The sequence below is a fragment of the Lonchura striata genome, chromosome 10 (assembly GCF_046129695.1).
Source record: "Lonchura striata isolate bLonStr1 chromosome 10, bLonStr1.mat, whole genome shotgun sequence".
NCBI classification, from domain to species: Eukaryota; Metazoa; Chordata; class Aves; order Passeriformes; family Estrildidae; genus Lonchura; species Lonchura striata.
This window is the reverse complement of record NC_134612.1, coordinates 10671511-10959868: the sequence shown is the minus strand read 5'-3', so window position 1 is coordinate 10959868 and position 288358 is coordinate 10671511. Positions and strand designations below refer to the sequence as shown.

The 288358-nt window shown below is 40.8% G+C and overlaps 7 protein-coding genes across 24 annotated transcripts; 3 read left to right on the top strand and 4 right to left on the bottom strand.

Moving 5' to 3' along the window:
- Window positions 1–94374: 94374 nt before the first annotated feature.
- On the top strand, window positions 94375–159932 carry SPHKAP (SPHK1 interactor, AKAP domain containing). 7 transcript variants are annotated; one of them, XM_077785647.1, is made up of 13 exons: window positions 94375–94648; window positions 113411–113513; window positions 119738–119848; window positions 139434–139493; window positions 142407–142541; window positions 144920–145175; window positions 145446–146040; window positions 146128–149172; window positions 152281–152460; window positions 154334–154420; window positions 155414–155466; window positions 155551–155735; window positions 157752–159932. In XM_077785647.1, the coding sequence occupies exons 1-13, from the start codon at window positions 94608–94610 to the stop codon at window positions 157893–157895; spliced, it is 4995 nt and encodes a 1664-aa protein (XP_077641773.1). In that variant the 5' UTR covers window positions 94375–94607; the 3' UTR covers window positions 157896–159932. The 7 variants fall into 7 exon arrangements, with proteins under 7 accessions (XP_077641773.1, XP_021409351.1, XP_021409357.1 ...); XM_077785648.1 differs by lacking the exon at window positions 94375–94648 and adding an exon at window positions 94981–95049; XM_077785649.1 differs by lacking the exon at window positions 94375–94648 and adding an exon at window positions 95121–95413.
- Window positions 159933–163873: 3941 nt separating this feature from the next.
- Window positions 163874–182701, bottom strand: DAW1 (dynein assembly factor with WD repeats 1). The gene is made up of 13 exons (XM_021553643.2): window positions 182615–182701; window positions 180933–181005; window positions 179552–179696; window positions 176224–176282; window positions 175437–175559; window positions 174031–174130; window positions 172150–172257; window positions 171345–171451; window positions 168114–168216; window positions 167631–167745; window positions 166526–166602; window positions 165094–165256; window positions 163874–164551 (listed from the first exon to the last, which is right to left on the bottom strand). Exons 1-13 carry the CDS (start codon window positions 182652–182654, stop codon window positions 164517–164519), a joined length of 1248 nt encoding a protein of 415 aa, XP_021409318.1. The 5' UTR covers window positions 182655–182701; the 3' UTR covers window positions 163874–164516.
- A 9538-nt stretch (window positions 182702–192239) lies between these two features.
- CCL20 (C-C motif chemokine ligand 20) lies at window positions 192240–193984 on the bottom strand. Its single transcript, XM_021553673.3, has 4 exons — window positions 193752–193984; window positions 193417–193531; window positions 192615–192692; window positions 192240–192445 (listed from the first exon to the last, which is right to left on the bottom strand). The coding sequence occupies exons 1-4, from the start codon at window positions 193828–193830 to the stop codon at window positions 192418–192420; spliced, it is 300 nt and encodes a 99-aa protein (XP_021409348.1). The 5' UTR covers window positions 193831–193984; the 3' UTR covers window positions 192240–192417.
- A 12482-nt stretch (window positions 193985–206466) lies between these two features.
- On the top strand, window positions 206467–215822 carry LOC110483655 (thiamine transporter 2-like). 2 transcript variants are annotated; one of them, XM_021553696.3, is made up of 6 exons: window positions 206467–206566; window positions 208741–208906; window positions 209234–210050; window positions 211510–211702; window positions 213237–213378; window positions 214518–215822. In XM_021553696.3, exons 2-6 carry the CDS (start codon window positions 208757–208759, stop codon window positions 214707–214709), a joined length of 1494 nt encoding a protein of 497 aa, XP_021409371.2. In that variant the 5' UTR covers window positions 206467–206566; window positions 208741–208756; the 3' UTR covers window positions 214710–215822. The 2 variants fall into 2 exon arrangements, with proteins under 2 accessions (XP_021409371.2, XP_077641771.1); XM_077785645.1 differs by lacking the exon at window positions 206467–206566 and having other exon boundaries at window positions 208703–208906.
- Window positions 215823–218113: 2291 nt separating this feature from the next.
- SLC19A3 (solute carrier family 19 member 3) lies at window positions 218114–226664 on the top strand. The gene is made up of 6 exons (XM_021553697.3): window positions 218114–218144; window positions 219923–220079; window positions 222014–222830; window positions 224760–224952; window positions 225454–225595; window positions 226355–226664. Exons 2-6 carry the CDS (start codon window positions 219930–219932, stop codon window positions 226475–226477), a joined length of 1425 nt encoding a protein of 474 aa, XP_021409372.2. The 5' UTR covers window positions 218114–218144; window positions 219923–219929; the 3' UTR covers window positions 226478–226664.
- A 4922-nt stretch (window positions 226665–231586) lies between these two features.
- AGFG1 (ArfGAP with FG repeats 1) lies at window positions 231587–269579 on the bottom strand. Of its 11 annotated transcripts, none has more exons than XM_077785640.1 (15): window positions 269340–269579; window positions 260846–260939; window positions 250205–250320; window positions 249515–249677; window positions 248369–248525; window positions 242852–242971; window positions 242152–242310; window positions 240958–241167; window positions 239932–240112; window positions 239181–239260; window positions 238814–238906; window positions 237418–237465; window positions 235875–236033; window positions 235180–235271; window positions 231587–234812 (listed from the first exon to the last, which is right to left on the bottom strand). In XM_077785640.1, exons 1-15 carry the CDS (start codon window positions 269504–269506, stop codon window positions 234753–234755), a joined length of 1899 nt encoding a protein of 632 aa, XP_077641766.1. In that variant the 5' UTR covers window positions 269507–269579; the 3' UTR covers window positions 231587–234752. The 11 variants fall into 11 exon arrangements, with proteins under 11 accessions (XP_077641766.1, XP_077641767.1, XP_021409358.1 ...); XM_077785641.1 differs by having other exon boundaries at window positions 235180–235265; XM_021553683.2 differs by having other exon boundaries at window positions 242152–242223.
- A 14144-nt stretch (window positions 269580–283723) lies between these two features.
- MRPL44 (mitochondrial ribosomal protein L44) lies at window positions 283724–287197 on the bottom strand. Its single transcript, XM_021553642.3, has 4 exons — window positions 287022–287197; window positions 286246–286714; window positions 285230–285408; window positions 283724–284055 (listed from the first exon to the last, which is right to left on the bottom strand). Exons 1-4 carry the CDS (start codon window positions 287195–287197, stop codon window positions 283884–283886), a joined length of 996 nt encoding a protein of 331 aa, XP_021409317.2. The 3' UTR covers window positions 283724–283883.
- Between the last annotated feature and the right edge of the window lie 1161 nt (window positions 287198–288358).

Here is a 288358-nt window from a genome sequence, read left to right as displayed (position 1 = left end):
CAAACTTGTGCTGCCGTGATAGACCCAAGGGAGCCCTACAAACTGACATCAGGAACCTGGACTGCTGAGTTTTCTTTCCCAGGGAAAATGGAAAAAGGATGTGCCCAGGGGCCCCTGTCCCTGACTGCAAAAAATCCTTATATCAAAGGATGGACCCCACACCGAAGTTTTCCCCAACTCAAACTTGTGCTGCCTTGATAGACCCAAGGGAACGCTACAAACTGACATCAGGAACCTGGACTGCTGAGTTTTCTTTCCCAGGGAAAATGGAAAAAGGATGTGCCCAGGGGCCCCTGGCCCTGACTGCAAAAAATCCTTATATCGAAGGATGGACCCCACACCGAATTTGTCCCCACCTCAAACTTGTGCTGCCCTGATACACCCAAGGGAGCCCTACAAACTGACATCAGGAACCTGGACTGCTGAGTTTTCTTTCCCTGGGGAAAAGGGAAAAGGATGTGCCCAGGGGCCCCTGGCCCGGACTGCAAAAATCCTTATATCGATGGATGGACCCCAGACCGAAGTTGTCCCCACCTCAAACTTGTGCTGCCCTGATACACCCAAGGGAGCCCTACAAACTGACATCAGGAACCTGGACTGCTGAGTTTTCTTTCCCAGGGAAAATGGAAAAAGGATGTGCCCAGGGGCCTCTGGCCCTGGGCTGGGGCCTCACTGCAAAGAATCCTTATATCGAAGGATGGACCCCACACCGAAGTTGTCCCCACCTCAAACTTGTGCTGCCCTGATAGACCTAAGGGAGCCCTACAATCTGACATCAGGAACCTGGACTGCTGAGTTTCCTTTCCCAGGGAAAATGGAAAAAGGATGTGCCCAGGGGCCCCTGGCACTCGGCCCCTGGCCCTGACAGCATAAATCCTTATATCGAAGGATGGACCCCACACCGAAGTTGTCCCCACCTCAAACTTGTGCTGCCCTGATACACCCAAGGGAGCCCTACAAACTGACATCAGGAACCTGGACTGCTGAGTTTTCTTTCCCAGGGAAAATGGAAAAAGGATGTGCCCAGAGGCCCCTGGCCCTGGGCTGGGGCCTCACTGCAAAGAATCCTTATATCGAAGGATGGACCCAACACCGAAGTTGTCCCCACCTCAAACTTGTGCTGCCCTGATAGACCCAAGGGAGCCCTACAAACTGACATCAGGAACCTGGACTGCTGAGTTTTCTTTCCCAGGGAAAATGGAAAAAGGATGTGCCCAGGGGCCCCTGGCCCTGACTGCAAAAAATCCTTATATTGAAGGATGGACCCCACACCGAAGTTGTCCCCACCTCAAACTTGTGCTGCCCTGATAGACCCAAGGGAGCCCTACAAACTGACATCAGGAACCTGGACTACTGAGTTTTCTTTCCCAGGGAAAATGGAAAAAGGATGTGCCCAGGGGCCTCTGGCCCTGGGCTGGGGCCCCACTACAAAAAATCCTTATATCGAAGGATGGACCCCACACCGAAGTTGTCCCCACCTCAAACTTGTGCTGCCCTGATACACCCAAGGGAGCCCTACAAACTGACATCAGGAACCTGGACTGCTGAGTTTTCTTTCCCAGGGAAAATGATAACAGGGTGTGCCCAGGGGACCCTGGTCCTGATTGCAAAAAATCCTTATATCGAAGGATGGACCCCACACCGAAGTTGTCCCCACCTCAAACTTGTGCTGCCCTGATAGACCCAAGGGAGCCCTACAAACTGACATCTGGAACCTGGACTACTGAGTTTTCTTTCCCAGGGAAAATGGAAAAAGGATGTGCCCAGGGGCCTCTGGCCCTGGGCTGGGGCCCCACTAAAAAAAATCCTTATATCGAAGGATGGACCCCACACCGAAGTTGTCCCCACCTCAAACTTGTGCTGCCCTGATACACCCCAGGGAGCCCTAAAAACTGACATCAGGAACTTGGACTGCTGAGTTTTCTTTCCCAGGGAAAATGGAAAAAGGATGTGCCCAGGGGCCCCTGGCCCTGACTACAAAAAATCCTTATATCGAAGGATGGACCCCACACCGAAGTTGTCCCCACCTCAAACTTGTGCTGCCCTGATACACCCAAGGGAGCCCTACAAACTGACATCAGGAACCTGGACTGCTGAGTTTCCTTTCCCAGGGAAAATGGAAAAAGGATGTGCCCAGGGGCCCCTGGCCCTGGGCTGGGGCCTCACTGCAAAGAATCCTTATATCGAAGGATGGACCCCACACCGAAGTTGTCCCCACCTCAAACTTGTGCTGCCCTGATAGACCCAAGGGAACCCTACAAACTGACATCAGGAACCTGGACTGCTGAGTTTTCTTTCCCAGGGAAAATGGAAAAAGGATGTGCCCAGAGGCCCCTGGCCCTGGGCTGGGACCTCACTGCAAAGAATCCTTATATCGAAGGATGGACCCTACACCGAATTTGTCCCCACCTCAAACTTGTGCTGCCCTGATACACCCAAGGGAGCCCTACAAACTGACATCAGGAACCTGGACTGCTGAGTTTTCTTTCCCAGGGAAAATGGAAAAAGGATGTGCCCAGGGGCCCCTGGCCCTGACTGCAAAAAATCCTTATATTGAAGGACGGACCCCACACCGAAGTTGTCCCCACCTCAAACTTGTGCTGCCCTGATACACCCAAGGGAGCCCTACAAACTGACATCAGGAACCTGGACTACTGAGTTTTCTTTCCCAGGGAAAATGGAAAAAGGATGTGCCCAGGGGCCTCTGGCCCTGGGCTGGGGCCCCACTACAAAAAATCCTTATATCGAAGGATGGACCCCACACCGAAGTTGTCCCCACCTCTAACTTGTGCTGCCCTGATACACCCAAGGGAGCCCTACAAACTGACATCAGGAACCTGGACTGCTGAGTTTTCTTTCCCAGGGAAAATGATAACAGGGTGTGCCCAGGGGACCCTGGTCCTGATTGCAAAAAATCCTTATATCGAAGGATGGACCCCACACCGAAGTTGTCCCCACCTCAAACTTGTGCTGCCCTGATAGACCCAAGGGAGCCCTACAAACTGACATCAGGAACCTGGACTACTGAGTTTTCTTTCCCAGGGAAAATGGAAAAAGGATGTGCCCAGGGGCCTCTGGCCCTGGGCTGGGGCCCCACTACAAAAAATCCTTATATCGAAGGATGGACCCCACACCGAAGTTGTCCCCACCTCAAACTTGTGCTGCCCTGATACACCCCAGGGAGCCCTAAAAACTGACATCAGGAACTTGGACTGCTGAGTTTTCTTTCCCAGGGAAAATGGAAAAAGGATGTGCCCAGGGGCCTCTGGCCCTTACTACAAAAAATCCTTATATCGAAGGATGGACCCCACACCGAAGTTGTCCCCACCTCACACTTGTGCTGCCCTGATACACCCAAGGGAGCCCTACAAACTGACATCAGGAACCTGGACTGCTGAGTTTCCTTTCCCAGGGAAAATGGAAAAAGGATGTGCCCAGGGGCCCCTGGCACTCGGCCCCTGGCCCTGACAGCAAAAAATCCTTATATCGAAGGATGGACCCTACACCGAAGTTGTCCCCACCTCAAACTTGTGCTGCCCTGATACACCCAAGGGAGCCCTACAAACTGACATCAGGAACCTGGACTGCTGAGTTTTCTTTCCCAGGGAAAATGGAAAAAGGATGTGCCCAGGGGCCCCTGGCCCTGACTGCAAAAAATCCTTATATTGAAGGATGGACCCCACACCGAAGTTGTCCCCACCTCAAACTTGTGCTGCCCTGATACACCCAAGGGAGCCCTACAAACTGACATCAGGAACCTGGACTGCTGAGTTTTCTTTCCCAGGGAAAATGGAAAAAGGATGTGCCCAGAGGCCCCTGGCCCTGACTGCAAAAAATCCTTATATCGAAGGATGGACCCCACACCGAATTTGTCCCCACCTCAAACTTGTGCTATCCTGATACACCCAAGGGAGCCCTACAAACTGACATCAGGAACCTGGACTGCTGAGTTTTCTTTCCCAGGGAAAATGGAAAAAGGATGTGCCCAGGGGCCCCAGGCCCTGACTGCAAAAAATCCTTATATCGAAGGATGGACCCCACACCGAAGTTGTCCCCACCTCAAACTTGTGCTGCCCTGATACACCCAAGGGAGCCCTACAAACTGACATCAGGAACCTGGACTGCTGAGTTTTCTTTCCCAGGGAAAATGGAAAAAGGGTGTGCCCAGGGGCCTCTGGCCTTGGGCTGGGGCCTCACTACTAAAAATCCTTATATCGAAGGATGGACCCCACACCGAAGTTGTCCCCACCTCACACTTGTGCTGCCCTGATAGACCCAAGGGAACCCTACAAACTGACATCAGGAACCTGGACTGCTGAGTTTTCTTTCCCAGGGAAAATGGAAAAAGGATGTGCCCAGGGGCCTCTGGCTCTGACTGCAAAAAATCCTTATATCGAAGGATGGACCCCACACCGAAGTTGTCCCCACCTCAAACTTGTGCTGCCCTGATAGACCCAAGGGAGCCCTACAAACTGACATCAGGAACCTGGACTGCTGAGTTTTCTTTCCCAGGGAAAATGGAAAAAGGATGTGCCCAGGGGCCCCTGGCCGTGACTGCAAAAAATCCTTATATCGAAGGATGGACCCCGCACCGAAGTTGTCCCCACCTCAAACTTGTGCTGCCCTGATAGACCCAAGGGAGCCCTACAAACTGACATCAGGAACCTGGACTGCTGAGTTTTCTTTCCCAGGGAAAATGGAAAAAGGATGTGCCCAGGGGCCCCTGGCCTGGACTGCAAAAAATCCTTATATCGAACGATGGACCCCACACCGAAGTTGTCCCCACCTCAAACTTGTGCTGCCCTGATAGACCCAAGGGAGCCCTACAAACTGACATCAGGAACCTGGACTGCTGAGTTTTCTTTCCCAGGGAAAATGGAAAAAGGATGTGCCCAGGGGCCCCCTGGCCCTGGGCCCCTGGCCCTGACTGCAAAATATCCTTATATCAAAGGATGGACCCCACACCGAAGTTGTCCCCACCTCAAACTTGTGCTGCCCTGATACACCCAAGGGAGCCCTACCAACTGACATCAGGAACCTGGACTGCTGAGTTTTCTTTCCCAGGGAAAATGGAAAAAGGATGTGCCCAGGGGCCCCTGGCCCTGACTGCAAAAAATCCTTATATCGAAGGATGGACCCCACACCGAATTTGTCCCCACCTCAAACTTGGGCTGCCCTGATACACCAAAGGGAGCCCTACAAACTGACATCAGGAACCTGGACTGCTGAGTTTTCTTTCCCAGGGAAAATGGAAAAAGGATGTGCCCAGAGGCCCCTGGTCCTGGGCTGGGGCCTCACTGCAAAGAATCCTTATATCGAAGGATGGACCCAACACCGAAGTTGTCCCCACCTCAAACTTGTGCTGCCCTGATAGACCCAAGGGAGCCCTACAAACTGACATCAGGAACCTGGACTACTGAGTTTTCTTTCCCAGGGAAAATGGAAAAAGGATGTGCCCAGGGGCCCCTGGCCCTGACTGCAAAAAATCCTTATATTGAAGGACGGACCCCACACCGAAGTTGTCCCCACCTCAAACTTGTGCTGCCCTGATACACCCAAGGGAGCCCTACAAACTGACATCAGGAACCTGGACTACTGAGTTTTCTTTCCCAGGGAAAATGGAAAAAGGATGTGCCCAGGGGCCTCTGGCCCTGGGCTGGGGCCCCACTACAAAAAATCCTTATATCGAAGGATGGACCCCACACCGAAGTTGTCCCCACCTCAAACTTGTGCTGCCCTGATACACCCCAGGGAGCCCTAAAAACTGACATCAGGAACTTGGACTGCTGAGTTTCTTTCCCAGGGAAAATGGAAAAAGGATGTGCCCAGGGGCCCCTGGCCCTGGGCTGGGGCCTCACTGCAAAGAATCCTTATATCGAAGGATGGACCCCACACCGAAGTTCTCCACACCTCAAACTTGTGCTGCCCTGATAGACCCAAGGGAGCCCTACAAACTGACATCAGGAACCTGGACTGCTGAGTTTTCTTTCCCAGGGAAAATGGAAAAAGGATGTGCCCAGGGGCCCCTGGCCCTGACTGCAAAAAATCCTTATATCGAAGGATGGACCCCACACCGAAGTTGTCCCCACCTCAAACTTGTGCTGCCCTGATAGACCCAAGGGAGCCCTACAAACTGACATCAGGAACCTGGACTGCTGAGTTTTCTTTCCCAGGGAAAATGGAAAAAGGATGTGCCCAGGGGCCTCTGGCCGTGGGCTGGGGCCTCACTACTGAAAATCCTTATATCGAAGGATGGACCCCACACCGAAGTTGTCCCCACCTCACACTTGTGCTGCCCTGATAGACCCAAGGGAACCCTACAAACTGACATCAGGAACCTGGACTGCTGAGTTTTCTTTCCCAGGGAAAATGGAAAAAGGATGTGCCCAGGGGCCTCTGGCCCTGACTGCAAAAAATCCTTATATCGAAGGATGGACCCCACACTGAAGTTGTCCCCACCTCAAACTTGTGCTGCCCTGATAGACCCAAGGGAGCCCTACAAACTGACATCAGGAACCTGGACTGCTGAGTTTTCTTTCCCAGGGAAAATGGAAAAAGGTTGTGCCCAGGGGCCCCTGGACCTGGGCTGGGGCCTCATTGCAAAGAATCCTTATATCGAAGGATGGACCCCACACCGAATTTGTCCCCACCTCAAACTTGTGCTGCCCTGATAGACCCAAGGGAGCCCTACAAACTGACATCAGGAACCTGGACTGCTGAGTTTTCTTTCCCAGGGAAAATGGAAAAAGGATGTGCCCAGGGGCCCCTGGCCCTGACTGCAAAAAATCCTTATATCGAAGGATGGACCCCACACCGAAGTTGTCCCCACCTCAAACTTGTGCTGCCGTGATAGACCCAAGGGAGCCCTACAAACTGACATCAGGAACCTGGACTGCTGAGTTTTCTTTCCCAGGGAAAATGGAAAAAGGATGTGCCCAGGGGCCCCTGTCCCTGACTGCAAAAAATCCTTATATCAAAGGATGGACCCCACACCGAAGTTTTCCCCAACTCAAACTTGTGCTGCCTTGATAGACCCAAGGGAACGCTACAAACTGACATCAGGAACCTGGACTGCTGAGTTTTCTTTCCCAGGGAAAATGGAAAAAGGATGTGCCCAGGGGCCCCTGGCCCTGACTGCAAAAAATCCTTATATCGAAGGATGGACCCCACACCGAATTTGTCCCCACCTCAAACTTGTGCTGCCCTGATACACCCAAGGGAGCCCTACAAACTGACATCAGGAACCTGGACTGCTGAGTTTTCTTTCCCTGGGGAAAAGGGAAAAGGATGTGCCCAGGGGCCCCTGGCCCGGACTGCAAAAATCCTTATATCGATGGATGGACCCCAGACCGAAGTTGTCCCCACCTCAAACTTGTGCTGCCCTGATACACCCAAGGGAGCCCTACAAACTGACATCAGGAACCTGGACTGCTGAGTTTTCTTTCCCAGGGAAAATGGAAAAAGGATGTGCCCAGGGGCCTCTGGCCCTGGGCTGGGGCCTCACTGCAAAGAATCCTTATATCGAAGGATGGACCCCACACCGAAGTTGTCCCCACCTCAAACTTGTGCTGCCCTGATAGACCTAAGGGAGCCCTACAATCTGACATCAGGAACCTGGACTGCTGAGTTTCCTTTCCCAGGGAAAATGGAAAAAGGATGTGCCCAGGGGCCCCTGGCACTCGGCCCCTGGCCCTGACAGCATAAATCCTTATATCGAAGGATGGACCCCACACCGAAGTTGTCCCCACCTCAAACTTGTGCTGCCCTGATACACCCAAGGGAGCCCTACAAACTGACATCAGGAACCTGGACTGCTGAGTTTTCTTTCCCAGGGAAAATGGAAAAAGGATGTGCCCAGAGGCCCCTGGCCCTGGGCTGGGGCCTCACTGCAAAGAATCCTTATATCGAAGGATGGACCCAACACCGAAGTTGTCCCCACCTCAAACTTGTGCTGCCCTGATAGACCCAAGGGAGCCCTACAAACTGACATCAGGAACCTGGACTGCTGAGTTTTCTTTCCCAGGGAAAATGGAAAAAGGATGTGCCCAGGGGCCCCTGGCCCTGACTGCAAAAAATCCTTATATTGAAGGATGGACCCCACACCGAAGTTGTCCCCACCTCAAACTTGTGCTGCCCTGATAGACCCAAGGGAGCCCTACAAACTGACATCAGGAACCTGGACTACTGAGTTTTCTTTCCCAGGGAAAATGGAAAAAGGATGTGCCCAGGGGCCTCTGGCCCTGGGCTGGGGCCCCACTACAAAAAATCCTTATATCGAAGGATGGACCCCACACCGAAGTTGTCCCCACCTCAAACTTGTGCTGCCCTGATACACCCAAGGGAGCCCTACAAACTGACATCAGGAACCTGGACTGCTGAGTTTTCTTTCCCAGGGAAAATGATAACAGGGTGTGCCCAGGGGACCCTGGTCCTGATTGCAAAAAATCCTTATATCGAAGGATGGACCCCACACCGAAGTTGTCCCCACCTCAAACTTGTGCTGCCCTGATAGACCCAAGGGAGCCCTACAAACTGACATCTGGAACCTGGACTACTGAGTTTTCTTTCCCAGGGAAAATGGAAAAAGGATGTGCCCAGGGGCCTCTGGCCCTGGGCTGGGGCCCCACTAAAAAAAATCCTTATATCGAAGGATGGACCCCACACCGAAGTTGTCCCCACCTCAAACTTGTGCTGCCCTGATACACCCCAGGGAGCCCTAAAAACTGACATCAGGAACTTGGACTGCTGAGTTTTCTTTCCCAGGGAAAATGGAAAAAGGATGTGCCCAGGGGCCCCTGGCCCTGACTACAAAAAATCCTTATATCGAAGGATGGACCCCACACCGAAGTTGTCCCCACCTCAAACTTGTGCTGCCCTGATACACCCAAGGGAGCCCTACAAACTGACATCAGGAACCTGGACTGCTGAGTTTCCTTTCCCAGGGAAAATGGAAAAAGGATGTGCCCAGGGGCCCCTGGCCCTGGGCTGGGGCCTCACTGCAAAGAATCCTTATATCGAAGGATGGACCCCACACCGAAGTTGTCCCCACCTCAAACTTGTGCTGCCCTGATAGACCCAAGGGAACCCTACAAACTGACATCAGGAACCTGGACTGCTGAGTTTTCTTTCCCAGGGAAAATGGAAAAAGGATGTGCCCAGAGGCCCCTGGCCCTGGGCTGGGACCTCACTGCAAAGAATCCTTATATCGAAGGATGGACCCTACACCGAATTTGTCCCCACCTCAAACTTGTGCTGCCCTGATACACCCAAGGGAGCCCTACAAACTGACATCAGGAACCTGGACTGCTGAGTTTTCTTTCCCAGGGAAAATGGAAAAAGGATGTGCCCAGGGGCCCCTGGCCCTGACTGCAAAAAATCCTTATATTGAAGGACGGACCCCACACCGAAGTTGTCCCCACCTCAAACTTGTGCTGCCCTGATACACCCAAGGGAGCCCTACAAACTGACATCAGGAACCTGGACTACTGAGTTTTCTTTCCCAGGGAAAATGGAAAAAGGATGTGCCCAGGGGCCTCTGGCCCTGGGCTGGGGCCCCACTACAAAAAATCCTTATATCGAAGGATGGACCCCACACCGAAGTTGTCCCCACCTCTAACTTGTGCTGCCCTGATACACCCAAGGGAGCCCTACAAACTGACATCAGGAACCTGGACTGCTGAGTTTTCTTTCCCAGGGAAAATGATAACAGGGTGTGCCCAGGGGACCCTGGTCCTGATTGCAAAAAATCCTTATATCGAAGGATGGACCCCACACCGAAGTTGTCCCCACCTCAAACTTGTGCTGCCCTGATAGACCCAAGGGAGCCCTACAAACTGACATCAGGAACCTGGACTACTGAGTTTTCTTTCCCAGGGAAAATGGAAAAAGGATGTGCCCAGGGGCCTCTGGCCCTGGGCTGGGGCCCCACTACAAAAAATCCTTATATCGAAGGATGGACCCCACACCGAAGTTGTCCCCACCTCAAACTTGTGCTGCCCTGATACACCCCAGGGAGCCCTAAAAACTGACATCAGGAACTTGGACTGCTGAGTTTTCTTTCCCAGGGAAAATGGAAAAAGGATGTGCCCAGGGGCCTCTGGCCCTTACTACAAAAAATCCTTATATCGAAGGATGGACCCCACACCGAAGTTGTCCCCACCTCACACTTGTGCTGCCCTGATACACCCAAGGGAGCCCTACAAACTGACATCAGGAACCTGGACTGCTGAGTTTCCTTTCCCAGGGAAAATGGAAAAAGGATGTGCCCAGGGGCCCCTGGCACTCGGCCCCTGGCCCTGACAGCAAAAAATCCTTATATCGAAGGATGGACCCTACACCGAAGTTGTCCCCACCTCAAACTTGTGCTGCCCTGATACACCCAAGGGAGCCCTACAAACTGACATCAGGAACCTGGACTGCTGAGTTTTCTTTCCCAGGGAAAATGGAAAAAGGATGTGCCCAGGGGCCCCTGGCCCTGACTGCAAAAAATCCTTATATTGAAGGATGGACCCCACACCGAAGTTGTCCCCACCTCAAACTTGTGCTGCCCTGATACACCCAAGGGAGCCCTACAAACTGACATCAGGAACCTGGACTGCTGAGTTTTCTTTCCCAGGGAAAATGGAAAAAGGATGTGCCCAGAGGCCCCTGGCCCTGACTGCAAAAAATCCTTATATCGAAGGATGGACCCCACACCGAATTTGTCCCCACCTCAAACTTGTGCTATCCTGATACACCCAAGGGAGCCCTACAAACTGACATCAGGAACCTGGACTGCTGAGTTTTCTTTCCCAGGGAAAATGGAAAAAGGATGTGCCCAGGGGCCCCAGGCCCTGACTGCAAAAAATCCTTATATCGAAGGATGGACCCCACACCGAAGTTGTCCCCACCTCAAACTTGTGCTGCCCTGATACACCCAAGGGAGCCCTACAAACTGACATCAGGAACCTGGACTGCTGAGTTTTCTTTCCCAGGGAAAATGGAAAAAGGGTGTGCCCAGGGGCCTCTGGCCTTGGGCTGGGGCCTCACTACTAAAAATCCTTATATCGAAGGATGGACCCCACACCGAAGTTGTCCCCACCTCACACTTGTGCTGCCCTGATAGACCCAAGGGAACCCTACAAACTGACATCAGGAACCTGGACTGCTGAGTTTTCTTTCCCAGGGAAAATGGAAAAAGGATGTGCCCAGGGGCCTCTGGCTCTGACTGCAAAAAATCCTTATATCGAAGGATGGACCCCACACCGAAGTTGTCCCCACCTCAAACTTGTGCTGCCCTGATAGACCCAAGGGAGCCCTACAAACTGACATCAGGAACCTGGACTGCTGAGTTTTCTTTCCCAGGGAAAATGGAAAAAGGATGTGCCCAGGGGCCCCTGGCCGTGACTGCAAAAAATCCTTATATCGAAGGATGGACCCCGCACCGAAGTTGTCCCCACCTCAAACTTGTGCTGCCCTGATAGACCCAAGGGAGCCCTACAAACTGACATCAGGAACCTGGACTGCTGAGTTTTCTTTCCCAGGGAAAATGGAAAAAGGATGTGCCCAGGGGCCCCTGGCCTGGACTGCAAAAAATCCTTATATCGAACGATGGACCCCACACCGAAGTTGTCCCCACCTCAAACTTGTGCTGCCCTGATAGACCCAAGGGAGCCCTACAAACTGACATCAGGAACCTGGACTGCTGAGTTTTCTTTCCCAGGGAAAATGGAAAAAGGATGTGCCCAGGGGCCCCCTGGCCCTGGGCCCCTGGCCCTGACTGCAAAATATCCTTATATCAAAGGATGGACCCCACACCGAAGTTGTCCCCACCTCAAACTTGTGCTGCCCTGATACACCCAAGGGAGCCCTACCAACTGACATCAGGAACCTGGACTGCTGAGTTTTCTTTCCCAGGGAAAATGGAAAAAGGATGTGCCCAGGGGCCCCTGGCCCTGACTGCAAAAAATCCTTATATCGAAGGATGGACCCCACACCGAATTTGTCCCCACCTCAAACTTGGGCTGCCCTGATACACCAAAGGGAGCCCTACAAACTGACATCAGGAACCTGGACTGCTGAGTTTTCTTTCCCAGGGAAAATGGAAAAAGGATGTGCCCAGAGGCCCCTGGTCCTGGGCTGGGGCCTCACTGCAAAGAATCCTTATATCGAAGGATGGACCCAACACCGAAGTTGTCCCCACCTCAAACTTGTGCTGCCCTGATAGACCCAAGGGAGCCCTACAAACTGACATCAGGAACCTGGACTACTGAGTTTTCTTTCCCAGGGAAAATGGAAAAAGGATGTGCCCAGGGGCCCCTGGCCCTGACTGCAAAAAATCCTTATATTGAAGGACGGACCCCACACCGAAGTTGTCCCCACCTCAAACTTGTGCTGCCCTGATACACCCAAGGGAGCCCTACAAACTGACATCAGGAACCTGGACTACTGAGTTTTCTTTCCCAGGGAAAATGGAAAAAGGATGTGCCCAGGGGCCTCTGGCCCTGGGCTGGGGCCCCACTACAAAAAATCCTTATATCGAAGGATGGACCCCACACCGAAGTTGTCCCCACCTCAAACTTGTGCTGCCCTGATACACCCCAGGGAGCCCTAAAAACTGACATCAGGAACTTGGACTGCTGAGTTTTCTTTCCCAGGGAAAATGGAAAAAGGATGTGCCCAGGGGCTCCTGGCCCTGACTGCAAAAAATCCTTATATCGAAGGATGGACCCCACACCGAAGTTGTCCCCACCTCAAACTTGTGCTGCCCTGATACACCCAAGGGAGCCCTACAAACTGACATCAGGAACCTGGACTGCTGAGTTTCCTTTCCCAGGGAAAATGGAAAAAGGATGTGCCCAGGGGCCCCTGGCACTCGGCCCCTGGCCCTGACAGCAAAAAATCCTTATATCGAAGGATGGACCCCACACCGAATTTGTCCCCACCTCAAACTTGTGCTGCCCTGATACACCCAAGGGAGCCCTACAAACTGACATCAGGAACCTGGACTGCTGAGTTTTCTTTCCCAGGGAAAATGGAAAAAGGATGTGCCCAGGGGCCCCTGGCCCTGACTGCAAAAAATCCTTATATTGAAGGATGGACCCCACACCGAAGATGTCCCCACCTCAAACTTGTGCTGCCCTGATAGACCCAAGGGAGCCCTACAAACTGACATCAGGAACCTGGACTGCTGAGTTTTCTTTCCCAGGGAAAATGATAACAGGGTGTGCCCAGGGGCCCCTGGCCCTAAATGCAAAAAATCCTTATATCGAAGGATGGACCCCACACCGAAGTTGTCCCCACCTCAAACTTGTGCTGCCCTGATAGACCCAAGGGAGCCCTACAAACTGACATCAGGAACCTGGACTGCTGAATTTTCTTTCCCAGGGAAAATAGAAAAAGGATGTGCCCAGGGGACCCTGGCCCTGACAGCAAAAAATCCTTATATCGAAGGATGGACCCCACACCGAAGTTGTCCCCACCTCAAACTTGTGCTGCCCTGATAGACCCAAGGGAGCCCTACAAACTGACATCAGGAACCTGGACTGCTGAGTTTTCTTTCCCAGGGAAAATGGAAAAAGGATGTGCCCAGGGGCCCCTGGCCCTGACTGCAAAAAATCCTTATATTGAAGGACGGACCCCACACCGAAGTTGTCCCCACCTCAAACTTCTGCTGCCCTGATAGACCCAAGGGAACCCTACAAACTGACATCAGGAACCTGGACTGCTGAGTTTTCTTTCCCAGGGAAAATGGAAAAAGGATGTGCCCAGAGGCCCCTGGCCCTGACTGCAAAAAATCCTTATATCGAAGGATGGACCCCACACCGAATTTGTCCCCACCTCAAACTTGTGCTATCCTGATACACCCAAGGGAGCCCTACAAACTGACATCAGGAACCTGGACTGCTGAGTTTTCTTTCCCAGGGAAAATGGAAAAAGGATGTGCCCAGGGGCCCCAGGCCCTGACTGCAAAAAATCCTTATATCGAAGGATGGACCCCACACCGAAGTTGTCCCCACCTCAAACTTGTGCTGCCCTGATAGACCCAAGGGAGCCCTACAAACTGACATCAGGAACCTGGACTACTGAGTTTTCTTTCCCAGGGAAAATGGAAAAAGGATGTGCCCTGGGGCCTCTGGCCCTGGGCTGGGGCCCCACTACAAAAAATCCTTATATCGAAGGATGGACCCCACACCGAAGTTGTCCCCACCTCAAACTTGTGCTGCCCTGATACACCCCAGGGAGCCCTAAAAACTGACATCAGGAACTTGGACTGCTGAGTTTTCTTTCCCAGGGAAAATGGAAAAAGGATGTGCCCAGGGGCCCCTGGCCCTGACTGCAAAAAATCCTTATATCGAAGGATGGACCCCAGACCGAAGTTGTCCCCACCTCAAACTTGTGCTGCCCTGATAGACCCAAGGGAGCCCTACAAACTGACATCAGGAACCTGGACTGCTGAGTTTCCTTTCCCAGGGAAAATGGAAAAAGGATGTGCCCAGGGGCCCCTGGCACTCGGCCCCTGGCCCTGACAGCAAAAAATCCTTATATCGAAGTATGGACCCCACACCGAAGTTGTCCCCACCTCAAACTTGTGCTGCCCTGATACACCCAAGGGAGCCCTACAAACTGACATCAGGAACCTGGACTGCTGATTTTTCTTTCCCAGGGAAAATGGAAAAAGGATGTGCCCAGGGGCCTCTGGCTCTGACTGCAAAAAATCCTTATATCGAAGGATGGACCCCACACCGAAGTTGTCCCCACCTCAAACTTGTGCTGCCCTGATACACCCAAGGGAGCCCTACAAACTGACATCAGGAACCTGGACTGCTGAGTTTTCTTTCCCAGGGAAAATGATAACAGGGTGTGCCCAGGGGCCCCTGGCCCTGACTGAAAAAAATCCTTATATCGAAGGATGGACCCCACACCGAAGTTGTCCCCACCTCAAACTTGTGCTGCCCTGATAGACCCAAGGGAGCCCTACAAACTGACATCAGGAACCTGGACTGCTGAGTTTTCTTTCCCAGGGAAAATGGAAAAAAGATGTGCCCAGGGGCCCCAGGCCCTGACTGCAAAAAATCCTTATATTGAAGGATGGACCCCACACCGAAGTTGTCCCCACCTCAAACTTCTGCTGCCCTGATAGACCCAAGGGAACCCTACAAACTGACATCAGGAACCTGGACTGCTGAGTTTTCTTTCCCAGGGAAAATGGAAAAAGGATGTGCCCAGAGGCCCCTGGCCCTGACTGCAAAAAATCCTTATATCGAAGGATGGACCCCACACCGAATTTGTCCCCACCTCAAACTTGTGCTATCCTGATACACCCAAGGGAGCCCTACAAACTGACATCAGGAACCTGGACTGCTGAGTTTTCTTTCCCAGGGAAAATGGAAAAAGGATGTGCCCAGGGGCCCCAGGCCCTGACTGCAAAAAATCCTTATATCGAAGGATGGACCCCACACCGAAGTTGTCCCCACCTCAAACTTGTGCTGCCCTGATAGACCCAAGGGAGCCCTACAAACTGACATCAGGAACCTGGACTGCTGAGTTTTCTTTCCCAGGGAAAATGGAAAAAGGATGTGCCCAGGGGCCTCTGGCCGTGGGCTGGGGCCTCACTACTAAAAATCCTTATATCGAAGGATGGACCCCACACCGAAGTTGTCCCCACCTCACACTTGTGCTGCCCTGATAGACCCAAGGGAACCCTACAAACTGACATCAGGAACCTGGACTGCTGAGTTTTCTTTCCCAGGGAAAATGGAAAAAGGATGTGCCCAGGGGCCTCTGGCTCTGACTGCAAAAAATCCTTATATCGAAGGATGGACCCCACACTGAAGTTGTCCCCACCTCAAACTTGTGCTGCCCTGATAGACCCAAGGGAGCCCTACAAACTGACATCAGGAACCTGGACTGCTGAGTTTTCTTTCCCAGGGAAAATGGAAAAAGGATGTGCCCAGGGGCCCCTGGCCGTGACTGCAAAAAATCCTTATATCGAAGGATGGACCCCACACCGAAGTTGTCCCCACCTCAAACTTGTGCTGCCCTGATACACCCAAGGGAGCCCTACAAACTGACATCAGGAACCTGGACTGCTGAGTTTTCTTTCCCAGGGAAAATGGAAAAAGGATGTGCCCAGGGGCCCCTGGCCCTGACTGCAAAAAATCCTTATATCGAAGGATGGAACCCACACCGAAGTTGTCCCCATCTCAAACTTGTGCTGCCCTGATAGACCCAAGGGAGCCCTACAAATTGACATCAGGAACTTGGACTGCTGAGTTTTCTTTCCCAGGGAAAATGGAAAAAGGTTGTGCCCAGGGGCCCCTGGACCTGGGCTGGGGCCTCATTGCAAAGAATCCTTATATCGAAGGATGGACCCCACACCGAAGTTGTCCCCACCTCAAACTTGTGCTGCCCTGATACACCCAAGGGAGCCCTACAAACTGACATGAGGAACCTGGACTGCTGAGTTTTCTTTCCCAGGGAAAATGATAACAGGGTGTGCCCAGGGGCCCCTTGCCCTGATTGCAAAGAATCCTTATATCGAAGGATGGACCCCACACCGAAGTTGTCCCCACCTCAAACTTGTGCTGCCCTGATAGACCCAAGGGAGCCCTACAAACTGACATCAGGAACCTGGACTGCTGAGTTTTCTTTCCCAGGGAAAATGGAAAAAGGATGTGCCCAGGGGCCCCTGGCCCTGACTGCAAAAAATCCTTATATTGAAGGACGGACCCCACACCGAAGTTGTCCCCACCTCAAACTTGTGCTGCCCTGATAGACCCAAGGGAGCCCTACAAACTGACATCAGGAACCTGGACTACTGAGTTTTCTTTCCCAGGGAAAATGGAAAAAGGATGTGCCCAGGGGCCTCTGGCCCTGGGCTGGAGCCCCACTACAAAAAATCCTTATATCGAAGGATGGACCCCACACCGAAGTTGTCCCCACCTCAAACTTGTGCTGCCCTGATACACCCCAGGGAGCCCTAAAAACTGACATCAGGAACTTGGACTGCTGAGTTTTCTTTCCCAGGGAAAATGGAAAAAGGATGTGCCCAGGGGCCCCTGGCCCTGACTGCAAAAAATCCTTATATCGAAGGATGGACCCCAGACCGAAGTTGTCCCCACCTCAAACTTGTGCTGCCCTGAAACACCCAAGGGAGCCCTACAAACTGACATCAGGAACCTGGACTGCTGAGTTTCCTTTCCCAGGGAAAATGGAAAAAGGATGTGCCCAGGGGCCCCTGGCACTCGGCCCCTGGCCCTGACAGCAAAAAATCCTTATATCGAAGGATGGACCCCACACCGAATTTGTCCCCACCTCAAACTTGTGCTGCCCTGATACGCCCAAGGGAGCCCTACAAACTGACATCAGGAACCTGGACTGCTGAGTTTTCTTTCCCAGGGAAAATGGAAAAAGGATGTGCCCAGGGGCCCCTGGCCCTGACTGCAAAAAATCCTTATATTGAAGGATGGACCCGACACCGAAGATGTCCCCACCTCTAACTTGTGCTGCCCTGATAGACCCAAGGGAGCCCTACAAACTGACATCAGGAACCTGGACTGCTGAGTTTTCTTTCCCAGGGAAAATGATAACAGGGTGTGCCCAGGGGCCCCTTGCCCTGATTGCAAAGAATCCTTATATCGAAGGATGGACCCCACACCGAAGTTGTCCCCACCTCAAACTTGTGCTGCCCTGATAGACCCAAGGGAGCCCTACAAACTGACATCAGGAACCTGGACTGCTGAGTTTTCTTTCCCAGGGAAAATGGAAAAAGGATGTGCCCAGGGGACCCTGGCCCTGACTGAAAAAAATCCTTATATCGAAGGATGGACCCCACACCGAAGTTGTCCCCACCTCAAACTTGTGCTGCCCTGATAGACCCAAGCGAGCCCTACAAACTGACATGAGGAACCTGGACTGCTGAGTTTTCTTTCCCAGGGAAAATGGAAAAAGGATGTGCCCAGGGGCCCCTGGCCCTGACTGCAAAAAATCCTTATATTGAAGGATGGACCCCACACCGAAGTTGTCCCCACCTCAAACTTCTGCTGCCCTGATAGACCCAAGGGAACCCTACAAACTGACATCAGGAACCTGGACTGCTGAGTTTTCTTTCCCAGGGAAAATGGAAAAAGGATGTGCCCAGAGGCCCCTGGCCCTGACTGCAAAAAATCCTTATATCGAAGGATGGACCCCACACCGAATTTGTCGCCACCTCAAACTTGTGCTATCCTGATACACCCAAGGGAGCCCTACAAACTGACATCAGGAACCTGGACTGCTGAGTTTTCTTTCCCAGGGAAAATGGAAAAAGGATGTGCCCAGGGGCCCCCTGGCCCTGGGCCCCTGGCCCTGACTGCAAAATATCCTTATATCAAAGGATGGACCCAACACCGAAGTTGTCCCCACCTCAAACTTGTGCTGCCCTGATACACCCAAGGGAGCCCTACCAACTGACATCAGGAACCTGGACTGCTGAGTTTTCTTTCCCAGGGAAAATGGAAAAAGGATGTGCCCAGGGGCCCCTGGCCCTGACTGCAAAAAATCCTTATATCGAAGGATGGACCCCACACCGAATTTGTCCCCACCTCAAACTTGGGCTGCCCTGATACACCCAAGGGAGCCCTACCAACTGACATCAGGAACCTGGACTGCTGAGTTTCTTTCCCAGGGAAAATGGAAAAAGGATGTGCCCAGGGGCCCCTGGCCCTGGGCTGGGGCCTCACTGCAAAGAATCCTTATATCGAAGGATGGACCCCACACCGAAGTTCTCCACACCTCAAACTTGTGCTGCCCTGATAGACCCAAGGGAGCCCTACAAACTGACATCAGGAACCTGGACTGCTGAGTTTTCTTTCCCAGGGAAAATGGAAAAAGGATGTGCCCAGGGGCCCCTGGCCCTGACTGCAAAAAATCCTTATATCGAAGGATGGACCCCACACCGAAGTTGTCCCCACCTCAAACTTGTGCTGCCCTGATAGACCCAAGGGAGCCCTACAAACTGACATCAGGAACCTGGACTGCTGAGTTTTCTTTCCCAGGGAAAATGGAAAAAGGATGTGCCCAGGGGCCTCTGGCCCTGACTGCAAAAAATCCTTATATCGAAGGATGGACCCCACACTGAAGTTGTCCCCACCTCAAACTTGTATTGCCCTGATAGACCCAAGGGAGCCCTACAAACTGACATCAGGAACCTGGACTGCTGAGTTTTCTTTCCCAGGGAAAATGGAAAAAGGATGTGCCCAGGGGCCCCTGGCCCTGACTGCAAAAAATCCTTATATCGAAGGATGGAACCCACACCGAAGTTGTCCCCACCTCAAACTTGTGCTGCCCTGATACACCCAAGGGAGCCCTACAAACTGACATCAGGAACCTGGACTGCTGAGTTTTCTTTCCCAGGGAAAATGGAAAAAGGATGTGCCCAGGGGCCCCTGTCCCTGACTGCAAAAAATCCTTATATCAAAGGATGGACCCCACACCGAAGTTGTCCCCACCTCAAACTTGTGCTGCCCTGATAGACCCAAGGGAACGCTACAAACTGACATCAGGAACCTGGACTGCTGAGTTTTCTTTCCCAGGGAAAATGGAAAAAGGATGTGCCCAGGGGCCCCTGGCCCTGACTGCAAAAAATCCTTATATCGAAGGATGGACCCCACACCGAAGTTGTCCCCACCTCAAACTTGTGCTGCCCTGATACACCCAAGGGAGCCCTACAAACTGACATCAGGAACCTGGACTGCTGAGTTTTCTTTCCCTGGGGAAATGGAAAAAGGATGTGCCCAGCGGCCCCTGGCCCTGACTGCAAAAATCCTTATATCGAAGGATGGACCCCAGACCGAAGTTGTCCCCACCTCAAACTTGTGCTGCCCTGATAGACCCAAGGGAGCCCTACAAACTGACATCAGAAACCTGGACTGCTGAGTTTTCTTTCCCAGGGAAAATGGAAAAAGGATGTGCCCAGGGGCCCCTGGCCCTGGGCTGGGGCCTCACTGCAAAGAATCCTTATATCGAAGGATGGACCCCACACCGAAGTTGTCCCCACCTCAAACTTGTGCTGCCCTGATAGATCCAAGGGAACCCTACAAACTGACATCAGGAACCTGGACTGCTGAGTTTTCTTTCCCAGGGAAAATGGGAAAAGGATGTGCCCAGAGGCCCCTGGCCCTGGGCTGGGGCCTCACTGCAAAGAATCCTTATATCGAAGGATGGACCCCACACCGAAGTTGTCCCCACCTCAAACTTGTGCTGCCCTGATAGACCCAAGGGAGCCCTACAAACTGACATCAGGAACCTGGACTGCTGAGTTTTCTTTCCCAGGGAAAATGGAAAAAGGATGTGCCCAGGGGCCTCTGGCCCTGGGCTGGGGCCCCACTACAAAAAATCCTTATATCGAAGGATGGACCCCACACCGAAGTTGTCCCCACCTCAAACTTGTGCTGCCCTGATACACCCCAGGGAGCCCTAAAAACTGACATCAGGAACTTGGACTGCTGAGTTTTCTTTCCCAGGGAAAATGGAAAAAGGATGTGCCCAGGGGCCCCTGGCCCTGACTGCAAAAAATCCTTATATCGAAGGATGGACCCCACACCGAATTTGTCCCCACCTCACACTTGTGCTGCCCTGATACACCCAAGGGAGCCCTACAAACTGACATCAGGAACCTGGACTGCTGAGTTTCCTTTCCCAGGGAAAATGGAAAAAGGATGTGCCCAGGGGCCCCTGGCACTCGGCCCCTGGCCCTGACAGCAAAAAATCCTTATATCGAAGGATGGACCCCACACCGAATTTGTCCCCACCTCAAACTTGTGCTGCCCTGATACACCCAAGGGAGCCCTACAAACTGACATCAGGAACCTGGACTGCTGAGTTTTCTTTCCCAGGGAAAATGGAAAAAGGATGTGCCCAGGGGCCCCTGGCCCTGACTGCAAAAAATCCTTATATCGAAGGATGGGCCCCACACCGAATTTGTCCCTACCTCAAACTTGTGCTGCCCTGATACACCCAAGGGAGCCCTACAAACTGACATCAGGAACCTGGACTGCTGAGTTTCTTTCCCAGGGAAAATGGAAAAAGGATGTGCCCAGGGTCCCCTGGCCCTTGGCTGGAGCCTCTCTGCAAAGAATCCTTATATCGAAGGATGGACACCACACCGAAGATGTCCCCACCTCTAACTTGTGCTGCCCTGATACACCCAAGGGAGCCCTACAAACTGACATCAGGAACCTGGACTGCTGAGTTTTCTTTCCCAGGGAAAATGATAACAGGGTGTGCCCAGGGGCCCCTGGCCCTGATTGCAAAAAATCCTTATATCGAAGGATGGACCCCACACCGAAGTTGTCCCCACCTCTAACTTGTGCTGCCCTGATAGACCCAAGGGAGCCCTACAAACTGACATCAGGAACCTGGACTGCTGAGTTTTCTTTCCCAGGGAAAATGGAAAAAGGATGTGCCCAGGGGACCCTGGCCCTGACTGAAAAAAATCCTTATATTGACGGATGGACCCCACACCGAAGTTGTCCCCACCTCAAACTTGTGCTGCCCTGATAGACCCAAGGGAGCCCTACAAACTGACATCAGGAACCTGGACTGCTGAGTTTTCTTTCCCAGGGAAAATGGAAAAAGGATGTGCCCAGGGGCCCCAGGCCCTGACTGCAAAAAATCCTTATATTGAAGGATGGACCCCACACCGAAGTTGTCCCCACCTCAAACTTGTGCTGCCCTGATAGACCCAAGGGAACCCTACAAACTGACATCAGGAACCTGGACTGCTGAGTTTTCTTTCCCAGGGAAAATGGAAAAAGGATGTGCCCAGGGGCCCCAGGCCCTGACTGCAAAAAATCCTTATATTGAAGGATGGACCCCACACCGAATTTGTCCCCACCTCAAACTTGTGCTGCCCTGATACACCCAAGGTAGCCCTACAAACTGACATCAGGAACCTGGACTGCTGAGTTTTCTTTCCCAGGGAAAATGAAAAAAGGATGTGCCCAGGGGCCCCTGGCCCTGGGCCCCTGGCCCTGACAGCAAAAAATCCTTATATCGAAGGATGGACCCCACACCGAAGTTGTCCCCACCTCAAACTTGTGCTGCCCTGAAACACCCAAGGGAGCCCTACAAACTGACATCAGGAACCTGGACTGCTGAGTTTCCTTTCCCAGGGAAAATGGAAAAAGGATGTGCCCAGGGGCCCCTGGCACTCGGCCCCTGGCCCTGACAGCAAAAAATCCTTATATCGAAGGATGGACCCCACACCGAATTTGTCCCCACCTCAAACTTGTGCTGCCCTGATACGCCCAAGGGAGCCCTACAAACTGACATCAGGAACCTGGACTGCTGAGTTTTCTTTCCCAGGGAAAATGGAAAAAGGATGTGCCCAGGGGCCCCTGGCCCTGACTGCAAAAAATCCTTATATTGAAGGATGGACCCGACACCGAAGATGTCCCCACCTCTAACTTGTGCTGCCCTGATAGACCCAAGGGAGCCCTACAAACTGACATCAGGAACCTGGACTGCTGAGTTTTCTTTCCCAGGGAAAATGATAACAGGGTGTGCCCAGGGGCCCCTTGCCCTGATTGCAAAGAATCCTTATATCGAAGGATGGACCCCACACCGAAGTTGTCCCCACCTCAAACTTGTGCTGCCCTGATAGACCCAAGGGAGCCCTACAAACTGACATCAGGAACCTGGACTGCTGAGTTTTCTTTCCCAGGGAAAATGGAAAAAGGATGTGCCCAGGGGACCCTGGCCCTGACTGAAAAAAATCCTTATATCGAAGGATGGACCCCACACCGAAGTTGTCCCCACCTCAAACTTGTGCTGCCCTGATAGACCCAAGGGAGCCCTACAAACTGACATGAGGAACCTGGACTGCTGAGTTTTCTTTCCCAGGGAAAATGGAAAAAGGATGTGCCCAGGGGCCCCTGGCCCTGACAGCAAAAAATCCTTATATTGAAGGATGGACCCCACACCGAAGTTGTCCCCACCTCAAACTTCTGCTGCCCTGATAGACCCAAGGGAACCCTACAAACTGACATCAGGAACCTGGACTGCTGAGTTTTCTTTCCCAGGGAAAATGGAAAAAGGATGTGCCCAGAGGCCCCTGGCCCTGACTGCAAAAAATCCTTATATCGAAGGATGGACCCCACACCGAATTTGTCGCCACCTCAAACTTGTGCTATCCTGATACACCCAAGGGAGCCCTACAAACTGACATCAGGAACCTGGACTGCTGAGTTTTCTTTCCCAGGGAAAATGGAAAAAGGATGTGCCCAGGGGCCCCCTGGCCCTGGGCCCCTGGCCCTGACTGCAAAATATCCTTATATCAAAGGATGGACCCAACACCGAAGTTGTCCCCACCTCAAACTTGTGCTGCCCTGATACACCCAAGGGAGCCCTACCAACTGACATCAGGAACCTGGACTGCTGAGTTTTCTTTCCCAGGGAAAATGGAAAAAGGATGTGCCCAGGGGCCCCTGGCCCTGACTGCAAAAAATCCTTATATCGAAGGATGGACCCCACACCGAATTTGTCCCCACCTCAAACTTGGGCTGCCCTGATACACCCAAGGGAGCCCTACCAACTGACATCAGGAACCTGGACTGCTGAGTTTCTTTCCCAGGGAAAATGGAAAAAGGATGTGCCCAGGGGCCCCTGGCCCTGGGCTGGGGCCTCACTGCAAAGAATCCTTATATCGAAGGATGGACCCCACACCGAAGTTCTCCACACCTCAAACTTGTGCTGCCCTGATAGACCCAAGGGAGCCCTACAAACTGACATCAGGAACCTGGACTGCTGAGTTTTCTTTCCCAGGGAAAATGGAAAAAGGATGTGCCCAGGGGCCCCTGGCCCTGACTGCAAAAAATCCTTATATCGAAGGATGGACCCCACACCGAAGTTGTCTCCACCTCAAACTTGTGCTGCCCTGATAGACCCAAGGGAGCCCTACAAACTGACATCAGGAACCTGGACTGCTGAGTTTTCTTTCCCAGGGAAAATGGAAAAAGGATGTGCCCAGGGGCCTCTGGCCCTGACTGCAAAAAATCCTTATATCGAAGGATGGACCCCACACTGAAGTTGTCCCCACCTCAAACTTGTATTGCCCTGATAGACCCAAGGGAGCCCTACAAACTGACATCAGGAACCTGGACTGCTGAGTTTTCTTTCCCAGGGAAAATGGAAAAAGGATGTGCCCAGGGGCCCCTGGCCCTGACTGCAAAAAATCCTTATATCGAAGGATGGAACCCACACCGAAGTTGTCCCCACCTCAAACTTGTGCTGCCCTGATACACCCAAGGGAGCCCTACAAACTGACATCAGGAACCTGGACTGCTGAGTTTTCTTTCCCAGGGAAAATGGAAAAAGGATGTGCCCAGGGGCCCCTGTCCCTGACTGCAAAAAATCCTTATATCAAAGGATGGACCCCACACCGAAGTTGTCCCCACCTCAAACTTGTGCTGCCCTGATAGACCCAAGGGAACGCTACAAACTGACATCAGGAACCTGGACTGCTGAGTTTTCTTTCCCAGGGAAAATGGAAAAAGGATGTGCCCAGGGGCCCCTGGCCCTGACTGCAAAAAATCCTTATATCGAAGGATGGACCCCACACCGAATTTGTCCCCACCTCAAACTTGTGCTGCCCTGATACACCCAAGGGAGCCCTACAAACTGACATCAGGAACCTGGACTGCTGAGTTTTCTTTCCCTGGGGAAATGGAAAAAGGATGTGCCCAGGGGCCCCTGGCCCTGACTGCAAAAATCCTTATATCGAAGGATGGACCCCAGACCGAAGTTGTCCCCACCTCAAACTTGTGCTGCCCTGATAGACCCAAGGGAGCCCTACAAACTGACATCAGAAACCTGGACTGCTGAGTTTTCTTTCCCAGGGAAAATGGAAAAAGGATGTGCCCAGGGGCCCCTGGCCCTGGGCTGGGGCCTCACTGCAAAGAATCCTTATATCGAAGGATGGACCCCACACCGAAGTTGTCCCCACCTCAAACTTGTGCTGCCCTGATAGATCCAAGGGAACCCTACAAACTGACATCAGGAACCTGGACTGCTGAGTTTTCTTTCCCAGGGAAAATGGGAAAAGGATGTGCCCAGAGGCCCCTGGCCCTGGGCTGGGGCCTCACTGCAAAGAATCCTTATATCGAAGGATGGACCCCACACCGAAGTTGTCCCCACCTCAAACTTGTGCTGCCCTGATACACCCAAGGGAGCCCTACAAACTGACATCAGGAACCTGGACTGCTGAGTTTTCTTTCCCTGGGGAAATGGAAAAAGGATGTGCCCAGGGGCCCCTGGCCCTGACTGCAAAAATCCTTATATCGAAGGATGGACCCCAGACCGAAGTTGTCCCCACCTCAAACTTGTGCTGCCCTGATAGACCCAAGGGAGCCCTACAAACTGACATCAGAAACCTGGACTGCTGAGTTTTCTTTCCCAGGGAAAATGGAAAAAGGATGTGCCCAGGGGCCCCTGGCCCTGGGCTGGGGCCTCACTGCAAAGAATCCTTATATCGAAGGATGGACCCCACACCGAAGTTGTCCCCACCTCAAACTTGTGCTGCCCTGATAGACCCAAGGGAGCCCTAAAAACTGACATCAGGAACTTGGACTGCTGAGTTTTCTTTCCCAGGGAAAATGGAAAAAGGATGTGCCCAGGGGCCCCTGGCCCTGACTGCAAAAAATCCTTATATCGAAGGATGGACCCCACACCAAAGTTGTCCCCACCTCACACTTGTGCTGCCCTGATAGACCCAAGGGAGCCCTACAAACTGACATCAGGAACCTGGACTGCTGAGTTTTCTTTCCCAGGGAAAATGGAAAAAGGATGTGCCCAGGGTCCCCTGGCCCTTGGCTGGAGCCTCTCTGCAAAGAATCCTTATATCGAAGGATGGACACCACACCGAAGATGTCCCCACCTCTAACTTGTGCTGCCCTGATACACCCAAGGGAGCCCTACAAACTGACATCAGGAACCTGGACTGCTGAGTTTTCTTTCCCAGGGAAAATGATAACAGGGTGTGCCCAGGGGCCCCTGGCCCTGATTGCAAAAAATCCTTATATCGAAGGATGGACCCCACACCGAAGTTGTCCCCACCTCAAACTTGTGCTGCCCTGATAGACCCAAGGGAGCCCTACAAACTGACATCAGGAACCTGGACTGCTGAGTTTTCTTTCCCAGGGAAAATGGAAAAAGGATGTGCCCAGGGGACCCTGGCCCTGACTGAAAAAAATCCTTATATTGACGGATGGACCCCACACCGAAGTTGTCCCCACCTCAAACTTGTGCTGCCCTGATAGACCCAAGGGAGCCCTACAAACTGACATCAGGAACCTGGACTGCTGAGTTTTCTTTCCCAGGGAAAATGGAAAAAGGATGTGCCCAGGGGCCCCAGGCCCTGACTGCAAAAAATCCTTATATTGAAGGATGGACCCCACACCGAAGTTGTCCCCACCTCAAACTTGTGCTGCCCTGATAGACCCAAGGGAACCCTACAAACTGACATCAGGAACCTGGACTGCTGAGTTTTCTTTCCCAGGGAAAATGGAAAAAGGATGTGCCCAGGGGCCCCAGGCCCTGACTGCAAAAAATCCTTATATTGAAGGATGGACCCCACACCGAATTTGTCCCCACCTCAAACTTGTGCTGCCCTGATACACCCAAGGTAGCCCTACAAACTGACATCAGGAACCTGGACTGCTGAGTTTTCTTTCCCAGGGAAAATGAAAAAAGGATGTGCCCAGGGGCCCCTGGCCCTGGGCCCCTGGCCCTGACAGCAAAAAATCCTTATATCGAAGGATGGACCCCACACCGAAGTTGTCCCCACTTCAAACTTGTGCTGCCCTGATAGACCCAAGGGAGCCCTACAAACTGACATCAGGAACCTGGACTGCTGAGTTTTCTTTCCCAGGGAAAATGGAAAAAGGATGTGCCCGGGGCGCCCTTGCCCTGACAGCAAAAAATCCTTATATCGAAGGATGGACCCCACACCGAAGTTGTCCCCACCTCAAACTTGTGCTGCCCTGATAGACCCAAGGGAGCCCTACAAACTGACATCAGGAACCTGGACTGCTGAGTTTTCTTTCCCAGGGAAAATGGAAAAAGGATGTGCCCAGGGGCCCCTGGCCTGGACTGCAAAAAATCATTATATCGAAGGATGGAGCCCACACGAAAGTTGTGCCCACCTCAAACTTGTGCTGCCCTGATAGACCCAAGGGAGTCTTTTTTTATTAAAAAGTGCATTCTACCATGAAAAACTGAAAACAAGAATGCCTTCAAAGCACAGTATATCCTTTGTCAGCACAACAATAATTATGAACAGCAACAACTTTATGCTAGATCTGGCAATGGGGTGGGATGGTGTGCTGTTTGTGTCGAAAAAGTTGTAGCAGTCTCTGTTCAAGGCATATTATTAGGAACTCTTAGCTTTCAATAGGGCCAACCAAAAGCACCACAGTACAACTAATAATTGTTAGGCTCCAAAAAATACTCATAGAGTGAAATGCTTGTGAAGTTACTGAAGAATAACAGCACAATATTTTGATGTATTTTTTTCTTACAGATTCTCTGTAGGAACAAAAAGGCTATTATATCTAAGAAACGAGAAATGGAATGGGCAATGAGGTGGGTGACTAAGGGCCTGACGTAAAAATGGAGAGGTATCTAAAGGCTGCTAAATCATCTAAGTAGTTCAAATACCTTTTAACCATTTAAATTATAGGAGTAGGGCAGTATTTAGAAGATATGTATTTAAGTGTCCATTGTTTCTTTTTTTTTTTTTTTTTTAATGCAAATGGTTCTGCATTTTTCTTTTATATGACTGTAAGGAAAGTTTTAAAACTCTCTGTTGCTGAGCTTTGTCTGCCTGGATGATCCATAGTATCCATTCATTACTGAGGAAATAATATTCTGTGATAGTCCTGAACTCTTCTAACATCTTCCAGGTTGCAGGCAGAGTGTGATTCTGCTGGTAAAGTAGATGGGATAAGCAGAGGTGTGACTGACATTTTCCAGGAACAAAGGAGCTTGCACACATGGGTGCACCTGGGGTGTAGCATACAGGAGAAAGAGCAGGTGAGGAGTAAGGCACACAAAACTGCTCCCTCTCCTAGAAATGTTCAGACGCAGCAAAGCACACAGAGCTGTTACTGCCAAAATGAGTGCAAAAGATGAGCTCCACTGCATTTAGAACAGGTTTCCTGACCCTCAGCTCTGAAATCCTTCTCCATATCAAGCTAAGATATTTAGGGCTGGCAGCAGAAATGGCATTTATCTCTCTGTGCTCCCTTTGCTTTCTGTAAGGACTCTGAACCAAGTTCCTCACCACCATGGCTCAGAGGAGAGGAGCACCAGCACAGATTGCAAATCAGATCATAGAATCACAGAATATGAGGAGTTGTAAGGGACATACCAGGGTCATCAAGTCCAACTCCTGGTCCTAAGCAGGGCACCCTCAGAGTCACACCATGGGCCTGAGACCATTGTCCAAACACTTCCTGAACTCTGTCAGCCTTGGTGCTGTGAGCACCCTGGGGAGCCTGTTTTGTATTCAAACACACTCTGGGTGAAAAACTGCTATGGGATTGTATGTCCTCAACAGTAAACGAACTCCATGGTTTATCTTGGAGAATACAGCACACACTAAAGGCAGGTAGGAAATTTGGGTAAGATCTGTGAAGGAATACTGGCACCAGCTTGCTGAAAGTAGCTGCCTGGCCATTCATGGGACACACTAGGAGAGGTGGCAGCTCCCAAGGGAGATACAGGAAGACAGTAAAGAGAGCACATCAGACAGAAGCAGCTGAATCACAGTATTCAGGACATGGATTCCGCTGTGTTTAAGATATCAGCATGTCTACTGTCTCTCTAGATCTGAGTCCTAGATTTTGCAATGAGTGCAGAACCATGGACTGCAAAGAGCTGTTCCATGAATGTACAGCAACCCATCCTATGTCTGCATGTAACTGATGGAACAAACCTTCTCTGGTTATCAATGTTAACAAAATAAACTTCCTAAATTTCAAAAAGAAAGATCTTTGTAAAGGAAAAGAAAAAAGGAAAAGGCCTGCTTGACCAAGAACCATATCACTGTTCTTCTGGCTAAATCTGCACTACTCAGATAAGGGAGTTGCACTTCAGTAGCCCCATCTTTAAACAGAGTTGAGGATTTCCACAGTGTAATGCATGTCAGCACTAATAACTTGGCACAAGTCAACCTCTGTTATCAGAATAAACAGCCCATTTACTTATCCATAAATTTCTGGTTTCAATATGCCTCATCCAAATTACATGCAAGACAAATTTGCACCAAAATTATACAAAAATGCCAGTCTATATTGAGGGGTATTAATAGCATTGATAAGCACAGTACCACAGAAATGAAGATAAAACCTATCCATTCCACTTCAGGATCCAAACCATTTCTAGACACATTCAACATTTCAAAGTTACCTTTTTTCCCCATATGCATTGAAAAAATTCAGCATTAAAAGAACTGTCTATAAGCCCCTCCAACTATCCTCCCTAGTGGATTTTACTCAGGGGATAAAAAAGATTTCTCAATTTCAAACAGTTACCCCCAAGGTACTAGTCAGACTAATACCCCAAACCAATGAAAAACAGTGCTCTGCTCTTTCCAGTGCTCACTGAGAGACAGGATTCTGAACTTTGACACTGTCACCATCTTAATCCTTGGTTATTATTAAGCAATTACAATTCAGCACTCTATGGTATGTATGTGTGTGTGTGTATATATATATTTGTGTGTGCATATATATATTCACTAATCTCAAACTCTGAAAACACCTTCCAAAAACACAATGCTTGATTTTGACCTGCTACACACATTTTTCTCTTTACTCTAATTTCAGCCTATGATTATAAAACAGGAGCATTAATACCCTCTTACTTGTTTCAGGGTTATGGAGGTTAATTTATTAATGCCCATGAGATTGTCTGAGGTAGCCAAATTGAATGCCTGGATAAATGCAAACACACTAGATCAGCAGGAATGCTTTAATTAACTACAGCCTCAATACTCAATCACTCAGTAAAGCTAATCAAAACACTATTGCAGGAAACCAAATAATATTTATAGAAATTCTACAGAAAAAAATTGCATCAGAATTTACCTGTGTATATACAATAATAATTATTTTCTTAATAATTTTGCATTTATTTTGCTGAATTTCTTTGTTCCATTTTAAAGTTGCTCCCTCCAAGCTAGGCCAACTTGAAATAACTGAGAACACCAAATTTACTTCTTAGTATTCAGCACAAAGTTTATTGCAACTTAGAATGCAATTAAGGACTTTTTTTTAAGAGCCAACTTTGATTTTGAGAGTATGGTCAAAGTGTTCACAATAACAGAAAGATTACCGTAATACTTCTCTGCATCCAAGTATAGGAAAATAGAGAAAATTTATACTTAAATTAATGATTGCCATGTAGCTAGATATATCACAATATCTCAAACACATGGCAGAGCAAAAGCAAAAAAATATTAATAGGAATGTTCTCTAATCTAATGCTATTTGATTAAGCAAATATACCACAAAAATACTATAGGAAGAAGGCTGCAGGTATAGAAATGATGTACTGAAATCCTCTAATTTCTTTTAAAAGATTTTTCTTAAAGAGTTTATGTGGATAAGTCTTATTGAAAGTATGAATTTGGTGTTAGGTCATTGTCACATCTGTGTTGTGGACAGAATCAATTCCTGCCCTTCACCCAATATGGTTTAAATCTGATGTCTGACTTAGTTAAATACCAGCAGTACCTGAGCCTGAGCCCTGTCCTTACACACACGATGAGTTTTGAGCACAGTACCTGATGCATAGAGATGTGTTGTACCTGGTCTGGGAGCTCCAGGAGCCACAGGGGCTGCTGAAGGCCCCAGCAGAGGTGCAAGGACTGGGGAGCTCTGGCTGAGCACTGTGGGGCTGGAGCAGTGCCCAGAGGCAGAGCCTGGCAGCTCCAGCCCAGCTGTGGGCACAGGGTAGCAGTGGGCACAGCCAGCCCTGCCTTGCTTCCAGTTCTCTGCAAGGTCTGCAGGGAGCTTTACTCTATGCTGCAGCCACTTCTTATTCCTATTTGTGTGTGGAAAAATATCCCTGTGGGACTCTCTCTAAAAAAAAATGTTTACAGAACTAATTAAGTGGAAACTGCTACTGACCTTTTAATACTAATTATTTCTGACAGTGTTCTAGAATAATTAAAACAGGAAGAATAGAGCTCTTAAAGGAAACAGCTGTAGTGTGCTGAAATGCTATACCTGTCACAGCTGCCTCTCCAGCCCCACAAGGACTTTTTCAGCCACAAATGCCTGTGCAAAGCAAAGTCACCACACTGGTGACTTCGTGCCTCCTCCGCAGTGCTCAGCCTTGGAAACAAACACAAAATGCCCCTTTGTTCTGCTGACAGCTTTACTGACTGCAAGGAGAACTAAGGTTGGGTTGATTTGCACCAAGGACTAGCTGATCTCACAACACAGACATTAGAGAATTAGATTTACTGTTCATTTCAGAAAACAAGCTATCCCAGCAGCATCCCAGCCGCACCAGCCAAGCATCCAGTCCACAGTACAGGCACATCAAGGAAACTAGCTCTAAAGCAGAGAAACGGAACAAAGCAGTAAACCCTCATAGTTTTAATTATGCACAGCAATTACACAGGAACCAAAATTTCTTTATGCCAGAAGATTGAGCAAAAGCCAAAAGGATCACTTATTCATTACTACTTTGCAGTCATTTCATACTTTGTTGAACAACTTAAAAGCCTTGAGAGAACAAACAAGCGGCAATTTTGCTTTGAAAGGTTAAGCCCAAAAGGGAATTAGAGGCTGAGGCAATAACTTTACTTAGTTATTTACACAGCTCTAACTACAGTCCACAGAATGTGTATTTTTTACTGTCTTGTCCACCCATTGGCCAAAAGAAAAAAAGGGGGAAATAATTCATTCTAGGTTGCACAGAGAGGCAACATTGCCTCTCTGTACAACCACCACAGAGCAGAAATGTCCCCAGTCAGGGATAACAGCTCTGTTCACATGGGGGGTGACTCCTAGACATAGGTTGGATTTTTCATCTAATCCATCATTTTCTTTCTGCTCAGAAAACACCCAGGTTCCTGGGAAGGCCACAACTAAAACATTTTAATACATGCGTATAATTGTTTTCCACTTCATTATTCATTTGCTCTTTTCTGACTTCCCCATCTTTCCCCTTACAACAGCAGCTGCTCCCCAGTCTACTGTTTGGGTTTCTTTCTTCTCACTTTTTAAATCAGTACATATTGCAGTTCGAAAAATGGGCTGAGATGCACACTGCTCATTGGGCTGAACATTTGTAAGGACTAATAACTCCCACAGCATGGGAAAATAGAATATGACCATCACAACCAAATTAGTTTGACTTTAGGTTTCTTCTTTTGCTCCTCCTCCTTACTGTTAATGCAAGAATTTATTTGACTTTGTAATTTTTTATTAGAAACAAAGATCCATCTCAAATTTTCTCTGGTCTTCAATATTTGTGTTATTAAATAGCTCACTTATTTTTATCTTATTACTCAGTTCAACTGCCAAAATGCCAGTATAATCCAAAGCCTGTCACTAGATGGAAAAAATGTTTAGGAAAAGATACAAGAACTATGGCCTTTTATGAGCATTATCAACAACTGTGAACACTTGTTGTGACTCTACCTTTATCCATATAGCTGTTCCTGGAAATGTCCTTGAAACCCTGCTTGTAAATACTACATTAAAGCTTCTAAAATATGTGAAAGAGCTTTGGTTTGCCATATTCTAAAATATGTGAAAGAGCTTTGGTTTGCCCTTAATTTTCATTCCTCTACTTGGGCATGATGAAGATGGAACTCCGTATTTATACTTGCTTTTTGAATGAGAGAGGATGTTCTTCCAAAAAGACTTAATCTGATGAGTATTTGCACAGGATGAAAGAAGTGACGAGTTGTATAAACCTTAGAGAGAACTCTGGTCCCCAAACAGAGACCAAATTTGTTCAGAATAAAAATGGTAGAAGTGTGATCTGTTGCACCACATGTGAAACAATTTCATATAAAGATTTTAATTTTGAAACTCATAAAATGTTTGTTCCTTCTCAAATTTCAACCTATTCTGTTGCTGCTGGTTTTTTTTACTCCGCAGCCTGTAAAGTGTCAATTCTATACAGACATCACTAGTGTTTCAGCCTCCACCACTCCTAAGGTTATATGGTTTCCTCTGCAAAAAAACTACAGCTCCTGTAAAATAAACAGCTACTTTTCAGTAAAGAATGTGTTACCTAGAAGAATCATTGTTTACCAAGGAGACAACTGCTCAGCAAAGCTGGAGTTGTTTGACCCCATTACAGAGGCAATCACCAAAGAACAGAAGTTTCAAATACACTTCATAATGTGGTAAGTAATCTATAGACACTTCATCCAGCTTTTATAGAAAACATTGCACAGGATATGCTTTTACTCTCATATAGAATACTGAACAGCATTCAATCAATTTTTCACACTGCTAACCTACAGGGTAATGCATGTGAAACACACACATTTTGTTCCAAATCCCTGATCTATGTTATCCTCAAATGCAAAAGAGAAAAACAAGAGTACCAAGAAATATTTTCCTCATTGTCAAGTATTCCCTTTATACACTAATAAAAAGGTGAGAAAACATCACTGATCTCCAAACGGCATTACATTTGTTCATAGGTTAGAAATGAAATAATAAATATGGTTTAACTATCATTTGGTTTACATAAACATAAGTACTTATGAATTAAAAGCTCTTGAACCTTTACTGTAATTATAGCACACTCTTGAGTGTACAATTAAAAGAAGATACAGCAATCAAACATTCTGTTGTCCCTTGGATTGTAGGATTCCACTTTCTTTGCAAGTGACATATTTCTATGACATACTTTATTAAAATCTGTATGCGTGTTTATTTGCATTTAAGTTTCTGTTCCAAAGTAGCTCAAATAAGCTGGATACCCATGGCAGCAAGCTCCTTTAGCTTTGAAAAAAACAGTAGAATAAAGAGTTTAGGATTCATTGGTACCAGCATTTGAGTACAGAGACTTTGTACATCCAAGTTAAGCCCTTAATCCCAGTAGGCATTTTGAGAACACACACTCTTGTAACACCTCATTTGAGCTGATCAATTTTATTCTCTTCAGAAAAAAATTGCCACAAACCTGTACCACATGACAGCTGGAATGTGCTGCAGGATTACCTCATAATAATTAGCAGCAATGAAACCCTGTGGATATCCTAGAAACTTCTAAATTTACCTAAACAGCAAAGATTGACAAAACACAAAAGCGACCATGCTGGAATGGCACAGCATAAGGTGTGAGTTGGAATGGAGAAGAGCAAAACATCAACACAGCCACAAGGGCATCATGGCAGCCTAGTAAAGCAGCATGTATAGCTCCTTGCTGTGATTCAGTAAGGACTGCATAAATTCCTAAAAAAGGATTAATTTAAAAATAATTAAACAAGGACAAGTTTCTTCAAAAATGAGAATTATACTTTGCTGAGAAAAGTAATGTGATATTACATGGTCACCTAGCTGAACTTACTGTACCTTTTTTCCTTACCTTAAAAACCTTAAATAAGAAAGATTTTCCTAAATTAATAAAAATTACTCCAGGCACATTCAAAAGAAATTTCCTCCATTAAATTCAGCTTTTTCACCTTTATGACAAAGCTGAAAGCCACTATAACTTTATCTACTCCTTTGTGTAGCAGAAGTAGAACTAAATTTTGAGCAAGACCAAGATTTTTGAAATACAGATCTGTGATTCAAACCTATCTCCTATTATATGCTCACAAGTAACTACCATCACAGGAAGTGGAAAAGAGCAGTGGAATTTCCTTCATTAATCTTGAGAGCACTGAAGCAGGAACAATTCCATCCTGCAGTTCCTCAGACTATAACAATCCCCCAGATAAATTGTCTAAACTTTTGAGATTACTGCTGGTTGCAATGTCTTCCTGTTGATACTTTTCTGGATTTCTATGTATTTCTATCTATATTCCTACTTACAGTGAAATGAATTAAAAGAGTTATAAATTTATTAAAAGGTGATATAACCAAATTAAAGACTAATAATTAATAAACTTTACTAATTCATCATTAGCCTGAACTAGTTACATTTAAAATATTATTTTAGTATGCATTATTTTAGTAGATTCACTTCACTTTTGACAAAATCCATAATATTGTCAAGAAATTCCACAAAAATTACTGAACAGAAACACTCTAATGTGACAGCAGTCATATTAAATGACTCTAGAAACAAAGAGTTTTAACTCTCTTTAACAGGACAATAATCACAGCTGAAGCATTTGTATATATAAAATATCTTAGTAGCAAGACCTTAGCTTTGTATTTTTACCTCAGTTTCTGCCTGGTAAATTATGAAAGATGATTTTTACATGTTGTTTACTATTGGAATAGTTAACCATTTTTCTTCTACTTTTATTTGCTGACATCCCATTTTAAGCACATAAAAAATTGTCAGTTTTCCTAAAATACTAATCTGAAAACATATGCATGATTACTTGAGTCCTTGGGTATTTGAGAAGTGGTTTGTAAGCATATGGTTTAACATTAAAGCAGAGCTACAATGTTGCATAAAACCTAAAGAGTGATGACTTACCTGATTTAGGCCTGAGTTTCACTTCTGCTTGGTCTTGATTGAAATGCAGCACATGGATCTTCAAGGGCATCTGCATCACCCATTTAATAGATTCTGTAAGCAGAGAATTAAGATGGTCCTTGAATTTTGAATTATTTGCTGAATTATGATTTGATTATTACATTTTGCAGGAGTTCAAAGTTACATACATAATATATATGGCACAAAATTCTGATTTTACCACAAGAGTCATATTGAACAACCATTCTTATTCTCAGACATGAGGACATACGGTATTTTGCTAGAAGCGGCAAGACTGGGACATGAGCTGGGATGAAAGGGACAACAGGGTTTCTTTGAGCACACTTGGCAGCAGAACTGCTTTCTCCTGCCTCAAGAATGCTCTGCAGAACAAGATCTCATGGGGAACAGAGGGAAGCTTGGGAAGATGAGCAGGGATCCAGGTAGCAAATAATGCTTCTAGGATATAGAAGAGAACAGCAGGGATAAAAAGCATCTCTTACTTTCTTCCTTTCCCTTCCCAAGGCTGCCATAACTCTCTACTGCCATAACTTTTGTTCCTTTTTTTAATGAATAAAACATCTACTGCTACATCAGTCTAGTTCCCACAAAGAATTTGTCCCATTTCTTTCCCTCCCATCTTCTGTGCTTCATTACATATGCCATTTCTCCTAAGCCTCTGTCTCCCTAATTGTATGAATTAGAGAACAGATTAGAAGCAGCGAGGTTTGTACCAGATACCAGATCTGCTCTTCTTGCACCACTCTGTTAGATTTAAGGCAAAGGCTCTTTGACACTGTCACCCTTTCCTGTTCATAGATCAGCAGATAAGCAGCATGCCAGCAATGGTGCTTAAATTGCATAAGTACCAGTCTCCAACTACTATACTCAAAAATAGTTCTGATTCTACCTGGAGCTTGTCTTTAACATATTTTTTAACAGCAGAGCTCTTCCAACAGACAAGTACTACACACTCTGGGGGCATATGCCAAGAGATGGCACAGTCAAATGGAATAATGGTTTCCTACCTACAGATGTATTTATAATTTTTGCTTCCATTGCAGATAAAAAAATTATAACGGCCTCTCCCTCAAAGCACCTCAAGACAGAAAGATTTCCAAAAGTTGTGCAAGCTTTTCTTTCACACAGAATGGCTTGGGCTTCAAAAAGAAGATCAGACCAAATACCTTTGCTGTAGCTATGTTTGTAAGAAGGTAAAACAGCCATAATGATTCCCTGCAACAGTGGAGGGCTTTTGTCTGCCTTTCTCCTATTTTACAGTAATTGGTTACTATTTGGACATTTGGTTTTTTTCAAGAAATGAAAAGGTAGATGCAAGTTGCAAACCATATCCTCCCCTTCACCTCAGGGGCTACTCTGAATGTTGGTTAAGGGAGGGTTTACTGCGCATGCTCATTATTTCTATACAATGATTACCTTCTGCAACTACAGGTGTTGTCATTTAGCTAATTAAACCCAGGTTGTCCCAAATCCTGCAAATCTCCTGCAAATGAGAGATTCAGGCAGCTGAATTACCTGATTTGGCTCTGCAGTGATCATGTGAGAAAGTGGAGGTCTAATTAACAGTAGAATAATCATTTAGTTCTATCCATATTCATTAACAGTCTCAGTCTGTTTGTTAGAGACATTAGGTGGCATGCTGTAAGACCCACAACATTCTTGTTCTCCATCAGGAAAAAAACAAGTTAAAGCAGAATCCAAGAAAATCCCCCCATGTAGGTTATTTTTTGTATTTTCCCAAAACAGTGAACACTGTGTTAGCTAAAAGGAAGAATGTATCTAACTCTGCTAACATTGCAGAGAAGCGAAGTGAGTCTGAAAAAGTGGTACCAATTAACACCACCTTGTAGTCTTTTACAGCAGGTGTGGTACTAAATGCCAGCACAGCCTGAATATCACACCTGCTCAGGTTTAATTAATACCATTAAGGGATTAATGTCTAGCTCACACAAACCATCCCCCCCACCCCCATGGATCCCCATGACCTGCATTAACTTTAGGACTTCAGTGAAAGTTTCCAATATCATTGTTATGCAAAATAAAGGCTACAAAGAATGTAGATGTGCTGGTTTCTGTACCTGAAACTGCTTTTCCTAGAAGAGATCACTTGACTTCCTGCCAGTTGCAGTGCTGCCATCAGTATGCTAAATGTACCGTGTGTCTTCTTAAAATAGCAGCAGCCTCTGCAGCCCTGGCCCAGCAGGCAGCATCTCGGTTGTTCTGAACTGATTTAACTGATCAGGTGTCAGAAGCTGAACATCAGACCTAAGCTTCTTCCCCAGCTAACTGGGATGACAGCACTGCTCATTCCCTTAGCCATAACAATGAGCATCAGAGCAGGAACATGATTCAGGCCACCAGAACATACCAGGTCCAAAGCACAGAAATTATGTCTTTATACCCGGAGATGACCAAATCCTGCTATAGAACATATATATATTTTTTTCAACATCAGAAAGCGAGATTCACAGTGCACTATGTAAGGAAAACTTACAACCTGTTTCTTTCTCCTTTGCCCCATGACTGATTTATGAGTCAGAATATGACAAAGCTAATGGCTAAAAAAAAAAGCTAAAAAGCCATGCACAAGGATTCTGCCACAATAATGTGGGAGCACAAGTCTTCTGTTTGAAATAAGGGATAGCCTCTCCACTGGAAAGAAGAGGAGTATTCAGGAAAACTGCATTTCAGATCCTGTAATTGACCTAGTGGCAGCAGAAAGGCTGCCACTTTTTGCAAAGAAAAAAATATGGGAGAAAGCAAAAAAAAAAAGCAAGGGAATCAATGGCATGTAATTTTTCACTACCTAAAATGCCTAGTCTTCTGTGATTTAGAAAAATAATTAGAAATATGCTGATGCTCTAACATGCAATTGTTCTGAAGCTCTATCACTCTCCTGGGCTTTCAGCAATTGGCTGATTTACAGAGATATGGAGACTGTTTCAACACTACAAGTGCAAAAAACTGTAAGTTAATTGTAATTCCTCATCATTTATTTCTGTTGCTTTGAATGCTCTTTAATGTTACAATCAAGAGAAACCAGCCATAAACACCTACATTGTTTGTTTTGTTGGGTTGGGGTTTTTTAAAATATATTTCTCTCTAAAGCTGAAGGAATCCATCAGTGATAGTGAAAGAGAATTGTAAACATCTTTCTGATAACTTTCAATAATCTGAGATAAAGAAACAGGCAACAAAAAGGTCTTGGAAATGAAAGCAGAGAAACAGCCAAGCCCTTCCCCAGCACAACTCATTTGGGTATTGCTTCTCTTAGACTGGTAGCCAATACTAATGAGACATTAAATAGCAAGGGAAAACAGCAAGAAGAAATCAAGCCTCAGAAAAAGCCTCAAGAAAGAAGGGCATTGATAAAACGAGTATAATGACACATTAACTCTACCATCCAAGGTCAGACTGAATGTGCCCCTTCATTGCAACAGGTAAACCGACACATTCCAACACTAAGTTCACAGTCAACTTTCCCCATGGCAAATACAATAGCCAGCACAAAAATAACAGTTTTTACACAGCCTGCTAGCTTTGCTCTTATTCTGAAACTCTCCATTTCTCACTGTCCACATCAGCAGATACAGGGTGCTTCAGCTGCATTATCTGCTGGCTTTGATGGTGTGTACAATTACAGGGTTTTGCCCATTTACTAAGATATACTCTGCCACCCTTTAGAAGTGATCTCTCTCTCCCACTATTGAAATAGCAGATCACAGACTCTGAAAAGACTATCAAAGGAAGGATTTTGACTTCTTTCTCTGCTTATGCACATTTCCCTTTCCCAGCTAGGGCTGGCAGCAGACAGGCTTAATTCAACTCCCCTTAATTGCATTGGCAGCTCACTTAGATTCACTGACTTCAGCTGAAGCACAATTAAGAGAATAGTGGATAATTCAAAGCTTAGAATTCTTTTTCTCCTAAAACCTGTGCAATTAATCTCTTCAACCTGACTTATAGACATACCTTGGAATGTATTGCTTTTTCTACCATGCATGCAAGAAAACTGTTAATGTTGATGTTTGACACCTTTTAGGATTTTCTTTTTAAAATATTTATCAGTATAACTCCATGGAGAGCTGCACATTATTGTGTAGGTTTAGGATCAATTTCTGTGAAATTATTTTGGGAAAACTATAACTAATTAATATAAATAGTGAATTTGCTCTCATGTTCAGTCAGCTGCAAAATTCTAATCTTCATATAACATGAACACAACTCTGATGATTTTTCTGCCAGGGAGCAAATACAGGGCATTTCCCAAAGAGATTTAATGGATGAGATGAAGGATGAGTGTTTGAAATAGATAAAGGAAAAAAAACAGGGATGGGGGAGGGGGAAGGAAACCAAAGGCTTGCTTTTTTCCCCAAATGCTGATGTTTGCAGCAAGATATTAAATTATTCTAAGACACAAATTATGAGTAATTGAGACAATTCTCACATCTTCCTTGTGCCTATATAGCACTTATGAAAGAAAGATATATTTCTGTGACAGAACACAGACTTCCTCTGCTTCACCAGAATGAGTAAGGGAGAAAACAAAACACACCAGTGCTCTTTGGAGAGTGTGTCTCTCTTGCATGAACTCCACTTCCCTAATCAGTTCATTTTAAGGTAAATGACTGCACGTAGCAATCTCACATGTGGAAAATTATTCCCAAGCATGGGAAAAGGACAATAGAAATTCAAAACTAGTAACTGGACATTCACTTCAATATTGCATTAATAAAAGCTTTCCAGGATTAATAAGATTATCAATGATAACAATATTAATAACATTGTTTTGGTCAAACTCTAACTTTCCTATTCACTTTTTTTCCAGATAAATCCACATTGACTTTCATAAAAGGTTATTATGTGGAGAAAACCTCTGGCCTTCCTTTCTTCAGTTATTATATGTAGCTTTCAAATTAACACACATGCCTTTTTTTATTCATTTTATCACTTGTATATAAAGAAAACAAATATTTTGAGACACGATCTACTGCTTCTCCCATGGAACAAATGCATTTCACAGCTCTGACTTTAGCTTTTGAAGTACAATGCACCACACAATTATTTTGGAAAACAAAGCACACAGAGGAACAGAGGTACAACTAACACAGAATATGCTTCTTCTAACTCAGGCAAACCCATACAGGGATGTTGCAGCCTAAATTGCAAAACAAGCACTGCCAGTCTCATCTAACACCCCAAAACCTCAAGCTATCCACTGCCACTCATTGGTGAGGAAATCCAAAGTACCTGGCTTTGGGATAGCTCAGCAAGGCCTTGAGCACAGGTTCTCTTTCTACCTCCCATTTCAGAACAGCAGGGTCCCCGTGCTGGGGATCTCCTGGAGCACAACCTGAGCAGATCCACACTGGAGCTGGCTGCAGCTTGTGGCTCCACGGGGCTAAAATGTGTTGTTTTACTTAATCTTCACTGCACAGATGCATTCCAGCACCAACAGTGCTGTTGCAGATATTAAGAGTTTTGATAATCTAACTAGAAAATGTCAGCTGTGGTGCCAGAACACTGGGGGAGTGAAGCTGAGGGAGAATAATTTAATTTAAAATGCTGACTCTTTAAATTCAGTTCTGGTTTGCCCCTCTCCTTTTCTTCATTTGCATTACCAAACCAAAACAAGATTTCTCTGTGTGTTTTAGTTTCTGTGTTTTTGAGAGAAAAGAAAAAAAACTGTTCTTCACCTACAAAATCCACTGACTGAGGAGAAGGATGCTAACGGTATCCTATGGTCTGGTGAGAAGATGAACAGCAAGATTCACTTCATACACACACACGTAAAGATTCTTCTCCCATTTTTTCTTTATTTATTACCAACCAATGTCAAGCCCACATTTCTCTTTCTAGGTCAACTGGGATAGCTTAGGACCTTTGACTCATCAAAGAGTAGTTGAAAATCACATTTGGCTTTTCTCAAGCTTTCAGAAATTATATTAAAGCATCTTTCTGCCTTTGCTCCTCTATAAATTTGTAGAGTCAATGCTACATCATTTCCCCCACTTCCATCAAAGAGATAGGAATGCAGCTTTCTTCCTCTTTTTGTGGACTTGACCCTTTGGAGTAGAGTCATTTACATCATTCTAAAATTTTAAAATTGTGAAAGTTTTCCTATTTCATGTCTGTCTATCATAGAGAATGCAAAGTATTCTTATCTAATACAAATTCTGCAATTTGGGATTTCGATATCTTAACATGCTGGAAACAGGAAATTGTGAAATTCATCTTGCAACTGACAAATTGCACTACTATTGTAGCAAGTAAATATTTTTTTTTTGAGTTTTTAAGCTATGTAATGTTGTTTTGAATTGAAATGAATACATGAACAGAAGAAATACTTTTTATGTATTTCAGTTTTTTGTAGCTATGCAAATAGAAATTTATAAATGTCATTATTTGCAAAAAGCAGCTTAACACTAGTTTAGAGAAGTATATAGGATCCTAAGCTAGTGTTATCCTGGATTTTAATTATAACAAAAGAGAAATATAAATATATATTTAAAACCCTTTAATGTTTGTCTCTCAAACACATACATGCACGAATCCTGAAACCAGAAACAAAAAACTTCTCTGCTGGTTCCAACATTGCCATATTCTAAGAAATCTTGCTTTATTTGTTATTGTTGTATAGTATCTCTGCATTTCCATAGCACTTTTCTGTGGATATTCTAGTTCTGTGGTCTTTAGGACAACATCACAGATACTTCCCTCAAAAGAACTGGTTTTCAAAATTTTTTTTTTCAGACAGGGAATCTGGTAAAAAGAAAATTTTCCCCTCTTGCTTCATGGCATATTTCATTCTGAAACCCTAATCTATTTTCCATTATGGCAACGTCACTGAACCTGAGTTTTATTCATGTCCATATGACTGGCTGGGGGCTAATGAAAACATTACCTCAAAACAAACCACCACCACCGGAAAAACCCCCAAAAACCCCCAAACAAAAAAACCACCAAAACTCCACAAAACCCCTAGACTAGTAGGGCTTCCAGGAAATCCAGAGTTTTGCTTTTCACCTTTACATAGGCTTTTAGTTCTAAAAAGGATCAAAGTTTTTTTAGTTAAAGCATCAAAGTAAGGAGACAAATTCTGAGATTAAATAGAACAATCTTTCCATGGGACACTTTTTAAAATGCAGCGTAGTGTCTACAACCTAAAAATATACTTTAACAGAACCAATACCCTTTCTTTAGTAAAAAACTGGGAAAATTTATTTTCCACAAAAGAATTCATAAAGCACAGCCTCCCAATTTAGAGTCATTAGCATATGCTAAACCACTAATTGAGGAACTTTTCTCTTTGCTTCTACTGTTAATGGAACAAATACCCAGTAATGAGAGCGGGTTTCCAAAAGTTTTCCTACCAATTTCTCAGCAGTCTGAAGGCCCTCCACGTGCAAACTGTGGAAGCCTCAACACAGAGCAGATCTTCTGTGTTGCTATGGAAGAGCAGATTCTCTACATGGATACTGTAAGAGGAAAAAACCCAAACCTATTCCTATTTAATTCAAAAAACACTTTACTGAATCTTTTTCCAAATAGCTTATTCAATAATCTGATTCACACACTTAGGGTTTTCCAATATTTCATGTAAAAATAAACCCTAAAAATATTAAGGCTTCTTTCTGGCTCACTTTGATGTTGTTTTTGAAGTACATTTCTGAGGGCTGTAGTAGAGTCTTTTCTTAAGATGTATTGCTGGCTGGTCAGCCAGAGGTAGGACTTTGCATTTTCTGTCTGAATCTATCTACTAAGATCTACACACTGAGAATGATTCTTACATAAGCTAGTTTTTCCACAACAAAAGATGTATATGAAATAGTTTCTCCACTCTGAAAAGCAAGGATTAGAACTTCACATTCTTGCATGAAATTGTCTAACAACTTGGAAACCAACCCATCTTGCCATGGAAAAGATCACAGGGCAGATATTATCTGTGCCATTTAAGTAAGAAATATGAGATCAAGCTTTACCAGTAAAGTAAAAAAGTAAAACCAACTTAAATTAAAAAAAAAAAAAAAAAAAAAAACCAAAAAAACCCAACAACAACAAAACAATGACAATAAAAAAACCCCACCAATTAATCACTAGAGGTTCATATCAGAGACAATGTGCTAAATGTGTGCACAGTTCCTACTGCAGTAGTAAATAGACATCATGTACATACTCACTCCAATACACAACAGGATCACAGAATCATTTCCATGACACATACATTTTCAGACAAATCTATTTGATTTAATCCAGGGAACTGAAGAATCTGCTTTAAAAATACTTTAAGTGATAAAGACTGTCAAAACCAGTAGTCTTTTTCAGTAGTCTATTTGGAGTTATTAAAAAAAAAAAACAAAGTAAAAAAACCAACCACATGCAAAAAAACTAAATAAATACATTAAGACTTTATTCTCCCTTTCACCTACATAATATGCACTGTCACTTTGCCATGAATAGATAAAAAGGATTAAAACTGCATCTGTTTCCCCCACAGATTAAGAAGATTGCTGAAAGGCAAAGTAGAAGCTGGCTTCTCTACATGTCAGCTCTCATATAAAACATCCTGTAGCAACAGGACAACTGTGATGAAAGCTGAATGCCAACCTTCCAGCTGAAAACAAATCTTGCTGGGAAATTAGCTGAAAGGGACACCACAGTTACCATGATTGTCTTTGTTTATCACATGCCACACTATTAATTTGTTACATAATCAAAACACTACCAAAGCATAATTTAAAAGTATGTGTTTGTTTACATGCAAAGACAAGAAATACACATATTAAAATCTTTTTGTTTTTGTAGATGTTTGATAGCTTGGAAAAAAGCATCCAACAGAACTTGGTATTTAAAGAAGAGCCTTTCAAATTATGATAACATCTTGCATGTATTATTTATCTTAGTATGTACAGGGCAAGGTCAGCACGGACAGCAACACTTCATGTTTCCAAATACAAGTCCATGTACAGGTATAACAAAATTACCTTAAATATCTACCAGAAACACACATCTCCTTAACCCCTCCAGCAGAATCAGACTGATGTCTGCTGAGCTGCAGTCCTTCAGCATAAAATGTCATAGTTTACATCTTTTTTGGCACCGAGGCTGGGAGCCTTGTGGAGGAGCTGAGGGTTTGCACCATCTCAGCATCAGCCCATGAGCTCCGTGAACATCATGAGTGCTTAGTGATGGGGAGAGCTCCAGAGGAGCTACTGGCTTTTGCTTTGATGGCAACAAAAAATTTACCAGGGTGATATTGCAAATACAGTAAGATCCTTGTTCTGCAAACAGTTTCTCTGATCCTTAACAGAATTTGCTAAGAAACTTCTACAGCTAACATGGAAATACTTTTAGGTCTGTAAACCAGGCAAGAGTGACCGTGAGCTGTGTGCCCTGATGATAACAGCACTTGATGCCAGGCATTTTGTCTAGTCCACTACTATGCCGTTTCATGCTTTTTGAGCTTGATGCACGTTTCTTTTTGTAAAATTGATTGCATTATTCCTCTGGAAACATTAAACATATGTCAAAAGCTGCAGCACAACTTACTGAGGAAAAAAAATATAGTAAAATGGTCTAGTATTTTATACATAAATGACAGGTAACTTTGGATTTAACCATGCACTTGTTAAACAAATACAAAAAACCTGTAATTTATGATATATTCTAATTTATGATATATTCTTCAGCTTTTAATTTTGCTCTCAATTTTGTTATTGTTAGCTATAAGAACATACAGCAAATCTGGCTTTTTCCATTGTCAGCTTAGGCAACAGAAGAAATTTAGGGGTTTTAAATTAAGAGGGAAATCTTCCAGATTCAGCTCTGACCATACACCATTTCATGTTAAATAAAGCCAAGAAAAGCCTAAAAACTTAAATTACCACCAGGTTTCACCAATTTTTCTTCTCTGAAAAATATTTACAGCTTGGTTTCAAATAAATTTGTGGGGACTGGGAGAGTGGTTGGGTTGGGTTTTTTTGGGCATCTTTTGCAGAAGCCAAAGGACCAGGCTGAGGAAGGTGGGTGGAGGCTGTAAAATAGTCCTTCCATAGATGCCTCTGTATGACAGCCAAAAGCCACAGGGCTGTTTTCTGGTTTCATTACAGTCTCTACTCCTGCCTTTCACTTGTAAAGCTGACAGTACAAATGGGGCCACTCCATGCTGAACTTCACATAAGTATTGGGATAAGAAGCATTCCTCTGAGTGTGCTGTGCCATCACAGAGACCAAGGCCCTCTCTGAGCCCCATCTGACATACTGCCCTTTGGGAAGCCAGGAGCTTTCAAAGCCACATAAGCCCTCTTCCAGTGTAACCCACCACACATATAAAGGTTTTAGACAAAAAAGCAAACAGCCCTGACTCTTTCAGCTAACACATCAATTTAGGGGATGTAGCTTCCATTACTGCTGTCAGGAAGCATCAAAAGGCATGAAGGCACCAGAATAGATCAAACATCCAGCTATGTCTTGCTGAGAGTTATATATATATATACTTCAGAGAGGGGTATGGCTGGTCAGAAGAGCAACAGAAGGCAACACAGGGTGGGTCAGGACACAACCAAGGCTTTTTAGCAGGTGGTCTAGAGACTTCAACGAGCACCTGAGCACATCTCTGGCAGCCCTCAGAAAGAATCAGTTCCTCTTAACCCTGTCAAAATAGAAAAAAATAATAAACCTGAGTAAATTAATTGAAACTATTAGTAGTGTTTTAATTTTTTTTTTTATTTTGAGCCTGTATGAGGTATAAGCCAGGAGCTACAGCTTCTCTCACACTGTTCTTGCTTCCCTCCCCACACTACTTTTGAAAGCACAGCACAGATGCTTTCCCAGCAGTGTGTTGTTCTGCTGCCAATTCCTTTGTCTTGCTTGCACTGTCACCAACTGTACTCTTCTGGGGGTAGCCTTTTCTGTTCCTAACAAGATGTATTTCACAAATCACAAATTAAAGCACCGCAACAGGTCTCCTGACATGAACAGAAAAATTGTGCCTGCTGGAGCACAAGCACAAAGGAGGAAGAGATTCATTGCCAACAGACATACATAACTAGAAACAGAAAAACTGCAAAAAATTAGTTTTAAAACCTGGTTATGTGGTAGCTCTAGAAGAAATATCAAAGACATGGCCTTAATATAGAACAATGGCCATAACACACATGCTACTTCATGTCTCTCCAAACCAGAGGAATTGCTAAGCTGGGTATGGGATGCCTAATTACTTTGAGTCATGTTGCTCTCAAAATATTTTGCCACATTTTATAAAAACATGTGAAATGGTGAAATATTTAAAACATGCCAGATTCCTCTTAAATGGGAACTACTCTTTCTTGAGTGCTTAACCTACTTCTACAACCAGGAAATTTAATATCTTTAATATTAAGAGCAAATTAATCTCTAAATAAAATATTTTACAGCTACTCAGTTTTTTGAATGTAAATATAAATGAGCTACTTTGTTCACATCAGTTCAAGGAAAAGAATAATTTATTACATGTATTTTGGTATCTGTGTTAACTCTCCAAAACATATTGTGGAAGTTATCCCAGATTCCTTATTAGCAAATTTAAAGAAAGCAGCATTACTTTTTCTGTGAAGACACTTTTCCATTTGCATGTTCTTTGATGCTACTTTCTATATTATAGGTATCTCATTCATATTTACAGATGCAGTATGCAGTATAACATTTCAAGACCAAAGCTGAAAGAAAACACAAACACACACATTCAATTCATTAAAATTCCTCTTAGGTCATAATACAATTAAAAATAAGAGAACAAGAAAGAAGACAAACATTGCTAGCTCCACAATAATGTTATTAGGTTAAGGACATGACAATTAACAATCTATTGTCTGTGATTTTATTTCTACAGTATTTTATTGTTAGAGAAGTAATGACAAAGCTTGATTGCACACAGGTATGCACTGATATAATGAACATTTGTTTACTGCCTGAAATAAGTCACCCTTGGTAAGTACACTCAGGGTTCTCAGAGTTGTTTGGAGCTCAGCCACAACCAAAAACCAGCAAACACTGTGCCCACACTAATTTCTTTAGGCCCCCTACAATTACCAGAGGCAATAACTGGCTCTTTATGGCACTAAATAATGTTATTCTTCATAGCACTAAGTCTCCTTGAATAATATTTTGTGCAGATGACATCTGTTCCTTTTAAATTCATCAATATAGATAATTTTGTTCTCAATACATCTCAATGGTAAGAACTTTAGACCTATTCTATACACTTCCTAGTGCAATGGCCTGGATATCATTGGTTGTGCTAAAGCACAGATATGTTTCTAGAACCCTTACTTGGCTTAAATCATGAGACACAGCCATTCTTAAAGCTGGAATACTTAAACCTCTCTCATGTCCCCCTAATCTTTGGAAGCACAATTTTCCTGAGAACTCCTGATGCTCTGACAGTCCCCACTGAGTAGAAGCAAAGGTTTTGCTCCTGGGTGTGACCATGAGTTAGATGGTTCTGTTCCATTGCTGATACTCTACTGGCAGCCGAGATATGAGATTTCACCTCATTTTTACTCCTTTGTGTGTTGTATGCAACACACTGGCACTATTGATTTAATAGAGACACCCTGGGCTTTATAGGTGACATTTCATATTATTAGGTAGCTTCATCTTTATTATAAACACAGTCATTAGAAATTGAACAGCACTGTCTCTCCACCTCTTTTCTTATATGCTTTTCTACTTTATTTTTACATGTGCATGTGATAATGTGTATTTTAATTATTTTAAAATTTAAGTATCCAGAAGGAAGAAATCTGCTACATATCTGAGTTAAATATAACCCACTCCTTTCTAGACTCTTTCTTCCATTAATACAATTTCAGACAAATCCAGTGACAGTATGTTTAATCTAACACAGAGGTACAACACGAAGATGACACAGTGTAAATTTCTGGGGTTGTTGGGTTTTGTGGGTTTTTTTAAATTTTTGTTGTTTTTTCACTTGTTGGGTTTTGTTTTTTTTTTTTTTTTTAGGAAACTTTCGCTTGCATTCTCCTTATCTGATGTGTACACCGTCTCCAACAGAGAGTTTTGTTGATGACAGTGCAAGAGACACCAGAGGTACTACATAAATTTATGTCACACTTAACTGAATAGTAGGAGTGAAGAGTATTTCCTAAAATTAGACTGACTGTTTCCATGGAAACAAGAGAGCACAAACTGAATTGTAATAACTTGACTTTATAAAGTCAAAAGAAAGGGCATCTTTATACATTTTGTTGACAAAAGGACGGAAGCCAGTAGTTTATTATTTATGGGATTTCACCTTTAGGCATATTTCTGATCCTTATTTTGTTCAGAAGAAATGAGTTGTTGCTTTTGAGGTCAGGGAGGTTCACATTGACATAAAAGGTATAGGGTATCCCTGTTAACAAATAATATGCTCTCCCGAATAACACAGATGAGAGCTTGAACATAGAAACACAGTTTGAAGACATTAAGACTAATGTTCAAATGGAATTTAACATTCATCTTCAGAAAAAAAAAAATCAGAAAAGGGAGAAGGATACCTGTTTCCAAATTGCTAGCAATGGAAATCAACATCAATCCAGACATTGTCCCAGTGATACAATATATTTTCTCTGTTAAAGAGGAAAACAAAAGGAAAATAAATACATCCTGCAACACAAATACATCCCAAGGCGAGGAGGGACTGGAAATTGTTAAGGAAAATGCTTAGGGATGATTTGCTAAACTACAATAGTTGATTTTGTGAAATCACTCTAGTCCTCTGCCCCAATTAGATGAACACTCCCTACTGATATCCTCCTGGAACTACCACCCCAGGGTTTGATATGGTGCTCCAGAAACAGAGACAATTGCTAATCATGAAGGTTTCCCTCTCTTCCTACTGGACAGGCTCTCTGTTTCTACAGCCAAGGATTAGTTATTCAATGTAGCCCACTGGGGGCTTCACATCTAAACACAGAACGTCTCATTGTCCTCTCACATTGTTTGATTGCTCACTTGGGTATCACATGCAAGTTTTAATAGTTATTTTAGCAGTTCTAATAACTACTTTGAAAATAACAATGTCAAATGTCACAGCCCGCACAAACAAAAAAAGCAGCTCCCTGACAGTGATTGCTTCTTGACAATTATCCAAGTTTTAATCCCTTGTCTCTGTAATGGTGACCTGTTTATCATTCTCATTTCATGGGCAAAATTCTGACCATCAGCAGCTCATGTTTTCTACAAAAATAGTTATATCAACAGTATTGCCTGCATAAGTTAAACTTGTAACCCAGAGAGAAGAGACATATCCTTTCAAAGTAATGATCTGGTTCTTTAGCAATACACTTATTTCTTCTTTTACTGTAACTTTCTTGTAATACTTTTTTATTGAATCCTATAACAACTACTCAAAAACTATACAAGGAATCAATGACTAATAGTTCCTTTCTACTTTCAGCCATCACAAAAAACAGGTTTAGCTTCTTTCACTTTTAGGCAATTCTTCCAACATTCTGAAATGAGCTAAACAGATCAATAGTCAATAGCCTGCACAGCTCTTCAGGGAGCCCACTTAAAACTTTGTGATGTGAGTTTGTTAATGAACTCTAGCTCATTGTATGACGTGAATTCTGGTAGTTTTAGTACCTATACTGGTGACATATTTAGCCCCAGATAAGGAAGGGGAAAAAAATCAACACACCTTTCTTTAGAACAGGCTGAAAGGAGAGGCAGACTGAGACAACAGGGATTTTCCTGCTTCAGGTAACGTGCTGTACCTTGTCAAAGGGGCCAGGGAATAACTCCTGATAGGATTCATCTCCTTTAGCTCTAGGACTGGACACCAGCATGGAAAGAGACTGATGGAAAGCACCAGCAGATTTGCTTTCAATCTCACTTTGGATTTGCCACCAAAGAAGTGAAAGACACCTCTGATTGGGCAGCTATTCAATTTTACTTCAGAATTCCAGAGGAGCCTCAGACTGAAGACATTAGATTTACTTGCCTAAAGCAAAGTGTCATGAACTTGATTATAGTATTGGAAGGATATAACAAAAGACAAAGCATAAAAATAGTAAAGCATAATCCCTCTGAAAAACAATTAATTCCTTATTTTTCAAGCAGGATGACTATAAACCTTGTTCATTATTTCTTAGCCATTTAAAAACTACATAATGGCAAAATATTTTCTGCACATTTTTATTTTATCATGATACACTTTTTGTAGCCAATTCTCTGTAGAAGGTACACATAACACTACACAAGTCTGGCTGCCCTTTGGGGAGTGCAGCTATCTTCTAGTTTTTTAAGTCCAACCTATTACACATCAGAGTATATCTGTTCATGAAGAAGTCAAGAAAGCTGAGCAACATTATGATTTTTATTATATCTCAAATGTAGCTTGAATTACGTAAGAATACTCTTAATATTGCTTTGAAAATTGTCACAATGGAAAGTACTTCATAAATGAAGAACAAGAACTTAGCTTAAAAAAAGCAAAGAATGAGAGACCAATCAAATAAACAGGATAACATATAATCATAATTACATCATATTCCTCTTCACATCTTAAAAGAACTTTATCAACACAAATTTTCACAGAAGGCCTGCCTGGAATTAATGCATCATCAAGATAATTTAAAGAATTCAGAAGCAGAGGAATTCAAACATTTTTGAAGTTCATACAGAAGAGCAGCAGATCCAGTATCAAGACAAACATATCCTTGCAGACTTGCCAAATCAATTTAATGGAAGTGGCTCTCAGTTCTTGTTCTCAGAGGCCTGGCACTACAAGCCTGACACTGTTATTTGCTTCTGTCCTGGACTATGCTCTGGATCTAGGCTCTTCTGCCTTTCATGCCCAAGAGGTTTTAGTAGCATTTAGTGATCTGCCAAACACATTCAGTCTGGAGCCAGTGATACAATAAATAGATCCTGTATTTTAAGGGACAATGTATATGGAAGAGTAGAAGTAGTCATAGGTCACAAGCAGTGGTAAAGTAGAGTGAAGCAAGAGTGGAGCAACAGATACAAGGCAAGAGGACAAGACCACCTTGGGACCTTGGCTAATTCCAACTTTATTTTTTTAGAACACTGAAAGTTACTGTAAGGTGAATACATAAATAGAGAAAGACAGAAATATTTAGGAGCAGAATTCTATTTAAAAAAATATTTTGGTTACTAATAAGGTATCAAATATTTCTCTTTTTTGGGTGTACACACAGGGCATGCCAACAGACACGTATAAGTGTTACTCTCACCATATAACACAAGTCTTGTGTCTTCCTCTTGGACAAGCACAAGCCGTGTCTTTCCCTGTCTTCCCACTGCACTTCATTGCTTGTGTCATTTACACCTAGATCAGAAAACTTGTTCCAACAATGCATTTTCATGTTAGATGGAACAGGTTTCTAGGCCACATTTAGACTCAAGATGGTTTTATAAGAAAGAGAACATGAGATGAAAAGGAGCAACTTTTGCAACATTACATTAGCTATGTTTAGTGTTTTTTGAGATATAAATATTCCATGCTCCAATACATTAAAAATTGCCTAATCAATCCAATGGACTTTCTCACAGAAGACTTCTCCAAATTTATAATGCTTTAATATTGAGTGCTGACAGTAAGTGCAGCATGGGGAAGGACAGAATTAGAGAGTGAATAAGAAGAGCTGTACTGGTAAACAGAAGAAACAACTCAAAAATAAATATTTTTAGTTATAAAAAAGCAGTCTTAGGGATGCAAGAAAACTACTGGAATCCCTATCTGTATGGACTTGTGGTGCTTTATATGACTTGGTGTTTGAAATGCCTTTCATATAATTTATATTGTTCCCACAGAAGTCAGTAGGCTTCATGCAGAAAAGTCAAATATATGGAATCCCAGGCAGATAGGTTGGTATAAACCTGCCAAAGTAAACTGAAATATTGCAGCTATTTAAGATGGCCATGGAACTTGTTTCAACTTAAGTTAAATTTTGTTGATTTTTTTAGTTCAGTTTGTGGAGGGTTTTTTGGGGGGTTGGTCTATTTTACTGTGGGTTGTTTTGGTTTGGTTTTGTTTTTTTTAGTAAGATTCTTAGTCTATTTAATTTATTTATTCTTAACTGAAGGGAAAAAGTTACTTCAAAAATTGATCCAAAAGTATATTGACAGCTGGTGGGACTGATACAAGTATTTGTACAGTATTTTCCATATAGGGTTCCATCTCCATTTTAACATCTGCATTTTAAGTTTATGTCATTAAACTTAACAGCTTTTTAAATACAACCTATACATTTAACTCCTTTGTGTACTTTCACACAGAATATCCAAATATACCAATAAAGAAACATATTTTGAATGAGCACTACTAAAGCATATTTTTTGTTAGAATGGGGCTTTTTTTGTAACTTTCCCATTGTAACTGCCTGGGTATTTTATGGTTTTGCAATGCTATCTTCATTGGCAAGGATAATATTCTATGACAGATAAGAAAAGGAACCAAAAAGAAAAAAAAAATGTGAAACTGGACCTGTGAAAAGAATTTTGCAAAGACTGAGAATACTGAAATGCAAAGCAGATGCCCATTCATCTTCCACTGCAACTTGTAAGAGTAAGGAAAATAGTTTTAGAAGTGATTAACTGAGGTGGTCTTCAGAAAAAGTCACAGGTGAAGATGCAAGATTTTACTTCATTTTCCAGACCTTTCACAATTCACAAAAGGATGTGGCCTTGAACATTGTTTACATGTATGTATATTAAAATCTAGTCTAACATCACAGTGAAATCACAATACTGCCTTTCTATGCCTTCTTCTCATACCTTCTCTCCCTGACTTTTCAAACAACACAGAGCCCCATGGGAGGCTAAAGACTCCTCCATGACCATCCTGTACACTGCTACAAGACTAATAATATCCCAAAATATTTTCTATGTGCAAACCACACAAGCAGTGTAAGAAATATTACATAAACAACTATACATACCTTTTTATACCATATTAAAAATTCCCAAAGAACACAAAGTTTTCATATCTGTTAGGTAACAGAATATTTCGTAGATATAAATACAACTAAAAGATGGGGTTTGCAATTATCTGTAACAAATCATTAATAGGTTTTGAATTCAGAGTTAGACCATGAAATCTCAGATGCCCTAGCTTTTTTCTTGTCAGCCTGCTGGCACAGACTCTTGCATCAAGAACTGTGCAGTACAGAGCTTCCAGCCATCCCTCCGAGTTCAGGGCACCAGGAGAGCAGGATCAAGCAGCTGGAATTAGAAATTATGCAGGGATGGTCTTTTACAAATGTAGATGTGAATTTGCCATTCCATTTTATGGTTTGTAGTGAGGCATTGTAACTGAATGTGACAGAACACTGCAGGAGGGCAGTTCTGCTTCACAGAATTGTAAGGGAAGTGGGTAATGCTGATGCTTTACAACTGTAGGCATGTTTTTCCACAAATAAGCTCTATCCACAAATGCACATATACAACTAGAAGTCAAAGGTACTAAGGCACTCATTTCAGGGAGAGGGAAAGGCAGAAGAAAACACAGTTACAACAGAAATACTGTCTTACAACCAGCACTAACTTTGCCATTAATACATCCAATTACAGCAGATTTCTCCTAACAGCTCAGGTGTGCCATATCTTGCAGAGTATCAGCCCTTCTGCCTACAGATTCAGACAATGTAATAAGATGAAAAGATGAGTGAGAGTCTCAAGTTAGTAGGAAAGTTTCTTCTGCAGTTATCCTTACTAAAATTTCCTGCAAAACCAGACCTCTATTTAGCAAACTTTTGGCATTTGTTTTTCCTTTTCACCAAAACAAAAGGCTCCTCCACAGCACTCAAACTTTAGCACTCAGATGCAGTGCAGAAAATGCTCTTGAATTCCAAGTACCAGGAAAAAACTATAAATATAGAGCAATATAGAGATTATTCAGGAATGGGGAAGGAGTTACATGCTAGAATTCAAAAGAGCCTTTTGATAGAAGATTTGCCAAAATATACCCAAATAGACTGAAAGATTTGTTTCTATGAACTTATATTTACTTGGGGGAAAGTGTGAAAAATCCAGAGCCATACCTGATCTGCAGAAACCCTTTAACACCATCTAAGTACAGTGAAGAAGAAGGAACAAATAAGCCAGGAAAATTGCTATCTGCAACTTTCTTATATGCAAGAGAAACAGAATCATTTACCAGCTGCTTGTGCTGTTGTTTACAGCTCAAGTGATGCAACATAAAATTAATTATGCCAGCACCACAGATTCATTCCCAGAGTTAATTTACTGTGTACATTTTCCTTCACACTTCACAAGATGCCCAGGAAAAACTGAAAAAGGATTAGTAAGAAAAATCCTACAGCCTTGCTGCAGATAAGAATGCAGAGCAATCAGCTACTTCCAAACTTCTTCCCTCCACCTCTTACTATCTGTTCTCCTACTGTGAGCCACAGCCACAGTCATGATCTCTGCATGTGAGATCATGACTGCTTTACTTTGAGTTGAGCCAGGTTTGAGGGCACTTTTAAATGGCCAAATGCCCTCAAACCTGACTCGACTTTGTCAAGGTAAAGCAGTCATGATCCCACATGCAGAAGCCCCCAGGCTCTCATTCCTCTGTGTTGTATTTTACCCCAAAACACCTTTGTGGTCCAGGGCTGCTTGCAGCACTGCTGTGATGTGCAGAACAACTTGCAGAGAAACCAATGCCTCTTCAGCTTGATTTGTCCCAAGGGGCTTGACCACAGTCTCTGCCATTGAATTAATCCCATCTCCTGGCATAAGTCTCAATGAACTGTGAAGAAACCAAGGAAGGCTAAAGATGTCAGCATGGTATTTCTGCACGTTCAGGTTTAAAGCCACACCTCAGCTAAACTGTTCACCTGTTGGAAGTGAAAAGGAGATCTAAATGTTTTCTTCAGCTAAAATATAGGTCCCCACTGCTTTGCAAGCTTTAATCAACAAACAAATAAGTATATTCCAAATCCTCTAGAACATCAAGGTGCTGAAAATATGCATTTTTCTATTTATAATTTTTAATGCAAGGACAAAAGCTTTTAAGTATACTCATCCCGGAGCTGGAATTGCTTCATTTCCTCTTTTCCTAAATTATTTTAGAGCAGTTTGTGATACTGACTTTTTTTCCCCTCAGCCACATCACAGAGCCTGTGTATCACTGTTGAACAACTGGACTCGAATACTTTAAAGCAAATAAGATAATGCTGGATGAGAACAAAGTCAGAATTTCTTCATTGGCATCCTTTAGTTTGCCAGGCACCTGGCCCACAAGGGGCTGGAGCAGTACAAACTAGAAGGAACAGGGCCCTCTAGATTTCAAAGATTTGTTTCCATGGGATTTTATAGAAAGAGATATTGGAGGTACAATCTAAAATTGAATTCCTAAATTAATAGTAGCCTAGCCATATCTCTCATTTTGGTCAGTGAGGTCACACATTTTGATCAATGGCTTAATGTGACAGTTCATTCACAAATTGAATGAATCAAGAGAGGTACTGGGAAGAAAGACACCAAAATTTAGCTGAGGCTCCCTTCAAAGCCTTCCCTCCCATGGTGGACTTGTCTTTAGTATTGGAGAACTCCCTCTGCAGAATTATGAAATATAAAAGCCAGATGACAGAAAAGACACCCTATCATTTACAAACCATTTTCAGTTTTTTCCACTCATACATTCCATCCTTCATGCATCTTCTAACATAAAATTTCTAGTTTAGCTTTGCCTTCACTTCCTATACATGTCAGATAACCTCTTGCCTCATGGAGACCTGTGGGGAGTTACTTATGGCCCTATAAAAATAAGAGTTTAGTCATGTTTCTTAATATATACATTTAGAAACATAAGATATATTTTGGTTTGGGAACTTTTTAAATTAATTACAATTATTTTACATAAATTGGGCAAGTTTCTTGCTAATATTTACTCATAAACAAACACTTGAACAGTTAATTCTTTATCACAAACATTTTTAACAATGAAATCTGCAGAATAATTCCTATGAACTCCCTTATCAAAATGGCAAAGAAAACAGCAGTTAAGCAATAAGCCATGCACAAAAAAAGCTCTATATCTTATTTCCCAGTAATTCATGATTAGCCACAGATAAATTCAGGTTGTTCAAAAGCATAAAAAATATCCTGCAATTTCAACTTCCATTAAAAACCTAAGGAAAAAAGATTCAAAATTTTCCGAATTGAAAACTAAAAATCACCAGAAGAGAAAAAAAATATTTCAAGCTTTAGAAAGGATGAAACTGAGAAGCAATTTTCTAGAACTCTCAAATTGCAGAGGCTTCAATTACTAAGATGTGGAATTTGTTTTAATTTGCCCTGTTTGAAGACTTGTTGCTAGTCCTACTGCAGTCTCTACCAGCATAACTAATGAGGTCACTGCATAAGGGTTCAGAGCTGAACTCCACTCACAGCCAGAAAATATCTATTGCAGAGGCACATTTAATTATATTATCAAGTTTTTGTTTATTGCCTCATGATGAATTTCATATCACATTCTCTCCATTTACAACTGAAGTATTCTCTCACAGCCACCTACAGAAGTAAAAGACAAGGCTTCAAGAATGAGTCTATTCTTCAAAATATAATCATCCAAATGAAAAACATGTGAACAAAAATGAACAAAACAAAAAGAAATTAAAAAAACATCCTGTAGACAGTCACGTGTATCAAAGCAATACACAGGCACACCTGTCCTGCCAGGACACCTGCTGCATATGAGCAGTGTGGGCTTAGAAGGACTCCCAACAAGAAATGCAGTGTTTTCTGCACATCAAATAAGCTGTGCCCACACAGACTCAACCAGGGTACTAAAGAGTCCTATAGCAGGCAGTGCACAAAAGGAGCTCCCTTTTCAGTTTAATAAAACTTTTAATGTTATTTCAGTACATTTCACAGTCAAAGCAGAATTTCTCAACCACCATATTTAATTTTGTTTAAAAGCTGAACTGTCTGCAAACAGCACACTATGCTGCACAGAAGCTGGTCTTCACCAGAGTGAAGTCTCAGCAGTACCACATTGTCCTTGCAGTCCAGTCTGTGAGCAAAGTATGTGCTGTGGAAAAAGGTTGTTAGAGGAAAATCAGATTATTAATTAATATACTGCTGTATTAATATTTGGATAAATGAATAATAATTAAATTGATCTTATATATTCTTTCCTCCTTTGCTTGCAATGCAACTTCATACACATATACTCAAGAACTCTGAAAAACTCTGATGCTTTAAGAAAATGTAGGAAGCTTCTCTATCATGTGTTACTCTCTTTGATGAGATCTTAGAGATTTAAATACAAATACTTAAATCTCATTTCAGTTGTGTTTTTCAACACTTCATTTCTTAACACTTTACACTGTAATGAGTGTTTTTAATGCTTTATCTCTTATTTCACTTTGCAGTGAAACATTTTCCAGTATGTTTTTTGTGTATGATAGCAATAAACATAATAAACTATATTTTTCACTAATAGAGAAAATTTACATGATTTCTGTGCTGCCTCCATCTCAGGTAATTGCTCTGAAAAGCTCAACAACAAATTTTCTCTAACACTGTGAAGTAATTGAGAGGAAGATCCAGTTAGCCATTCATAGGCAGGAGGTGAGGCCTCCTGGCCTCCTCCTGCTGCACACAGATGTCCCCACACATGTTGTGAGAGGATGTGAGCCCCAAGGCAGCCCACGCGCTAACCCTGCCCTGGCCACAAACGTGTAATGAAGACCCCAGGAAAAAGAGGACCCAAGGTGGTTGCAAAACCAAGTCCATACAAAGAGGTCAGGTTCAGACACAAATACAGGTTCAGCACGTTGGTGTTACTTTAACAGCTTCTGCTTCACTGTCTGAGTCCTCTCTGACAGACCTGGGGCTAAAAGTCTGCCTCCCTGCTCTTTGTTCCTGCTTATTCCAGATGGCCTGGAGAGTTCTGACAGGGAGAGGGAACAAATAACATACTAATAGCTATAGCTATTCCAGGACAATAAAGGGAGCCAGACTGCGGCCAAACATCAGTGAAAAAATTATAAAAAATGTATTTTCGTCTCCTCATACTGGGGAAACCCAAATAGTTCCCTTGGTGCCTATATCAAACCCAACCCAACTAAATCAAAATGTTCTGCTTTTTTAGAACAACTGTCTGAAAATAATATGCAGTGCTTAGTTTCATGTTTGCCACAGCAGCACTCCTACCTCCATGGGAAGGAGTGATGAATAGGAGCTGTGACTTGCAGGATGCCTTTCCCACTTCCCTCTTGCCCACCTTTAACTCTGTGCAGCACTACCAACATCTGGCTGCTCCCTCTTGAAGCTGTGCTTAGCAGGTGAAGCCCATCCACATATTTAGTAAAGTCAAATGGAAATTAACCATATGTGTATGAAGCCAAAACATACATATGCCAGATAGAAAAAGGCAGAAATCCTTATTTTAGTCCTTGTTTTAGGACCAAACTACACAGATACATTTTTAGCACATGCTTGGGACTGTTTTGCATAAAGTACTATTTCTTTGCCCCCAGACTTCTGATGTGGATTAACCTTTCTCATGAACTCCAGTAGCACAATTAAGAGTTGAAAATATTAACAAATGCAATAAATGGAAAAAAAGGATTATTTTTAAGAACTGTTGATAAACATGAGTTTTCTGTGATTTCAGATAGTTTATGTCTAGCCCCTGTGATAAGACAGCAAAAGGCAACCAAATGTATTTTCTGGTTCACCAGGGAGACTGCAAACAGCTATTTACACAAGAGCTTCATGCAATTAGGAACAAAATCCAAAGAACCCAACATGATTTGTCTGGCAATCAGGTATTTGCAGTCAGGCCCTGGATTGTGCACACAGACACACAGAAGCACTTCACAAGTCATCAGTCTGGTAATCAAATACTGTTGTTATATAATAAATTTGACTAATGGGCACAGAGCACCTGCTGGTTTTGTTGCTGCTGCTATTACTAGCCAAATTTTATTAGCAAATAAAAGCTAATAGGCTGCTCTTCTTCCATTTCAGTGACTTGTGATAATGGTGACATTAGGATACCTGTTCTGAGGATACAATTTTTAAGCTCTGTCTACACTTTCATGGGCACAATCAGGCTTGTCAAATCTACTAGTCTAAGAATCTTCATCTTCTTTCTCAGCTGAATTATTTATGCAGCCAATATTAAGTAAAGAACACTTAACATATAAATGTTTTATATCAACTTAATTAAAAGTTCCCAGTTCTCAGTTAGTCAGTACTGGCCCAGGTAATTTGCCTAATTTTTGTCTTCAGGGGATTCTCCTGTGAGCACTCTAACCACACTGAACCTGTTACGAACTAAGAGTTTATTGAAGTGATAAGGACTTTTTTTTTTTTACCCTAATTGTATTTTGGTGACTGACTGAACTGTGAATCTTCATCACAGGCTGCATGAAAAAAGGCTCTTGCTGGAAAAGACAAAGAGTATTTCTTCCCTGAAAGGTGATATAATAAGGTATGGAAATAAAAGAGCCCTGCCAATGCCCCCTTTTCAATTGGAACTTCTTCCACACTCAGCTGATGTAAGTTCCCAGTCCACACTGGGCAGCAGGGTAGCCTGGAATCACAGAAGGGTTTGGTAGGAAGGGACTAAAGATCATCCAGTTCCAAACAATCTGGCATGGGCAGGGACTCCTTCCACTGGACCAGACTGACACACCTGGCCTTGCCTGAACTGCCAGGGATGGGTATCCATGATTTCAGCAACCTGCTGAGGGCCTCACAACCCTCACAGTAAAGAATTTCTTCCTAATATCTAATCTAAACCTACCCTGTCAGTTTAAAGGGGTGATACTTCACTGAGCAGAGAGTTGAAATTCTTAAGAAAATAGAAAACACAACAAATTGGGAAAAAAAAAAAAAAAAAAAAAAAAAACCAGAACAAAACACCCTAGAGTTTAAAGTAAAACTATAACTATCAATGCCAGGAAGAGACTTTAAAGGAAATACTTGCTAAAGACATAAAAGCCAGGATGCACTCTGGATAGTGCTTGAAGGACAGGCAAAATATTCAGTGAATCTGAAACCATAGGATAAAGCTCAATGATCTCTCTGTGCTGATGTTCACAGTGCAGGAAGAGCTGTGGGGACCTTCTCACCCCAGAGCATTCCTAAGAATCACCAAGTCACATCTAAGAATCCATTAAAATCTGCAGTGTCTGTAGAAGGCTTAATTATTGAAATCAAATTCATCAAACCAAATCACCACCTGAACAACATGCCTGATTATATTCAGCCAAGAGTTTAAAAGAATTTATTGATGAAATGTCTGTTTACTACTTGTTGCTCTATAAAGCTCTATCACTGAAACTAACTTTCATATGAGATAAATGAATGTTGGCAAGGTTGATCCAAGCAACTACAAACCTTGACAAAAGCTTTTAACTTGGGTAGAGGTTGAAAGAAAAATAAATAATAAATTTTCCGGGTACATTAAAAAATATTACAGAATAGAAAGCAAATCAACTTTTTTCCTTTTTCAATAAAAGTAATATTTCAAATTTATTATGTTTCTGATGTTCCAAAAACAAACTAGTACAGTTCAGCCATGGAGAATCCTAGATCTTTTTAATGAAATGAATTTAGAAAAGTCTCTCAATGACCTTTAAGGAAAATAAAATGTCATTGGATAAGAAGGAACATCCCCTGGCAGACTGATAATTTGCTAAAGGATAGAAGGCAAATTATAAGAATTAACAATTCTCTTGTTGATTAAAAAGAATTCATTTCTTGTTGAAATTAGTCATGGTAATAAAGACCATAACAAACACAGATGAATTCCAGAAAGACCTAACAAAGCTGAATGAGTAATTAAAAGGCAGATGAAATTCATCATCAATAAATGAAGAAATGTCCATAGGGAAAACATAAGTACAAAATTACATGCTTGAAATTATCTTTTCCTACTCAAAAAGTTATGCACTATCTCTGATAGTGATAAAATATAACAATTACTTTGATAAAAATACCATTTCAGTGTCCAATAATCTAAATGTAAATAAGAAATGGTTAGGGGAAACAGAGAACAAAACATGAGACATCATTATGTTTTTTATATAAATCCTTTGGGTGCTCACATTTTGAATCATGAGTGCAATTTTAGTAACCTCATAACACATATAGCAGAAAGAGGCAACAAAGGATGATTAGAGACAAAATGATTTTCTAAAAATAGAGACTGAATAGAAAAGGACTCCTCAGAGTGGAAACCTGACAATAAAGATGGAGTATGCTTATTTCATGCATCTCTATCAGTGTGGAGAAGATGAATAGGAAGTGATTATCAACTGTTTCTCAGAACACAATTACCCAAGTCATGCTATTTAGTGCTGCTCCTAAAAGCATAGAAGAATAAATGTTTTTACATACCTCATTGATTATTTTGCCAGAGAAGACTGGGGTGATAGGAAAACAAGCAAGTTCAAAAGGAACTAAATGATTTGTGGACAATAGATCCACTGATGGACACTAACATGGTTCATGCAGTCATCCACTTGGGTAGTGCCCTGACTGCAGATTTCCACAGCCTATGGAAGGGGATCACTCTACACTCATCCTGCTTTTGCATCTAGCTGAAAACTAAAAACAGCTAAATAGAATTTTGGTCTGACATAGTAAAATTTTTCCCAGTTTTTGTTTTGGTTTTTGTTTGTTTGTTTGTTTTCTTGAGGTACTATAACATTCTGATAAACAAAATAATGCTTTCCAAGGAAAAGAAGGAAGATAAAAGTATTGATGTTTTCCAGTGGGGGAAATGCTTCTTGCTGCCAGCGGAGCCTTACAGAAGTGACTTTTTATTAGGCAACACAACAGTTTAGATCACGCACTATCCACTTTTAGGATCAGTCTGTTGGATGACCCAACACACAAAGGGGAACTGGCAAATTTGTCCATGAGATGGGACCCACAACTTAGACTACATCAGTGAGAGCTGATGCCACCCCTTTGTTTAGCTAATTGTTCAGCTCTGAAGAGCAATAGAGAATTGTAGTCTTTGATTTGAGTCACTTATTCTTGTTGCAGTGATATGTTTTAATGAATCTCAGTAAAGGTTTGAGAATTCAATCTCAAATTCTGCCTTTAATATACAATTTACTTCTCACTGACTCCAGAGAGAGCACTCCAAAGAAAGATTCAGCCCCACATCACCTGCTTACTATGTTTATTGTCCTTTAGAGTGCAATAGAAAAAAAAGAGAGTAGCAATATATCTAGCAACTAAGTTGTTTGATTTATGCCTCCTTTCTGCTTTTTCAGAGTTTTTGTATTTTCATCCCCATCATTTTACATTTGTTCCTACTAATGGTGTGCTCTCAAGCTATTTCCCATTATATATTTACTCCCTTTATTGTTTGCAATATTGAACTATAGTGACTGAGTTCCACCCCCAATACACAATTTCTCCAAGGTCCCATCTTTGTTATGACCAAACCTACCAATACATACTAGTTTTTAGCTCTAGAAAGTTCGTATTCTACAAACTTAAAAAAAATTAAAAGTAAAGAAGACATTAAGACAGTCTGCAAGTTCTTTGGAAAATAGGAAAATACCAATTACAGCTGCATTCATACACAATGGGGAGCACAGAAGGCTTCAATTGCTTCTTTACACTGGTAAAGAACACCAGCACCCTTATCCCCCCCCACAACCTCTAACATACATTAGACAGTTCCTAAGATGCTGTTGGAAGACATCAGTGACTGCCTCCTCCTCATGGAGGGATACAGACATGGAAGAGATGCCACACTGATTCTGCACCAGCCCAAGGCTCTCTCATGCCCAGGAAATTCCCCACGTCACTACTCCACTACTACCTCCATCAACACTCCATATGCTGTTTATGCTCCAGGACAGCATAAACAGCCTACACCCAGAAGAGCCCTCAGAATTCTTTCAAAGTGACTTATTCCTTTTAGATACATGGTTCTTACAAGATGGCATCCAAGGTTATTGTGTTTAAGCAGTACCTCCTAGGAGAGACACTGTCATTGGGTCAGTACCAAGAAAACTCTTAAAACAGGAAAGGAAGAAATATGCAACAATTAAGTATATTCCTCTACTAACCAAACCACTTCCTCTTCAAACCATTTTTTCCAAGCCATTCAAGGCTGAGAAATCAAGGCTTTGTGACTTGTTCAGTTTTCTGATGTATGCCTGTGGTTACACAGGTCGCATGAACTTATCTTCTAAATCAGCACACCTGTCAATATCCTGGTGCAGAACACAAAGGTACTTCATAACAGACTTTGGTCACAAACATGTGACCAATGAAAGACTTGGTGCCAGATTTTACACCAAACCAACCCATTTTCTGGGCACTGCCATATCCTTTCCTCTCCTGTCAGACAAGTATTGAGGAAGAGCTTTGCAGCGGCAGAGCCTGCAAGACATGCACAGCTCCTCCCACCCCACTGCAAGCAGAGCAGCAGTGCCACAAGGATCTCTCAGCGTGGGGGCATCTGAACAACCAGGCTGGATATACAGCAAGCACAGAGGGGAGGCAGCAAAAGGCTCAGAGAAAAGTGAGTTCCCTTAAGATTGCTTGGGCTGCACAGAATCCAAGTAATGAGGGGTGGATCCTCAGACCTGTGTTAACAGCCTGTCTCTGGGATTTTCTGTTTCCATTTCCTTCACCAAAACGAAACCTTATTTTTCACAAGTTCTTTCAATACTTCCCACCACTGACACATTTGGGATCTATTCCAATGTAAATCGAGCAAACTTTTACTTTAGTCTAAGTTAGGTGGGTGGGGGGATTTTTTTCTGTTTGATTTAGGTTTGGTTTGTAGGGTTTTTTTTTTGTTTTGTTTGGATTTTTTTCCAATTGTTTATAATATTACTACTGAAGTCTGTCACACTGTGAAAATCATCTTGAAGTGGTTTCAGAGTCACACACAGACCAGAGAAAAGCCTGCTGAGAATAAACATGTTGTAAACCAAATTACACCTGAGAAGTCAACACCCTGTTTCAAATGACATATGGCTGCTGTACAGAACACAATGTAGAACATTAAAAGGCTAGAAGCTGGGTAACTGACTGTGCATGTAACAATACAGATTGCTAGCATTGCTCTATTTATTTGGGTGGCTTTTAAAAACAAAAGTGACACAAGGTTGATACCACAGTTTTGCATAAATTTTATCACCAGCATAGATGAGCCATCTACAAGAAATGCAGAGAGAGATATTGCACTTTAACTTTAGACAATGGAATGTTTAAGAAACACGAACATCTTTACTGGGTCAAGCTGCTATAGTTTATAGAAAGTGCAGAATCACATAAAGTGAATATCAAAATTCTCAACAGCAGTTTTTCTTCTGAATTCAATCCAAACTAATAAATCTACAGTGTCTCTGCTTTCTCTGTTCACTTCAGCTCTTATCTAAATGACAAGTCTTGTCCGTGTGCCATGGATAAGTATAGCATCCTGTCAGGGAAATGACAGAAGCATCCTCAATTCTGCCAGACAAATCACAGTAGATGGGACATTATTTTCTCTTTCGCTATTTGACAGTGCCATCTGTAACTTCTGCCAATTTTCATGCATTACTCAAGGCAATTGCTTTCCTTTTGTTAAGAAGAAAAGAAGATTGTGACAGAGCTAGCCATCAAAGTTAACAGAGCACCCAACTTTGTGCAACTTTTATAACACTCCTACCTGCAACATGGAAGAGAGGCAAAATGCCAACAAAATACATGAGGGAATCAACTCACCGACAAAGACAAATGCAAATTAAAAATAAAAAAAGGTTTGTGCTCAGTGTTTTGTGATTCAAGGAAGCATTACAATTATACATGACCTGCTTTGTCCTTAAGGGCTAGAATGGGCACTTGATTGGAATATTACTACAGGAAACACCAGGCTCATGTGGCTGGAGGCACATGATCTAGGAGGGAAGCAGCTTGTTGTGCTGCATAATGAACATATTTCTACTTTTTTTGTAGAAAAATAACACTCCAACTTCCTTCATGCCATCTGCCCTACACTGAGTTCCTCAAATATTGCAGAAAAAGGAAAGAATCTTCTATAGGAATCCTCTATAACATTGTCAACATATTAAAGACTATCTACTCTAATAATATGACAAGTGCCAAAGGGTGACCTTGGTCTCATAATTATTAAACACATTTATTAGTTTTATCTTGTATGTGCAAGGTCATTTTAGGAGAGTTTGAAGCATTTAAGTGTTTCAGATATACATGGTCTTGTGCAACATTTCTACCCGAGTTCTCCTGATAGTGATTAATTCAAACAGGCATTTGTTGACAAGAGTCTCCCACAGCTTGGCTTAGATCCCTGCATGCTGGTGACTCTTGCAACTTTTCTACCTTCCTCTTCTCATAGAGGGTCTTAGTCCTCAATATAACATTTTGCAAGTAGAGCAGAGCAGCAGTTCTCTTTGTCTCAATGGTGGTAAGGAACCCCTAAGTTTCTAGTTGGCTCAACAAGTAGTTTTCTGCATGAATTGAAGTATATTTTGCAAACTGGATGCTGGAAAAATGGCAGGTAAATGTCTAGAATCAGTATTATAACCATTAGCATATGGTTAACAACTCAAAAAGAAAGGAGGGAGTTCAGGACCTAAAAGCTGCTGAATCCTATCTGCCAGGAACATCCACAAGGGACTAGATACTTTCTAAAAATAAAACTCAAGACCCACAGTCTAATTTGAATGCCTTGAGGTGCAAGCATGCATGTTTCAACCATTTAGTCTTAATTATTTTTTTATTTTGCAAGCTTTTTTTGGAATAGTCCAAGTAAAAAAGTTCAAATCTTTATCATGCAAGCTATGACAGATGGGATCCCTTTGGATCTGCTGTAGAAAAAGATTCAGAAGGAGTATCTGCAATATTTGCTGCCGAAATTCCCACCAGAAGTCAGATGTCTTCATGAAAGAGGTGTACTTCTTTAACATTTTTACAAATTAAAAATCACAAGTAAATGAATAAGTTCCCAACTGGTCTTACAGAGAATATTAAAGTCCTTCTTGAGCTGGGAATAACAGATAAATAGTGCAGAAAATATAACCTGTCCCTTTCTGTCCTAATGCCAAAGAGTAAATCACTCATGTCAGAAACATTATTGTGTCATACAGTAAAATTTGAGACTATTAAAATACCAGTGCACAGATTTGATATTAAAAACATTTCTCATGAAATTTCTTGCTGCACATTGACAAAATATGGAAGCCCTGTGGGCTTGTTCCTTTAAAATGATACATTTGATTCTGACAGAAAGAAATTTAAAGAAATTATGTACAGACTGATTTCCAAGTAATAGCAGAAACACAAGCCATGCTCACAACCAAAAAAATCCAAGTACTATAGCCCTTGAGGATTATATTGAACATGCTAATAAATGATGTGCAAGTGGGTGTATGAAAAAATAAATACAGGGATTACAGAAGTCACAGCAAATTCTGCACAGGCAACTCTCCAGTGCATTAATATTTTCATTTAAATCAACTTGCATTATCTTGTTCCTTTGAAGGTGTAACAAGAATCATGTAAATTCTTCTGCAGTCATTAAGCACAGAGATATACTGAAATGCACCTTTAAGTGCAGTTAAACCAAGTAGCAAATGTGTGAATTAAATTAACTAAATTAGGAAAAAACAATATGGAAAAGTAATTGATACTTCATGATGACTCCACGGCAGTTATGGGATAAACATATAACTTTCCTTTTGGTGCAGTTCTTAAAACAACACCCAGCAGGATAGCATAGGAAGCTGGGGCATGCTTAGCAGGTCACTTCCCTCTGTACTGCATTCTTAGTGTTAAAAGTATCCTAAAACACGAGTCCTCCTCCTGGAGCCACACAAGCCATTTCAGGAACTTAAACCCACTTCTGCAGGAGAAGATATTCTCCTAGTATCACCACCCAACCACTCCACAAAAAGAGAGGTACATTATGGAATTAATCGCCAAGCCTACTTGTGAATCCTTTCAAGCACTTCCTCCATTTGGTGGCAGAGTGCTCTTAAAGGCACTTAGGGGCCTTGCTGACAAAGGACCAAATTGACCATATCTGAGCAAAAAAGTAAAAATATGGGATGTCTGACTGCCATGAAGAATTCTACACCAAGATTCCTTCCCATCCTGCCTAGATGGCCCAAGACCATGGCTTCAGCCTGGTAATAAGAGATTTTTTCCCCAGTTCTCTGTTTCTGCTCTTTTAATAGCACTTCCCTTTGAATATACAAAACTCTTTTTATACCCATAAAACTGTGGGGTTTTGTGATGCAGCTACACTAATTTCTTTAGTGCATGCCAAAATCTAATTGTTCTATGATAAAACAATGTGCCTTGATCTTACTGGCATGCATTGCATAAAGCTAGAGAGTTTTATCTTGAGGCTATTCCTTCCTTTATGTTAAAAATCACACATCCCCATCACTGTCGCCATTTCCTCAATCCATCAGTGTCCAACGTCTGCAGAAAAATGTTGGGTTTTTCTGGACAAATCCTGTATTCATTATATATTCCCAAATTTTGTCCTATTGTTAGGGGTTCTGCTAAAGCATCTTCTTGTTAAAGAGCAGGAATAATCTTTATTGTGTCTGACCTCCTTCACTTGCCTCTTGAAGATCATCCTGCATACCCAGTAAGTGCATGATCAGAACTGAATATTCAAGTATGACAAAATTGTCTGAGATGCTTCCCCAAAATAAGCAACAAACTGGTTTAAAAACATTTATGTAATTATGGAATATAGTTTTTTTAATGCCTTAGGATTTTAGCTTTTATATTTTTCTTATATTTGTAATCCTACAATTCTTTAGTGTTTAACTTTAAACTCTATGTACAGTGTCAGCTGCTGCTTTCCCATTTTGGTCAGGCAAAACAATTCTTCTCTAGGCCTGGGAATCAAGGACACCTCACTGACTCAGGCCCTGAGAAATGTAAACAAAAGTGAGTTGGGGGCCAGCAAACTTGGGATAAATGACTTCATTACCTGAAGCTGTAATTGAAAGATTAACTCCCAATATGCAAATGGAGTAAACTTATAGAAGTATGAAAACTCATCATGCATTTTTTGAGTGTAGCCCCTGGGGGAGCTTTGTCTGCCCTAAATGTACCTGAAGGCCCTTAAGTACAAAATAACTGCTTTTTATTCCCTTAAGTTTGTCTGGACTGTTTTTAGGTAGTCCCAAAAAAGCACGTTTGCTTAATGAAAAATGTGCCCTGCAACAAAATAAAGAAATTGTGTTTTTATCTAGACAGTTTAAAGGGTAAGTATTCTTACAGCAGCTGGCTGGGATAATTTCAGCAGAGATATATTCTGAACACAGAGACTGGTCTATCATTTACAGTAATTAAAATTCATAAACATCTCTATTAAAGAATAGCTTTTCTTCATAATGAGGAGTAAAGGACTGAGTGCTCTCACAGGTGAATGCTGAATGGATGGGTAAACTATTTTTTCATAAAGTATTTCCAGACACCGAACAAGAAGTCAAGTTTGAAATCCCAAACTGACATTGATTCAGATGCTAGCTTGAGGCCATTTTTTGGATAAGTAGTATTGTCTCTGTGTGGAACAAAACAGATTGGCCTGTTGCAGTAGCAGCAACAAAATTGCATTTAAAAAAATTAAAATCTGTGTACTGAGCTCTTTTGAGGCTGTAAAATTGTGTAACTTTGTGCCAAAACCTACCATTAAAAAACAAACAAAGAAAACAACTATTTTGTCTTTAAGACTATTTCCTCTGATAAAGACTCTAACACATTTAGCAAAAAAAGTATTTTATAGAACTTACAAAAACTACAGCAACACTTGCCACAGGCACCAAGGCTGGTGACTGCTGGGCCTGAGGGATGTCTCAGTGTATGACCTGTATCAGGTAACTTTTGCCTCCAAATGAAAGACTTCCAGTAAATATACCTACTGATGAGGGGACCAATATGAGAGAAAAATCTCCCTTAAGCTTTAAAGGAATAGAGTCTACAATATTTTTAGGTTAAAGTTAGGTCCTCAGCTCAGTATTGACACCTGCCAGGAGATACCTGAATCCCTGAAGTGGAAAAGCAGAATTTCTACCTCATAGCAATATTAGTCATCTGCGTTCCCACCCCTTGAAATCACCTGAGAGAAGTTTTATACGGGCTGCAGTCCTTGGCAGGTGTTCTCCAGCTGGATCCCATCCCTTAGCTGTGTGCCATGAAGTTTTCCTGCTGGCTCTGCAGCCACAGCCACTGCCCAGAGGCAGCTGCTCGCTTGCCAGGACACAACTGCCTGGTATTTGCAAGCTTTATACAACAAAGGGGAAAGGCAAAGAAGAAATAGCTCCTTAATGAAAGGGATTTTAATGCCTTTCTGTCATTACATTCAGCCATGTTTCCTTCAGTTGCAATAAAATCCCACAGATTTTAAGCCTTTTCTGATAATGTTATGTTACATGGTTTTTCTCCTGATGTTTTACAAGAGCCTAAATAATGCCTTTCACCCACACACTGAATTTGTTGGTGGTTCAGGGAAAGCTGGCTTCCTCACAGGTTTCCATGAAACTGGTTAGGCAATTCTAAGTTGGATTTTTAAAAGAAATATCATTTTGTTTCAGAGCAAGGCTGATATTCCAGAAATAAATGTATAAATTGGGGTGAATGAGGCACAACCTCCATACCCACAGCAAGGGACACTCTCAGAGCTCAGGCCCCACACGGCCCCTGGGAGGAACTGAGGGCCTTAGTTCAGTACCTTAATTTTGGTCAAGAAATTATGAACAACCTCTGTGATGGTTTCTGAGGAAGGTGCCCTTTCCAGCATGGTCACAGTCATTGTCTGCCCATAATCCCAGGGAAGTGGGAATGTGGAAGGTGGCGTTCCGGGCTGGCGGGGAAGGGCACTGAGGGCAGGGCAGGGCAGGGCAGGGTGGCCCAGCACCGCTGCTGTCCTGCCCTCACACCGCGCTGTCCTGCCCTCACTCCATGGTGTCCTGCCCTCACTCCATGGTGTCCTGCCCTCGCACCATGCTGTCCTGCCCTCACACCATGGTGTCCTGCCCTCACACCATGGTGTCCTGCCCTCACACCGCGCTGTCCTGCCCTCACACTGTGCTGTCCTGCCCTCACACTGTGCTGTCCTGCCCTCACACCGCGCTGTCCTGCCCTCACACCATGGTGTCCTGCCCTCACACCGTGCTGTCCTGCCCTCACACTGTGCTGTCCTGCCCTCGCACCATGGTGTCCTGCCCTCACACCGTGCTGTCCTGCCCTCGCACCGTGCTGTCCTGCCCTCACACCATGGTGTCCTGCCCTCACTCCATGGTGTCCTGCCCTCACGCCATGATGTTCTGCCCTCACACCATGGTGTCCTGCCCTCACACCATGGTGTCCTGCCCTCGCACCATGGTGTCCTGCCCTCACACCATGGTGTCCTGCCCTCACTCCATGGTGTCCTGCCCTCGCACCGTGCTGTCCTGCCCTCACTCCATGGTGTCCTGCCCTCACACCATGGTGTCCTGCCCTCACTCCATGGTGTCCTGCCCTCACGCCATGATGTTCTGCCCTCACACCGCGCTGTCCTGCCCTCACACCATGGTGTCCTGCCCTCACACCATGGTGTCCTGCCCTCACTCCATGGTGTCCTGCCCTCGCACCATGGTGTCCTGCCCTCGCACCATGGTGTCCTGCCCTCGCAGGTGGTGGTGAAGTCTCTCCTCCAACCCGTGCTTCCGAAGAAAAACTGCTCAGGCTCTTGCTGTTCGGTCTCAAGGCAGTTTATAGTCAGTTATCTAAAAGATTGTCTTCGTGGGCTGCGGCTGCTTGGTCAGCGGCCTGGGCAGAGGCACACACACACACCCTGACACCCTCTCTGTCTGTGTCTTCTTCTTCTCTCCCCCCACCCAGGGCTGCTGCTATCTTTTATATGAGATATTATGTATTACATGTTTATAGTTTTCCCCCAATACCTACTACCTGTATTACAAAGTGCTTTTCTACTCTAAACCAATCTGTGAGTGCCAACATCACCAAGAACATGCAGGCGAGGAAGAAGAAGGAGGAAGGACAGGATCAGCCCACTTTCCCCCATCTTAGAACTTCTGACCCCCATGTACAACGTAAAAACGCCCCTGTACAGGTGCTAAAAGCCCCCTGTACAATACTAAAAAAATTTCCCCTCTGTTTTGCAACTACTTTTACTATACTATCTAACCTTTTCTGACTGCTTGTTCCACCTCCAAAGTTGGTAACTCATTCCATGGCTCAAACTCAAAATCACAGTTGTTTCCAGCTGCCTGCCAGGGTCTAAAATGCTTCTGACCAAGGCCTGGAACCTCTAAAAATGTCTGAGAGACATTTTGAGTTCCAACACTGGGCAAGGAGGGAAAGGCCATGAAAACAATTAAATTTTGTTTTATGGCTCAGCTCATATGAAAATAAGAGATTAAAATAAATAAATAATAAAAATAACCCTACCATCAAACCTTAAATGAAAACTGGATCGAGATGCATTTTAAATAGTCACTCCCGCTAGAAATTGCTGAGAAAATAAACTGACATACATCTTCAAACATTCTAAATAGGTCAGTTAGACTTTTTCAGTTAGTAAGAACACTGTACCTTAAATTCATTTATTCTATACCATATTTAACATTAACACACACCAGATCTATCATAGACTGCAAACCATGGGGTTTTTAACATTACACCCAAAAGCCTTTACAGTATATTCCACCTTTAGCACTACAGGGCTCCAGTCAACAGGAGGTTCTGCAACAAATAGTTTTCATTACAGCCCTTTTAAACCCAAAGTTTTTAGTTCACCCATGTCAGAAAATGGGCAGCCATCAGAATGCTGTTGGAAGTAAGGAGCATATGTATGTTTCACATGTATTAATGTCAGGGGTTAAGGGGCTGGGAGAGGTTTCTGTGGAGTATTTTTGCTTGCCCCATCCCAGCTCTAAGACAGCCAGGGATGTAGTGAGGGGAGTTTAGCACAGCAGTAGAAATTTTGACTCTCTAGGTTACATAACCCCAGATGGATGCTGGGATCTTGATCACTCTGAAAAGCACCACACAAGAACAAGAGTTAAGAGCTGGAGTAATTTTTAAATGTTTGTTAACGCATGGTAACATTTAAAAAATTAATACCTATGTGCTAGCACTGTCAGACTCAAGCAGCTTCAGGAGTCCAAACAAAATTTGCCTACAATTTCAATTCTACTGCCTCAACTGCCCTGTTGGTTGGGTAGCTCAGCTTACTACAGATGAGATTCCCTCAGCTCCCAGACTCATCATAGCTTAAAAGTCATATTATTCACTGTATTACTTTGCTTTGAAGAGATATGCAGCTATTTTTCTGGCTGTTTGTAAGGAACTTACTGCTGGCTGTAGCAGATGCTGGTTCTGATTCTGTAAGTTTACTTACCCAAAAAGACCATGAAAATACTAGATCAAGAATTCAGAATAGGATCAGAGAAGAAATATCTAAATGTGTAAAAGTGCCAAGTTAATTTATAACTGAGCACTTAGACCAGGTAATGGTGGAAGCAACAGAGACATGAAATCTATCCATTTCAATACTTCCTCTGGAAATGTTCCATAAAGCTGGAGGAGACTGGAACTCAGCCTGACAGGATTTGGATGTCTGTAAAACCAACCTAAATAGCAAACTAAATCCTGTGTATGAGCGTATTCTGAGGAGGAGGCCAGTTATCTAAATATAAAATTTTAAATTTTAATTGTCATTTGTTAGAATAGAATTCTGCACTTAGAGAGACAAGCCTCAGTTGGAGGCAACACAGGGAAAACAACCTTTGCTAAAATATTTTTTCCTTCACATCTGTTGTTGAAATCCTCAACTCATACTGCAGTCATTTAACACAAGTGAGATTGTTCTATTTCTATGCAAAGTAAACATAAACACAGCTGAACTGCTCAAAACTCCACATCTCAAACAATACCAGTAACTCAGGACTGTAGAGCAAGCCTGGAAGCATGATACTGATGGAGTTTTTAATAAACACTTCTGTGAAATGTCAAGACAGCATTGCTTATTCTCTATTCTGCTTCAAGTTTTGCACTATTTAGTTTATTTCTGAAAGGGTCAAGTTCTGACATGAGGCATTAATTGAGAAACTTAGTTCCCATTAAAAATGAGAACAATTGTAATATTCATAACTGAGACAAAAAAGTAAATGTCAAAGACAAAGAAAATCTAGAAGTAATTATAACAGGAAAGAAACCTTGTTTACACATTGTTTACTTATGTGGGTGCTTTTAATCCTTGGAGTAACTAATACTGAAACTTGTACTGGGCAATTTTATTGCAGATCCCTTCCATCAGAACTAATATGAATACAGATCAATCCACTGGTCAGTGCAGACAACCTTATCGCAGAAATTGAAGAGTTTTGTTGTTTTGCACTGCTCTTCATGTTACAAATACAGAATACATTAACAGTTACCCAAAGGAAGGTTTATAGAGTAGTTTAAGTGGCCAAAAACAACAGCTTGCCACTAAAAACAAACAAAACAAGACTCTATATCAATAACATATTGGCTATTTTTGTCTTGTCATGAGAATGTTAGCAAATAAACCTTGCTTTGTTTAAACAGTTTGATACAGTCACATGTACAGAGTAATTTATGTTCTCAAACACTCCAAAAGAGACATAACCATAAGCATACTCATTTCCTAATGCCAAAATTCTTGATTATAAGTCAGTAAATAACAGTAAACAAATAATTCCTAATAAGAACCTATTTAATTTATTCTAAGGCCTTACTTGTAATACTGTAACACATGATGTGCTCAAGCAATGGTCAGACCTCTGCAACAAACTGCAGCATCACAGAAATTTGTCCGAGTAGAGACAATTCAACAGGAAATAACAGGGCAGCCTGGGAATAGCCATGTGAGACAGAAGCTATTAATGCATTTGAAAAACTTTGGGAAAGCCCATGGGCTAAATCATAAGAGACATGTAAATGAAAATAATCAGAGGAAGCAATGTTGCCTACAGGTACCACTACAGTGTCTACCATTATAATGCATAACTGTTATAATAAAAATATTAGCCAGTTTTAGAATTTTCTCATATTCCAAGAAATGGAACAGAAGACTTCCCACATTATCTGTTCCACCTGTTCTATACTAGGTTTACTGGGTCTTTTTTTTTTTTTTTTTTTTGGACATTGTCTCAGAAGCACTTCAGTAATTAGTTATTTGTAAAAAATTGCAATAGTAGAAACTTCTCTTTTCTCCTGTTAACAATATCTACAACTTTTTTTTTTTTTAATCTTGCTATGTATGTGCGTTTCTTGTTATCAGGAATGTACTCTTCACCATTTCTATGGAAGATACTACTTAGCTGTTCCCATGCAGTTCACAAATGCTCAGTCTCCTGGCACCCACAGCAGAGTCCAGGCTGTTGAGGCACTAGGCAGAGAAACCCAAGCAGAAACACTCTCACTCCTAGGTTTCAATGCTTCTGCTCCTCTCACCCAGGTGAAATGGCAAGGAAAGCAGACTGGCAAGTGGGACAAGAGCCAGGACGAGAGATTGGAAAACAGCACAGACAGAAACAAGAAAGCTGCAGGTGGAAGACCAAAAGTACAAAATAATTTTTTGCGTTTTGTTTCTGTTGCCTTTGACTGCTAAGTTTGTAACCTTGTTGTGCCCCTACATAGCTTTTGTTCTACAAAGTCAAATGTTTTACTAGATTTATTTTCTCGGTCTATATTTATCTGTGCATTATTTGGCTTAACAGACAAGACAAGTATTTGCATAATCTTGTCTTCATCGGCTACTGTGAACATGTACAAAACTCCACATATGTAGGAATCTGCATAATTCTCAGTTTAAAAAAATCCTATTTTGTGTCCTAGCTCAATAGAACTTTTCCCTATAAAGTAACAATGTAAGAACAATGCTAGTTCAAGTATCGCTAATAGAAACTCTTTTTAGTTGTAACCATCTTCTGTGGTATAGATGTGATGTTAGCAGATGTGAAATGGCTTCCTATTATTTGGGATAATACACAGTCATATAATGATTTAAGAATGAAATGGTTCTTCTGCACTGAAATCCCTTTTAGGTCTTTAGGCATCAACAACCCATTGGAAACGCACATGCACTCCAGGTATCTAACTAACATGACTGATGTTAACACTTACGTTGTTGAAGCAGCAGATTTTTAATATGAGCTATAACTAGGCTCAGCCTACAATATAAACCATATAAATTCCTTCTGCTCATAGGAACAGCTTTGAAGCTATCTGTGTTTTGCCACAGCTCCTTATTTCTCCCAAGACCAGTGAACTCTACGGAGCCACTCTTCACTACACCTCATTCCCTGTAACTTCTATTTGCCGCAATATACCTTGATCCTCTCCATGCATTTGGAAAGAGCACTCGGTGCATCAACAACAGTGAGTCAATGTAATTGTATAAATGTCTGACAATGTAACACTTGATACTTAATCCCCTCACGCCTCCACCCCCGAAAAAAGTAAAGATAAAAAGAAACCAAAAAGGCCAAACACAATACATACTTTTTTATTGACCAAGATTAGTTATTGTTCACATAATTTATACTTCCCTTTGGCTTTGTATTAGTCTAAATAAAAGGACAATGACATGGCTGTGGAAATCCAGCACATTGTTTCTGTTATACAGATAATAACCCAACAAATGCTCTGTATACTCAAATTGTCTCACTGACATCTCTATTTACACTAGCAGCAGTAGCTCCTGCTTTCTCTGAGCCACATCATCTCTGCAGGCACCAGACCAAGATCAGGGCTCTTTTGCAAGCATTTCTGCAGCTTATATAGCCACTACAGCCTAATAAATTACTGTTCAAATGCATTGAGAGTAACCTGGAAAGACAGTGAAGTACAATTGGGAGAGAAACCTATAGTTATTTAATCACTTGGGTCCCAGCTCTGCACAAACACATTCATTCCAAAGAGTGTTTGTTCTGACTTCAATGAAGTTGGTTTTGACACAGGTAATTACCACCAAAATTTGCCTGATCAGGGCCTCTGCTACCTCACCAGCAAAGGTCTGATCAACAGACCCATAAGAATGCTTGTAGCCATCTTATGCTAAAATTTGTCCTGTGAATAAAACAGCTGCTGCCTGCTTTGTGCTGCAGTTGTGTTACAATTAGCATCACTACACATCTGTCCAGTATTAGGTATTTTTCAAATAGACCCTCTGCAAGATGCTCACTGGGTAAAAGCCTTTGGGAGATCCTTGTTCAGATTAATCATGGCATAAAACAAGATATGTGAGTGTAACTGAACAGTGAAGTCACTGTGCTCATTTCTCATGCCCATCACCCAGAGATGTGAACAGGCAGCTTGTCTGAGAAGAGCAGCACCACACCCCTGCAAAGACAGGCTCTGCAGCTTGGTCCTCTCAGTCTTATGGACAGAGACCAGGCAGCTACCATTCTAGGTCATCTCTGCTGAATGAAATGTTAATACATTTACAAAGCTGATTAGTTGAACTGACCCATCTTTTGGTCAGCTCTTCAGTTTGGCTTCAGAAATCCCATAATAGGATTTACTCTTCTGCTGCAGCTTGCATAGGAGCCCTGTAAATTCAGCCCAGAGGGCTTTTACTGAAGGAAAATGAGGTGGTGTATCATTTCACTGCAGTACGCTTCAAATACATGTGCAAAAGCATGAAGACTAGCCAGGTTCAGCATTGCTTTGCATGAGGTCAACATGATTATAGTTCCTATAAAAAGCACACACGATGCAGCAAATTCAAATTGCATTGCAGGAACATGAAAGAGGGAGAGCATGGAAACTGCCTCACCAGCTTTCTGACCCACTGAACAAAAAAGACAGCAGTCAAGAAGTTGGACAAAGTAAGCAGGAGACTTGCATTTGGCAATTCATCTCTACATGCCAGAGCTGTAAGCAAAGTGCCTCTGGTGGCACATTTCAGTGCACAACCTCCATTCAGCTACACAGAAATTTCAACCTCTGCAAATGGCTAAAATTTTCCATTTTCTGCTTCAGCCATTCTCAAGGCTTTTCCTAAGATGAAACATGTCTAATAGTTATTAAAATAAAACTATCTAGAACAGGAACTTCAAATTTAGAATAGCATGTTTGTGCATATGTTCTGTGCTGTTCCAAATCTGAACAAATACTGCAACTCTGAAAAAACGAAAGCTGGGACATGTCAGACAAGGTAAAAGCATGAAGGAGCAATAGGAAATCTTGTGGAAAGTTTGGTCTCCTCTCAAAAAGTAGTGTTAGACAGAACTCAAAGAGAGAAAACAAGGCTGTCTAAAAGAGAGGAGAATGCTTGTCATTAATGTCCAAGATTTGAAATCTAGAAAAGCAAACAGGCAAATGAGACAGATCTTCCAATCTGTCAATGTCCTAGAGATTGTAAGATTAGATGCCCATTCACCATCTCTTTCCATGCAAGTGAAGAACAAGTGGCCTCAAATGAGGCCGCCAAAAACCAAACTCAAAGCAAACATAAAAATCTAACAAAGCTGTGGATTCCCTTGCACATAACAGTGAAAGTTTATACTTCTTTTTATTTTTAATTAAAGAGAAACTAGACAAATTTGTGGAAAATATATAGGCCAGCAATTGCTCTTTATGTAATATTATTTGAACATGATTCTGTGTTAAAAATACTTGTGGCTATGGAAAGGACTAGAGGATGGTGGATATATATATATATATATCTATATATATATATATATAGATATATACAGACACACACACACACACATATATATATGTTTGTCCTGTTCTCATTCTCAACTCATTCTCAATCCTAAACATTTGCTTTTGATTTTTGCTGGAGGCGGGGCCTTGGGATATAGGGTTTTTATTAAAAAATTTAAAACTTAAAACCAGCTATTTCCATGCTGTTATCTCTCAAGTAACTGTAAGCCACAAAGAACAAGCAATCTGTCTGTTTGTGAAGTCCCAGAGATTTTAAAAAGACTTCAAGTAGACAGACCCTAGAGCACATCTAATGGGGTTCCTTTTTGTATCATACTTTATTCTTCCCAAAGGCTGGCCTGTACTGGTTTTTCTCCTTGAATACCCCACCAGTCCCAAGCACAGGAAGAAGGGGGAAGCACAGCAGGGAGTTTATCTCAGCTGACACCCAGAGGGGTCACATTAGTCACTGCCAACTTGCAACTGTTATATAAAGGAGGCAACTTGCCCAACAAAATACGGAAAAAGAGGCTTCAGTGGGCTCTCCCAGACAGTGATTCAGAGTTCAACACCTACTCAAAAATTCTCTGAAGGTGTTTCCATCTCTGCTAGGCAGACTAGAAGACAAGGCAGCAAACACAGACATCCAAGGAAAATGGCTAAATTTAGGCAGATAAATACTTCTTCTTGTGCAGATTGGAAATAAAGGCAGAGCCTAAAGAGATAACTATCAAATAAATTGCCAGTGATTGCTTTTGAACTGCCCAGGAATGATGGTATTTTGTCTTGTCATCACATCTAATAAACAGAAAATGCAATTGAGTCACTCAGTAGGCAATTGGATTTGATTTTTCATTTCCCTTTGATGCTTATAATTCCATTTTATGTTAGCAGCAGAGAGGACTGGGCTGTGACAGTGATAACAGATTATCTAGTAGTGCATATTTTTTCCTAGAACATCATGAAAGTAGCAAGTTGTGATAACCTCTAGCAGCAACAAGGACTAAAGATGAGACCTTCACATAGAGGCTTTTGCAGCATTACTGACATCATTACACTGCTGTTCTGGAGAAATCCGTAGGCATTTTTCAGCATAATAGAGCAACCTTCCTTCAGCAAAATGCTGGTGTTAGCTGGAAACTCTGGAAAGCCTGGAGGCACTCATTTACACAGGGGTTAATGGTCTCAATTCTGCAATTCTGTTCCCAAAATCCAAGCCTCCATGCAGATATTCTCCAAGTTTTTGTGTCATTCAGCAGCCTTTGCCTCGTGTTCTTCTGATCAAATATAAATTGCATGGCTTAGCTTTTTTTCACAGCTGTACAAACTACTTCAACTAATGGTTACCTAACCTTCAAAAAGCATAACATCATTTGTATCACAACCCAGCAAATCCTCCAGACAATTCCACTCAATTCCTCTTCTAAAATCCTTGAATTTATGTAGGTTCGTAATTATCCAAGTATATTCTTAATTGTTTTCAGATCAGTCCTCTTATTACGATATTTTTTTCAGTCTCTCTCAATTAGGCTCAGTTTAAGTGCTTCCAGCTGAAACATCCCAAGATAAATATTCTTGTGACTAGTATGAGAATTGACAGTTCAAAGCACAGCATAAATGTATCAGAATTTATGTGTTTGGGAACCCAAAAGTGAGACAGTATCTTGAACCTGACAGTTAGATAAATGAAGTTGAGCCTGTTTGTCTCCTGCTGTTTTAACTCAGTAGTGCTCTGTGCCTGTGACCTGCAGTACAGGGGCACCTGACACTGCAATAATGCTGAGGCACAGGAATAGATTACCTACAGTGCTTATGGAAATGTCTAGCAGAGGGAATTTTAATAATAACACGTCGGACTAACTGCTTCTGACAGTTGCTTAAGTATAGTTGACATTACTCTCAGAAAAGGTGATTATCTTTCACAGGTTTTCCCAGACCTATATTGTAGAGTTTCATGGCATACCAGCATTAAAACCACAAATTTATTAGAAAGCAGCAATTCACATGTCTTGGAAGGGCTATAACTGTGTGGCCTTCAGAGGTTCCTTCCTGTCTTATTCTAATTGCCTGGGTAGCTGTGTAGATTACTATGAGAACATGGATCCACTGTTCTCCTCTGTGCCCCATTGTGATTTTTAGAGGTCAAAGCAACAAAAATGGAAATTTATACACGAGGTTGGGGACATACATGCCTACTTATAACCATGGTTCTTGTACTGCACATTTCTTACCCTTAATCTTGGTGTGTGTGCACATATTGTAATCTGTTGGTACTCCCCTTCTATTTCTTTCAGCTGTTCTCTTTTCCTCTGAAAAGCAGAACATTCCAAAGATTTTGGTGGACACTCCTACATGTTTAGAACTTGTCTAAAGAGTTTTACCATTCTGAAAGATCTTCACATCTGAATGACTAAACTGTAATTACAGAAGAATCTACACAACAATGAAATAAAAACTTGTTCAAATTTTAATTTGCAATAAAAGTAGCAACTTGGCTGCTACAACAACAAACTTTTATGTAACTAACTTTGTGAGGCAGTGAACACTTTTCCCTATACAATGGATCAGAAGTATGTAATACATTAAGTCAGCCCTAAGATCTCAACATACAAATAAAGAAACAAGTCCCAAGACATTATCACCTTAGGAAAAAAATTAAAGTTCTTGAGTTCAATCTTCAGTATAACTATCATCATTACCAGCTAGTATAAATGAGCTTTTGATCTATGGTGCAATTTACATGTATTTATAGTGTGTTATAAACCCACACAATAATTTTATTTCTCTAGAATTTGCTTCTTAGCAAGTATTTTCTGACAAGAAAACATCTTCATAGCTTCATAAGAACAAGAATATGTGAAGATTCTGGTGACAGATAAAAACTAGCTATATCCGAAACACCATTAAAGCTGTAAAGCCAGTATATTTTTTTCCCCATTAAACTTAAGGACTATATAGCTGATATTCCAAAGCATTCCCCCCCACCCCCCCTCATTATTATTATTATTTCTGGATTTTTAATTCTTTGTTTAAGAACAATTTGTAGATTCTGAGAACTGAGTTGAGATATGGAAACCATGCAAAACTCTATGCTTCATACAAAACAGAACTCTGTCAAGTTTAAGAGGTTCATATGACCTGACTGTTGTCATTCAAGCTAAGGAGGAGAGGAGTTCTCTCTAAATCCCATGGCATCACTAGTCTTTGTATTAAAATAACAAATCAACTTAGTCCACACAGTATAAAATTTAATCTTAGTCTTATGTTTATTTCCTGATGTTTTCCTGTAAATCAACTAGAAATTAAGAATGAGCTTGCCTTTAGATTTCTTAAATAAAAATAGAAATAAACCAAACCAAAATAAATTAAGAACAAACAAGCAAAAAATTCTCCCCTCCCCTAAATAAGATGACCTATATAGATATAGATATATATATGTATATATCAGACAATTCCTGATGCAACATTCAGTAAAGCCACTGGCTTACACCTAGAATATAAGGAGGATTTTTATTTTCCCCCCATTATCCTTTAGATGGAAAAAAAACCAAGAAAATATGCTGTGAGCAATATCTCACCCTTTAACTTCATATCAAAGGTGAAGATCAAGCCCTTGTCTGCATAAATATTTAGTGAGAGCCCCTCAACACAAGGGTTTTGAAACTTAAAAGGGTTTAGGCAACACACAAGACATTTTGATGTTCCACTGAGAAACAAGATCAATAAACTGCAATGAAGCTGAAATATTAATTCTAAGAAGGATGATAAGGTCCTTACATAAACATTGGATTTGAAGATAACTATACAAGATATCAGATAGTATATATACTAGTTTACATTCAAATATTAATATTTTATCCAGAATCTAACACACATAGTAATGTGTCATATTCAATTTAAGTGCTACATATTAATGTACAATCTTAATGGTATTTGAAGGAAGGGGAATGACACCTATTACCCGACTTGTGCACTTGTCCCTCACCGAGCACGTGTTTAAATTCAGCCTACAGAGTATGAATAGCATAGCTGTCCCAATCACTTCATAAAGCAGTCCCACATAGCCAAGCAGGTAGTATTTACTTATAAGACTCAGACTATGCTAGGGAAAGGCATGGAGTTCTGCCATCATTGCTGTAGAGAGCAAGACTGGATATTTAAATAGATTTAACAACAGAAAATAATCCTATTAAGTGCAGGGCCTGGTAGCATTATGCAGTGCTCAGATTTATAGAAGAGTAGGGGAATGGTTGCAGGGATTTTGGCTTGGAAGACTGTCAGTGAAGAAATCTGAGCATGTACCATGGAGTAGTGAGTGATTGCATACTCCTGAGTCTACTCCAAATATTTTATTTTATGCATACATAAAGCTCAACCAAAGTTATACCAATTCAGTATGGTATAAAATAAGAAAGTTAGGCATTCAGAGAAGCAAGTCACAATACAATTACCATCAGCTTTACCTCTCCCTAAGGTTTAAGAAGCTGTAATTGAGAGCTGTGAGAATTCCCCATCAAAGTAGGTCTAATTTTATCAGGCTTTACTTAAATTACTGAGCTACAAACTCAGTTTGACAAAGCTGCTTTAGTGTGGTTCTACTGTATTTCCATTTTAACTTTTATTACTAAAACCAGAATTGAAATGCAAGGTTTACATTCAGGAAATTATTTACATATACTTCTGTTGTTAGAATGGACTGCTGTTCATGAGGTCTGTACATGCAGTATAATATCTTGCTGAAGGCTGATTAAATAGATCCTTAAAAATTAGAAAGGAAACAAAGGAACCCTAAATTAGAAACTTGAAGCCCAAATAGCAGTTTGAGCCTACTCTCACTTGGGCTCTGCTGCTGCTTACTAGAGGTCTGAGCTGCTTAGTGGGTGCTCAGATTGTCTGACTTGCAGCCAGGAATATGCTGAGCTGTTGACATGGCAGATGTCAGAGTTTCATGAGTGGAATCTCTGGTGTGTTTGGCAGTAAATTTAGAGCCTAAAATTGGGTATGGCTTTTAGGAATATGAAAGCAGGTGGTAGACTGCAACTTGAATAGGAACAGAAGAAATTGCCACTGACTTCAATGAGAAGAGAGGACATGCAGCCTGAGAGATCAGGGATCAGTAGAGGTGCCCAGCCTAAATTCAGACTGCTACTCACACTGCATTTCTTACAATCCTGTCCAGGCTTCCTGCATTTCCCTCTCCAACCAGTGAACTGAAATTTGGGTTCCTGTAAAGACACAGTGAAATAGGCCATTCATTTGTTAAGTACAAACATTTTGGCAAGCCAAAAAGTGCAAAAGTCAGTCCTACTGTATATGCCAGCTCTTTCCAGGAGTTGTGAATGGCACTGAAGATTAGAAGAAAGGAAGGGTCTGTATCAGTGCACTGTCCCTGCTCAGCCACCTCCAGCAACAGATGCCTTTAGAATGACTACATATGCCTCAGAGACCTGAGGTGCTAGAGCAATTTTTTTTTTGCAACACCATCACAATTTAAATCTTAAAAATCATGCACAATAATTAATGTCAAGAACTATTCAAGGAATTTTTACTTTGGCCAAAATACCCCCAGCAGACATGGTCACTAAGCACAAAAAGCCCAAAATCAGTATTAGCACATCTATGTACATGCACACAAACCCAGACTGTTTTGAGGATGGGTTTAAAGTGCAATGAGAAGTCAATGAAAAAGGAGGCTGGTTTTTATCAGTTCTCTTTCCTAAGCACATCTCAAGAGCACTCAGGGAAGAAGATGTAGACTGCATTTGTTACATTGGTAATATATGTCTCTTAAAAACAAAAAAACAAAACAAAAAAAAACCCCACAAAATTCCCAAACTCCTCTTTCCTGGGGAAATGCAGAGTGCAAAAGGATTTGCTGGCATGAGTGTAGCAGAACACATAAGGAATAAATTCAAAATTTGGGAAAAGTCACATTTCTTATGCATGCACTGTGCTCTTGTAGAGATTCAGAGCACATACACATAGAACTCATGGTGCTGGAGAATCAGTCAGAAGAGAGAACAGGTACAATTTATGAAGAAAAATGTTAATCCTGCAGAGAACCAAAATTAGGTCTGCTGTGCCTATGAAAACGCTTGCACAGAATATAAGATTTTCCAGATTCTAAACTAGTTGGCAATTCCAGTCCTGAAGGTTATAATTAAAGACCAGCTTCACTCTGCAAAAAGTAGTGGAGGTGGCACAATATTTTTCTTGATTTTAGGTGGCCAGGATAGGAAACATGACAGAATGGCAGAGAAAAATCTATGAAGAAAGATGAAGCAGTTCTTAAGTTTACTGAATTATCAATTACTGACTGACAGTAGGACTCCTAAAAATCCCACTGGTGCAGTATGACATTCAGTATGGATAGTGTGGATAACACTGACTGGTATTGAAAAATACTGCCAGTTGAACATGTAATACAGGAAATGTAGGAAATGTCATCAGGTATGTCAGTAAAAGCCAAAGCTGCAAGTAGTAAATTATCAGTGCAAAATTGGAGTGTGGGAGAATTCTATGGGTCTGCATAGGATCTTCACACAACTCTTCTGAGACATTAAAACTGAACAAACTGGACTCTGCAGTGGTTTTTAAATTTTGTCATAACTTTCAAATGAATTAGGCAGTAACTTGTTACAAACTTCATTATGTAACAACATTCTACATTCCAACCAAAGATTAGCAAAACCTCTGCCCTATATTAAGAGACTTAAAATGAGATGTCCATGACAGATATTTTTTACAAATTCATCCTATCATTTCTGGTCTTGACTTCTGTTAATTCTTCAACATTCTTTTCATTTCAAGAACAAAAACCTAGTAATTAATGTTTTAGGGTTTTTTTAAACAATCTAAACTCTAATCCTTCCTGTTCCAAATAAAAAAATAACTAGCCGTTACTTATCTGCTTGTAAGTAAATATGGCTCAACTTTGGAAAACTGAAAGATTAGTAACACCATTAAATCTAAGCCACACAAGAAATCCCTATCAGCATAATAAAATCTTTCCATTTTGGCACACCCTTTGTCATATATGTACTTTCATTGTCAGAATATCAAAATGCAATAAGAAAATTCTTAATAATGATTTTCACATTATCTATAGGCCCTTAAACAGATGCAATCTCCATTTGTTTAGACTGAAAGGTTATCCTTATACACATTTTTATTGCCACTGAATTGTGGCCTGAATAAAGTTTAATGACATGGCTACTCTGGTGATGAGTCTCTAGGGACCACCACAAGTTGACAGATATGTTTGTTTCAAAGAGAGCAGAAGTGCTAAAAGTACATAAAAGCAGTAGCTGTCCACTTTCAGATTAGCACTGCCTTCTCTAAAGACACACAGTGCAGCAAGTATAGCCTGAGCCTGTGATGTTATTCACACATTGCTCAGGAGGCTGCCCCACAGAGCTTAAAAAAATACCCAAGCAAACAATTACTTAAGAATTATAGATCTCTATCCAGAATTTCCGAAAAGGGTTTCCAGGAGCTTTGTGTTTCAGAGTTCCATTTCTTCAGCCTTTCTCACACAAACTATCCCTATTGCACTACAGAAATCTCCGAAGTGCAGTAAAATACCACAACATTTAGAAGGGTTTTCTCCAGTTGTGTGCCTTATCTTATCTGTTCATACTAGAGCAAACTAGTCTCTCCTAAACAATGACAGATCCCCTTCTGCCCCAACAGAAAACACTAACCACGATCTGCCAATGCAGACTCACCAAATTCTAACATTTGCATCAGGGACGGTTATTAGCATTAACAATGTATTAGTAGCTGATCAGTGACTGTGATCTTTGCATACATAATAGCCTGCTAATTAGAACAGTAATATAGAAAAATAAAAATCAGGGCCTAATATTCTTCAATAGGCTCAGAGCTATAAAAGCAATCTGTCAAGATGCTTTTGTCACCCCAGAGAGCCTCAGATGGCAAACCCCATGTTCTAATCCTGAAGTTACTCTATTAGTGAAAGATCTTGAGAATCAATGAGGTACAAAATACCAGAAAGGGAGCAAAATTCACCTTAGAAAGTAGAGCCTTCACTGCACTCCATACACCCAAGCTAATTATGTATTTTATTCAAAGGGTGTTTCTATTTATATATTGTATCTTTGAGCCTACAGTTATAAGTCTATGAGGCCAAGCAATGAATTGCCAATTAAATTTTGTTCATCAAGATTTAAATTGAGTACTACACAAAATATGCACACAAACATACTCCAAATGCAAAACAACCTGTAAATATTAGAGCTTTGCAGAGCAGTTTTCGGTATGAAACCATATAACTTGCAGATAAAATTTTACTACACCACAAAATACGATCTATGGTTTACAGCAAAAAAAGCCACATTTATTTCCATCTCCTGATTTTCACATCACAATATCATAATCAAAATAGTGTAAGAAATATATTTGTATAATTTAATAGTTTAGTAGAAGAGATCCTTTTGCTAGAATTAAAATTTAATAGCATTACTCACCTGGACCAATTTTTAACATAATACCTACACATTAGTTTACTGTACATTGACAGAACCAAACTTTTCATTTATAGGAGCATGAGAAGATAATCTCATGGGAGAGCTCACCGAAGTGTGATCTGTTATTCTGCTAATATAGTTGGGTTTTATTTGCTTTGGATTTGTTAATGTTTTTCTTCAAACAAACAAAATTAACTTCATTTCTTTTCATGTTCCATAAAGAAACTGGTACTGGCAAGAACCTAAAGAAGTCAGGAAGTCCATATGTAGTATCAGTGTAACTAACACTCTCATTCAGTGTAGCTAAACACAATCCTTACTGATGGCTTCCCAGCCACTCCCAAGAGCATCCTGTGATCCCACAGTAATTTTCACTGACTGTCTGTAAATCTCCAGTTGTTGTCTAAACCAAATTTCTTAAGACTCTGAGAACCCCTAAGTACTATGGTCTGCCAGGACAGCAGACCTTCATAATGCTTTAAATGTAACCACAAATAAAAAATAGTAAAATTTAAAATTAAACCTAGAAAACCCCTAGCCATCACCAAACTAGGACTCATTAAATATTTACTGCATGTTTGCCCATTCTGGGTACGCTTAACCATACCAGAATTATTTGGAATTTTGTCTTCCACAAATTCCCAACATACACCATGAACAAAATGTCTCTCAAACTACTACAACTTGTCTTCTAAAAGCCCTCCAAAAAGCTAAGGGGTGAGAAACAAGTTTCAAAATTTTTCATTAAAAGGAGAATGTTTTTATTTTACCCATTCCTCTTCTAATGGTGAGCAATTCATCCAATTCAAGTGAAGTTGCATTGCACATCCACATGAAATATTCACTTATTTCTCAAATATACCACTCCCTAGATGAATCTTCAATTACCTTTTTAAATGAGGCATCTCTCTGACTCCAGCTAATTGTGCTTTTAGGAATTAGAACTCAGACACATAGCAGAAATACATGTAGCTTGCTTTATTTTTATTACTGTTTCTATATCAAACAGTAAATAACTTAAACACTGAAGTGAAAATTCACTGACAGAAGTCAAAAAGCATGTAGTGAAAAATAGAGGTTTGTGGAATGAAATGCCTGCCTTCACATGCAGTTATAGGATCTTAATTTTAATTTTTTTCTCATAAAATTATTTCAGGATGTCATCAAGCTCTAAACACTCCCATCTTCTCCCCAAATCTAGATAAGCTCTTCTGTTCAGAACTATAAATGAAATTGCCATTGCCTGCTTGAAACTTTCCCAAAATGTGCCTTATTGCTAGTTATCTTACTTATCCCTAGGTTCCCCTACAAACAAAATTTCATTCAGAAGTGTTTCAGCCCTTACAAATTTAGGCTCTGATGCAAAAATGTATCCTGTTACAGGCTTAGTAATAAATTATGGAGGATTACAGGTGCAAGGGTCACATTATCTAAATTTCCTCAGAACACAGAGTAGGTCTGAACCATGATAAAAGGTCTGTACAGAGGGGCTTTCATGTCTGTGTACCTGTTACAGTGGAAATACACATTTCAGTTTAACAACTGGTATTTATGATTCTAGAAATACCATTAGCTACTATGGTGATGAAAATTGATTTCATAGTAATCTTGAAACTTTTAACTCCATAGGATTTTCTATGTGACTGTAGGCATCTGTTTACAGTCTCCCCTCCTGCAGCTATTTAAACAACTGCACATGGTAATTTAGCAGCCTAAAGTATGAAAAACATGAAAGGTCAGGTTTTCACACTTATTTAAATACTTCTTGTTTGTAAAAAGGTTGCTAGCTTTTTGTTATTCTCTTGCAAGTTCAGCCAGAGGTGTTTAAAATGAGATTGAAGGGCTGAAGATATTTTCTTTTTTTTTTTTTTTTTTTTGTTACTGGTAGTAACTGTCCTGCTCTTTTCATACACCTGCATTTTATTTTCAGCATAGCCTGTCATTTATTCAAATATATTGCATGAGCAATTTCTCACATTGAATCTCATAAATATATAATCCACACAGAAAATTAGCACACAGCAGTTGGTATACTCTTAGATGAAAAATCTACCAAAAAAGTAAAGCTTCTTCTTCACATTTTAATTGTATGTTCATTTCATCTATGCAATTTTTATGCTTCAATAGCAATTTTACAAGCCACAGAACACAATAGCTACAGACAAACCTATCAAATCGGACATTTTGCATTATCAGTTACATTGATATTTAAATTTTCTTTTCTGAAAATTTGAAGCCTCTTTTCTGACCTCTTCCATATTTTCTACCTGCCTATTGACATGAAGGAAAAATGGATAATTGTTATTGATAGCTACTCTGAGACCTGTTTAGTAAGTCTTTTGACTTAACCTCTTTTTCTAGGGACATACAAAATATACTACCTATTTAAAATCTAACTGCTCCCAGCACTTGAAAATTTCACCCAGGAGAACAGCCAAAAATATGAAGCCTGAGGGAAACACTACATTGGAGGATGGCAGCTAGAATTTATATAAAATTTCCAAAAATAGTTTAGCAATGAAAAATGCCGATGATTTTCAGGAAGACTCAGAATTCCAGATCTTATTTTCATTAATTCTTCAGAATACTCTAAAAATTTTACACATATTCTGAAAACAGAGCTGTCCCTTATCACCACAGCCTTTTAAGTAAGCAGCAGCATTCTGGACAACCTCTGGAGGTGCAGAAAAGGGCAAGAGCAAGCACACAGCAGTTGTATAATATATTCTCACAGTTTATGGGACATTAAGTGTGGATGCTCAGAGAACAGGGAAAACCAAAAGCATTTTTTTTCATCTTTATGAAAAAACTCAGGGCAGCATAGATGAACTCAAAGGGTGTGTTTGGGAATGTGTCACCTTCTGTCTACTCTACATGCATCATCACCTTCAGATGCCTAAAAGATTTCAGTTAATGCTACACATGATGGCTCATTGCCTACCAGCTGGCTCTGAATAAAATGAGTGCATTACTTTTGACCTAAGAGGAACTGTATGGCTCAGTCTGAGCTTATTGCAAACACCAGCTCCTTTCCCTGTGGAATAATACAGTTGAGATCAGCTGGAATACTCAGTCATAGGAGCTCTCTAGTTTACTGGAATGAGAGTGACAACAAACTATTCAGAGTTTCAAAAATCTAGGACCAGCTTATTATTCTTGATTTATCTTTCAGAATTTAAATGCAATCTCTTTGCCCTTTTTCTTCTCTCATCCAGGACACAGGTAGACTGAAAATAGAATGAAGGTTTGGGAGCTAAAGAGAGACAAGCAGACAGACTGAGTAGGTTTAATATTTAAACTTGCTTATTAACTCAAAAAAAATGAGGTTATGTTAGAAAAAATTCTCTTTGTAGTTGCAGATATGTACAAAGATGAAAACTAAATCATCTCGCACCCATTCCCTATGGCAATAAGCTGCATTTATTAAACAGGGAGCTGTGTCACAGTCTGGAGTGAAGCAACAAACAACTGTTCATTCTCTTTTGACTACATTCAACAACTATCTTGGCCAGACTCACTTTAAAGCTCCTGGCCATTGCCAGTAAGAATCTTGTCAACCAGATCTGTTCTGATATAAATTAAAGTAAGTCATGCTACTTACTTGTTGCAAAACATTATGACACCTCTTCAGTTCTGGTTTGTCGACTGAGGGTACTTCAGTCACAGCCCAAGTACCCATCTCAAAGGGAACAGAACTTTGATAGGCAGAACAAAACTTTATAACTGTAAAGAACTCCAAACCTAAATCAAATGAAAGCAACAAACAAAACAAGCAAGCTACCGGACAACAAACTTTATCTGAAACATATTAACATACAAAAGGCAATATAATAGATAATAACCTAATCTTCAATGCAAATAATTTAACCAATGCAACTCTACAAGAAAATACACCTGGCATTTTGGCTAAAAGAGGCGTCCCTCTACAATGTCAGTGCTCAATCAATCTATTGAGCAACAACACAAAGAGAATTATGCAACCTCATCAATAACCTGACTGCACAAGGTCATTGTTTATGCACAATAATCAAACACATGGTAATAACAGCCAGCTGTAATATCCATCTTGGTAAGCAAACATCTTAGTAGACAAATATAAACACTGCTAGATGGCTTATATTTAAAAAACTTTTCAGCAACTATAGGGCAACCATGTAGAACCCCTTTAATATTTATTGGAAAGGGGGTATAGTTTAATTGTAAAGGGCTAACTAAATATCCATCTGTGTGCACACCAACTGCACAGCAAACATGGGTGAGGAGGATAAAGAAAGGTTCATCCTAAATACTTGTTGATTAACACTAGTGTCCAAAGGCCCCTATTAGGATTAGGTGCTGCACTAGTCCTAACTGAATCCAATTTTTTTATTATGTAAGAGAGATGGTCCCTGTACTTGGGATTTGACAATATTGTATTTATTCTGGAAATACTATACCTGTGTCCAGAAAATGCCAAAATGCTGACAGGTTTTTAATCCTGCTTTTGCAACACGCTAAGATTTCCACCTCTGTATTTTTAATTAGGAGAGTTTTGCACGAAGCACCTAAAGGACAAGCAAAGAGAAGCGGAAAGAAAAATTCTGTTTCCTCTAGCCCCCTACAACATTGATCTATTCCTGAAAATACCATCTAGTTACAGGGTCAGTACAGAACTGTAGAGCACTTGAGACAAACCAAGTCATGCATAAGTAGAGTTTTTGGGGAGAGTTTTTCACTGCAAGTGAACAAAACTTGAAATCTAATGAAGCACAGAATAATACAAAGCACAGAATCTTCTGGGTTGAAAGAGATCTCTTGAGAGGACTTAGTCCAACCCACTGCCCAGCAGGGTCAGCTACAGCAGGTTGTGCAGGACCATGTCCAGATGGGGTGTGGAATAGCTCAAAGAATGGCTGAAGTCTAATCAAACTCCTAGTGTAAGTTTGGCTCCCTCTGATTTTCAGGAATGACTGACATATTTTCTTAGGAGACAGTCAGCTAGGTTTGGTGCTATTGTTTAAGTTTCTGTCAGTTCAAACTAACAGCTCGGCAGCAGTTTCTTCTGCTTCTTTTCCCAACAGAAGGGCTGACTAATTATTTTTAAGCAGTCCTTTGGGTTTTTATAAAAGCTGAAATCAGCAAAATCTTAACAACTGGAATAGTCTGTACCCTTAAAACATAATAATATTGTATTCTCTAGCCATAACCTGCTGTCATCCAGTATGGGAACAGTATCCTAGGCTGACACATAAGACAGCTAACTAAAATGCCACAGTATTCTCTTCCTGGTGCCAATTCCTATCTAAAAGCTGAGAGAAAAATACACTCCCGGTGACAGCTTTGAAACAACTCAATGTGTGACAGTAATCAGTTCTCTTCTGTCAAGTTGGATTCCAGGAAAAAGAATAGTTCTTTTTAGGCTATGTGCCAACATTGTCAAGGAATAAGAACAAAGGCACAAAGTAGTACTTGGCTAAATTCCTCAGAAATAAAGACTATAGGCTTTCAGTGAAGAGGGGTGCTGGCTACCTGAGAAAAGAATAATTCTGGTAGATTGCAAAGAAATCATGTTGTAATGGCTGGCTCGAGGAAGGGCTCTGAAACAGTGAGAAGAAGCAGTAGAAGAAGGCATGTCTGTGCAACAGGTTTGTGGAATTTTTGCAGGATGACGGAAACAGAAAATAAAGATTTACCAATGCAAAAAAAAAAAAAAATAAAGGGAAGAAATCAAATTACATGGGGAGAATTTGAGGGTTTCATGTCATCATCAAGGACATAATAAAACTCAAACAAAGAACCAGTACATCGGTAACGTCAGTGCTATCTGCTGGAGTGAGGGAGTGATGCATGGCAGTGTTTATATAGAAAAATGAGGGTTCAGAGCCTTACCACATCAGAGAAAAAAAAATCAAACATAAAGGTGAGACTGAGCAACATATAGTCTCACCCCTAATGAGGGAAAAACCTCTCCTATATTTTTCTGTTTCAGAGCTCTTCCCTTTTGTCAAATTACAAGAGAAAAAAATCTGATATTAGAGAGTAGAAAACCTGTTATGAAGTTCTGGACTGACAACATAACTGAGAGAAAATGGTCATTTCCTTTCTCAGTGTCTAACTGAAGATCTGCCTGTTCTTCCCCTTCAGAACAGGAGCAAAACTTAAAAAGTACTGAAGAAGCTGTTTTTCAAACTCAGGCATACAAATGTGAAAAACCACATCTGTAAAGCAAATAAGCCTTGACCAGCTTTAATCAGTAGCCCAAATGCAGCCTAAGAGACACCCAGGTAGTATCACAGAAATCAGAGAAGAGACCTCTGAAGAACATCTAGTCCAACCCCCCTGCTAGGCTGCTATGTCTCTATTTCCTCAGCTTCTTCACTTTGCATTTAAAACTTCTCTTTGCTTTGAGTCACCTTTACCAACCATGACGTAGCTATTAGCCTTTCTGACTCTTATGTCACTTCACATGCTGTCAGAAGGTGTAAGCCATGTTCTTAGCACAAAATCTCGAGATATTCGAAAATTAAGATTAAACTTCTTTCTCTTGGTTATGTGGAAGTCACTGATAATAAACCCTTTAAGTTTCAGATAGTCTTTCTTAACAACAAAAAGTGTTGATTCAGTGCCTCTAGCGAAAGTTGGTTGAGAAATTTCCACACTGTAAATTGGAGCAGAGAAGAAAACCTGATTTAATATATAAAATATTTCTCTCCACATGCCCCAGGCCCCTCCAAAACTCACTAAACTTCATGATTTCATAATGATGTGTCAACTAAAGGGAATAGCAAGGTGTAGGAAAGGAATGATGTATTTAAAGAAGAGAAACACTGAATCTTTATTGAAAAAAAAAAAAAAGTTGTCCAAACATGAATTTAATGCCCTTGCCCCCTGCCCTTCCTTTTTGTCTTTGAAATCACTCAACAAATCTCTGAACAGAGCACTTGACTATAGAACAGGGCTCACCATACACAAGTCAAGCTTTCAGCAGCCTTTGTATATTTGTGTAAGTTCTTGCCATGGTTTCGCTGCTGGATTCCTGTTGTGTTTGCTACGTAACTAACAGAAGCACAATTCTCATTAACTAACTGGACAGGGCATATCTTGGGCTTTGACCTTGAGAATAAACTTATTGAAAACAAATCTCAGCAGAAGTGGAATCTTGCCAGGAACTGCAAGGTGATACCAGTTGTCTCCAGCCCTCCAAATTTCACACCTGAGGCAAAGGGACTGCCGCTGAACCCAGGAAGCTTTGGGTTCAAAATGTTTTGAACCGTGCATCCTTCTCTTGTGATTCAAGTGCTTTTAATCTCTCCTTTCACGACCAGAGACCAATTCTAATCATTTGCACTGCACAGATTTTCTGACATGGTTATGCAAACATGATAGAGCTGAGCCTCAACACACTCGGTATTTTCCTGCAAAGAAAAAGCAAACAAACCAGAAAAAGTTTGCTGAAAGTAACCAAATAATATAGTCTGAATGAGCTGAAAACAAGACGTAAGTTACAGTTAACTCTAGGCTCCTTCTCTAAATGCTTGAGTGTCACATCTGAGACAGCCAGAAAGAAAGCCCCGTCATTTAAATCACATGGTTTACAGGGCTGGGGCTCCATGAACATCATGACATTCGTAACGAGGACTCGGCAAGGATCGCCCGTTTCTCTCTGGAGCCACGGAGCACCTCACTGTCACGTCCCCGCTCCCACACTGCAGCCGGAGCACAACGCCAGCAACTTCTGCAGCCGTCCTGAACTCCTGCAGCCGCCGGCTCCATCGCTCCGGCGAACAGCTCCCGACCGGCGGCGCCTCCCGCATGTCCCGGCCGGGCACCGGCAGCCGGGCAGCGGCTCGCAGGTGCGAGGAGCGCCGGGCACGGCGCTGCCCTGCGGGGACGGCGCTGGCCGCGGCTCCCTGTGCCGAGGCGCCGCGCTCGGCCCGCGCCCCCGGGAGCGCCGGGCCCCGCGGGGCTCGGCCGCGAGGGAGGGCCGGGGGAGGCGGCGGGGCGGGCGGGGGAGGAGTGAGGCGGAGGGCAGGGCCGGGAGGCGCCGCAGCGCCGGGGACGCGCCGTCGCTGCCCCGACACGGCCGGAGCGGAGGGTCCCGCCGCCTTCGCCGCCGCCATGGCCGGGCGCCCCCCGCCCGCCGCCCCCAGGTAGGGCCCGCGCCCCTCCCCGCGCGCCGCCGCCTGCGCGCTCCGCGCCGCGCCGCTCGGGGCCGCGCCGCGTGAGGGCGGCCGCGGAGCCGCCGGTGCCTCGGGTGAGTATCGGTGCTGGGCTCGCGGGGCCCCGCACCGAGCCCAGCACCTCCCGGGCTCTCAGCCGCGCGGGAGCCCGCGGGGCGGGCGGGGGTCTCCGGCCTGAGAACGGTCACGGAGGAGCCGCGCTTGGGCTCCGCGGTGCCGGCGGCGGAGCGGAGCGGCTCCGGGAATTGGCGAGCGGCTGCGGAAGGGCGGGCGAGGCGCCGCACCTGCCGGGAGGTGTCGGTCACCCGCCGCGGCTCTGCCCCTGCGCCTAAAGCGGGAATTAGAGGGCTTTCCTTACTAGAGAAAGAAAGAATAGACACTGTCGTCTAAATTCGCTCTAACCGCTGGTTTTCATGCCGTAGCGTCTCGAGAGAGTCGGTAAGTTAATTAGTGCTTAATGTTACCTTTAGGATGTTGTGCTGAAATCACTTCGGCGCGTGTCCGCTACCTAGTTAATCAGATTGTTTCACGAGCAAAGAAAAACCTAAAAATCACTGTAGTTCTGTTATCCTGGCTCCACCAAACGCGCATTTATAGCAATCATGAAGAACCGATTAGCGCAAAACTTCCTGCAAGACGGAAATGGATGTACGGATAGCAGGAGCCTACCGGAGATGGAAGATGTGGTTAAGCATAATTTTCAACAATCACAAGTAAATTGCATTTTGATAGTAGCAGGCAGACAGAAGTATTATAGAAATTATACCGTTTAAGACTTATCATAGATAGAAAGCATATGTTGTCAATTATTACAATTCGTTTTGGTTTAGTTGCTCCCAGTGCAATGTCTAAATGACTCGTAAAAAAACGATAGAAATAAAGTTTGGAGAGCGCACAACCTTAAAAGAAAGAGGGTGAAAGGATGTGTAACTACCTAAACACACAAGAGGAACTACTTGGGGGAGGGAGGCACAACGACACCTGAGTGGGTGATCATTACTTTGAGGAGAAATTGCTTCTATTTACTAGAAGGAAACAAAAAGCTTTAAAGCAATCACTTAGACTGGATTGAATAGTGTTTCGTATAAATAAATATTTACTGACCAAAGCTTAATAATGCTTTTGCATTTCCATCTGAATTGCCTGGTCTAGAAATAGTGCTTGCCAATATTTCCCTTGGCATTTCAGGGTGAAATGAAAAAAACATGGCAAGGAATTTTTACACTATGAATAGCAAAGAGATTATAGTAACTTTAGTATTTTATGGGAAAGCACTATCTGAAAGAGAGAGGGATGCAGGCTTTAAGGCAAGAGAGACTTTTAGGTTATATGACATGACATCTTGTATTTCACACTCTAAAAAAATTTGGTAGAATGCAATCTTGACGCCAAGATAAACAGATATTCCAGCAAGACAGTCTTGAAGGTATCAAGAATTGGACAAGTTGCTTGTTTGCTTGCCTATGGTCTTGTTTTCACTGTTACAAATTTACCTCCTCCTAAATCTAGAGCCATCTTCCAACTCCACAATTGTTGCTAAGCTTTTCATCACTGTGTTTAGAAACTGAGGAAACCAGTTCTACTCCATTCCAGAGCTCTGCCATCTGGTCATCTCTTCACCTCTGCTATAGGCCTATTAACCCAGATAAAATTGCCTATTTCTGTAGTAAGGCCAAAGCTAATCTTATTCATGTGAGCAAGGTACCTCTTTCATCTTCCTGAAGAGTGATTCTCTTCCTGGAGCTTAAGCAGGTCAGACATTCCTACACCAGGAACTACTGTTCTTTTTCATCTCCTGAAGCTCACTGTTGTCAGCTGCTTGTTATTTGTTAAGCAAGGTAACCCTTTCCTTGCTGAAGCTTTAACTGTAAGCTTTCTGTGTGCCTGTAAGGATCACAGGACTGCAGGAAGGGTGACCAGAACAGCATGTAGTTTATTCAGGGCATTCCTGTCTTCATCAGGAAACCCTGAGGGGAAAAAAAAAATCACATCTGGAAAGCCATGGAACAGATAACTTGTCATTCATACACCTGCAGCTCATTATGCCCACCATACAATATTTAGGCAACTTGTAATTGAGATGTAGTTACAGCAGCTGTTGAGAAATACAAACTTTGAGTGTCAGCATTTAGGAATTAGCTTTACTGACCTCACCAAAGAAAATTTTCACTGTCAAACTGTTAGAAATCAAGGGTATTTTTCATTTTCCTTACTGAATCACTTTAGGCATTAACCTGTTTCTGTGGCTGTTTATACCTTATCTTAATCATCTACACATGCCTTCATAAACCACAGCTTGGCCCACTTGCTGTCACACATCACCATCACTCCCAGAGTTCAACAAAAACTCAGGGTGCACACCAATTCCTAGTCAGTACCTTCTCTTCCTTTGGCTTCTGTAGCTGAAGGCAAAACCATAAACCCTGGGTTGGGATGCCAGCAGTCACTGCAGAGCAGAGCAGAGCAGGCAAGTGGCCTTCAGGCTTCTGATAATTCAGCTTTTCCAGCAACAGCTTCTTGCAGTGAACACTTAGCCTGTGGGTCAGATGAGCAGCTGCAGGGAACTGCACAGAACTGATAGCTGCCACTTTCCCTTCAAGCAGCATTTTTGATGCATGTTGCAGTTGGGGAGCTGGAAATGTGATCTATTGGGATTTACTGTTTGGGGGTTTTGTTTGTTTATGGTGGCTGGTTTTGGTTTGGTGGGTTTTTTTATGGTAGAGAAAAAAACACCACCCCTACATTAAAATCTTAAATATACCAGCTTGCACTTTGCCTCATTAGGTGAGAGACAGAAAGAAAAATGCATGAACTTCCTTGTTTCTGGCCCCTATATTAGTGACTATCTGGGATGCTGCTGCACAGCTGCTTAAGGACATAGAACCACTCCCTTCAGTAAAACTGGAGTTTTTCTGCTCAAGCTTATGAAATCAAACCTATAAACATTGCAATTTTATGTATCTGAAAGAAATATTGGCTGCCAAATAAAAGTCTTCCAACATGTCTTTTGGACTGGAACTGCTTTCAACATACCTTTTGTGTAAATACTAGAAAGAAGTGGAGGAATGAAAAGTGTTCCTCAATTCAGAATTGGAAACAGCAGTGGAGCTTAGAAGCAACTTTAGACTGGATAGTAATTTGGAAAAAATTAAAATGTCTGTGCATTCAACAGAGATGAGAAGTAGCAGGTTTTACATTTTAAAAAGTGGAAATACAAGCCCAAGAATAGACAAGTTCTATTTCTGAGAACTTGCTCTGCATGTAATAAAAAAAGTGTTGTATCACCAACACAAAATGATCTTTGCTGCATCTTAGAAATGCCTGGTGTGGCACATAGTGCACAAGAATGGCTAGGAAAAGCCTTTCTGGTTTTACAGGATCCTGGTGGGAACCAAGCACTATTTACATTTGAGGAATGTGCTAGGGCTGACCACAGATGTAGAGGTAAGTTATTTAGAGCTGAGAAGACATCCAAAAGCTGTAGCTGTATCAGAGCTTCCTTACAGGCAGCAGGCATGTGGCACACACTCAGTGCCACTGGAACTCTCTAACACTGTCACAGACAGAGCTGACAGCTGCTCTTATGCTCCAGCAAAGCAGCCTGGATCTTGTATAACAGAGAAAACAGATTTGGTGGCTTTGAATTAAGATGCTTTTAGGAATGAGTGAAATAAAACTTTGATCCTTTAAGGAGACAATATTGCAGGCAAAGGCTCCACAACAGCCATGAGACTAAGCTACAGATATTAATTTGAATAAATCATTAAAGAAAAGAGAATACAAACAAAAATAAAAGAAACAGAAAATCAACACATAAACAGAAATAAATACTAAACATCTATTCGGAAAAATTACCAGTGATGGGTGAAATGATACAAGTGAAGAGGAGCAGGTAGTGGGACTGGCCACACAGACCACGTCTTATAGGTCTGTTATCCATATTTTTCCACCTCTCAGAGTACAGGAAAACTGAATGTATTACAAATCTTATTTAAATGAAAGAGAGCAAATAAATCCCCTGAACAAGTGAGTACTGTCAGAACTCCCATTATCAGGAAACTACATGCATTAGAGCAGCAGCTGGCGTCACATATGAAGATGAAATTTATTTTTCTGCACTCATGCAGAACCAGTACGGCAGCCCAACCAGAGGAATCAGTTTAATACTTACTTTTTATTTGCAAATTAGCAGATGAATGTACCAGATATTATAAGTGTAGCAACCAGAAAAATTATCTGATAAGTTTCAATATTAATTAACTTCTTCCAGTGTTAGTTTCAGTCTCAGTGGAGGGAATCTCTGAAATGACATGCTGTGCCCTGTTTTCATGGTCAATTACTTTAAGCAGTTCACTAACCTGGCTAACCTGTGTTGTTAAACATAGACAAGATTCTCAGAGATGCTTTCTTCAGTGAGGTCAGGGAAGGAAAAAAATCAGCTAAAACCAGAAGGAACCTAAATTGTCAAAGGTCATAGGTCTGTGCACGAGGAATCAGATCCCTTGAGGGATAGAACTCTGGGTGAAGGGAGGAGTGTAGAAGCAGTAAAGAAGTTAACTATAGAATTTCCATGCTTTGTTTCACTAACCCAATTGCACACTACAGTGACCAAACTGTACTGCTTATGTCCAGGCTTGGCATCTCCATTTCTTCCTTATTTAACCAATCCCATCTGGTTTGAATTCTCTAATCTCGCCTACCCTAGCCTCCCACATGAATTTCTCACTGTTTTCCTGAAAATATCCATTAATCTCCTCCTTCAGCTCCGGCTCTAATCCCTTGCATCCCTTCTCCCCTTTGTGCCTGCAGCAGCTGCAGTAGTGTCAGTCACTCTGTTCACAGTCTGCCTATGCACACCAATCCTTCTCCTTCATTCAGTCCTTCTCCAGACACAATTGAGAAGTACTAACAACTGTCAGTAATAATTTGTAATAATAAGATTCTATTGCTATGCTGCTCATTTTGTATATGATTTAGGTTATGACCTCCCCCCAGTAATCATTGTAGACATACTCACTAATACATCAGGGTTTTGTCATCTTCCTCAGCCCTACATTAATCACTTTATTCTTTCTTGTTACATGTGGTTGGTTCAGCTACTACCTGTTGCCGTTGAGCAAGACATGACACAGATACACCAGAAGGCTGGTTTGCACAACAGCAGCTTTAATAGAAAAAATCTCCTCTTTTATAGACAGCTTCAACACATTCTACTTGATTGGCTAATTAACAAAAACGTCTTTCTCACAAACAGTCCTTGAGAAGAACAGAAAAACAGAGTAGGAAAACACCACCTGCAGGTTGCTTATACTAACAAGTTACCTTCGTTTCTCTGCAATTCCATAAAAAGTCTCACAAGTCCACTGTGAGAAAACAAATCTCGTTTTCTCACACTGACCAGGCTGTCACATCCACAACTACCTGAGAAGGCATGGTGGGAGGGAGACATAGATTCATGGCAACCTTTATCTGCACTGTGGCTAATGAACCCCAGCCACTCCTCATGCAGCTATCCTTCCCTAAACTTAAGAACACCTTCTAAAGAGCATGTGTTAAAGCCATGTATTTTAAGCCCTGATTGGCACCTGAACAGCCAGCAGTGGCATATGCAGACAGCAGTGAGGTGTGCTAGAGGTGCTGATGAGCAGGAACAGGCTGAGAGGGAGGCTGGGAGAGCTCCCTCTGAGGATGCCAGCTTGGGGTGGCAGGGTCCCTGCAGTGGTCCCTGCAGGCTCACTGCTCTGTATTACACTCACTGCAGCTGCTCTCACACACAGTACTGACTTATTGCAGTGGAGAAGCAGCTCCAGCATGAAGGACCAGGAATGCAAGCACTAACAGCCTTGTAGTTTTGAGCATTAACTAAGAAGTGCAGTAGGCAGCTTAATTTTTTTTTTTTCTCAGAAGAAGAAAAATTAATTATTAATTTCTACATCAAAACAATAGCTTTAATTACCAACTTGCTGGCTGAAGTGCAGCAGCAGCTCCTCTTTTCCTGGTGTGTTTTACAGGCTCTTGCCTGTGCTCTCTGGGGAGAAGCAGAAAGGAGTAGCCTGCCTGGCACTAAGGATGAGGCACTTTGAAAAACTGCACATCTGTCAGGATCTCAGTGTCAGAAATTTTTGGGGGTTGTTTCCCAATTTTTTAACCACCTCTTTGCTTATCAGTGGATTTGATAGTGCTTCAGACTTCATGTGCAGTACAGCTTCCCTTCTTCCTGCTTCACTGAAAGGGAGAAAAAAACTATACTGCGTATTTCTGGTTGTCTTTTAACCAGAACTACAAAGTTAGTATGTGTAGATTAATACTGTAATATCTGAAATTTATTTGCTGCCCAGAATGAATTTTAAAACTTCTTTTTTCAGTCTTGTCAACCTTTGGATTGTTGACATTAATCTCTTTAGTTTCCCTCAATAATTTTCTTCCCTTCAAGACTTGCCTGGTTATTATTAAATATCTGGCTACTGCAAGTGCCCATGACACACAATAGGTAGTCATCAAAGTTATGTTTCCTCTTGGTTGTGGCATCACAATTTCTTTTACATCTAATTATTCTTGACCGCTGTGTAAGAAAGTGCAATTTGTAAGTCTTGATTAAATGTAATTTAGCACTGAAAGAAAAAGTTCTTTTCTAAAGCTGCTAACACAGAACTTGATGCTAGAGTATATATTTCACTGCTGGTGAATTCAGAACTGGTCAACAAGTCCTGTATAACCCTAGGCAGTGAATTTTAAGATTGAAACTTACCCTTCATGCACTGTCCTGAGCTGACTCCATGCACTTGCAGTAACTATCTTCCAAGTATTATGGGAGCTTTTTTGTTTTCTGGAAAAGTTTTGATCTATTACATGAATTGCTGGAAAACTGAAATTCATTGAACAAATACATTGTTGTGGTGTAGTTAAAACTTTCTAAACAGAAAGATGCACACAATTTCATAGGACTTACTTGTATTTTCTTTTAGCAGTGAAAAACATGTGTGGTCCTCCTGTAGTCTCTGTGAGATTCCATAGTTATCAAAATTTCATATACAGGCATTCTGTCAGCCATGGAGTTGTTCATTACATGCAGTGGCTCTTCAGAATATTAAAGGGAGAAAGAAATGACTCTTAGTTTTCAGAACTGTGTTTAAATCAGGTCCCAATCCGTTTCCCCTAAGATGCATTTACAACCATCTGTGCTATTTCAATTTGAAAAGAGAAGAAATCAAATCAGCAGGGTAATGTTTCAACAACATACTTATAGCTTGTTCCTCTTCCACGTTGTCAGGGCAATGTCCTCAGTGAAAAATGTGTATTACCATTGTAGACATCTAATAAAAATGAACAGGTCATTTATTTTTAAAAGGAAAAGATTTGCATGCTGTGGTGTTGAAATGAAACCCGCTATCCTCACATAAACTCTGGAATAAGGCCTTCCCTTCAACTGGAATAAAACAAAATGCTCCTTGAATATTTAAAAATACAGAAGTAGTAGCACAGCTCTTAGGGAGCTTAGTTGTATGATCACATTGTATTTCAAGACCTTCAATCCTAAACATAATACATTCCATAAATTCAGTGAAATCCAATGGTCACTTTATCCACATTCCCAAAGGTAGCATATATGACCTATATCAGTGTTTGCATTATGTAATTTAGGTGTTAATATAGCTACCAAACACAGGGTTTTGGTACTTTTACAAATATACCAATACTTGCCAGATTTTGGAAATCTGTGCATGATGGAACAGTACATAGTACTATAAGAGAGAGGTGTCTTTTGGTACTAGCAACAGTAGAAGATATTTCATACAAGAAGAATTCATTCATAGGTAAGTATGTATTTGTTGAGTGCAACAGGTGATTTTCTGATTCAGAAGGCAAGGCTTTTAAGGCATCATGTATAAGAAAAATCGTTAACTACTGAAAAAAATAGTGACAGACCATAAACAAGTAATATAAACACTAGTCCAAGTCCAATAATAAAACAAATAAAGAGGGTGTAGGAATGGATTTACTTTGCATAAATTGCTTTTGCATACAAAGAACCAGACCTCTGTGTTACTTGTGTCCTTCTGTAGCTGCAATTGCTACAGTGACCCCCACTATGAAACAATAGGAAGGAATTTGGTGAAACCTGGATTGAAGTACATACTGCTTTTTTTGTTCCTTTGAATTAAAAGAGCTTAGTGTTGATCAGAGTAAATTTAAACACTCCCAAAGGCATGAAACAAGTGGCAACCTCTACTCTTAATGAAGTTAATAGGAAGAGCTGGTTTATATTTTTTTTTCATTAATAGTAAGTGTAGGAATACCCATTTGGCAAGTACTCACAGAATCACACTGCAGGCAGTGATAAAGTTGTCTGAGAGCTTAACCTGAGCTCAGTCTGTGGTGCAAATGGTCCTGCTGGACCTTGTGCATGCGAACAAGTTAACAATGAACAAGTTAACCATGTCAAGCCCAGGTATCACAACAGTTTCATAATGAATCTGAAATTCATTGCAAAGCAGTGGCAGTTTTATCTACATCATGCTATAAGGAATTAATTAAATTAATAACACATTGACCTGATTCACAGTTAGAGTCCTAGAGATAATTTCCCAAGTTCATTGTAGAATATGAAAGGCTGTATATTTTAGAGAGTAGAAAGAAGCATTCATATTGCCAAAAAAGCTCAAGTTTCTTGGACTGAAATCTCATGCTTTTTTTAAGCTGGTATAAGTGAGGAAAAAGTTGTGAATGTTGCCTTCACCTACCACTCAATCCTGTTAATCATATTACAGCCCATGGAAAAAAAATTTCACAAATTGAAGCAAATTAAACCAAATCTAATGTTTGCAGTATCTTGACAGAATGGCACAAAAGCATGTTTTATCATATTAAAAGCAAAGTTGATTAGAGGCAGCTTCATTTTGTTCTTGTCTCTTACAATGTTATCATGCTTTTTTAAAAATACCATACTTTTAAGCTAATGAGTTTTGAGATTTTTTTTTATGTCTAGTCACAGACAGTACTCATTGGCATATTCAGACAACTTCAAAATTGGGAAGATTTTTCTTTGGGATATTATTAGCAAATCAGAATTGTTTATTTCAGGCATGTAAAACATGTTAAAATAAGATCTGTTGTGAATAAACCATGACAAAATTTATTCTTTGGCATTAAAATAAGCAGAATGTACCCTGACATTTTAACTTGATAGTTTATGAATGTAACTGCAGGTGGTCATAGAAACAATACTGGATTAAAGAGAATAGGAAATTCTGTTAATATTTCATATGAAAACACTTATTTTTAGACTATTGTTTTACTTGTCTAGTATCATTAGTCAAGGTAAAAACATATTGCTTTCTGAACTCTATTATAATTCTAGACAATGTTTTGGAAGGTTTAGCAGGAATCTAAAACAGCTTGGCTTTCTTGCAAATTGAAAGTGCTGGGAAACATATTTTCTTGAAGTTGAAGAAATAGGCATGTTCCCTAGAAATAATACATTTTCTGGATAGGTACTTTTGAAAGTACTTTAGATACCGTTGAGGTAAAATATTTCCCATAATAAAATTGAGTTTAATAGGGACCAGTATCACAACTATATAGTGTCATTTTGACCAGTTTTATTTTTAATGCATAGATATGTTGGTGTAAGTACCTGACCAAAGGAACTAATTACAACAGGCTAAAAATTGCCTTCATCTTACAGCTGTAGAAATGATGTTACAATTGGGCAGTGTTATTACTGAGAACAGAGGAAGAAGAGCAGACTCTCCTTAGAAGAATATCAACCAAATCTCCTGGCCTTGCTCACAGCACCAAAATCTTGGTTCTCTTGTGGTTGAGAGGAAGGGATGAATTCAAGCATTTGGGTTCAAAACACCTGCTTGAACCTGTTCTGCCAAACAGGAGATCAAAATGTCTTTGGTGGCTCCCAAGATACCTGCAAGCCACCACTGTGCTGCGGGTGAGGCTAATCTGCCTGTTTCACTTGAAGCCCTCCCTCCTTCACCACTGAGAACAGACTGACCTGGTTATTTATTTGCTTGTGTCACTGTGTGTAGCACTGGTTCAGCAAGCACATGCCTTACAGATACCTGATAACAGAAATTCCTGATCACCTTATCATATTTTTCTCCCTCTGCTCTGATTGACTTAGATCACAGAAATGCTTCTCTCCCCCGCCTCCCCCCCAAAAAATGGGGAAAAAAGGAAACAAAGAAATTGTCATGCTTTACTGATCAGTTCTGTGGCTTATTGATGGCTGGGGAATCTTCAAGCATCTAGAATAAATATTTTTTTTATAATTTCCTATAGTGTTCAGAGACATTAACTGCTGTGATATGGACAGGTGCATCTTCACTACACTGAAGTCAGTTCTCATGCTTTGTAATAAGGAGCACTGTACCTCATGATACTATAACCACTTGGCTTGTCATACACATACTTTTTTGTTTCCAAGCCCTCAAGCTATTCCATAATTCAAATTGTGTCTTGAAAAAACTAGTTTTCCAGTATCAGTAGTCCGTTTTCAGTAACAGTTTTGCCCTTTATGTTTTTAAAAGTAACTGAAAGTGATGCTGCAACAGTGGGAAGTTCTCAGGGTCCTATCTTCAATATCTGTATTTAGGACCCCTTTCTTAATTTCATAATTCCAAAGACAGATTTATTATTTCTGTGGAGAGGTGGTACAAAGAATTTCAGAAAGTCTGCTGAATTTTAGGAAAATGCCATTCAAAAGATGAAAGTTATGCTCACCTTCTGATCACGCACATAATCCTGACTACCTACCACATTTCAATTATGCTTGTACAGTCTATTTGATTTGTAATCAATCTAAAATAAAAAGACACATGAACAGCTAGCAAATTTTGATTACCTACACACACTTTCTATTAAAATAAAATCGTGACATATGCATTTACTTTTAAGTTATGATTATCTTCATCACATTACTCTTACCTTCAGAAATATTCAATATCTGTCTTGAATATAATCACTTAAAAGCTTTTTTAAATTAAATTTGAGATCTTTAGAGGATGGCTTTTAAAAATTGTCAGATAGTGAAATACTTGTTTGCATGTGTTGTGCTTTGAGGCTTATTCTGTCAGTTTACTGCTGTTGCTCTGATGCTCCAAATGAGAATCACACTTGTTGATGACAAAAGCTGGTTAAGAAGCTTTTCTGTAATGTTTGGCTATATAATATAAATAGGATGCCAAAAATACTTAATAATGAGTTAAGGCGAGATTTACATCCTCCACATAAAAACACTGGTGTCTTCCTGTGTCATGTTCACTGCTTGTCCTGAGATGCCCAGCTGACAGTTTGTGCACAGCAAAGGGATGAGAGGAGCAGGCAGTGAGCACAAGTTGTTTGTTAGATACAAGAAACATGTAAAACAGGCTGTGAAAAATTACCCAGTGGTTTATGGCATGACAGCCTAATCTTCAATGTCTGATTTCCTGAAAAGTGCTAAGAATTTCTATTTCTAGTTGAAATCTGTGGGATCTGCTTTTACATTTGTTATATATTTAAAATGGCCCAAATTTCACCAGTTGTGTCACAATGGTTTTTTCATTCTTTTTAAAGGAGGATCAGATAACATCATACATTTGAACTATTACATTGTGCTGCACTAACAACATATCCTATATTAAGAATAGACATTGCCATCAAAAATGCAGAAATAATATAGATTTCTTAGTAAATACATGGTCATGAACATTTTTGCTAGAATGGAAAAACAATTATTTCCTCTTTTGTACTTCTTTCCACAGCACAAGGACCAGTAATGTTGTACAGTACACCTACATATGCTAAGTGAATAAGGAATTTTTACTGGGACATCTTTTAAGACTATTTCAGATTTTATATTGTTTTTTGCTGACTTAGTAGGCTTAAATAGTAAAAATTCTATTGCTTTGCTGTAGAGGAAATGAAAACTGCCTTATTCTGATGTTTTTGTGACACCTGTGCCTGTATCTCTCTAAAATCAGCTTCCCAATCAGCACTGATCACTTAAGTGTGTACAGACTAATTGTTCAAAGAATCCTTCCTTTAACAAGATTTCTTATTTTTCCTGCAGTCAAACCCTGTGCAGAGCCTTAGTTTCCCACTGGCTGGCACTCCAGACCTGAGTACAGACTCCTTGCTTTTGGGGCAGAAAAGCAGTCTGAGTTGTCTTTCAGTCCATCTCCATAAGGTAAAGTCCTTTAGCCTTCCCTGCATTTAAGGGTCTGTTTCTTAATTCCAAGTCAGTCATTCTTCAACAGACCTTGCTGGTCCCTAGCTGGTGATCCAGGTCATGTTTTTGTACTTTCTAAAACACCTTCCACCTCAGGAGCTCAGTAGAAGTTCCAGTTACCTGTGAACTGTTGTGGGCATTTCCCACCAGAAGAGATCTCAGAGTTCCTCCTGTTCTTTCCTGTAGTTTCCTCTGACTAAGGTCCAAGGCTGTTCTTTCTGGAAGGTTTCCTTAGTAAGTAGCCATTCTACCATCATAACAAAGGTCTGTCTAGAATTGCCTTAAAGCCATGTTAAATCCAGGGTTAGGTGGGGAAAAGGCAGGATGACTATCAGCTGTCTGCAAAAGTCAGTTTTAGATTGGGTTGACTCTATCAGTAAATTACTGAAATACAGTTAAGCATCAAAAAGCACCAGCCCAATCATCTGTCGTTCAGCTCCTGAGTGCCAACTCTTTGATTTGATTGTCAGCTCTCTGAACTGAATATATCCTGCCATAGCTATTGAATGTGGAGGAGTTTGTCAGACTTGTAAAGCCTTGTTATTTTAGCCTTAGTAATTCAATCAGTAAACTCGGGAAGGAAGGAATATTTCTAAGTAGATCATAAAAAATGTAGTTAGTTTTCTTTAAATTTGTTCTTCAGTAAAACTGGTCTGTTCTTTTATAATATTTTAAAAACATGATTTGAAAGAAGGCTGATTGCTACTGCTTATAGAGACTTACAGATTTATTTGCAGGTTTAATTTGAAGCAGAATAAAGGTCATTCAGGGCTCTTTGGGCATTGTGAAGTGTACCCTAGCATGGATTGTCTTTTATCTGCACCTGTTTTTCATCAGCATGTAGCTGAAGACCTGATCTTTTGGCAGCTGTATCACTGAAAAAATGAAATGTAAATCAAGGGTACCCAGTAGACTCTATTAAATGACAAATCTGAATATAAAGCAGTTAAACTTCTAGTCTTTTTTGTGTGCTGATCTGTAAAACCCAATCCTGTACCTGTTAGAGTGCACAGACAGTGAAGGAAGTATTCAGTATTTTTGTTTCCAGTGAAGGCAATAGTAGCCATGGGAGATTTAAAAAAGTCTATTAATACCTTACAAGATGCAATCCTGATATTGCCAGTGATTATATTCTGTTCTTGAGTTCCAAATCCATAACAAAATCAGAAAGACATTTGTTTGAGGTATTTATAGAGCATCTGTTTGACTCACCATCTGTGCTCTGATTGAAGTATACACATTGTCCAGACTGAATAAAAACCATTTATATGGATTAGAATAGTAATTTTGACACTGTTACATCTAAAAATTTTGTTCCTGGTGACTTTGCTGACCTGTTTACTTGCAAAGGTAAATTTTAAAACTGTAAAATCTGAAAGGTAGCATGAGGAAAGAGTATGACTAGTCTGTCCACTTCAAAAGACTTTGAAGTTAAGAGATGCTGTTTGAACACTGCATGCCTTTCAAAACTGCTTCTTGCTTAGGGTCTGGATTAAGTGGCTGCCTTCCTCAGTTGCTTAGTAGCTTTCAGGTTTATTTGATAGGGTAAAAGTAAGAAGATGCTAAGGTATTTTGCTCTGCTTTCATTTCTTTCATATTTCTATTTCAAAATGAGATTCATTCATTTTTTGTTGTTCATGATGTTCACTACAAATATTATCAGAACAACAGAAATGTAGCTCACTATAGCTTGGCATTAATTGCACTGAGAAACCTCCCTGTGTTCATTCAGTTTGCTTCCTTCAAGATTATTTTTTCATGGATCAGTACATTTTATATGTTCAAAATGCCAAGATTAGGAGTCGTAATGAAAAGAGGAAAAGCAGCAGGCTGTAATATGTATATCAAAAATGTAACGGTCACTTACTGTTTATTGAGATTGCTCCTTAGGAATGATTACTGAACAGCAAGTTTTGAGAAGTTGTTTATGCTTATTCAAGATGGTAGGAAATTGAAGTTTCTGATACTGTTTCACAAGATTAATTTTCTTTGGTGATAACCTGGGGAATTCTTTAAATTACCTCATCTTAGTTGATGTAGCACCATCTGCCACATCTGCAAAGGAGATAATTATTTTTAGGAGCAGCTGTGGGTTTTTTGATTAAGTCTTGAGTCATCGAGGTCAGTATTTTTGAATTATTTAACATAGGAAAGATGAAGCCATTTGTTTCCATTTTGGACAGTAATACATGATTATTACAGTTATTAATATAAACCTCATAGCTATTTACTACAGTCCTCTAATTTCCAGGGAATTTGTTTGTATTCTTTGTGAGTGCATATAGCTTGTAGGAAAAAAAGTTATCAGTTACAATTCATGAATCAGTAAGACAGGACCTGGTGGCAAATGAGTGTGGAGACTTCTCTGTTAACGTAAATACCAGAGTGAAAATAGTGCACTTAAATGGTGCACCAAGTCTTAGGTTCCAGGTTCCCAACTTCAGTTTCAAAAGCTGAATTATATGTTAGGATCTTTCACACCAAAAGAAAACTCTCAAAATGAGCCATTCCTGAACAGAGATTGATTGCTATGCCTATGGCTTTTTGTGGTACCTTCAAGTCAGATGAGCACATCTAACACAGATCATCATTCTCCATCACATACTAAACAAGGGAGCCAAGAAAAATGAGAACTGAGACCTAAAAACTCTTAACAGCTTTCTTTATCTTGTAATGAAAAGGCTCCAATCTGTGCCAGATATCTTGAAAGTCCAGCACTTCATGTAAGCTCTTAATGTGAAGTAAAGAGCGTAGTATGTGAATGCAGAGCTATCACTTGATGATGAGCTGGCTGCATCTCTGCAAGAGTTTCATTCTGCCTCTTGCTATGGAGGAACTAATAAGAGCAGAATCTTCTCAAAGCCAGAATAGTTTTTCCCTGGAGAGTTAGTAAACAATAGGTTTATATCACTGCCTTTGCTACAGAGAAAGGGTGGCAGAGCTGTATAGCCTAAGGAAGGTCTCTTGAGAAAACACCTGTTGAAAATTTAAACTTAGAAAGGATACCCATGGGATAAAGAGAAGAGAAAAACTTTGCTCTGAGAGCTGAATTGAAAAAATATGTTGAAAAGTCAAATTCATGTTCTGTGTTGGAAGAAAGACCTGTGCCCCTGAAAGTATCTATGCAGGACCTCATACACTGCACTTCCCTGAGTTATGGAAGACTTACTTTTGTGGTGCTGAATTCCCAGCCTACAGAAGCACAGCTGGGTGCTCATTTTCCCATCAGCTGGCATGCGTTGCTGCAGATCTCCTTTGTGTCACACCTAGTCATGTACCTGACTGACCAGCAGGAGTGGCCAGAGGGTTTCCCTGTGCTTCTAGAAATTGTGTAGCCATAAACTCAATAAGGAAAAGGCTGTGGAGTCTAAAACTGAATGTAGCTCTCCTATTTTGACACATCTTTGTTAAAAGTTTTCTGCATTTCAGGGACTGAACCCTGACTGGTTGAAGCTGTTTGCAAGCGGTGGGAGCCCAGAGTTCTGTCCCTGCCACAATTCAGGAGTTGAACTGCAGTGCAGCATGAGAACAGGAGTTTTGCTAAGCAGTTACAGATCAAGAGACATGAACTTAAGACAAAAAAGAAGCTCTGAAAGTATTAGAGATACTTGTAAATGCATTTTCCTTTGTCCTGCGAAACACAGTTGCTGATTTTTCCTGTGCTCCAAGTAATCACCTGGATTTGAAATAAAACTCCAAGGACTGGGATAGGTGTCAAGAGGATTTGGGTTTACCAATTTTCGGAACATCAGAGGCAGTTGGGTTTCCTGTCAGAACTTTAGTATGAGTGGAAGCCTATTCTCATTTAAAATATTTAATGGCATTCTACATTTATTTCAGTCAGCATGTGCTTTTAACAAGGTTTTCTATATTTACAAATGAAAAGTGGGCTTATTTTGAAAAGAACACAGATTTTAAAGGATTAAGAAGTTTTTATAGATCATTTCACTTTCCACATGACTTGGAGGAGAGCTTTACTTCTGTATGGGACATGTCATGTGCTACCCCTTGCTGAAATACTGTCCAGAGATAGCACAGATTTGTTTATACTTCAGAATGTGACTCTCCAACTACACTTTCCAGCTATGCTTTAATGTGTATTCTATTTGTACTGTTTAATTAAGTTCCAAAGAAGGCCTTCAGGTAGTTGTCAAATTGTTATCTTTGTTGCTGTTAGACTCAGCAATACTACAGGCACTGAAGTTCAGTTCCCTGCACACAATGGAAATAGTCATTACCAGCCCATCAGCTCCCTGTGGCAGGGCCACTCAGCCTTCCTTTCAGTGAAGAGCAGGACAAAAGAGTACAACAGGCCTTGTAATTCAACCTGCAGGTCAGCCTTAATCTGTAATTTTCTACTAGATTGTAGATGTGATGCATTTTATAAAAAGAGGCAGTGCACAGCTTCTGCTGTGAGTGGCAAGTTTTACCTCCAAAGGCTGCATCTTAATGTGGATTTATCAAGGAGGATACTTAACTTATATGATTTGACCCTCTGAATATGAGGGTCAAGTACAAATAAGATTTGACACTCTGAATATGAGGTTCCTACTTTAAATGGAGTTAGAAAATCAGAACTGACTTAATTTTTAAAATTTCCTTCATTCTGTTAAAGAACTCAGTATAAGGGCTATAAAGTGCTATTTTGCTGTATCAAATGCCAGAAAAATTACTTCCAGAAATATTACTCTGTATCTATATCATCTGAGCAATGAAGCAGAGTTATGTAAACGGAAAAGTCTTTCTAAGTACAAATGATGCTGGTATCTTCCAGAGTATTAAGTAGTAACACACTTTCCAAGTTAAGTCAATTAATGCTCTGGTCTCTCTTGTGCACCTATAGTCTGTCCTCCCATGTGATTCATTAAACTTCCCCCCAGCTAGCAGTTAACAATTCCTAAATTAGTTTTATGTTTTTTATTAACTCTTCTAATTCCATCTAGATACTTCTATCCATCTAGATACTTTTTAAAATTATTATGGAATAGCACCACACATGTCAGTAGAATTCTCATTGAGGAAGTTTCTTACCAGTGAGAATGCATATATTTATGGCTAGTCCTAAGCAGTATCAGGTGAAAGGTACATCCATGAATCCTGGAGGGAAAGGTAGCCTTAGTCATGCTTGGCTCTGGATTTCAGGAAAAAAAGTGCGAGTGGCCTCCTCTTAACATACTGGTTTACAGTCCAGTAAAGGGGACTGAGGAAAATGCACTTTAGGTTTGGGCATAGCAGGACAGTCTGTTATCCCATTGGAACCAATGAGAGCCATGGTAACCTGGCCACTCTTTATGGTCCATCACAACTTGTTCCACATATTCTCATAGGTTACTTGCAATAATTAAAAGCACTCCAAAGACCCAGTCTGGAAAGCAGAACATGATTCTTTTCTCTTAGTGTGTTCCTGGATAAATAGTCCTATAGCACGTGTGGCCTTTAACTGTGATTGTCATGACCAGAAGAAGCTTCATTAATCTTGGACCAATGTGATTACTAAACAATAGAAGATCTTTGAAGACTGGCCTGAACTATTCCAAAAGAAAAGTATGAAGGTTCGTTCTTGCTGTGTATGCAAATAATTTGGCTGGGGGGAACTTGGCTTTATGGTTTTGTACTTCACATCTGCACAGTTCCGAAGTAAACGTGTTTGTTGTGTACCACTGTATCACAAAACAGAGTATGTGCATGATTTAGTTTAGCCCCAAACCTACAGTGTACTGAGCTGTTCCATCTGGATTACAGAATACTGCATCTCCTGTAGTGTTTTTTTACTTTGTAATCATTACGCCTTTACTTCCATCCTGGCAGGTAAAATTGCAGCAAATATTTCTGTTGTTTACCAAGTGGAATTATTGCAGCAAGTATTTCATTTGCTGCTCCAAGCTGCCTGCGTATGAAAACAAGATAGTACCACCTTTTACAGTGGCATTCAAGACAGACAGATCTGGTTGTAGGGAGTTTATGCTTTCCTCTAGTCTTCAAAAGACATTAGTCTGCTATTTTATATCCAAAGTCTATAGCTCAGGATAGTCTTCCAAAAAGGGAAAATTAGCAATAAATTCACTAGGAATATCAGCTAGGAGAGTACAGACAGCATCTTGTATTCTAAATTACATCTCTTTACTGACCTGTCTTTTGGTATTACTTGAGTTATTTATGTAGCTGAGTCACTGGAAAGGTTTTTGGGGGCTTGTTTCTTTTTTGTTCTTCAGCAACTTTGAATCTCCACTGATGCATGACGTCCCAGAGCGCCAAGGCAGCAGCACAGACAGTTCTGCAAGCAGTTTTGGAAGCTCTGTCACAGCATGTAAGAAGGTAACTTTTCAGTTTATATTATATTCAAAGTCCAGTGTATATATATATATATAGCTTTGCTTTTTAGCTTTCAGCTTTAGTGAGGAATACAAAATTTAAGTCATACTTAGAAAAGGTTTGATACAGAAAAATAACTTAGTGGTTCTGTTATGTTATCTTGCAAGTTTTGTCTGCCTGGTCTGTACTTGTCCCAAAATACATTATACATATATAGGAAGTAAACTCCCATTTGAACATTTCTAATTTACCTCATTATCTGACATTTCATTATATGAAATAAAAGCACAAATACCTTCAGAACTATCAATAAATGACAGGTTTCTGAGACCCAGACAGAGCTTTGCTTCTCTCAGGTCAATGCAATGGAGGGTCCTTCATGAAAAAACTTTTATTGGAATGGCTTCTACAACAGTAGGTGGTAGAGAATGCTGTTATTGTTTCCTAAAATCAGGTTGAGATGTAATAATTTAATTTAGAGCATGTGAGGGGGAAAAAAGTGACACCTGTATGTGTATGTATGTCATTAGGAGTGGTGAAATGTTATTTTATGTGTGCAGCTAATTTCAGTACAACTGATAATAAACGGTGAAGACCTTTTATTCCTCCTTCCTAGGAGCTTGTTATGGCAGTACAGTCTGAGGGAAGGGGGCACTACCAGAGATTATTGAGGAGGACAGGCTTTCACCTCTCACTCTGCAATAAACCTCAGAGCTCTACTGTCTCCCACAGGCATAATTCTAGAGCTGAAAAGATAGCATTCATTTTAAATTTAACAGTTTATTCAATCTTCTCATAATTCTGTCTTTTAATAATGCTTTCATTTTGGGTTTGGAGTTTTGGGGTTTTTTTCTGTAAGAAGAGTGAAGGATAAAACATGTAGATGCTAAAGATTTTTTCCTTATACTGAAAACCATGCACAGAAATTGTGTTAGATATAATATCTTTGATATAAAAAGAGAACTCGATAAGACAGATGTGTATGCTGGGACTGGGCTTTTCTTCCTCACCCTAACATGGCTAAAAGATAAACTGTCAATATTTAATTTGATCAAAGGGTTCATTTGCAAAATAACAGGTTTTAAAAATACTGTAATTGGAATCCTCATATAGACAGAAAATCTACTGTGTGGGAAAACATCTTAAATTTTTATTTAATCTCAGAGTTGTCTACTTTATATAAGAGTGAAAGACAATGGGACAACACTAAGTGCCACACTGCCTTTACAAAAAAGGCTCCTGCTTGGCCACATTCATAAGCATCACTCGCTTTTAAAGGTTATCCTGTGTCACGTGTGACAGCTGCTTCACCTGTCCAATCCCTTGCATCTGAGCTGTTCATTGTAAAACAAATCAATTTTATGACTGTCAGCCCACTAAAAGAAGTTATTCACTTCTGACAATACTTCTGACAAACCACAGGATGCTTCTGGCTTCTTTACACTGTTGTCAGAGTCTACCTTTGTGTAAACATAAAAGTTTACCTTTTATGTCTGTGTATGTGTGTGTGTGTGTGGGGGGGGGGTTGTGTGTGGAAAAGGATGAAGAATTCTCTTTTAGCCTGTGTTAAGTGATTTTGAAGTTAGATGTGTGGTGGAGTGAAATGCTGTGGCCTCCTGCTGCAAGGGAACAGTTTGAACAGTTGAATTTGAGTAGTTGTATTTGGCATGAATGGCTCCTGTCAGGAACCATATGAGATGTAGCCTGTTACTACACAGACCAACCTAAATGAATGCAGATGTGCCCCTCAATATCTTGTTTTATTCTGTATGTCCCACTTTCCTATCTTTTTTTGATGAGTAGTAATTAACCAAAGCAATTAAGATGTTCAGTAATGAAGATGCAGATGTTTCATTTGTGGAGCAGAGCCTTTTTAATGCTGTCTCAGTTATAGATATTTACTCTATTTTAATGTCTTGTGATCTAAATCAGGGAGCAGGAAGCTGTTACACTAAACTCATATGCAGTATTTTCCTCTGGGAAAGAGTGACTTTTCTAATCCACACTCTGCTAGAGGCTGATTTAGTTCATTGATTCACAACACACTGAGTAATGCTGACGGCTGAGTCTCTAGATGAGAGTGGAAAACTTTTTTTTAGAACCATGAATTACTGCTGATTTCACATTTAGTGCATGATGCAGATTCATCCTGAATTATTTTTTCTGAGTGTGATGATCCTGCTCCAAGCCTGATATACAGCACTATAGTGTGTGCAGCTGTCACATGAGTATGGTCAATGAATCAAATTCTGCTTTCAGTTTTCAGCTGATAGGAAAAATACTAACAATGTGTCAGTGGGATTGACCCTGCACTTGTCTTAATTAAATAAGAATGAAGAGAAGTACAGGAGGTGAAAGTACAGAAGACAGGAGGATGAAATTTTGGCAAGTGATAATGTTTGCCTTAAAGGGCAGGACTGCAGACTGACAGCTGAAGGAGAAGAGGGTTCGTTTTCTTGTCATTTGGTACGGATCACCTCAGTATATTTTGAAGAAATGCTTAAATGCAAGAATGGCAGTGGTAATATGATGGTAGAGATAAAAAGAGTACCAGTTCTCACATTGCTTTTGATTAATTAACTAGCTCTCTTAATTTAGATCAACTCCTTCAAGTTTATACACTTTTGATCATTGCAGTCATATATTATTTTTCTATAAGGACTTCTGTATGTTCCTTTAAAAGCATGAATATCCCATCAAGTTTTCATGCATGTGTAAACTCCCACTTTGTCTTAATACATGAACCTGTTTAACAGGGAGAGCTGCCTTACAATAGCAAGAGGCTATTGTAAGAAAGAGTCAATTTATTCTTACTATATGTGTGTCTTTGATCACAGTAAGACTGTTACCAAAGAAATATGCCCAAAAGTTCACATGGCTTCTAGAGATACATTTTTGCACAGCAGGTGTGTGTAACCCTAGCTGCTATCAGCATTCATTGCAGGGTAGCCCAAATTCTCTTTCCTCCACGGAAGTACTAAGGGGAAAGCTCTGAACCATATCATGTCTGTAATGGTCCTAACGCAAGAATTTGTGTTTCATAAGATGGAAATTAAACTGATCCAACATTTACCCTTCCCTCCTGCCACCACTGACTCAAATGTCTCCTCCATCTCCTGAGCAGCACTCAGACCTCTAAAACCAGACCATGTGCAAGGACACCTCTGGCACACATTCCTGCATTCTCCCATCCCCACAGCACTGGCTTTTCAGAGTAGTTTCTGGAGCCTTTCCAAATTATTTTGAGCCAACCTCTGTTCCTTATATCTGACCAGCTGACCTCTGCCAACTTGTGCTGTGTGGACTCAAGTATATCTGGTTTTGTTTTTCTCACCTGTCCTTTTCAAATCCAAGTTGCTGTAAATTATTTTCCCCAACCTCCAGTATTAAAAATGTTACACCTATTCACCCCTCTTCACACTTCTGGATACATCCTCAAGTGTGTGTGCAGAACAACCAATGCACAGGAGAGCAGAATCTGGCCCAGGGAACAAGTAATCCTACTTAATGGTATTAATCTACTTGAGGTTACTTAGAAATCACATGCTGTCCAAAACTTCCATGTAGTCATTTCTACCCTTAACTTCAAAGTCTGTCATGAAAAGCTGCATGCAAAAAATTAAGTGAAATGTAAAGCCTTGCAACTCATAAACCACCCTGAAGTGACTCAAGCTTGGCAACCATGACCTGACCTGACCAGACCAAAACATTTGTCTTCACCAGTATTTGCTTCCTGATAAAAATATCTCTGAAAGAAAATTAAAGCTACCAAGGATCATTTAACATCCCACAGGAGATAAAGTGGGTGAAGTGTGGACTGCCCAGCTCATTTCATGGGTTTGTCATGTACAATATACACCTGCTATGACTGAGCTGTTCTGAAATGCACACCAAGTCCTTCTGAGACAAAGATGAGCAGCACCAAGGATATCTGCAGCTTGTCTTGGCATGATGAATTTCTGCCCATCACAGTTTCTCAGAAACTGAGTTTTGGGAAAGAAAAATCTAAAGTAATAAAGGTCAAAGAAAAATTCACTGTGATCTTTAAGGAAATTAAACAAGACTGCTTGTTACAGCAAAAGCTGTTTGAGATTAAAAAACGTTTCCTGTGTATGCAAAATTATATTTTAACAAGATTATGTTTATTTTAATGTCAGCCCTTGAGGATGAGAATGTCTAGAATCTAATTAAATCTGAAATCATATATAGATTTGTATGTGTGTTTTTGTGTATGTTCAATTCTATGTTCTCTTCACAAAGCCTCAGAGAATTATAATTTTTCAGAAAAAGGAGAGGAATTCCTAATTCTAGATTTTACCCACCAGTTCATAATGCTTCAAGATTTTCTCAAAAAAAAAATAAAAAAACCCACAAGCAAAAAAAACCAAAAACAAACAAAAAATAAAACAACCAAATGCACACAAGAGTTGATTACACTAACAGGAAATTGTTTCTTTGGGATATGGAGTGTATTATTTTCCCTATCTACTCTTGGAGTTAGTTATGATGGCAGGAATCTTTTTGCACTGAGACGGGAGGTTATAAAATTTTTTGAGTGCAGAGTCATTGCACTGGTAAACAAGATTAGCTAGCAGCCCCCAAGAAGAGGCTGGTGAAGCATTCATGAGCCTTTGGTATTCTCAGAAGAAAGTCTTTGGGCACAGTACTTCCCCTGAGTATTTTGTGAACCTTAAATTTGTATTTTAAAGCTCTTTGGAAGAAAACCCATAGCAGGGCTCGTGTACTGAGAAACAAGTGCGAAGGTGGAAAGTCTCCATGGAGGGCACCAAAAAAGGCACTGAAGCAGGCCAAGCTCAGGGCCTGTGGTGTTCCCCATTACCTCCTGATCCCTCTCCTGCTGACTTTTATTTAGAAATCAATATAAGTATAATACAGGGAGTGAAATATTAACTGTGCAACTGACTTTCTACCAGAAAGATAAATATTAGAGTGGGAGTTAGTCTGTGGGTGGTAATAAGCTTACTTCTGGATGCCCCCAAGTATTAGAGAACTGTGTCAACTGGCCACATGAGTTTTCCACAGTCATCCATCTTCCCTGAGAAATGAGAAGGACTCACAAGTTATTCTCACTTCTCTTCCCGAAGAAGAGATCTAGGCTTAGAGGTCAAGTGTTCTTGAAGTAGGACAAATGAGTGTCAATACAAAACTTGCAGTCAGGTAAAGGAAAGTACTGTAGATAGATTTTCTTTCCCTAGGTATAGTAACAAATTTATATTTTAAATATAATTATTAAAAGTCCAAAGATTAGAGTACAGGCTATTTCTATGTAATACAAGAATTGCAAGAAGTATAAATAAAATATACATCTATTTCATAAACATACTTTGCTGCCTAGGGAAGATGATGAGCCATAGTAATATTCGTAAGTAGCACTAATGGTGCAGCAGTATTTTTCCTGCTGTTCCCTAGCTGTTTTAAAGATACTAATGGTCCTTCTTTTTCATGGTAGAATATTAGTGCAGAGGCAGAAAGAAAATAATTCAGTTTAATCTAAGCATCAGATTTGCAAACTGGCTTTGCCTCTTTAAAGTCTGCAGGTCACTGTAGCCCCATTTTGGTTTTGTTTGAGTGGAGCTGTGGCACACACTGTAGGGCTGAGTCAACACAGAGATTAAACTCAATGTTTTGGTCTCAGGGTGCTGACTGACCTCAAGACTCATTACAGAAGGTGCAAAATACTTCAACTTCTCAGAAAACAGAAAAACTTGTTTAAGAAGAAGGAGTTTGGAGCCTCGGAAATCCCTGAAATGAGGCTGCTGGCAGAATGAGTAGTACTGATCTACTGTGGAGATACAGTCAGTCATAAAGACTGCAAGTTGGTGTGCTCAGGTGTAATTGAATAATTAGTTTATCTAATATGCCTCTTTATCACTTTAATGCAGCACAACACTAACAGCAATATTTTTCAATAAAAATACTGGGTTTGGGCATTTTCTTCAAGTGTTATCTCCAAGGACTCTCAGTTCTGGAAGAAAATAGTTCATACTTCAGGGGATATGCAAGTGATTTGACTAAAGGTGCAGTAACTGGATGGGTCCAAACCAAACAGCTCTGTCTTGCCCCTCTTTCTCCCCCTACCCCACTTCCCCCCAGTTTTGTCCATAAAAATTTCTATTGAGTTACAACAATAGGGTTCTGGCCCCCAGAGCACAATAGGGCTCAGAAAAAATGGTAATTATTTTAACTATTTTTAACTATTTTAACAGATTCTCTGCAGTAACAGTCTGCTAGAATCAACAGACTACTGGCTGCAGAATCAGAGGACACCATGCCAAATTGGCTTTCTAGAAGACAAGTCAGAGAGCAACTGTGCCTCAGTAAGTACTCACTGCCATCTCCTTGAAAGTTATGTGGATAGGGTGTGGAGCTGACAGCAGTACATGTTAAACTAAAAGTCTGGAATTTGCAGCTTTCTTTTAAAAGAAAACATACAAACTAAAAATACATATTTCTATACAGAACACATTAATAAAGACTACTGCAGAGATTTCCTCATGTTTGGCTTTCAGACTTCGGTGGCTCTCTGCATGTTTTTATGTTCATAATCTGCAACTCACAAGAAAGAAAAATAAGCCAAAGAGAAATTTATTCTGAACCATAACTTGTTAAGTGGCAGGTTGGAAAGAGCAGATGTTTAGAAGGCTGCTCAATGTTCCTGAAGGCAGAGAGACACAATTAAAGAGAAAAGGCTCATTCCATGTTAGATGAAAGGAAGCTGCTGAACTCATACAGAATTATTTTGCACTTGAAATTAAATTTCAATCTCATTATTATGGGTTATAATGTGATTAAGATCAGCTTTTGTTTAACAATGTGCATGAAGAAATAAGAGTTATGTTGCTTTATAAACTATCTACATGAAACTGGATGGAAATACATGGCTATGTTTTTAATAGTTTTTTACTTGACGGAGGACTCAGAACAGCAGGTCTTTCCTCAGAATCCTGTTCAAATGCTATTCCCTGGTCTCAGTGAGCAAGGGCTTTAGGAAAGATCAGCTTTATCCCAGGTGAAAGGTTTCCAGCACTGCTTGTGCTGCACACAACCTAAAGACCAGCTGAGAGCTCTCATGGAGCCTGCTGGGATTCCCTCAAGGACATGGACACTCGGCTCCAGGTGATGAACCCAGGCTGCTGCTGCCAGCAATCCGAATCTCCATCCGCGGAGGCGGCGGCCGGAGCCTTCGCGTCCTCCCAGGGTGACGCAGAGTGCCCGAGAGCAGCAGTGACACAGCAGGGTCATTGTCATTGCAGCTGTGGCATTTGAATATGGTCAGAGGTTCTTGGGCTTAATTCAGTCATAGCCAGCACTGCTCTATCCATTTCCACAAGACAGAGTGAGCAAAATGCACAACCTAGTCCCAGTGTACAAGCGAGCAACCTTACAAGGTGAGAACCTGAACGCGTTCTTAGCCAACACAGGTTCATCAGGCAGATAACCAGTGGTATCCTTGTTTTTTCATATAGGAAGGGATTACTTTTAATGCAAAACATATTGACTGTAGTAATTTAATTGTACTATTTAGTATTTAATATCCTAAAAATTAGGCTTATTTTCTCAGATAAAATTGCTACCCAATATAAGAATTACTACCTAATATAAAAATTAATTCTGGCTTGCTTTTTTACCTGTTGACCTTTGACTTTTTGCTTAATTTTTCATAGAATCTTAGAGGAAATTATATTTGTCTCTTGATAGGCTGGGCATACCAAGCAAAGATAAGTTGTTATAGAAAGATTATGCCATTGCTACCCTCCTTATTTCAGGCAATATTGTCTGATTTTGCCATGCTGTCTGTTTTAAAAGGTTAAACTACCTTGAAGAGCTTTTTCCTCAACACTAATATTATAATTGGTTTTTTTCTCTTTGGAAGAAATTTGTCTAATTGGTAAACATTTCATTAAACTTACTTCAATTAACAATGGTACTGTTTAGCAGCAGTTTACCACTGAGATTAGGATACATAGTTCCTCTTAATATAATCAGGTAGTATTTTGAAAGTAGTTTAATTATAGATGTCTTGTTTTGTTTGTTTATACTGAATGAGAACTTAATTGAAATTTACCTAACAGAATAAAATACATGAATGTGTGAGACATAACAATGCATAAGCTCCACATAGTGATTTATAAATGGAATTAAAATTTCTGTAAGGTAACATTCTTCTTGCCCCATGGAGTGACCTCATAAAATAAAACTAGTTTCACATAAAAATAGATACTTTTGCTTACTCCACTAGTGCCATCTTTCTTTCTCTGGACTTGTAACAAATGTTTCCTGCTTTGAACATGCTTTTATGAAGACCTTATTGGAAAAGAAAAAACTGATAGATACTTTTTCCCCAGTTTCTCTCCAAATATCTAGATCTAGAATAATTACCAGTGCTGAATATTTGTGGTTGCCTTATGTTAGTACAAGTTAAGAAATCTAAACTCTTGCTTAATTAGATGATTTATAATTTTCTTCTAGCATTGGACTCTCCTAAAGCACAGTCCCTTCATCTTGCACACAGAAATGAAAATTATTACTTTATCTTAGCAGTTGCTAAGATTTAACACTTTTCTTCACAATGCTTTTACAGCATCTCCATGTTTAAGGTGGTATTGCCACACTGCTAAAGATGTATCTTAATTTTCTTTTAGGAATTCTTCATGAACATAGTCATTAAACTATTACTTAGGAAAAGAGCAGGATACAAAACTAAATGATGAAAAAAAAAAATGGTGGTATAGTCCTGCAAGATATTTGGTATTCATTTGGTTCAAGATACGTAGTATTCTCTGGCCTTTCATGCTCCAGACCAGCAAAAAGGCATTAGAAATTATATTTGTACCTATTAAAAAAAAAAACAATAACAAAAAGTCTCTCAAAATGGACCCAGGCTCCAGTGATCTCCCCACAAGATCATCACACCCCATTGCTCTTTGCATGACCACCCTGTCCCAACACGGAGGCTGGGAGCAAGACATTGCCACTCCACACAGCCTCACGGAGAATTGTCCTTGAGAACCACTGACGTAGGCAGGTAGAACCTCTCCTTCCCAAGCAGTGCCTTTGTGTGAGGGGCAGTGGATTTCCAGACTGGCAGAAATCCTGCAAACTTCCTGTCTAATATCTTGGAGAAACAGAAATGTCACACCCCTAAATGGCAATATGGAAGGTGGAAAATACCTGCCTTTCAATTAAAGCACTAAGAAACAGGGCTCGTTTCTTACTTTAGCGTAAAAAGGTAACACTTTTTAAAGGGTTAGCATGTGACAAGGACTCATTTTAAATTGTTTTATATCTCCTTAAAGCTGAGAAAAAAATTGGATTTGCAGGCAGATGGATGAGAGAACAGTTTCAATAAAGTGTTAAAGGTTTTGAAACATTCTTGAAATAGTCCAGCAGCTTTTCCATTTGCAAGTGCTCCTACTTTGTAACTACAAAAATGCTCACTACAGAATGCTCCATACAGGGATGTAAGTAATGCAGCCTGTATGCATAGACATAGGCAGTTGGATATTGGTTAAATCCAGCCCAAGGGAGCAGCAGGAACACATGGTCAGAGCAGAGGGAAAGGACAAGGACAGTGGCCCAAACTTCAATCAAATTCAGTAATGTTAAACACCGTCACGTCTAATTGTTGGCTGCTTTTCTGTGCCCCTGTGCCATTGGAACTTTTTTGGAAGTGGTCTGGTGATGATGGTGGAAGCACAAAGGAGAGTGGAGGACAGCATGACTGGGAGTGGAGGCAGCAGCAGCCACTGAGTGGGCTAATGCCACATGGCAGAACCCTAATCTGTCTGCAGCGCAGGAGGAGACAGAATTACAGTTTAGGGTTAGTTAAACTGGTTAGTTTAGTGCAGGAGAACATACCCCACCTAGGAGACAAAGCTGAGCTTTGCAAAGAAGGGAAGCAGTGCTTATCTTGGTGAGTGACAAGTGAGAGAGAAACCAGATTGTTACCAAAGCAAACAGGTGATGTGGTGACAGATCACATGGCCTGTGGTGTCTCTGTTAACTGAGATAATGAAGAATGCCATTTTGCTATCAGAGTGGTTGGATTTTCAGAACTGGCTGTTTGCCTTGCAACTGGATGGCTTTGCTGTCCTAAGCAGTTATTTCAGCATTATCACTTTCATTGCAGTTTAGCCATCAAGCTTTCAAACAAGGAGGAGGTTAAGGATGCCCTTATGCACTAATTTGAGCTGGTCAAATCAGGGCTACTCTGGTCTCACCTCCTCCTCCAGCTCTTGCTTCATCTCATTGAATGCCCTGGCATTTTTACAAGTGTGCAGTAAATCAATTCAGAGAGAAAAGTAACTATGAAATTAAGAAATTAGTTTTTCTAGCCAAGTCTTCCTTGAATCATCTCACCATATTGTCAGATAAATGCCAGAGCTCACTCAAGGGATGGAACAAAAACATCCAGGAAACAGTTATCACAAATTAATTCAAACTGAATGATAACATGTGCAGAAAGTAAAAATCGTTGGCAAGGTGCATTTTGATGAAATAAAGGACAGCAGGTTTCACTTGAAATAAGGTATATTATGAGTTGTTTGCATTCTTTTCTTCACCCAAGTGTTTTTAAAGATATGGTACTACATATCTTTGGATGATTAGGTAAAACTACACAGTTTTGGGGTTTTTTTTGCATCAGTTTTTCATACTAGATTACTTCCAGTAACTTGCTAACATAGTGCAGACAATGTGTCAGGGACATTTCCTATCCCTTACTCAGGGCCCATGTATCCAATATGTTCTTCAGAGAGTCCAAAGAATGAGAGCATGCCCTCACTGAACAGTGATGGTGTAGTTGTACAGGAGTTTGGAAAGAAGGATTATTCCCCAGGCTGATAGTAGTCAACAAGGCTTTTTACACAGGAAAATACAGAAGTGCAATCTTGAATCCCAGAGGAGATTTTTGTTTGTTGGCTTGTTTTCAAATAAAGCCATGTGTGTTCCTGAATAGTGACCATGCACAGCTGAAACAGGTGCTTTGTTTTATTGTGTTTGAATGAAGTTTTACATTTGCTAGCAAACATAGAAAAGCCCTATTTTCCTGCCTAAAGCCACCAGACCTACATACTAAGACCTTTTTCCTCCCTCATGAGATTGCTTGCACACCTCAGCACTACGTCACAGGCAGGGAATTACAAGGCTGTTTATTTTACCTTTCACTCCATAATTACTCAACCATCTTCAGGAACAGCATTGTCTCTTTCAGAAATCAAAATCCATCCACTGCTTTCCAGATCTAAACCATAATTACTGGAGATATTTTTAGGTTTAAGTCTCATCTTCCTATTCAGCTTGACAATACCTTAATTACATCCTGACATGGTGCAGGAATCAACAGCAGCAGGCTAAATTGTGACATTAAGTTGTAGTCCTTTCTCAGGCATGTGTGGGTGTTCTTGCTGTTGGTAAGGAATTGTACCTTCCAGAGAGCCCCTCTCTGGCTTGCACAGGGAAATAAAACCTTTCATCTTCACCAATTGCTCTCTGCCTTATGGAGCACAGTGCAGGCAGACTGAGCACTTGCTTAAAAGACCACTGAAAAGATTACTATATAATCTGTAAAATATGTTTCACTTTCTGCTCTTGTGCATACTTGGCTCTGAAAAATTTATCTTCACATATGAGCCAATGTTAAGATAGAATTCAAATATGCCCTTAAAGGGTTGCATTTCCACATTTTCAGTACCACACATCTATCATACAGCAGTCAAAAGCTGCCTTATGTGAAATATTTCAGAGTGCGAAATATTGACAATAGATTTTCTTATTTTTCCTGTAACTTTAGACTTGGGACACTCTTTAATTTGCTGTCTAGATCTGCCATCTACTTTCCTGTCCATCCATGAGGGTCTCCCACTGCAGTGGGTTTCTGTCTGTCCTTAAGAGAAGTAGGTGCTTAACCTTACTCTGACAAAGCTATAAATAAGCACTGGGAGGATCAAGTGTGGTATTGCAGCTGTGTCCTCTCCAGCATTCTGCTCTGGCATATTCTCAGTGCCTCCATGACCTGCTTTATCAAGAAATGAGATTCTTGTGCTACCTCCAGAGTGGACATCTGTGACTGTGCTGCTGTTACAGCCACAGGCTCCCTCCAATATGAATTGCAGGCTGAGGTTCACAGAAATTTGTTAAACATTAAGTATACAGGGCACTGGAGAGAGTAGATGGTGCATGTGGCATAAATATTTATTGGAATATTTTCTCTAAGTCTTAAGTAGCAATTAATTACATCAAACCCAAAGGAATAAGCTTTAATGGGAAGAAAATATTCAGAGCTGGTTTTGAAGCAGTGGATTATGAAGAGATAACTTGGGAAGATTCATTAATTCAGTCCTGCCATTAAGATAGGGATAGTCTCTAAAATATCAAGAACCATAAATCCACCAAATCATTTGAGATAAGTACCTTCTGAAAAATAATTTGGACTAAATTTCAAATTCATTACTGCTAAAAATGCTATAAGGAGAGTAGTATAACACATCCTTCTGACAACATACATGGTATTCCTAAAAGAGAATTGTGGCTGGGCTGGGGAGACAAGGGAGAGTCATGTCAGGACCTTATTTAGGTGAATTTGAGTGACTTACAGGAGATGCACAGAGTTGTCTGCTTTTGGAAACACTCCATTAGAGCCTGCAAGAAGAGTGGTTGGAAACCTCATGTCATGTTAGATAGCAGTTGTGCAGCTCACAGGAGAGTTTTTTACATGGAAACTGAAAGGAGTAACGTGGCTTTTGTGGCCATCCCAATGAAAATATAGGGCAAGAATGGGGAAAAAGACTTCCTCCACTCACAGCTAGAGATGGAAATTGCCCTTCTCTAATCATGCAAAGGACCATACAACAGAAGGAAGGCTCAGACCTCATTTCAAGGTGATGTTTCCCCAACCTGCCTTGCATGCTGTTGTAATTTTGGGCAGAGAAACTGTCAGTAGGGTGCCATGGTCCTACTTTGACACAAATGGATTTTTTGATGGTAGCCTGATCTGACTTTGGTGAGATAAGGATGGTACTGCTGTATCCCACTGAGGGATTGCTGTCATGAAGCCTTTGGAGTTATTTGTAGTACAGAAGATGGGCCTGAGCTGCCTCATACTGTCAGGTTACAACTGTGTGCAGGGCTGGAGGTAATTCCTTCACCATGGCTGGTGTAGGCCTTTTCTGCATTTCTGTATTTCTGCTGAACACAGGGAATGAATAGAGAAATGCCTTTGCTATTCCTGAACAGGGCTTGTGTACTGTCCCCACCAGTGAGTTCACTGGGGGGCACAGCAGGCTGGGATAGCAGACCCCAGCTGGCCCAAGGGAAGTTCCATAGATGTGACATCATGCTCAACACAGAAAGCAGGGGGAACAAGGAGAAAAAGGGGGACAGAAAACCTATATAATACTGCTGCCTCACATTTTCATTCATTTAAATCCTTTTGCAATTAGCCACAGGGCATATCTAGTACTTCCAAAGTAATATTTTAATTTCTACATTTCACAGCTGGTTCCTTTGCCAGAATCATTTTGGCAAGCATGGAAATTCATGCAAGACAAGCATTGCATCCAAATGCTAATGGGCAATTAGCTCTGTCTTCCAGAAACTTTTTTTTTAATTCCAAGTCACTATCAGGGTATTTCAAATACCTCGTATAAGACATCTTTCAGATCAAGATCCTCTTTAACTATTTAAATATAAAAGGTCAGATTTTACTGTGCATGGGGGAGAGAGCTACATTTCTTATACCATTCCCAGTCTCCTATCTACTAAAAATGTGCACTCTGCATATTAGTGATAACTGCTAATGACCCCAAAAAGAAGTGAAGAGAGCCAATGGCAGTGAAAATAAGTCACCAAAATTTGTTCAGTGGAGGAAAGGAAATTGTAACCTAAAAATAAATACCCACAACAAAAAAGCAACAGCTGGTAATTTTCAGTTTCCTTATTTTTTATAATGCAGATATTCACAAAAATATATCAGCCCTTAACTAATTTATACTATATACACTATATATACACTTCTTCAGTAGATACTTATCTGTATGCTTAGGAAAAGGAAACACTTTTCAGAAGTTACCTGATTTCATTCTTCCATCCCAAGACAGCACACCAATTCAATAGCAAGGCATGAAACAAAATCCTGCCTTCTTCCCAAAACTACTCCAAGGTGGAGTAATAAAAAGCAAAATAATAGTAGTGATTAAAAAATGTGGGAGAACACTCTGAAGGAACATTCTGAAGACTATTACCTGAAACCCACACATTTCAGGTAGTAGCTTGTTAATGGTTGAGATCTCTCTTTCCCAGAAATTATAGGAAAGTGTCTTTTCCATTACATGTTTTATAATGGCAGTGTCACACGCCTCACTGCTCTGCATGTAGGCATTTTAAAACCTCCTATAAAACCAGAAGGAAGATGAATGAAGATGGCATGTTGAGCATTATGAAACCATATGCAAAAGAAAGCCATGTGCACATTCCTGCTTCAGATAATCCTCATTTCCTCTTCATTAGTGTCTGTGTGACTGCACAGTTATATATGTAATAGCTGAGAAATCTGTGAGTGTGCCTGAGTGGGTGCAGGAACCGTGTGCCCCCAGGCAGGGTGTCTGATTGCTCTGCTGCAGCTGATTGCTCTGAGCTCCTCCTGAGTGAAATGAGCAGTTGTTTATCACACAGATAAACACAGAGGCCCCATGACAGTGTGAGAACTTGAGGAACATTCCATGGTAGATGTTCTTCTGCACAGCTTTGTGCACTTAGCATGAACGTTAGCTTCCACTGTGGGTTGCACCTAACTGCAGCCGAGTGTTTTGCCACAAGTGTTCTCCAAAGAGCTTCTGTCAGGACCTTGTATAGACAAAGGGTGTGTCCAGCCCTGTGAACTACAAGATGCACTGCAACTGTCCATACAACATCTATAAGTTTGAGAACACACAGAACTCACCACACATTTCAGTGTGAAATGACCACAAACGCCACTCCTTATATAGTACTGCAGGAATCTAGCACAGGATGAGATTTCCAGCTCATTTTCCAAAAAGATCCAATCCAATCCTCAAGCAGATGCCAAGATTCCTCATCTCTTTGGTCTTCTGCAAAGAGACTGGGAAGTACCACTGTAGTTCTCCTTTCTATAGTATTAGTCCAGACCTGCAGATTTAGGATGACCATGAGGAAGGCAGATATTTTCCTGGTAGAAGCTTGTCTAGAGAACGAAGTTCAGACCCGAATACCTTTCTGATTCCCAGCTTTACTATTTCAGATACAAGAAATTGAAAGCTAGAAGATTCTTGTTTTATTCCAGTGTTTTGCTCTAAACCCTTCAGAAGTGTTATTCAGGTATTTTTTCCTCCAACTGTGTATGCAACTAAGTATGTAGAACAAACAACTGATTTTTTTTTAATTGCAGAGCTTAAAAATGGTAATGATAAAGCTGATAATCTGACTGACTCATGGACAGATCTTTATTTCTGTCAGATGCTATGTAATTTAGTAGAAAAACATCTATGATTACAGCAGCTCTATGGTGTGGTTCTGGGAATGCAGAGCTTGTGAGAATGGATGAGTGTGCAGAAGTACAGCTACTTCTGCCTGATACACAGGGATTAGGGATGAATTCAATAATTCTGATGTTATCACCACTTCCTCCAGATTGCAGCAGATGTTTAATTGAGATATTCCATGCTCTTTTTAACTGACAGTATGCAAATGTGGGTAGTCATAGTTTTTAAGTAATTTTTCTAGGTATATGGGCAGAATTAGTATCAAATCCACCAAAGCTAATTTTCCCAGTTAAAATCACTTTATTTACTGTGAGAATTTAAAGAATTTCTCCCTTTGCTTCTTGAACATTTTATATATTTGAGTAAGCTGAGTCCTTTCAGCGCAACACATACACCCTGCACTCTTTTTGTTTTTTTTAGTTCCCTCCAAGTGCTTGAAGAACTCTGTGAGAGGAAATTATTTAGCATTATTATTTCATACTGGATTCGGGAACTCAGTAAAACTGACCTCAGCTGAGGAACAAGCTCAACTGAGGAACAATGTCCAAAAATATATGTCATTAGGCAAAACATTCTCCCCAAGCAGCTGTGGGTTTCTGTGAATAAAAATAATTTGACAAACTAGTCAAATTATATTTAAATTACTTTGATTAAATTTTTTTAAAGAATTGAGAGAACACCTAGGATTACAGTCTCAGTAAAAAAGCATGATTAGAGTTTCTGGTTGCCTGTTTACCAACAGAAATAATTTCAGACTCAAGTGAAATAGTCACTTACAAGATGATATCTGTCTAATTTGACAATAGGTCTGATGTTCCAGAGCCAAAGTTCCTACAGGTTTCATAAATACAGATGAAACTGAGAAATTTTAAGGGTGTGAACTCAAGCCTTCCTTATACAACAGAGAAACCAGACAGAGCTACACTTTATTAAAGTCTGAGAGGAAAGTGGCAGAGCTTACATGTCAACATGCTGAAAAGTTAACCTTAAGATACTAATACATAGATAAGCAGACTTTTCTAATCTCAGCAGTCAGACAGCCAACTGTTTTCCAGACTGATTCATAAGCACAAGAACCTGTACCATTCCTTCTTTTTCAAGTAATCTTGCTGCCTCAGAGCTCTGCCAATTTATAACCTGTCTAACAGCTGGGGCAGAGCTGCCCTGTAATTTGTAGAGCATGCATGAGCAGACAGATGCTGTGCACATCTACTGCAGCAGAAACAGGGGTCAGTCCCAAAAGGTTTGGCTAAAAATTACAGAAACCATCACTGTCACCAAATTGTATCCATCACAAAGCTGTAATTCCTGTTGCTTGTAACAGTGGTCAGCAGTAAGTAGCTGGATATTTTGTATGCTGAATGTAAATTCTCTTAATGGAAGGGTGAAACAATCCTTTTCGAGAGGAAAGAACATGATGGTCTTGGTTTAAAAATGTATTTTTATGAGGCAGGAAGCAAGAAGAAGGACTGGGGCCAGGATGGGCCTGGTGAAGAAAAGGAAGAGCTGAGGAAATTATCCAGATCAGTTAGATTTTACAGTCCTAGTTTCTTAGAGTGTATAATGGTGCATATTTATCAAACAACTGAGCTCAATCAAAAGCTATCATCAGACCTGCATGCTTCCTTCCTTAATTCTCACTTCATCCTCTGAAAAGCAGAGAACTTACAGAATGATCTGCTTTAAACAAGGAATTTTTTTAATCAGAGAAGACAAGGGGCTTTTTTTCATCTAGAGACAACAGTTTCTGATCTATTGGATACAATCCTGAAATCCCTTCACAGAAAGCTTTGAGCAGAGATTTATCAGGAAGAGTTTCATAAGGTGTGACAACCACAGAGCTGCTGGTTTTCCCTGCTGCCCTGCAAAGTGCCACCTCTTCATTCCTTCTTCCCCCAGTGTAGTCCAGAACAAAAGGCACCTAAGCCTGGGAGACTGCAAAATACAGCAGACCTACCCCACTGTGTGAAAAACAGAGCAAAATGAGATACATGGCCTGAACTATTCTGCATACTAACATTTTGCTTAAAAAGATGGGGGGGAACATATTGTGTCTTATAATGAAGTGATAATTAGAGTCAGTCGTGGAGGCAAGTAAGGAAGAACTAGCTTGGTTTGAAAACTCAAAAGCAAGCAGACTGTTCCAGACAGTGGTGTTTTAGCTGCTGATCTGACAGCCTGTATCCAGTTGAGAAATGCACAATTGACTCTATCCACTGATAGCTGCACTTACACCTTGCTAATACCTGCTCACCCCGACACCCCAGAGACCTGGGGCAGGCGGATCAATCTCACAGTCATGCTGTGGAGTATTTTCACTTGACATCTCTGTTTAGCAAAATCATTTGCATTTTTTAATTAGGCTTAGCCACATTGACTTCCTCATCTTTCTCAAGTACTGAAAAATCCTGTAGAGCACCACAGAACAGTTTGCTGTGCACAGATAAGCAGAATGGATTTAAGTACTTATAACGCTTTAATCTCGTTTTGTGCTTCTACGTGTCGTACAAATGTCTTTGAGAAAAGTAATTGATTTTTATAGTTGTTTAGAGCAATGCTGTACCAAATAAAAGTATCTAGGTGTGTTCAAGAAAACATTAAGCAAATACTTAACTGTGCCAGAAATCTGAGCATTCATTTAGTAATGTACCATCAATGTTCTCTTTTCTGTAAATTAAACATCATCATTTCCTTCGCTTCAGTTGCTTATAGGATTAAAGAATTCATCTGTTTAGCTTTATAGACTGCAGGCAGTTGTATTTCTTGGCTTACCAAAACTAGCATGGGCAGTGACTGCCAAGACAATCAGAGTTTGGGGCTAGAGGGAGTCAGTCTTTCACCTTGGTATCACTGTTAAATAGCTTAGTTTTAGAAACCATTCTTTGGTGCATTTGGGACAGTTCTTAGCCAGTGATGGTTTCAGTCATTTTAAGCAAAACCTTTTGGGACTGAACTCTGTTTCTGCTGAGTTATTTAGCAGAGTCTGGCCTATAATTAACCGCAACAATTAAAACTTCGTTGCATCATTGCATTTTGGCAATTTAAAGCTTCAACCATTTCTATGAATTTTTTCCCTGGAAGTGTCTAAAATTCAAAGGTACCATTTTATGAACTTTTGTCTTTTTCTTTCTGGAGCAGCCTGGTCACTGATGCATTGTTGCAGACTGTGCTTGTATTTCAGTAACAGGCCCACCTGGCTGAGCTGGAGTTCAGAGGAGGCAGGAAAAGGATAAAGGTGTAGGACTGGCTCCTGAGCAACTCACAAACTGATTTTAGGTTATTATTCTGCTCATGAACAGATTCTCCTTTAAAATAACACATCCTGCAATAGTCTGATGGAACCATAATTTTTCCATACCAACAATTTAAAATACAGGAAATGGAAAAAGTCAAGCTTAACTTGAACAAAGCTAAATTATTATATCAATTATGGTTTATTGGTTTATATTTATCTTGTTTTATTTGGACTGGCCTTGAAATCAGATCTGTTAACTGTCACGGTTATATTATCTAGACCCCTGAGATTCTATTTAACATGTAAATGGATACAGAAAGAAAGAAAATAAATAAGCATAATAAGACCTAGCAAAAAAAAAAATCAAGAAGATTAATGCAAGCATATAAGGTTTTACAGAAATGTACATTAACTCTTTAATCTTGCACAAGCAGTAATACTTTCTATTAGTTCTGCAGTAAAAACTCTTTTTGATGCCAGTCTATGAATAAAAGTGGTGACAGAAAAATAAACTAACTTTTTAACGGTAATGAGAGACAAGAAATATCTGGCTATTGCTCCTGGCCTTGATAGGTGCAAAGTCATTTCTGTGAAGGAAGTTTTATACTCAACCTGGGCATATTCACTGGGGCAGTCACAGAGTGGTTGATAACAAAATTCCCATCAAATGCAGTGAATTTGCCCAAGAACCCACATGTCTGAAGATGCAATGGAGGGAGACTTCCCAAAGCCTGAGTCACAGGGAAAACCTGACAGCAGCTTTTCAGCACATGAATCAGAACTATATTGTAGCATTTACACTGAGAGTTGGAGCCATAGAGGCCTTGAGTATCAGTTATGAAAGTTTTCTTTTAGTAAATAATTGTGGTGAAGTGACCAAAGCCACAAGCTTCCAAAAAAAGTTTGCAATCAGCCTCCTTTCACACAAGTCTTAGCAGGTCTTTCAAACTATTTTTCTGTTTCCTTGTGAGCTAATGGATGATCTTATATGACATTTTAGAATATTTATTTCAAAACCATCATTTCACAGCTATTTGGTTTTTTATCTTTCTTTAAAAAAAAGGGTACTTGAAACTCTATTGTGATTACAAGATTTAAGAAATTGCAATTTTAAAGAACAGAGAGGTCAATGATTTGGGGACCTTACAGACAGTATACTAGATATATATACACACACATTTATATCTATATATCACTAGAAATCCAAGAGGTTTTATTTAGCCATCATACTAGTATAAATAAGACAAGTGAAAATAAATGCAGTTATATTTGTGAGCTTTGCAGATCAGCATTTTGCTAACCATCAAAACAAATGCTCCTGTCACACAAACTGGCTGTATGGATACAATCTGCTGGAAAAGGCATTTTATGCCATCCTAATATAAGTCAAAAATATATGAGTGATTCTGGTCATTTTCAAAGAGACAAAGCTCACAGCAAGTTTCTGGACAAAATTTGGCATATTGCCACTCCTTTGATATTTTCTGTGGGTTACAGCTTACTTTGGCTTACAAGTACAGGGTAAAACAATATTTTTTCCTCGGGCTTTCACTGACTTCAGCTCCTGAGGGAGCCCATCATGCAGCTGTATATTCTCTGAAATAGTCACCATTCCAATGAGCAATGCCTTGGAGCAGCTCTATTCTGTTATTGTGCTGTGGGGAAATTACAGTGATCTAATCTTTTTAAAGCCAGGAGACTCAGACTTAGGTCTAATAGAAGTTTAGAGCAACTGTATTGTTTTTCTACTTTGCAGAGATGAAATTAGGATGAGAATAGGTTCAGAATTCCAAATCTGCCATCCTATCACAGAGTTATTGCTATGAGCAGAAATTATTGTGGTCAAAGATTCCATTAAATCCTTAAAACAACTGTCGCAGCAATCACAACTGATGTAAAATTCAATCACCCTCTTCACAAACTGTATCTTCACAATCCTACATTTCAAAAGGGATAAAGTGTTTAGAATAATAGTGTATAAGAAACAGCACACACCCTGAGTATAACCAATACCTGCCCAAAATATGGAGGAGAAACAACATGGAAGTAAAATGCCAGGCCTTTAGTATTTCAAAGGATAATGCTAAATAATAATCAGAACATCAGTGCACTGGTGTAAGATGCATGCCACTCACCAGCAGCAAGGTGAGATGCAAAGAAGTACAGCAGGGTGCATGTTAATTTAAAAGTGACATTGGGACAGCTGCATACCTGGTCACCCAAACCAGGACAGAGAGGACACAGCTGGCTGTCCTGACATAGAGCTGCCTTCTGCTCCTGCCACTGCACTCTGGTCAGCAACAGATGGCAACGTTGAAAGGGAACAAAATCACTGCCGAGGGCAGGGGGAAGCTCTGACTGCAAGGGCAGCACAGTCTGACCCTGCCTGTCCTGCTGTGCAGCTGCAGATGCTGCTGCAGTTCTCTGCCTGGGGACTGCATTCCTACCATCACTTTAACTGTTTTTTTTTTTTAACTTGGCACCCAGGAACTGCCTGCTCAGAACCACTTTCCCCTGAGATCTCTCCTGGGGCTACTTACCTTTTTCACTTCTGTTTGTAGGAAATTAGACATGAGTTTTATGGGCAGATAAAAGAGCAGTCCCAAACCAGTTGTTCCTCTTAAGTGCCTTATGAAGTGTCTGAATTGGCACCTAGCATGAGTTAACTCAGTGATGTGTCAGGAAAAGGATGGGTAAAGCAGAACAGCATAGACCTGGGAGATAAAAACTCTATAAGCTCATTTTCAAGACAAAGAACATGGAGAATTCTACCCAGTTCTGGTGCAAATCCAAACATCTGCACAGACATTTAGCCTCTGCTGAGGTGTATGGCACCAAACCCAGGCTGATGGTGACACCTAGGCCAAAGCTGGGGATCAGATGGATGGAGGCAGTGGTGGAGTGACAGGGACAAAACAGTTTGTGTCACCTGCATGTAGTCCTGCTACCACTTTGATAGTCCGTTTAACTGTGTTCTCCTAAGCCAGTTATTGATGGATTAGAAACTAAGAAACTGTGCTTAGGAGTGTCCTTTACGTTACAAAGTCATAGGCTCAAATGTTAGAAAATGGCAGATTCACAGTGCTCTGATTCTACATATTTTTCCCCCTTTTTGCAGGCTTCCTGTTCACTGAATAGGCAGCAGTTCTGCGTTGCATAAATGTGGGCATATGAGGTAAAATTCAGGTTGCACAAGCCATCTGTAGAGAGTTCTCATTTTTGAGTCTTGTCTCTTCAGTTTATCTTTCTTTCTTTTAAAATAGATAGTGAAATTGGGAGGGTGGTATAGTGTAGATTTGATTTTATGGGGGGAAAAACACCTCAAGCAAGTGTTGACCATAGTCCTTCACAGCACAGAACACACAACTGCAGCTCACTTTCATAACCAGGTTTGCTATATCCTAAAGCCATTTGTCAATGAGGAAAATATACTGTGTTTACATTACATCCTTAAATACTTTATAAAAAACAATTTATTAATACATAGTTCTTCTAAGAATTGAGCTGTCTACATAACTTCTACACCAACTCAAGAGCAGATTTCAGGACTTCACTCATCTACAGAATTTACCCTATGCATCTCCTACCAGTTATAAAAATTACCATGCAAAATACAGAAGAAAAAAAGAAAAAAAAAGTTTCTCTATTTGCTTTTTATATGATCATGAAAAGTAAAGACTTCTTCAAGAGCTCAGCAAGTTAGTGATGATAACCTGGCTGGAAATATCTTAGCAGAAATGCTTGGAGGGTTTGATAAGAGGAAGGTTGGGGTCATACCCAAATCTGTGCTATTGATGTACAAGAATCTGCATAGTGCAAAAGTTGCTATTCACAGTGTGCCTGCGCATTAAATGCTTTCAGGACATGTAACACCCTGCTTTGTTCTACATTTCAGTGCTGTAGTACATGTTCACCAAAAGAACAGCACTCCTCTCTTGAGCAAATGGGACTTCTAAACTTGGAAAAACTACTGAGCCAAAAGCAGATCCTGGCACCTACCCAGGAAGTTGTGGGTGCCTATCTCACTGTGGAAAGCCTGAATTTGGGTGGTGGGTTGTTTCTTCTTTGTATTATGCAACACCATTTAAATTTTGTTGTTTTCTCCCTCCTAAATAAGTATTCCCTAAGGCAGAAAAAAAGGCAATATCGTGAAGTTTATGTATGGCTTCCAGACAGAAAATCAGTGTAAGTGGAAAGCAGACACACTTCGGAACTGAAAAGTTGTTTGTGGGAAGTCAAGTATGTGAAGAAATAAAGGAGTGGCTGGGAAAGGACTGACATTTAAAGATACTGTGATAAGGAGAAGGTTGGGTTACAGCTGAACTGAGCTGCAACTGATACAAAGAAAAAAAAATCAGAATTAAATTGAGGTTAACAAATCCTGACCTGACCTTGGCTCTTCCTTCATAGTTTATGCAGTGTTTCCATCCAAATTATTAATTGTTCTCTAGTGTTATTTTGCCTTGTTTTGATGGAGGTGTCCCTGATAATTACTAGAAGTTAATCAAGCAATGCAAGCTAATGAGAGCTTAAAACTTGTGTAAAAAGAAAACAGGGAGAGATTTTTCATAATAGATCATTTTTTCTTTGAGCACCACTGGTGAAGTACCTCCAACAAAAATATCCTCACAGTGAACTTCCTAGAAGGAAACAGTAGAGCAGAGCAGGCCAGGATGGAACTGTACAGGTAATTTGTGGTTACAGTACCTCCCCATCTCATCCTGCCTCCTGCTCACAGCAAAGGGAAAAAGTAAATGAGTTCATCAGTGTCCTTCACCACTGTGAAACTGTTTTTGTTTTAAAATTGCCTGTAATTAAAACTGCAAAATCCACAGAACAGGAAATGCTAAAAGACTGCTTTGGCAGTGTAATAAATCAATAGCAATGGAATTTGACAAGTGTATTTGGAAACTGGATTCAGCACTGCAGCAGGTTTTACAGTGCAAGTCCATTAGGTTCTGAAAATCAAGAAAGAAAGGAAAAGGAGGGAGGGAGGGAGGGAGGAAGGCGGGCAGGAAGGAAGGCAGGCAGGCAGGAAGGCAGGAAGGCAGGAACGAAGGAAGGAAGGGAAGGACTTAAAGTACTAGCTATTCCTGCTTGTACTGAGGTTTCTTCTGTTGAGGCATTGGTGAGTTATGTGCCATGCACGCCTGAACCAGAGATGATTTTTTGGCAGCTTGGAGAGGGCCTGGCTTTAGGATGGCAGTCAGTGTCACTGGTAGCAGTGCCACAGTTCATCACAGCAAAGTCCTGAGCCATCATTCCACGGAGGCAGCAAAGGACAAACCAAGGTTTACAGAGAATCAGGTGTTTGGCTGAAGACACAAGTGCTCCTGTGCAGCTTTTTCACAGTCCTCCTCAGTACCAGCCCTGCCTTCAGCATGGGGTGACCCTGCTGGAGAGGAGCTGAACCCAGCCCCACAGCTTCCCACACTCCCACCCTGGTGCCAAGCTGATGGTTCCCTAAGCAAACACACCTCCTTGCACCTGCACACTCATATCTCATACCTCATGCTGTTGTGGGCAAGTTCATGTGCAAATCAAGAGTGAAATTTGCTAATGCTTTTTGGTAACTACCTCTTGTTGATATGTGAAATGCCTACATGTGAAAACCCAGTAGAAAGTAGGAGAAGTGTTTGTCCAATCAACTGCAGCATGTTTAGGACATTACATAACCACCATACTATGTTGCTAGAGGATATTTTTACTATTTCGTAGCTTAGACATTTTTATAACTATTTCTTAAAAGTTCACCAGATAACAGTGGCATATCCTGATTGTTGTCATTATCAGACACAGAAGTATTTTCGCTAAAATTGTAAAAGGGCTGGAAAATATGTTTTTAAGTTCATGTAAAATTGACATTAAACTATTTAAAAGGGCAAAAAGCTTTCTTCTTCACTGGATGGTTTTTGGTTTATAATGGGAGCACTGGCTGGATCTTTCCATCTGCTGTGCTGGCTGTTACTGCAGATGGTCATAATCTGTACATATGGCATGTGCATATATAAACTGAAATCAGGGCTGTCTTGGTGTGCAAGCAGGCACACAACAGGAGCTTGGGTGCTTAACACAACAGTGTTGGTGAAGGGGATAATTTAGAGTATTCTCATTTTCTATGGGATATTTACATGGAATTAGGGAAAGTATTTCCTCTTCACTGAAAAAGAAGCAAAAAACCCAAAATCACTCAGCTCTTTTATGTTAAATTTTGGATCTGCAATTTATTTGAAGTCAGGTGTTGGCTTCAGCTGCGCCCTGAATTTGTGTTAGATTTTGGGTTAAATGAGGACAACACCAAACTCTCATAAACTTCGCAGTCAGCCTAGTTTTGGAGTCCCTGCTTCTAAATCAGAGTTGGAGGAGGGATTTTCTTATTAGAAAATGGCCTTCCAATAAGCATGCAATAAAAGAAAAGTCTTCAGAAATTAAATGGTCTTTAGATCTGAAGTTTCTGTTTAAGTTAATCTCACTACCATTAAATAGTCGCTGAAACTCACAATAATCAAAGAAGTGGCAAAAGCCCTTGTCATCAAAAGCAGAACTTTCTGGTGAAGCACTCACCAGGCAGTTAAACTTTTCTGCACCTGTGGTGCCCAGTTAGCAGTGCTGAAAACTTCCTGTTGAATATTGCCTCATGAACCAAGTTTAAAAAAATATTTTCATAAAGTGTTAAACTTCTCACAGACATTCTGGAAAGTTAGGAGAAATACTAGGAGAAATACTCCAATACTTATATGGTGTGCAGAAAACTCTAAAAGCAACTCACAATTTCACTTACAAAACATTTAGCAACAAGTGCCTGAAAATAAGAAATCATTGGAAAAGACATGAAGAATTTATCAGGTATATGATCAAATGTATTTTTAACATTTCCTCTACCTTTACTGATATCCTCTACATTACAGTTTATTTGCAACATTTGCTCATTCATCAGACAAACCAATTGTCAGCACAGATAAAGTCATGACTCTTAATCCATTTTTCCTCCTTTCTTACCATCTATTCCCCTGTTCTCTTTACTAACCTTTCTACCTTTCTCATAGTAGGAAAAAGCTTCACAGATTCAGCTACAAGTCTAGAAAATGAAAATATAGTGACTTTTAAAGGGTTGCTGACTTTCTAATACAACTTTATAAAGTGCTTTTTCTTTTTTCTCTCTCATTACAGGTTTGTTTTGTGAATTTAGATGCCAACAGAGATGATTGCAGTGATGAGCAAGTGAAACAGGTAACTGCTTAGGTCTCAAAAACATGCACAATGGATTATTCAGGCCCACTAGGACTCTCCAGTAAAAAACCAGAATAAAACTCTATGAACTAATCAAAGACAACCCTAGATTTTTAAGCATTACAGAGAGCAATGCATAAGGAATCAGAAATTGTCTCAAAACTGGACTATGTTACATAGCATTTCTTATTCCTATCCCCGAAATTTGTAATGGATTGTTGCAGTCTGAATTCACAGCAGTTGTGTAAATTTCTTGCTTTTTTCAGAAAAATGAACACAGACATGTCATACATCCATTTTCTTCAAATTTGGCATAATACTACATAAAAGAGTTTCTGGTATCCAGCTCTGCCACCAGCTTCTGATTTCTTTCTCTATCCTACTGCCAAAAAGCCCCTGAAAATCTCCCCCTAATCTAGGTCTTGTTCAGCTGAGCTGTTTTACTCATTCAAACTCTACATAGGTAGGAGAGGTCTAGATAAACTCCACATAGGTTGAGGAGGGATCTAGATAAAACAGAACTAAATGTGTGTTTGATCTGTTTAACTGGAAGTTACAAGGGTAGGAAAAAAGAAGTTTTTAAAAAGCAGTAAAAAACCCTGGTTATTTTACAAGCACTAAGACAAGCTACATCATGATGTGATATTTAAGACACATACCATTCCAGAAAAAAAAAAAAAACATTAAATCTGCAGAAGTGACATTTAAAAAAAAAAGGGCCTGGTGTCACTTTTGTGCTTGCACCTTCCTTTATCAGTTTCTTTTATCATCCTGGCTCGGTGCCCATGTTTGACACACCAATACAGAAGCAATATGTAGTGAGTGAACACAGGTAGGATCTCCAAACAGTACCCAGGGAGTTTCTTGGTTAAACCATTTCAGTTCATTTGCTGGAAACACTTCTAGCTCACAGAACAACCAGTACTGGCACCTTGTTGCAAGTCATTTGTTAGCAGAAACAGTTTTTCTATGCTGTGTTCTGCATCCTGGAACTGTGAAGATTCTGTTGTCAAAAATAAATATGGCATCTTGCAGAAAAATGATTTTTCTATTGAATCAGTAAGGTAACTGTGCAGGACAGCCTGAGAGGTTTTGCTTTACTGAGGCCACAAAAGCACTGGTTGTTTTCTAAAATGTGGTGGTTTTATTGTTTATGGTGTTTGTTGAAGAACAAAAGCTATAAGAGGAAACACCAAAAGTTTCTCCCTCAATCTTAGAACTAGACATCTGTTCTCAGTTCTCAGTGCAGGTAATAAAAATTCCCTGCTGGCACAGGTGCTGTGCATTCTTTTCCAAGAGGAAACTCCCTCATCCCCATTTCAGTGTATAATAAGCAGGTTTTTTAAATTAGCATAGAGTGGCATGGAATTTTATGCAATACACTGGTGTGGTGAAAGCATTTCTTAAAATAATTTTGAAGATGTTAGCACAGCTGTTTTTCATATGAAATATATAACTAGCAGGTACTTTATTTACTAAAAGGTGCTGTTAGGATTTTGTGTTACTGATTTAACCTTGGAATGGGTTAAATTGGGGTGTTTTGTGTAAAATAATTATGCTTCCAGACTTCTTTTTTTTTTTTTCCTGAAGAAAAGGTAAAGAAGTGAAGTAAAAGATATATAAAATGCCATAACTTCCTACCTAAGAAATCTGATAAAATGTGACAATTTAGGCAGTAGAAAAATAGAAATACTTCAGGAAGTGTTTGTGATAATAGAAAGGGTATAATTAAAAAAATAATGATGAGAACTTTTTTATGCTACAGTGAAACATCTAACTGAATTGAAGCACTGAATTCAATTATATCACATAAAAATACTTAGTCTCATCTGGAGATCAGTTCCCTGAAAAGTGAATAGTTTCCTAATATTGATTTATCTTTTCTAAGCCAGAAAGTTTTATATCTAATTCAAGTCAAGAAGAAATAGCAGTACTGCAAGCTTAATATTTTGAGGATGAAAAGGAAAGAAAATGAAGTATTGTTGCCTCTGTTAGTAACTAAAGCAGATGTCTGGGTGCCCAAATCTGCACTCCCTGAAGGGCTTTGCCACATGTTCTGCACTAACAGCTGGGCCATGGTGGTGCAGAAAATTGAGGTGGTATTTCCTCTGCTCCTGCTCTAAGGGGTCAGCCTTGCTTCTCTGTTCACAGAGCAAGGGCACCAAGACCCTTTGCAGAGAGAGCTGCACTCTCAGCATAGGTATTTGGCTTTTTGTTCTGGCCTTCTTACACAGAAGAGCACAAATGTCTCCTGCACGTGCTGGGGGCAGTACAGATCTGTACAGCACCACTGATGCTGTGACTGTTACTGCTTTTGCCTCTAACAAATACATAACCTATAGGGAGTGACTGTATCATTACAAATGGAAGGTCATGAAGGTACACAGTGTAAAAGAAAAGAAAAGCTTATTTCCAATAGTTTTGCTGTTCCATGTTTAGCATTGCACCAATTTGGTTGGCAATTTCCAGGTAACTGCCACTGGTTTCTTACTAGTCATATGCCTGGAGGAAAAGAAGATTTGCCCTGTTCTCATTACCATGTCTACTGAAGCTTTTGTGTTTCAGGCCATGAGAGAAACACTGTTTTCACAGTCTAAGGAACTCACATGTAACAGGAAGTATTTAGATGCACCAATCCAATCAAGCTGCTTAGCATGTGACAATGTGAGAGATGGCAGATTGTCCTGCTGGACACTTGAGCAAAAGTTTATACTGTCATCTTGTCTTGTCTGGTGTCTCAAAAGAAAGAATACACATTTTAATGCTACCAGTTCTATTCTTAATATACTTGAAGTAATGCTTTCAAGTGAGCTTTCTAAAAGGATGCCTTTAAGTGATATTTCATTTTAATGAGTATAACTGTGCAACTCAGACTTTATCACCTGAGAGCAAAATGTCTGTTTCATACTACAGAAATTGATCAGCATCTCACCCAGTCTCCCTAAACTGATCAGTTCAATGAACGTACAGCCTCCGAAGGAAAATGAAATAGTACTGCTGAGTGGATTGACATCAGGAAACCTTCAGGCCGATTATGAGGTTCCCCAGGTAAGAGTCAAACTCAGCTTTAAGATCACATCATGCCTGTGAAAGATGGAATTTGGAAAATGGGAAAAAGGAACCTAAAAGCAAAGATGTGAGATCAATTTGAGATGAGTGGAAGTTGCAAACATGCAAACAAGAGCCTCTGTCAGGCAGATTTAAGTGTGTGGTGCATGGCAGGGGGACACACACCATCTACACAAAAAGCTAAGAGATGCTGCTATTCCCCCTGGATCCTGCAGATCTGGGTTGCAGCTGGTAATGCTTTAAGCCACATTAGCACTTGATCCTTCAGAGGAGTCAGGCACTGGTGGCAGAGATGATGACTGATTTGTAAGCCCTGATTTCAAGAGGAGCAGAAGGGCAGCAGAGAAGGAAAGAGGTAACACTTCTGTGCATTGAACTGGGTCAGGGCATTGGCCTTTCCTGTGGTCTTGCCACTTTCCACTTTCATTCCCAATACATCTTCACCTCTCAACTTCATTAAAACTGCAGATTTACCCTGGAGTACAAAATTGTCTCGACCAATTTAAAACACAAACAGGTATTGCCAGGTTTATCTGCTGCAGATAAGAAAAGAAGGAAACTTTCACTGAAATCACCTTGTGTACAAAAGCCTTCCTGAAGCAGACTATGTGACAGCTGCATTGCAAAGATCACTGAATTTTATAGTTTACCAATAAGCTGGTCATTAAAGAGAGCAAGCACCTGGTTATTGAGCTTTCTTGCCACTCATGACTAATGGCTGAGTTTAGAAATGTTTAACAAATACAAGCACAAGGCTGTGGTGGGAGAGATGGAGTTCCAAACCCCACATCCCAAGATGTTGCAATGCACACAGGGGTGGTCTGAGACCCAAACAAGGTAACTGAAATACCCAAATCACCCCTGTCTCCACAGACACTGAGGCTGGCAGCTCTCCCATAGAGAATAGAGTCAAGAGACAAACAGGAACTAAATAAATTTCTGTCAAGTAAAGCTTTGCATTGGGACTGGATGAAATTTATTGGCCAAATATGCTACATCCATCCTATTGTTTAGCTTTCAGAGAAATTCATTTGTAAGGTGACTGGCAGAGTTTTTGTAAAAGGACTTTTATGCCACTCTCCCTCAAGCCATTTTCACAAGTACAACCCAAAAAATGGATTGGGGAAAAAGCGGGGGAATGTCTGATCTAAGGCTGTGTCTCTTTTTCATAACATTTTTCACAATACAGTGCATGCTCAAGCCTGATTCAATTTCATAGCAGCTATCTAATTTATCTTTTCTGTTTTAACACACTAATTTATCTGGTTTTCTTTTCAGACACATTTTTTAGGTGGAAAAGGAGAGCAAGCTAATAAACATGTTAATCTAGCATAACACTCATCCCACTCTCTTTATTAGTAGATGATTGGTTTGCACTCACAGTCTAAGACAAAAGGTCCAGGATGGGGTCACCTTCCTATGTTATATATTGTGCAAATGCCCAGGAGGTCCAGGGCATCTTTTGCACAGCTTAAAACTTCTGCCTCAATCCAGTCCAAAGTTAGTGCCACCTAAGCTGGCTCTTTCCTGGGAGCCTGAGTTCAAAGCACAACATCACAAGCAGCAAAACCTTGGCTTTGGTTCAGGATACATCCATAAAGCAAGCATGGTCCCATGCAGGGACACTGACTCAGCTCTGTTGTATTAATGTCCAACTGTTTTAATATCAGTAAAATGAGGATAACAAGAGTTCCTTCCTCTCAGTTTCTGTCCAATGTTCAACTTAATTGTGCAGCTTCTCTAGAGAAGGCAGTTTTATATAAAGGCTGAGGACATTGTGCACTGGATCCCCATTTCCAGTGGGAGGTTGTATTGGCCTGAAATAATGGGGCTTTGGACAAAGAGGGAGAGCAGCAAAGAAACAAACAAAATAAAACACCATTTAAAAATGGTCTGTTGGAACATCTAAAGGTGACCTGCTCTTCACAGTCTTATCAGCCAGTATTTACAGGGCTGTCTTCAAACAAGCATTGCAACAGAAATGACCCTGAAAAGGAATTGATGCCCACAAACAATTCTCTCCAGAGGAGTAATACTGGGTACTGTGAGGCCACTAATAACAGCATGTCAGATGACTAACATCAAATAATTCTCTGTCATTAAAACAACACGTTGATTGAAAACAAACAATCCCCTGTGATACAGCTGTGTTATTTACTAAAACACTTCTATAACAAAAGCTGTCAGTCCAAGAAATCTTTTTTTGGCATACGTGTAACTGCACACTGTTGCTAACATTGAAATGACAAAATGTATTGCATCTTTGCAACAGAACATTCCCGAGATATTTATATAGAGAGAAGCTTAAAATAAGTGTTATTTTTTAATTGAATAACTGAGATTCTTTTCCCCTGTAGTGTCCTTGGCTGGCAGATGTCTGCTTGGTTCAGTGTGCGAGGGGGGACAGGAGGAACAGCGCAAGCTGCATTATTTTTGAAATAAACAAGTTTCTGATTGGACTTGAGCTCGTTCAGGAGAGGCAGCTGCAGATAGAAACTCGTGTCCTAAAGCCTGAGGATGACACAAACTGCTCCGTGTCCTCAATAGAAGAAGATTTCCTCACGGCCTCTGAGCACCTCGAGGATGACAACGAGGCTGATGAATATAAAGCTGGTAAAAGCAGGGGGACTGAGCATAATTATGCTGTTGTTCATACTGCCAAACAGCTATAGCAATGCTCACAGAAATTGCACTTGATGTTAATTCATGCATATGTAATTTAGAAAATGGACAGCCATTCATATTTTTTAAGTTTTGTTCAAAGACAAGGTACATGGCTGTGCAGTACTTTTACAGAGCAATAATGGACTACAAAGTTGTGCAGCTCTTTCATTTTAGAAGTCACAAGTTACTCTCCAAACACTATTTTTTTTTTCTCAACAGGTCATGAAAAATTAAATGCTTCAGAAGCATCTTCAGATGTCAAAAAAAATAAAGGAAAGGGATTTGAAAACATTCACTATAGAAAAGCCAGGTTGCCATTCATTCTTGAAGGGAACTGCATTAATAAAGATAATGCAGCTGCTCAGGTCTCTGAAACTGTGAATGCTGGGGCTGAAAATGGCATCTCACAGCCTGAAGATAAGTCAGACCAGGAAATACTGTGGCAGAAGGAATTAGCTGGAAAAGGTACTTCATCATTTAGTACTACTAATTTGACTAGTGAGGTTGAAAACTCAGCACTCATGTTAGAAGATGTATCTGTAATCAAAATGGCTAAAGAGGAGCTGGAGCCTCGGGGTGACCCCACAACGAAACACAGCAGCAAGGCAGATGGGGAAGATTGTGCAGGTGTCAGGAAAACTGATCCCCCCTCCCAGAATGAGCAGGCGACCACAGGTCAGTACGCCACAAATTTAGCAGAATCTGTTCTGCAGGATGCATTCATTAGACTGTCACAGTCTCGACCCAGTTTCAGTGAGGAGGCTGCAGTCAGCATCTCTGCAGGAAGCTCCTGTAAGTCAGAAGATGTATCTGCCTCCCGATCATGGAACGAGCTCCCAAAGATCGTCATAGTGCAGAGCCCGGACAGCTCTGAGCACGTCCCGGACTGGCCGGGCTCTGCCTTCCCCAGCCCCAGCCACTGGGCTGAGGCAGAAAGCTCTGCTGAAGTCTCGGATTCCTTCGAGGAAGAACATTCAAACGGACATGACCAAAGTGCACTGGAAGTGGCTCTGGCTTGTGCAGCCACTGTCATTGGAACCATTTCCAGTCCCCAGGCTGTGGAAAAATTCCGCTGGGAGCAGGAAGTGGCGGACTCGAGTGGAGTGGTTGCTAATGAAGAGGTGCAAGCAGCACCCTCACAGCTCCTTGACGACTGTGCTGGCACGGAATACTCGTTCCCATCTGCGCTCTGTGGCATGACTCAAGTGGCAAGTGCTGTAGCCATCTGTGGCCTGGAGGAAACAAAGGAGGAGAAATACCCTGCAGCTTCCAGTGGACTTCTGTCTGCTGCTCAGGCCTCTGCAGCCATTACTCTGCATTGCAGCTTAGCTGTAGGAAGCAGCATGGAGAAGCTGAATGAGAACATTGCAGAGGCGCTTCTGAAAGAGGCATCCCTAATTCTGACAAAACCTAACACATACAAAAATGTAGGGCATTTTATGGAATCCATAAATGGGAAAATTATTGAAACGGCAGCAAGACCACATATTCCACGTGCTGATGGAGTAATCAGGGATGAACTTGCACAAAACTTATCCAATATTATTCTACGACATTCTATAGAAGAAGTTAGGAAGAAGAGACAGGTACAACCGGAGGATGGCTCAAGTACACAAGACTTTTTCACAGAGACTGCAAACGAGTTGCTTTTTAATATAATATATTTCACTTGCAAGAAGATTAACGACATAAGGCAACTTGAAGAGTGTTCTCCTCTCTTTTCTGAAAGCGCAAAAGCAGAGAAAGTAACAAGAGCAGAAGGATGGCCAACACTGGCAACAGCATGTGAAACTTCACACAGCCCCCTTGATCATTCTGTTGCTAAGCCATTTGGTACATCCTACAGCAGCAGTACTAGTAAAGATCTTGAAAAGGTCACAAGCACTTGCAAGAGTGATATCAAAGATGTAAATAGCAATGAAGGTTCCACACTGAATTCAGAACCAAGTGTAGATACAGGGCATAACACACTTGGTGCAAAAACATCGCCCAAGAAGAGATACCTGAAAAAAGCTGCACGAGACTGTTACAAATCCCCAAATCAGAGTAATAATCATCATCAGAAGAAAGACTACAGATCATTTTCAGACAGAGAAAATACCTTTGCAAACAGTGAATGCAGGCACAGTGTTCAAGAACAGCTGTCTTCCAGTGCCACCATAAATACAGAAAACCAAGCCAAGATTAAGTGTGATTCTGTGCTAAATAATGATGTCCAACTTAGCTTGTCTTTGTTAGGAAACCATGTGTTGCTTCCTTCTCAGCCTGTGCTGCAGGTGAAAAATTCAAGGGACAAATATTGTATAACAGACTTTGCGGAAGAATTGGCAGAAACAGTTGTCTCTATGGCAACAGAAATAGCTGCCATTTGTCTAGAAAATTCAAATGGCAAGCAACCCTGGTTCTGTGCATGGAAGAGAGGCAGTGAATATCTGGTGACCCAGAGTTTATCATGCAGAACCATGAAAAGGAAGAAGGAAACCCACACCAATGGTTCTGTGGTTCGGAAGCACAGGGCACCTCGGCTTAGTGAGATCAAAAGAAAAACAGATGAGCATCCTGAGCTAAAGGAAAAATTGATGAATCGAGTAGTAGATGAATCTATAAACCTTGAGGACACACCAGATTCAGTCAATCTCTTTGCGAATGAAGTGGCTGCCAAGATCATGAACCTCACTGAACTCTCCATGGTTGATAGTATCTGGCAAGGTCCAAACCACCCCAGGAACAGACTGCACTGTGAAAGGTGGAGCCGAGCCAAGGCCTCAAGCTGTGAGAGCATACCAGAGGAAGACTCAGATTCCAAAGCCTCTTTCAATACCCTAGGCCTCATGAACAGCTTTGGTCACTCTCTCAGTCAGACAAGTTCTGTCTCAAAGCAGTCTAGTTGTGAGAGCATTACAGATGAATTTTCAAGATTTATGGTGAACCAGATGGAAAACGAAGGAAGAGGATTTGATTTATTACTGGATTATTATGCAGGAAAAAATGCAAACAGTATCTTAACTTCTGCCTTGCAACAGGTAGCCAAGAAAAATAGCCATCTTAATGTAAGACCAAGTTGCCCATCCAAACAGTCCAGCACAGAAAGTATAACAGAAGAGTTTTATAGGTATATGCTAAGAGAAATAGAAAAGGAAAATAAAGATAATGCATCATCCTCTCGGAATTCAAAGGACTGGTGTGGCAGTTTGCTGGCACCCTCTCTACGGTCACCTTTCTGCTTTAGGCAGTCGTCGATGCCTGACAGTAGATCCTCAGGCTCCAGGCTTACAGTGAACGTCCCAATTAAAGCAAATTCCTTAGACGGGTTTGCCCATCATCGCCAAGATTCATTGAGCGTACAGCCCGTCAGTACCATGGCTTCTGCAGGGCTCTGCAAGTCTGACTCCTGCCTGTACCAGAGAGGCAAGACTGACCAGATCACAGACATGCTGATCCACGAGACCTGGGCCAGTTCTATTGAGTCTCTGATGCGCAAGAACAAAATCATAGCAGATGAGGCAGAGGCTACAGAGGCAGACCAGTTTCACAGTGATTCTCCACCACACGTGGAACAATATGCAAAAAGACTGGCTGCAAATATTGTTGAAAGTGGTAAAAGTTTAATTGTTGTCCAGCAGGATTCCTTTGATTGTACAAGCCGAGAACACGTGCTGACAAGCAAGCATCCCCAAAGCACAGCCCAGGTACAGCCCAAACCCACAATGGAGGAAGTGAATTTGGATGAGAAAAAAGAGCAGATGGAGAGCCCTGGAAGCCTCCCTGCAGGACAGCTCAGGGAAGTGCCTTTAATTCAGATAGAAACTGATCAACGAGATGAGCCAGATAAAGACTCAGAGTCCTTGACTTCATGTGGCCCATCTGGAAAGGGGCAGCAAAGCAAAGCCAAGCCTCCAGAAGCTTTGGATGGGAAACATGTGGTTTCCAGTTCCCCAGTAAGTAGGTAAGTGACTAAACAGAAAATCAGCACATTGCTTTGTTCTTTGGTTTATTTTCACAGTAAAAGTTATTTCTATAGAAGAAGAAGATAAGAGTGGTACTTTTAAAGAAATAAGCAGGCTAAGTCTTGACTACAGATTTCTTTTGGCAGAAAATTACCCAATCATGTGTCGCAGTGGTACTTTCTGGAGAAAACTTATATTGAATATGACATTGTGGTATTAAGATTTAAATGTAATACTGCACAGACAAGTTCTCTTTCTACAGACATTTATGTCTCCCATAAGACAGGAAAGATGGACCAAAGCTTAAACTTGTATTTAACACAGGCTGATATCTGAACTAAAAAATAGATAAATAAAAATCAGTGCTAGTGTATAACAGACAATAGCAGGATTTGACCTGTAGTTCTCTGCTATACTTGTTGCAAGTAACGTTTTGTGTACCTGGGAACAAGACCAGACTTTGAGAGCTTGAGGTTTAACTTTGTGTTTACAGCCTGGAGCTACAAGTAGTAAAAATTCTTTAGTGAAGGCAAAATAAGAATAAAAATAGCCCTCATCTTTTGGTTCAAGACTTCTCTGGAAAAATTTAGATAGGGAAAAGAAGAGCATTTTATTTTAATGTTGCTTCATGGAGTTTAGATCACAGCTTACCACCCTCTCCTTACAGCTGTTCTTCTTTTGTAAGGAAATCTGCAGCTTGCTTTTGTTAAGGTAAAGTGTGAGCCAGCGTGAGAGCGCAGTGCAAATGCAGAGTATTGCTGCGGGTGCTCTGAGGTGAAGGGAATGCTCTCTCTCAAGGCGTTGTCTCTTTAACACAGTACTTCATTATATCTGTTACTTTAGTGGTATCTAAACTGCCAGTCTTGGAGCACTGCAGCACCTCGTTATCTCAGAGTGGCAGAAAGAGGGCAGGTGCTGGTGTTAGAAACCATTTTGTAGCTCATTTTATTCTAGGCAGAGCATTTGACAAAGCTGTGCTTGAAGTGAGAAAGTAGATTGCAAGTGCATGGCAGCAATTAGGTGGATAATTACCATGGTGTCACTAGTCTTTCATACTGACTCTCCTGCACTAACCTTCCTCCTCCTTAAAATGCAACCTGCTTTTAGAAAGATAAATTTAGAAATCCACCTATTTGGAATCTTGACTGCTTGCAAATTAAGTTATTTTTGCAGCTTACGAGCCTTTCATCTTTTCCTCTGTTTTTGAAGCAGAGTTCCCAACATGGCTATGACATGGTTAAAGCAATAGCATTGATAGGGCAGAATTAGTAAGTAGAGGCTACACCTGCCTGAGCATCTTGGCTCAGCAATGCTGTGCAGTTTTGGTTCAGCTTGCCTCCATTTCTGTCCATTGGCATCATTTGTAGCATGAAATGCAGGGTTCTTCTAAAGCAATCTCAAATAGAAGCTGCCCAAGTGCTCTCCAGATGCGCTGGTGTCTTTGCTGGGAAGGCAAAGCCTCCAGTGGTTATTCACAGAAATCTGAACTATTTGTGGCATGGCTGTCTGGACTAAGTCTAGGCTCAAGTGAAAACTTAAAAATATATATAATGTAGCTATAAAAACATCAATAGAAATTGCTCTGATCCATTCCTACTGCTTGAAATTACTTGCTAGTTCAGATACAGGCACATAGGACTCCAGGCAAAATATCAAGCAGACATAGAGTCAATTAGGAGGAAAAAAAAAAACCAAACATGAAAGCCTTCAGCAATGAAAAAAAGCTGTTTCTGGTACACAGGCCATGCAACAGAGCCTGTCCTGTCACAGTTACACAGAAACTGTTCCATGTGACTGCTCACAAGTGGGGAACTGTCAGTTCAAAGCATCACTGGTGTGAGATGCAATTGCATCATGAATCAAACAAAACCAAAATGCCAAGAAACATCACCCACAGCAATCTCTTGTGTTTTGGACCAGGTATCAGGAGCTGCCTGTCCTGTACTAAGAAGCTGAGTAGCACTCAGAGAGTGAGAGCTTGGCCTTTAGATACCCACAATGATATTGTCTCACTATATGCCTAATCAAGGTAGTTACTCAGGAGCAGTAGAACTGTAGTAGTAGTACTGGTGTGATCTCCTGCTTTAACTGAAGGCAGATGCCTTAACCATAACTTCACATAAAGGTCTGAAGGCAAGAACTTCTCTAGAGAGATCCTGCAGAGGGTTGTCAGTACAGAACATAACATTGCTTTAATCCCTAAATTGCAAATGGAGATATCTAGTGAATATAGCAAAACTACATTTTGCTTTATTTGTTATTCTGGCACTACAGTGATATAATTATTGGAGGGATTGATTGTTACTTTTCTTTCTATCAAAAGCCCAGTTTAGCTCTAAAAACCTAGCAAAAATATAGTTTCTTCTTTTTTTGTTTCTGTGTTTGTTAGGAGCATGTGTACATATGTGTGGCATACACACATGTGTGACATATGTCAAGTGTGCAGAATTGAAGCATTTTTCCCTTAACCTTGTACTTTCTAAACTCAGTCTGGGCTCCATCTTCAGTCTGGTTTCTGACTGTTGCAATATTTGTCCTTTCCCAGCCTAAGCTGTGAAGATTGTCAGGACATGGCAGACTCAGAATCATTAGTGATCCACAACCCACAATACTTTCCTACTTTCTCTTCTTTTGGATCTACAATTTGAATAAAGTAGAAAACCCTGTCAAGAACTTTATTCACCCATTAGCAGGACAGTGATTTAGCAGCAATATTTATTTCCAAGAAATGCTGTCATTGTGCAGTAACGTATACCACATACTTCAACCTCTGATTGACTGAAGTGAATTAAACAATAAACCTTTACAGTGATCAGGTATTTTATACATGCTAAATCTTTTTGTACAAGCTAAAACTTTTCTATGCATACTTAAATCTAAGGTTTGTGTTTATTTGTAGCAGTCATAAGAAAGTCCTTTTTTAAGAGCATCTCAGGCCAGATGTTCTGCTGGGCTTTATGTATAAATTATAAACTTGTCCAATCTTTTGCATGTCTATAATTCTGCAGCTTGGTTGACTTTAATGAGCAGCATTGCCTGAAGATTGGTGGCACCAGTTTGTTTGCCTATATTACAATGACAGTGTGTCTCCCCTATCACCCTGGCAGCACCAGTCCTCAGAGCAGATCGGATGCTGAAATCATAGGGGAGACAAAAACAGCTGAAGAATTTCCAGCCCATCTCAGCAGCAGTGAAGAAAGCACTGGCAGCTGGTCCCAGCTGGCCAACGATGAGGACAATCCTGATGACACCAGCAGCTACCTGCAGCTCAGCGAGCGCTCCCTGAGGTACCCACCTTGTCTCTTCCCACTGTACAGGGTGGTCTGCCCACCAAGCCTGCCCTGCCTCAGCAGTGAGAGGCAACAGCTCGAGACTTATTCAGAATACTGTAAAGAATGTCTAATGGCAGACTTTATTTCTTTATTTTTTAATAAGGGAAAAAAACTTCCCACATTCTGATTCTCAGCCAGGTCTTCTTATATTGGTGAGTAGCTCGATTCAGACAAAGAAAAAAACATCCTGGCATCACTAAGCATCTCAGTCCTACAGCAAAAAGGCCATTGGATAAGTTAATTGCTATAGTATTTTGATTTATTTGCTGTTGTTGCCTAATGTTTCCTTTGGCACCTCCTTAGCCAAGATTGACAAGACTGCCATTCCCACCAGAAATCCATGCATTGAGGACAAAGATTGAGCCCTGATCTGCTTAGACTGGCACAGGGCTGCAAATTAACAGAGGATGACCAATTTTTCCCTGAGTAGAAATAAGTTCAAGAGCTCCTACTACTATGACCTGATTTTGTTTCAATTCAAGTCAGGAAAAATGTTTGAAAATGTTATTTAGTCCTTGGAGTTTATATAGAGTGGTAGTAGTTTGACTTCAGCCCTTTCACAGCATCAAATTGAGTAAGGTTTTTCCTTTACATGCTCTTAGACTATGTTTTAAAATATTATCAAGTAATTACATCTTTCTCTTGAGTATTAAGATGACAAGGAGGGAAGACATTATGGTAATGAAGCAGGGAAAAGAAAGAGTCTCTGTCAGAGAGCACTGTTGGCTGGCTGAAATTACTGAACAAAACCATTGCTGCCAGTGCAGCTGAACATCCATCCTGTTATTACAGTATCAACCTTTAACAAAGTCCTTGGTCTGAGAGAGCTGAAGTATTGTGCCTTTCAGCTCTGCACTGGAACAGAAATTGCTACAGCAAGTCTGAATTCATGCTGACAATGTCTCAGAACACCTGGTGGGGAAAGGAACTGTCTAATCAATCCCTCTAATGTAGGGGAAAATGCTATTAGTTGGTTTTTCAGTAAAAATTAAGTGGTTCACTGTGACTTGCCACACAGAATTTGTTCATGGTAATTGACTTGCAGACAGCAAATTCACAACTTGTCCATGAGATTATATTAGAGTATCTGCATAAACATTCACTGTCAGATTTATAATGATGTTATAAAGTGAACTGGTAATATTTTTTTCCAAATATCCTCAAGTGTGCTACTTCATCCTTGTGAAGAAGCCAAAGAGAATACTTCTGTGTATTTGTGGTCCCAATGAGCAAATTTGCTTTGATTAAAATCTCAGTCTTTCAGACTAGTCAGAAACATGAGGGGTCATCTCTGTACCTGTGGGTTCCATCAGATCCCAAATAGTATTTGGGGTATGGTGTAGTACACTGAAACTGTTGCTGGTTACCAGCGTGGACTCACCCTAAAGGTAAGTGTATGATGGGCAGCTAATGCCTTGCTCCTGAATTCCCCCTGTTCAGAGGGAGCTGGATCTTCACAGGTTTCTTGCAGGACATCTCTGTACCTGCTAATCCTTCTTTTCAAGGACTTAGGCAGACTCAGTTTTTGTTTGAGGCCAAGTGTTCTTTGCATAAGCCATTCACAGGAAAACAGTCCACTTTTTTTTCCTGCAATTTTCAGCATCACTTGATGCACTGATGCACTTGATACATGCTTGATCTAGAACTATTTTAGTAAAAGCCTCATTATTTGAGCAGACTAGTGTGCTTCATTCAGGGGACCACTTGCTGAGCACAATTGATTTTATGGAATAGAGCTCCTTCCCACTTTGCTTTGTACAGAAATAAATTTTTAGAAGATGTATGGAGACACAGCTTGGCACTAATACTTAAACTTTTGCTTTGTCAGCAATGGCAACAGCAGTACAACTAGCAGTCTTGGCATTATGGACCTGGAAATTTATCAGGAGAACGTGCCATCTTCTCCTATGATTAAGTAAGTAGTCACTGAAGTGAGACTTGATGTTTAGTCCAATTTTATCTGCAAATCATTTACGCCACCAAAACCGTGCCAAGCCCTGCTTTGCACCTGCTGCTGTGCCTGCCCAGGTTTCAGAAAAAAGCACATGCAGGTGTCTGTGCAGAGTGAGGGCACCAGACAGTGAAAAATTGCAGGAAAACCCAATCAGGTGGATCTCTTGAGAACACAGATCCATCAACCACCCTGTCTAAAAGACAGTTCTCTGTGGTATCAGTTTTCTGTCATCAAACAGTCTCTGAATATTATCAAAACTCTATTGTAATACCAAGGAAGATAAAGCAAATAAGGATCAATTAAAAACAATTTAAAAAAACTCAATAGCATTCTTTCCAATAATAACAATAATAATAATTTGGCCAACAATACATCTTACCTATTGTTTCTGGGAATGTTTCTACGGAACATGCAATTCAGTTATCAAGAGATGTGCAAGTACATCCTGCCTAAAGATCCTGGTACAACCTGCCAGCTGGTGAATGTCATTATGCAGCCAGGGCACACCCACTGCACAAACATACAGCCTGGACATCACATACTGAACATGGGAACTTCTGAAGTCAGTGACATCAGAAAATTGTCGCAGCAAAACACAGACATTGGAAAATCAGCATTTACACCCAGGTTATGAGACTTGCTGTGTCTTACCATAATGTCGTTTGCTTGTCATTATGTGAACTGTAAAGATACACAGATCCTGGTGAAACGTAAAACATGACATAACTAATACAAGTACTTCATCCTGCTACAGAAAAATGCTGCAATTAATTTTTTCCTGAATCACAGATTAAATATTTAAATATATTCAGCATTTTATTGTTTCATCCTATGTAACCTTTTTCTTGCAGTTTTCTAGGTCTTGCATTGAGGGAGAAGTTTATTCATCATGAAGCAGTATTGTAGACTGTTCCTAAGTATGACTAATAAGCTTTGTTGTTGTTTGTTTCTAAGTGAATTAGTAGAAGAAAAGGTTTTCCTTAAAGAACAGACAGAAAACACTGAGGGTAAGTTGAACTGTATCAATTAAAACATACAGTTTGAAGATAATACAAGCAATTGCACAGTAACTAGTGGGATTATTTTTCCAGAAAGTACTTCTGAGCTTTCAGTGGGAACAGCCAACTGTCAAAAGGACCTCCTGGTGATAAACTTTGATCTGGAACCAGAGTGCCCTGATGTGGAGCTGCGAGCCACCCTGCAGTGGATTGCTGCTTCTGAACTTGGAATTCCAACTATCTATTTTAAAAAATCTCAGGAAAACAGAATTGAAAAGGTAGTGTTTACAAAATTTGCCATACTATTAATGTCTACGTAACTGTAGCAGTTATGATTTGTTGAAGTTATTGAGCTTAAAAGCAGATACAAAAACATCTTTATTACAGCAAGATGGCAACACTGCTGTTTATGAGAGAAAGGAATGAGAGGATAGGTGTGTCAGAACTTAAAGTATGTGAAATATGTAGTAGATTGTCTATGGCATAAGAAAGTATCACCTTGATACCTTGTCCAAGTCTCTATAGCATGCTTTGATGAATTTGTCCACTTTTTCATAACAATACATTAAATATTAATGGCCAAGGCAGAATTAAGAGTCCTTTATGAGGCTGCATTTGAAAGGCTGCACATGGTTTACATGGAGTTTAAGTGCAAAGGTTTAAAAAATAAAAAACATTTGCATGTAGACATCACATGTACTATATTCTGCTATTTGGTCATTATAATGTGAGATATTGTTTGGATTTAAAATTTTCAGTCCTTATGCTGCATCTGCTTTGCCTGTAACACCAATTACAGCAGCCTCAGGTCGGTCTGAACTTGTGCCTGGCTGTTCATAAATTGCTCCAGCTGGGGGTACAACTTTGAGAGCAGAATGGACAGACACAGATGACTGAGAAACCGCCTGAGGTTTCTCCAAGCCAGAGCCAGGAGCAACATTGAAGACCAAAACAGCCACAAGAAGTGCAAACCCTTTCTATTCCTGAATGATTGGCTGGGGCTCCTTTGTTGACCCCACCAAATACCAACCACAGCAATTCAGGAAAGCCCAAGAGAGACCCATTTCCAAGATCAGCAAGAAAGCTTAAGCTTTAAGACTTAAAACCATGTTAGTATTTAAGTAAATTAATGAAAAAAGTATTACAAATCAGTATTTTGGTCTCTTATGGGAAGATCATTTTGAGTAGCAGAGATATTGTTTGATTTTCTTGAGTACATGCATTTGGGAATCATAAACATAATTTAAAATGCATTCAACAGCAACAGTCCAAATTGCATCTAATTAAAGAAACAGCTGTCAGCTTTACCCATGTGCTTTGGCAAACAGTTAATTCAATTGCAAAAATACACTAGAGAATAATGAAGCACATCCTGCCTACAACAGCATTCTTGGAAATCACGTGCCTATTAAATATCATTAAAATAAATATTAAAAGTTTAGGCTGCAGTATGTAAATAGCAAACAGCTACACTAACTAAAGACGCAATCTTTTCTTTTGTGCTTTAAAGCTTAAAACAGAAGGAGCAAACTAATTATTGTGAAATGCAAAGAATTGAAAAGTTTTGATTTTCATTTATGTGCTTCAGAAGAAAAAGGGGCCAGATGGATGACCATGTGAAGCCCATTATTAAGTACCAAGTGGACAAAATCCAGGATTTTTTCTTACAGCTGCTTAAGAACATATATTTAACCTCTGGTTTCTCAGGAAATTTAAAAAAAAGTCAAATATAGATACTGTCTGTTTAAAACACAACTGTGATAAATGTTTTCATGTGACAAAATTTTACACAGAATTCCCTCTCACTAATACTATTTGGATATTTAAAATACTATGGCATGTATATATGGAAGTACAGAAAATTAAACATAAAGTAAAATATAGCTAGTAGTAATGCAAAAATATTTTTTTCAAGATGGACAATCACACTTCCATTATTTTGACAATGAGTTGTTGATAACATGACAAATAGCAATCCTTTATCAAACTGACTTTGTCTGGTTTTACTTTCTTTGCAATAAATAAATAATTGTCAGAAGCAGTTAATTTAGAAAATGTCATGAGAGCCCATCAGTCTTTGGCGAGCTATGGAACTAGAGAAATTAATGTTTTATAAATATCAAGAACGTTGATGTTGCTGTGCACTGAATGGTGTCCACTCCCTCATACAGCTGTGCATTTACAAAGGGCGGGCTACCAGGAGTTTGTGTGCATGCATTCCACAAAACCTTAGAAAATGTTCACCAAATCCCAAGTGTACTTCATGGTGCTTTATTCAGTGTATTTTTATTTAGTTTCTAGATGTGGTGCAGTTAGTTCAGCGGAAGTCCTGGAAAGTGGGGGACATCTTCCAAGCCGTGGTGCAGTACTGCAAGCTCAGCGAGGAGGGCAGAGAGATCACACCCAGCCTGTTTGACTGGCTGCTTGAACTGGGTTAACAAAGCTTGCTGGTTCAGCTTTCCTGTTTTATTCCAGTTTAAAGAAGCAGTGGTTTGTGTAATGCTCTGATTTCTGAACATCACTGAATAAAATGTGCAAAATTTACAAACTCTACAAAAACAGCACAAGTCCATGCCACAACTGACCCAGGAGCAAAGTGAATCTGAATTTATTGTGTCTTTCTGTGTCATGAGGGACTCTTGACATGTTGTGCTGTAGAGTGCACTGTACCATGAGGGGATGGATTTTTAGCTTCATGAATTAATGAACTACACAGTAAAGGCTTAATTATCTAATCTATTCAGTTTTCATCAATTCGATTAAATCAGGTAAAATGGGATAGTAGCCTACCATTCAGTTTTAAAACAACACTGATATTTGTACAGTGTAACTGTTGGAAGCAGAGTGTGTTTCAGAATGCCTGGAGGCACCCTAGATAAATAATATTTATGGATTTTTGAAATCCCCATAATCTGCTAAGGGGTACAAGCTTTTGAACACTTAACACCTTTGCAGTTAGACAACACAATAAAAAGCTGTTGAAAATACATTTTAGTTTCTTCCCATGTGTTTATTTCTCTTCCATAGCTGTTCCTCAATTATGCAACCTTCCCGAAGAAAGAAAATCCCATCTCCTAGTTACTGTCCTTTAAAACCTGATTCCTTTTCCCTGGGAAGCAGTGCAGTTCAGCACAGCTACACCTGGGAGATTCCTGCCCACAGCTCTGGGAGCCAGGGCAGCAGCTCTCGAGCCCTGTCCTGCCCCAGCCCTGCAACCCTGGGCAAGTCATTTCACCTCTGTGCCTCAGTGTCCCTGCCTGGCAAAAGGGAATCATAACAACTCTTACCTAAAGTGCTTCTGTTGAAAGCACCATGTAACACTCTACATATCAATTAAAAGCAGTGAAAAAAGTACTATTTAATTTAGTGTCATTGAATAAATTATTAATGAGGTGAAGAAATGCGTATCTTAAAAGAGCACCGTCTTGTCCTAAAAATCTCAAGGTTAATTTTTGTAACTTAGAAAAAAGCAAAATGTTTGTTAAAATTTCAGCAGACATATGTGTTTATTTTGAAGACAACTGTTTGGACTATATGTGAGAGTTCACATTCCCTATAACATTTCTATAATTGTTTGATAAGATCTACTCTGCTATTGTCCTGTTGAGATGATCTGTTGGTATCATGCACTTAGTAATACATTCTCTCCACTCTGCCAAAGAGACTGAGTGTGAATTTAAAGGTAAAAACAACTTATGACGTCACAGCTCTTTTGCAATTTGTTTTTTTGAAAATACTTACTTTTCATCTCTCTTACTCAAATACTGGAATAGAATACCTGCCTGCTTTTCCCAAAAAAATATTTCAGAGAAGTTTTATTTTCCATATAACAGTATATGCTTCTGTAATATTTATTGAAAAAAAACCTATCCTTTTGCACTAAATATTTTTGAAAATTTTGAAGTAGTTTTAAATAATTTATGAAAAAGAGCCATATTCTCAGTTTTATCTTTAAAACCATTACAAAACTTGCATGATTGCATCGCTCATTTGTTACAAAATACAAATTGTTAGTAAATCAAAATCTAATGTGGAACATTAAATAACATGAGTAATTCTTGATCTACTCTGTAGTATAAACAAAACAGGAGAGGTTGCTTTACAGTCAAAACAGAGGTAAATTTATTGCAAACAATGAACATAACTGGTGTCATTGGGCCAGCCCCTAAGAACTGCTCAGCATCTGTAACTCCCACTAATGTGAGTGGCAGCTCTGAATGCTCAGCATTTCTGAGGCTGAGAGCTAATGAAAAGCACCAAGAATTATAAAGTGCTTTGTTTGAGTTAATAAATGGGAATGTGTATTTATTTTGAAACCAAATACAGTTAGTTGTCAGTATTCAATTTTTTTGTTGTGATAGAATGTTTCCAAAGCACAAATATCATGACAGAGTTGTAACAGTGTGATGCAGTTTCTCTGTACAGTAGTTCTTATTGTTGCAATTTATTCAGAAATAAATTTATGTTATAATGTGTGTCCTCTTTGCCTTCCTAGAATGTTCACAAATGAGCTGTGGATTTTTTGGACCTTTTAAATATTTGCCTGCCATCCCTGGAGCTTCTCAAACTCTGCTTCTCAATGACAAATCTGATTCATGGCTCTGGTCGAAACAAGCCAGAGCAAGGTCCAGGGCTTACCTCAATGCCAGAGCTACTCAGGTTTCAAGTTCCAGGCTACAAGTCAATCTAGAGAAAATAGGCTAAACGTAACATTCTTAGTATCACAATAAAGAGAAATTATACCCTGATTGCCCAGAATAACTCCCAATGTACAGCCTCTATCAGTGCTTACTCTGGCTGCTTTCAGTACCTGCAAACGTGAGCAGGAGGGTGGGGAGACAGTTCTGGAGTTTCCTCTCCTTGTGTAAGTTCACAGGGGCATTTACTGCAATATTGTCTAGATATTACAGGTATTTCTACTGCTAAACAGAAAAGGAAACCATCACTTTGCTGAATAAATCAGAAAAGCACTTGCCCATTCTTAATTTTTTTTTTTTAGTTTTTTCAAAGTGGGTATTAAATACACCTAAATGAGAATAACATACAGCCTTAGACAAATATCTCCCTCTACATGAGCATGAGGTAGGTTTTTAACATCAGGGGTGGTTGCTCACTATCTTTCTTGACAAAAACTAGGATACAACAAATTAAAATCATAGAAGCCAGATTCAAAGTAAACAAATAAATGAGAAGCTATCAAAGGAGAGGATGTACACAACTTCAAGTGGGAGCTGGAGAAGTTCTTGCAGGAGATGTCTCAGGATGCCCTGGTTCATCAGAGCCCCCCCATGGGAGCAGCAGCCATGGCTGTAGTGCTCCCCTTTCTGACAGTGGCTGCAGGGGAAGGTGCTTTGCCACCACAGGGTTAATGCTACCATCCACATAATAAAAAGCAGCATTTGGCCTGCAGATCTGCTACTCTTCAAAAAGCAATTCTACCGTATTTGAATTAGATATTTAAAAACTTCATTATTTATGTTTTTGTGTTCATGGTTCTTTTAATGTTGAGGTTACTAGCAGCTGAAAAACTATACCTCAGTTTTGTTCATACTGCTGAGGATTTTTATTGTCTTCAAGTAAATTAACCATTTATGGTCTGTGATAAAAATAGTCACCTGTTAAATTCAGTAGATAACTTTTCTGAGGAGGCCAGTTTTACAGTTGCTCTTGCCCTGTTTCATGCAGAGCTGCATGACAGACAAGCATAGGAATATCACTGTGATCCTGAACTGTACATGTCAAAATGACAGAGGGGAAAAGCCCACCAGTCCATTGAAATAAAGAACCCACATGATGTACTTAAATAAAACAAATTGCAGCTCAGAAGGAAAGCACATTAATACTAGCCAATTTAAAAATATGAGTCGGAGCCATTCCTAAGCCTTCGCCATGTATGAGCAAATCTACAATACCATTACTTCAGTTTTCCCAACCCACTGAACCCAGTCATCACAAGGAACAGGCCCTCAGAAGGCAACTTGCAGCTATGCAGCACTTAGCAGGACACACAGCTCTATTAGACAGCTAGACTATCAAACTAATTAAAACAATTTGCAGTGAAGACAGGGCTGGGTGATGGGTACTGTGCCCCCCTTCCAGCTTCACCTGAGAATTAGACAGTAAAGTGCAGCAAACTGGAAAATAGAAGCAGGATTATATTTCCACATCCTTTTACTAACTACCCAGGAAATGTGAGTGATCCCACTGAAGGAGACAAAAAAAAGAAATTCACACAAAATGCCACTTTTAAAACATGAGTGGGTGTGAGTATTACTGTCATCACCTATTCAGAAAGAATTTGAATCTCACACGTCACAAGTCCAAGTACACATCATGTGCTTAAATGGAAATCCCCATCCTTGTGAAGTGTATGTTCTGTCCTAGAGCAGTTATATGACACGATACAAACTCCTTTCCCAGAAAAACAGAATTGCATATTCACAGAGGTTCATCCTGAAAAGATTTCAAAGATCCTAAAGGACACAAAGAATACAGCAAATATTATTTCTACAGTGACAAGCCTAAGCACTTCAGGGCTCTCCTGAGTTAATCATTTTCAATAAGGTCACAGGGAACCAAGTTTGCCAGCATTTCAGGGTAATGTTGAAAGCTACATCTCACTCCAACCACACAGTGATTAAAGTAGCATTTGGATTGTATAAGGTACACAGATTAAAAAAAAGTGCCAGGTAATAGAGCTTGAACATACACATTCACCATTTTGGCTGATGGACTAAAGTAGAATCAGATAAAGGGATAAAGCTGCTGCCAGATCCACAGCATGGTTGCAGCAAGTTACATTTATGCAATACATTGCTAATGCATATATGCATAATTTACAAAATCCACATGTGGGTAAACCAAGGTTCAGGAAACCTAACATCAAAGCATTCACAAAGAGTATCTAGAGTACTACTGAAGCTCTTACAAGGTACCAAGCCAGCACCCTTTCCAGCAGTGCTGGGAATCACACCAGATGTGAAATATTTCACATGTGAGCAGGAAACTTAGATAACTTAGCCTGAAAAGCAGTTCTACACACTCAAGAATCTAGGAAGAATCAGAAATAGAATCCAGATAGTCTGCCAGTCCAGCCAGTGCTTACTGTATTAAACCTCAACACACAATTTCTTGCAAAAATAGGACAAGAGCTTGAAGCCAAAAGCTATTACTGATGTCTGATTCATTAGCACAGTATAAGAAAAAAATCATGAAGGAAGATACAACAGGAAGAAAACCCAACTAAAAGATTAAGGGGTGTGGGGGGGGAGAGAGAATTAAAGAGAATTAATTTAGTTTCTAATCGCAGTCCAAAGAATATTTTCTACTTTGTGATAGTTCACAGCAAGTCAAATTTCAGTTTTTAAATATGTAGCAGTAATTGTATACATCTCACAATAGTAAATTTTGTCAGCTGAAAATCTCCCAGGTCACAAGTACCCATCAAAATTGGGTAATTCTAAACCAACACAGAACAGCACTGCTCTTCCGGGCCTTTCAATTCCACCTTACTGAGATACATTTTTGACAACCGAAAATTTTGCACAAAAACCTAGGAAGCACCACAGGCATTACAGAGACATTTGTGTCAGCCACTTTGCCTACTGGTGAAAACTTCATTTTAAATGATCTGCATCTCTCTGCTCACTTCTCCCACAGTACAGCACTACTTGAAACAACCAGGAAATCTGCCAAGTGATGACAGGCACTTTTGTTTCTTCATTTACACACAAGGGTGCTGGCAAGCACTCAGAGGTAGTCCCAACACATCAGCTTTAGTAACTTCCTACTAAATTTAACCACATTTAGAAGTCCACAATCACCCAAAGATACAGAATATAAACAAAACATACCAAGTTAATTCTCTGCTGTCCACTTCCTTTCTCTCTCTTAGCCTCTTCATCCTTCCTTTGAGTCTGCTGGAGGAGACCAATCAGTTCTGCTCCTTCACTATGCCTGCAAAGAGCAATTGCACTCCCAGGTGCTCTTAGGAAGCAGAGTGAGCTCTGTTCCAGGTGAAACCTATTGGCAGTTTCTGGGAGAGGAAAGCCTGGCTAAAAGCTCATTGCATGCTACTAGATGACTTGCAGGAGTCTCTCATCCACTTCTCTGTTCATGTCAGGATCCTTAGCTTCCAATCTTTGGCAAGCAGAGTTTCTTCATGCTGGACTAATCACTAGGCCAGGATTCCAAGTTTAAGCCACTACTGATAGTAATTTCTTTTTTTACTTCACTTCAAAATAGGACAATAAGTACTGAGCAGGAAAGAAAGATGGACTGGAAAGAAGTGGGCAAGTATGAGAGGGGACTTTAACTGCAGCATGCATGGAAGAGTTAATAGCAAGGCTGCTCATAAATAGCTGCTGGTTTTCTCCAGAAACATGAATGGGGCATTGTATTACAAAAAGCAAATCTGGCATTTTAATTCAATATTTTATTACAGACACACAAAAAATTAATACAAAAGTCAGCTGTCACAACTGAGATTACTATAATGCTCTATTTTTTTTTATTAAAAAGGTTACAAATTAAAAAATCACACATAAAGAAACTGAGATATTCTATGCATTCGTTCTCATTAATCATGATTCTCTCTGGTGATTGAAATAAGAGACCAGATTCTTCTCAGTGCTACTCAGTGAAGAGGCAACATGCACTAATAAGGAACTATTTTGCTTAAACATAAGAGGGGGAAAAAAACCCTATTTTTCTTCTTTACTATGCAAGTAATCAAATACTAAGCAGGTTGTGTAAAGAAACTGTGGAGTCTTCATCCTTGGAGATATTCAAACCCACGTCAGTCCTGGGCAGCCTGCTTGGATGACAGGGTTCTGAGCAGGGCAGGCTGTTGTACAAGATGACCTCCAGCGGTCCCTTCCAACCTCTGCAGTTCTGTGATGCCATATCTAAGTCAAACCTTATCAAATCTAGATAACTGTGCTACTTCAACAGAAGGCAAACCAAGAGAGTGAAAGAAAACAGAGCTGACAGGCTGAGTTTATTGACTCTGAAACTCACAAAGTAGGCAGGCATACATCAAACCGGATCCTTTTCTTCAGTCAGTGCCAGATTCTACAGGAGTTATCCTTGCTCCCTAGTAATAAACACACATTGTGAAGGATCATTTAGGTGCACAGTCTATCCATTTCTGTTAATACCTACATCAACAATGTACCCATAAAACACATATATTTTTTCTCAACTAGCAAAAGGCAGCAGAATCTAGGGCAATACTTTCAACTGAGATCATCCTGCATCCTATGACTGAAATGAAGGAAACCTGATCAGAGTTCAGTACCAAATACAAAAAAGGCATGGTCCTTTGCCTTGTGTTCATCCACACCTCCCTCACAGCAATGCATTGTGAGAAAATGGCTTTGTCACTGCTCTGGTGCTGGTATGTGCCCACTGGAGAGATGGGAGGTCGTGCCCATACCTTTGCACAAATTCTTTCATGGCCATATTGTCTTAAATCTCAGTTCTAAAGTGAAGTTCTAGATTTTCTTGACTATATTGTAAGTCACTGCTGGTACACGCATTTGGCCCCAGAAAGTTTTCAGATAGTTTTTGTTTTGCCATAGCAAGATTTCAGATGTCTCTCAAGAAAAGGAAAGAAAAATAGAATATATTAGTTACCTGTAATGATTGTATCACCTTTGTAGTTAAAAGCACAGGAGAAGATCTCATCAGTATGGCCCTCTAATATCTGAAGGCAGTGTCCAGTAGCAGCATCCCAGAGCCGAGCTGTTTTATCAGAACTGGCTGTTAGTATGCAATTGCCTTTAGGGTTGAAACACACCTTTAAAAAATACAGAAATTAGTTATGTATATGAGTTATATATTGTACTCAGCAAGTCCTAGAGAAAGAAGCATATAAAAGTGATTGAAAGATGTAAGTAGAAAGCAGCAACTCTTGCATTCAGATTTTTAGCTAAAATCAAGGGTAGTAGTCCACTAGAGTCATGCTGGCAAATTTTGTGGCTGAACACTTTGTGTATTTACAAAGGCCTTATATACTATGACCTTACTGCAGGATCATAGCTTCCAAATAGCAGTTTTATTTAAATGTCAACATTATTCCAATGTAAAATTTATATATATTTTATAGACTTCTACCTTAAATAACATACATCTCTGTAGTATTAGAATCTGCACTGGAAACTATTTTATAGTAAGTCTTCGTATTTGTTAAACATTCACTGCCAATACTGTATGGATTTCCAGATAATCAGGTACATTTTTTGAGCACTAACTGGACAATACCAGTTTATTATATAATTCAAAACCACTTAATCAGTGAGGGCAAAATGTCTGCTCCCCAGAAATCAAATTTCCAAGTAGTAACATTCCTAAGTGGTCACATCTCCATAGAATATCTACAGAAATACATGGCCTTTTCCACGTGCTCCCAGAGGAGCAGTTTCTCTCCTCCAGCACTGAAATGATGCCAATACTAAGGCCCTGATGGAAGCTGTCTCTGACCCATCCTCTCAGCAGCAGGGGTTCAGACTGTCCTCAGTGGTTCTACACTCAGTGTGAGATATTGCAGTGACTTTAGTAACTGTGGAACGACGATCCTTCTGAACTTCCTATTCTCTCAGCAAAATGATTTATATACTAATCAACAGAATTAAAGCATTTAAGTTTTGTTCATTAAGAACCATCCTAGATTTGAAATATTAATATTTCAACATCAAAATACATCAAAAAGAGCAGTACAAACAAAGCACACTAGCTTGGAAGCTAAGGAGATTATCTATCTGAAAGAATAATGAAAAGGTGGAAGCAATCAATAACAAAGTTTGAGAAATACATACAATGTTGGAAGCAACTAAATGTATTTGAAACAGAGCCTTGGTGTTCAAAACGGAGCCAGCAAAGCACATGAGCACACTTCTCATGACCAAGTGATTCATTTAGGTGCACAGTCTATCCATTTCTATTAATACCTACATCAACAATGTATGGTGGTATAATGATTAACAGTATTCCTGCATCATGGAGTAACTGCTGGATTGGATGTCACACAAAGTAAAGTTTAAAAATATGTAAACCACACACAACTTACCTTTGAAATTTCATCTTCATGCCCTTCTAGTTTTGCAATGCACTGTTTTGTTCCTGCATTATAGACTCTTGCTGACCCTGTTGCAGTAGGAGCCATATGTGATTGTTATGCTTTACCACCCATTTCAGTAAGAACATTTGAATAAGGTCAGAAGGAACTCATCCTCAGGTTTAATTTTGGAAGAAATAGAAGGCAAACTTCACAGAGTTTCCTCCAAGGGCAAAATATGCTAAAAAGAATCTGTAATCTGAGTGGAAAAGATTGCCTTCCTTTCCTAATCAGAAATGGATTCTTCTGGAAAATTCCTAACATATGAATACAAAGGTCCACATAGAACACAGTTTATTGAAGCCTGTTATTTCAGAATACATGTACAATATATTTATAAAGCTTTCATTATATTTCACTGTTTAATAAGATATTGATTAAATATCAGGAAACTGTTTACATTGGCTTTTGTCTTAATATAGCAAGTACAGGAAAATAGATCCAAATAGTCCTCCCCATCCAGTCTGGTACCCTGTTTCTAGAATTGTGTATCTAAAACTAATACAGTATTGTCGTTATGCAGTATAACATAAATAATTGAGCAGGTCAATATAGAAAACTATTTATTGTGATTCCTATACAAATAATAAACATGCAAAACTTCTGCATGCCAATAACAAAGCTGCTTCTTTCACTACCTCTTTATTGTGTATTCTTTTGTTGTGCATTAGAAGAGCCTGCTAGTAAATCTAACAGTAAAATTCCAACTACATTTTTCATTAAAGCCTAAATCTGAGTCACCAAATCAACCCCCTGACAAGCTATTTATGTACACATTTAAAATGTATTTCCAGCCACAAGTGAAATATTTCTTTCCAAGTTTGAAGTTAAAGGGGAAAGACATGTTGAGTTGATTGAAGTATGAAAATAAGAACTTCATCATTGGAGAAAACTTTTAAAGTTTAATGCCCAATTTCTGTAATGAAACAAACATTGCTCGATGGATAGTTTTGAATCAAGTCCTCCTCTTCATCAAGCTACATTCAAAGCAGAGCCTGAGGAGAGGACAGAGGTGTTTGGTGCTGCAGCTCCCCAGCAGTGGCAGCCCCTCACTCACCATCGGCAGAGGCTGTTGCAATGCGCTGCCCGGTGTAGTCAAAGCAGACGTCCAGCACCTCCCTGCTGTGCCCCGCCAGCGTCGCGATGTGTGTCCCTGTCACAGCATTCCACAGCTGCACACACAAACAGGGGCACTGCATTGCTTCTTTGGACTAATTCACTTTAGAGGTATCTAGTTGAATGATAAAGCAACTTGTAGAGGCCCTTTCTGATGTTTGACATGTAATAACATGAAAGCTGAATACAAATCAATAAGGAGTCACTCTTTAGTTAGTTTAATGAAGTTCTATACATTTTTTAGTTCAGTGTATTGACTAAACAAGACTTGACTTCATGAAATCAGTAAGATTATAGGTTTTACATTTAGTTGTAAATTCTCTAATTCATTATATTCACTACTTTAAAATTATGCTCCTCAATTTAAAAAAGATACATTTTATATGTCAAGTAGCTGTATTCACTACCTACTCAAACAGCTTACCATGCACGTTTTGTCCATTGATCCAGTGACAATGAGAGAACAGTCCCAGTTGAACTGGGCACTGCTAATCTCTCCTCGGTGGCCTATTAAAGTATGTAACAACCTACCAAAAGAAAATTTTAAATGATCATTTACATTTATAGTATGTATTTTTATATACACCTATAAATCGTAAGTTTAGAAAATTGTATAGTTGAGGTGTCAAGCCTTAATTAAAGCAATTAAATGGAATGGTACAGCTCATTAACAATTCTAGTACTACATCAATTCCATTTTCTATTTTTGGCAAAAAGAGGCAGTAAAAAATAAAATGGAAATTTCCTCCCTTCTCTTTGAAAAATATTTTAGTGAATGTATTTCCAGTGAAATTTGATGATCTTCAATACCAGCGACAGATTCCTTGTATTCATCTACATGCTAAGCAAGTACAGCAAGTTTTTCCACATTACTCTCCCATTATCCTACTTCAATGAACTGTAAAAACAGTACATCTTTAAAACTCCATATAATCTAAACCCTTTATAAAATCCACTGAAGATCAAATGGAAGTTAATCAGGTACTTAATGTGAGCATGTTCCCAAATAACAGACAAATGACAGCCCAACTGAAATATGATTTCTAATCCTCATTAATCCTGAACATCTTGCTGCACAAGATTAGCAATACAAGTCCCATTAAATTCTTCAGCTTTATCTGAGTAGAGAGGTTACAATTAGCCAATACTGCTTCCTATTTAATGGCCTATAAAGCAACAAAGCCTAAAAAAGATTAATTGAGATATGCATCTATTAAAGGATTAGCAAATTGGGTTATTATCACAATGTAGTATCACTGCATCATTAATAGAAGCAGACTGTAAATAACAGATAAACTAATGACTAGAAAAACAACTAAATTAGTTTAAGTGACTGAAATGTTTTTATTCATTGCACAAGATATACAAGAGTAGCTAAATTAATATATGTGCTAAATGAACAGTAAAGAAAATTTCCTGAGCATTTGAATTTGCTATTTGTTTATAATAACAAAAACTTGATTACATTCTTAGTATTTTACAGAATTACTCTTTTTAATTTCTAACACTGAGGTCTACACTGTTGTAATTGTGCAGATTCTTTTACAGTAAAACAAAAAATCAACAATCCAAAAACAGAGGAAAACTTAATTTTATAAACGTATTATTTGGTCATCAAGACTGCTGTTACTGTAATACCTAATGCCCAAAATACCTAGTAATACCTACAAATAAATTTTAATCTAAAAGCTGAAAGCTTAAACTTTCAATTTTCAAAAAGGCAGTGCGGCCTTCAAGCTTTGACATAAAAATCTGATCAATAAACAGAATAAATAGCAATGTGGAGACCATCTCACAGAAGCCGTTATCAGAAACACAGAAAAAACACAGAAGACAGACTTATGAAGTGCCATTAAAAATCCCATTTCAGTTTATTATTAAAAGCAATCAGCTTTAGTCATGGCAGTATTTCCTTAGCCTTCAGTTTCCAAGTGAAATTTGATCTATGGATGCTCTAGTATTTGACTATAATTGCAAATGAGAAACTGCTTCACTCTCACACGCTGGTGTCCAGCACCCCTCACCCAAGATACAGGACCAGGCTGATGATTTGCCAAATGAAGCTTTGCAGACACCTTCAACTGAACTACAATGGGCTGTATCTGCCATGGAAATACAGACTTGGATTACAAAAGTGTGTTTCCCCCTTTACCCTTTTTTCTTTTAAATCATAGCTATTTTATGAAGAGAATCTCAAACTTTGCTCAGATTTTCTGTCCCTACATCAATTTCCCTCAGGGCAGTTCAGGGCACCTACCCAGAATAAAACTCAGGAACACATGTGCTCAGCAGCGTCAGCCAGCAGAAACTGAAATTTGAAAAGCTGTACACCTCATGTGACTCACATGGTGAAAAACAAGTACACAAAACCTCACAAGTTGTTTTCAGATCTACCTGAATCTGTCAACAGAAAATTATTATTTGCTCACAGTCTTTCTGACTGCAACTTTCCATTATTTCTAAATGTATTCATGCCCAGATGGCTCATGCCATCTGAAAGACTGACTGCTGGCCTTGGAACAATTCTATTGCCTGCTAGCTAATCTCCAGAGCTGCCAGTGAGACTCTGCTCCTTCATATTGCTGGTATTGGCCCTGATGTGAAGTCTGTATTGATTTCATAGAAAAAAAATGCAACATGAAAATCCCCAGACTTTGATTTCACTGTAGGCTCAAACAATAAGATGGAAAAAGTATTTTTCACACAAAAACACTTGCAAGAACATCAGGCTGAAGGAAGTTGAATTCAAAGGTCGATTTGCTGAATGAGTGTTGGTGTTGAATAAGCTCAAAGATTATAGGATCAAGACTTAAATGATACACTATGTGTACACTACTTATAAATCACACACTTAGTCTCACTTTTATATATATTGTCTATTATCCCAAAATATCACTATACACACACTTTTCTTTTATATATAAATTTCAGAGATATTCCCCTTGGTCTCAAAAAAAAAAAAAAGGCACAACCCCTGTAAACAAAATAGAATGGTTATCTTCATAAATTACTCTGTCAGTAATCAGGGTGATCATTTTATTATTTTACTTACACTGAGTTTCCCACTGAAAAAACAAGTGAATTTGTCATTCAGTATTATACAAGTTCATATTTACCTGTTGCATTATTATTTGTTGGCATCCTAATCAAGAGATTTTGTTCTCTACAGTCAAAGGAGAACACATACTAAATTCATATTGACAAAGGATGATGAGAGGAAAAATACACCCTCTACAGTTTTTAAAGATAACATAACCAGAATAATTTTCTATAACATAAAATCTACTTTCTACTTAAACAGTCTAGAAATCCTAGACACATTGCAAATCATGAGTTTCCATGTTGATAAATATATTTCTCTTTGAAGAATTCACCAGGAACATGCATAGGATCTGTCCAATCTTTCTGTCTCTTTAGCATTCATAAGACAGAAATTTAAAATAAAGAACACATCCAAAAGCATTTCATGAGCAGCATTCCTTTTCAAAAGAACAAAGAGAACAGGAGTAACAAATTACAAGATGAAAGAACATATACTCTAAATGAAATAAAAGCTGAAATAAGCAAGCATGAAATAAGGTGTAGCTCAACATTTTCTATTTAATTTGTCCTGAAATCATGCAAAGTAAAATTATATTTATTAGTACTATAGTACCTGCCAGTGCCAACATCCCATACTCCTACTGTATGGTCAAAGGAGCCAGTGATGATCCTGTCTCCAGTGGTATTGAAAGACAGAGCAATAATTTCTGCTGAGTGTCCCTGAGAGAATTTTTGAAAAGGAGTATGAGAATACAAATTATTACTTTTCCATTAATATAGTTTAATATGTAATCATTTTTCATCAGCATAATCCTTCTATAACTCATCACTATTTTATTTACTGTCTTGTCCAGTACACCACAATTTTGACAGAATGATCTACCTGACAGTGGAATAGTCAATATCCCAACAACTGCAAAAACTCAGGCACACCACTTAAGCAGGAAGCTTATTCACTACATATGACTTAGGATTTATGTAAGAGAAATGCATTGAAGCAGCAGAGGCCAATCTGACCCTGGGGAATGCCAGCAAGCCATGCAGAGCAAAGAGAGATGACAATCTAGAGGTAACTGGATGGCTGTCCTCTCCCTTGTTTACCTCCTCCATACAGAGGAGGTCACAACTGACAGTAGAGCAGTAAGTTTTAACAAGTGATGGAAGGGATTCTAATCTATAGCAGTAATGTCACTGCAATGAGAAACTCTGTCTTTTGATAAATAGGACTCATAAAATACCAAAGCTTTTCTAATTCCCTTCAAGTTTTCTTATTCTGTTTTATAACTGCAGTCACTATGGGATCACCTGGTAAAAGAAACTGCAAAGTTTGAAACAGTTGTAATGGTTACACTGTTATTTATCTCAGTTGGAAAACTAAGCCAGGAGCACCTCTGAAAACATAAAGAATGCAAACATACATTTAAAGTGGCTACTTCTTCTCCTTTCTCTAGATCCCATAATTTGGCAGTGGTATCCATGCTTCCAGTTGCCAACAGTGTGCTCTGAGGATTAAATGATAAGCACACCTGTAGCAAGAAACATTAGAGAGAAAAAGTTTAAAGTAGTCCATTTATAAACAAGGACTAGGATTACTATTTTTAAATACGACAAAGACCTGATACTATTTTATGGCATCCAGAAAACTTGTAGAATTCTTCCAATAGCTCTAGAACAGCAACAAATCCTTACCACATAATTCTGGATAAGTACTCAAACCAAGTGGACTCCTTGCCAGCACATGCTTTTTTTTAAATTTCAAAATTCTCTTTGAAACCCTCCAATTACTATCCAGTCTGACAGTCCTCCCTAGCACTATCATTTGGTAGGTTTTCTCTGTTACTTGATGAGACTGGGGCAAAGATCATCCAAACAGTTCTGTGTACCCACAAACACACTCTGTGCACTCTTACTCTATCAGGTGTCATCATCGATGTCATTTGCCAAGGGCATTGCCACAGCATCATATTTAAGAAAAAGCAAGAATAAAAGCTTAACAACTACTTTTTTTCACATTAAAAAATTTCACATTAAAAAAAAATTCATATTAACAAATTATGTGTTCATCCTACCATTTTCTGTAATTATTCAATGTGATTGCTCTGCAAATAAAAAATAGCAGGTGCCATGAAAAAAGTAAAACAGTAGCTCAGTTTTTTCATCCTGAGTAACTATGGGCATGCCCTTGCCAGAAATGTATCAGATGCAATAATGGCCTTTTAGAAATAGGTCTGATTCAGAGAAACACATCATTTCCTACTGGCAATTACCTTCTTCTAATTACTTGTCAGCACAACTCCTAACACTCCGAGTCTAATCTAACCCCTAAGAAGTCAGAAAAAATGGAGGCCTTTAAGCATTTACCTGACTGATTTTATGCCATAAAATCACTGCAGCCTTTCTCAATAAGCAAACATGTTCTCCATTGTAAGGGGTAAATCAGAGCATCCAGAGAATCAAAACCACATTGAAATCAACCTCAAATTCCAATACAGTAAACCACCATTTTCTTGCTCTAGTTAAGGCCTCTCAATCTACAGTTAAATTCAAAATGTTTTTTTCAGAAACAATTTTCAGCAATATTTCACTGAAAAGTGTTGTATAGCTATTTTTTTAAAAAAACAAAAAAGCCATTCATTATCGAAATTCAGAGTGTTAATGTTTTTGCCCCGATCTTTCAAACTGAAATTTGTGTATCAAGGCACTTGCTGCTGCTGATAGGGGTCCTAGTGCATGGGAGAGGAAACCAAGCATTTTTAAGTCTAAGCTGTTTAAATTTCATAGATCTTTGACATTTCAGCATCCCACATATTCCCAGTTAACACACTTTAAATTTCAGAAATTCATTCCCCTACAGCTCCAATTGGTTCTGTACACAAAGTACAGATCTCTGTGAAATACAAGAATACAAGCAATGATGTTCTTGTAATTTAGTTCTGCAAATATGACAGGCAATGCAAGATAGCTGGAAAAACATGTGATATGTAATCAAACAAAAAGTATGTACAATAAACTGAAAATTTCAGTTGCTATGGTATTTTTCAATGTTTTAGCAAACAAGGGAAGTCAGAACAAAGTAAAAATAACAATATAATTTCAAACTGTGTGTGAGGATTTATTCTATCTCAAGAACTCAGACTATCATCCCTTGCAGTGCAGAAATGTTAACAAGACCTGGATGTATGAATAGAAGTGCCACAATAACTGTGCCTTCCAGTGGGAGCTCACAGGGAGTCAGAACTCACAGTCATCAACGATGGTGTGAGGAAACAAAGAAATAAGAAATATCCATCACTACTCACTATTTCTGCACTATGTCCTCTGAAGGTGTGATAACATTTTCCTGTTTCTGTACTCCACAGTTTGCAGGTTTTATCAAAAGATCCAGTGGCAATCTTGTCACTAAATAGAAAAAAAAAAAAATCCTATAATTTTTATGTAGAAAAAACCTCTGACTCCAGAGAAACAACACTCAGCCTTGGAAGCTCCCGTGCACTTTGGTGCTCGCTGCCACACTACAAGATCCTGCAACAGGATTTTACAAACACAAGTTACAGCAAGGCAAAAGATTAGCAGACACAGGGAGTTTCTAAAAGATCTACTGTGCCTATCTATAAGCAGAGGAGTGTTCATAACTGATGACTGACCTACTTGAGGGATGATGTTGTGCTGTACTTACATATTTATTAGGAAGTTATATAATTTCATCAGATAACATCTCTTTATCAACAATTATAAATGCAGTTCACCCAAATTTCCACTTTTATGTTACAATCTAGTTCTTGATCTTTGCACAGATTTTTGTCATTAGTTTCAGCAAGCTATATAAATGAACTTCATTAAATGCTTTTCTAAAGTAAAGAACAATATCAGAATATAAGACATTGACACAGCAGGATCTAAGTTTTCCTTTCACACAGAAGAAAAGAAAGAGATAAAGTTTCAAATAGTGTAAGAACAAATCTTTTAACATTAATTTCCTGATGGTAATTGTGTATTGTTCACCTGATAAATAGGACATCCAACATTAATGTGATTCAATAGAAAAATAGCTTCCTCAGGAAGCAAATGACAATGAAACTTCAGTAGCTAACATGTAATTCCCTTCACCTAACAGGTGGCAATTCCAACCTGGGGCAAACAATTGCTTAAGAAAACAAAAGGTGCAAAAATTAGTATCTGACGTTCACACAGCAGCACCTTGTGGATTGTACAAAAATAACTCAAAAGCTTTGACATTTCTAAATCATCCTAAATAATATTGAATTTGTAATGGCAAATGGAGAAGTCCACTTCTTTCTCCTTAACTGAAGCAACACAGATTGTCGTAAGTACTTATATGTCACATCACATACAGGCAGAAGAGAATGGTAAACATTCAGAATACAATCTGGTCATGTAGATATTACTGAAATAAACTGTGTTTCAATACATTCAGCTAACTCATATTTTTTTCAAGACTGAAGACCTAATTAAATTTTTGGTTAAAATTTCTAAATTTAATTCTAAAATATTATAGCAGAAAACATGTTTGAATGGATCTCTTGTACAAATAATGACAGTGTCATCCTACAGTGATTAGCTACAGATGAACTCTACAAACTCAGAAGTTTAACTCTTTCAATTTAAAATAGTCTATTCTTTGTTAGAATATTTGTAAAATAACAGTATTAGCAATTATGAAGAATCTCAGAGGAAATTTATTTACCCATAGGGGTTATTGAAAGCTATTGCATAGACAACGTTTCTGTGTCCCTCCAGCGAATGCAGCTCTTCTCCCGATGCTGTATCCCACAGTTTGCAGGTTCTATCATAGCTTCCAGTGATAAAGCTAAAGCAAAGAGAAATTCATTTCTGAATACAGCAAATATCTTACTGGTTCCAATGCACAGCCAAATTATTTATTTCCATAGATTTTAGTTAGCATTGTCTCAGATCCTAAATCTCCTCTTTCTTCCAAAAATACAGATTTATGACCAAAGAGGTTCCTTTTCTTCTTTCTTTTTAACATCTTATTCATAAAACCCCATTTTTTCTAATCTTTAGAGTATTTCAACTAGAAAGCATGCTGCTGCTTTTAAGACATGAAGGAAAAAATGATAAGACATATGTCCACAGTGAAATCAATTAACATGAAAGTAACACTTTTACTACAGTGAAACTCCCAAATTAGTTTATGTCAAAGACTTATTTAGCTTTTAGCAATATTTAGTTTATTCCCAAAAAGGTACTTCTTTCTGTAATATGATAATTGTCAATAGACTATGACTGTGGAAAAAAAAATTACATAAATTGAATCTCACCTGCTACTTTTTTGCATCTCCCATGGTCCAAGAGGCCTGAAATATAATCCCCAATTATGCCTGAAGCTGCTTATAAGCAGCAGAACTGAATTGTTTCAGCAAGATAAGAGCACTGAAGTTTCCATACCATTTAATTTACTAGTACAAAACTTCAATTAATGATTAGGTACTTTGACTTTGAAAACAACTTACCGGGAACCAGATTTGTTAAATGCAACATTAGTCAGAGGCAATATGTGTGTTCTAAGCACCTGAAATAGAAACAGGGGCACTGAGAGGAAATACATTTGATGCTAAAAAATTAAACAAAATTGCTCAAAAATATTCAACAGATTAATTTTTTCTCCTCCTCCTCCTGTTAGAGAAGAAAAAAATCCCACATTAATCATTAGGTTACCACTGAAGATGTTATATAGTATTGATTTCAATTTTATCCTTTATTTTAATGACCTGGGGTTTTTTTTCCACCTTTGCATTTTCTTCACCTTCTCCAAGGTGAGAAATTGGTCTTCTCAAGACCAGCAAAACAACCCTAGACCAGATCTGAATGGGGAAAACAAAAGAGGACACCATGATGACTATAAGATTACTGATGAAAGAAAGCCCAACTAATATTAACCCTTAGCCAGTGAACCAAGAAATCCAATTCAATTTGAGACTTTTAGGGTGTGGGATGCTTCCAGCTGGCACTTGACTTTGTTATACAAAACAGGATTTAAAAAAATAAATATGAGCCACAGCTTATAAGAAATATAAGCTACAGCTCTGTCTATGAGGTCATGACAAGGTGTGGAAAACCGTAACAAAGATACTCAGCAAGACAAAATTTCAACTTTAATGTCTGCAGATTGTGTAGGTTGTGGAGGGCACTGGTTTCTAACACTGTTTTCTAATCAGACACTACAAGATCATTCATGTGAATGAGCCCATAGCCATAGTAACACATACTAAGGTTTATTAAGCAAAGGTGAAAATAGTTTCAGATACTGCAATGGAAGTCACCATGCCATGATACTTTAAAAAGAACAACAACAAAAAAAAAAAAAAAAAAAAAAAAAAAAAAATCTGGTTGGTGTTTGAATAAACTGGCTGCTGTAAAACATGGCTTGCACTTTCACCTATTAGAAGCTGCCCTCTCCTCAAATCTAAACCATAATAAAATCAGAAACTGGGAAATCACCGCAATTGCTGACAGTGAAGTAAAGGGATGTTAAAAATACCCCAGTGATTCCCCAAGTCTTTTCTGCAGAGTAACAATGAAGAAGAAACTGTTTATGAACAGTGAGATTTAATCACTGACATATAACCAGAACTTCAATTTTTTTTTTTTTTTTTTGCTTATCTCAAGTTTTCCAAGCTGCCTGTCTCCAAAAGGAAAATGAGAAAGGTTCACAGAGCTTCTACTCAGAAGAGTAGGGATTCATCAAAATGGAAATAACAACTGATAAGTGAAGGACTGAGAGGGAGGGAAAAACAGAAAATGTATTTTATGTTACAGAAGCAGCAATTTCTGCTCTCTAGAGACTGCAACACAAGCTGTACTTTCAGCTACAAAGTGGGAATGGGCAATCAATATGTGGAAATGACAAAAATATTTAATTTTTTAAAAAAGCCACAATATCCATCTGCATATGAGAATTATGAAAATTTATGGAAATCTCACCCACAAGATTCTTAGGACTACATGCAGGCAGCTCTGAACAACAAAGGTATTTTGAAATTATTAAAAAAGGGAGGAAAACAAGATGGGGTTTTATGTAATTTCAGATTATGAGACTAATTCTCTTCTTCCAATGCCCAGTGCTGCAGTTGCTTTATCCACAGAACTCTGAGCCAGCAAATATTGTCTGTGCAAATGATACAATAATCAAAACCTAAAGCAGTATTAGGAAAAAATATTCCTCAATTGTGCAAAATCTGCTACAGCTGTATCTAATATAAAAATCTGCAAATTACTACAGCATCCCATGCCATGGAATAGCTTAAAATCTGAGAAATTGCTATAAAATCTTATTTCACTGCAGGGTGCCTAACATGCCACCATCACCACAATTACTGGAAATAACAAAAATATGATCTTATACACTTGTTTCAGATTATACTCCAGTGCAACAGGAATAAAAACCATTCATTTCCAAACAATGCACACATGGAACATTTTTTTCAGGGAAAAGGAAAACAAATCTTACTCCCACCAATCTCTTATATTTTATTAGTATCAGAAAGATCTGGTGGTCATATTTCATTTAGAAACTCTAAATGAAACTGAACATCAAAAAAGTTCTTGTCACACACTTCTAACCACTTTTGAGTGAAGGAAATAATCCAGCACTGATTGGATTTTCCTGCTTCTATTGTTTCCAAACAGAGAAGCTCAGACACAGCACTATACCCAACAATGAACAAATACATTATTTACACTCAAGTTTGAACAAGCATTTGAAGATTTGTCAGTCTCTGTGATGTACAAACAACTTCTAAAGCTTTTGAAAAGCAAGGCATTATCTCAGTTGAGAGCATAACTTGGAAGAGAAACTTCTCAAATTTAAGATGCCTTGCTACATAGCTCTGTTTTCAAGGTTAAATACATATTTCTTTGCAGAATTCACCCAGATGAGTATTCTGATCAAAAGAACGAAAGTTGTACTTTGGAACATGTAAGGGGTTTTACGGCTGAACAAACCAACACAAAACTTCTTTTTCTCTTCCAATGTAAGGTAACAATAAATGCTACAGCACTGACCAACATTGTTAACAGCTAGCTACACATTGCCATCTGCTGACACAATAAAGATACAACGTTTAATTATGTCAGATTGTAGCATGCAGTATCTCGAAGAAAGGTTCATTTGCACAATTAAATACAATTAAACCTATTCTCTTCTGACACACTCGATCTTGGATTTTAAGCTCTGCAAGGTCTCTGTAATCATTGCTCTTAAAAATCCTATTTGTTTGAAAAAATATTTCAAGTACGACCTGTAAGGTGAATATCAAGTCATCAATAGTCAAAGATAATAGTAATGACAGAAAGTAATGAAAACCAGGATTTGTAATGACAACTGCATGTAGCATAAAACCCCATAAATTTAGAGCATAAATCCCACCATTTTCACAAAATGAAGAACAAGTAGACACATGTATAAAAATATTTTCATCCTTTCCCAACAACTAATTTACATGGGGTCAATTTACAGGTTTTGTTTAAATGTAATTATGGGTGTTGTTGGCCCATAAACTCTTACTCAACAAATAAAAGATTGATTTCTCTCCATCCAAAACACACCCTAGTGCATAAACCTGGGTAAACAGTATCTAGAAACAATTATACCTCTCAACTTTATTGGGGGAATTCCTGGCAGAAAAGCCAGGCCAGACTCAGTTGCTCTGAAAGTGCAGAGGATTGAAAATTGCCAAGGAATCAGTCATACAGCACAATAAACAGCAGGAAAAATATACTCACAGTATCACCACTTAAACCCCCCCAAATTCCCAAAATTATTTTAAAGATGCCTCTGACCTTAAAAAGAGAGAAATTGTGATTCTGTTTTTCCCCTAGCTTCTCCTGCAATCTTTGTACTAGGCATATGACATGTTCCAAGCAGGAAGATGTGATGAGAGGTTCTCTTTTTTGGATTTCTTCTACTAAGGCTGTAACATCTGTGCTAATTATGAGAAAAGAATGAAAAATAACTCAATAAATACCCCAAACCCACTACAGTCCATCCTGTGGAAATAATTATGAATTTAAACCCATGAACATTATTTATTTGCAGAGAAACTGAAGTAAGCAATTAAATAGTATGCATTTATCTCATTCTGTAAAGGCCTAAAGAAATAAGAATAAATCTTTCTTGGTTTTTATATTTCATTCCCTCTCTTACTGAAGTTGTACAGTAAAATTCAACTTTAAAAATTGTAGCTTGGCAAGAAATTTATATTTTTGAACTATTTCCAAGGAGGATTAGGCATGGGAGATGTGAGTCAAAAATTGTCAGTTTAAATATCTGAATTAAACTGGAATTTCATAAATTCCAAACAAACTGTCCATGAAGTAGTAACAAGATAAATTATGTATGCAAAGGCTTAAATTTATCTCTGTCTGTAGCTTCAGAAATCTATGGCTGTTTCTACAACTCTTAGTTTTGACAGTAACTACCACATGGTCCAGTGTACTGATGTCCCTGGAGCCCCCAGCAAGGGGGCCACAGCTAGTCTGTGGAACTGGATCTTCTTCCCATTTCACCAGATAACTACTGATGTCTGTCTTTCTGTGAGAAGCTAAAGGTTGACAATATCCAGCAGTTAAATCACAATGCACTCTTAAGATCAGCTTAGCAAGAAAGCCAAGCATTTCTGTTAGTATGGGAATTATTCAATTCTAAAGGGGATTTTCTGCATCAGTCTTCTAAATGGGAGCCACTACATCATTAAAGAGTATCCTCTCAGTGTTTATACTCCTGTTCAGTAACATCAGTCAACTTATTTCTTTCACAAAAAGACTTGATAGGTTTTACCCACAGCACTATACCGGACAGTCCTAAGTAGACAAAACTTAAAAATGTTTAAATTGTGATTTTTTTAGCCTGCATATCCAGGTTACACTGTCTACTGACTTGGGCTTACATGCAAGGCCTCTTCCATATCAATGCTGGTATTAAGACAATTATATTACTTCATGTCTTTCTGCCTAATAAACTCCATGGATTTTGGTAACTTTATTTAATGGTGGCACTTTGTTATTTTTCTGAAGCCCCTCCTACTAGAGCTGGCTGAGTAGAGGACATAGGTTCTACATAATAGCTGATCTTAACTATGTCTAATACAGTCAAATAGAGTTTTACATGAACATGCTATAAAAACACAGAGAGTGCTGTTATCTGAAGTAATATCATACTTACTCAGGTCTAAGATCAAGCAGATCTATTGATTTGGTCTTTGACTCAACACCTTCTACATACTCCAAAATAATTCCTTTAAATACAAGTGATAAACAGGTCATAATTAGACTTCTGGAGTTTTATAATATGCACTGTAGACAGCAACACTTCCACTTTCATAGCTCCACTGACTTCAGGAGACACAATTCCAGCTCTTGGAGCTGGAAGGAGGTTAGCTGTTATTGCTGAGAGTAAGCATGGTGATGAACAACTCTCATATGCTTATATGAAAAATTATATTAAACAATATTATTTCTGAGCTATTTTCTATTCTAGAAATTAACAAGCTCTTTTTTCCAACAACTTTTTGTATCATTTCATCAGTATTAATTTCAAAGAAGCTGTCCTGAAGATACTTGCTGTAGTTTGGTGTTCCAAGAAGCCTGGAAAACATGTTTTACAAAAAGCATTATATTTATTCTAATGTTTGCAAAGGCTTGAGTGTAGTAATGTATCAAAAATCATAAAATGCTTTACATTTCCAGTTTTGCTCTGGCACCTCTGCAACTTCCACTGAACTGGAGTATTTAAATGTTTAACCACATGGCTTCCTGTTTTGAAACAGCTGATAAAATGCTTAGCTGCTCCTTGACTTTCTGTGGGAAAAGATAATTTAGATGAACTTCTGTGTCATTCTGCATTTTACAAAGTTCATAGGAAAAGCCACACTTCTGTGACTACACTATCATGAGCTTCTTCCATTTCTTTATGTGTTGGTGCTGCAATAAGTAAATCATCCATGTAATGTATGATTATTGCATCTGGATGTTTCTGTTGAGCAGGAGACAAAGCTCGTGCCACAAACCATTGGCATATAGTTGGCAAGTTTTTGAATTTGAAAGGAAGATCCTTTTTTCCAATACACTCCCTGAGCCGACCATCTCCAGGTTGTTTCACTTCTGAAATGTCACTGAAACACCTGAGTACAGCATATTGGTATATGGTACTGTAAGGTGCTGGCAGCACTGCTTTTCAAAGCATGGCTCCACTCAGAAAATTCATCAATGAAATACAAAAAATAGGAATTAGTATCAGCTAGGCTGGAAAAGGCCTCTGAGATCATTAAGTCCAACCCAGGACTGAACACCACTTTGTCAACCAAACCCTGGCACTGAACGCCAGTCCTTAAACCCCTCAGCGATGGTGACTCCACCAACTCCCTTTCCAATGTCTGATCACTGTTTCTATGAAGAATTTCTTCCTAATATCTAATTTAAATCTCCCCTGGCACAGGTAAAGACTATGCCCTCTCATCCTCTCACTGCCTGCCTGGCAGAAGAGACCGATCCTCACCTGGCTCCAACCTCCTCCTATGTAGCAGCAGAGTGGCAACTTTTTTCTGCTAAACAGCCATTTAAAAACACAAACACTTTTTTTTCTGTTCCACCGACAGTCACCGTTGACTTTTTAAACCCCTTCCTGTGATGCGAGTTAAGACTGCCTTGCCTTTGCAGTAAGTCACTAATTACAGCCTCTCAGCCAGGCACGGGCACAAACGGCGGCACCTCCGCCCCGGCCGGCGGGGGACCCGCCGTGACGGGCGGCCCGCACACCCCGCAGGGCCCCGCCGCACGCCCCACACCCGCAGCCCCCGGCCCGGCACGGCCGCCGGCAGCACCCGGAGCCCCGGCCCCGCTCCGCACCCGGCGGGAAGTAGCGCAGCAGGAGCCGCCTCAGCGCCATCGCCGCCGCCGCGCCGGGCCCGCGCGTCCGCCCGCAGCCATGGCAACGGCCCGGGGCGCATGCGCGGCCGCGGCGCGGGGCTGAGGGCGCCGGGCCCGCCATGGCGGGGAGCTGGGGGCGTGGCTGTGGCTGCGCAGCCGAGCCGGCCCCGGGTCAGCGCCACCGCCCCGGGGTCAGTGCTATTGCCCCAGGGTCAGCGCCACCGCCCGGGGTCAGTGCTATTGCCCAGGGGTCAGTGCTATCGCCCCGGGGTCAGTGTCACCGCCCCGGGGTCAGTGCTATTGCCCCGGGGTCAGCGCTATTGCCCCGGGGTCAGTGCTATCGCCCCGGGGTCAGCGCCACCGCCCCGGGGTCAGTGCTATTGCCCCAGGGTCAGCGCCACCGCCCGGGGTCAGTGCTATTGCCCAGGGGTCAGTGCTATCGCCCCGGGGTCAGTGTCACCGCCCCGGGGTCAGTGCTATTGCCCCGGGGTCAGCGCTATTGCCCCGGGGTCAGTGCTATCGCCCCGGGGTCAGCGCCACCGCCCCGGGGTCAGTGCTATTGCCCCGGGGTCAGTGCTATTGCCCCGGGGTCAGTGCCACCGCCCTGGGGTCAGCACCATCGCCAGGGGTCAGCGCTATTGCCCCGGGGTCAGTGCTATTGCCCCGGGGTCAGTGCCACCGCCCCGGGGTCAGTGCCACCGCCCCGGGGTCAGTGCTATTGCCCCAGGGTCAGCGCTATTGCCCCAGGGTCAGCGCTATTGCCCCGGGGTCAGTGCTATTGCCCCGGGGTCAGTGCCACCGCCCCGGGGTCAGTGCCATTGCCCCAGGGTCAGTGCCATCGCCCCGGGGTCAGTGCCATCGCCCCGGGGTCAGTGCTATTGCCCCGGGGTCAGTGCTATTGCCCCAGGGTCAGTGCCATTGCCCCGGGGTCAGTGCCATTGCCCCGGGGTCAGTGCTATTGCCCCAGGGTCAGTGCCATTGCCCCGGGGTCAGTGCCACCGCCCCGGGGTCAGTGCTATTGCCCCGGGGTCAGTGCTATTGCCCCGGGGTCAGTGCCACCTCCACCGTTCTTACCTGCGAGCGCTTCTGGGCTGCGCCACTGAGAGGAAAGGAGTGGATCTAGAAAGGAGCACGCTAAAAAATAGATATAAACTCGGAGTGCCAAAGAGCCACTAGTAACGGCGTAGCAAATGTGTGAAAGCTTTTTGGAAAGTGAATAGTTGCCTACTGAGGAAAGAGGGCAAAGATTAATTAAATTAAAAAATTTTAAAAATCTAATCAGTTTAGTTTTTTTAAGGAGATACTGAGAATTGAAGCACAACTATGAAAATACACTTTAGAATCACAGAATCATTAAGGCTTGGAAAAGGCCTTACGATAGACACCAACCATTAACCTAGCACACCATGTTCACCACTGTCCCCAAGGGCCACAGGACTTTAGAACAATGGTGATTCCACCAATTCCCTGAGCAGTTCTTAATATCCAGTCTAAACCATCCCCTGGCACAACCTGAGGCCATTTCCTCTCATTCTGTCACTTGCTACCCAGGAGAAGAGAGCGACCCTGCCTGGCTACAGCCTCCTTTCAGGGAGCTGGGGAAGTGATAGTGTCCCCCCAGTGTCCTTCTCCCCAGCTAAACACCCCCAGCTCCCTCAGCTGCTCCTCACAGGCTTGTGCTCCAGACCCTGCATCAGTTTCATGCCTTTGTTTGGATATGCATTTCATCAAAAAGAGAAGAAAATATGTCATTGAAAAGAGATAACCAGCATGCAATCATGAGGAGATAATGCATTAATGGCATGAAAAATTTGAGTCAAGCTTCATACTGAAATGGCTACAGAGATCATTAGGGGGAAGCAGTAAACACATTCTCTTTTGGCCGATCTCATAGCCCACGTTGTTGACAATGAATCAATAAAAGACAGTCCCACTCAGTGTTTAACAGTACGTGACTTTTCCAAAGACGCTCATATGGCTCCCTACAGCTTCTCTTTGAAGATAGTAATTTGGTTTTTTGAAAGCCAGGAAATAAAATACAATGGCCAATTCCAGACTTACTTCAGGACATGGCTGGGGGACAAAGTGGTCTCTGAGTTTTTCATTCCCATTTGTTTGTTTTAAGTCTTTTGTCTTGTTTGTATGTGGAAAGTCTTGAGGCAGATAAGAAATACTTTTATTGAAAACAATCCAAACATCTTTCCAAAGGAATTTACTTACTTGGACCAACCCTGTTCAAAAATAACTTTTTGAACAACCCCAAATCTTAGTGGTCCCCAGTTTCTTACCAACTTTTTGTATTTGTTTAGCATAATATTTATTCACCCAAATTATAAATTCAGAACATAAATCCTTTTCTGTTAACTTAAATGACATGAACAAACAATCATGGCAAGGACACTGCTTTTTGCCTTAAAAGATAATTGGTTCATCATAAACACAGATTCATGCAGCCTTTCTGGTACCTTCAGTATTACTTGACACCAACTGGAATTACTACGTCAAATTGTTTTAGTCATATTTAAACAAAACACTCAAAATGGGAGGGAGGTGGAAGGACTGCAAAGCTCCATGACGTCAGTACCTGTTGATCAGTACGTTTTCCCCTTACTTTCTTGCTCCAAATCTTCATCTGAACACAGACACCTCACAATTTGTCCTTACCTGTTCTGAGGATGCACTAATGACACAAGATGTTAAACCAGGCCTCAGCTGTCTCCTCTTTCCTTGCTTCTGTAAGCATAAGATAAGGGAGCAGAGGAGTCACAGCAGAAGTCAGTCCCTCTGAGCCCTGTGCTGGCTCTCCAGGCTGACCTGCAGAGGCACTGATGTGATGGCCTTGTTTGCTTCACTGTACTGTCACTAGAAAAAACTGCTGACCACCTGAGTGGGGACAAGGAGCTCACTGTGCCGAGACAAAGCTTTTCCCACAGCTATTCCCAAAGCTTTACCCAGCTTTACCTGCCTGCAAAATGCATGTACAATGGCGACAGAGTGTCCTTCTGACAAAGCAGAACCAGAGCGGTAGCACTGGCAGGATTATCTGAGGAGGCTTTAGGCAAAAATGGGAAAACTGTGGGGTGGGAGTGAATGGAAGGATTTGCTATCCCATTGTTACTTGGAGACTAGCTAAGAGGGATTCTGATGATACAGCAGACTGAGCTCCTGTCCATGCCATTAAACCTCGACTGTTAAGAAGAAATGCAACTTTTCTTCATGTTTTCTTCAAGTTCATTGAAAGAAGAATTAGTGCATACTTGTAGAAGGAATATTTTCAGACTGCTGGGGCAAAATTGTTGCCCTGCTGTTTTTTCAGTGTCTGAAGAGTGCACACAGCCTTTGAGTAATGAAAGGCCAACTTCAAAGAATGCACCATGTAGGAAGTTAAAAAAAATCTACACTGGAAATAAAAATTAAATGCTGAGACATCCAGGATGAGATAATCTTTCATATACAGAGATCAAAAGTATTGATGATATCAGCCTGGAAAGATAATTTATATAGCAGTTGCTCCCTGTCCATTTTTGCTTATGTTAGCAGTTTCCATGGGAGGCAGAAAGTTGAGATAATGTAACACTCATTGGTTTGTATTCAAGAGGCTTTGAAAGGCTTCAGTGTAGATTTATCTACAGTGCTGAAGGGAACTCTGACAGACATTGTGAAGCAAAATCAGTGCAGTTGCAATGAAGAACTTCCTTTGGAGAATCTTGGGTTCTTCCTGCCAACATAGGCTCTGAAAAATCCTCTCTTGAGCCAATGTACCATCCTAAGGATAAGATGAAGGAAATATTTCTGAGTCAGAACACATTTGCTTGCAGAGAACAGTGGGGTTTAGGCTTTCTGTTTTAAAGTTGCATCATGACCCACTTGTTCTGAAGTAGGTCAGCCTGTGGTATGCTGAACTCTATCAGAAAGGCCAGCCCAAAAGTAGTCTGAGTTGAGGGAAAGATGTAGAAAGCCACTTCCTATTTCTGTTATGCAAGTAGTGGGTGAAATGAATTTTTATTAAGGGGAGTTTTTGTGTGCTGTCCTTTCTCATAATTTTCAGGTCTGTAGAATGGAGAAGAACAATTTCCTGATAGTTCCTTGTTTCTGCTTGGTGAATTAAACAGATTTACATGACTTTTTTTCCCCAAGGTTGTTTTATTCTATCATATTCTGCTTCCTCTTACCCAAACAAACTCACTGCATTGCTAAAGCTCCTTCTCACTTCTGCTCTGTTATTTCCAATGCTACTCAAGACACCACAGCCATGAAAAATGTTAAAACAATTACTTACATAAAGGACTTTATCTTCTGGGAGTTTTCCCTTTGCTAGGTAAGAGCTGTTCCAGGAGAAAGAAGTGACAGTGCATTTTAGAACAGTCTTCTCTTTCCCAAGGATTGTTTATCCTCTTTGCATGGCTGTTTTCATTAATTTAAAAATCTAAAATTAAAAAAAAAAAATTACAAGTTGCAATTTGCCAAGAAAGTGTGTCACCCACAAATTTCTTTTCACATGAATAGTTGCTTGTGATGTTCAAGCAACTATTGTTGCAGTGAAATAATAACAAGTAGCAGAAAGGAACAGTAGTTCTCTTCCTTAGTCTTCCATTTTCCATCTCTGACAAACTGCTTGCATATACCATGAACTCAAGGAATTCCATACATCCTTACTTGCTTCAATCACATTTTCACTTGGCTGAAATAGAATTTTCCTTCCTGTCCACTTTTCATTACTTTCCTCTTAACTTGGCCAAGTTTATGAGTTGACCTGACAACAAAAGAATCCTCAGTACAAAACCCCCAATGAGATATATTTATCTTACTGCTTCTGAGAAGTACTCAGAGATGTTTTTAATCTTTCTTTCCATGGCCCATGAAGACCTTTAGGCTGAGCTCTGCATTGTCCCATCAAGACGGCGAAGCTGACGGTGTTGGTAATAACGTAAGTGCTCTGCGGTCACTAAGTCTTCCAGATGCACCCAGTGGAAAAGAGAGGTGCTCTTCTACATATACATAATGCACAACTGGGTCAAACCATGAGTCAGGAGGCAGCAAAAACTCCTGACAAAAAAAACATGATTTCTAGTAAGTCTACAATAGAACTGGAAAATATAAGTACAGAAAGCCACTTTGTTTTAGAAAAAACGACTTTGCTGAAGTAGAAGTGTGTTTATCTCACCATTGTTTGTAATAATTTTTTTTCTTAAAGCCAAAATAACTAACTTGTGATTTCATACTTATTATCTATAATTATGAAATGTATTAAGCATTTCACTTAAACAGTTCTTTTTTCCATATCTGTTTCAAGACCGGGTTGTTTGGGGTTGGATGGGTCCTTAAGCAACCTGGTCTAGTGGAAGGTGTCCCTGCCCATGTCAGGGGGGTTGAAACTGTATGATCTTTAAGGTCCCTTCCAACCCAAACCATTCTATGATTCTATAATCCTATAATCCTTCAATAAGTGTGGTAGTCATACTACATTGTCTTCTTTTTTTAGCATCATTTTGATCTTCTTCATATGGATGTGCAAAATAAGGTGCATGTATATCAACCATTAATTGTAATTAACAGTAATACAGTAGCACCCACTTTCATAGTCACGAAACATTTCTACCTACTCTTGTACCAATTTGGGGAATGCAAAACTGAGCAAGTCTTTGAGATTTGCAGGTATCTCAGATGTGTGAGATTTGCATCATCTCTGATAGACATTTTGACTCTACTTTTCCTGTGGCATATCTGCTTTTTACCATGCAGTATTCTAAATTTCATCTGCTGCTTTTACATTTAATATGTATTTTGTATTCTATAATCTTTGAATAATGTTAAAAATTCAAGAAAGCTAAAACACTATTAAATGACTGCCTGGTTTACTTACAGTGGTAGGTCTGTGAGCAATACTCTATGGCTAATGTACAAGAGCAACCACAGGACTGCAGCTATTGTATATCACATTTAAATGCTCTAACACCAGCAGCTCTAGGAGGGCTTTGGCTGGAAGCTGCATCTGACAGCACCAAAAGAATAAACACAGCAATTCAAAAGCCTTTACAGACTTACGGCTGCAACACTGCTCAGTTAAGGCTGACACCTCCCAGAATGGAGCAACCACAAGATCATGGGAACATAAATCATAGTTTTCACTTATGTACAGTCATACAGCTCTAATTGCTTAGTATACTTAGCATGCACAACACAGTGGGTTTGTTCTGAGGACTAAAAGCTTCTTTTATGATTCATTTTTTGGCAAAGGATGTTGCCTGTAGCCTGATATTTGGAGCAAGACTGCCAGGGTGTAACACAGCTGACCTCAGTGTACAGAAGGTCTGTTACAACTGATCCATTTTTATTGTTTTGATGTTTATCCAGCTGGGTGGATGCCATTAGAATCAAATGACAGTATCATAAGCTTAAAGCCCTTTGCGGTTCTGTACTTCCTCAATTCAATTCTCAACAAACTTGTGTTGTGCTGGTGCACTCCTGTTCATCAGGAGTGAAGCCAGGCAGCACGTGGGCTCGTTGGTGATTGAAAATAACTGACCGATTGTCCACGTCCCCATGGAGGGGCTGAAAGTGTCACTGTCACTAAGCACACCCAGGAGAGCTTAGGTTTCAGATATGCTTGAAAGCTGAGCACTGCAGGACAAGGCCATTCATCCATTAGTCTCTTGGATTTGCAGGGACTTTACAACCCCCTTTGTGTTTTTCCCCGTTTGGTGGAAAAATCAGGAGACAAGGAAGGAATAAAACAGTCTTCAACTTATCGAAGGTGCCATCAACTGAAGAAAAATGCAATAAATAACTTGTTAGTACTTCTTCAGCAGATGAAATGTGGCAGGTTTTATATTTTAACAGCAAAATTAAATCATCAGATTTGCTACTCCCAACAAAAATCCCTGACCATGTAATGCTAAGTTATTTTGTTGCTTTTTGCTAGTGTGTGATTAAAAAAAAATTAGAAATGAGTAAATCTAGTTATGATTCCATACATGGACAGAAAATTTTCTGTCAAAGATCCTAACACAACAAACAGCTACAATTGCTGACTCAGAAAGATGTGAGATTGCTTTATGGTAAAAAAAAAAAAAAAACTTTTAAAAAGAAGAAAAAAATCATTAAATAAAAAAAAACACACACAGAAAGAATAGACACAAATAGGATTCAATAGCAATACTGCAGCTAGCACAAAAATCACTGAGGACAGGTTTCAATACAGAGTTTGAAACTGAAGTATAAAGCGCTCAGTGTTTGAAGGGAAAGCTTTCACATCCACTTGCCAAATATCCAAACTATATTAAAAAGCATTTTGCAAAAATTTTGGGGTTTTAAATACTATTTAAATGGAAGAGAAAAAGTCTCCAAATGACTATTATTTAATTCTGAATCTCAAATTATTCAACAAAATTGCACAGGCTGAATTAGGAGCTGGAGGCAAAGATAGACAGGAGACAGAAACTCACCTGCTCACATGCAGAACAGTCCCACCAAAGTAATCAGGATTCAGGTTTTCCTAGAAAGGGTCAGGATTTACAGAGCTATCATAACTTCTAACTGACCACTCAAGGTTATATACAAAAATGTTCCTCTGATCTAATAATTTTGGAGTCCCAGCACTCAGTTATAATACCTGTTTGTATCCTCAGGAAGGCATGGAGGGACATGCTGCTTCTACACAGACTTTTCTACCGGTAACATAACAACCTTAGCAATTTCTGACACTGAGCATGGAAACCAAGCTTTTCAATATCTTTCCTCTTCCAAAGAGATTGGTTATAAAAAAAAATTCACCCAGAATAAGAGGAACTAAAAATAAATCCCTCAAGTCATAGCTCTGTGGATGGAGCACGTGGGGTTTTGTAGCAGTGGTACCATGGAGGGGCAGAGGAAGCATGAGTTACAGAGCAACACAAAACTTTAAAGAGGCCTGAACTGGGAATAAAGAGCCACCCACAGAATTCCACACACTGGTCTCCACTTCCTTATTTTGCTCCCCTGCTTTAAATTCAACCCATGGACTCCAGGCTTTTCTGCACCAAGTTCTTTACAGCTCTGGTTCCTAACACCAGTTCCCAGGGTGGGCTTAGGGAACCTCACCTTCCAGCTTTTAACACAAACCCATTCATCATGTCTGTACCACTTTTTGGTACCTGATTTAGCCTATGAACTCTCTGAGCCCAAACAGCTCATACCAGTACTAGCAGGTATGAGACAGAGCTCCATGCTTCTGCCCAGAAGTTAGGGGAATGCCCAAGGAACAAACTGGATAATACTGGGGAATACCTTATGTTCTCAATATCAGGAATCCACCTGAAGGAAATTAAAGCTAATTAATATTGCTCCTTTAGGTACTTTGCCCCTTGAGAGCTTCACCCACAGGGAATTGACAAGTCCCAGATTTGTAGAGCCACAAGCAGATTTTTTAAGTTCTAGCAGGCATTGAAACCAGAAAATAACAGCCTTACACTCAATGAACACCATTTTAAAAACCCAGTATCTCTCATCTCCTCTCTCAAGGGCACCCAAAATACTTTGCATTTAAGTTTAAAAATTAAATTTAAATTGGTGCTTGTATTTCTATGACTAAAAGGTACTAAAAGCAATATGTAAATTTATCCATAAGACTCCGGTGCTGAAAGTGGGAGGACATCACTTGCACACCCTACATGGTCACATCCCTGAAGTCCACATGGGCCATGTAATAGAGGGTAAAAAGCTGAGCAGTCCTCCCCTGCCCACCTGCACCTATCTCTTCCTTGAGGTCTCATTATTCTATCAGGCATCCCTGACCTCCATCAAGAGCTCCTGCATCATGAAAACCTCATTATGCTGGAAGCCATAGGATACCATAGGCAGACACAGAAAGCAGAGGAAAGCACTGCAAGTTTCTCCTCTAGAGAAAGCCCTTTAGGTTGAGAGCAGACTGTGTTACAACAATGAACCCTCCTCAGTGGCTAAGCTAGAAGCTTGCCCAGTAACAATGTGTAAGGCCTCTACTGATTAAATAGAGAAACTGGCAAAAGGAGTTATCTCAAATCTGATTAAGATGAAACTATGTCTTCATGGTAAACAAAACTTGATATATGGCAGCTGGCTGGAGGCGAGGAAGGAATTGCATCCTATGGAGGTCATAGCTACCCCTAGGGCAAGCAAAGTGAGTAAGGTGGAAAGTGGCTGTAACAGGTGTCAACACACCTGTGCAATTGTTTCAGCTGGAGGCTCTTAACAAAGGAATTAATTTCAAGGGCAAGTCATGTTTTCAATTAAAAAGAAATAAACATATCATAGAGAGTATTGATTTTAACATTTAATTTTTTTAAATCTCCAGTTACCATTTTTTTTCTACAAACAGACTTTGTTTAACAATAGTTAATTTAATAATACTTCAAGAGGTATTATAATGCTAACTACAGCTTAAAGGAAACATTTTGGCACAAGACAATAACAAAATAAACAGAATAAATAACCTGCTTTACATATGCTGAAGAAAACAAAAACAATATACAATAAACTTAATAAAATTCACACTCTGTACAACAGTTCAAGGTAGACCTTACTAAACAGCACTCATGTCCTATCAGTAACATACACATATTAGTAAAAATAGAAATTTTAACAACATGCTTAACTCAAGCAAAACAGTGATGCAATATGAATCAACTCAAGAAGTTCATCAGTTCCGAAGAAGCCAGAGTTGGAGGTGAGTGAACACACAGCAGTGTTCAAACCATCTCAGCCAGGAGCCTCAACCCAGTGCTTCTTCAGCCATGTTTGAGTTTAACTCCTTGCTGGAAACTGCATCAGACTGACATCTTCCTGAGCTTCTGGCTGTTAAAAGGAAGGGAGAACATAAATAATGACCTCAATTGCAGTTTTCTCTTCTTCCCTGAGAGAATAGCTCAGGTGGAAGAAAGGACAGGTGACATGACTGACTCTGAGAAGACTCAAGAAAGGAGTAGCTAAGTCTGACAGGAGATGGAAAGAGAGGGATTCCTACCTAAGGAAAAGGAGATGTTTCTTCACCCAGCTTTCATTAGGATTTACACAGGCATTCCGCCCACTGGCAGTGTGGAAGCTAGAAAAGAAATAATGATAAAGAAATCAGAAATCCCTGCCAATAACTGCTGTTGGAGTACATTTGCTCTATATAATGACCAATAGAAACAGCTTTTCTAAACACCTGTTAGACATGGAATGATCCAAATCCCTCCAATATCATATGAAGAAAAAGGAAGTTAAATGTAATAGCTACTTCAGTCTCAGGGATCATTTTTTGCACCATAAAATGTTTTTTCAGTTTATTTGATCTGTTTAGGCAAAGACCCTTGCTGGATGCCAGAAACAAGTTGTAAAGTTAAGGAGAATAGCTGTTGTCATGCTAAGGTGACAGATCAGCATCTAGGCCAAAACCCTGTAAGAAAAACATCCGATCCCTGTGAATTAGACAAGTCTTGTCACTTATGTGTCTGTTCACAGGTTTTGGCAAGGGAGCACTCCGTGTTGGCCAGAGTGGCCCTTAGCTGGAGACAAAACCTGTCTTTGTTTGCACAGCTGATTGCTAAAGAGTCAGATTTATTATTTGTATTGTATGACTGTCCCTTGGGTTAGCAGTCTTTGTCAACTAGAGGTTGTGTGGTTTTTTTACATGTGTGATATACAATTTATTCAGTCAATTTAACTTTTAGAAAAGGCAGGGAAAATCATTCTGATAGCATTCAAATCCTTGGTTTAACCAAAACAGACATCCCAAGGTTAATACACGTCAGAAAAAAGAGCAGAGATTCAGAAAAGTAACTTACATGATGGCAGGGATGTCGCAGACCTCACTGGGGAGCTGCTCAGTGTAACCCTTCAGAGCCTTCCGCGGCAGCCGCGCTTTGGTGTAGGACAGGCAGCAGTCCTGGTTGCTATGTGCTGGAGCGAAGGACAGCAACAAAATAAATAAACCCCATTTGGCCATCCTGTCCAGGGCACTCACTGTTCTACCCCAGCCATCCAGCTCCCTCATGACAGACAAGGGGGATGAGGCAGGAGACAGCACATTTTGCTGGAGGCATTCCCTTCCAGCTCAGCCTCACCCTGCTGCGAGCAGTGCCAGGAGCCCTGCCCGGGCAGCACGCCCGAGGTCACTCACCTTCCGAGGTGCCCCACAGGAGCAGCGCCAGGAGCCCCAGCAGGGAAAGCAGGACCATGCTCTTGCTGCAGCCACTCATTCCCTCTGCACACACAGCTGCTCCAGCGAGTGCCTGCCTGCTGCTCCTGCCAGCCCTGCCACACCTGCACCTGCTTATAAAGCGTGGCAGGAGCCTCGGGAATTCACCCACGGGCGGGTTCCACTGTCATCAGCGGAGTTCCCCACAGCGAATTCCATCGTGCCCGATTTGGCCCCTGCACTCCTTCCGGGTACAAATGGAGATAAGTGTGCTGGGGAATATTGTAATTCTTTTTTAAGTTGCTTAAAAGGTTCCTTCCAAAAGAAAAGGAAATAAGTCTATATGGTAATGAATGGTTCTGTGGGTGCAGCCTGTGTCGTTTCAGGGGTAGGAGTGTGGGTTGTGTAATGTGGAAAGTCAAATCTAGGTAACTTTAAATGTTATCTACAGAAACCGTGTGTCTTCTCTGCTCTAGTTTAATAAACCCAGCCTGGGAGCAGAGGGAGTGGGAGCAGATTCATTTCAGTGTGGCAAACCCACAGGAGCTGGGTCACAAGCTGCACCAACACCGAAGTAGTACATTAATATTTCCTGATCGGCCAACACAGTGGAGTTTCCAGATTACTACTTTCTGAGCTCTGGACTGTAGTATTGGCAAGGACTCATGAGCAACATTGAGTATTCATGGAAATGGGTTTATTTAATTTCCTTAACCATATATTCCTGCCATGACTTCCTGCCAGTTTGTTACATGTCTGAACTATTTCATCTGCAACAGAGTGAGCTTAAAAGAAACTTGAAATGGGGCCTATATTTTCAAAATCTGTACCTTCTATAATGCATTAATGCACTTCATAAACAATAGCTGTAGTTTTTGCATTCCCAAACTGTATCAGAGTATTGTGACTCCTGAACCATTCAACAAAAATACACAAAATCTTAAAATTGCCTTGCACTGTCTAGAGAAACCACCAGGGAGAGGTTCTGACACCACTCCAATTACATTGATTGAGCTGCCACTCAAGGATGGAACTTTCCCATGCTGTTTAGGGATCTGTGTGAAACTACTGTGATGGCTGCAGGCCATGTCCTGACCAGCCAGTGCTCACAGGAGCTGCTGCCAGCTCCAGGTGCTTGTAGAGTAACCTGAGATTTAAGTGGCTTCTCTTAAGGTAGAGCTCATGGACAGTCATAGGCAGTGCAAAATTACATGCTTTCCATCATTCAGAGTGCCAGTACCACTCTCAAAGGGAGATTTGTAGAAACAGAAACAGCTTGAACTCTAGAACAGACTGTTATTCAGAGAAATTAATTTCTCTATGTAATAGTGAGAATTGAAGGAATTTCATATGGCTGAAGTATACATGAGCAACCTTGCAGTGTGCATGGCATTACATATACTGGACATGCTTCTCTGCAGAGCCACAGCAACTGGCCAAAGGATGGGGATGAGGCAACAAAGAACCCATGCCCTAATGAATGCTGCTTTTTGTAACTGTTTTATGGATCATAGTGAAATGCCACAAAAGTACAAAAAGATCAATGCTCTCAGTATGCAGCTATCTCTGCACTGCTTTAAAGACTATTTGTTGGCATTAGGCACTGCCTCAAACTCACTGACTAGAATGGTCATTTTTTCTTTTACATACAGATTTCATGGATCCCAAGTCTATTACAGCTATACCCAGCTTTGGCATTTCGTATGCCATTTCCCAGGACATGCTGTTATCCAGATGGAGGTGGCCTTGCATCTCATGTCTTCTTTGCGACTCTACAGTTCTATTTCTTCTCCACTGAGTGCTTCCTGGACAGAATTTTCTCATCTGAGCTTTGACACTTCTACCTAAGCCCCAGCAGTTTGGATACCAGGGTGATGACACTACTCAGGCAGTGCTCACCCTGTAGTCCTGCCCTCAGGCAGTTTCCATCACACCAGTGGTTCCCACAACTGACCACAGCTGGTGATGTGCCTTGTCACAGCTGGACTTGTGCTCATGGTGTTCCTTTTAGCTCATTTTTTCTTTGATTTAGGAAATTAGTAGAACAGCAGCCACAAGGAGGGCCCCAACTTCAGGAGCACTGTCATTTTGCTTGTACTTGGTGTATACAAAGTACCTTCCGTTTATTTGCACAAAGTAGTTAAAACAATCCAAAAAGGTTTAATGCAAACAGCTGAAGAAAGCTCTGCTGGCTGTGATATGACACATAACTGTATCTTACCAGTCTTTACCTTCACATATCCCTAATGCAAACAGAAGGCAAAAAAATATAAAAAAACAAGGAGGTGCTTATATGTTCCTGAGAAGTGTTTTTCATTATTCCCTGGGAATGAGGGGACAGTGACTGTTGTCCACCCTGACCCAACCAAACTTTCAGTCTGGTTCCCTTTGGCATATGTGTGACCAAGTGGGGCCATGTAGGCTGGCCAGGGACTGCCACACAGCCAAGAGATGAGGCTGCCAGGCCCTAGGGTGGCCAATGGCACCTCCAAACCCATCCCTGGTCAGCTGCAGGTGCCATATAAACATGTTTAGTGTCTTAACAGTTCAAAGGGGGCTGCCAGGTCAAGGGAGGCCATAATTTCCCTGCCCTGGGGCCCATGTGGGGAGGGCTGTGTCCAGGGTCTCCTCAGAGGGTACAGACCTAGCATGAGAGGTATCAGCCACGAGCTGTGAAAAGGGAAATTCCCACTGGACATAGGGAAGCAACCTTTCCATAGCAAGGGGGTGAGGCACTGGGACAGGTCACCCAGGATGGGAAAGCCTAGTTTGAACACCCTTGTAAATACTCAAACCTAAGCATGGCCCTTCCCTGAACATGATCTTAAACTTGGGTTCCTTCCCAAGCCACAATCAACCCTACATTATTTTTTTTCTGGGTTTTTCACATTTAGCTGTTTGTTTCTTATTTTATTTTCCTGACTTGTCTTTTTGACTTGACTTGGCTGCAAGCTTCTCAGCTTCCCTCGCTCCTGTTGTCCTTCCTCAGATCCCCTCACAACACCTGCAGTCACAGTAAGGCAGAGCAGCAAAACACAGACTGACAAAGCATTCATCCTCTCCTAATCTTCCTCTCCTGTTGTTCCAGGGGCCAGAGAAAACAGGCTCAAACCCTCCCGTGTGTATAACAGCAAAGACAGCCTAGGTGCCAGTGCTGCAGAGCCATCCAGTCAGACCTGTGGAAGAAATGCATTAGGAAAAACTGAGCCTTTTCCCAAGTAACACTGAGGAACTGACAATTCTGAGCAGCTTGGGGATGTTAAAGAGGAGAACTGGGGAGTCAAACTGCGCTCAGACACTATCTGCAAAGCTACAGCCAGAGGCAACTTTCTCTGGTCACCAAACTGCTACATCCTGATAATATGCTTTCTCTCTTATATCCCAAAGGACTTTTACTCACAGAAATACCTGCTGAAAGTCTGAAATGCTGAAGAGGACTTAATAGTTCATCCTTGATAAACACCTCCATACAGGGCAAAAAATTTTGGGGGGGAGGGGATGGGCTTACCATATCATTCTCCCCATCACAGAAAAGCACAGGAGCAGTCTGCCTGGTTTCCATGCAAGGGTTAAAATACTTTATGGACTTTTGAAGAGAAAGACAGAAAAGGAATTTTATAATCATTAACCATTTGATTATTGTCACTTTATGGACTTAGGTCTAACATTAAAGATGAAAGACTAAAATAAAGAACTTGAATGTCAGACACTGTCAGTATCTTTACCTGTGTCCTACAATAAGATGAGAAACATACTGAGAGTTGTTAATCAACTAGCAGTTAACAACAGTTTCCATGTTTTTCATCCTCACAAAGAGATGTTTTATTGCTTATTAGTACCTTTTCTGAATTGATGTAAATAAAACCTTACAGCAATACTGCTGATCATCCAGGAAACACAGAACCAGATGGGGGAAATTCCCTCCTGTAATTTCCAGAGATTTTCGGACTCCTTTGATAAAGCAAAGTGCATGAGAAGGCAGTAGCCGGAAGGAACATGGCCAAATATGGGGATTTAATCATTGCATAATCTCTGATGAGTACATGCGTAAGTACCAAGCAGAAAAGTTCCAGAGGTAACTTGCTCAATATCTCTGGAGCTTTAGAGGCTGTGATGCAACCCAGTGATTTCAGGCAATTCAATACTTGCATGATTGACAAAAGTTGTTATCTGAGGAAGAAGCCAATTTTCACTAATTATAGGTTGCAATTCATACATGACAGTTCTAGAAATAATTGAATGGCATTGCTTTGATGCAATTATGGACAAGATATATGCCTGTTGGCAGAAATTAACTTTCCATCTATCGAAAGTGCAGGTTATGAGGAGACCTGGTGAACCTGTCATGAACATCCTGGCAGCATCCCAGCACTGCTGATTGCTTCCTGCTACGTACATACAGAAGCTAAATATCTAGTGTTCTGAGGGCAGATTTCTCTCTGCAAAGTTAGTTCTACTCTGTCTACAGTCCCTTGGGGTAGCCAACCACCCTTTCACAGAAATGGACCTCTCAAACATGATGGCAAAGCCTATAACTGGAAAGGAGAATGAAAAAAAGTCTTCACTGGATTTGTGTGGCAGGGTTTTGGGTAGGTACTGGCAGTGGATGCTCTTCTAGAATCTTCTCCCATGTCTGGCAGAGGCAATGCCAGCTAGCTCCAAGGAAGGACTCAGTGGACAAGGCTGAGCTCATCACTGACAGTGGTATCATCTCTGGGATAATGTATTTAGGAAGGGGGAAAAAGCCCTGTGCAACTGCAGCCAGAGAGAAGAATGAGTATGTGGAGGATGGATACATGAAAACACTCTGCAGACTCCAAATTCAGTGCAGAAAGAGGGGCAGGACCCGCTCCAGGTGCCAGGGCAGAGGTTCCCCTGAAGCCCAGAGTGCAGGCTGTGGTGAGGCACTGCCCATGCAGGAGCAGAGATCCACCTGCAGCCCCGGAGGACCCCACGTCAGAGCAGCTGGATGCCCAAGGGAGGCTGTGACCCCTTGGGAAACCCACACTGCAGCAGGATCCTGGTAGGACGTGTGGCCCCATGGAGAGAGGAGCCCAAGGAGAGGAGGGAGATAGTGTGGGGGCAGTAGAGGTTACATGTGATGAAGTGACCAAAACCTCCATTTTCATACACCTGAACTGCTGGGGGAAGGAGGTACAGAAAATCAGGAGTAAAGATAAGCCCAGGAAGAAGGGAGGTGTGGAGGGAAGATGTTTTAAGATTTGATCTTACCTGTCATGATCCTACCTTGATTCGATTGCTAAAAAATTTAATGAATTTCCTCAAGTTGAATCTGTTTTGCCTGTGCTGGCAATTGGTGATTAATCTCTCCATGTCCTTGTTTTGGTCTCTGAGCCTTTCCTTATTAACCTCTCCTCTGTCCAGCTGAGGAGTGGAATGATAGAGCAGCTTTGGTGGGCACGTGGCATCCAGCCAGGGTTAACACACCAGTCAAAAGAGGAAACCTTAAAAACAATTAAAACCTGTCTGCCAAGCTGGGCTCTAAGTTACATTATATTTCCTTTGATACAGCCCTAGTTCTTTTCCAGTTTAAATTTGTTTTTATTTTATTTTATTTTTTATTTTATACCTTTTGGCATAGTAAACACAACAGCAGAAACATTTTGACTAATATGTTTCTGATCCTTAAAGTAGTCCAGAAGTGTGGATTTTCTGAATAACTTCTACAAAGGTGGGAAGAAAGGAAGGAATCACTTGAAAGGATTTTACACTATCTCCTGCAAGAGACTGAGACCACCAAGTGTCATTTGGAGACAAAAAGAAACCTGATTACAAAAAGTAGCAACATAATTAATTAAGTAATGTAACTAAATTAATGTAATGCAAGGATACTACACACCTTAGACACAGATGTGTTTAACATCCCAAAATCTTCACCAAAAAAAGCTATCAGCAACTTTTCAGCACAAGAGTGGTCATACAGCCACGCTGAGCCTGACCCTCACCACTTCTACACAAATCAGTGCTTCACTACTTCAGTTTGGCTGAGAATTTCCCCAAGATGCATAGATCCCAGAGAAGATTTGGGAAAGGAAAATTGCTAGAGCCAAAATCTACAGCCTGAACATGAAAATGCCTTCCAATACTAATAAAATGAGGCTTGCACTTCAAAAATGTTTAATTCAGAAAGAGGAGGAAAAGATACTATGCCTTGGCAATTATGAAAGAGAAATATGTGACATTTTCTGAATGTTGAAAGTAAAATATAAGAATAGAAGGAGAAAAAAAAAATCTATGACTTAAAATTTTCATTAAAATGCAGTTTTAGGTTGGCTGAAACTGTTAATTAATTAAATTGAAACATGATTTTGTATAAAATTAGAAGAGAACTATTAAGAAAATGGGAAGCTGCTTTCGTTGTGTTCTGTTTGCTTCCTCCAAAAGACCTAAGACAAATAATCCAAACCTTACAAAGAAAAGAGAAAAAAGAACTAAATAACATGAAGTGGTAAAGTTTTAAGTTGACCAAGAGAACTCGTGAAGGTTTTACTGTCACAGTTGACATATGGAATATGTGATTACTTGGACTACTTAGTACATTGTTGACAGAGCCAGTTTGTCATGTATTACTGGCAGCCCAGCTTAAAAATACCCAGCCATACCTGCTTATTTGGGATTGCCAAACAAAAACCAACCGAGATTGTTTTAAAGAGCTGTTAGCCAAGGCTGTAGAGTGGCTGTGTCACAAAACCTGGCAGAGCAGCTGTGGACACAGGCAAGTGCTGCAATCACTGCAGCTTTCCAGCACTACGTGGTTGCATTATAGGGACTTCCCTGAGAGCTTAAAATCACAACAGCCCTGGACTTTCCTCTTTCCAAGAGGCCTGCTCTTTTCCCAAGGAAACCACACCACCACATCCCTTCCATGCTGACTCTTACAGGTTCTTTTGCATAACACAACTGAGATCACTGACTTTCTTCCCCTCCTATACCCCTTTGCTGACCTTGGTTAGCACCCCTTGATTTCTGCAGAGGCATTTGGAGGCCTTAGAAAGTGCAGCCTTGCCCTAGCTCCTGTGAAGGAAGCCATCTGCCAGGGTAATTTTTCCTCTCTTGCTGCAGGGTTCCCTTGGCTGCTTCAAGCATTCTCTTGCTTGTCCCCATTTTCAGAGTCTTTCTTGCCTATTGCTAGTCCAGACAACTCCAGCCAGCCCCAAAAGTGTCCTGTTGGTTGGGCTCCTGGCTAGGGCTTTGAGGAGGGTGCTGTGTCCAACCCCTCAAGCCTGCTCACAGCCATCAGGGGCTCCTGTAAACAAGGCAAGAACCAGAGACAGAAGAACTGTTTTAAGCAAGAACAGATGTTTTAAGTCAAGCAATGTGGACTTGACAGAAATCTGTAATTCCAAAGTGACCTGTGTTTTACAAGAACATCTCCTCAAGTATGTTCAGCCTTCCTCAGATCAAAGACTGGTCCTTTTTCTAGTTGTCTTTATACCCAGCCTAGGCCATCGAGGCATATGGGAACCAGGGCCAGAGCTCCAGGGTACAACACACACTATAAATGCTTTGCCTTTGAAAGAACTCACAGGAAGGTGAAAGCACATGGAGAAAAACTTGGACCACATTAAAAAAATATTCTTCATTAAAGGGATAAAACCTAACACACTGCTGATGAAAAAAAAAAACCAAACAACAAGCAAAAACAAAACCCCTAAAGACTTTAATAACTCTACCATCAAAACTCTTTGGGGCTGGCAAGAAATCAAGGTATTAGAAGAACTCAGGACATTTTAAGTGGAAGTATTCTTACATTTAAACAAACAGTAGCAGCATTAACAGACTTATTTTAAGTCTGTTACAGTTGTCATTAGAGGTTTAGCATTAAATGAAGCAGCCAGATTGTTATGACCACTTGTGAAAATGTGACAAATGCTCTTCCAGCAGGACTTTACTGCTTGAGCTGTTGCAATGATACAAAGTCTCCCACGGTGTCTGTAATGACATGCACCTTGAGGATAAAAAATGTAGAGAGAATGTGCTGAGCTGAAACTTCCTACATACACACAGGTTGTGCAAACGTAAATTTGCATCTCTGAAATGAGATGTCCATCTGTGACAACAGGACAATATCTGCCACTAGTGGGAGGTCTGTGGGATACGTGTACAGGGGAACACGCCCTGGAAAGTGCTCTTTCAACATAGAAAGTGCCTTCCAAATCCCTTCCGGTTTTTCCTCTCATTTTTCTTTGGCAAGCCACAGTGAGTGAGCATTAATCACTGCAAGTATTAACCATTTCAAATGAGATTACTTTGACGTATATATCACTCCCCTCTTGTTAATTAACTGGAGATTTTAAAAGTATGCAATCCAAGAAAGACTAAAGCACAGGTATTACATGGCATTGTTACAAAAACTACATATAAGATGTTAAAGTCATCAGGCCAAATCATCAAGTAACAAACCTGGAGATAGGGGAGGTTTTTGTGGTGCTGGGATAAGCATCCTACATACATCTATATCTAGCTGTAGTTAGAAATTCTAAAGGTGAAGCTTAATAGAATCTTTCATATCATTCCTCATCTTCTAAAATGCGCTTTTTCTCATTTTTTGTTACCATGTGTCACTTTTTTCTCACCAGAATAATCTTTCCCCACTTCATTGAGAAACAACAAAAAGCTGCTGTTCTTCCTTTAAATACTGATGGCTTCTATGCCATTAGAAGAGCTGACAGACAGTGTAGGGGACAGAGGGACACCAGAGCCCAGTACACTCAGCACTTGCACAAAAGTCAACTGCAAACCTACAGCAGTGACCTCATAATATTTTATTAGAAAGGAAAATCCTCAGAGAATTTCACTGACAAGGGAGTAGTTCCTGTCCTCCACTGATGATCTGGAAAAAAAAATAAAAGGAAAACTAAAGGATCTACTTAAGGTTTAATCTGTTCTGTAGGCCTTTCTGTTCTGCTGTCATTGAATGCAACAGGAAGGTTTCCTCCACCTTCCAGCACCTCACTTCTTTGCACCCCTCAGCTGGGAGAGCAGAGTGTGCTTTGTGCCAGAAAAAGTGAGAAAGTAAAAGTTTATTCAACCAACCCAGTCCTCAGGCAACCAAATCCAGTTCTCAGAGAGTGGGCAACACTTTTATTTGGAAACCTCCCAAGGTGTCTGAGAGATTTTTGCAAGAGGCACAGAGCAAATCAGAGACCTGCAATGCAGGTCACTGTCATGCAAATAAGGATGCCTGTAAAGCCTTGGCAATGCTTTCAAAGGGACACACACTGTAATTGGATGCTCCCTACCCACCCTCTCACAATTACATCAGTGATCTTTCACCTACAATGAATTCAGCAACTAACCTGTAACCAAAAGGAGACAAACCAGCCAGTGACATATATTGCAGAAAGGTAATGCAATGTAACTTTCCCTGGCCAATAAGAGATTAAGAGGGTAAAGCCCTTCAAATTAGCACTTGCTCAGACTTCATTGTTTACAAAAGGGACATAAAGCATGGCCAAAGTAGGTTCACCCAGTCTTTATAAACTCATCACAGGACTTCTGTGTGCTCCATACCATGTTAGTAGCACATTATGACAAGAGGTCCACATCTTGTTCATGCCCAAGTGTGCCAATAAAAAAATGCTGCCTGTAAGAAAAAAGAATTAAACCCCCTCAAAATGTCTCAGAGTGATGATTAATGGCACAGCTGTTTGTTCCAGATCCTGAATTGCTACCAGCAGCCACTTCCCTGCATGGTGCCAGTGGCAGTGGGCGCTCCAGTGACAAGAGTTAAGAAGAGTGATTGATAAAAAGAGTAGGCATTATCCTTAGGTAAGGTACAGCATAGTGAAAAATAGCCTTACAGCATTACTTTTTTAGTAAGAAAGCAGCTGTAAATGTACATTTAATCCAAGTACCTGAGACGTTATTTTGGTTGAATGCATTTCCTAACCTACCCTTTGCAGGAATGCCCCTAGTACCTTCTATCTAAATATCCCAAACTAAACTTTGCATATTCATTTTTGTGTCTCAGATGAAAAGCACCTAAGCCCAGGATGTGAATGTCTTGCCACATTAGGAACCCGGGGCAAGATTCAGAAGAAAGTAATGGAAACACTCACCCACACACTGTGGGATTCAGGGCCAGGCTGTGGAGAGCAGCTCATTCCCAAAGTGAGCATGCAGTACATGAGAAAAGATAAAGATCAGCTGATCCATAAGTCAGAAAGTGAACTTTTCTTGGGGATACTCCTGGGTCTGAGAAATCTAACAAAAATACACTTTATTCTTTATAACTGCCATTGGAACCTTTCTGTGCATAGGCTGTATTTGGCCACAAATGGAGAAAAATCTTCAGTATTAGCCACAGAAAATTTTCTGAGCTATCACTTCCTTTAAAGAACAAACTACACACTCTTCAAATAGAATAAGCCATCAGTTTGATTTGAAGAAGCCTCTTTGTCTGAGTTGGACAGGTGTCAAGAAGCAGATATGATTTGTGAGATGACAGTCAGTGCCCAACCAGACAGAGAGACACCTCACACTACCAACATGAGCCTTTCAGCCTTGGTGCCATCCTGTGAAGCACCAGAGATAATATCAGGATTGAGTGCAAGGGGCAGCAGAGGCAGGAGACAGTACCAAGATGACAAAGGTTTTCAGTCTTGTTCTTTTTCTTTCTTTCAGTTTATTTTTTCAGTTCTTTTTCATTCTTGTTCTTTCAGTCTTGTTCCCCTCTCAGAATTTTCCTATCTCCTTGATTCATTAGAGACTATATTAGATTATCTCTTCAGGATACACTACTACCATAAAACTCACCTTTCCTTCACTCTAACAGAATCTTCCCTTTCCCAAATGAACAGAAGTGGGATATCAGCTAGCAGATCACCCAGCCCACTCTCCAAGCAGAGCAACACTTCTGCATCTAACTACACCTTGTGAAAAGAGCATAGTCCCTTTCAAACCCAGCAGCTAAGCTCTGCTGCAGGCATCTTATGGCAGAGGGCTCAAGTTGACCAAAAACTTGTATAAGCTCATCACAGTTCTACAGTCTTCTTCCATTTGGCATTCAGAAGTGAATCAGTGAAAAAACAAAAAATTTTAACTACAAACAAGATGGGTTGAAGACTATGGGAAAGAAGAGATAATGGGTAAAAGAGGATCTGAAAGCAGAGAAACCAAACATCAATGCCTGAAAGTTACTTAAATCATTCATTCTCATTATTGCATTACAGGAAAAACAGAATTTTGCAGTTTTTCTCAATGTCAAGAAATTTGAGTTGGATTCTTCAATAAGTCAATTCAAACCCCAAGTAAAAGTGTTTCCCTCAAGAGTTCTCTGCATTTTAGCAAGAGTTCCTAAGAATAAAACCAAATGCATGTATAGTCAGTGTTCTCCCAGAGGGGCTGTCACCTCCTATAGCTACAGGGTCAATAGAACAGGAAGAACCAAGATAACTCTAGGATCAGTGTCAGCAGTGATTAATGGCTGGGAAAGAGCCCAAGGGAATTGTTACATTCCTTCCATGCATTAGTTTCACATACATTACAGATGCTGCCAGCATGTGAGGAGTGCCTGGTGATGCACCATGAGTCACATGGCTCCGTTTGAGACAGTCCTGTGAAGAGCAGAGAGGAACATGATGATCCCTATGGCTCCCACCCAGCTCAAGGGGTTTTATGACTCCAGGAGTGCACAGCACTGTCCCAAGCAGGAGGAGGTGGTTTCATGGACAAAGGCCAACAAACAAGTTATAAAGGCAAGAGGCAGGGATGGCCCCTCTAACATCACTAACCCTGTAATATTGGATTGTTGAGGGGTAGAAGGCAAAGGCTGCAAAATCTGGCCAAGAATGAAGGCAAAAGAGGCTGACCTGAGACACTTCTCTGACCCAGCAAGAAACGCCATACCTTTTTCATATTCATGTACATGTCCATAAAGTTACTGTTCCATTTTACTGTGTGTGAACCAATATGCTGCCTTCCTCTGTTTGGATAATTCACTGTTACAAATATGTACATTTTCCTACTGTACTGGTCATATTCCTGAATAATTATTACATCCCTCATTCCCTCATCCCTCAGACCAACATGTGGTGGGACCAGGGTGGGAGTGGATCTAAATTTGCATAAATACTTTTTTTGTGAAAATCTGTACATTTCACAGAGTATACTCTGCTGTTGTGAGTCCCACTGAATCTTCTGAAGCTGGCTATAGGGCAGCTATCCCCATATTCAGCAGCACTGTAAGAACTTGTCAAAGCAAAAAATCTCACAAATTTGCCAGCAAATAAGTCAAGAGGATGCAGAGCAGGGTGTTTTACTTTTTACCTTTTAAATTTATCAGAATAGTTTGAAACATTTAAGTGGTGTGGATACCTTCCAATCTTACAGCAGTGGTATTTGCTCCTCCTCACCTCTGTAACTACCCATGCACAGGTACAGCTCTCTCTTTAATATAGCCCAGTTTGAGGCACAGATGGCTCCCAAGCCACATATCCTGTCAAATAGACACAAAATTCTCTGGGAACAGAATTTCCTCTATTGATTTTGTGTCAGGCAGACACTAAACTGTAGTTTGGGTCTTGATTCACTGCTGCCTTGGGCAGAGACGGGCCAGGATTATCTGGCTGTTCCTTTAAGGGTGCTGAAAGAAAGCCAGCTGGAGGCCTTTCCAAAGGAGGTGTCAGAGCAAGCTGTAATACCAGAAGAACAGGAAAAAACCCAAACAGAGTCCAGTAGCTGCAATACACACAGGACAACTAGAAGTGAGACTGGGAATACTAAAAGGAGGCTTTTCCCTTGGAAGTAAGAAAGGAAGAGCTCCAGCACAGAAGGTATGATTATATATGAACTTTAGAAATATGAAATCCTGGAATGACAAGGAAAAGTGGGAGGAAAGAAGAGAGCAATCCCATGGGGAGCTGGGGGGCTGTGTTAGGCTGTGTGTAAAAGAGCAGACAGCTCTGGCACCAAAAATTGCTGAAGGAAAAAAGAAACAGAAGATTGTTTTGTTGTAGAACAACACCAAGGCATCCTAAAACATCTTCAAAAGTGAACAAAATCCTAGATTTATAAATGACAAATTGACCACATGGGATGCCTGAACCAGGAACAAATTGGATCCTTCCCCCTCAAGCTGCAAGGCAGAGCTCTGGTTGTCAGAAGTTTGTAGTTATGAAAGCAGAAAGGAGGGCTTGTACAGCAGCTGCACAGCTGGAGAGGGCTTCACCAAGGGCTGGGGTGTGAGTGGAACACAAACCCCAGAGCAAGTGAGGTGACAAAACCCCAGGGCAGGTGAAGTGACACAATCTCCCACTCCCCAAGGGCAGAGTGGGCTGCCCCTGGGAGCCTCTGCCCTTCCCAGCTCAGCAGCAGTGACAGGCTTTTTCTGCACAACTCCTTATATCAAGTGGGAAAATTCTCACCTGACTTTACCTGCCAGCCTAACACTGGCACCTCAAAGAGCAGAAGTGCATGTTAGAGGTACAGGTCTAGCCCAAAACCCTAAACAGTGCTGACTCACACTCTCGATGCCTTTCTCAGAATCCCAGGAAGCATTCCCATGGCACTGGGGTGCTGCCTGGCTCTCATGATTACCGCGTGGGAGGAGAGCCAGGGGATGTGACTCAGTGAGCACCATCCTGGGCCCAGACTGGTCCTGCCAAAGCCACGCTTGCAGCAGACTGATGTTCCAACAGCTGGGAGGAAGGAGGGGCAGAAACGCTTCCTTCCTGGAGAACTCCGTGTCTCACAGTCCTCCCGAGCTCGTTTTGCCTTGCTGGGGCCACCTTGCCATCTAGTGGTTCACACTGCAGAGCTGACACACAGCTGGGTTCCTTTCTGCTGGAATCCTGTAATGCCCATGCTTTCAGCCCTTTCACACCAAAGGAAGTAATTCAAATGCCCCTGGATCTGCACTTATTTCTTAGTGTGTCAGGCTGTCAGTAAAATGTGCTGTCATAGCATGAAGTTGGAAAATATGCGTAATGCCTACTGCATTATATATATCATATCCTATAAAAAAGGATCCTCGGCCCATCCAACCTGGAGTGATATACTCATCAGGACATGACTGCTTTGGGTTGAATAGACCTTCTCCAGCTTTTACCAAAAAGTTTGTGAAAAAACACTGCTTCATTTTAAAGATTTTTATAAGATTCATTTTTTGCCCAAAAAAAGAAAGAGTTTTCAGGAGGAAAGTAGATAAAAGTCAAAAGCAGAGTGATAGAAATCCCATCTGCTAATATGCAAAGTCCAAAAGGCTCCAAAACATAAACTGCACACATTTAAGATTCTTGACATTGCCTATACTAACATGAATATGGATATTAACTTACTGTCTATTTCCTTTTCCTGTCCCCATTACACCCATTTTGACTTTTCTTTGGGCTCTGTCCAGCAGAGTTGAAAATTTTAATTTATTCCATCACCTCACCTAGTGACAAGAACAAAAATACCTGCTTCATTTCATTTTAGCATGAACTGTTAACTTTCTGTGACCACTTTTATAAATGGAAAATATGATGTCTGTATCCAAAATGGACTTCTCATGCAGATAATCCCAGATGAGAGTCTGGCTTGATATCATTTCTGAATTACTTAGCAGCTCCATCTGCTAGGCTCCAGAGTTATCTTCGTCATTCAACAAGGTGCTTGGCTGTGATCAGTCATGGTGTCAAGGGAAATCTCAGTGCTCAGCTGTCTTCAGCACTTCAATCTAGAAAGGTTTTTCCTGTGTTTATATTGGTCAGTGCAGATGGAATGACAGGGTAGTTTGTCTCCCAGTTAAGGATCTTCAAACTCATTTTTTATGCACTTTCTACAAAGAGAGCAGTAGACAAATGTGAGGAATAACTGCTCACTTTAACATTATAAATAAAATTTATTTTGAACTGTCAACCTCTAAAGAGCACTCCTAGGCATTAGAAACCACAAAATAAAAATCAATTACAAGATTTTTTTGCACTTGCATGGGCAATATCATTATTCTAACAAACTTTATCCTCAGCTTTGCTGCAGAGGCCATGGGCTGCTGGAAGCAAGAGAGAACCAACACCTGGACTTTCCCCACCTTGATTCTATGCCTCTACGGATTCTTCTACATGATGAAACCATCAGAACCTTTCCTAACACCATACCTAATGGGACCAGATAAAAACCTGACCACAGATGAGGTATGATTTTATTCTATGATTTCTTTTAATTGAAGAAGTGAAAATAGAAAGGGAAAACATGGTTTAAAGGTTTTTTTAAAAATTAAAAGGAAAAAAAAGCACAAATGTAATCGGCTCTGGCAGGTTACAATTTGCAGCAAACTGTATAAATAAAAGATCCATTTAATGGATCCAAGATCCATTTGCCTGCCCAACAGTCCCATGCTAATTCAATGTGATTATATATTTCATGAATTCCTTGAGTGAAAAACCTTCCCTCTACATCACCATTTAAAATACATGAGCTTTCTTTCCTCAACAACCAAACCACTGACATTTCTGTTCTAGGTTACCAACCAGATTCTGCCAGTTTGGACATACTCCTACCTGGCTCTCCTTTTCCCAGTGTTCCTGCTCACAGACTATGTGCGCTACAAGCCCGTCCTCCTCCTGCAGGGCATCAGCCTCATCCTCACGTGGCTCCTGCTGCTCTTTGCACATGGCGTGCTGGCCATGCAGCTGGTGGAATTCTTCTATGGCATGGTCACAGCCACCGAGGTGGCCTATTATGCCTACATCTACAGCGTGGTCAGCACCCAACACTACCAGAGGGTCACCAGCTACTGCAGGAGTGCCACTCTGGTGGCAGCCACCGTGGCCGCCGTGCTGGGACAGCTGCTGGTGTCCTTAGCACACGTCTCCTACTTCTACCTCAACGCCATTACCTTGGCTTCCGTGTCCCTGGCATTCCTGTGCGCCTTCTTCCTGCCCGTGCCCCAGAGGAGCATGTTCTTCCACAAGAAAGATGCCCCTGAGCCTCTGCCAGGGCCTGGCAAAGGGCTGCCTGCGGGTGCTGCCCGCGGGCCCTGGAGCTGCCAAGAGGAAAGGAGCCCCGATGCTGCTGCCAGGGCCGCGAGCCCCCAGCCCCAGGCTGGCAGGGCCGGGCCCCACAGGCGCGTGCTCAGCGTGCTGCTGCAGCTGGGCAGGGACCTGAGGGATTGCTACGGCTCCCGCAAGCTCCTCTACTGGTCCCTGTGGTGGGCTCTGGCCACGGCCGGCTTTAACCAGGTGGTGAATTATGTGCAGGTGCTGTGGGACTTCCGAGCCCCCTCGCACAGCTCTGCCGTGTACAACGGAGCTGTCGAAGCAATAGCAACATTTCTGAGTAAGTCAGTGCTTAAATATTGATCACAATGAGCTCCTCTGAAGTTTCACTGTAGTAAACTTTCAAAGTGCCATTCCATTGCAGGCGCTCCAGGGAGCCAGTGCACACACACCCTGTGCATTCCAGACCTAGGTCTTTGATGTACAACAGCTCAAATGTGAGCTATTTTGGTTTTTCTTTAGTAGCAAACAATGAACTGCAACTTACCAGTACACAGAAAGTGTGCAAGTCACATAGACACTGCATCTAGCTGGTAAATCCATTCAGAAGCAGCCCTATTTCTTTGGATGAGGCTATTGGGTGGAGGTTATTTTTTTCCACAAAACAATTGTTGCCATGTTTCCATAACAATGCCATCAGCTTACACAGATGGGAGAAGTTTTCATAAAAAATTTTACACAAAAAGAACTTAATCCTCTCATTTAGATTCTTTTTCTAGTGAAATACCCTTATGCAACGAGACAAAAAGAAAAATTTTAGTCTTTGCAAAATACAGATTTTTAGGGAAAAAAGATTCTGTGAATTTGTACAATCTTATTATGAACCATTCCACTTCTGTACCAGGAGCAGATGCTTGCACCACACAAGCAAAGTGAGGTTATCAAAAGGTAACATCAGAGGATACCACCCTGCCTTGGCTCACATTGTGCCGTTGTAAAGAACTTGCACAAGACCTGGGGGTGTGGTTTACCAGGTAAAAGAAACACATCTGCCTCACACCTAGTCATTCAGGTCACCTTTACAGACATTAAGAAGAAACAGAGACTACTTTTGCAGCAGGCAACTAAATAGACCACGTAAATCATGAACTTGAAGACCTCCTGTAGTATCTACTCCTTACTGAATTTCTCTCTCTCGTGGACTTGCCTATTTCTCAGTGTCTAAGTATAGAAGTTTGTAAATTGTCTAGAACCCCTAAGAAGGGCAGTCAGGTGGCTTAACTTTGCAACAGATGCATATTCTAGGAGGCCCACAAAAAACAAACCTATCCTTTCTTGTTCCATGGATATACTTCCTTGATGCCTCAAAACTCATTTTTTTGACAGTTTACCCCCTCTATGAGGTGGACAGAGCTAAACTGTTCAATTGAAGGTTTACTAGCCTAGCTAGGAGAAGGTGGAAGAATTTCCTTCTTGACTCCAAAACATGTTCCTAATTCTCTCCCCAGAGATACATGCTGTGTACAGACACCTAAATAATAAATCCTTCTGCATTACAGTTTATCCTGTGAAGTGGAATAAAACACTAAGAGCAGAATGGCAGAAAATTTATATATGCAGTTGTCTTAAAATGACCAGTCATCTGCACAGCTGCAGAAGGCATCAGAAATGCTTTCAAACTTCAGACTATTCTGCTTCATTATTCAGCATTGCTTTTTGGCATGTGAGTGTGGCAAGACTTGGTCATACAGCTGTGGAACAGATACAATATTTACAAGTATTTTTTTCTCTTTTTCTAGGCTCACTAACATCTTTCCTAGTACAGTATGTGAAGATTAACTGGGACTATTTTGGAGAACTGGCTTTAGGGATCTTCTCTGCAATAGATGCCAGTTGTCTGTTTCTCATGCACTTCTCTACCAGCATCTGGGCATGTTATGCTGGATATCTCATTTTCAAGGCATGCTATATGCTCCTCCTGACAATAGCAACGTAAGTACAAAACATCACAATGTTGCCATCATGCACAGAATACTGACCCTACTTTGAGTTTGCTTTGGGCATCCTTTTCCTCAGAGGTAGCTGACCTAATGCTAGACATAACTGTTTAGGTAAGGACAAGAACACTAAAATGTCTGTTTATGCTGTTTTCATTCTTCCAAACAACCAGGAAAGAAAAATTGTCAAAAGGAACTCGAACATTTACCTAAGCAGAAATTAAACAAGGCACAAGGTAATGTAATTACTAAAGGCAATGGTAACAGCAAAATGTAGAAGCCATTTTCCTCCTTTCCTGGTATAAAAGATGCAAAGTGAACAATAGGGACAAGCATACCTTGACAGCCATCCTTTAGGATCACCATATGCCTAGATCCCCTACTGATAAATTTTTTAGCATGCCATGAACTGCATGAATGCAGGAAAATACTCAATATAAAGTGTTCCTCAACATAATTTTATAGATATAATCATTAATGATATTAAGATGTAAAGAAGGAATAAAAGGGAACATAGGATATATAAACTCAGATATGATCTCATAGGAGACCAAGCTATTCTGTTGTCAGAAATAGAAATGTATAAATAATATTAACAACAAATATTTTATCCTGTGTATTAAATATAAAATGTTATTGCTCCAGTCATTTTCTTGTTTGGAATGTCTTTAGACATACCACACTATTTCATTAGCAAAAATACTGCATGCATTTTGTGTCAAACACCAAAATTAATCTGATAGAGTTTTAAAAAATTGCTAACATTATTATGCATGGCAAGATTATGCCTATCTTGAAAGAAGCATATGAGCTCTTATTCGTCATTTTGGTAGACTGTTATTACATTTTAGTTAATTACACCTGGACTATTTAAATATATTCTAAAATAAACCCAACAAAGTAAAATCTTGCAAAAATCTCCCAAGCTAAAGTCATTGAAAATGAGTCCTGAAGGAATAACACCCTTTTGTTTGTATAGAAACTTTGCAGGTATATGTTGCAAAGAAAGATGTTCTGATTATTGTCATAAAAGTAAAAATCTACAGGCTCTTGACAGAAATAAGCAGCATGCTACCTCCACTGTCAAATCACAAAGCAAAATGTGACTCATCACCACAGAAAGCTTGGTTAGAAGATACCCAGAGTGACCTCCCAGCCAGGGCAGAACTGCTTCCAGTGTCAGCTTCTAGCCATGGCCTCTGTACAGCCTGTCTGTACAGTCTATGCAGGCAGAGAAGGAACAAAGTGGAAGGGTATAGATAACATAAATTCTACCTGATCAGCTGAAAGCAGGGGCTAGAAAAGCAGCCCATGCAGTTAAAAAAAAAAACATTAAAATACACTATGGTACCCCAGACTTTTTTTTTTTTTTTTTTTTTTTTGAGAAAGCAAGGAAGCAAACAAACAAATGAAGCACCATTTCCTCTGTCCTTGATGCACCATCTCCATGAATCATTATCTCTTCATCAACTGCTAGACAGCAATAGATTTCCCAGTGGGAGGTGACTGACGTGCCAGTTTCCCCTTAGGTTCCAGATCGCTGTCAATCTGAGCATGGAACGCTATGCCCTGATGTTTGGGTTCAACAACTTCATTGCCCTGCTGATCCAGACCAGTCTCACAATAGCTGTGGTAGATTCAAGAGGCCTGGGACTGGACATAGTGACTCAAGTAAGTGAGTTACCTTACTACCTGTTTACTGCTCAGCCAAATAATCTTCAAAATTCCTATGCCAAAGGACAACTTAATTCTCTTTCTTCTATAGAAATCCAGAAATCGTGTTTTTCCCTTGTCATTCTTCATCACTGTTTGTCGTCATTCTTTCCTTTTGCCTTTTAATGCATTTAGGATTACAGATGCTGGTCTGTTACTTTTCAAAGGGAGATACACCAGAACATAACTAACCAGGCCCTGCTATCCAACCAGTTTTAGTAGTTAATAGGACACCATCCTTTCTCTTCCTGAAAGCTCAGACTGGTTTTGTCAGATGCAGAATGGGAGTTCAGGACTATGAGGCACAGTCTGGATTATTTGATTTATTTCAGCTCAAGTAACTTTGATTTCCAGCTCAGGAACAAACCTGTTCTGTATCTCAGCATGTACAATAGAGTCTTCCGCCCACAGCTTGGGCACTTTATTGGGATGGGACATCCTATCTTACAACAGTGTCCCTAACTTCAACCCAATGTCACTCATGTTGAAGTCAACTGAAACCCACTGACTTCTGCCATTTTCTCTGATGGGCTCTCAGCTGGGGCAGCTTTTCTACTCTAATGGGTCTGAAAAAGACTAAAGCTATTCACACTCTGCACAGAGAAGGCAAAAGTGACTTTGAGAGAGTAAAGATCAAATCAAACATTAAATCTTTAAAATTAAGAACAGGAATATGTAGGACTTCATAAATAGCCTTGCCACTGTTGTTGGAAATACTAATATAAAATCAACAGTATATTTACTGAAACCATCGTGGTGACAGTTACTGAAATGTGCAAAAGCAAAACAAGAAGTTGGTTTCTTCACAAGAATTATTCATGACAATGTGGGTAATGAAGGTACTTCTACATTTTGCACTAATAGAAAAAAATATCCTGTTCTTATCCCTGTCTGATGTTTATTAAGAGGCATAAGGAATGGAAGAAAGGGGCAGTTCTTCACAATTATCTGCTGTGTACCTTGAAAAGGCAAAAATTCAAGTGTAGAGAAACTGCCAGAACACAAGAAAATCAGAGTGACTGTCATCTTCAGAAAAAGCAGCATTTCTCTAATGTGTCTTTCATTAATTGTTCTGCCTTTTTCTCCTCCTCTCCCAGTTTTTAATTTATGGCAGCTACTTCGCAGTCATACATGGGATTTTCATGATCAGAAGCATTTGTGTGCTGGTCTCATGCAAATGCCAAAGAAATATAGAGAGATCTTGCCCAGAACAGCTGAACCAGGCTGAGCACGAGTCCTGGAAGAAGGGCTCCCAGCAGGGAAGAAGAGCAGCATGCAGGGAACAGTAGTGCAAGAAGAACGTTCAACTGAGCCCTGAAAAGCTATGCTGAATCATTCCAGCACTTCAGCACAACATATGCCAGCAGAGAGCTCACCAGAACAGCACTGTGCCAAGAATAAAAGATAAGTTGCTTTAGATTCTTATTTACATGCATATAAATAGCTTAAAGGCAGTAATTTATACACAGAATCAGAGCAACCACCTTTGCATCCCCCGTGCATGATGGCAGGGGGCAGAGTTCACCCTGCCTTGCTCATTGTAGCTCCTGAACGTGCTGCTGACAAAGCTGCTTCTGTCACATTTGCTGATGCAGTGGCTGAAGGTGCGACTCCCCTTTGCACAGCCCTTGTTCTGAACCAAGGAAGAAAAGATCATGTTTGCATCACTCTATTCTTTCATACTCAGTACAGGCAGATGGGGGACAGACTCCTCCTGTCTCATCCCACAGCTCAGAGCACACAGGCTGCAAAAATCTGGGCTTGCACAACCCATCCTGGGAGCTTCACTGCAACACTGCTACATCACAGTTGTTGCTTGGCCCACATTTGAGAGCTACAAACACTGTGCTGACTTCACAGCAATCTCTGCCGAGAAGGGAATTCAGAGAACAAGTAAAAGGCAAGAGAACCACTCCTTTGCTTGTGCTTTCAGTAAAATTAAATTCAGGACTGATTGTCTTCCTCTTTCAGCAGGAAAATAAATAATATGAAGGGGCTTAAGTAGCACAGCCTAAAACCAGAGAAGGACATTGTGGAGAAATTTAGCTGATTCCACAAAGGAAAATTCCAGATTAACAGGAATATCCAAGAAGATTTATAACTGAAACAGTGAGCATCACATGCTTTTGAGTGCCGAGTGAGGGAAGTCCACTGATCTTAGCCAAGAATTTGGCAGGATCAGCCAAACTCAGAGTTTGTCAAGAAGCTCCAAGTCCTACAGCTAATTTTGTCCAAAAGACAGTCCAGGAGAAGAAAAAAAGAGACTAGAAATGAGTTTGCATAGTGAATGTATAATTTAATATGAACTATATCCATATGCTGAAGTTATTTCTGTAGTGCTGTTTGCTTCTAGCTTCCAATATCTACATCTAACTAATAAAAACCACTTAGCATTTACAGAATATTTTTCCTGTAGAGACACAAGCTATCATTTGTACAGACCAGCTTTTCATATCACTGTCACACACTGCAACTAGACAAAGTGCTCAGAGGCAAGGGCAGACAGGACAGAATCAATTTGTTTCAAGTCCCTAGAAGAATCAGTAGGATCTGACAAAATGAACCTGGCTAATTTTTTAGGCCTTTTGTTTACCACTGTGCATTGTGGGGACATTGCTGTAAACCAGCTCTAAGGAGAACAGTTTAACCATTGCAGTCATCAAAGTGGGAGATTCACTTAGTTTCCAGTGAGAGTTCTTTTCTTGCTGCAGAACTGAGGGCATGATGCTCCTGCCTGAAGAAATAAGGACAGAATACAAGAGAGCAAGGACTACTTTTTCTATTTTTTAAGAATAAGCAAGAATAAGTAGCAATCTTCTTTTGAGGCACTCAGTTTAGAACTAGATGTCAGTCCCAGACTAGAAGTTAACAGGAGCTTGTGTTTAAATTAAAAAGAGGAACTTCATATTTTCAGCTTCATTCTTACGTTCTGGCTAGAGCTAACTCTATGTCTGTAGGATGCCACTGAGAAGCAAAGAAACAGAGCAGACACAATGTATTTGGCTTGCAGCTTTAGAGAAAACCATATTAAGACAACTATCTGTTTTCTTTAAAGACTTTAAATAAAAATGAATCAATTCCTATTCTCTCTAAGCTCCAAAATAATGATTCTGACATTGGAAGCTGGCAGGAAGCATTATGGGGGGAATAGGGGAAGAAGAAAGCAGCCCTTGGGAGTGTTAGGAGGAGAAAGACAAGGCCTTGCTATCCTGGGTTTTCAGCTGCAAATCAGAACTCACCCAGCAATCAGAGGTTTCTACAAGAGTAAGATATACACATGCACCTGTGTGTTTGTGTACCTGCACACACAAACTCTGGAGAGGAGATAGTTGAGACCTGGCAGGTTACAAGGAAATCTGGAACCACAGACTGTTTAGTTCTGCAGGAAAAGGACATTCTCAAAACATCCACCCCTCCTAGCAGCTTTTAGTATGGCTTGTTTTAATTCCAGTGTGTTAAAGGCTTCCATGCAAACATGGAACTCCAGAGCTGGGCACATTCCTCCCCATAGCTGAAACCCCCTCTAAATACACCACTAATTACCTTTGAAACATTGGTGGGTTTGGGCACAAATCTTCCATGAAGATACAGTCCAACAATCTGATATGGCCAGTTTGAGCAAACAAGGAAGGAACAAATAGTGTGTTTGTATTCAAAACATGCAGGTGCTGCCCAAGCACTGTGTGGGCTACCACAGAAACATGAGCCAGCAGCCCTTTCAGCCCCTGCCCAGCAGCACCTTCTCTTCCCAAGGCTCTTTCCCTGCCTCAGAAGCGCTTGGCCAGGGAGGAGGATGAAGGGCAGAGGCAGGCCTGGCTCCCCTGAGCACTTCCTGCCTGCTTGCACCACACCTCAGCACTGAGGGAATCTCCCATACCTGCAGGACCAGACCAGGCTCTGTAGAGCTCACAAAGGGCCCTCCAGCATCTGCTCCCATGGTCAACACACATGCTACCAACAGCTTCAGGGTGAACTCCAGCCTCTGATGAACCTTGGAAGATGCAGGCAGTACACTCTAAAAAAATGGGTAAAGGAAAGAAAAGCGCAACATTTCTCTGAAGCAAGCCTGTTAATTTTTTAGCTTGGAACCTAGATTTAGCAATTTAATTTTGCTCATTTGTCCTTAAATGACAGATCTGTCATCATACAGAAGTAGTTCCTGGCCAATTAATAGTAGGAAGCATGTGCTGTCCTACCTCCCAAAGCCCCAGCAAAGCCAGGACAGTCAGAGCACACCCCACGAGCCCAGTGGCTTCTGTGCTCTGCATGGGACAAGGACACTGTTAGCACAAACTGTAAAACTGGTTATCTGCCTTGCCATGAATCAGAGACCAGAGCTCTTAAAGATATTTATTAACAGAAAGAATGCAATCATTGCTTTCTTGTCACAACAGGTTTTATTAATCATTAGCTGCACTAAGTCTTATAGTTTTATCTTAAAAATAGAACTCAGTTTGCTGACAAAATCCATAAAGAACACTTTCTCTGCAATCTTCATGGACAAGTTCTGCAAGAACAGCTATGACAAGTTGTTACTATTATTATTTAAATTCTGATAACATTTTATCAAGTTTAGAAATAACTTCTTGGAAAAAAGTTACAGAAATTTCTGACTACCACCAGCTCAAAAGGGTGGTTTTCTGACTTCTCTGCAAGACAAAGCCATCATAGGAAGAACTGCACCTGAATCCACAGGAAATGCACCACAGCCAGAGCCCTGACAGGTAATTCATCACTGTTGGAATTATTCAGGAGTGTGCTAGCTACTCACTTGCTCAGTGCATTTGGAGGTGATGCAAGATTTCTGCAGATGTTACTGATAAGCCCAGGGCTTAATTTTTATATTTTTAATCACATTTAAAATAAGGTCTTGAGTTGAAGATACTAGAGACTATATTTTATTTACAATTATTTGTAAGAGAAAGATGACAGAGGCAATTTATAAAAATCACGTTACAAGGTAAGGGCTGTTTTTTCTAACATTCCTCTGAGATCACAAAAATATTGTCTTTATAACATACAATTTATATTAAGTTTTAATGGATATCATCTCACGGTGCAAGCAAAAGCCCTTTTTCAAAAGTGCCTGCTATAGAGTGGAATTCAGCAATTTAAGATACACAGCTTGTAGCAGCATGATTAAACATCAGCTAGTGCTTTGCTTTCATTTGCTTATGATTGAAAACACTGTTTCACTTATTTTCAGGATCAGTGAAATTGACTTTTTAACACAAAAGTAGTAAAATAAACTTTAAAACCCAAATCTTTCTAGACTTCTTTTTGCTGCCAACTACACAGAAGAAACAAGCCTGCTTTTCCTTTTGGTTGTCACTTTCAAAAGTGAAGTCAATAGTTTTCTATTCTAAGTCTAAGCAGGTACCATGAGCAGACTGTATCTGGATCTTTCTTTATTCTCTCCAGTGACTCGAATGCAAGAAACATGGTTAGTGTTAAAGCATTTTAAGGAAACTGAGGTCACAATGGGTTGAGCTGCCTGATGGCTTTTATTGCCATCAAGAAAGTTTGCATGGTCATTAAGTCAAATCAACAAAAAAATCAAACAGATTTGCAAATCAACAGAAGAAAACCTCCTTGAGCACACAGAATGAGCTTTAATCTCACACATAGCTCATTCATAAATTCAGAAATGAGACTGTAATGGAACTTTATTCTGCTACAGCACAGCCACTCAGCCCTAAGCACGTTACTATGAACAACCTTTGACAGACAATACAGAGTTTACCAGGGCTGATGCACCTTGATCCAGTTGCCCATTTCCAAGCTACAGCTGTGATGCCAGGAAGGTTCCAAGAAGGGAACATTGGCTTAGGCACGTGGCACAGCTGGAGCCATGCACTTCACTCACCAGACAGAAGCAACAATGCCCTTTATCAATATAACAAAGTTCAGTGGTAGATGTGATGGTGCTTTAACAAGACTCAACAGGATAGTGTGCTTGACTTAGTGCAGAGATGACAAGATCAGGTAAAACTGTCAGAGACCCTCCTACTAAGTCACTGGGTTCCAAACTCCTCTCAGAGAGGAGCCTGGGTGCAGCTTAGACCCACTCCTGGTCCCCGATTTGGTCATCCTTCCACCTAAAGGATTACACAATACCTGCAATAAGTTCTTTATATGACTTAGCCAAGGTTCCGAGGCGGAGCACACCGTTAGTCACTTACCAAGACTGGGCTGCAGCAAAGAATCTCAGCCTCAGGAGTAACTGCCAGAGGTGTCCCAGCCTAACAGGAGATCCAGGCGTGCAGCTCAGTGCAGGAGAGCTTGAGATCAGTGGTTTGGTTACATTTGCACATGCGGGCCACACTGCCACCCATCCCCCTAAGTACAGTTACACTGGGTGCCACCACCACAGCCCTCACTGGTGGTTGTAGCTTCAGGGGACTAAGTGTAGGTTTAGTTAAAAAGTAAACCTGAAAATGAATTTTTACCAGCTGTGAAGAGCATCTATTCTTCCTTTGTCACCTTTTTTTTATTTGTTTAGATAAATTATGGATTGCTGGAAGGGAGCTGTAAGCCACAGCTGGATTTATCCCACGGTGATCATCTGTGCAAATGGATTTTTCACCACAATGAGGCCATCAGAATCTTTTCTCACCCCCTATCTAACAGGGCCAGACAAAAACCTAACGGCTGAAGAGGTATGTAACTATTCTCTTAAGCAGTAACTAAAATGCTTAAAGCATTAGGCCTTACAGCAGCAACTGAAGGGAAGATGAAGTGTGAATATTTTATCTAAAGGTCCATATTTAAGATGCTTCTGGAAAAGAGTACTCTTTGGCAGGGGGTCCAAACTTTAAAATCCCTACATTCCTAGGACTTTGAAACCCCTCTGGTGGTTGATATTTTTGGCAAAATCAGGCTGGTTGGCAAAAAGAGGCTAGTTCCTCTCTCCACCACAGAAGAGACAATTATTTATACTTACCATGGAATTGATTACACTGACAGAATTTAAAAACATAAGAAAGCTAAGCAGCCTTGCCAGCTAAGCAGCCTTCCCCTTAGGAGTTGTAAGCTTATTTCCTATATTCCCTGTAATTCATGCATTCATTAACCTGTGGACATCAGGTTCATGTTCAGAAACATTGGGGTTTTTTGACAAAAACACGCACTCCAAGCTTCCTTGCTATGCTCCTATGTTCAACACTGGCTGCTTCAGGAGTACACCTCCCAACAAAAGGGGACATGGTTAACACGTGGCTGAGTCATGGAGCTAATGGTATAATTAGAAAACACAGGCTTGCTACACCCACATACTGCTAATATGAAGAACAGTCATTCCTGATGTGCAGTAGCAAATGTTAAGGCAGAATCTACCAGCACACTGTGAACCCAAGGTTTCTGCTGAAAAAAGGTATTTGTGGTTTAGGTAGTCAAGGAGTTTTTTCTCCCCGCTTTTAATTCTTTTAAGCACAAATGAAAGCATTGTATCTTATATAAATCACACAGATAGCATCACAGAATACCTTAGTTCTGATTTCAGCAAGAATCCTTAACTCAAAATCAAGCACAGTACAGATATTATCTCTTTCAGTCAAACTCACATCCAGTGAGTTAATTCCATGAGGTAATTCTAAATTCAGAGAAACAAAATAAGTCACACAGAAAGGTACAGTGAACCTGCAGCTCACCATGCAACTCATTCCAGTACCTGTTCAGAAGTAAAAAGCATTCCTCCAGCATTTAATACAGTTCCTTTCTAGTCTAATTACTTAGGCAGAGAACAAGATATCAGGTATGGATACCTCAGCAAGCTCCACAATTACTGGGCAAGATCTCCCCAAGACACACGACGTAGAGTCACAGAAGAAGGTCACTTTGTGATGTACATGTAAAAGGGATACATGCCCCAGGTGTGCCCAAACTGTCTGGGCAAGAACTGAGCTTTAGTGGCAACCACAAACAGCACCTTCCAACCCAAACTCAGAACAATTAAAAAAAAAAAAGATAAATAATTCCTTCACAAGGCATCTATGCATTGAACTCCAACTTACTGAAAGACTTCCTTACTTCTTACACTTTAAATCAGAAAAAAGCATAGATGATGCAATACCTTAGTAGCAGCTACACACTATGTGCAGTTCCAGTTCCCCTCTGTAAGAGGCACATGTTTTTTTGTTGTTTTTTTTTTTTTTTTTTATATATCTAACAAGGGAAAGAGGTGACCAAAGGTATACAATTACTCACATTAAGTTAAAACAGGCCATCATTTTCAGGCACAGTAGGGAATAGGGTTTGAAACTAGAGACTTATATCAGACACAAAGTTACAAGTGCTTTAAACAGCTCCCCATCAAAACCTGCCTTCTTCATAGGCCTTTACTGGAAATTTTAAGCCAATCAATCTGGTTTTTTAGTGGAGCACAGCATCACTATCTTTAGTCTTTACACACTGAAGTCACAGGCTTGTACCTGAAAGCAGTATAAGCCTGCACAGTTCACACAACTCAACGTTTCATATAATCACAACTATGTTGCTTCAGCAGTAACACCTACCAAAAGGTATTTTAAATGTATGGGGGGTTGGGGCTGTATTGCTTCTTTGCTTTAACGTTTCCACTTTTGTTGTGTTCTAGGTTACCAACCAGATTCTGCCAGTTTGGACATACTCCTACCTGGCTCTCCTTTTCCCAGTGTTCCTGCTCACAGACTATGTGCGCTACAAGCCCGTCCTCCTCCTGCAGGGCATCAGCCTCATCCTCACGTGGCTCCTGCTGCTCTTTGCACGTGGCGTACTGGCCATGCAGCTGGTGGAATTCTTCTATGGCATGGTCACAGCCACCGAGGTGGCCTATTATGCCTACATCTACAGCGTGGTCAGCACCCAACACTACCAGAGGGTCACCAGCTACTGCAGGAGTGCCACTCTGGTGGCAGCCACCGTGGCCGCCGTGCTGGGACAGCTGCTGGTGTCCTTAGCACACGTCTCCTACTTCTACCTCAACGCCATTACCTTGGCTTCCGTGTCCCTGGCATTCCTGTGCGCCTTCTTCCTGCCCATGCCCCAGAGGAGCATGTTCTTCCACAAGAAAGATGCCCCTGAGCCTCTGCCAGGGCCTGGCAAAGGGCTGCCTGCGGGCGCTGCCCGCGGGCCCTGGAGCTGCCAAGAGGAAAGGAGCCCCGATGCTGCTGCCAGGGCCGCGAGCCCCCAGCCCCAGGCTGGCAGGGCCGGGCCCCACAGGCGCGTGCTCAGCGTGCTGCTGCAGCTGGGCAGGGACCTGAGGGATTGCTACGGCTCCCGCAAGCTCCTCTACTGGTCCCTGTGGTGGGCTCTGGCCACGGCTGGCTTTAACCAGGTGGTGAATTATGTGCAGGTGCTGTGGGACTTCCGAGCCCCCTCGCACAGCTCTGCTGTGTACAACGGAGCTGTCGAAGCAATAGCAACTTTTTTGGGTAAGCAATCATTTGCCGGTACTTGCAACCCATCCTGTGCAGTGTGTTTGGTGCCTTTCCAGCTCCTGTGAGGACTAAAGTAAACTGACAGAGATGCAGTATGCAAAGCATGATTTTACTATAAGGTTTACAGTGGGCTCTTAAAAATCAGTCTTAAAAACATATATAAATAAGCTTTTCCTTCTCAGAGGAGACTCATTCTGCCAAAACGTTTTAAGAGTTTTATGTTTACAGCTCAGTTTAGACCATGTCTTTAACCTCAAGTAAGCACATCAAAATCCTGTGCAATGATATCTTGCATATTCCTCCTCCAAATACACCTTAAACTGGCTGGTTTAAGAATTAAAAGAACATGTTAGGAGATGCACTACTCTAAATATTACTCAGAGCATACTGTGAAATTGTCTATTTAGACACTGGATTAAAAATCATTCCAGTCTAAGTGCTCCTCAATAAATATTCTGTGACTACATCTGTGTCCTGATTGGCATGTTTGCCACAATAAAGGTTGTGTATTCAACCCCTGTATGGGCCATTCACTTCAGAGTTCGACTTGATGATCCTTGTGGGTCCCTTCCAACTTTTTTGTGAAACCATTTCTGTAATGTGACAAGGGTGAGAACATTTTAAGTGTTTACCCTTGAAAAACAAGGAATCTTATTAATGTGCACAGAGGCTTGAAGGGGAGAAGCAAAGAGGATGAAACCAGGCTCTTCCCAGTGGTACCCAGTGACAGGATAAGAGTCAAGGGGCACAAAATCAAGCGAAGTTCCGCTTAAACACAGAACATTTTTATTCCAAGGGTGATTTTAAACAGGAACAGGTTGGCCAGAGGTGTGGACTCCCCATCCTAGAGTCAAAACCTAGTCACCATCCTGAGCAGCTTCCTTTAGTTGACTCAGCTTTTAGCAGGGCCATGTGATCTCCACCTCTCTTCCAACATCAGCCATTCTGACTCTCTCTAGTTACCTGGTCCACCCAAATTCCATTTCTCTTCAGCTACAGAAGAGAAGAATATGGGTAATGTGAAACTTCATTTACTTAGCTGTGCAGTACCAATACAGCCTCCTTTTGGAGCTCCCATTTACACAGTTGTCTCTCCCTACATTCCACAAGCTGTATCCCACACTTCTACAGGGAATTGTCAGTTTACTTTTCCTCCCTGCAATCAGCATGAAAATCCATTTTACTGAAGCTACTCCAGACTTCCAACTACTGCTTTGAGTAGTGTTCCCCAAGTCTTTCTTGCACTTACACCCTCTGGCACTTGACACAACTTCAGAGTGCAGAAGGCACTCACAAGCACTGGGAACCACTGCTTGTGGCAGGGTTGGACCAAAGGGGATGGTTTATTTCAATTTTTGGAATTCTGATGAAGAGCACATAAAACCAGCAAAGTAAGTCCAGTTTTTGTGCCCACTTGATAACATGGGGTTTGCTACACTGTAATAGACTCAAGTAAGGATTTTGCTACATGTGGTGGCCAATAAGACATTGACAAATGCATTTTCATAAGGTTTTTCACCAGAAACTGAAAATAGACTTCTATTTTTTAAAAAAAGCATGCAGTGCTAAGGTTTTCTTTCCATAAAGAACTTCACATGAGGTAACTAAACTCATTATACATATTTTGGCAGAAAATGCTTGGTGGGGTTCTTATTTTTGCTTGTAGTTGTTTAAAAATGGAGCAACAATAGATTGTGCACTGCTGCCTCCAGCATGAGGCACTCTCCCAAAGCCCTTCAGTCAGTGAAGAGTCTAAGCAAGGAGGAAATCATCCTAATGGAAGACTCCCACAAGAAATATAATCCATTACCAAAGTCCACTGTAACCAAGACAGAAGAGCTCCTGGCATGATCCAATTACAGTTATGCAATGGCTCTCAATGATAATGTTTTGAAGTTTTAATTACTACTTTTCAATTTTTAGGTTCAGCAACATCCATGGCAGTTGGATATGTCAAAGTAAACTGGGATCTCTCTGGAGAATTGGCTTTGGGAATTTTCTCTGCACTGGATGCTGGTTCTCTGCTTCTCATGCACTTCACTGACAACATCTGGGCATGTTATGCTGGTTACCTTACATTTAAAGCATGCTATATGCTCCTTATAACAATAGCAACGTAAGTACAACATACAACTGTTCTGACTTGATTTAAATCACTGTCAAATTTTTACATTTATCAAAATTTTACTAGACCTTTCCCTAGATATAAATATAAATAGGTTATGACAGCAGCATATATTGTTTCTAGCCTGTATAAAACAGGATAAAATTATAAGACCTAACCGTTACCATAGTGCACTCCAAGTCAGAACAAGGTCGCTTCTGCACTTGGCTGTTCAATGACCAAAGTCTGAGTATTCTCAAAATGATCCAATGAATATACACAGATATTTAGTAAAATTATTCATTCAAGTCAAGGGTAAATAAGATGCACAAAAGCCACAAGGCCAGAAAAAAACAAGAAATTTCTGTCAAAAAGAAGCTGATAAAGCTTAATAGCCAAAGTGGCCTTGCCCTTTGAAGAGTGCTCTGTGCACATTAAACTGTTCCCGTAAGTAAAGTGCATCCACCTGTCTTTGCTCTCTACGGTTTTGTGAACCTGTGCATTCATTGTCAGGTTTCAGATTGCTGTCAACCTCAGCATGGAGCGTTATGCTTTGATGTTTGGCTTCAACAACTTTGTTGCATTGGTGATTCAGACGATATTAACTGTTGTTGTAGTAGATTCAAGAGGTCTGGGACTGGATATCAGCACTCAGGTAAGCTGCTGAGTCCCACTGCTTAGTTCCCCTACTCTCCTCCAAAGCAGGCTCTACTCCAAGATTAGCCTGTGGTAATGTGCAAGCTCAGGACAGTTACTCAACTGGAAAAAGGTTAATTTGAAGTGAACTGGCTTGAACTACTACAACCTGCTTGTCCTCTAGGTCTCCCAATGCTGGGGTGACTCGAAAATATTCTGTGTTCACAGAACAGAGGACAAAGTTTTACCTATTACTCTGGGTATTCTTTAAAATAAAGGATTACTATTCACAAGTTTATAGTCAAAATACCCCAACGAGAAGCAGGAAGCCAGCTGAAAGACAACCTATGGGTCTATTACTAGGGTAATTCCAAGTTACATAGTTCCAGCACACACATTTTAAAAGTTACTGTAATTCTGAAAATTAACTCATTCCAATTCCCCATTAAATTTCTAAAATTAGTTTAAACTTAGACATTAAATGAGTCTAAGTCTCTAGGTTTCATGTTTCCAGAGAAGAGACAAACTGCAGGACAGCTGTCCTCCCTTACTGAGGTGGAGAAGTACATAACAGAACATTCTTTCCCCCTTTTACAACCACAGAACTTCTACAGTGTAAAGTCAAGTAGTCCAGACTTCTTGAATCCGCTCAAGATGGGGTCATTATGGGCACAGGTGACAGGGAAGGGAAGGCAGTAATGAAGGACACCCCTTAGAGTCAAAAACTGTTTTTGCTGTTAGATAACAACTTTTCTCCTTCCCCACCTCCATTTCCCAGTTTCTCATTTATGGCAGCTACTTCATAGTCACAACTGGAATTTTCCTGATCAGAAGCATATACACCATAATTTCCATCAAATGCAGAAATACAAGTGTGGCTGCTGAAAGCACTGCCCTTTAACAACCGAGACAAAAGCAATCATTACAAGCAACAATGCAGAAGGCTCCATCATCTGGACAACAATCAAGAGAAATATAACGTTCAATCAAGCAAAACTGGTCCAGGTTGAAGCAAGCTGTTTATGACCCTACTGTACAGAGAGCTTTGTCAACAGGATGATGCATTTGGTCCATTTTCTTCACCAGGAGTTTAATACAAACATTCCCCAGTCTTCTAATTCAAGTTTAGTGATCTGACATACAAACTTCTATTAAGGCTCAGTGAGCACAATGACATACAAATGCCTCAACCTCACACCAGAGTTGGTGTGAACATCACAGAACAACCTTCTACTGAGTATTTCTATCAAATGCAAAAATTTAAGGCAATTTATTTACTGACAGAAGACCATCAGACATGCCGAGGGAATGTAAAGCAGTTGAACCATACAATGACCTGTCAGAAAATTTGTTGCAGAGGCCTTTGGAAATCTTAAGGCTTTTGCAACTGGACATCGCAACTGCCTTACAGAACTCAGGACTTTCCTGCAAGTGTAGCATCTTCTTATGTCGCGGCGCGTGGCGTGCGCCCCCCCTCGCCGCGATACCCCGAGCGGTGGCGTGCTGGGCGGCGAGAGGGAAGAGAACGGGCGGCCGCTCCCCCCGGGGTGCTCTGCTGTCCCAGTCGGTGGCGCGGGAACAGAGGAAGGCGACACGGGACTTGGGGGTGAACAAGATGGATTTATTCGGTGAGCCCCAAGACCTTGGGGAGAGGGCGAACAAAGGTTTTATACAGAACTTAAGGGGAGGGGAGTAGGAACAGCAACCAATGAGGGTAGGGCTGGGGAGGAGTTTAAGGCAGGACTAACCTATGACAAACCTATCAGGGGAAACAGGGGAGTGGAGTAACACAACGTAACCAATAGGGTGTTGAGCCTCACTGAATAGACAGGGAAGGGTCTGGGCGCAGGGGAGGAGGCTGAGAGGAATGACAGGGAATGTTCTGGGGAAAGGGGCAGGGAAAGGGAGGATTGACAACTTGGAGGGGAGTGGGTTAGGGCAGAGCTTGGGGAGATTGACAACTGGGGAGAGGAGGAGACTGGGGGGTTGGGGGGTGAACAGGCATTGAACAAATATCAAATAAAATAAAATAAAAACACACCACCGCATCTCCCCCTTTCTTTTTACAAAAGGAAGGAGAGTTTTGGTGTTTAAACATATCAATACATCATATAAATAATACAAACCTCATATTCAAGATACAGTAAAATCATATGGTAAAATTACAAATTACTAAATGGACATAAGTTGAAAACTATCAGAAAAATATAAACTAATTACGATTACAGGATTACTTAATATGAAATATACAAAATTGTTTTTGGTATATAATACAAAAGTAAATGGACCACATGAAATAAAAATTTTGAAGTACTTTAGGACAAAGCTTAGAGACATGTGCTATAATATAGTGTAAAAAACTTAACTCTACACATTAATGAAGTTGATGAAATCTGAGTTCTGGAAATAAATCAAAACAGATGCTTTGCTGTTAAATGACAGAGCTTCAATTAACTCAGAAAAAAACCATATGTCTCCCAGTCCCTACTGCCGATTAAGACTTTTCTAGCAAATTGTAATTTGTTTTTCTGGAAGAACTTACATGACTTGAACCTCAATATTTTCCACTATGAAATCTTATGGAACTGAAAACTCATGTTGATATAAATTAAATAAGGTTAAAAACCAATTTAGTTAAGAATTAATTTTTGGCTGCTGTGCAGATAATTTTAATTTAGTTTAAAGTGTAAACACCTAAGGCAGATGCCAGTACTGACACAAACATCCAGCAGCATCTGATTTAACATTGTGACACATTCTTATATTTTCTGTTGGACAGTATTAGCACGACCATTCGGAGATCAATGTGAGGAAACATTGAAATGGAGTGCTCTTCTCCCAGGAAATAATTTATAAAACTTCTTTCAGACATTTCTGACCATTTGGCAATACACAGGCTAAGAAGAGCTATTGACCCCATGTACTTAAGATGAACAGTGGTGTTTGTAAACTTTTATATAATAAAATTAAAATGCTTATCATTTTACAATCTCAACAAAAGTAATATCATATCATTACTTAAGGGAGTAAGAGTTCAAGACCAAGTATTTCTTCAGAACTCCAGAACAGCTAGGACAGAGTCTTATCTTTAGAGTTCTGGGAGCACTTATGCAGTTCTGTCTAAGAAAACACAAGCTATAAAGAATTCAAGGAAATGTGGTCATAGGTCTTAAATGTCTCACAGCTTTGTGCCATGGCATTTGTGTGAAATCATCAGCTTAAGGGTACGTATTTTTGTACTTGTTGGGCTCCAATCTCTGCGACATAAACTGCTCCACTCCTCATGTCTACATCCACAAGATGTGGCTTAATTTCATCAGCGCGGAGGCTGGGTTTGTCGCTGCTGCTGTTGAGCCAGTTGGAGATGGGTGGCTGTGTGGAGGAGCTGGAACTGGCGGTGCGGGAACTGCTGCTGCTTGGCTCAGGTTGAGGGACTGGCCTGCAACTTTGTCTGGCTAAATTGTTCTTATATCAGACACAAGACTACCTAAAACTTGCTGTTTCGCTGCTCTAAGTAGCAATCTAAAATAATATAAATAATATCAGATGGAATGGTTAAGTGATTGAAAACAAACAGAAATAAATATTGGAATTTAATTGAAATAACTGAAATAAAACAATTGAAATGAAATATTTGAATTTTAATAAAACAATTATAACAAACAATGATAATAAAGATGGGACTTGGGGGGAAGGGGCAGAGGCAGGGACAGTGGCTACACTGTCCTGCGGGGAGTCTAGGGCATTCTCAGAGAGCCCAGATTCTGCCTGCGGACGACACCGGGATGACTGTCTGAGAATGCCCGACTTCAGGGAAAAGGGAGAGGGAAGAGGAGTAGGATTTTTAATTAAAAATCAGGTGATTGAAATAGAAGGAAATAATTAACAGAATTTAGACTAAATAATTGAATTAGAATGATTAAAATAGAATTATTGGAATTAAATAATTAAATCGGACAATTTTTTGTCTAATAACACAATCAAATAAAGTAATTGATAAACTGAAAACAATTAAGATGTAGATTTAATATAAAACTATATTATCCAAATGATTCTAACAAAAACAACTAAATAAAATAATTTGAATAATTTATATTAGAAGATTAACTAAATATAACTAATAAATTTTAAACCTCGCAGCAATGCAGCAAGCCTAAAGTAGCGCAGCAGCTACGTGATCCTTGTAGCACTGATGATCACAAATGCAGCCTTTCTTTCTATAAAATATAACTTAACAAATAAATTATTCGGAAAGTGATTAGAAGTAAAAAGAAGATTTTGTAGTTAAATAAAAAGGAACATTGGGTAAGGTACATTAAGGAATAGGGTGGGGGAATCAGACAATCACTTGATTAGTGACTGTCATGATTAGCAGGGGAATCGGTAAAGGGTAGACAGGGATGCCGCCATTTTAGGGGGAAGACAAAATGGCGGGTTCCCGGTCTGGGGTTTCAGCCCCACCTTCCCCCGAAGGAGATCCCTCCCAGAAAGGGGAGTGATCTCCTAAGAAGGAAGGTCCTCTGATGGGAGGTCCTCGACAGCGATCCGTCCCACCAGAGGAGGAGCCAGAAGAAGGAGGGGAATGTCCAACCCCGCCTCTCCCCAATAGGAACTAGCTTCATGCAGGAATTGCCGTGCATGGCCATTGGGGGAAGGGATGGGACTGGCGGGAAACTAGGGGCAGAAAAGAAGGGTCACGGCGGGAAAACGGGTTCCAAGCGGCGTGGCCAGCGCCATCTTGGAAGGGGGTGCCAGGTACACTGCCCTTGGCTGGAGCAGTGTCCGGCAGGGCACTTGGGGCGGCGTGGCCACAGCCCTCCCCAAGGGAGGATATGGAAAAGGTTTAGGAAAGTCTGAGGGAATGAGGGTAAAGGGAGCTTCACAGAAGCAAAGGGAGACTTACAGGAGGGGGGCCTGACTTAGATGGATATAAAGGGCCTCTTTTAACAACCCTTCCATAATTAACATGTCGCCCTCTTAACTGTTCGTTATTGGTATTTTTTCTCTGCCCCCTCCAGCCAGCCCAGCTTGGGGAGGGGAGGACAGAAAAAACACCCTCTCAAGAAAAAGAAAAAGCGATCAAGTATGGGCCCCCACAGAAGACTGAGGGAAAGGTAACTACCCTGAGTGGCTCCCCCCGGAAGGGAACCACCCAAGAGCAGCCCCCCACCCCCAGAAACGAAAAACCCACCCGCCTGCCAGGGACATGCAAGGCTACAGCCCCTGGCTTGGGCACAGACGGGGGTTAAAACGCGAAAAGAAAAGTGGGAAACCCAGCCACCCGTCGGGGGACCCCTCCCCCCCGCATAGCCCACCTTACCTTCTGGGCCTAGGCGGTGATGACTTGGATCTTTTTCTTGGCCTGATGGAAAAATCGCCTTCAAACTGGTGGTGTTCCCTCTCGGTCTGGCCCTTCCGGAGGCCTGGGTGTTCCCGTTACACCAGGACTCGTCCCCGAAGCCCTGGTGTCGGCCACTATCGACCTCCGGTGGTCTCAGCGCTGATGCTGACCGAGGAACCCCTTCTCGGTCAGCCCTTCTCTCCGGGCTCCCCTGAGCCACTGCCAGACCGCCCCTCTTCGCCCTCAGGTAAGTCTACCCGCCAAAAAATTTTGCAGCCCGGCCGTGGCTGCTCCCGGGCAGGGTAGAGAGCACGATGACGAGGGCGCAAGAGGGCCCCGGAGCCTCAATCTTCTCCGCTCGGCGTCCGGCTCCTCTTAGCACCATGCAGAGCTCCCACGGCCGCAGATGTTCCTCTTCCCTCCTTCTTCGTCTGTGAGGCGGGCGCCCTCACTAATTTGCCCGTTTCTTCCGTTTCTTCTAAAAGCCGAAGGAGGGAACCATCCTCTGCTACCATATGTCGCGGCGCGTGGCGTGCGCCCCCCCTCGCCGCGATACCCCGAGCGGTGGCGTGCTGGGCGGCGAGAGGGAAGAGAACGGGCGGCCGCTCCCCCCGGGGTGCTCTGCTGTCCCAGTCGGTGGCGCGGGAACAGAGGAAGGCGACACGGGACTTGGGGGTGAACAAGATGGATTTATTCGGTGAGCCCCAAGACCTTGGGGAGAGGGCGAACAAAGGTTTTATACAGAACTTAAGGGGAGGGGAGTAGGAACAGCAACCAATGAGGGTAGGGCTGGGGAGGAGTTTAAGGCAGGACTAACCTATGACAAACCTATCAGGGGAAACAGGGGAGTGGAGTAACACAACGTAACCAATAGGGTGTTGAGCCTCACTGAATAGACAGGGAAGGGTCTGGGCGCAGGGGAGGAGGCTGAGAGGAATGACAGGGAATGTTCTGGGGAAAGGGGCAGGGAAAGGGAGGATTGACAACTTGGAGGGGAGTGGGTTAGGGCAGAGCTTGGGGAGATTGACAACTGGGGAGAGGAGGAGACTGGGGGGTTGGGGGGTGAACAGGCATTGAACAAATATCAAATAAAATAAAATAAAAACACACCACCGCATTCTTACACTTGTAACAGCTGATGTTTAGGACTGAAGTCTGATCTAGGAGGGCTCCATATTAATTTCTGTATAAGGGGCATAAAGTAATCAAGTGAAGTGCTCTGATGCTAAAGCATAAAAATACAGCTTTTAGGCAACTATGCTATTTGCGTGAACAATTGAGGAAAGAACTGCAGAGAACTTCCATGACAAAAACATTTAAAATTCGGGTGAAAAATTAATTTTGTAAATAAAGCTACTTTGAAACCTAATCAATGAAACACCTACGGTGTCAGTTTATGCTCAATATACAGAAGACTCAAAACAATACAAGATCTTCAGCTTATCTGGAATTTGACAAATCTAAAATCTGTGAACACAGACTAAAGAGGTGTGCTTGTGTATAGTTAAAAGTTGCAAACCTTTAATCTGCAGTTAATTCAGTTATGAAAAATGAAGTATTCCACTACTTCTACAGCATATTCCAAACCACATGTCTTGCATACGTCAATCAGTTTCAGAATCTCAGCAGTAATATTTGGATTAGGACAAACTCTATAGATGCTGATCTCATTAGCCCTTGCCCAAAACCTAATTTACACTACTGTAAGTGAAGAAGGCACAGAATTGTTGCTCTTCCATAACTTTTCATCTCATTGACAAGACATCTCTTTGATTTGGTCCAGTTCTCTGGACTAAGCATTTTTAAGTATTCCACAATCCCTGCTGAACCCTTGCAGTTCCCCACTCTCCCCTGCATTTACCTCTTACTATCCGAAACAGTCGAGGCTGGTGAACAGGGAGTTACAACTATTTACGCTGTGCTAAAATACAGTGGTGAGAGTAAGGGTGTTACTAGTACCCTGCAAACCTCCAGTTGCTGGGGATTTGTTCAGTGAATTCCCCAGAGAACATTGGGAACTGAACTGAACACCACACTCACAAGCAGTCTCCATCAGAAACAAAAGAGAGATTTCAAGCCTGTTTTAAATATACCAACAGGACAAAAGCAGACATTTAAGGAAAACTTACAGGCAGCATGTTTTATGAGTTGCCTGTCTCCTGCTTGGTATCTCCAAAGTTTAAAAAACAAAAACAAACAAAAAGTAATTATTACCCCCATAGGCAGGCAACAAAATTAGCATAAATGTTTTTACAAGCATAGGTCTACCTTTCAGATGCCCTAGAAAAACCTGACATTCAGGCAGTCAATTACAAGTGAAATGTCTTGCCTTAAAAGAATTTTCATCTTTATCTCAAATGGACTTGCATGTCCTTCAAAAAAAAAAAAATCAATCTCACCTTATTATTCCTGTTTTCCTGAAAGCTGTTAAGAATTTTATTCTCCAGCTGGTCAGAAACCTTTAAGCTTTCAGTTTATGTATTCAGAAGATACTTACATTATTTGCTTAGTTCCAGTATTACACTTGAATGGTAGCCAAATTATCTCTGTTTAAAACACCAACTACTTTTGATGCAGTTATATTTTTCTCGAACCTTATCACTGTTACAGAGGAAGACAAGCCAGACATTTTTCCCTCTACAAATTTCACTGTAGTTTGGCAGGAGATATTTCTGTAAATTCGAAAAAAAAATTTAATATTCCACAGGAGCGCTTACTGATATGCATCAGTTTTTAATAAAGAGAGGACTATTACATCTGTGGTCCCTTGGCCTGCTGTTATACACTCGGTTCAGACCACAACTAAGGCTTGTTCAGAGCCTGTCAGAAGTTACCCATAATTAGGTGTCTTTTGCTGCAAACCTTCTCTCCAATAACTACCTTTCACAGTGCTTCCAGTGTCCTTCATGACATACTCTATTCAAACAATCCAAACCTCACCTAACACTCTCCTGTGTGACAGGTCACTTCACTTGAGCTAGAACAGTATGCTTCATCACAAGGACAAAGAGAACCACATCCAAGTGAGGCATGTGAAAATGTCAAACAACTCACCTATAATACACTGCTTTGGATATTTCATCTGTGTACAAGACACTGTGTACATTTTCATCCAGTAAATGTTACTGCACAGAAATAATGCTACACAGTTCTTTTTTCTAATATTTATTTTTTCACCTGCAAACTGTAGCAAAACATGATCAGCTTTATTATGCAGACAGGTATCCCTCTAACATTAGAGATTTAGGCATGTATAAATAGAAGAGCTCTTAGGAAAGGAAAACATTTTGAGAAATGAACAAACCTTCAATTTAACTTTGTGACTTCCAATATCAATGGTTAAAATGATGCAGCTCATTCATTCCAAGAGATACAACAGCACCTTAAAGTGGCTGATCTATTCCCCAGTAACATTTTTCACATAACAATGTGTTAAAGTTACAAATACTGATATGCACAAATAGCTATTTTCTAAGAAAAATATGTACAGTACTGCAGCATAATGAGTGTGGTATCTGCAATAACTTATTAGCCAATTTTAATACACGTGATACCGCTACTTTTTACCTGCCACCTCACAGGTTCAAGGATGTTACCACAGCCCTCTGTTTTGCACGTTATTACCTGGTGGGGGGTTGGTTTTCTTGTTTTTGTATTGGATGTTTTTTTTTTCTTTTTGAAACTTTTAAAGGTACACAATGCAGGCTTTTATTTTACTTCTTAAAGACTTCTTTTGTGTTTAAAGCTAATATCAGTGAAACAAGACAACAGTGCAAGAGGCGCAGAGATGTTATGTGACCACATAAGAGTTCTTTTGGGTAAAGTGTCTATAAGGCTATAAGAAAGGATTGGTTGATGAGCTTCCTGTTGGAAATTGTCCTGTTGGTGCACCAGCCTGGGGGAAAAGGAACAAAGAAAAATAAGGCAAGTATTTAAATTTTTTTCCCATGCTGTAAATCAAATGCAGAATATGTTAAAATAAGCTGCTGGGGAATACTTCTGTTTTATACTGCAATCTGCTTTTTGCTGCTCCTCTGGAATTACACTACTCTGGGAACGTGTATGAAAGTACCTCTGCTTTGATCTGAACATCCTTATAAATGGCATAGTATCCAAACAGTGAGCTGCAGTTAGTAGAGTCAAATGCTGCCTTCCCTTATTAAAAGCAAAAAGAAACCCCTAATCTTTGTGTATGTCTAAGTTAAGTGTTACAGACTATTCTTCTTTGGACATACAAAAGTCATTGACATGCAACAACTCACCATAAAAGGGTTACTAGATACTCCAACAGCTGCAACTTGTCCAAAAGGAGTTACTACAGGCTTTGCTTGCCCAAATGTAGCAAAACCTGCTCCTTGGAAAGAAAAGTAAAAAATGTTAATGCTAGTAAACAATGTTCAAAGAGTTCTTTGCTACAGCTCCCAGACAAAATTAAGGGTAAGTCTGAACCGCAGAATTGGCAGGACTGATTCTACTTAAACATGATCAGAAATGTAAGTGTAAAACACTGTGGCTGAGCTTTTTGTTTTCAACTGTTTGTAACTCATCAATCTCCAATTTCTACATATGCATTTTTTTCACTGTTATATTGTATCAATTCAGGAAGAAAATACTTCCCAATTTTCTCTTGCCTGTGTTCTATGAAGTTAGAGAACGTGTAATAATGTGTTGCAGACATTCCTTAACAGTCCCTCTTGCCTAAAACCCCTTTAAGCCTGGGAATACTTACCATTTTAGTATGAGATTTTGGTAAAATTTCAGTTTGGTAATTATGAAATTGCACATAGCTAAGTCAGAAGGCTCAACTAGAGAGCCAGAATAGTGTGCGAACCTTTCATCAACAATACTATCAAGTTCATGTAGAAATAAATACCCACCCATTATTGCCAACTTATAGATAGACCATTTTCTCCATGTTTCTGATTTAGACAATGTTATCTAAAACATTCAGACCTACCATTTGGCTGTTGAGCAAAAGCAGTCTGTTGAGGGAAAGCTGCCTGGGTTGGGAACGTGGGCTGCTGGAAGTTGCCACTATAACTAGTAGGAAGACTGTAGGAGGCAGGAGTTCCAAATCCTGCCGGCATGCTCATGGATGCAGTACCAAATGTTGCTGCTGGTAGGCAAAAAATAACATGCAATTATTTATAAGAAGTAATTTTTTTCATGAAACAAATTACTATAGGGCCATGTTAAAAGTCTTCTAATGCCCTTTGTGACTGGATGAAAGTTTGGTTCAACTTCTACAGCCACTGAACTGATTTGTTCCCTTCCATCACCACCAACTGGGTGCATAATTTGCATTTACACTTTAAAAGTGACTGGAGTTATTTAAAATTTAGTAGATCCAGTACATTCGGATATACTTTCTGAAGAGGAAATTATTTTTTGTTCTCATATAGTATCATGTGTTATCATACATTTCCCCCAAACTTTTTCTGGTAGAAGTCTGTACACATAAGAAGCAAGCAGGTTCAGGCAGCCTAAGCCCCTCTGTTTTTCACCTTCTGAGAAAAGCATGGAAAGATTCTCCTACTTCAAGCTGCACTACAGGAGGTTATTAAAAAAAACCCAAAAAACAAAAAAAATCAAAGGGATACATGCATCCCCTTTCATCATCCCATCTTTAATGTCTTTAAGGAGATTCGCACCATGCACATTATTTGCACACAAAGTTCTTGTTGCAAACCCTCTTTCTGTTGAGGTAGAACTTAAAACAAAAATAGCCGAAAACTTTTCATCTGATTCTCTGCTGAACATTTCAAGTAAAGAACAGACAGCTCATAAGCATTTCCCCATGCCTTCAGCAAATAAACAGAAGCACATGAGGTGCAAGAGTATAGTAACAAAACCATTATTCAGTCTTTTGGGAGTCATTCTTGCAAAGATAAATGTATAGAAAGATTTTTAGTACAAATAAAGACACCAGGTATTCTAAGCTAATTAAACAGGACTTCTCTTTTGAAATGTTATAAACGACATTTTATGCAAGGTCAACTGTTTAAAAAAGCTAATAAAATAAATTTAATTAATATAGCTTAATTATCAGTTGAAATATTTACCCCAAAAGTGTTCAAGGGCAAGACATTATACAGACAAACTGTTGACAAGTGCACGCAAAACTAATGTACTAACACTGTTCTCAAGTTACAGTGAGCAGAGCAGCTACTCCACAGCAAACTTGGCTAAAACAGCAAAAAGAAGCACAAAAATATCAGCAGGGGACTTGGGATACTACTGTTGGCAGAAACTTAACAGTCACTTGTTAGCACTATATGGTGACCATGGATGATATCAATAATGGTTTTGTTTTGCTTGCTCGACAGGACGTCTATGTATGCTCTTCTCTCCCTCTGCCCAGTTGCCAAATACCCACACCCACTCAATTTTTAAGAAGTCTTCCACAATTCTTCGTGCAGAGAACCAGATAGCTGTCAATAAGCTTTTACAAGCAAGAACAATTAGCCACAAGAAACTTGATACCAAATGTGGCCACCTACCAAAATGAGCCTGAGGAAATATGTGAGAGTGCATTGCTCCCGAGAGGCCTTATGGAAGCCACAAAGAGACCAGACAATGTCAAATCATTTATACACTCTTCAACAGTCATTTCTTATTTATATATAGGAGAGTAATAGATACACATATATGTACCAAACAGTTCATCAACAACATGACCAGCAATAGATTAGTATTAGAAAACCTTCAGAAATAAGCTCTACAAAACAGATATTCCATGTACTAAATAGCAAAGTTCATGCAGGAAGAACAAGGACATAAAAGGACAAGCCATAAGTTTACACCTTACACTGAAAGGGGCTGAGCATTATCTTTACTTATAGACATTATCTGTCACCTAGCGTGGAACATCAGGATGCTGCCAAAGGCTTGGAACCTCAGAGAGCCAGGAACAGCTGTGTAGAAGGTGGAAGGATAGAGGTGCCATATTCAAAGAAATTTATCTAAAGAGGCTACAAACCCCTAACAATGATCCAAAGTAGCTCACTTAGGAATGGAATTAAAATAAAGAAAAAAAAGTACTTTGGGCATTAAATATCGGAACAAATTTAGCTGCGTAATATCTCTAAAGGAGCTGAAAACAAATTAATTTCAGCAGAGGACGCAAATTTATCAAATCAATTTTTAATGCAACCTACCTAAATCATTAAGCAAACCACAACTCAAATGTCAAAATGCACACATCAGCAGATTTTAATCTGTTGAAGTCCAGCTAACAGAAAAAAAGTATCAAAATTTAGCAGTTGCTCTGGAGAGGAAAACCAGCGCACCCTAGCAACCATCTAATCCAAGTTCATAGTTTTAAAGAAGAAGTTTGCTTTTTTAGGAAGTGATTAAGTTTTGCTCATGGAATTATGATTTTACAGAATCATCGCACAGAAAATTAATATAAAAAATGAGTGTAAAGATTAAGCATATGCTTTAAAAAAGAGACACTAATGTACTAAATAAGTGGACTGGTGAGGAGCTAGCATCCCATAGCCATGATTCTGGCCCCAGCTCTTTGGTTTTGAGAGCTTTCAACACTTCAAAATAAAGAAAGAAATTAAGAACAGCTTTCAAGATTCCTGATTTCAGGGCTACCTTCTATAAAGCATGTTCTAAAGCCAAGGTTATCATCTTGTAAGGAACCCAGCTGGTGATAGATACACTATAAACAGGTAGAGCTCAAACAGATCATTTCAACATTTTTCATGGCCACTATTTGAAATCCTAGAATTGCACCTCAACACAGAGCAAACACACAACATGTCAAATAGACTAGAGACAGATATTACAGAAAATCTTTAAGAAACATATTACACAGATACATGAAAAAATAATCAATGCAATTCTTTAAAGAAAGTTTCTCAAACACTCAATGTATTTTTTCCTAACCTGTTGCTCCTCGGCTATTGGTCTGGAATGGATTTGTTGAAGGTGCCACTGGGGCAACAGGGGCAGCTACAAATGGATTTGTGGAAGGTGTTGCTGAAAGATTAAAGACATTTGATTAAGCAGCAAATCTGACTCACATGAAGTCTATATAGCCTTTATACAAAGACACACAAATACCTAAAATTAGGCCAAAACCAGGAATGCATAAGATACATTAAAAATATAGTTATTTTGACAGAAGTACTTTTTTGTTAATAGCACCTTTATTAGCTTCAGTAGTAGTGGTCTCAAAGCGGAGCATTATCAAGTAAAAATTAGTAGATTGCTTGCTTACAGTCCCCAAAGGCTGTTAGTAACACTTCCATACCTCCAAATGGAGCAGGCACACTTGAAGATGTAGGCTGTGTCTGTGCAGTAGCAGCTACAGGTACTGTTCCAAAAGCATTGCTGGAAATGATTTATACAATTCATTCAGTGAAGTCAGAATTGCTTGTTTAATAATCAAATACAATTTACAGTTACTGCTGCCATGTAAAAGAAAGGGGACGAACACACAATATGCAGTTTGCAGACTGCAATGTACCTCCCTGATTCCAGGGTCAGACACTCTCACTAGTGCTGAGCAATGGCAAGTCATCTTCACCAACAGCAGGAGAAGGAATATAGAGCTAAGGCCAACAGCATAAAGGTTGCAAAGCAGAAGCCTTAGGGGCACTCGCAATGCCAAGCCCCAAACAGGCATTTGGTATTTATTACTTCAGTGATCCAGAAAAGAAATGGGTAGCACCATTTACATTAAAAATATCTGAATTTTCTTTTCAGGGATGATCCTATGATTTTGAGTATGCATGCAAGTACTCTGCAGAGCAAAGTGCTACCATCTAACAGGTTTAGCAAGTCATGACTAGAAAGGTGCAGAGAACGTTCCACTGACAGTGTTCTTAGAGTAGAACACTGAGTTCCCTCAGTTCTGCCATTATTGAAAACAAGAGATGCAGTTTCAGCAGTACCTCTAAACTCATTCAATGCTTCCCCATTTAGATAAGAACAAGCAGATTGGAGAAACGATTCAAGCTGCCCTGTGCTGCTGCAGGCAGCAGGCAGCCCTGGCAGCGTACCTGCTGGCGTTACTGGTGGCAGTGTACGCGTTGCTGGAGGTGGCCGTGGAGCTGAACACACTGTCCAGCTCCGCCAGCGCCGCGTACTTGTCTGAAGATGCACTTGACTGGTTGGGGGCTGACAAGGCAGGGCCTGCTGAGGACACTGCTGTGCTGAAGCCACTTCCCTGCTCACTCCCACCTAGAAAGAAAGCAGATTAAGCATACTGGAGATGGTTTCACTTTCTGTCCTGCTGATATTGAGAACTAAATGAAAGTTCACAGATGGTTGCAGACTTAAAAATGAAATATGCACAAGGGCATAGAGGAAAAAGTATTTAACAAGCCATTAGCTGTTAGCAAAGTGTCCTGCCTCTATAGGTACTCTGCAGCCCCAAAGAGCTTTTGTTTTCCTAGAAAAATAATCCATTCATCTTCAACTAGAAAATGAACAGAACACGTAACTTCAAATAATCCATTTCAGAACAAACTCTGGAGTACAAATGAAACTAAGTTTTAACATACCATTCGAGGAGAACTACATTTGAGTAACAGAATAACTAGCTTTTTCTCCTCAATTTACTATCAACTAAATCCAAATATCACTGTTACTATTCTATGAAAAACTAAAGCCAACTGGTTTTGCAGCAGAGAGGTAGGAAAGCTGCTCTGGTAGCTCTTTGTAAAACTGCAGCTCTCCATTCCAGAGCACCCACTACAAGTTTTAGTACAAATATAAAATATGTATTTGTATTTTTGTATGTTTTCATTACTGAAGTAATGATTATTTAGATATTTTAATGTTGAATTATTCATCTCGATAGGGAATAGGTTCCCAAAAAGTAGTCTTCTAATGACATTCTTTTGGAATGATGTCTTAACTCATATCTTGTACATTTAAGGTAAGGGTACATTGACACAAAATTCTGCTGACCACTTAGAGAAGGGAAATTTTGATATACCATTATAGTATTTTGACAAGCACAGCCATCCTTGTGGTAGCTATACACATACAGAATAACCATGGCAAACAATAAAGTTTAATACCTTGCCCTGCACTGAAGATATTATCTAAATTAGCAAGAGCTGCATATTTGTCAGCTGACTGAAGATTCAGTTTATTCACTGCAGCTTTACTGGCTGCAGTTGCTGTGGCGTTGCTCTGAGAAGCATTGAAGGATCCAAAATCAGCACTGGAGGATTTGGGGAAGTTATCAAAGTGAGCAAAATTAGCATTCACTGATCCAGCACTTCCACCTGTAACAAATTAAGTTAAACATGATCAATGCTCCAAAGTTAGAAAGTCTCTCCAACTGCAACTGATGGCACAATAACCCTCCCTTTGTGGTTATGTGAGGCAATGTGTTTGCCTGCCCCATCCTACCCATTTAAGGCTCTTTCCCATTTCCTTCAAAGTTCAGTGGGCTGTCAGAAAAAAATTATAATAAAGTGTTTTGACTGCATATAAGGGATAAACACCCCAAACTTCAACACTACAAATCACAGTCATAACTTGATTCTGAAAACTATATGCTATTTTTAGCTGTTTAAAGTAATTTCAATAATAAAAGCTTCCTAGAAAAAGATGTATTTGTATTGATCTTTGACATTCAAAATACAGAAGCTTCATTTCCCTACCATATGTGGCTAACGAATATCTACTATTTACATTTACTTAGTGGTTCAGTGTTTAGTCATTGCAGATGTCAGTCATCATCCTAGCAAAAAAAAAAAAAAAAAAAAAAAAAAAAAAAATGCCTGGAAGTCCACAAGTTGTATGATTTCATGTCCAGATTTAGAGTTTAGTTCTCTGGTCTCAATAGCTTTAGACTGCATCCAATCAGGAAACAGGTTGGGGGAAGACACAACACAGCTCTTTCATAACAAATCTCCACTGAAGTCAGAGATACATAAATCAATTTTAGAAATTTGATATGAGTCCACACAACTGAACTTCGGATCAAGTATGACACCATGAGCTTCCATCTCTTCATTGTCCAGACAATTTAATCTAGGCAGGTCGCATACTTAAATTTAAATAAGTTGTTCTATTAAGTGTATCACATTTTGTAACAGTTGGCTGATGAGTCCACTCATACTACAGAACTTTCTAAAACAGAAAACACAACTTTCTAAAAGCATAAGCAACAAGTTGAAACATATGCAACAGCAGGAATGGAAGTGCTATACTACAATGGCATAAAATGAAGCAAGCCGAGTTTTCCACTGCGTGGAACTTACTGTGTACAGCCTGGAGAGGAAAAGCTGAAGTAAATTCACCAAAACTGCAGCTAGATGAAAGCGTTCTGAACGCTGGACAGCCAGAAATTGTGTGTGGGTTAAAGTTAACATAAGAAGGGAGAAAGAAAATTTGAAAAAAAAGTTTAAAACAACACCACACTCAAAAAAAAAAAAAAAAAAAAAAGGAAAAGAAAGTCAGTCAGCCAAAGATCTAGACAAACAGCAAGTGTAAACTCAAGCAGAACTTCTAAAGCATGATCAAATTAAAGGAAAGCAAAATAAATTTTAGCAATAGGCTCTACACATGAAGTCAAGCATACTGAAGTGTGCGCATATGCTATACATAGACACACACTTGTTTGGTCCTGTGACATCCTTTTGGATCTACTGAAGTGCTTCTCTTAGAAGACAGAGTCAATTCAATACTTATTAAAAGCAGTAGAGTTTGTTTATTCTTTTCATAGTTATTTCAGGTGTAGAGCTAACAAACACAGTGCCATAAATCAGACTTCTGAGTAGCATTAGGGGAAAAAAAATCAACACCAAACACAAGGAATTAATTTTGAGTTTCCCCAGAGCTTCAGACAGCTTGATCACATTAAAGCAGGCAGATGCAAGAAAAACTCAACTTCAGTACCTTCCGACATAAAGGTAAGGATTATTTCAATTAAGTATTAATCAAAAGTGCTAGGACTTCTACCTGTATTTTGGGGCTGAAAAGGAGACTGACTTGCTGTGGGGAAACCTCCAAAATTACTCGAGCCACTAGACTGTCCAAATGCATCAAAGTTTGCAAAACCTGCATTGGCAGAGTTCTGCGCTGTAAATCGCAAAGGAACAAAACATGTTAATGGATATGGGAAATAAACACAAAAACAGATGTATTAACTGAATTCATGGTCATGACAGCCTTCAAGGATTATGTCCTACCATGTGCTACTTTTGACATGAAGAAAATTACACATTATTCTACAATTGAAAGTTGTCTTTGAACAAGCTCTCACACATCACATTCACAGAGCTGTATCAATTAATGCTACTTCTGTCCTTCTCACACAAGCTGATACTCACAACTGCATGACCCAATGGAATCCACTCCAGCTTAACCCTCAGTGTTTGTGGTGCTGGCTGCTCAGGAACAAGCAGCCATAAAGTACAGAATACCTAGTTTCCAAAACTAGAACTTGTGGGCTAACTGAACATTTCTTTGTGCATAAAAATTAGAAGGCATTCCTGTAACATATTGGCAATTCAAATTCCTCATACACCAAGTGCTTCCTCCTCAGGTGAATTTTGGTTGGCACAGCTTGAATACTTTTGGCTAGGTTTATAAACTCATTTAACTTGAAAATTCACAGTCTTTAAAAAAAACTAAATCAGAGTACAGAAATATGGAAACTCAATGCCAGTGGAAAGAAGATAGCATTCAGAGTGTATCCACAGAATAATATGCAAGAAATTTTAAACAGAATTTCAGTTTTCACCTTCCTTTTGTGTCATGCTATAGGAGAAAAGAGAAGTTAACACTAATCTAATTTTGACCAGCTGGACATTCAAGTGTCTATAGACTCAACAGGAATTGCATGCCTAACTGGTAAGCTCCACAGAAGCCCTTAAACTCTATTACAAGCTACAAGGGAAAAAATGTTTTTAATCACATGCAAACCATACCTTTTTATAAAGGCAACTTGCGTTACTATCTAAAGAAAGCTCACAAAACAACTTCTAGAATAACAGATGGCAATGCATTATATTTTTAGGTTAGAATTTGTTTATTCTGCAGAGGTTTTGCAGATTAAGTATATACAAAGAGAATAAATTATGCCGATTGCTAAAGTACTGTAGCTTAATAATCTGATAGTGCTAATTAAAAGTTGTGTTATTTCAATTAATTTTTATTCAAAAGCATCTCTACTACAGATTTATAAACTGAAAGAACATTTTGATACACACTACTGTACTCCACAATGCTGCTAATAAAGATTAGCAGGAAAGTGCCTGCATTTTCCTTCCCCGAGTACCCTGGGAGAGAGGATGAGGTTTGGCTGGACTCGATACCACATTTAGTAAACCATGTGTATAAGCATTAGGTTACAGAGCATGGTTTTGGCAGCAGGGAGCAGCCAAGGTGGTCCCTGTGAGGACAGAACAGAAGCTGCCCCCATTGCTGCACAGCTGCTGCAGCTCCAAGACTGCCCCACTACTGTCCAACAGCAGTGATAGCTGGGGCATTGTGTTTATAAAAGGTTAAAAACCAGTGTGCAGAAGCTGTTGCACAGAGGATTGAGGAAAATGCAAGAGAAAACACTGCAGATACCAAGGTCAGCTAAGAGGGAGGGAAGGCCCATGGAGAAGACCATGGTAAGGAAAGCTGTCCCACTGCAGCCCATGATGGACCATTGTGCAACAAATGCTGCACACTGCAGCCTGTGGAGGAGCCATGCCAGAGCAGGTAGGGCAGACATGAGGAGGCTGGAGCTCATGGAAAGCTGCTGCTGGAGCAGGTTTTCTGGCAGGAGCTGTGACCTGCCTGAAGGACAGCACCTCTTGGAAAGGACCCATGCTGGAGCAGTTCTAGAACTGACACCCACGGCAAGGGTTCACATTCCAAGAAGTTTGAGAAGGACCATATCCCACTGAAAGGGAGGGACCCCACACTGGAGCAGGAGAACAGCATGAGGAAGAAGTAGCAAGAAAGATGAAATCTTACAACTGCACCCATTCCCCAGCCCCCTCATGAGGAGGGGCTAAAATGGTCAGGAGTGAATTACACCTCACAAGAAGGGATAAAGGTAGGTTTGGTTTTATTTTTTTACTATCCTACTCTATTACTGTCAACAAATTAAGTCAAGTCTGGTTTGCCCAGTTACTTTCTCTTGACTCATCAGTTTTCTTGTGGCTTCCCCAACTCTGCTAATGGGAGAGTGAACACACAGCCCCGTGAGCACCTGGAACCCACCACAGCATGAGAGTCAGCAAGTGAGAGTGAAAGCAAGATCTTGGGAAAGTTATTTTCACCCTTGAAGTGTGCAATAAGTTGGCAAAAACAGACAAAAAATTACTTCTATTATATTCTCTGTGGTGGTTCAAATAGCATTTTACAGACTCCAAATCCCAAAATTTGAGTTGTTTTGGTTTTTAGACCAGTAGCTTTTTAATAGGAATAGATTAAGAATTTACTTTAAATATGAAAGTGATACTTTCATCCTAATGCATCAGTTGGACAGGTAAGAGACTAATTTTTAGTTGACCAAAGAGGATTAAATATGTAAATGCCACTTCTAGAATAAGAGCAAGACTATTCATTTTAACCACTCACACAAGCAGAAAACTGTGTCAAGAATCTTAAATGAAATATCTTTTGGGTCCAAATTAAAAACTGGAGTGTATTACATTACAAAACACTTCATTTTACTGCATCAGCTGACACAGAAAGGGTGTCCTTCAAGTGAGCCCATGTTAAAACAGTACTGCTGTAAAGCCTCTTCAGCACAGCATTCTGATATTAATCTTGTTTTATTTTATGCAGCAAAATTTCAATCTTAATAAATGTGACACAAAAGTAAAGACCAGGTAAGACTTGTACTCTTCTGCACGTGGACAATATGCAGATTACCAATTCCAAAATTCAGTTCTTCACACAAAAACCCAAAAACAATCCTAAGTAAGTTCAGGACCTTCAGGGGGTTGCAAATTGCTATGGATTTACAGCTGCTCTTGACACTGCAGACCAACAAGGCAGTACAAAAGCCAGCTGGCTACAGCCAGGGATGACAACACCAGTCATGGCAATGTCAGCTGCTCCTATAATCTCTGCAGCTTCTTCTGTGAGGTTTGTACTACCTGGTATGCAATAAAGGCATGAAACACTGCAAAACAGGAAAAGAACTAAAATAAAATCTCTACAAAAAAAAATCTCTACAAAATAACTCTTATACTATTTTGCTTTTTCTAGATAAAAGTCTCTTCTCCAATGTTATTTGTAATAGGGTTGTGCTGTGTCACTACACCTTTGCAAAATCTTTTGTGCAGGTCATCTATTCCACTAGTTTTTAATATATCTACATGCCAAAAATTTTGATCCTTGTTGCGATTACCAGTCTATAAACTACAGACAAATCAGTCATGTACCATCTTCAAAATCTTGATTTTGCAGACATTACAGAACTTTGTAAATTAAATACCAACAGCAAACATAAGGTCAGTACGTTTCCCCTTCAATAAGCAACAATATCCTGAACCAGCTTAATACATAAAAGAATTTGGAAAGCAGAAAATCATAAATTGCAGTTCCTGCATAATTTTCAAGATTTACATCTACACTTCACAGATTATGGCACAAGTTTCTAATATTTTCCTATCAGCTGCTGCACTCAGTAATTTATACTGAAGGATCTTAAGTTTGCTGGTCTCTTCAGTGATTTAGTTAGCATTGTGTACAGGAAGGGAAAAAACTTCATCTCTTACACACATAGCTAAAACCAAGCCTTAAAACAAGAAGACCAGACTATAAACTTTGAGAAAGTAGTGCTGGACTAAGTGCAAATTCTCCCATCCTCCTTAGCAGTGTGTAATTGCTAACAAAAATTACATGTTTATACAGCTCCTTAATGAGCATTTCAAACTCATCTTTGCCAAAGCTGGCAGACTGATCAACCCTCCTTGTGTTCCAAAGGAAAAGTCTGTAACATTTTGTTATTCATTTCACTAACACTACCCTGTACTTACTGCACACAAGACAAGCCTCAGGTAACAAGTCAGGAATACATGTTCAGCTATCACACACTGAAAATCAGGTTTCTTTCTTTTAGAAACTGAATTACTAGCCCTGATACTGCTTTGGGCTCTAAAACTTATGGTAAGACATCATAAGAATGACCACAATGGTTAGTTTGTGACCAGAAATTAACAGACTCTTTCCTCAGATTATATTTATTCTGGAGTGATCCTATAGCTTTTTACCCTTTTAAAAATTACCCATCAAAAATGCAATGGAATTTTACTTAGATTTGGAACACACTATTAAAATACTGCTTTAATGGAATTTTCAACTCCTAAAAAGCACTAAGAATAATTAAGGGTATATACATAAAGAATCATTCAGAATCAAGTTTGGAAAGAACTTATTAGAAAAAAATTAACCATCTGCAGTCTTTTCAATAACATTATACAGCATTAGCCAGTCAGCACCAGTTCTCCCAGTTAAACACACGTCCTAAATCCTGATTAACATGAAATCTAATTTTAAGGATTTTACAGAACACACAGAACAATAATTGCTGTTGCATTGTTACTGAATTCAGCCATTTATTTCACAACATTAATTTGGATAAATCCTTGGTATTTTGCTATGACACTATCTTGGCTGTTAACAATTTCAGGACTGATTTGCAAGAAATGTCTCTTATTCTGGGTGGCCTAGCAGCATCACAATTTCTCTCAGAACTAGATGAAAAGTCCATTCGGACCAGGCAGGCAAAGGTTCTTTCCCACAGCCACAAGGTAAGCTAGCAACAACAAACTTCAGTGACCACAGAATTGACTTTGTCTTTAGGATACACTTCTATGGCTCTTGGTCTTTGGCTGGAAAAAAAAAACCCTGAGGGTTCAATATATTTTACTGAAGTCATCCTCTAAGAATTCAAGGCCTATCCCCTTTCCTCAGTCAATACATATGCTGAAGGCTTATTCAGCCTTCCTGAAACTACAGAATACTGCTCACATGAGCAGTACTCAGCTTTCAAACAGACACACACACAAAAGATGAGATCACTCTTTAAACTGGGCAAGCCTTGGTTTTTCCTTTGACAAACTGGCAGTTATTATCAATGCATTTGAAAGTCTGTATCTGCTTGCTTTTCATGAATGCTCTTCCTAATAACTTGCAGAAAGAAAATTGAAGGTCTAGTATCAGCTTCTCCCAACATTTTGTTACTCATCCTCTCTCTCCCCCAAAGAACCTAAAGTTTAGTAGTAGGCAGAAACAGTGTAATCATACATCCTAGTGAATATCTATAGCAACACCCACTTGCAGAAGCAGAATTGTCAGTCTTTATGTTTTCAACATTTCTTTATAAAGACCTGAAAGAAACCTTGAGCAATACAACATTCCTAAAGCACAGAGATTACATACACCTCATGAAGTTTAATCAAAAGCCATCAAAATTAAAAGTACATTTTATACAATTAAAAGGGATACAGTGGTCCAAATACCTACCTGTATGACTGTTGAAGTGTGCAAAATTAGCAAAATTAGCTGTAGCAGTTGACTGAGGAGGAGCAGCAGCAAAGATATCTGAGCCAAGGTCACTGAGGAGGTCAAATTGTTTCTTTTCTTGTTGCTGCTGTCCTTGAGATCGAACTACAACAGGAGACTACAAACACGATTTCTATTAGCTAGTACGAAAAGATGATATTTTACCAAACTGACATTTACAAAATATTAGCAGGCTAGACTAAGCTTATTTCCTTAACAAGACATTTATTCCTCAAGTTTAAGATGCTGTATGTAGGACACACCCTCCTCCTATAGTATGAGGAAGACAATTTATACTATTTCTCTGGCTTTTAAAGGAACTCTGTTGCAGATTTACGTAGTTTAATAGGACCCAGAAGAGTAAAGTAACAATATAATATCAGCAACTTCAGATTTTATATTTGAAACTGTAAATATTGTACAAATACAAGAATAAAACTTAATTTTATAGGATGGAAAATAGTTATTCACTACATTCTGAAAAAATCTTTAGAATTCAGTATAAGGAGAGAAAATAGCAAGAGAATTTAATAGCAAGGCTTGAAGTTGCAATTTTCTACTGTCTGAGTTAAAAGAGGTTCATTCAAGAGTTGCCTGTATCCTGATGGCAGTTTCCAAACAGTCCTCCCTCCAAAAATCTAAGTACACAGTGTTGTTTGACTTTACAACATGCAGACATCTCCTGAAAGCCACTTAAGACAGTTTCAGAATGCACAGGAAGCCATAATAAACATGACATGCTTTCATCCACATATTCACTACTAATCTCACAGTTAACAACATCAGTCATTTTCTTATTTTCAAAGAGAAAATGCACAGATGGAAATATAACACATCAGGTCCAAACTTTACAGGTATTTATGCAAAAGACAATTAATCTTATCACACTGGAAAACTCTGCTTACTGAAAATAATAAAAGTCAATTTGGTCAATAGAAACAAACTTAATTTAGTACCTGATCTGCAAACATGTATATACTTCAGTAAAATATACAACATACAGAGATCATATTAGTTGCTACAGATCATAGCAGCTGCTATTGCAAGGGCCACTGAAAGGGTAACAAGAACTGCAGAACAGTTCTGTGCTCAGCAGTCATTACTCACCTGGCTAGGTGTGCCCTTGTTTAAGTGCAGTGCGGGTGCAGCTTCTCCCAAGAGAGATTTGAGTGGCTTCACCTCAGGTGTGCTGCTTGTACTACTGGCAGAAGACCCCGATATGGATGCATGGACTGATGCCACCACCTTTGCTTGCTCTGGAGGAACATACCTACATGCAAGAAGAGCAATGGTTTTTACAGTTTCACGTGAGAAGTTCTTAACTGTGAAGCTGAGAACTGGCAGATCTCAGCTTTGCTACTGAAACTCCAATCCTGCAATAGACTCTCCCAGTAGTTTGCAAAGAACCTCTTCTTTAAATATGCCACAGATTTTTTCTTTAAATGGACTAGAATTTAAAGTCATCAATATTTCTAGCATTTATTCAATACAAAACGTGTCTTTCCCATACTAATAAATTGGATGGGAAATAATAGTCTGCAAAACTTTTACTTTATGCTGTTGTTGACATCCTCTTAAGCCATTTCTGTTCCATCAATATGAACATTGAGAAACTTGTTTGTCTTCTCTGCTTCCTATAGGAGCTCTAAAGTTCAGAAACCATTTCACTTTACAGAGCCATGTAATCTAGTTTGAAAAGCGCACTCAAAGAAGGAAAGGACACTCAAAATGATAGCAAACAGTCCATCTTCACTTCTCATCATAGGGGCAATCTTTATAATAGTAAAGATATCTTACCATCTTTTCTTTTCATATTTTTCTTGTAGAAATTCCTTTACTTTCTGTGGATCCCTGAAGTCTGGAATTGCTGATGATCTATCATCAAACAGGCCTAACCAAATCTGTTTGCACACCTTAACAAAAAAAAACCACAACAAATCAGATTAATCTGAGAAAATACCTTAATTCAAAGCCCATTTAAATTTACTGTTGTTAACACATCAAACCATTAAAGTGTGGGGCTGCATAATTTATATTCCAGATTGAGCTGCTGTAACAACTGACTGGTGCACCACGTACCAGTCTAAATACCTAAAGTTGCCTGTCACAGAAGGGCAAGCAGATCCCAGCATCCAATTTCAACATCCAACACTCCATTTACAAAATATTTGTAGAATGTGCTCATGAAATGCAAAGCACCTGATTTCTACTTGCAATCTTTAAGATTCTTCTTCACTTAATTCTACACATTCCCTCACTGTACTTCAGGGCCTAAACTGTTTCAACAGATTCCATATGCCCCAAACCCCAAATGGTAGATTTTAAAGAATCCAAGGTTCAGTATTTATACTTTTAATTGCTATTTGAGTACAAGAACTGTTTTTCCAACAGCCTTTGTTACCATGATGCAGTTTCTACAATACTATATACATTTGAGTGATGGTATGAGATAAGGGGTAAAAATACTCCTGCTCCAATTTCATTTTCTAATTGTAGTTGTGAATGAGCAAAAGTTGAACCACATGCAAAATTCTCAGTATGTTCAAGCTTCAATTCCTGAGCAAAACAAGAGGAAAGGTGTTCTCAAAATGAAACAAGATGTAGGAGTTCTAACTTGAAATGGTTTAAGCCCTTCAGACAATTCTGCAAGTAACCTGAATATCCACCCAAACAGTAACACCAAACATTAGCTGCCCTCAAAAATGCAGTGCCCTTTTAGAACAGGTTTCTTCCAGAGAAGGAGAGTCAAAAAAGCTTTGTTTTTATATTGCATATCTTTCTTCCCACACCCTTTCTGAAATAGCCCTGACCATCTCTCCTACCTGCCTACTACAAACATGCCCTCTATCCCTGCAAGTGTCAGGTTTTCAACATCGTCCCCAGTGATCTTCAGGCTCTAACAACCAAGAGCTGCAAAACTGATTGCTCTACCTTGATCTGACAACTTTCAGAAGCTGTGATACTCCCACTTCAGTAACTTCCCCAAACTGCTTGGCAAACATGATAAATCTTATAGATAATTTCAAAGATTGCTCAGCATTAGAGAGATTACACACACATCCTAACTATATATTTCATATTTGATGTTTCAGTTCTAAATAGCCCAATTGCATATGCAACACCTAACAGTCCTTAATTACCAAAATTATCATCATCTACTGGACAGAGACAAACAACAACAGGAAACAGATCTAATGATCAAAAGATTTCTAAATGAGTATTTATATAGCTAATTTAGAGCTAAGATCAGTAGCTCCTACCACAAATAAACTCAGCAATTTTGCATTCCTTCTGCAATTCTACTCCATGATGGGTCAAGTTCAACACACTCAAAATTAAACAGTCATTCTTACAGTACAGTAATAAATAAAATGAAACTTAATATATTTGGTTAATATTTCTTCATACAAACTTAGAAAACAAACCTAGTCAAAAAAAGTCACAAGTCTGTTTTAAAGTAAAAGCTAATATCAAGAACCACTGTTTTAACAGCACCAATCTTTCACTGCTTTTTGGTAACAAAACATACAAAGTCAAAATATTTATGTGTGTAGCTTTAAACTTGCAGTGAATAGCCTGAAGTGAGCCAGCAGTAGTATTTCCATACTTAGATTTGTGAGTATAACTATACAAGCAGCAGTCATATGATTGCTTAGAGGAAGAGAAGTCCTGCTTGTGGCTATTTACAGAATCTCTAGCAGCAGGAGTTGGTGGTGTTTAAATCTACACAGTCCCTTCCCAACCCCAACTTAAATACTGGAAAGAACATCAGGAAACACTGAAGAAAAGAAAATTTGTGCTTAAATTTCAGACAAGCAGAAAGACAAATGTTACAACAGCCCTACTTCATTCTGCACCCAGCACTGTAACACTTGGGGCTCTACCATGATAATCAATTTGCATCCAACCTGAGATGTGCTGGCAAATGACAGAGGAGGGCTCCTTCCCCACCCATACCACCCCATCCAATTACTTCTCCTTCTCCTGCCACCCAAAACAAGTCAGATCAAAGAAACTAATCACAGTTACCATGTCACTGCTACAATTGAAACCTGAAGATCATCAACTCACAGCAACAAACCACAACCCAGTTTTTCATGTTTCTCCCTCCCAGTTCTCTGCTTCATCTTCCCCTTGAAGTACCTAAGCATTTGGAGTGAGAGGGGAAGAAAATAAAACAAAAGACCTTCAAAACAAACAAATGAAAGCGCCCAACAACAAACAATGCAAACCAAACAACCACCACAGCTCCAGGTCAATATCTCAGGCCATTGTGACCACTACAGATAATCTCTGTGAGGACTCAGGAAACAAGGTGCTGTGTGACTTCAGATCATTACCAGCTACAGAGCTATAGTAGATACAATTATATGAATATGCAAACAGGAACGGAGGAGGACTGTGCTTAACAAACACCTGTTCGTTTAAAATGATGCAAGCTTCTTAAAGGCATCAGCTCTTGCCATTGCATTGCAATTTTTGCAAACCTTCAGAAAACAGGTTTCCAAAAGTGTTTCCTGGAGCAACTAATTCCTTCTAAATACCTAACCACAAAAGGAAGTAACAAGTGAAATATGCCTTAAGTCACTTCTGTAATTAATTTAAACAAACTGCCAGGCACTCCATGTTCTTCTGTTGCTGGCAGCACAGAGAACAGTTTTACTAAATGGGCAACCAATTTTACTACCAGTTTTACTGATGGACAACCACTAAGCCAAAGAACCTACTTAGTCATACACACTTCAGCAAGACATTCTCATTGTACTAGAGAATGGGGGACCTGTACAAACAGCGTAAAACATTTACCACACCAAATGCAAATTACATTTCATCTAAGTTTCTTTACCTAAAGAGTTATCAAAGGAAGTATAATTTTTTAAAAGTTCTTAAAATGGACAAGTCTTAAGCCAAAACCAGACACCCACAATATATAAGAGTAGTTTGGATTTGGATAGTGGGACTGATGGGAATGAACCATAAGACTAAGTGGGTGACATGACTGGAATTTGTAGGGTAAATCACATCCTCATAGAGGCATTTCAGACCATGCTTGTACCAAAAACAGCTTGTTTTGTCTTCCTACTACAGTTGGGCTTGATGATCTTAAAGATTTTTTCCAACCTACACAATTCTGACTTAAGTCCTTTAGAAAAGCATATTTTATGAGGCTTTAGAAGCACACCAGAAACCATGGAAAGGCACATATTTCTGTCTGAAGTAGCACACAGTGCTTTGAACATCAGCAGTCATTCCAAGCAGGCATTCAGAGCCCAATAAAAGGCCCGTTGTCTTCCCTTGTTTGCTGGTGACCTGTGTACTCTGTCTAGCTGTACTTCTACTACCATCATCTGACTTGACAGGGATCCACAACACTGCATTGATTATGCTTCAAGTGAATCACAAAACAATTTTCAGCCATCTAAAAAAACACAAATGGCAGAGAGCTGTGCAATACCACAGGATGAAATCAAAATTGAAAAATAAAATTAAAAAAATACTGTTGTCAGAGACAGAACTCACATCATGCAATTGTGTTTCCTTGAAGTAGTTATCTGCCCATAGTCATTTTAAAGTAAGTCACCAACAGTCCTGAATCTTGTGTAAAGAAAGAAGTTTGCTATGAGAAATTGTTATTTTTGCTTTATTGATCAGGCCATCATATATTTTGTTTCAAAGCTATGCAAAAGTTACTCTTGTGATAAATATCAGGGAAACTTATGCCATACAACTTGCTGTTTATGGTGGGGGAAGATGACTCAGCATTTATAACTTTGGTACCCTGATTACTCCCCACTAATTCACTATCTGAACTGGACAGCTAACCAAAAGATTCATTACAACAACAAAATAGCACAAGTATAGAAAGTTGGCAACTTTAGTTGCCAACACTTCATCATAAGCTTCAGTGCTATGTTCTGTCTGGCCCAACAACTGCCCAGGCAGGACACCTGAACTGCATAGGTACTCCCACAGTTATTCAGCACAGTTATCCACAGCATGTGCTGACTCTTGCAGGGCATTTCTTGTATGACATGGAAGCAGGGAGGAACTGTAAAAAGGCTTTAAAGGAAATGTAAACCTGCACAAACCCAAGCCGTAAGCAAGCAGTTGCTCTACTAAACAGGGTTTTCTTATTTAATACAACTTTACTATCTGGAAAAAAAATTTAAGAAAGTAATTGTTCTCAATTTTTGATTATTTTGAAAACATGTTTTTAAAAATTTGAATTTGATATCCCAAGGAGCATGTATTTCAAACCACCCCTCTAACAGCTGCATATATAAATCACACTTGCAGAGCTCATTCAGAAAATGCTACTGTTCAAAATGTATGACACATCTTCAGCCCCATTTTAACAGAATTACTCATTCCTTTGCTTTTACATACAACATATGAAGCATCATCCCAACTTACGACACAATTACACAACACTGCTATTAAGGTATTGGGGTTAAAAATTCTATGGCTTTCTGAAATCCTTCTATATTGCACCATCTCCTTGGGAATACTCTGGTTCAGCCATTTAATATTAACATTGTTCTTTCTGCAACAGCAGCACCAATAAGCCTGTGCCTGAAAGCTCCGTTTATTTGCTGAAAGCTTTGCTATACTCCTAATTTTGATAACCACAGCTCTATCAAACAAAATGCTCTGCTTAGAGAAGAGCCTGACTAGCTGGAGCCAAGAGTAAACATTCAAGTTATGTGGAAGCCCCTAGAAACAGTCGAACATATCCAACAATCCATAATCATTGTCCACTGTCCCTGAAAAGTATAATTAGTCCATGTCCCACTGGCTCACCAACGGAGCAGGGAAAAAACAGGAGAGCATTGAAGTCAGAATGACTAAGCGTATGCAGCATTTGAAAGTCTACTTTTGTTGAAGGCTTGACAGAAGCAAAGCTTTGAAGTTTTGCCACTACTACACTCTGGGGGCTGCAAAAATCAAGACAAAACCAAGTTTTACCTTGTCAGATAACAGTAAGTAGATTACAAGACTCAGCAGTTGTCTTCATGGAATTTAAAAGTTCATGAGAATCCCTTTACAACTGCTTTGGGAAAGGTATTACCTGTCCTCTACCAACAAGCTCCAGTCCTGCAAGGGATGTCATTGGACACTTGGCAACCAGATACTGGGACGTTCAGAATTAGATCAGCAAGTACAGCGTGAAGTGAAGAGGGAAAGAATCACAACCAGCATCAACCTACTCACCCTGACCTAGATAAAAACCCAGGAGGTAGCAAGGCAGAAACTGTGAGTTGCCGTAACTTAAATATATCATTGAAAGGAGAAATTGGGCCAAGTGCATATTGTATGTTATAATAAAGCCTTTACCTATATTTCTCTTCATACCATTGGTCTCCCTGAATCTGCACTTGACAGCTATTCCATCTTATGGAGAACTGTTTTTCCCAGAGTAATTGTATTTACCATATGTTAGGTTTTCCATTCATTATTTACTTTTGTAGTTCTACACTTTGAGAAATTACCTTTGTTTTCAGCTTTGACAGAAAGCAACAAAGAACACATCCCATTCAATGCACATCTGGCACACCACAAAACAAAGTTAATCAGAAAGGTTTCTGGTTTAAAACCCAGACTCCAGTAACATTTCATGCTTTCAGGTGTTCCAAGCAGGGCTCAAATACATGTACGTGTTTTCCTCAAAAGTGTAGCTTTTATTTTGCTTTCTATTTGTTCACATGCTTTGGGGTCTTTTCCTGTTTTTAGAGTTGGGAAAGTGGGAAAGAACAGGCCTACTAAAAAACAGCTAATTAAGAAAATAATTGGCATTATCCATTAAATTTTGCATAAACACTGAGAATCTGAGACTTCAGTTATTTCTATTCCAGTGTTACGTATTTCAGCTACCAAATAAAGCTTTGCCATGTCATAAGTATTTCACTGATAGAGATCTCCAGTGTGTGGGGGAAGGCAGATATAGGAGAGACCAAGGCCTTCTGCTTACACAACACACTGAGCCACCACACTTCAGAAACTCCTGTTAGCACAGCTGTGCTGGTTAGGAAGAATAAAAATTCCGCCAGGCCAGCGAAGTTAAGTTCTTGCTCATTGAGCCTCCTGCTCTTGTATGAGGTGAAGGCAGCAAGGCAAGGAAAAGCTCATACAGGACACATCCTTGTGTTGATAGAAGCTGCACTTCAACCTAGGAAAAAGCACACTACTTGACCTACAACACTTCTGGAGACCCAGACATACCACTGCATAGGAAGATTACACATGTCAGTCTAGTTTAAAAAGCTCTAACAAGATAATACCTTTCAGAAGGCTGGTAAATGCCAAATTAGATTTCTTCTTCTCCCCCTCCCTGCCAATAAAATAACTTCAGTTATGCACCAAATATAATGCTGGCAGTGCAAACAACTGCACATTACCACACAACAAAACTATGTTCCAAAACATAACACCCTACAGGAAGAAAGATTTGGAAACAGTTTCTTTATGTAAGCAAGTTTAGCTTTGTTTAGTAATCCTGCACTCCTGATGTCAATATTACTCATTAATCTCTGTAGGTTAAAAGAATTTTATACTGCCAGAGTACTGATTTCAAAGGCAGTTTGGGTCTAGAAGTTATAGCGGTTTCATAAGCAGAGTGAAGCCAGCTAACAAAGACATTGTTCTACACACAATCAGCTCATGTATCTCTGTATCGTATTAACAGAAGCAGCAATGTACTCCAAGGACACCTGACTGCACAGCCCGTGCTGTCAGCACTCATCAGCTCCAGCTTAGGACTGCTCCTTCCACTCCAGGGTTTCTGGGCCACATTCCACAGTAAAGGAGATTCTAGGGAAGCATTCTGCTCTGGCCTAACACCAGCTCTGAACCAGACTCAGACTGCTGTCAGTTCTGCAAGAGTGCAGGAAACAGGGACTTGCACAGGTGCTATTGAGAGTCAGGAAAATTGGCATCAAACCAAAATTCAGCACTATTAAAATAACTCCAGCAGAATATATGAGCATAACTTCATGTATTCTACTCATTAGCTCAGGTAAACATGGTCCTTGCCCCAGAGTAAGAGATTTTCTAAATATAAGACCATCAAGATCTTTTTCTTCAACCACAGGAATTCTACATATTAGAATTGGTTATCTGGAAAGATTATAAAATGCCATTTTTCAAAATGGTAGGAAAAAAATTAACTCTGTTACTGGTTTGCCTCATAATACTACTCTTCATCTTAGAGGAAAGTTTCTGAATAAATATTCACAGCTATAATGGCAACAGGAGATTAGCACCACCTCCACTTTCTTCAAATAGGGAGTTCACTTCCTACTACACTGCACAACTGAATCAGAGGCCAAATCAGCACTAGCATCATTTGAGGATGAAGTATTGAAACAAGACACATCTCCATATCACTCTCTCCCCATTATTCCTAATGAGAAAATGTGAAAATACTTTACACTGCTCTTCATGAAGACGGCAAGGAGACAAAAAACTCTACCCAGTGAGTCAGAAATGCCTTTATCCTTTAAAAGGATTTCAGAAGGCACTTGAGGAATGTCAGCTGGAAGATGCCTCCATTCTCAATGCAGTGACCTAATCTCAACATTAGCAAAACTGGAGACTGGTCAGCTGTTTATACCTCCAGATGAGCAAGCAACACTAAAATATAGGTGTCTTCTAATACAGTATAAGGATTTTAAACTCTCTTTGAAGCAGTAAAACCTCATTTAAAATAATGTTCAAGAAAGGCATTAATGGCATAACGTGCCAGAAAGGCGTTTCTTAGAATATGTGTATTTGGGAAAGATGGTGTCTCACCTAAGGAAGAGCTGCTCTGAATAATCTCTCCCTGAAGCAGTTGCATTGCAGAAGCCTTTCAGTAACTGAATGTTTTACCCATGTGTGCCACAAAGACAGTCATTTATAACAACTGCGGAAAAGATGGTATTTTAAATATTATGAAGTGTTTTGGGTTTTTTTTCTTTGTGTGGTTTGAGTGGTTGAGTTTTTTTAGAGGACTTAAACCTCATACAATACACTGACCTTATAAATACCCTTTGAATGAGAGTGGAAAACTACTTCCTCTAACAACAACTCAGCACCTTAACTACTTTATCTCATGGAAGTTTTCTTGCTATTTTACTTTGTATTCAGAACAAGATCCCTATTGTACAACCATAACCCACTCATCTGGAAGCAAGAAAGGTTATCACAGAGGCCTTGGCCATGTTGGAGAAAGACTAGAAAAAGCAAGCTGGAATGAAAGTATTTTAGAAGTTACAGAAAAATGGAAGTTAAACATGATAGATTGCCAAAAAAGTTGAGCCTCTCTTTATATGTATTGCTGTACAATTGTTTTAATTGTTGATATTACAACATTGGACAATTCCATGTTTGAAAAGTCTTATTTTAGGCAATTTCCTCTCTTCCTATACACACAAGAGCCTCCTATGCTGAAGAGTAAGCTAAGCAAAAGAAATGTTTTTTTTTGTGAGGTCTGATGAATTTCCTCTGTCCAATACATTATCTTATCTGCAGATAAGTATTCCAAAGTCCAATACCAGCAAGAGAAAACAAAATACCTATTTAACTACTGCAACATAAAGTACAACATGTTTAACTAGGTTTTAAACTTCTAACGGTGTTTAAAACAATAATCATTTCTGTTCAATATTTGAGCACTCCTTAAATGTACCATCGGCACTTACAAGTGTCTATTCAGTTCTACTTAAGAATTAAAGCAATAATCAACAACCTAAAACTAAACTCAGAAGGACATCTTAATTTATGAAGCAGCTCATTTAAATCATTGCAATTCTCTAATTGGAGTACTGCAAGTGCCAAGACCTCTGCTTTTGAAATAGAATAGCACTGCAGAGGTCTGTGATTTTTTTTTTTAATGTCAATAATAAATTATGTATCAACAAAATCATTATGATTAGCAGACTAGTCAAGGCTATAACAAGAAGGACAACCACACAAATCAGTTGTGAAGAGATCACTTCAGGTTCCAGATCAGTGAAAATAAACTCATAGCACTCTCTAGACATAGCAAGTTTAGTAAAAAATGAAATTAAAACAAATACAGGGAGGAAGCTACAAACACATGTTTTCCTTTACACTTTGTGAAGCTTAAAGCAAAGCCGGAGTTTACGATCTAATCTTATGGAAAGAGCCTCCAACACACTCTATGTGAATTCACAGAAGATTCTTTATTAAATTTCCCATGCAAAACGTCAGTAATGCTGACTTTTATACTGACTAATATATGCTTTATACATATACAATGCTCTACAGTTTTAGAAAACCCAACCAACCTAGCCATTAAGAGTATTTTATCAAATCTGGGAGAGTTCAGGCCTTATTCTAGCTCTGTCTAGAGGAATCAGCCACTAACAGTCATTTCAACAAATAACACATTTACCAGGGCAGAAAAAGAAATTACTATTTCTGTTTCATTCTCCAACCTGACAGTTATGAATGGACCAACTTTTAAGAAAGTTAAGTATCAGCATTTTACTGAATGATGGGATTTATCCCCACAAAGCTTCACAAAAGCACACTAATAAAACACACTCTAGCCTACAATCAATAGTTCTCCTAAACAGGGTAGAGATACAATCAATGTGAAGCAGAACCTTATCTAGTTTGAACAGAGGCAAAATCTGCCTCTAAAATCCTTAAGGCTACAGCATGTTATTAATCACAAACTTCACCCTCAAATTGAAGTCAGCAATAGTCACATCCAGAGCTTAAGAGCTCCATGTATTCCTACAGAGCCAATCTAACATTTAACTCAGATTTTTTCTTCTATTAAAAGGAACAAAAAGTCAGTATGCTAAAACTTGTCCTCTTCAAAGCTGCCACTAACTACTTGCTGGATAACAATTTCTCCCTTTCCTTCCTCTGTCCAAGAATATTCAATATGAATATACTATAACACACATATGCAAGTATATGGATATACTTTTATTAAGTATTTAAATTATTATTAATTGTAAATTGATTATTAATTATTATTTTATTAATTATTAAAACTACTAGAAGACTTTCTGACACCAAATGTGAAAAAATACAGCTACAAGTGTACTTTTGTATTTATTTTTGGTACAGTACACTCCTTCAGGAAATATTACTGTGGTCAGTTTCAAGTTCTGAGCTTAAAGGAAAAAAAAATGATGGCTGCATATCACCTTATGAAAAATCGAAAGAAAACCCAATTCAGAAATACTGATCATGTGAATCTGGATTGTCTAGGCTGGGCAATAACATTATGATGACCGGCTACCCAGTGAAACAAGTTTTTCAGAAGCCTCATTTCAAATGATGTTGGCTTCAAAAGACTTCTGTCTAGCTTTTGCCAAAAAAAAACCTCACCAAACAAAAAACCCAAAGTTTTCTTTACATAGTGTTTTCAACTTTAATACTAAAGTGCCAAACTCACTTTATTCTCCAAGTAATACTTACTTCATTTCCATGTTTCTGCAGAAATTCTATTTCCTGTTGTGTGAACGTAGTCATTGAAATCGACTTCACTCTGTGGGGTGGATTCAAGCCCCGCCTGAAAGAAGAGAAAGGTATTCAGCATTTGGGAAATTTATCATCATACAATAATGTTTAACACTACAGCTAGAAGTCAGTCAGTTTTAAAATCAGGAGCCATCTCTCTCTAAAGCACACTCATTCTTGGTACTGCCATACAGCTTAAGGCTGTGTAAGTGCTTCTCAAAGTAACACTCAGTGTACAAAGCCAAATAATAGAAATTCAGGGGAGACCAATATTCACAAGCGCTCATGCAAAGTCACTCAGGCACATTCTATGCAAATTTAAGAAAAGAAAATTAGACTTTTTTTTAAATCCTAATGTGCTTCACCCTTGCCTCTCTTCAGTTGTAGTTTCCTTTCCCTCCAACTCCTTCCCGACTTTGATCTCTTATTACAAGTTCTACACAGCAACTAGATTTCTTCAAACTAAACTGCTCAGCTCAGTATTTTTTGCTTGCTTGAACCTATATTTCCTGTTTCCTCACAGTATCTTTTTATAGTTTACTTTTTGCCCCTGCACAGGGGCTTACTCCTCTTCCTGAACACTACAGAAGTAACCACAACAAAAACAAAAATACACTGGTTTTAGTGTGCTCTCAAATGAGAGATACCATTGCTAATGCCACAGCTCCAAACATGAGCAGCTCTGCCTTAAGCCCAGATTGGCACCACTCTCACACCCATGCCAGGCTGCTGCAGCAGCCCCAGCAGAACACCGGGCATTTGTGCTGCCACAGCCTGACATTGTCAAACTCAGCTCAGTCACAGCCTGCAAGCACAGAGAGAAAACATGCTGAGCAACAGCATCAGGGTAAGAAAAAGTTTGCTTTCTTTTCCAACTCCTTCTTTAAATAAATGCTAACTACTGCTTTTGCCCAGAACCTCTTCAAACCCAAGCTGGGATTTGCCCAATGGATGCAGGAACATCCCATCCCACATGTGCCAAGGAGTGGAGACACTCACCCAGAAATACCAGGGGTCAGTTTAACACTCAGGTTAATCAGGCCTGGATCTCCGAAATACCATCTTAAGAAGCAACTAATATACATTAACCATGAGCTATCACAGCACATAAAAAGCTTTCCAGGAATGTAATAGACAGCTAACAAATCGCTAAGAAACTCAACTGATAGCTGTATTGCTTGTATTTGTCCCTACACTTTTAATTCTAAATTTGGTTCAGTTTGCTTTTAAGAATAAAAATAAAATTAACAACACCGACATCTAATTTAGGACAGCCAGTGGTTTTCTTTAAACTACATGATTATCCCAAGAGTATTAACTATAAATTAAATTGTTATTCATCAGAACAGCCTATGACAAAAATCAGATATTCCAAATACTAACACTATGTTCAACTTTGGCAGAAAAATTTTAGCACTTCCAAGTTTTCCAAGTAAGTCTAATGGGAAAAATACTGTTGTGCATTTACATTAGAAATTCACCTTCACATCTAAATTCAGCTGTACCCATAAGACAATTCTGATCCTGTTAAAGAACGCCACATTTTTAATAAGAAGTTGAATATGGGTTACAACATGAAGCAGTAACATTTTAATAAAAGTTACCAATTTAACATCTTTCATCTAGCTGTATCATCTACATCACAAATAAATTACATTTATTAAAATACTATAGTATTACCTAAGATTTTTTTTTAAGTGAGTACTCATTTTAAGATGATGTAATTTAAAAGAAACCTGTAGGAGCTCCATGCAGTTAAAATTAATTGTTTCAGATCTGGTGCTAGGATTAGGTTTTGTTCATTTTTGGCTTTTAAAAGACACACCTTCTCAGTCTGTACATGCAAGTAATTACATTTCACTAAATAGCACTTGTAGCATCACATATTGAGTGACAGCATAGAAACAAAGTTGGCATCCACCTGGCATTTCACATAGATCTCCTCCATCAAATGTTATATGACAATTACTGTCCCTTGCTTTTACAGTAAGTATAAAAGCAGTTCTGTCTGCCTTATCCTGTACCATTTACTCTTCTCCTAGTAATTACAAATAGCAGCACAATTAGGTAGTTGTAAAGTATTCAATGACTATTTAAAAGCCACAGCTATTCACTAACACATACACATGTTTCTCAGCACAGGCAGTATATCTCAACTTTCCCACTAGCTCCTGCTGGAAATTCCTTTTTGCAGTAAGTACAGTTTAGGTGCTCTGTTGTACCTGTGTTTGCAATTTCAAGGCACTGCACAAGTTCTTTAAGATTTACCTACTCCACACTGATCTACCAGGGCTCTTCAGAGCATTTGCAGCAGCAAACACTGCTATCTTCAGCTCTATTAAATAGCAATTTTAAATGTGGTTGAGGCCTAGATAAGATTTTGTTAAATCTCACCAGAGACTTCCTTCATGCCTCTCTCTCCAGTGAAGAGTTCAGACATATAAGGTTTCCTGATTTACACACTATATCCACATGGGATAAGAAGAATTCACATTTCTCTTACACCAACCTGCTAAAAGAAGGAAGGCAACCCTCCTAAAGATCAGATCTCCATACAGAGGTGTCAGATGTCTGGCAGGATGAAAGAGAGCACAGCACCACGTCAGTGGTCCTGGAGTATTGGAAATTCTGAACAGAACTTTAACAGCCATAATCTAAAGTAAACTATAAAGCTGCAATAAATACTGTACATTCAAGTATTTATGTCCATTGAATATGGCAAAGGATGCAGGGAACCTATGCAAAGCTTCCTCTTATGCTACAGCAGCCTAAGAAGTCAGCCCTGAACAAGGAATTCAAGACAAGACGATAAACACAAACACAGCCCAAGCATTATCTTCCTTAGATAAATTACTTTAGTTCTACCATTAGAACAGCAAACTCTCTATTTTTTTTTTATGATTTCTAACATCCATTAATTGCCTGGAATTTCCCTAAAACAGAGCAGTTGTGCAATTTTTGAAACAGGATTCAAGGACCAAGCCTTCCTTACCTACAGAGACTATTTAATGTCCCAAATGATTCACAAACACCTCATCTACATATGGGGGAAGCATATTGGTAGACAGCCAAATACAATTATCCCTTATGAGGAATTAACAAATCCCCTTTTTCATAGGAAAAAATGTTTCTTTCCTAGTATTTGACAAGTGTTTCATGCAGTTCTAATGCTTTACAGTACTCCCTATTTAACAGGGGACAGAATAGATTACAGTCCCTTAGTGTAAATTATCCATGCCTAAATTTAAATTGACCCTGAAGAAGTATTTGCAACCTGCCCTGTGCAGCAGTACTAGTTCCTCCCTTCCCTAGAACAGAACTCCTGGGAAAGCAGCAACCAAACAGTACCTCAGCACTAAAACCAGACTGCAGCTCTCTCCTCCCAAGAGGCCCTGGGGAAGGATGACAGAGTAAGACAATTCTGCCATCTGCACTTATCCAGCACACCAGAGCTAGAACATCCCACACAGAGATCCCACTCATCACTGCCAACTTCTTCACGCTCAGCAACGATTATTTCTGTGGAAGAGCACTGTGACCAGAGATTCCAGCCCGGAGAGTCTCCTCCACTGACCCTCACTGAGTCACAGCTTAGCATAGGGGCAGCTTCAGAGAACATGAGACCTCTGTTCTCCAGAGGGCATTGTTAAACTGGTGCTCTCACAAACAAAGGAAGCTTTAAGGCCACTGACACAGGATTCTGCAGTCTGGCAGTAGAAACATTAAACATTCAAAACACAGTCAACAAGCAGTGGATATTTGTTTCTAACATAATTTAGCAGCAAATTATAGTTGAACTTGTGATTGTTGGCAGAGCAGCCGACTGCAAAGGCTAGGGCTGGGAGGGGAGCAAAATGTGAAGTGAGCCCTGGCAGAACAGAGGAACCCTTTCGTGGGAGGAATGGCGGGCAGACTGCTGCTCAACACTGCTAATGTCCGTCCTCTGGATCAGATTTTAACACCATCTCGAACCTAAGCCAGCAAAATCTGATCCCCTAAAATGCAAGAAGTTAATGAGGCAAGTCAAATACCGAGCCATCACAGAGCACCCTACACACCCAGATGTCCACAAAACAAGCACTAGAAAACCCAATGTCACAGCATTCATTATTATTTGTGCTACTGTAATTAGCAAAAAGGAATAGAAGCAGCACTGGCCATTCCTGGTACTTGTAGACCTCCCTGGAGACCCTCCGCCATCTCACAGGCTCATTTATTTTTAATAGCAGACGACTCATACACAGATTTTGAAGCAGAGTTAAGGTTAATTTAGGTTTTTTCTTAAAAAATAACCAAACATTCTTTCTGAACTGCATAGTGTTCACTGTGGTATAGACACATTTCCTTTGCTCTCCTGCCTTGCAACTGAAAACAAGAAATACAGTAACACATAAAATACCCTTAAAATATATATATACACACAGAGAGACTCAGAACACATGGAGTCATTTTCCAAACATGCTCCAAAGGAAAAAAAGGACTGAAAAGTCATGCCAACTCAACCACCTTCACTCTAGCACTGTTTATTTAAACTCTTTTAATTTCTGCTAAACTTCTTCTAGGGAAAGCACAAGAACTTATCACCAGTGCACAGAGAAGTTATAGTTTGATACTGTTTGTTGATGGCAGTCTATATATCTGCCATCAAATACTTCTATCTGGCTGATACAAAAGTCCCCTACCCATGAAAATTTTAAATTTCAACTAGGAGCATTATGAACACCCAGAAGAAGGCCAACAGTTGTAAAAAAATAGTATAAAAGGGCTTTAGCATTTCTCAAAGTACCTATTATGCTCTAAACATTCCTCATTGCTGAACAAGAGATTTTCATGTAAGTTGGGCAGGAGTTAAGAGGGCAGTGAGAGAAAGGATAGGAGTGCCTTAATTATCACATCAGCAGGTACAAAAAAGAGTCAAAATTAAATAAAAAAATTACATAATATAAAACATGTGCAAGCAGACTGTTAAACAGGGATGTTTTCTGTTGGTGAACTGAAAAACATGTTCTTTTTATCAAACTTGGAAGCGGGCTGACTGCAAGTGCTACAGAATTACTTGAAAGCAGAGATGTACAGACAGCTGAGATACAAGGCAGAGAGACATTTGATAAGACAAAGGGAAGGATGTCACTATCAGCAGGCCACATGGGAGCATCCAGGAAAACAATAGTCATAGCTACCAACATAATCCTTTGAATCAAAGGACTTCTGTCAAACCAAAATAATCTCCCTGCCAACATTTCCCAAGATACAGGTTTGCTGTAATAAAGAGAAATCTTCCTGTGGTGTAATCTTGACCTGAGCACACTGCTCCTCTATACATCTCCTCCCACTGTCGGGGCAGAAATTGTGTATAATTCCACATAGCCTATATTGTACAACACGAAAAATCTGATTACCTTGTGTGATTGCTACCACACTTTTTTTGCCCAAGTGAAGAATTTAAACACAGGGGACAAGCGGAACTATTTTAAGAGAAAGGAAATTCACACCACTGTGCATGAACTTTCTCCTACATGTGCCACTTTGCACAGCAAAACTTCTGCTCTGGTAAGCCTGGTACTACGGAAAAAAACCTCCTGTCATCCACACTTCTGACTTGACAAGACTCACCTTCAACATTAAGTCAGAAACAGATCTTTTTAGCAAAGCCACTAGTTCTGTCGCTGTTTTTAGCAGCATATGAAAAAGCTAGACATACTATTTTGGGAAAGAGTAGAGGCAATAGTAGGTTTTTAAAGCTAAATCTAGTAATACATAGCATCACTCTTTTGATACATGTGAAATACTTAAAGGAAATTCAGGATAGATCCAGAATAAGATTCTGGATGTGACTAGACAGTCCTCGCCAGGACAATGAATAAACACTTCAGAAAATTAGTAAAAAAAGTTATACTACAGTTTTAAAGAGTTTAGAGTTAACTGTATCTAGAATAACATGCTTATTGATGTTAGCAATCACTTTTAATTATTTGAGAAAACTTTCTGAAGGAGACTTTTTAATCTACTAGTATTTTAATCTTGCATTGGGCACTTCATACTTGAAAAAACTAGTGTACTTGACTCCAAGAATATTTCCTGTACCAGAATAGAAAAAAATAATTATAAAAAGAAGCCATGCAAGTCATTCACACAGCATATAAACAAGATAAAGTACTAAGATTATTAAAACCTTACAGTAAAGCAAGTACTGTGAGGCAGAACGCAAACAGCCATTAAGAACTACAGAAGCAGCACTACTTTTATATTTGCCATTATGTTGTTTGTTCCCAAGTCATTTCCCTACACTGTGAAATTCTACAGTGAAAAGCATTTGGAAATAAACAAGTTGTTTGAAGAACTGCTCTGACAGAAGTGTTAAAAATAAGTTTCTAGTTATGAAAAAGACACAATCTATACCAAGTCTCATCACTAACAAATGAACATGCCACTGCAGAGGTCATAAGGTGTTAACCAATGCATATGATCCTGCACACAATCTATGGAAGTTCCAAGCTGACATGAAAGAATGAGTCCAAATTTATTTTAGAGGGAAACTTTAAGTCCTCTTAATAGTAATTTACTCCAGCTGTAAGTGTAGGTGTTACTAGCTGTAAGAACCAAACACATCGTATGTGGTTGCTTTTTTGTAACAAGACAAAAATACTGCATATTTAGAATGAAAAAACCATTTGCATTTTATCGGAATACTAATACATTAACCATGATTTTGTGGACAGTCTTCCTCCTTTAAGCATGGTAACATCCAAATGATGGCCAACACCAAGTGGCAGCTGTCCCCTGCTTACGAGCTGTTTCACTGCTTCTACATCCTTTTGGTTGCTATAAACTGGACTACGTTAGTAGTCCATACCCCCAGCCAACAGATAAAAGCAACAGACTCTTCTGAACCCACGCTAGGCATCTCAGCAGCATTCACAATATATTGATCTATTAAGGTTAAGAAGCCTGAAAAATAAAGAAAACACTCTCATGGGTGCAGCTTTACCACACATTCAGTTTAACCCAGTAAGAACATGTGCAACCATTAAATGCAGTAGCTTAAAATAGTTTCACATGCCAGCACAAATAACAGTTTGCTAAGAGAGCAAACAATAGCCAGAGCTAGCTGACTGAGTGGCATGTTTGTGTGAAAAACTAGAGTCTCTTTTCAATTTCACAACCTAAATGTATTTTCTGTATTTGCATGAAGTCTGTTCAGAAGCCTACATAAAGTAGAAGAACTCCAAGTCTAATTAGCTGTCTATTAGTATAAAAGGCAGTTTGTTCCATGTAAATTCAGCAAAGAACTAATACAGTTGCTTTGCATTTCAACATAATTACCAACTTTGTTCTAAAACACAAGACCTTACTTGGAAGGGCTTTCTGGGGTAGTAAAGGGACAGAAATTAGTTCAGGGTTCTGAATGCCTTTTAGAAACACCAATCTGTATCCTCTAACATACTATCTATTACTTTGGTTACTGTGATTCTGCTCCATTCCATTAGCACAATGCTACAGAATCGTATAAAAGCAAACAGGATGTAGCTAAAGAGACAGCAACACTGAAGCCAGCAGGGTCTTTCCCACAAATTATGGATATGCGACTGAAATTCACAACTGACTGACCTCAACTCTTAGTTTCATACACACTATCTCTGGGAAGGATGGGTGGAAAAGGGAGGAGTTGTATGAAGGCCCACACAGGAATGAGGAACAGGAAAAATGCAATCACTTTATCAGAGCCAATCCCTTTCCAAGGTTTATATATATCGTTTGTAGGAAATAGTCGATGTAAAGTCAAAAAAACCCAACCAGCTTCTACTTTTCTGATCAAGTCTCTTAAACCATTGAGGCTGGAGTTCACAGACTGAGACAGAGCTTAAAGGGTTGTTTTACAAACTACCACCAAGCAGAACTCGATGCACATAAAGCTATGCTGGTGGTTTAACTACGTTTAAGTAGTATCTGTAAACGCATTCACGTCAGGGTTAGTATCCCCGCATCTTCAAGGCTGTCATGACAGGGAACTGTTAAGCCACGTGCCCCTTCCCTTTCCACAAGTATTGTGGCACACTTGCTAAATTAACCACCCCCCGACAGGCCTGTGGGGTGGCGGTGCTCCGGCTGCCGTGCGCGCTCCCCCCACGCGGAGGAGCCTCCCCAGGATCACCTCCGGGCCGCGGGGCCGCCGTGAGCACACCCTGCCAGCGGCGGCCACCTCCGCACCGGGGCTCCGACGGGGATTCCCAGCCTCCCTCCCTTCCCGGGAGAGCCCCCCGCCCGCTGCCCTCCGACGTGGCCAAGCCGGCAACAGGAAGGCGAGCGAGGGGAGGCGGCGGCGCTGCGAGAGCCGCGGCGGGGCTGCACCGCCCGGCCGCCGCCGCCCTGCGGACGCGCGCCCCGGCGGCCGGGGGCGGAGGTCACCGCTGCCGGGGGATGGAGCCGGCCGTCCCCTCCCGCACTCACTCACAGGATGCCGGAGCAGGAGGTGCACACGAAGCTGCCCACGGTCATGTCGGTGTAGGTGGGGCCCCGCTGGTCGCAGTCGAAGCACTTGCGGTTGGGCGGGAGGCTGCTCATCTCCCGCAGCAGCTTCAGGTGCTTCTCCTCCTGCTTCCGCTTGGCGCTCGCGGCCATGGCCCCGCCGGCGAGGGACGGCCCGGCACGGCGCCGGGCCCCGCTCACACCCCGGCGGCGGCGGCGCTCCGGGGCTCGGCCGGCGGGAGAGGGGCCGGGCGGGCGGGGGGGTGAGGGGAAGACAGGGGAGGAAGAGGCGGGGAGGGCACAACCGGCGCCTGCCGGGGGGCGGTGCGAGAGCGCGGTGGCCGCTGAGGCGGACCGGCGGCCCCGCGAGGGAGCGAGCGGTTCGGGGGATGCGGCGGCGGCGGCGGCGGCACCGGGCCCGGGGCGGCGGAATGACGAGCCCGGGCGGAACCTGCGCGACACCTTTATGAGCTCAGCGAGGAGATGGCGGCGGCGGCGGAGCCCTGCGCGCCCGCCCGCTGCAGCGCCCCCTGCCGCGGGGGAGGGCGCACTGCACCCCGGCTCCTCACGCCGCGACCCCGGCGCGGGGCGGCGCCCCCGGCGGGGCCGAGTCACCCCGCGTGACCCGGCGGGCGGGGGCCGGTCCTGTGGAGGATCCCGATGTAAAAATATCAATAAAAGTGAGTGCAGTTAGACTTTCCTGGGGGAGGGGGGATCGCCTCCCCGCGCAGCGGGGTCCTCGGGGCGGGCTGTTCCCGTCACACCGCGGGCTGAGCGCCAGCAGCCCCGCCGCCCCTCAGCCCCTGTGGGCAGCGGCTCGGGCCGGCTGGGGAGCGCGGGAGCGCTCCGTGGGAGAAGGACACGTGCCGTGTCACCCCAGCGCTGCCGGTGTCCCTCTGTGCGCCACAAGTCTGGAAATGCAGTCACGGAGCGTGGCGAGAGCGGAGGCGCTCCCGGTGCCGTCGCCGCTTTGCTCCCGCTCCCAGCCCCGTGCCCGGGGCTCCGGGCGGCGGGGATGAGCCGGGGACCGGCTGCCGTGAGGATCCCGAGGGTGGATTGCGGCAGGCTTCGATCTGTGGGGAGAACACCCCCACGGGGTCTGGCTGTCTTCGGACGGAGGTGAGAATGCAGTTTTCCTTTGGGAATGTCGTGCCCGGCTGGCCGTTCCCCCATCAGGAGAGAGCGGAGCCAGCAGTCACGTACTTCTGATACCCGAGCGGAAACCCTAGTTCAGCCCCTGATCCACTAAATACGAGTTTGCGACGCACAAAGCTGCCTAACGGAATACTTTTCAACCGTGTGCGAAGTCAATGTTTTAAAAAAAGTCAATGCACTTTATATTTAAGTGATTTCTTTTACAAAACACCCAAGCAACACTATGTATGATTAAAATCTGTTAAGGTTTAATGATTGCCAATACAATGTATTTAGGGTCAAGTTTTGTGCCCCTGACGTCAGTGCACATAGGAGCAAGATCTGATCCACTGTATTTTCCTCATAGCTTTAGTTAGAAATCTAGGACTAGGTGTTCAGCATCAGTAATCTGTCCTTCCTCTTCTTATTCCTCTGGATGTGCTATGTGTGAATTTACATGAGCTGATTAACGAGTTCTAAGTTTTAAACAAAGAAGTCAATGCTCTAATTTTTTTCGTAGTATGGATAGCAGGAACTGTTCAAACTGAAAAATAAACATCACTAAATAATCACCAGTGCTTAAGTAGCATTCTTAAGAGTAAACAGGATATATTTCCAGTCTTATAAGGACCAAATTCTCACTACTTCCTTTAATTTTTCACTTCTCTATGAAATGCTGATATTCTCATTATTCAGAAGGTTTCATTTATTTTGCCTTTTATGAAATACACTAACATTGTACCTTTGCCAATGACCTAAATGATCTAAAGCAGATGACCTAAATTGAGAAAAAAAATTTCAAGGTTAAAAAACAGATTGTTGTTTGTTCCTGGAAAATCCTTTGGAGAGCAGTGATTGGCCACACACCTGCTGCAGCAGAGAGTTGCTCCATGCAGCCAGGTTTTGTTTCAACCAGAGTCAAAGGTGGTTTGTAACTGAAGCAGGAGCAAGCAGCTTCAACTGCTCGTGTCACGACTGAACTCATGTGAATGTCACACAGGAACAGCTGCTGATAAAAACATCACTGTCATTGACATTGTCATTGTCAGTAAAATGTGGAACTGAGCTCCCAGGGAAAATCCTAGCACTGTTTAAGTCAATCAGAAAGTTCAGTAGGAATCCTATGACTCCAGTTTGCTTTTTGAAGGAACAATTCTGCCATTATTCTGGTGTTTGATAAGCCTATTGAGCCAAGATGGGTTTACACTAGTGGATGAATTACCTATGTTAAAATTAATGTAAATTATTTTCATAAATACCACGCTTCTCCATTCTGTATCTTATAGAGCAAATTTACCCCAGGAAACTACAGAATGAGACTTCAGGGGTGTGTGAGGATACACTGTGTTACAAATGAGATCTGTGGGATTTGGGTTCTTCCAGAGTCTGTGGCACACCTGGGGCTCCTACAATCAAGCATCTAAAGCTTACCCTCCTGTTTCTATTAGGAACCAAAGGAATACAAGGCTCTAAGTATAACTGTGTGTAACACTGTTGACACGTACAGATCTCAAAACCGGCTACGGTAACTTCCAGCCCTGTTTCATCTCCCCACAAGCAAGAACGGAACTTGTGCTCCTCTTCCACTCCTGTTTTTTCTATTTTTTCTGCTCACAGCTAGCATTAATTCCCTCAAATCAGCTGGTCTGGTGTTTTCTCTAAATCACTAAAGGAAAATATCCACAAATAATACACATGAATAAGAATGCTTCTCTTCAGTTTTACCCCTGGATTTTCTTTTTCATTACATATTTTTCTTTTTCTCTACACTAGAACCCGAATTTCCTTTCCTGCAGCTTCTCTGTCCAAATTTGTTCTTCATTCTCTCTTTCTAATGACCAGACTTCTGCAGCTGGAAATATACTGGCCAGCTGTTTATTCCAAAAGTGCTTAATCCCTGCTGCACCTGCTCCTGCTTTTAACATTAAAATTAATTTCTTAACAAGAGGTATAACAATTCTTTTTTTATGCTTGCAACATTCCTCTTTACATACAAAACAGAATTTAATATTCCAGTCATGGGAAATAATATCTGAAAGATGTTGCTTCAGTAAGCTCTTAAATATGGCCCAATACCGTATAAATTATAATATACAAGCACATAATCTAGTGGATTTATTGTCAGGACCAAAAGAAACAAGACTCTAAGAATGTACATTTGGGAGATGAATAAGACATTCTCTGTTTGCCACTAGGATTGAGGTCAATAATATCCACTTTAAAGCAATTAACCCAGCAGGATAAGCGACGTGAAAATTATCATGCTGAAAGGCTAATGGGCTATTAAATCCATCTTCCTTCACCACTGATGGGCATACAGAATTAATCCTGGGATTAGGTATATCGGATCGGGGGTAAACTGCTACCTCACTTCATATTTGTATATGAAGGGTTTTCTGAAAATGCTAGGAAAGAACACAGCCAGAACCTTCACTGATATGCTCTATTCAAGGGTCAGTCCACTGAGCATAAATTAGTGTGTCTGTGCCTGGCCTTATTCAAGCAGTAGCTTTTTATTAATGAATAGATACATTTTGGGAAGAGATCAGAACAAGAGAAAGTCACAGTAATGGTTATATAAATCATGCTGCCTGTTGACAATTATTTAAATCTGGACAATCCAATGCAAGAAAATGGTCAGACAAATATGATTGAATTATCTTTACTTGCAATGCATTATCTTTACTTGCAATGCATTTCCCTTGGACATTTCCCACCCACTGCTATGACATTAACACAGTAAGAAAAGGTAAATGATGGAAAGCTCTGCCTTTACCCTTAACAGCTGTGAATAAGAAACTGACCTCACAAAAAAGAGAAAGGCACAGTCTCATCAGCTTGGGATTTTTGTATTCTAATTTTTGTATTTCTATTTGGCCTGTATTTTTTTAATGTCATCTTTTATTTGTGTGAAATACACCTAATTCATCTGGAGTAATATGGGGTAGGAAATGGTTTTCAGTCACTATATGATTCTGTTCCTGCTTTCTAGATTGGCCAGTGATGATGAAAGGTTATCAATATTTCAACCTTGCCCCTTTATATGACACAGTTCTTGCATTTCCATCGTGCCTTAAGTGCACAAGATCATATTCCAGTTTGTAATCACAGACTAGGCAGTGGAAAGAACATGTCTATATACAGTTGCAGTGTAGGCAAAATATCTGTCATAGGAATGAATATCTTGTATGCAAGGCAAGTGCATTTAATTTTTAAGTTCATCTTTACAGTACATTTATTTTTAGAGTATGTGCCAATGTTTCTATTACTGTTTTTTGTTTTGTATTGGTTTATCATTAATCTATAAAACCCTGTAGTTTAATGATGTTTTATAGGCTGTCACAGAAGTTTTGGTAAAATTATTGTTTCATGCATCTTTTCAGAGGAACATGCCAGAGGAGAGTGAAACCCTTTAAACCACAGAGTATATTCACAATTGATTCTCTTGCAGCAGTAGAAATGTAATGGTAAGTCATAAAATATCTTACATTTCCTGGAACATCCCACAGGAATGTTGGCAATACACAAGGCAGCCCAGAGTCTATGAGTAGAAGAAAGAAGTTGTGGAACTGATATGAACAAAATGACAAGGATGCAAAAAAAACCCAGCTTTTGGACACAAATGTGAAAGACAGTAATGGTGGTAAGATAGTTAACTCTTCAACTCTCTTGGTTCTAAATTGGAAGGAGAGACAGAGTCTAAACAGACATCTAAACCCCAACAGCTTCTGTAGTATTTGGCTACATAAAGTACTGAACCAGGAAATGCTCTCCCAGCTCTCTGAGCAGGAACAACTTAATTTTCACATTAAAGTTTAAAGACTTAAGTTATTTCTTGACATAGAAATGAGATTTGTATTTAAAGCCCAATGTATTTTGAAGTTCAGTTCTTCAGTACCTTTTCTACTTGATGATGAGCATTTCCTGCCTGTTTTCTGTAAAACTCCCGTGGGAGTGAAGAGAGGCCTTTGTTGCTTTCCACTAATGAATCTAAATTATTGATTAGTCAGTCTAATTTGTGGAAACTGCTATTGGTTAGTGCTGTCTTAGAAGTGCTTTAGATGGGGCAAAAAGAAATACAGGTAATTTCAAAGAGATCTTCAGTGAGGGAAAGACTATTAAAATAGACAGGAGAAACAGCATATTCAGCCAGTGCTCTTTTACTTGCCTACACTTTACAAAACTCAACTATTATCCTTCATACTTCCCTAGAATTTTATTTATTTTAATAAACATATTTTGAGGGCTGATTTGGGGAACAGTGGAGTAGAATTAACTGTTATAAGCAGACATCTTTCGGTGCTCATGGTAACCCTGAAGCAGTATCTAAAACTGGAATCTAGAAAACAGATCCATAACTTTCTAATTCTCTAAGCAGCCTGATTATATAAAGAATGAAAAAAGACAAAAAGAAAGAAAAAAGGTGCAGAGTCACAGTTCCCAAGACAAGTCACGAAATACCTGTCATGCACTGCATGATCTGAAACACTGAGTTTGTAAATCAGTGACTCCAATGTAGTAATGTTTGAGTCTTGCCTGATAAACAAAGTTTTGTACACTCCACTTAACAAAGCAATGAATATAACAAGTGTCAGAATAGCTAAACATCATGGAAATATAGATTTGGACTTGAAATGTGATGAAAAAGAACAGTATCTTTGAGTGAAAAAATGGAGATGGACATAACAAAAGAGGAAAATGCAGGAAACAGCTTTTTTATGTCAGACATTCAACTAGAAGAATACAGAAGATAATCAATGTCATGTGAATATGGGAAAATTAAGTTTTTCAGTCACCCTATTTCTGAAGGGAAGTATTTTAGAGGACAACTACAAAAAGAAAACTGATTCTATTAACTGCAGTGCAATGTTTCTCCCTACTGTAATTTTAAAATCTGAGACAAACACAGACAAAAAGAATGTAGCACAGCTCCTGCAGCTGCAGTGAGTGGATATGGATAATCCCTGGTACCTGCAAATAGCCTCCTAGGGGAGGTTTTCTGCAGGAAAAGCCTAATCTCAATCCATACATAGGAAAAATAATGCTAAACCTAGTAATTGTTTAGCACTTTCTCTCCATGTAATTTTATTCAGAAGTACAAAAACAAACTTTCAAATTGTTGTTTATAATAAATGGTTTAACAAGAAAAATTAATCCCCTGACACTCAGGCCTCTTGTACCTTCACCTGCAGTGTCTTGCCTTGAACTGTGTTTAACATTGCAAGCCATACTTGCAGTTACAAACAGCTGTAAAAAAATTAATATTTCTTTTGAGAATGATTCTCTGCTGAAGTGGCAATGACAGACATGTCTCCTGGAAACAATGTGTGGGAATTTAAATGGAGAATATTGGTTTTGAAAGCATTTGTCAATTAGAAAAACTTTTTTAACCAGGAGATAAAAAAGAGAAATGCTTATCTTCATGTGACTTAGACAAAAAGTCTTGACATTAAATAGAAGTGTTTTTTCATTACATGACTGGAATATTTAATATTTACTAGTTACATGTTTAAATGTTTAAATTTAAATATTTTTTTTTAAATCTGAAAAAAAAAAAAAAAAACAGAACAAAAATCCAACAATGAAGCAACCACCAGAAACAAATTAATAATCAATGGCATGTTGTGCACAGTAACATTCCATGTACTGGGTTTTGGAAATGGAAAAAGAGTAAGTATTCAGGACATTATCACAACCTGAACAAAACCTTGGTTTGCTTTGTGGACAAGAAAGAGAATTAATACTCTGAAACAGCACAGTGAATGAAAAATTTGGGATAACAGCAGAAGAAATACCAGTGTCTTACTGACATAAACAGAGTAATTTGAGAAATACACCCCTGATGTCCAAGAGATTTTATACAAATGGGAAAAACCCCACTGGCAAGGTCCTTGGGGCTACCATGGATGAGGAAAATTGGTGGGGAGAAGGAACCTGACAGTTAATGAATCATCACAAGTATGGAAACAAAAATATTACAGAAGCTGTTAGGGAAGCATAGTATTTCTTACAAAATAGGACTTTTAATCAAATCTCTTGTAATTGTTAGTTTGTAATCCTGTTAGTATAATTTTTTTATATCTCCTCAGTTTACCCTGACTTTCCTAAACTATCAAGATCCACTTTATGAATACACAGAGGTTTTACATCCTGCTCCGTTTTGTATGTGGTTGTTTCAGACCCCAGTGCTTTACTAATAAAGGTCCAGCTTTCCAGTTGTTCCAGTTTGATGTATTCATAGCCAGCTTATAAACACTGCTCTGGGACCTTCAGGTCCTTGTCTCCCCCTGCATGTCTCTCTGTGCCCACAGATACCTGCCCAGCTGCCGTGGGGACACGTGCAGGCAGAAGATAGAGGGGATGGAGGAGCTTTGTGCATTACTGCACTACAACTTTGCTGATTAGGAGTGTGAACACGCAAAATTAAACCAATTTAAGCAAAGGAACAATTAGCAGAGAAAGGTTTCATAGTAATTATTGACAAGCTTTCATTCATACTGACCTAGGCATTTGCCAGGATAAACTCATTTTACACTCCTGGACAGAGATCACTGCTCAAACCCACCTGCCAAGAGGCTTAGCACTTTCTGTATTTTCTCATTATAAACAGTCAGTGAATGTGCAGAGTCCGTGTGTTTTGTTTCTTTGCTGCAGCCTCTCAGCATTGCCAGGGAATGCCCACAAGTGCCCTCGGTCCTCTAGACAGCCAGTGTCATCCCCTTATATAATGAAATCCAAATAACCATTTGTCACAGCTCTTTGGAATAACATCTTCATGTTAAATGATGTATTGTTATGCTTCAAAACTGGAAATTATCTTGAAGCATAAAATTGTTCCTTGCAGGTTTCAAAAAATTAGCTAGTAAGAGTCAGATAGCTCTGCTGTGTGTACTGTCATTAGCAACAAATCCTTTCTGCAACAGGGGGAGTTTTTCTCCACAGTAAAATGTGAAAGCACATTCCAAATTTTATCAAATTTTATTATTTTTGTTGTTATCATTTAATCCCTGATGCTTTTGGTTACTAGGAAATGATGAGTATAGTACTTCAATCAAGAAAAAAAAAAGTTCAAACTTACTTTTAAGTCTGTTTAAATAGTCTGCTTTTACATATGAGATCAACCAAATTCAACCTGACCCATGATCATCTCATAAACATTTGATCTTACAGCTGAGCTTGCAGTGGGCAGTTAAAATAACCAAATTGGAACTAATTGGTTTGAAAGGAAACTTTCAAAGAAATAAACTATGAAATAAATTACCTAATTCTGAAACCTGGGGGTAATCAACAGTTTGCTTCTGGTCTAGATTTCCATGAACTTCAGCAGTCTGCCTGCTGGTCATGCAGCACAGAGCCTGAATCAAGGAATTCTTCACAAAGCTCACTTGGACATCGTGCCTGCAGTCACAGGACACTGTCAGAGCAGATTCCCAGCAGCTGGGGAAAAAATTGTGCAATGCTGTGGGTCTTGAAGTGAAACTTCAAGATATGGGTGTGGGCATCTAAGTTCCTTCTAAAGTCATCAGAGCAGCAGTAGAAGTAATAATGAATGGCCATGGGGGATCTGCTAAGTGTTAATATGAATGTCATCATTTTTTTTTCTTCTCCAATTATTGTCTCATTGTCTGATGGCCACAGGTTGTTGAAAACTGCCTGACTGAAAGCATGCTGAAATAGCATCACATGATATTTGAGGTAGGAATTAAATATTAAACATATATTTTTACTGGAAAAGAAACATGAAAGAAAACTGAACTGTGCTCTGATGTTATAAACAGAAAATGACAAATCTAAACCCATCATCTCCCTAGTAATGAAAACGTAATCAAATTATTAAAGTAGCTCTCCCATGCTCATTGCCACAGTCATTTCTCAATCAGAACGTCTGTGTAATAGAATAGGAAACCTTCAGACACACTTTTAGATTAGGAAGCTGTGTTTTTCCTGATGGACTATTAAAAAAAATTATAAACATTTCCAGTTCCCATCACTTGAAATTACAGAGAATAATTTCCATTAACATTCAACTAGCTCAACTAATGAAGCCATTTTCTCTCTGGACTCATTTCATTCTAAACATTCTCTGATGTTGGACTGATTTTCAAAAATTGTTTTGTTCTGTTGTCAGATATTTTTACCAGTAACTTGGAGGATAAAGCTGTGCCTCCTAGTGCTGCTGAAATAACCACTAAAGCAAGTAGATTTCTTTAACCACGAGCACTTTTAGATAAATCCTTGCCCTCTGGTGGTGGGAATGCTTCCCCTGGTTAATCCTCCTGTGACACGACTAATTCTGTGACACTTCCTTAGTTTCAATAGTATTTTCTTAATTTTGCAGAACTGCCCCTGTGGAGGAGATACTCCACAAGAACAGGTTTCAGTATGCTGTCTTTGAACTCCAATTACTCTGAATTTTCTCCCATAGGTTTAGGTCTAATGTACGCAGTGGTGCTCCACCTGTGTGTTTCCTTCAGCCTTTGGGCATACTGGTTTTTCATTCCACTTGGCTTCATTGTTTGACCTGGCAATATCCCCTGCATTACCTCTGAGATATTCATTCCAAATCTGGATACATCCCCACAAATCTGCCCAACATGGCAGTGGGTCTCTCCTCACTTATTACCTGCTATGTGGCATTCTCTAGAAATGGCCAAATAAGTGAGAGCAGAACATTTTTAAACTTGTTGACTTCAGAAACGGACATCCTGCACCAGTCACGAGTATTTAATTTCTCCCTTCTCTAAGGCTGAAAAATTGCCAGGGGCACTTTTCCTCCCCACCCAAGTGCACAGTACAGCCTACAAAAAGCCACACACACACACACACTGGCATTGACAAACTGAAGATTTGATTCAATACTTGGCTAAATATGCGGGGATCATGAAACTATGGAACCTCTTGCCAAGAGCAAAGGACTACAGCTCACCATTGTCTACTGAAACAACTTGCATTTAACAGTGTTAAGTTTCTTTGAAGGCAGATATCAAAATATTGTTGCAGAACTTTGTTTGCAAGTTGCAAATTTTTAATAATCAGAAATGCTACATAAATATTGGCCAGATAACTTAAATTATTATTGAAAATAACATTTTTAATAGAAACGCCTACTTACTGATGCATTTCATTTCAGTTTCCTGTATAAAGTGACAAAATCAGGTGCTTTAAACCAAAATGGTACCTTCAGGATAAAGAGTACTAAACTAAAAAAGTCAGGTAAAAACTTAGCTAAAAATTTTACTTATCTAAAAATATTACTTATCTAAAAAGTTAAAAAACAAATGTTGCTCTGATTTATATAAGCATCCCATACTAAGGGAAAACACAGGACTGCAGATCTATTGAGATGCCCCTTTAATGGGGAGCCCTCAAGCACATTCAAAACTCAATGAAATTTTAATCTCATTACAATTAAACGCAAAATTCCTCCAACATCAATAAAATCAAGATTTCTTCTGATAAAGAACATTGTTATAAGAATAAATGAACACAACTGGCAATGAACAGTTCCAGAGGTAAAGAATAAATTTTAATTTCCATATAAGAAAAGTGAGGTACTGTAGTTGTTCCCAGCTGGAGCAACAGGAGCAAAAAATTTAATGTGTCCAAAATTAACATGTTTGATTATAAACCTGTAAGTTCAAGAGCACAGTCCCCAGCACAGCTGCCACAGACTGGCAGAAACACTACACTTATTACACAGAAACAGAAAGGGATGATGATGTTTACCTTCTCCCTAGAGCTACCCTTTTCCCGAAGAAGAGCAGCCCAGTTTTTATGTGCACCACGAAGAGCTGCATTGCAGTGTGTCTGTGATTCTGGAATCACCAAGAGCCTTCAGTGATGCTCTGATTCTGTCCCATGGAGCAGCTGTTCCCACTCTGCAACCTCAAACTACAACAGGGGTTATTTACCGACCAGCTGGTGAGAATTGGATCTTTAGTTTTTAAGGCAAGCTGAAATGGGAAAAATGCAAAACTAGTGCCATTACATCTGGGGAATCGATTTAGAAAGACAAAACCAATCTGTCCTTGTTGATAAGTGTTTGCTTCACAACACCAAATGCATCTCTCAATATTAAACTTCAAAGCTCTGATGTAAGAGAACCCAAATAGTTCAGAGCCTCTTTAAAATTACCACAGCATTCAGTAATGATAAGGACGAGGAAAACTAGGGCTCTTCTTATGTTCCTGTACTGCATCATCCCCTCCCTCTGCCCTGCAAAACACAATGACAACACATCTTTTGATGTTTTGAATTCTTCATGGCTTTGTATACCAAGATAACACCAGAGTACCTTATTTAAATTTTTGATTCATCATAAAACCCAAGAGATTGTTATAAGAAATAAAGAAGACAAGTCATAAACCAGTAAAAGCTTTAAATTTTCACCAGCAATTTCAAACTCTGAATTAACACAGAGATAACTGTGAAATGATTGTGTTTTCATCTCCTGCCTTTAAATCACAGCAATAATTCATACAAGAATTATTCCTGGACTTATGTTAAGAGAAGCAAAACATCTGGTTATTGTAACCAGATGCAAACTGCAGCTAAAAGCAAGGAAATATAACTGGATGCTCAGTCACATCACTGAACTGCTGAGACACAGGAGAAAAGGCACAGAGAAGCAACAGAACAGCTTCTACTGCTGAGATCAGAAGCAACTTAACAACAGTGCATGGAAGCATACTGAGATATTTTTCTCCATTTACTTACCTGGTACCAATAGAGTAGAACTTCTCTTACATTTCTCAAAAAAATTACTCCTATAACACTTAAAAAAAAAAGACAAAGGATGCAGATGACAGAGAGTAATCCAAGACCATTCATACACTGGATTTACCTAAAATTTGGAGAAAAGGCAAGTCTAGGTTACTAGTGTTTCCTACTGTTTAGTGAGTTTACAAATATAATTTTTGTAACAATAATCTAGTTCTTCAATGGGTTGCAAGAATAAACTGTCCTGATTCCTTTCTATCAGTCATTATTGACACTCTGCTCAATCTATTGTCTCTCTGAAAGATAAACAAAATGTGACTGTGACAGGAGCAACCACTGGGAGATAGGAATGCACTTGTACTCAGCACCAATGCAAGCAGCTCACAGCTTTTCAGACAAAACTGCCATGGAATTTCATGAACAATATTTCTGAGCTGCCATTTTCACCACACTTTATAGCTAATGATTTCTGTAGGTCTGACAAATCTTTTAACTGTGCTCGTTTATGGCTACTGATTAAAAAAAAAAAAACAAGGAAAAAGGTTAGTAATCTGAAGTATATAAATGATCCCAGCATATATTTCAGGATCTCAGCACAGCTGTAAATCCTGAAATATATGTTGTGTCAGAAATTAAAGCAGATACCACATTAAATGATTTTCTGACCTTTAGAAATTTGAAAATAGGACATATTTTCTTACAAAAACTCCTTTTTCAGTCAATACCTCTATAAAACCCTAGTCTTTCTTTCTCTGTCCCCAAATTGTCTTTTCATTTGATCTTAATACATCCTATACTTGTGCCACACAGTAAACTGATTTATTTTGCATCACTCAGCTTTTACCAGCACAGTATTCAGTAATCCACTTATCCTAGGACTTACACCCACATTCCAAACTACAAAGCCAAAGGAAGCAGTTCTTAATTGTTTTTAAAGGTAAACTGACTGAAATTTGCTTTTCCATCTCAACACACATAAATATGTATATAAAAGCAGTAAGCAACATCAGCTGTAAAAAAACCATATTCACTATTGTCCTTTTAAAATAGGTAAAGAGCAATAACCTCATCTGGAAACTAAAAATAGCATGAGTAATTTTACCATCTTTTCACATTTTGCTCTTATTCCCCTGGAATATAGTGACCTTATTGGCTTTGCTTATGTAAGTGTTAATAGATTGCCTAGCTGGAATTATTCATTTAACACAAGCAATTTTGCTCATATTTTATGCTGGGTTTATCTTTCTGCCCTCCTTTTTGTATTCCAGCTCTCACTCTGGAATCTCAGCCAGAGGCAGCAGGCTCCAGCCACATCAGCGTGACACCAGGTGAGATGCAGGGCACTGAGTGCTGGAGACACTCAGGGGTCACAGACTCCTCCTGCCTCAGAACACCAATACATGTTTCCACTGGGTTGAGAGCCAGCACTCACTGTCACAGCACAGACCAGCCTAGCAGCTGCAGCCAGGACCTTTGGCTGCCAAGTGTCCTTCCCTAAATCCATCTTGTGGGCCAAAGGCAAAGGACATGTTGCAACGGCCAGCACTATCAGGCTTGGATCAATGGCCATCGGCCTTATTCTCCCCCTCCTATTAGTGAAGGCACGTGGATTTACCTGGTGTCTTCCTTTACAATCGGTGCTCACAGTGGGATAAAGCAGGAAAAACTTCCTGAACATCCAGCTTCTTGGTCCTACATCCAGCTTCTTCCTTGCAGGGCTCACTCCTTTTTTAAGAAAATTACTCCAAAAGACCTGCAGTTCTCACACATCTGTTGCCCTCTGGTAGAAATGCTGAGTTTCTATGACATTTAACAGAAATATCATGCAGGTATCTGAATTATTCCTAAGTGTCTTTCCATTCATTTGGAGTTACACTGAAACAGCTACAGATGTTGCAAACAAGACAAACACTGATTTCACTGAATTCAGTACTTCAGTCATGGGACTGCTTAAATGGAAGTACATGGACTAAACAGGAAAAGTACCAAAAAGAGAAAAAAAAGAAAAAGCTTATCTTATAGAGTGTCATGTTCTCCAATTTCTTTATGTTCAGGCCTTCATGATCCTTATTTTCACTTATTTCTCATTTTGCAATAAAGGCATTTTTACAAGTTGTAAAAATCTTTCAGAGCATGTCCAACAATAGAAACCAATGTGCATGGCAAATAAAATTTGGATGAAAGCAGTGAGACCTCAGAAGTTTGAATCCCCAAGAGTGCCAGGATCATCATCACACCTTATGTTTTCACAAGGTGAAGGACACATCGATCCAGATGCAACCCAAAGACTGATGTAATATATGTTAATTCAACTCAACTTATTAACAATCCTCTCCAAACAATCTCTGAGGAGGCATTCCTGAAAGGTATTTCTGTACAGTGAGACTTTGTCACACATTCTTAAACATCACTAAAAATGGTCTCCTGTGATGCACACAAAAACTTCTGAGCCAAAAGGCAAAATTTCACATTAAGGGTGCTTCTGTTACATTTAGGAAAATGAGCAAACATTGAACATTGTGCAAAAGGAAAAGACTTTATTTAACACAATATATTATTTGGAAGTTTCAAGCACTGAAGACCAGAAAAACAAATTGTATTTTGCCTTTCCAAATACACCTATATTCAGCATGGAAGCCATTGATTTTTAAGATACACCAAAAATGTCTTTTAGCATCTAGTTACTGCTGATTGCCTTTTCAGCTGCCAATCCTTGTTTGGGTTTTGAGTAATCCCAGGGTCTCCTGTTCTCTGTGTATCCATAGAGCTTCCGCAGTGCCACACGTGCAGCCTCCTCCTCTGCAGCCAGCAGTGTTTCACCAGGGCCTTCAGCTAAAATCTTCTTATCACTTGGGGAAAAAAACCAAAGTTACAACCATGACAAACCAAAGTTTCCATCATAAAACCCTGAGCACTGCTGTGTACTGTTTTTTCTCCAATGTCTGTGAACACTGATTTCTATATACACACAATGGAAACGCTTCTGTTGGTCTTTCCTACAAAGGTAAATAATTGTATATTTAGTAATGGGAACTCAGATCAGAAATGTGTCCATTTCCTGGAAAAACACCACTCTGTTTATTTGGGCTCCTAACACAGCATGGATTCTTTACAGCATTCAAATTGTTAGCCCTGATAAAAATATGCAAATTCATTACTCTCATTATCTTAATTAGGAACTGAAGTGCTTTTGTCTTTTCTCCTCCCCTGGTAAGGAAGTATTTCAAACTGCTTCAAAAGGACTGACAGAGAAGCTCTCTCTGTTGTGGATCATGTGCTCATGTCTGTTTAACAAACACCTATGGGCACACACTAAATAGGAGCAGCTCCTGAAGGTAATTCCTGAAGAGAAACAATCAAAGTTCCTTTCCTTTTTATAAGATACATCTGAGAAGGCACAGAAACCAAAGCAGGGTAAAGTAGAACAAGTTAAGGTACGTGTTCATCTGCAGCTCCTTTAGGAAAGCAGCAGTGATGTGGATGCTGTCCTGCCTCACGGAACAATGTCACTCCTGGGCACTGACCACACCAGACACAAATGCACCTGGGACATCTGGCACTTCCTAAGTCGTGCCTGCACACAGACACTCCTACGGCCCAGTTTACAGTGCTGCTGATTTTCAAACTTAAAAGCTTCTCTGAAATTTAAAATGAGTCTCTCTTCCATCCCACTCCCTTGAGGTCTCTTTATGCTTGCCTAAGCCCTGGATACAGCTGTGGTCCCTCCAAAGCCATGCAGTTACTCTGTTCCCAAAGTTCCTGTGTCAGGTCACTCAGAACACACCCAGGCTCTTTGGTACATCCCGTTTAGCCTCTGGAGCCTTTAATCAGAGACTGTTTATGTATCACCACACTGAGCTATGGCCAATGCTTAAATGGCTCATTTTATATGGAACTCACTATCGTGTTTCTTTTCTGGAACAACTTTACCAAAAAGCATGAGTAGAAAAGTAAAAGACCATCTTCCCTCCCTCCCACTCCTCCAGTTAAAGCCATTTAACTTTAAATTAATATTGCACTAACCAGTACAACCCAACAAAGTAGACTGGCAGAACCGTGCTGACTCCCAGCTGCCTGGTAATTCTTGGTTCTGGAGCAGAGATATTCCTCTTGGTCAGTTCTTCCAGCAGTAAGCCCATAGGATTTACAACTTTCCAGATCTCAAACAGGTCTTTTCCAATCAGCTGGGGAATAAAAAAGTCCTAAACAGGAATATTTAGAAGTTACAATTAATGGCTTGAGATTCTGGTGTCTCCTAATGGAAATATAGTATGAAGAGACAAAAGGTGATGATGAATTGCTGAAATGAATGATAAAGCTGCCTCAGTGCCCCATCCCAGTGCTCAGAGTCTCTGTGGTTTAGTCACTGACAGTCCCAGACCCAGAGAAGGGACAGCTCCAGCCTGTGGGACAAGCTGTGGCAGCAGAGGAGCTGGGGCAATACAAGGGAATGGGCAAACCCACGGGTCCTTCACCTGTTTGGATCACTCTTGTCTGTAAAGAGCTCCTTGCTCTTACAGACACCTCTCAATGGTCTTGTATCAGGAAGAACATTTTAACAAACACTTCCCTGTTGCAAAACTAAAAATAAGTGAAAAGGATGACTGAAACAACATAGCTATTAAAACTACTTTGTCACGCTGAATTTCAATCATTTTTGTATGAAGTATCTTCAGGGGTTTGCACTCCTATGTGCAAAACCCATGAACTCATCCCTGTTTATTGGAGTTTTTTTAAAATTGAAGATATATGAAATCTCACATGGAATAATTATCTGATAATATAGTGCATGGAATATAATGCTTTCCCTTAGCAACTTTCAGCAAATATTAATATCAAATATTATAATCCAGAAGTGTATGATTTAATGTACTTGATCAGCCTTCTTAATGAAAAAGAACCCAACAAATCCCCAACCCCTAAAACCCCAGGTGACCACCAGATTTGTTAAATTGTCTTGCTACAGGTATTGTCAAAATTCTGCCAACCTCCCTGGATCTCTCCCCCTCCAGGTACAAGCCAGCATTCATTGAACCTACCCTGACAAAGATCCCGGTTCTCTCGGGCCCGCTGCTTTCCAGCAGGGCTCCTATCACGGCGAGGAACGTCCTCTGCAGCACGTCTGGTGGGGCAGGAAAATCTCTGCAAAGCGCCAGGTCCTGTATGGCCAGGTTTTGAGCCACGTAAGAGACAAGTTCCTGACTGGTGAGAAAATGAACCAGTGCTTCTATGCCCTTTGCAGGTAACTCTGGGTAGGCGCCTTCAAAGCACTGCGCCAGGTAAGCGCGGGCGAAGCGCAGCCCTCGCTCCGCAAGGCCGGTGTTGTCCTGGAGCTGAAGAGCGACCGCGTCCTTGCCCAGCCCCAGCTGCCGGCGCCTCGCCTCTTCGCTTTCGATGTAGCAGGGGTTAACAAACGCGGTCTTGAGGAGGTCCAGGGCGAAGTTTTCCTGCACCCGGTGGCTGAAGGCTTGGATCTCCGCGTGGTAATCCCAGTTGGGCTTCTCGGACCTGCGGGCGCGGAAAGGGAACCAGCTCACGGACAGAACGCGTTACCCGCCCCGCGCCTTTCGAAAGGGCACGAAAAATGAAATTGAACTTGAATACCAAACCCAGTATCTAAATCCCTGGGGTCAGACACTGTCGGTTCCGCATCCCCATCTGCCCACCCCATTCAACCCGGACTGTGCCAGCCTGGGGAGCTCAACCCATTTTGCTCCAAAGCCCGAGCAGACGAGGTCTAAACGTTCTGATTTCCCCCCTTTTTGGGACCGTCCCACCCCTTCTCCGAGCCCCGCTCGGCCCTCCCGCAGCTCACCGCCGCTGCGGAGGCGCCTGCAGCCGCTGCAGCTCCAGGTACGCCCGGAGCCACCGCTTCTTTTCGGGGGGCGGCGCGGTGCCGAACGCGGTGCCGAACGCGGTGCCGAGCCCGGCGCCCCGCCCGGCCCCGGCCAGGAACGGCCGCGCCGCCCGCAGCAGCAGCCGCGCGGCCATGGCGGGTGCGGGCAGGGCCGGCTCCGCCCCGCGGCTTCCGGGAGGAAGCGCTCCCGGGCGGCGGAGCCGGGCCCGGGCTCTGCGGCCGCCGCCGGCCACGCCCGGCCCCGGGAGCGCGAGCGAGGACACGAGCGGACAGCTGCAGTGCTGGGGCTGCGGCTGGGGCCGCCGGGCATTTTAGGTGACACCCTCAGGCTGGGCGCCCGTCAGCCCTCAGGCCGCGGCAGCCCCGCTGTGATCCCTGCGGGGCTCGCAGCGGTCCCGGGCAGTCTCGCTGTGATCCCTGCGGGGCTCGCAGCGGTCCCGGGCAGCCCCGCTGTGATCCCTGCGGGGCTCGCAGCGGTCCCGAGCAGTCTCGCTGTGATCCCTGCGGGGCTCGCAGCGGTCCCGGGCAGCCCCGCTGTGATCCCTGCGGGGCTCGCAGCGGTCCCGGGGCAGCCCCGCTGTGATCCCTGGTCGCCGAACGTGCCTCATGGGCGGCCCCTTAGGTGGCGGCGTTCTAGAATATTTTTTTGAGTTCCATTCCCACGTGCAAGACAAAGTCCAATTTTGTGCACTTAAAAGAAGCTTTATTTTTGACTGTTGCCCGTACAGTTCTTTGTACATCTCTTAGCCCTCATTTGCACCATCAGAGTTCACACAGTACACCTTCAGTGCAAAGGTCATGGTATAAAACTCATGAAAATGCAGAAAAAGTGCAAAGCAGGCCTGGCCCTTTTTATCGTCTTTACTAAAAGACAAAGGCACACACTTCAACATTCACGGTAAGAAAACATGCACAGCAAAGCCCCTATGTAGTCAGAGAAAACAAAGCTCAGAAAGCACACACACCAGAGCCTCGTGGGGAAGCCAAGGAAGCAGGTCCAGCCTGTACAGCAGCGCAACAGCCACACAGCGAGCTGAGAGCAGCATTCCCGCAGGCATTGGCAGCGCTTGTATCAAAATCCGCAGGCGTTCTCATGCTGCTGCTCCGGGATGCCCTGTCCCTGCCAGGGCGCTGCACCGGGGCCTCTGTGCTGCGCAGGGAGCGAGGACAGCGCTGAATCTGACCCTGGCTCCTCTGCCGCCGCCGCGCATCGCCATCTCCTCGCCCCGCTGTGCCCACCACAGCCCGGAAAGGGTCCTGCACAGGGCTCTGGCTCCGGCTGTGCTAAGGAGGTT

What these genes read in the sequence shown, in the direction of transcription:
- MRPL44 (XM_021553642.3), bottom strand. Translation starts at nt 287,197, where the DNA reads ATGGCCGCGCGGCTGCTGCTGCGGGCGGCGCGGCCGTTCCTGGCCGGG. An exon ending in GAACCGGGATCTTTGTCAGG is followed by an intron (nt 285,409 to 286,245) that starts GTAGGTTCAATG and finishes ATTCCTGTTTAG; the next exon opens with GACTTTTTTATTCCCCAGCT. An exon ending in TACTTTGTTGGGTTGTACTG is followed by an intron (nt 284,056 to 285,229) that starts GTTAGTGCAATA and finishes TTTTTCCCCAAG; the next exon opens with TGATAAGAAGATTTTAGCTG.
- DAW1 (XM_021553643.2), bottom strand. Translation starts at nt 182,654, where the DNA reads ATGGCGCTGAGGCGGCTCCTGCTGCGCTACTTCCCGCCGG. An exon ending in TTTAACAAATCTGGTTCCCG is followed by an intron (nt 175,560 to 176,223) that starts GTAAGTTGTTTT and finishes TCTTTGCTTTAG; the next exon opens with CTTTATCACTGGAAGCTATG. An exon ending in TGGGATGTTGGCACTGGCAG is followed by an intron (nt 168,217 to 171,344) that starts GTACTATAGTAC and finishes TTCTTTTGGTAG; the next exon opens with GTTGTTACATACTTTAATAG.
- AGFG1 (XM_077785640.1), bottom strand. Translation starts at nt 269,506, where the DNA reads ATGGCCGCGAGCGCCAAGCGGAAGCAGGAGGAGAAGCACCTGAAGCTG. An exon ending in CAATAGCCGAGGAGCAACAG is followed by an intron (nt 237,466 to 238,813) that starts GTTAGGAAAAAA and finishes GGCTTCCATAAG; the next exon opens with GCCTCTCGGGAGCAATGCAC. An exon ending in ATTTCCTCAGGCTCATTTTG is followed by an intron (nt 236,034 to 237,417) that starts GTAGGTGGCCAC and finishes TTTGCCTACCAG; the next exon opens with CAGCAACATTTGGTACTGCA.
- LOC110483655 (XM_077785645.1), top strand. Translation starts at nt 208,703, where the DNA reads ATGGGCAATATCATTATTCTAACAAACTTTATCCTCAGCTTTGCTGCA. An exon ending in AGCAATAGCAACATTTCTGA is followed by an intron (nt 210,051 to 211,509) that starts GTAAGTCAGTGC and finishes CTCTTTTTCTAG; the next exon opens with GCTCACTAACATCTTTCCTA. An exon ending in GACTGGACATAGTGACTCAA is followed by an intron (nt 213,379 to 214,517) that starts GTAAGTGAGTTA and finishes CTCCTCTCCCAG; the next exon opens with TTTTTAATTTATGGCAGCTA.
- SLC19A3 (XM_021553697.3), top strand. Translation starts at nt 219,930, where the DNA reads ATGGATTGCTGGAAGGGAGCTGTAAGCCACAGCTGGATTTATCCCACG. An exon ending in AGCAATAGCAACTTTTTTGG is followed by an intron (nt 222,831 to 224,759) that starts GTAAGCAATCAT and finishes TTCAATTTTTAG; the next exon opens with GTTCAGCAACATCCATGGCA. An exon ending in GACTGGATATCAGCACTCAG is followed by an intron (nt 225,596 to 226,354) that starts GTAAGCTGCTGA and finishes TCCATTTCCCAG; the next exon opens with TTTCTCATTTATGGCAGCTA.
- SPHKAP (XM_021553676.2), top strand. Translation starts at nt 94,608, where the DNA reads ATGTCCCGGCCGGGCACCGGCAGCCGGGCAGCGGCTCGCAG. An exon ending in CTGTCACAGCATGTAAGAAG is followed by an intron (nt 113,514 to 119,737) that starts GTAACTTTTCAG and finishes CTATTTTAACAG; the next exon opens with ATTCTCTGCAGTAACAGTCT. An exon ending in ACAGACAGAAAACACTGAGG is followed by an intron (nt 155,467 to 155,550) that starts GTAAGTTGAACT and finishes TTATTTTTCCAG; the next exon opens with AAAGTACTTCTGAGCTTTCA.
- CCL20 (XM_021553673.3), bottom strand. Translation starts at nt 193,830, where the DNA reads ATGAGTGGCTGCAGCAAGAGCATGGTCCTGCTTTCCCTGCTGGGGCTC. An exon ending in CCTGTGGGGCACCTCGGAAG is followed by an intron (nt 193,532 to 193,751) that starts GTGAGTGACCTC and finishes CCTTCGCTCCAG; the next exon opens with CACATAGCAACCAGGACTGC. An exon ending in TGCGACATCCCTGCCATCAT is followed by an intron (nt 192,693 to 193,416) that starts GTAAGTTACTTT and finishes TTTCTTTTCTAG; the next exon opens with CTTCCACACTGCCAGTGGGC.